At 43.2% G+C, this 288358-nt stretch overlaps 1 protein-coding gene and 1 non-coding gene across 5 annotated transcripts; both read left to right on the forward strand.

The window, feature by feature from the left end:
• The first annotated feature begins 79646 nt into the window (after positions 1–79646).
• ZEB1 (zinc finger E-box binding homeobox 1) lies at positions 79647–191880 on the forward strand. Of its 4 annotated transcripts, none has more exons than XM_053261916.1 (9): positions 79647–79776; positions 156187–156387; positions 164787–164849; positions 167476–167637; positions 173413–173615; positions 179229–179334; positions 181199–183006; positions 188019–188199; positions 189378–191880. In XM_053261916.1, exons 1-9 carry the CDS (start codon positions 79719–79721, stop codon positions 189917–189919), a joined length of 3324 nt encoding a protein of 1107 aa, XP_053117891.1. In that variant the 5' UTR covers positions 79647–79718; the 3' UTR covers positions 189920–191880. The 4 variants fall into 4 exon arrangements, with proteins under 4 accessions (XP_053117891.1, XP_053117892.1, XP_053117894.1 ...); XM_053261917.1 differs by lacking the exon at positions 79647–79776 and adding an exon at positions 80157–80414; XM_053261919.1 differs by lacking the exon at positions 79647–79776 and adding an exon at positions 81236–81256.
• Positions 191881–199773: 7893 nt separating this feature from the next.
• Positions 199774–199845, forward strand: TRNAA-AGC (transfer RNA alanine (anticodon AGC)). The gene has a single exon. It is a non-coding gene; the product is annotated as a tRNA-Ala (tRNA).
• Positions 199846–288358: the final 88513 nt, after the last annotated feature.

Consider the following 288358-nt stretch of genomic DNA (forward strand, 5'->3'; position numbering starts at 1 on the left):
GACCAGGAGAGAGATCTTGGGGTCATGGTGGACAGCTCATTGAAAGTGTTGTTTCAGTACACGGCAGCTGTGAAAAAGGCTAATTCTTAGGAATCATTAGGAAGGGGATTGGGGAAAAAATGCTGATATTATAATGCCCTTATAAAAATCTATGGTGCGGCCACATCTGGAGTACTGTGTACAGCTTTGGTCACCATATCTTAAGAAGGATATTGTAGAACTGGAAAGGGTGAAGAAATTGACAGCCAAAAAGATCAGGGGCCTGGAGCACCTTCCTTATGAGGCTAGGCTACAGCATCTGGGGCTCTTTACCTTTGAAAAGAGGAGACATGATCGAGGTGTATAAAATTATGCATGGAGTGGAGAGGGTGGGCAGAGAGAAATCTTTCTCCCTCTCTCACAACACTAGAATCAGGGGTCACCCCATGAAACTGAAGGTCGGGAAATTTAGGATCGACAAGAGGAAGTACTTTTTCCACACAGTGCATAATTAATCTATGGAATTCTTTGTCATGGGATGTGGTGATGGCCACCAGCTTGGATGGCTTTAAAAAGGGGCTTAGACAGATTCATGGTAGACAGGTCTATCAATGGCTACTAGTCTGGTGGTTGTGGGCCACCTCCTGCCTCAAAGGCGTGATGCCTCTCAATACCAGTTGTGGGGGAGCAACAGCAGGAGAGAGGACATGCACATACCTCTTGCCTGTGGGCTCCCCAGAGACATCTGGTTGGCCACTATGTGAAACAGGGTGCTGGACTAGATGGGCCTTGTGCCTGATCCAGCAGGGCTGTTCTTATGTTCTTATGTTATGTTCCAAATGAAATGAATGGGAGTTGTTAAAGGATTCTGATGAATTGTGCCCTGTATGACCAATGAGGATCCACAGCATTATGTTTAGCACATACTAGGCCTATTCATGTGACTATATGGGGGAAGGATTAGAGAGCTCCAGCCCTAGTCGTAACAGATGACCAGGACCTCTTTTTGGGTCAGAAAACCTGGGATCCACACAGTTATGCCAGGTGAGGCTTCCATTGCTGAAACCAGCATTTGGAAGCATAGAAGCCCCCCCGCCCCACCCCCGGCTTTGCAGGTCTTCCCAGTGTGTTTGGCACTGCCAGAATAAGGGGAAAGGCTCATAACATCAGTAGCTACCCTTTGGTTGGCCATGAACAGCAGGAGGTAGACCCAGCCCTGCTGAAGCTACTGCATAGACCGAATCATAGAGTGTGCTTTGCAGACTGGCATGTCCATGGTCAGTAGCCCCTGTAACCACAGCTCTCTATTGTTTCCAGGCCTTTTTCCCAAGTAGAAAAGGTGAGTGAGTTTGCATGACCAGAAGAGCAAGGTAGGAGGGCTTTCGTTTCGTTTCCTCCTACCTTGGTTAATAGTTGGGTAGAGAATGTGGGTTACACTGGTTTGAAAAAACTGGGCTGGAGAGGTTTTTGTGAGTACACACAAGCATTTTGAACTCACAAAATGTGGGTAGGCCAGCTTTTCCCCTGCTTTTGATGATTTTGTGAACCAGCCTACTAAGTAGCATAGCTACTGTGGATCTTCATCAATGCACCTACCTCTGCATAAATTGAGGCTGATAACATAGAAAAGGCCAGGAAACCTATTCTTAAAACTAGAGCAAGCTTATAATAATGCAGGCACATAAATGGTTGACTTATACATTAGAGGATAAATATTGTTCACACCAACCCTTGCATATCATATTTTTGGTATCATACATTAGAAAGATGATCTCTGTAAGAGTATGAATAAGAGGTGGATTGTTTCCTTTGTTCACTGAAAAGTGGCGAACAAATTTGCCACTTGTAAATTGCACCTCTCAGAGTGTGCATATATTTCACTTTTATTAACAAAGCTGCAGTACAATGTTGGGAAAACACTTCACCACCACTCACAGTGGGAGTAATGGCAAGATGGGATACTTTGTATAGGAGCTAGCTGGAAGTACAGTATAAAACATATATCTTGGTGATAAGGCACTGGCAGTCTTCAAAGAACCCAGGCCTATATTTTGTGTGTTTTAATTTCATATATTTACTGTTCATAACAAAATGCACTGCAGGAAAGTGGTAGCCATGGAATCACAGACTGTAATCTGACACAGAGTTAAGCCCATTGATTAAGGCCAACTCTTATAGCTTGATCCTATTTATGTTATATTGGAAGCAAATTCCAGTGAGTTCAGCAGAACTTACTTACTCCCAAGGAAAAATGCACAGGATTGCAGCTTTAGAGTCAGAAGCGATCCTTGAATATATGAAACTGTGTATATATTGAGTCAGCACATTGATCCATCTAAGTCTGCACTGGCCACAGCTCTCCAGAGTTTCAATCAGAGGTCTTTCTCAGCCCTACCTGGAGATAGGGGTGTGCACAGAACCGGCTGGCCTGGTTCAGTTCGAGTGTGAACTGCACTCAAACCTGACAGGACCAGTTCAGTCTGGCCCCACTGTGAACCACCTCCGGCCCGGGGAGGGGGGTCACGAATATTTATTTATTTATTTATTTAAAAAAATAATCTGTAACTCTAGCCCTTTGGGGGGGCTTCCTAAAGGCCACGGGGGGTGTCCACAAAGGTTCCCCCTCCCCCCTACCAGCCTCATTTCTCTCTGCTGCAGCCCAGTTCACCCCCTTTATCGGCCCATTTGGGCCTTGGTAAGCTGGCGCTGCGGCCATGTTGCCCGGTGCCACGCATGCACAAATGGCCTCTGTGAAGCACTGGGCCATGCCAGGCTTCACAGAGGCTATTTGTACATGCGCGACAGTGGGCAACATGGCCACCGCGCTAGCTTACCAAGGCCAGAATGGGCCGAAAAAAGGGGTAAACCAGGCCGTGGCGGTGATAAACGAGGCCAGAGGGGGAGGGGAAACCTTCACAGACACACCCACACCCACAGCCTAGAGGAAGCCCCCCCAAGGGGCTAGAAGTAAAAAATTTTTTAAAAAAAAAACAAATTCACAAACTGGTGGCGAAGGGTTTGGTCCCAGTCCGGACGGAACTGGGGGAGGGGGTTCCGTTCGACCCTGATCCATCAAACCCCTGAACCAAACCCCTAAACCCCCAAACTGGTTCACACATCCCTATCTGGAGATGCTAGGGATTGAACCTGGGACCTTCTGCATGCAAAACATATGCTCACCCACAGGGCAATGGCCCACCCTTGAAACCATGTAGGCCAGTCCTCCACCTGGAAGCTGGATAATCTGTGCTCAAAGCATCCTCAACAGGTGCCTTTCTAAAATGACCTGAAGCAGATTCCTGGTGTCAGAAGTTCAGGATCAGCGTGGTTCTCTTCAGAACTGCACCCAGGAAACAGGGAAAGTGCAAAGCAGAGAGCACAGAAGACCAAGAATAAGTCAGAGAGGGTACCCAGCAGATCAAATTGGTGGAGTCAAAAAGGTCTATCAAAGTGTTCTATACGTTTATTGGACTGGGTCGACGGGTCCTTTGGAGAATTCTGCAGAAGCTTATTATGCTTTTTCCTTCCAGACTTTGTTGCCTGGAGTAATAGCATGTTGACAGTGATCAGGAGGACCTAGAAAGAAAATAATTGCAGAACACATTGTCCTCACAATTATTCTCACAACTGTTTGGGCCTGACCGTATGAATATTTTATGGACCCTAAGCTATTGAAGAGTGTGAAGGAATGATCCCTTCCCACTTTGTTTTATGGGGTGCAGTTTATTTTCTACTTGCCTTGTACTTTGTCCACTCCAGGCTCTGCAAGGGTTAAATGTAACAACCTCGTACAGCCTTGCCTGAGGTAAAAATATTGTCAGCTGCAGTGTTTTGGAAGGAAAGGTATAAAGGTTTCTGTTGGTTGACTCCAGGCAGAGAAAGAAGGTTCTTCTGGCTGCCCGAGGGAAGAAACTCCCTGATCAGGACAATGTATTCCCTTGCAACTGAATATAAGGCAGAGTGTAAGCGCCGAGGAGGGAGTGTTTGGAGGGAGAAGAGACCCGTTAGTTAGTTTGCTGCTGAGTGTTGTTTGAGCCAGAAGGCTAGAACACTAGCAGTTTAAGATCGGGCTGAAACTGCTTGGGGAATTAGCAGTGAGGGAACTGGGCTTCCTGAAAGCCTGCTAGGCCTTAGCACAGAAGGCTAACAAGTTTGCTTGTTTGTGTATTGGATTCTTTGTGGCTAACCTAGTCTTTTATCGACTGTTCTTATACTGTTTTTGTATTTTTGAAAACTTCTAACTCAAATAAACCTGTTCTTATTTTTACTATATTTTATTGGTGTGTCTGCCAGTTATTTTAGTCCCACCTCATGCCTACTTGCCTTTAAAAAAATTTTTTTACCGCACTACTAATTTTTGGTCTTGCTTTTAAGTGACAGAGGGTTCAGTGACTGCAAGCCTTCACAATCACACAGGTTTAAAAGTCTTTTTGATGGCAGCCGATGGTTAGAGTGAGGGCCAGCTGCTGCCAAGCCCTCACAGAGTCCAGGGTGTTTTTGCAACCGGGTGTGTTACTTCTGTCAGACTGAAATCACACTTTTAAACATGTTAGAGAGAGGAAAACTTACAAATCCCAGATAACAGTATTCTGGAATTAATTCTAAAGGTCTGCTTCTCTTCACATACTGGCTTGGGTATCCATATGATGACTCAGTAAAGTTACTGCTGAGTCACTGTGAAGTGGGAGTGGGAGAATATCTGGGCTCAGAGTTTCCTACTGATACTAGTGCAGTTAAAAATGAGAGAATGTGTGTGCCAAGGAGGATCGCTGAGAGATCTGCAGTGCAAAACAAGGCTACTCTGGTAGGTAGCAGGTGGTATGTTAACACCCACCTCCTACCTTCCTTCCAAGGACAGCTTGTGTCAAGAAACCTAAGGTTGCCAATCTACTTCGCTAGACAAAACTACATTTTGTATTCAGTTACAGCAAACTTTTAAGAAGTGTGAAGACAGAGAAAAACTCAACAAAACAGTAATTGTAGACTTCAACAGACCACAGTTGACGTCTACACTTGATTTCAAGACTATTGATTGCCTTCTCTGGCACAGACCTGGCATTTGTTTTTATACCTTCCTATCTAGGAAAGACCTTCATCTCATGACATACACACATTTTGGGGTTTAGCAATGTGGTTCTTCCTTGGAAAATCCCATCATTGTCTTTTACCAAACCTATTTGTTCCAGCCTAACTTCTGCCATACCAAATACCAAGGCAAGGTGAGATTAAACAATTTCCAAGGGAGGTACTTATTTCAGCTAGCCACTAGCTAGTTGGACTGGATTCATGGGCAGGTATTGCTTTCAGCCAATATAGATATATATGGGTGCCAAAACTGGTTTTTTTTAATTATTTATTTATTTATTTATTTACTTATTTACTTATTTATTTATTTATTTATTTATTTATTTTTACATTTATATCCCACTCTTCCTCCAAGGAGCCCAGAGTGGTGATATGCATTATTAGATGCCATACTGGAATTACAGGAGGATATATGCATTAGATATACCTCTGAACAGCTTTTGCCATGAATCACTTTACTTTGCTTCACTGTAATCACTTGGCAAATACCTATTTAGTAATTTCCCCAAATGTATACTGTATTTGCACATCATAATTTCTGCACACAATCAAGCCTATCATGTAAGTTTATATCTGGGATCAACTCAATGATATTTCAAAACTACACTCAGCCATAGTTTATGTTCTGCCATACAGAGACAATTAACTAGTGGAAGCTAACCCTGACTTGATCTCATACAACCCTCTTTTTTGTCTGCATGTGTGGCAAAATAAGGATCAAGAATGCATGGGGAATGCTCAGTTCTGTCCTGCTACAGAATGCAGTGCCCTTTGTCATATTTTGACCAGGCTGCGCAGACATTTCTGATTACAATTTCTGATCTACAAAATGAGCCCATTGAGCTTGCAAATTAGCCTTCGAAAAGCAGCTTTGTGTGGCTTTCTTTCTTTCTTTTGTTTTGTTTTCATTCTTCAGAAATGTAATTTAGTGAACTGACTCAACACACTTAAAACTTTGTTCTCTGACTCAGGAGCAGCTGCTAAAGTTCTTCCATTTCCCACATCTAACCCATGCTGGCTTGCATTGGAAGGCAAATTCCTGGCACGTCCAGGAGCAGAGAGGAATCTACCAGAACAAGAAGTGCCTTACTGGTGCTCTCCAGTTACAAGGCAGGTGGAAGGTGGCAGAACTTTTAATAAAAACAGAACCCTGATCAATTTCCAGAGATCAGGGATGGCTCACATTTGTGCTTTTGCTCTAGGTTTCCCTGGAAAAGTAATTTTTATAACAGATGGAGAAAAATCTACAAGCCCTGCCAGTACCTTGTTACTCTTTCCTCTTCTGATTAAACCTTAACACACACAGTGTATTTTTTTGCTGTTCCTCCAAGCAGAATAAAGCTATGGTATATAAAAAGGCTCTGCCCTTGGACTGCTCGTCTACAAAGTAACTTGGAAAACAAACATCTCTGTTTCAAGAAACATTATGGAAACTGAACAACGCTGATTTGGTAGAGTGACGGGAGTGACAGGATTACATCTGGAAGGCTTTTGAAAGGTTGGGAGCAGATTTTTCCCCCATGGAAGAGTGTAGCAAGTATTAAAGGTCAATGAAGTAGAAAAGGGTTTCTCAAAAGATTGACCCGCTAGAGATGGAAGAGCTTTTGAAGTGACATAAATGAAATTGTTGATCATTAAATAATAAAAATATTGAGCAAGAATGAGGATGTCTTCTAGTCAAGGGTTCCCACTAAGGCAGGGTCATACTCACAATATTTACTTGGCCTGGCCAATCCAGAGGTGTTTTATTGCCCACCTCTCCCAGAGATTGATGTTGGACATTCTTGTTCCTTGTTTTTCCTGAAGAGGACTTGGAGAACTGAATATCCTTCTATCAACAGTTCTTAAACGGTAAATAGAGAATCCATCTCTGATTAATCATCAGAGGATTCATCCTTTGTAAAGGATAATGGGCAGGTTTCCATGCTGCCAGCAGTGGATGACTGGTATAGTCATTGTTATATAGCACATTGGGCTAAGGGAATTTGACTTCCAAGCCAATGGATGGTACTGAAAGGAGAATCCTGGTTAAACATAACAGTCCAGTGGTCCAATCCATGAATATAAAGACAGATAATCACCAGCTTACATGGTATAACATTAAGATATTATGTTAAAATTATGTGACAGCACTTCCACTGTTTCGTTGTTTGTTTGTTTATTGTGTGAAGTGCTGGGATTGGAACTGATCCTGACTCTGCCCTGCTGGGTAGCTCAAATATTTTAACAGGGCTATTACTGAGGTAGAAGCACATCCTTCTACCCCAGTATCCAGTTGTGTGTCTCCAGTTCAGGTCTCCATTTCAGGTCTGCCTGCAGCCTGAGCAGCCACAGAGCTGGGTGCCTAGAGTGCCCGGCTGCAGGAAAATCCTCCAATGCACCAAGCTCATTGTGCGCTTTCTGGAGGTCAGGCTGCATTTCCTCAGCCTCCAGATGGCCATGTGGCTCCTGGCAGTGTGGCTCATGTGGATGCACAAGCTGCGCAGCTACAGGAAAAACCAAGATTGTCTGGGGGTAAGGGAGGTGCCTCCCACTCCAAGCCCTCCCCACCCCGCTTACAGGGTCGCAAGAATGACCCTAATGTCTTCAAATGTAGTTTATCACATCAGTCTTTATGGACCATTTGACACCAAGAGATTTCAAAGAGCCTTAAACTAGCCACCTTTGGTTTTCTGGCATAGTGGAATTGTTGCTTCCTCCCATCCATGCTGTCAGTACTCAGGCAGGAAGGCCACATAAGGCACAAGACAGAGGTGTTGGACAGTGTCTGGGAAAATTGCTGAGGCTAGAGCAGAGAGGGGTGAGGCACTGGAGAATAGAACTGGTGATCTGAACTGGAGCAAAACTGGGGTCAGGCACCAGAGAGGAAGGCTGGAGCAGCAGACTGAAGGAGCAGGCTTCTAGGGAGTTTCTCAGGTTAACCTGTTGCACCAGCAAGGGTCTCAGTGGAAGTGACGAGTTGATATAGGGAAAGGGGCCTTCCAGCAAGGGTCTCCATGGAAGTGACATGTTGATATAGGAAAACTCTGCTTCCTGAGTTAGTTCCAACCTGATTCATGGTCTGCACTTACACTTGCTTCCTTCACCTCCTGAGCAGTTCCACTGGAAAGGAGGCCTTGGGCAGCCAGATGAGCACACTTCTGCCAATTCTGGATGTCGGTCCAGATCCAGTGCTGATGTTGCTCTTGAGGTTGTGGAGGTGATTGGGCAGGGCCTCAGTAGATCCACAGATGTGGAGGCATTGGTTCCCCCAAATTCTCGTGCTTCTCTTGCTGAGTCAGTTCTGGCTGCTCCTCAGGAACTGAAGTCACCCTAGGTCATTGTCAAGGGCTCCTGCAGTGATCAGCTCCTCTTCCTCCTCAGTGGATACTTTGTTGAGGATGGTCCAAGACTGGCTGGCATAGGAATCCCCCTCTGCATTACATACAGTTAGTGATGTAAGCCCTCAGGAAATGTAAAAAGTGTGAAAGGACAGTATCTAGGACACAGATGCTCAACTTTGGCCCTCCTGCAGATGTTGGCCTACAACTCCCATAATCCTTAACTATTGGCCACTGTGGTTGGGGATTATGGGAGTTGTAGTCCAAAAACAGCTGGAGGGCTGAAGCTGAGCAGCCCTGATCTAGAATATAAAATTGGGGGGGGGAGCCCAAAATAATGCTCTTCTAACAGTGTGACCCTAAGCTGCCCAATTACACATGACAGTAAACACATAATCAGTCCTACTAGGCTTGTTTTATCTGGTGTAAATAGCACATCGGAGCATGAGCTAGATAAGGGCCTTGGCAGGGTCTAGGGGGGCTCTTAAATATAGTGGCAAATATAACAGGGAGAGAACAGCTGACCCTATTCATTCCAACATAGCATCTCTCCAATGGCTTCGTTGATGTGTCCTTTGTGGGTTTTTATTTATTTATTTCCATTTGAGAGTCCTTTTGGAACAGAGAACCATATTCTGTACTCTTTTGCCAGATAAACCACTTTAAGAACATTTTGTTGAAAAGCCGCATACGCATATTTTTAATAATTATAATAATAATTGCAGTGTGTTGCAATGCCTGGTTTGTGCAAATGGAGTTATTATTATTATTATTATTTTATTTATAAAATTTGTACACCGCCCCAAACTTTTGTCTCTGGGCGGTTAACAATAGCATAAAACAAGTTAAAAACATATACAAACACTAAAAACAATTTAACAATTTAAAAATAAACCAGAAATTAAAACCTAAAAATTTAGGAACCTGAGAAAGCTTGGGTGAAAAGATGGGTTTTCAAGTGTTTTTTGAAAATTGCCAGAGATGGGGAGGATCGTATCTCAGCAGGGAGTGCATTCCACAATCTCGGGGCAGCAACCGAGAAGGCCCGTCTCTGTGTAGCCACCAAATAAGTTGGCGGTAACTGGAGTGAGACGGACCTCCTCAGATGACCTCAATGGGTGGTAGGGCTTGTAGTGAAGAAGACACTCTCTTAAATACCCAGAGCCTAAGCCGTTTAGGGCTTTATAAGTTATAACTAGCACTTTGTATTTCGTTCGGTAACCTATTGGCAGCCAGTGTAGTTCTATCAGTAAAGCAGTAATGTGGTCTCTCCAAGATGACCCAGAGACCAACCTGGCTGCCACATTCTGAACCAACTGAAGTTTCCGTACTACGTACAAAGGCAGCCCCATGTAGAGCGCATTACAGAAGTCAAGTCTGGAGGTTACCAACAGATGTACCACTGTTTTGAGGTCACTGATCTCAAGAAACGGGCACAGCTGGCGTATCAGCCGGAGGTGATAGAAAGCACCCTGTATGGCCACTAGAAATAACCATACCATTATAAAACTGTTTGTGCCATTTTTACGCTTGCAGAAAAGCTCTCTTGCACAACTGCAAAAACATTACATTGCAACACACACATAACCATGTGTGGTATATCAGCCAAGAATAATCACAAAAGTGACAAACCAGGGCTTGATGTCATGTCTGAACAAAGCCATGGTATAACTCCCCAGCCATCTGAAGCAATGGTGCTGTAGGCAGCTGAGACTGGACCAGTCTGGTGCTGGATGCTTGCAAGCTACTATGGTGGCACAGAAAGTATGGCTCCTGGACCCTACTGCCAGAGTCCTTGGCTCAAGTTCCCTGGCATTGTATACTTTGAGCATTAAGGCCCAAATTCGCAGCAGCAGAGCCAGCATGCAGCCCCCAGAGTCCCAGAAAGGCACTGTGCGAGTGCACAGCACCTTCCTGGGGTCTCCCCTCCCCTCCCCTCTCCCCCCACCCACCCACGGCAGCCGTGGCTGACACACGATCAAAATAACAAGGTGAACAGAGCACTCATTCTATTAACCTCATATAGAGGGAGGGGTATTTAGGTGGGCTAGCTGCTGTTGAACCACCGGGCAAGCCTGGTGGCTCTCATGATGGAGGGAAACCTGGCTAAGGGAGCCCAACCCGGTTTCCCTCCATCATGAGAATAGCCTCAATGGCTGCCCATCACCTGATTGTATTTGCACAGTTCTTTTGCAACTGCACACATGTTCTATTACAAGGCAGATGGAATGCTGCACAGTATGCCAGCTATTATCTGTACATCAACATCACTGAACAGAACTAGATTAAGTATTATTACATTCTCCTCCTCCTCCTCGAAAATATGTTTGACAAAAATATTTCAAATAAAAGAGTTATCAGAGCAATTTGCATAACAAAAAGTCTGAGAAAATGGCTTCCTGTCCCTAGAGGCCAGCTCCTCTGAAACCTTGCAATAAAAAAAAAAGAAAACCCCACTAAATGTTGACTGAATACGTACAACTCTCTAAATGTTTATCTTTTACAAACACCCAAACTCGGAGATAAGTCACAAACAAAAATCTGTCTTCAAATGTGTCTGGCATTTCAGTAACAATAATTTTATTTATTCACAATCCTAAAAAAATACACATTCAAATGAGCAAAATTGGAGAAATTAATGTAGGAAGCCATTATTTACTGAACACATGCATATTCTTTCTTGTCCCAGTTCAGATTTTAAGACTCTTATGCTGCCACTGGAAACCATTGCTTGAAAGCTCAGTGGCTGAGGTCATATCTTCTTGCACACCAAATGTATACAGAGCATATATGAGCAAGTGCAAATCTCAGAGTCTCATAAACGTCGTATTTCCACTGCAAGACTCTGAAAAAACAAAGAGGGCAGAGTCAGAAAGGCTTCTCTTGACAGACAAATTTTAAATGTGTGCGAAGGGTCTTGTAACACTAAGATAACAGCCACCCTGAGAACAACACGGACAAGGAGACTATAGGCAATATTTATATTATGGTTTTTTTAGCCTGATTTTTAAAGGTTTCCCAGCGAAAGGCTGCTTGGATTACAAGAATAAAATCTCTCGCTCTCCCAAAGCTTGTAGAGACAATGTTCTCAAAAGGAATAAAATGTTTTTACAGGCTCAGATTCCTCACAGAATCAAGAGTAACTTCTCACCGCAAAAGTATATTTATTTACTGCTGGAAGCTATTCACAGAGCAGCAGGAATTACTGTATTAGCTTTAAGACACAAGTTCTAAAATATAGGGAGGCAATTGCCCTTCCATGGGTCTTACCTATCTCACTGTCCCCAGCTGTTCCTGACAGTTGCACATTTTCAATAAAGCTGTGTTAGAAATTTGGAAGAACAACTGTCCCAGGAAGCCCGATCCAACTTAAATATGGAAATAGTGAAAAGCTTTATATATGTGCCAGTAGCAAATTTCTTAAATAAGTTCTTGATTTGCTTGGAGGAATTCACCCCAGCAGTGGTGCTCTTACGCCTGGACTTACCTGAAATCCAGGACCTCAACACCCCCTGCCCCCCCCAATTCTCTTTAATCTGTCCTGGGTGTGTGGTCACCACTGGCCCACACTGCGCCAGGCAGCTGAGTGTTGTTATGACCTTTGACAGGTGTTTTAGAGACAGAGAGGGGAGTGGGGAAAGAAATATGTGGGATGAGAATGGGGGATGGTGCCTAACTTGCTGCGGAGGGGGGGGGGGGCGGGCTCCAGCAAGGGGGGGCCTCTAAAGGCCTTTAGGTCCAGGCTCCAAAATTACCTAGTTGCACTTCTGCACTCAGTCCATTGTAGCGAATGTGGAGTTAGGCCTACCTGGGTAGAAACCAGACAAAGTGATAAACAGAGCAGTCCACTGGGGAACAAAAGGAATGAATCATGCCATTGTATGGGCCAGGATGTATGTCTCTGATGTTTCAGTATAGCTTGGCTCATCTGCTTTGGCGATCTGAAATCATGTGCTCTACATGCACTTTCTTTAAGTTGGTTGTGCCGTTGAGTCGGTGTCAACTCCTGGCAACCACAGAGCCATGTGATTTTCTTGGTAGAATACAGGAGTGGTTTACCATTGCCTTCTCTTGCGCGGTATGAGATGACGCCTTTCAGCACCTTCCTATATCGCTGCTGCCCAATATAAGAGTTTCCCATATTCTGGGAAACACACCAGCGGAGATTCGAACCAACAGCATCCTGCTCTCTCAGCAGGTTGCTTCCCCGCTGCGCCAATAGCACTTTCTTTACCTGCTTTCAATTTGCGGCATGCTCATGGTCAGAACTGTATGCCACTCCTCCGAAGCTGTTTCACCACACCCCTGACACATTCACAAGTATGTCCTGTTTATATCAGTAAAAACATGCGAGAGGGTATGAACCCAGCTGAAAAGCACTGGATTTTCCTCTCTTCATCAGCAGACCCACTGATGCGAGGAGCCTGTATCTGACTCTGGTTCTTCAAGCCCTGTAGTGCTATCAGTTAGGTATAATGGCCCACAGAGGGCTTCATGAACCTCCTGCTTTTGCTGCCTTCCTGAGATTGCAAAACCTGGATTGTGGGGGGTGGGGAGGAGGAGATGTTCACCTGGCAGGCCATGATCCTAGCTGGTGGCCTACTTTAGACTTTGTTGATCACAGTTTGCCTTGTACAGAAGTATAGGCTAATCTCTGGAAATGTACAGTCACAATCAAACACTCCAATCTACTGATCCATTCCAGACAAAGGGACTTTGATACATGAAAGAGCTCCCCTTCTTCTAATTGATTTGCATGCATTTCAGTGGAGGAAGCAAACCCAAGTGTATTTTTATGGCACAAATGGATCTGCTTTTCATCCGTTTAACGTAATGGCAGAGCCATTTCATTCAAAGGATCTGTGGTCCTAATGCATCATCCTTGGGGAGGGGGCACCAAGAGTGCTATTTGGGCTTATATGGAGAGGAACAGGAAGCATGGGATGCTTGTGCTTCCTTTTCCAACCCACATTCTTCAACAACTGAAGCCACTCAAAGACAGGACACCCTCACTATTGCTGTTCTGCCGGCAAATGAAAAACTACTCAAGTTCCAGGAACTTACAAGATATCATGAGCATCATATTTATTCAATAATGAATTTTACCAGGGAAAGAAATAGACAGCTCATCCAATTTTTTTTCTCCCCATGAAGTCAAATCATTTTCTTACTCCATGTATGTATTTAAAAGAAAGATTTCCAAGAATGCTTGTGAACATTCTTTGTGCACTTTGTCAACTGAGACTTATATTCTCATTCCTTGACTTCTGCCAGCTGTTTTAGAGATGTCTCTGTGGAAAAAAACATCTTGTCTCCATAACGGCAAACAAATAACTCCATAACAGAGCAGGCATCTATTCAGATATCAGGTTCAATCTGCAGTTTGTCCAAGGCAGCCCAAGTTTTTGAGTAATACATTCTCGGCTTTGCTGTTATTAAATACATTTTATTACTTGTATGATGTGGTGTGGAGCCTCTGACGGTGCTGCAATTTGATCAGTGCCTGACAGTTGGCACTGCTGTCATGGTTTCCCCCATTTCATACAGGAAATCGGTCAGCCACAGTACTAACTTCAGTAGGCTCTGCAAATAAGGTTTATTTCTCAAGTTACTTCTTAAAAGTGGACACTGGAATGTAGATTTCTACAAGGGCCATTGCAGAGTTGAGATCTCGTACATCTGTAAAATGCCCCGCACACTCAAACCCGCCAGCTTGAGAGAACCTCCCCACCTCTCCACCTGGGGAGAAGGCATTTGTTGTTGCTGTTCCTGTTGTCATGACATGTTATTTTAGAGCACCTGTAATAGGCGCTGCACATCAAAGTTTTAAAAAATCCAGCCAGGAACAGGTGCAGAAGGGGAGAGGCCATGGCTCAGTGACTGAGCTATGGACAGAGCCCGTTGCTTTGCATGCAGAAGGTCATAGGGACATAGGAAGCTGCCTTGTACAGTGTCAGACCATTGGTCCACCTAGTTCAATGTTGTCTACACTGACTGGCAATGACTCTCCAAGTCTTCAGGCAAGAGTCTTTCCCAGCCCTACCTGGAGATACCAGGGGTTGAAACTGGGACCTTCTGCATGTAAAGCAGCAGATCCACTACTACTGAGCTCCATCCCCCTGAGCTACAGGTGCCAGGTTCAATCCCCAGCATCTCCAGCTGAAAATAACAGGTAGCATGTAGTGAAAAGACTTCCACCTGGAGAGTCACTGAGGCTATTCCCACGATCAGCCAAAATCGGGCTAGGAGAGCCTAGCACGATTTTGGATGATTGTGGGAGCCACTGGGCCCCTGGCGGTTAACCCGCCTAAGTACCCGTCCCCTTAAACCGGGTTTGCCGGCTCCATCATGGAGCTGGCAATCGTGTGGGTGGCCGATCCGGTCGCCCAGGGCTCCCGCCCTGCTCGTGTGCGGGGAAAGCGGGCTTAGCCTGCTCTCCCCGCTTCGCTTCCCAAACTGGGTCTCACTGTTCATGAGACCCGGCTCACTGTCAATCAGAGCAGGCAATACTAAACCAATGGTCTGATTTGGTATAAGGCAGCTTAAATTGCATATCTAGCTAGTGCTGTTTGTTTGTAAGAGATGGATGGCTACTGCCTCCCTGATGAAGGAAGTAGTACCAAGAGTGCTACAAACACTGGTTGCTGGAAAAGTCCTTCCTTCCTTCTGTCCCGCACCCACCCCCCCAAAATACAGAATTATCAACCCATAGCAGTTCTTGGGCAAGTTAATCATTTGTGTAATGACATGCCTATTCCAGACATTTCTGGATGATGCTGTCTTCCCTAAGCTCACTTCAATCTCAGATGAGAACAAAAATTGCATTGTTGGTGGCTGCTGTTGATTATCTTTGCCTTAACATGCTAATGGGGGAAGTGACAATTTTGGTTCTTGAGTGTCATCCACTATCACTGACTATCATATTTTACTATGTTGCCTGAAATGCAGGAAGTGGCAATACAAAGGTACAGATTCTAAGCTGCACCAATAAAACCTTGTTCGGATTCTTGAGAAGAGAACTGCATACATTTACCCTCACCTCTTTGCCTGTAAACTTCCCAGAGAAAACTGGTGGGCCACTGTAGGATACAGGATGCTGGACTAGATAAGCCTTGGGCCTCATCCAGCAAGGCTGTTCTTATGTGCTTACCTTAAATGATCCAGAATACCTAAAGGACCACTTCCCTTTGTATGATCTAAGGTCACATGGGGAGGCTTTCCTCCTGTCCCACTATTATTTGAAAGACAGTTGCCAGGCATGCAAGAATCTTGTACCATCAGGAGATCTATCAACGACGAAACACCTCCTGAAAATAAATAAATTTGTTTAGGTTGGCTTTTGTTTTTGCCTGATTGGTTTGGTGGTTCTGTTTTGCCATCTCTGCTCTGTGATTTTTCTCAGTTTGGGTAATTCAGTCTATTATTTGATTGATTGATTGATTGATTGAGGCAGGGCGTCTGAGCTGCTGATTCCATGCATTATTTTGTTTGCTGTTTGCTGCTTTGGATGTTCATGGAAGAGCAGGATATACATTTTATATGAATAAGCAAATGAATACATTCTTGAAAACACTGTGTCAGCCCCAGCTTCTGTGCAGTCAAGAACAGGATCAGGATCAGTTTGCATGAAACAGGAGAAGAGAAGAGGAGGCTGCTGACATACTTACCTGCTCCCTGTCCCCTGCATCACTGTCAAAGCTTGTGAAAGGCAGCATTTGGTGCCTCGTCTCAAGTACCACAGCACCTTGGATCACCCCAGGTTCTTTTGGTCAGTCAGGTAGTAGTAGAACATGGACTGACATTTCTCAGGTCAACAAGGCTGGCTTTGGACCAGATTCCTGACACCAGAGAATGATGGAGCTTCTAAATTGTCAGCTCTTATGAGTTCTTCTATCAGTTTCTCCTTCCCTGGCCAACAGCCCCACATAATGAACTGGATGTAAGATTCCTTTTCACACATCCTACATTCATGATTAGCCATCCAGAACTGTGGTTTGCTCAACCACTTTGATCCAACTGATAATATCCTACATACGTTTTCATTTATTCCCTTGGTTTTCAGTGACTTATCCTCCAGGACTGTTTTTCCCCTCACTTAAACACGAATAGCTCATGTTTAAATATCTGGCCATTTTGAGCTTCAACGGACTAACACCTGGCAAGAAACTGTAAGCTTGGGTTGCAAGCTGTTTCAATAAAATGTCTCTTTTTATGAGCGAAACTATGATGAGCTTTTTTCCTCATAATCCCCATGCAGTCGCAGTTCCCATGAGAATCCTTATGGTGAAGGTGAATCGCCATGCAAGAAACACACTTGGGAGGCTGCCACTTCTGACAACAAACACTTCAAGTTAGTTCTAGAGCTAGAAATATGTAATTTGGATCTTGTTCAGATGTTTTAAATATCCAAGCTGTAGCCTTGACATAATTTATTAGGAAAACCTCTCCTCTCCTCTCTTTTGGCAAGATGTACTACTAAAGTATGTGACTACAGCACACAGCTACACCCTTGAATATCTTCTATTATAGACCTGATTTTAATTATCTGTATTTCCATCCATTTCAGGGGCTCCCAACCTTTGTTCCATAGATATCCTTGAAGGCCACTGTGGCTGGAGATGATCTGGAGATGATGGGAGTTGGTCCAGAAATATCTGGGGACCTAAGGATCTATCTATCTATCTATCTATCTATCTATCTATCTATCTATCTATCTATCTTCTCTTTCAGACAAGATTGGCTTCCAGAGAAGTTTACAAGTTAAATCCACACAGAAGATACATTCTATTGGGGAAGTGCGGAACTATGCAACGTCTTCTGCTCCCAGCCAGCTGATGTCATAGTCCATGTCCCAAGCTCTTCCTTCCAGAAGGATGGGACAGGAGCTGCAGATAATAATAATAATAATAATAATAATAATAATAATAATAATAATAATAATAATAATAAAATCAAAACCAGGCAACCTCCCCTTTGCCTTCACCTCAAAAACCCAAATGCCATTTAACAGAAAAGCAACAAGAACTAAAGCAAAAAATAACTGAGCACATGAACCAAACAACCACCAGGGTTCGACTTCCAGCTCTAAAAACAGTTGCCAAAAAACAACTTGCTCAGGCATTAAAAGATGTCAATGCTGCACTTGCAGAAATAACAACCAATAATTTACAAGAAACAAACCAACTAATGTACAGTGCAGCAACAATAACAACACAAGAGCTCGGATATAAGATCAGTGGACCTGTCAAAAAAGAAAGCAGTACATCACCTAAATGGAAGATTAGATTAGAAAATAAAATCTCCAGGCTTAGATCAGATGCTAGTAAATTGAAAGATATGAAAGACAAGAAGCTGAAGAATGAAAACACAAAACAGTATCTGATCCAAAAATACCACCTAGATTCAAGGAAAATTAGAGAAGTCCTGGAAATAATAAAGCAGCAAATAACAGCAGTGTCAAAGAAGATTAGCCGATATGAAGCCAGAATTACACAACACAGGCAGAATCTCCAATTCCAGTCGAATCAGAGACGTTTCTACCAAAGCAGAGAAGGAGAAACTGCAAGAAACCTAGAAACACCAAATAAAGAAGAAACAGTGCAATTCTGGCGGAAATTATGGGACAATCCAATAGATTATAATAAAAAAGCAGGCTGGCTGAAAGAGGTCGAAAAATGTAACCAACAAATGCAAGATCTAATAATAACACCAGAATTAATAAGTGAAAGAGCAAAGAAAATTAAAAATTGGACTGCGCCAGGCGACGATGAACTGCATGGCTTTTGGCTTAAACACCTAACAAGCCTTCATAAACAACTATCAAAACAGTTCAATCACATTATGAAAGGAGGTGATATTGAACAATGGCTAACAACTGGGAAAACTCATCTCATCATGAAAGACCCAGCAAAAGGTGCAGTTCCAAGTAATGATAGACTGATAACCTGCCTGCCAACCATGTTCAAATTATTAACTGGAATAACAGCAGATGAAGTGATGCAACACTTATTAACTAACAAACAGCTTCCAGTTTAACAGAAAAGAAATTGCCCAAACACCAGAGGCACAAAAAACCAGCTGCTGATTGACAAAATGATTTTAGAAAACTGCAAGAGTATAAAAACAAATCTAAGTGTTGCATGGATTGACTACAAGAAAGCCTTCGATTCATTGCCTCACACATGGATACTAAAATGTTTAGAAAAACTGGTGTCAGCAAAAACATTCAGATATTTATTAAAAAAGCAATGAGCATGTGGAGTACACAGTTAACAATCAATGGTGAGGCACTTGGACAGGTTAGCATTAGAAGAGGCATTTTCCAAGGGGACTCACTATCCCCTCTGTTGTTTGTAATCGCCATGACCCCACTTTGACAAATACTAAACAAAACAGGCCTCAGATACCAAACATCTAAAACATCCAGTAAAATCAACCATCTGCTGTACATGGATGATCTGAAGTTGTATGGAAAGTCCCAGTCAGAAATCGAATCACTGCTAAACACTGTCCGTATATTCAGTAGCGATATAGCAATGGAGTTTGGACTAGACAAGTGTGCTGCATTAATAATGAACAGAGGAAAAATAACAAAAACAGAAGGAATAGAACTGCCCAATGGAAGCAAGATCAAGAACCTGGAAGAGAAAGAACCTTAAAAATACTTGTGCATTCTCCAGGCTGATAACATTGCATACACTGAAGTTAAAAGAAAAATTGGAAGTGAATACATCAGGAGAGTTAGAAAAATCCTCAAGTCCAAACTCAATGGCGGGAACACCATACAAGCCATAAACACCTGGGCTATACCTGTTATCAGATACACTGCAGGAATAATAGACTGGACCCAGGCAGAGCTAGAGACGCTAGATCGTAAGACCAGGAAAATAATGACCATCAATCATGCTCTGCACCCCCGCAGTGATGTCGATAGGCTATACCTCCCTCGCAGCTCAGGTGGAAGAGGAATGCTGCAAGTCCATCAAACAGCAGAGGAGGAGAAAAGAGGCCTTGAAGAATATATCAAGGACAGTGAAGAAGATGCACTTAAAATGGTCAAGAATGAGAAAGTATTCAACACCAATGAAACAAAGCAGGCCTACAAGAAAGAACAAGTCAAGAACCGAGCAGAAAAATGGAAAAATAAGCCCCTGCATGGTCAATATTTGCACAATATAAGTGGAAAATCAGACATCACCAAGACCTGGCAATGGCTTAAGAATGTCAACTTGAAGAAAGAAACAGAGGGTTTAATACTGGCTGCACAAGAACAGGCACTAAGAACAAATGCAATAAGAGCAAAAGTCGAAAAATCCACAACAAACAGCAAGTGCCGCATTTGTAAAGAAGCAGATGAAACCGTGGACCACCTAATCAGCTGTTGTAAAAAGATTGCACAGACTGACTACAAACAAAGGCATGACAAAGTAGCAGGGATGATACACTGAAACATTTGCAAAAAATACAAGCTACCTGTAGCCAAACATTGGTGGGACCATAAAATTGAAAAAGTTGAAGAAAATGAAGATGTAAAAATATTATGGGACTTACGACTACAAACAGACAAACATCTGCCACACAATACACCAGATATAACTGTAGTCGAGAAGAAAGAAAAACAAGTCAAAATAATCGACATAGCAATACCAGGGGATAGCAGAATAGAAGAAAAAGAAATAGAAAAAAATCACCAAATACAAAGATCTACAAATTGAAATTGAAAGGCTGTGGCAGAAAAAGACCGAAATAATCCCAGTGGTAATTGGCGCCCTGGGTGCAGTTCCAAAAGACCTTGAAGAGCACCTCAACACCATAGGGGCCACAGAAATCACCATCAGCCAATTACAAAAAGCAGCTTTACTGGGAACAGCCTATATTCTGCGACGATATCTGTAACAACTGACAATAAAATTCTGGCATCCCAGGTCCTTGGGAAGGACTCGTTGTCTGAATAAAACAAACCAGTCAATAACATCTGTCTGACTGTGTAAACAAGAAATAATAATTCGATTTCTATACCGCCCTTCCAAAAATGGCTCAGGGCGGTTTACAAAGAGAAATAACAAATAAATAAGATGTATCCCTGTCCCCAAAGGGCTCACATTCTAAAAAGAAACATAAGACACACACCAGCAACAGTCACTGGAAGTACTGTGCTGGGGGTGGATAGGGCCGGTTACTCTCCCCCAGCTAAATAAAGAGAATCACCACGGTAAAAGGTGCCTCTTTGCCCAGTTAGCAGATGGTCTTTGGAGAATTAGGACCCAAGACTGGGAGCAAGATCAGAACCATAAGCAAGTAACTGTGGTGTTTGCAGGACTGAACTGGTACAGGATCAAGTTCAGGAGCAAGCTGACATGGGATCCAAACACATTTTAGAAGATTATGAGAAGAGGCACTCTCATAGTCTAAACTACTAAAGCCTATATGTATACTAAAGCCTATATGTATACTAAAACTATATGTATAGTGAGGCTGAAACTCCAGAAAACAAGATTGAGGCAATATAGTATGGTGAGAAAATATTTGAAAAGCATGGGTTGTGCCACTCATTCTACTGAGAAACAGAAGAAACAGCAACAACAGCCACTGGAAAGGTTGCTAGATGGTTGAATAAGGAAAGTTGCTTTCCATCTGCTAATTAGAGTGACCACTTTAAAAGGTATCTCTTTGTTCAGCAAAGATAACTCTTTGTTCAGCAATGAATACATTCTGCATGGACTTTTATTTCATCCAAACCTTCTTAGGCAGTAACCTGAACAACATGCATGACTCAGAATATTTTGTACTACACCATTTCTGATATGTTCTTGGAAGCACCTATCCCATAATCCATAGAAGGGAGTGGGGATTACTTTACATTTGTAATCCTGGCATAGGAGCAACATGTACATCCATCCTATTAATCACAGCCAATTGCATCTATTTGATTCTTTGAACCTCAGCATTGTGGCATGGTAACATAGTCCTAATGAGGAATCATTAGATCCTGGTTGTGGAGTTCATGGGATTGTTTTTTTATTTTTTACAGGTTGGTACAGACTACTCAGATAGCACTGAATGAGATGTGTGTAGGGGAAATGATGGCAGCATTTTGGAACAGGCATAATCCCCTACATGGAGAGATTAATTTCTAAAATTGTGGCAGACAGAGGACTTTGCTTGGCTCCCTTCCATCCTGATTGATAGCTAACATCCATTTAATCAGAGAAGTACTGCTCCATGCTACCAATAGGACCTCTGGTCAGGATTAAGTTTCCGTTCATCCTCATCCAAGCCAAAATTGCCTCCAGGCACCAGTTCAGAATTTCCATTGCTTCCTTCATATCAGCTGATGGGAATGAGAGGTAGAGCAGCGTGTCATCTGCATATTGGTTACACCATCTCTCAAACCTATGGATGGCCTAGCAGTTCCATTTAACTGTGGAATAACATGGGAGACAGGACAGAGCTTTGCAAAACCCCAAAGTCCATGGGGTAAATCAGTCATTCCCCAGGACTCAGTGGCTGATTTAAGGAGAGGCACAGTAGGCACTTGCCTATGGCGGCAAAATTTGAGAAGTGGCACATTTTGCCACTACTCAAATTTTGCCACGCCTCTCGGGGGGGGGGGGGCTGCGGCTGCAGCAAGTGTGGGGGGGGGGTGAAGGGAAAGCCTCCCTCCATTTGCCTTTAAAATTGTGTGGCACAGGCGGGATGGGCTGCAGTAGCTGCAGCAGGGAAGGTGGTGGTGGGGCGTGGGGAAGGTTCCCCTTCAGCAATACCCACTGTTGCAGAGAGGGATAGGGCAGCAAGGGCGGTGAGGAAGAGCTCCCTCCAGCTCCCCTCCTCCTTCCGAAATGACTGCATGCCCCGGCCGTAGTCCATTATGGGCCTTTCTCCTAATGGACTGCAGCCAGGGGGCGTGCAGTCCTTTCGGAGGGAGGAGGGGAGCTGGAAGGACCTCACCGCCCTCACCTCTCCACATAGCAGAGGACATTGCTAAAAGGGGGAACTTTCACCTTGCCCCCCCCCACTTTCCCCACTGCAGCCGCTGAGGCCCCATCCGGCTGGGGCTGCACAGCGGCATTTTAAAGGTAAATGGGGGGGACTTTCCCCTTGCCCTCCCACATTCGCTGCAGCTGCTGCAGCCACCACTGGCCGCACAGTGGTAGTTTTTAGAAAGAAAAAAGGGGGACTTTCCCCTTGCCCCCCACCCTCACTGTGAGCTGGCGGCTACCCAGAAAGGGGCGGCAAATCCTTGACCACCTACCGGCGGCAAAAAGCTTAATCTGCCCCTGCCAGTACTGCCTTCTGGGACCTGGCCTCCTGGAGTAATTCCTGTTACTTCCTGCCAGCATGCCAGGTACTTCCTCTTACTTCTGGTTGAAGAGGACACGGGCCAGCAGGGATGTACACTGTCGCCCCAGCGGACACTTTTTAAATGGAGCGCCAGCAGGGGAAACATGGTGGGAGGGGTAAGGGCACCCTCCCCCACACTTAAAAGTACGCCCACCCCCACCCCCGCCGGTTCCATGCACGTCCCTAGTCAGAATCCAGGACAGGAGGGATCAAGAAAATAAGTGAGCAATGTTGTTTGGTAACAAAGTAAATGAACTTCTTGGAAGAATCATGCAATGAAAGGATAGGGGCAAAACCCTATTGGGAGTGCAAGAACATCCGACTGGACACTTAGAATATCTTTAGTTTCAGCACTGGGCTGTGGGCAGCTAAGCATGTGGAAAATTGAGTTGTAGCAGATTAGAGACAAAAGCCAAGTAGTACCCTGAGACAGATCAATGGGAGGGTGAAGATGATGTCAAGAGGTTTCCACAAGCTAGGGTCTGAAACTAGCTAAATCAGTGCAAGTACTAAGGAGAATAGGAAGCAAAGGCAGTAAACAGCTGAGGTGCTTATAAATACTTTCAGGTTAGGCTTCAGTATTTGCCACCTATTAGGCAAATGCTGAAGCCTAACCTGGGAAGTGTTTATAACAACGCCAGATCAGAAATAATCAATGGGCTGCATGGAAGATGGAGCCATGCTGGGTTCAGGGCAGGGGCATAGCTAGGTAGAGCGGGGCCGTGTTCATCCCTCTCTCCAGCAGTCCCCTGGAGTCATTGGTGGACTAACGGAGAGGCAGAGTAGGCATTTGCCTATGGTGGCAAAATTTGAGGAGTGCCAACTTTTTCACTCCTCAAATTTTACCGCTCCCCTCTGGGGGCGGCAGCAGTGATGTTAAAAATGGTAAAAGGGGGAACTCTCACCTCCTTGTTCCCCACTCCCACTACCTGCAGCCACCGCCATGCCCCATCCTGCTTTTAGAGGGCAAAGGGGGGAACATTCCCCTCACCCCCCCTCCCTGCAGCAACTGTAACTGCCACCATGCCCCATCCTGCCAAGCAGCAGCGGTTTTTTAAGAAGGTGGAAGGGTAGCAAAAGCATTATTGCCTATGGGCAGCAAAAAGTTTAATCCACCCCTGCTTGGAGTGAGGGAGATAATGAAGAAAATAGGGAGGGGTGGAGCTGGGTGGCCCTCAGGAGCTGGGGGGCCTGGGTTTTTTGAACCCATCCGCTCAATTATAGCTACACACCTGGTCCTGGGAGAACATTTCCCTTCTAATCTATAGCCTACAGAGCAGGGCTGCACAACTCTGGCCCTCCAGCTATTGTTGAACTACAACTCCCATCATCCCCTGCCACACTGGCCAATAGCCAAGGATTAGGGGAATTGTAGTAGTCCACCATCTGCAGGAGGGCTGAAGTTGGGCAGCCCTGTTATACAAAATGGTCAAGAAGCCAAACACTATAGGGTAAATTGTGCAGAACATTTAAAATACAGTCTTCTCATGCACTGTTTTGGATTTCCCTGCAAATCTCCAAACGCCAAAGAACAAGTTTGGTTTTAATATGGATATTGCATTAAATTTTCCAGGACTTCTGCTACAAAAATATCATGTTTGTAAGTGTTAGCTGTGGCCATTAAGACATCATAAATGCTCCAGCTTTTGTAATCACAGCAAGGTCATTAAAGTACTAACTCTCCAGAAATGACCTGGGATTTGTTATCCATTCAGGCTAAACATGCTCTCAATCACAGAACTAAACTCTCATATATTATGTATATAAAACTACACCATACAGTACAGCTGAATTTGACTGAACACATAACAAAGCATACTATTTTTAGAATGTGCCGCTCTTATGTGGACATTTTAAAGAGAAACCTACAAAAGTTAGATGTACTTTCTGGTAGTAATTACCTCCCACAAATGTGACTCATTCCTGCAGTTTGAATATATATGTTTGATGGCCCCAAATCAGCAGTCTTATAAATAAATCTCTGAATCACAGACTGAAAGCCTAAAGTGTTCAAACATTTCTTGCTGCTCTGGAAAGCAGTTTTGAGTTTAAACTTTGACTTCATAACAAAATTCCAAAGTAACAATGTTGATATTTAAGGTTGGCAAATGGAGATAAAAGGCAGGCTGCATAGAGAGATGTGTATAAGCCTCGTGTAACTATTTGTTCTTTCCATTTTGTTGTGTGCATAGCTCTATAAACACCAGCCAGCCCTGCAAAGTTGGACGTTGATATCCTGAAGCTGGGACTATTGTATTGTTTCAGTGTGCTGCATTATTTATTTATTTATTTATTTTTTAAAGGGTTGGTTTGTAGACTTTCCTTACAGTATAAATGTCATTGGAGCTTGGTGGGTCAGTCCAAGATACATAAAGGGGTGGCAAACAACAGATAGAGCTAGATGCACCTATGTCATTTCAGGCAGCGGGTGTCTCCACATGTAGTGTTATCTTCAGCAAATTAGCTGTGACCTGGAGATGCAGGAACTGGGCAAAATGGGTGTCTGGAAAAAGCAGATAGCTTATTTTTAAATTTAAAAAAAATGTGTGAATGCCCATGTCTGGATGAGCAAGGGTTTTTGATCAGGGTGATAATGGGTGGATGTAGTCTACTGGTATTGACTATCCTTGAATAGCATCCAGTTCTTTGCAGATCAATGCTCTTGCCAGATCTTCTTTTGCCTTTTCAATATTGCTGACATTTGTCCTTTCTTTTCTGTTGCTTGTTTAAAGCGTTGGTTCATACTTCCATAATGTCTTATTTCCTTTCCCTTTTTCTCTCCTTAAACCTTCCCGTCTTTGTTTTTCTCACCTTAAACCTTGGGTCACAATCAAGAATTGTGATAACTACATTATTTACCTTTCTCACCATTATGTACATCATCATCATCATCATCATCATCATTATTATCTACATATGATTGCGGGGAGTTGGGGGAGGTATAACTAGTGAGGCAGCAATTTCTTGCTGAACTAGAATATATCAGCAAATTTGAACATAGGAAGCCTTCTACTAACCACTGGTCCATCTAGCTCAGTATTGTCTACACTGACTGGCAGTGGCTTTTCCAAGGTTTCAGGCAGGAGTCTCTCCCAGCCCCTGCCAGGAGATGCCAGGAACTGGATCTGCAACCTTCTGCATGCAAAGCAGATGCTCTACCACTGAGCTATAGCCGCATCCTCTAAAGGGAAGATTTTTCAGTACAAAGCACTCACCCATCCAAATGCAAACCAGGGGGGCCTTACTTAGCAAAGGAGACAATTCATGCTGTTCATTTCATACTTAATCAAGACTGTGGATACTTTCCCACTACAGAAAGTACCCTACGGAAAGCAATTGTCTTTGCTTGCTAACACCTCTTTGGTGTTAAATTACCAAAGCACAAAAGACTCAAATATCACCAGTGACTGCTGTGGTAGATGGGTCATTTTTATACATTGGGGCTTTGTAGTGAGTGTTACAATTTAGAGACACATCCTTATAGGGAAAATTGAGGATGGGAGTTTGCAAATGATCCCTGGAGTCTTGAATGAGTGGAGCTGAGCAACAGACTTCAGCAAAAGCTGAAAAACATTAGCTGGCATGTCCCTCAGTATAACATGGACAAATTGCCCACACAGCTGCAGGCGTCTAAATCATATCTATTTATTTATTTAACATATTTCGATACCGCCCAAACTCACGTCTCTGGGTGGTTTACAACAGAAAGGTTAAAACGTTAATTAAAACAAAATAAATGTTAACAGAAAAGATTGACACATTACAACAATTTCAAATTTAAAATATTTTAGAACAATGTTAAAACTAACTATTAGAACACTATTTAGTCTGGATGAACAGATGTGTCTTTAAAGACTTTTAAAAAGTTGTCAGAGTTGGGGAGGCTCTTATTTCAGCAGGGTGCGCATTCCAAAGCTTGGGGGCAGCAGAAGTGAAGGCCCATCCCTGAGTGGCCACCAGACGAGCTGGTGGCAACTGCAGATTGACCTCTCCTGATGATCTTAATGGGCGGTGGGGTTCATAACAAAGAAGACGTTCTTTTAAATATGCCCATGTTACTGCTCAACAGGGCTGTTCCTCTACCACTTACCACTGTGTGGTCACACATTGCAGTGCAACTTGCACTGGGAATATCGTGTGTTGCATCGCAACATGCAATCGCTCCCCATGGTAAGTAGTAGTGGGACAGCCCTCTTGCACAGCAATGTGGGCATATTTTATACTCCTGTAGCAGCGGGGGGTATAGAACCGCCCGTGTTACACGGTAGGACGTCAGCCATTATATTTACTTCCTGTAACCTTTATGTGAATAAACCCCTAACCTATTGCAGGCCCTGCACAGAAATATGACAGACTTACTGTTAGACCATGTATTTTGTGGCTTTTAGCCCCACTGTTCACAAACTTTTGTCTTTGCACATGTGTATGTCTGTGTCCAGCTGGGGATAAGACTTTATTCACAGCTGACAAAGTGAGGCCCAGTACTTCACAAAAGGTTATGCCACAATAAACCTGTTCTTAAGGTGCTGTGGAACTCTTACTTGTATTTGGCTGCAACAGAACTACTCCTCTGGAGTTCATTATGATCATGTTACTCTCTTCTTTTGACCTCTTAACTGGATCTCATTTTTTATTCTCATATTCTGTTTAAACATTTGGTTTTTGCTTTTGAGACTCTTAGCAATTTGGCTCCTCCATGTTGTTCTTCTTTGATTTCTTATTCTGCTCCACTCAGCGCTCTTCAGTCGTCTATCTTCATCTTCCACGGCTCAGTATTGTGCTATCAATTATCTCTTTTCCCCCTACTTCTGAAATGGTCTTCCTGAACAGATTTGTCACTCTCTTTGCACATTTTGAGAATCAGAAAAACTTGTTTTGTCTGCCTTTCCCTCCTAAATCTTTTATTTTTCTTCTTCAGATATTTCTTATATTTTAGAGTTAAGTGCAGTCACACATTTTGCAGCTTAAAATTGTGTTTATATATAACATTTAAAGTTCAAACATATAATTAGGAACATAGGAAGCTGCCACATACTGAGTCAAACCATTGGTCTATCTAGCTTAGTATTGTCTACACAGGCTGGCAGCGGCTTCTCCAAGGTTGCACAGGAGTCTCTCTCAGCCCTATCTTGGAGATGCTGCCAGGGAGGGAACTTGGAACCTTCTGCATGTAAGTGTATATATGCTCTTTCTAGAGTGGCCCCATTCCCTAAGGGGAATATCTTGCAGTGCTCACATATGTAGTCTCCCATTCAAATGCAAAGCAGGGTGGACCCTGCTTAGCAAAGGGGACAATTAATGCTTGCTACCACAAGACCTACTTACATGTGTACTCTTGTTCCCCATCCTTTCCCCTGTCCTTTAATTCCCTTTCCATCCTGTTTTTATTTTAGATTGTAAACTGCTGTGAGCAGGGAGGATGTGTTTATTATATAATTGGTACAAGCACCTAACATGCTTGTAGGTACTATGAAAATAATGAATAGTAAAAACTGTTGTGGAGAGTGTAGGCTGTACTCTCTAGAAGACACGGACCAACTAGACTCATAACCTCTAAACAGTAAAATAAATCCTTACGGGCAGGGCTGCACATCTTATAGGCAGGGCTGGTTTGAGTGATAATGCCACCTGAAACACCACATGCCAGGTCCCCTGACACTGATGTATCAGGATCAGGGGCGAGGCCTGCTGTGGCAAGGGAATTGCTTGCCGGCAGGGAGAGATGCCAACACCTGGTGGGTCCGTGCCCCAATGCCAGCTTGCAAACTGGGAGTAGCAGCAAGTAAGGCAAGGCAGGTGAAGGATCCCCACACTCCTCATCCCATTATGCAGTTGCCACCTGAGGTCGTGGCCTCACCTTGCCTCATTAACGAGCCACCCATGCTTATGGGGTTTTCAGACAACACTAGTGGTAGAAAGCCAAAATGTAACACTTCCTTCCCCCCCAAAAGTGTATGTTGAGATGCAAATAGTGTGTATTTTATTCATGTACTGTATTTTTACACTTATATCCCACTCTTCCTCCAAGAAGTCCAAAGTGGTCTACAGGGTTATGTTTATCCCCAGAACAACCCTGTGAGGTAAGTTAGACTGAGATCTGGCCCAGAATCACCCAGGGAGTGTCATGGCTGAGTGGGGGTTTGGACTTGGGTCCAACTGTCTAGCCACTACACCACACTGGCTCACAATATATATCATTTGGCCACTAATAGGCCTCGCTATAGCCATTGTTTGAAACTCAGATTTAGTCCCCAAGCACCTGAGATGTACCCCAATACTGCATTGAAGTCCTTCAGCTTGAGAGATACATTCATCACTAAACCAATTCTAATATTAACCTCCTTCCACAAGCCTTGTACTAACCATACGTACTAAAGCATATGCACTAAACCTGAGTAACATTTACGTCATTTCCAGCAGTCACTATTTGGAGTACATTTTAAATACTCAGGATGCAAGGGGGATCCAGTAAGTCCTGGAAATGATATTCTGTTGAATAATGATAATAATACCTTTGTTTGCCACCCCATTACATCCCATAAAACAATCTAATATCTAATGAATGCAATCTAATATTTAGTGAACTGTATTTTACAGTATATAAGATTTCACCCCATTGTGTTGGTGTTAATTTATGTGACAGTTCAACATTCTATTTATTCCTAGTTGTCCAGGCCTGAGTCCAGGGCTTCTCTCACAAACGACTATAGGTATTTATTTAACTTAGGGAGGGTGGACATTCTAACAGCCTGTTAGAATGTCTAACAGCATGTGCCAGAATGCCATGGGTGGCCTTTCCATGAGTAAGGCAGTCCCAGAGAGGCAGAAAGATTTCCTCTGCTTTCAAGAAGAAGAAGAAGAAGAAGAAGAAGGCTGAAGGAGAGTGCATAGAGAAGATGGTGGCATTTGGTGCCCAGCCTCAAGCACACAGAGATCTTGAGCCACCATTGATTACAGTATATGGATTCCACTTCTTTACCAGCTGTGTGTATGTCCAAATTTATATTTATTCAGAATCAGCCATAAAAACTCCACACCATCCTAAAGCTGTGCATCAATCGTATTTTCCTGACCAGTTCTAAAGGAGGAAAATAACTTTGAGCTTTATCTTTCAATGAAGCAATACATTCACAAAGAAAAAGAAGTCCTGATAAGCTCTTGCTCCATTCCTAATGCTTCTCCTTAAATCACTTTTCAGCCTATTTTGGATTTGCTGCCTGTTTTGCAGCTGTTCTCTGCTGCTGGATTTGCCTGCATGTCATCTGAAGAATCCAAGGAAACACATAAGCTCTTTTGCAGTTAAGGGAAGGAGCTAGTGCCAAAGAAGGGAAACTGCTGGTAGAGGTCACTGCCAGCTGCTAAATGCATCCTGCCAGAACTTCAACATTCTTAACTTACACCGAGGAATATTCCTTGTCCTGTGAGGTCACTCATTCTTTTCTGCATTGCAGGAAAAGTATCTTTATTCCAAAAGTGGTGTTAACAATCAAGCTTTTGCACAATGGCAAATGTGATACAATGTTAGCAAGTGTAAAGTTATGTATATTTTATTGGGCAAAAACCCCCAGCTTCACATATATGCTGATGGGGGTCTGAGCGGTCAATGACTGACCAGGAGAGGGATCTTGAGGTTGTGGTGGACAGTTCGTTGAAAGTGTCGACTCAATGTGTGGCAGCTGTGAAAAGGGCCAATTCTATACTTGGAATCATTAGGAAGGGGATGGAAAAATAAAACTGCTAACATTATAATGCCCTTATACAAAACTATGGTGCGGCCACATTTGGAGTACTGTGTACAGTTCTGCTGACTATACCTCAGAAAGGACTGTAGAACTGGAGAAGGTGCAGAAGAGGGCAACCAAGATGAGCAGGGGCCTAGAGCACCTTCCTTGTGAGTCATGGCTACAACACCTGGGGGTTTTTAGTTTAGAAAAAAGATGACTGAGGGGAGATATGATAGAGGTCTATAATGCATGGTGTGGAGAAAGTTAATAGAAACTTTTCTCCGTTTCTCATAACACTAGAACCAGGGGTCATCCAATGAAATTGATCACCAAGAAATTTAGGACCAACAAAAGAAAGTTCTTTTTCACACAACACATAATTAACCTATGGAATTCTCTGCCACAAGATGTGACAGCCAACAGCCTGGATGGCTTTAAGAAGGGTTAAGATAAATTCATGGAGGAGAGGTCTATCAATGGCTACGAGTCTGGTGGCTATAGGCCACCTCCAGCCTCAGAGGCAAGATGCCTCAAAACTAGTTGCGGGGGAGCAATAGCAAGCGAGAGGGCATACCCTCATCTCTTGACTGTGGGCTTTTCCGAGGCATCTGCTGAGCCACTGTGTGAAACAGGATGCTGGACTAGATAGGCCTGGGGCTGTTCTTATGTCCCACAGTGCCCCAATCCAGCAAATTGGATTTCCTGCTTCCACACTTATATTCCTACCTGGATGAGGAAGTGTGGACAGCAGGTGAAACTGCACATACATTACAGAGCTCCACCAGATAATCAGCAATACCATTAATCAGCTGGCTCAGGATTTAGTCTCATGCCCTACTTACACTTCCCCATGGACTGGCATGATTGCTGCTGATCTGACAGGGCTCTGCCCATGCAGCCTCGCCTATTACATGTAAACATAGTTGGACTGGGGCCCACCGGTACAATCAGGCTCTATTAAAATCAATTGGACTTTTGCCAGTGCCTTCAGTGGGAAGCAGCTTGCATCCTCAATCCTTATGTAAATACACACGACAGAGTCCTGATATTGGAGCAGAACTGTTTATTTTCTTCTGGTCTCGACCCAGGTTTGCTAAGATCAGCATTCCTTGCTCTCGGATGCCTTTCTGTCCATTTGTGTTGGAAATAAAAACTTCACTTGTTGAAAGGACATTGTAAAGTGAGATGGTTTCTGGTCTTTGTATTCACAAAGGTAAATGTTCCAAGACAACCTTCTGACTCCTTAGTTCGTTACTAAGAAGAGGGACTTGGCTTTGGGTGCTTATTAGGCTTCTCATCTGTTTCTGATCAATGTATTTAAGAAATGAAGTTCAGCACACCTTGTAGATACAAGCCAATACGGGCTCTTTCTGTGACTGGAATTTGTGGCCTGGTCTGCATATGCAGCAGAATGGCAGAATCTTAATTGACTTCAGTTTGCAGGCTGGGGATGCAGTTTCTTTTTTTATATTTCCCTCATGTATAAACTCACTGCCAGAAGAAAATATTTATTATTATTATTTACATTCTATATCCTGCTCTTCCTCCAAGGAGCCCAGAGCAGTGCACTACATACTCAAGTTTCTCCTCACAACAACCCTGTGAAGTAGGTTAGGCTGAGAGAGAAGTGACTGGCCCAGAGTCACCCAGCAAGTCTCATGGCTGAATAGGGATTTGAACTCGGGTCTCCCTGGTCCTAGTCTGGCACTCTAACCACTGTACCACACTGGAGTTCTAGCCCAGCCCTCTCTCTGTTGCACTAGTTTTCTACATGCAGAATTATTATTTTTTAACATAGGGCAACATTAAAAACATGTTAAGCCTCCTTCTAACTTCCTTTCCTCTGAAATGGTACAATTCATTTTACCACTTCAGGAGTTTGCCCACCCCCACCAGTGTTCCCTCTAACAGGGATTCCCAGATGTTGTTGACTACAACTCCCATAATCCCCAAGCAAAAGCCACTACAGCTGGGGATTCTGGGTGTTGTAGTCAACAACATCTGGGAATCCCTCTTAGAGGGAACACTGCCCCTCACCTCATTCCGCTGAATGTGTAGTCCAAGCCGTACTTCTGGCAGGTTGATAAAAACTTAAATGTTTCATTATTCTCTTTATTTATGACAGACAACGCTTCCCCAGTGCGCCTCTCATACACACACACACAGACACACAGTTTTTCCTTCGACTCTGTGACCAAATTTTGGTGTGTGTGTGGAGAGAGAAAGAGAGAGAGAGAGAGAGAGAGAGATTTCCTTTATTTTCTTTTGACACTGAAGGAACTACCAGCTGGCCACCAACTGTTCTGAAGTGAAAGAAAAATTGGTAGCCCTATAACTCTTACTTAAGCATATATGATAGAGATGGAACTGAAGCCTAAAGGTATCCCACAATCCTAGGCTTCAGTTCCATCTCTAACATATATGATTAAGTAAGAGTTACAGGGATACCAAATTTTTTCTCACTTCAGTACAGTTGGTGGCCAACTGGTAGTTCAGTCACAGTGTCAAAGGCACCTTTTCTCATAAGAAACACAAATAATATGGAGATACTGTTGTAACCGGTTTCTGTTCCCATTTTCAGCTCTATTGGGATGGTCATGAATTGTGTGGGATTATAGCAAGACTGAGAGAAGAAAAAAATCACTACATCACCCAGTGAGACATCTGTCTGGAAAAGAGTTACAGTTGCTTTCTTCAAAAAAGATATATTAATTTCTATTGTGGTTTCCTCAAGATCTCATGGTTTGGCCAGTGTCAAATTAATACTTTGCACTTCATAATATTTATAGTACAGTGTCCTTAGAACAAGCTCAGAAGAACATTAACACTGGGATCATGGTGAACTCCGTAAAATAAGCCAGGTCATCAATTGCTGATTATACAAAGTTTCCCATTTGATAAACTACAGAGAAATGTGGGGTATTTTTTCTTGAGTGGCCAGAAATATTCTTCTGCAATCTCTAAAACCATAATAAAGATAATAATTAGAGTTGCAACATTTTAATTAAACAATTGGTCAGATTAATCCACTTTTAAAATTGTTTTGACTAAAAAGGTGCCCTGTGGAACTGAGCAGCAAACACACACACACACACACACACACACACACACACACACACACACACACTTACTTTTAATACAAGTACTTATTTTTAAAATCTTCAGACCTCAAAGGTCCCAGGCATTCTCTTTTGTGTTAGGGGCTTTTTAAACAGCAACTACCCAATAGCTGTTTTCCAGCTTTTAGCAACAGCTAGAATTGCAACTGAATGAGGTCATTCACACAATCAAAAACCGATGGCATTCACACAGTCAAAACCTATATTCTACTCAGGTTTTGGAGCTGTGCATTTTCCAAATTTTTGGCTGTGTGGAAGTAAGGTAGGAGGAAAAGCTATTTCCTCCTATCTTGTTTCCACACAATCACGTTTACCCATTTCCCCTTCTACTTCGCTTCCACACAACCAAAAATTGGGAGCACACATAGCTACCAGAACTGGGTAGAACACAGTTTTTGATTTTGTGAATGACCTCAGCATCTACATGTATAGACAGAAGTATACAGAGGCACTCTTACCCCTGGACTTCGGAGCCAAAGTCCAGGCCTCCACACTCCCTGGGGGCCCCCAAACCCTCTTTAGTCTGTCCTGTGTGGTGTGGTTTGTTCTCTCAAGAACGTACATGTTAAAAAATGATGCTTAACTTGCAGCGGGGGGACCTCCAAAGGCCTTTAGGTCCAGGCTCCAAAATTACCTAGGTGCATCTCTGGATGTATACTCTGGCTGGGTTCAAACAATCACAAGGATCTTGGTTAAAAGGTTAAACCAGGACTAGTGAGCCCTGTGGAGCTGATTGTGAGAACCCCAAATTTCAGGGCAGTCCTGGTAAAAACACTCCAGTTAACCAGCATTTAACCAGGATAGTTAACATAGTTTTCTAGGGGAAGAATGGCAGTTCAGTCCCCAAGTAGAAAAGCAAAACCAGTTTGATGAGAAAGCAGCAAAGCAAGAGTTCTTGAGACAGTTCTTTAGTATTGAAGAACTACAAGAATTTATTTAAAGAGAAGGTTACAAACAAAGGTGAAAAAGCCTGCAGCTTAATTTCAGCTGTAGCTCATGGCTGAAGAGAGAGACCAAAACAAGCAGTCATCTCTGGGGAGACAAAATGGAGACTAACATTGGAAGAACAAAGAGGGGAGGAGTTCAGCACTTTTCTCCATGACCCTACCCACCCACCCCCAGTGGTCACTATGAGACATTGCAGCTGAGAGCTGATGCTGCCAGGGTCCTAGCTCCAACATGTTTCAATAGGGTTGTTCTCACAATGAAGAATAGGGTAGGAGACACATCCTACCCTAGTTTGGGAGTTGTGTACACCCGTGTTCCCGGCTCCAGTGTGAATTAAAAACACAGTCCGAGGCGCTGGCAGTAATCGTGTGCTAAGCAGCTGCTGGGTCAGAGCTCCCCCCCCCCCGCCCCGCCACTCAAAACCTGGGTACAGCTACTGGGTAGGACCCAGCTTCTGTGTAGTATATGATCACTGCCCATGCCGCCGATCTTGTTTTTAACTCACACACGAGCATGCACGTCTCCTACCCTACTTAGGATCATGTGAACCAGCCTAATGAATAGGGCTATAGATGTGCCCTCTCCAGTTCACACTTTATGTGGCAAGCATGTTTGCCATGTATATGCTGCTGGTGTTAGCAACTGTAAATATCAGCAAAAGGATAAAGGGGGGAAAGAGTTTTTGGAAACATATGGGGGCGTGAGGTGGATGAATACCAGAGCAGGAGCCCAACTGATGGTACATCCACAACATGTCTGTAAGCGCACATCTCTACTTCACACTTTACCGCATTTTCTGCTGCAAACTATAAACGTCCAATATGCTTGCCATAAGAAGAGTGAACTGGCTTGGAATTCCCAGCTGAAGACAGATGGAATCTAAATACTTTTATGTGAGAAGTGAGAAGAAATTGACAGATAATTTCCTGTATTATAACTTGTAGATTTAAAAAAGTAACACCGGACAGGTCAGATCATAGCATATCGAGCTCAGTGAAATTCTTCATCCTTAACTGGGGAAAAGAGGTATTCTACAGTGGGGAAAATATCCCCAAAGCCTTTGAATGAACATTTCGAGAGGCTAGATTTGCTGCTGGTTGGATGGATTTTATTTAATGGAGTTTTCAAGTACATATGGAGACATATTTTATAGAGGAGCATTTAAGCAAGAATTGCACCATGCCTAAAGGAATAAGCTTTTAAAAGCTATGAAGTCTTTGTATTCAAGTATAGTGCCATGGTACAGTGCTGTATATTTCCTGTGTGATTTATCATAATTTCTCAGGCTAGTGCTTGGTCAGAATATGCTGGAGAATTATTGTGCGTGCAAGCCAGCTGCTTGCTTGATTTTGGCTACAGTTTTAAGCTTGAGGCCCTGAATTATATAACTTTATTTTTTTATGCTTGCTTTTTTAGAATGAGTTCTATAACCAATTTCATATGACATTCGGTAAAATGCCTTTAAGTGACATTCTGGGATCTGGATATCAATACATATTTGAAGTGATTTTGACTTATTGTATAATTCTTCTCTACTGCTATTTATTATAATTTGCTGTGGATTTCTTAAGAGGGCTTCACATGTTACAGGAAGTGCTGAGAAGCAGATATGAGAGTAATTCTCGCACTTCCTGTCTTAGTACTTTTGGGGTGACAACTGAAGGGGAAACTCATGCATTTGCTCTGTGGTAATATGCATGCTCCGGATGCATATACAACTTGAGGGAGGGTCATTTAGGGAAGATGGGAATTATAGTGCCCATCCCCAGGTTCCTGTTAATTAGCTAATTAATAATTAATTAATTAATTAATTAATTAATTAATTTTTACATTTATATCCTATTCCTCCAAGGAGTTCAGAGTGGTGCACATGGTTTTGTTTATCCGCACAACAACCCTGTGAGGTAGGTTAGGCTGGGAGATAAGTGACTGGCCAAAGTCACCCAGTAAGTTTCATGGCTGAATGGGGATTTGAACTCAGGTCTCCCCAGTCCTAGCCCAACACTCTAATCATGATGCCATGCTGGCTCTCAATAATCCATGTGTGATTATTCTTTGAGCAGTTTGATTTCTGGTCGTCTCGCTGGCTCTACATATCCAGTGACTTACTAGAAATATTTAACTGGTACTAGTAGGTACCAAAATAATAATAGTGGCTGATATCCCATGCAGAGTAACACAGGTGGTTTTCAACCACCTGTGCTGCTGCGCAAGAGCCTTCTTGCACCAATACCTGAAATTGCGCAGTCACAAATGCATGCAGAAATAATGGATGTAGCACTGCACAGCTGTAAACCATACTGGGATTGCTGCACATGCATAAGGCAGTCCCAACACTATTGAGGGCAAGCATTTGCAACAGCAGCACTGCCGCAGTTACTTTCATTAGCCACAATGGGAGTAACTGTGGCAACACTGTTTGCACAAGCACTCATCCTCAACAGCACCGGGGCTATCTTACATTTCCGGGGCAGCCCCAAAGCAGTTCACAGCATCGATGAGGTGCTAAGTATCATTTCAGTCAGTATCCACTAATGTTCATATGCTTTCTTTTTTTGCAAAAAGATGATCCTGAGTACATCCTGTCTACAAAATGAATCCAGGCTGGGATGAACAGAGGATATGGCATTTCTATAAAAACCATACAAATAAGGAAGTTTTTCTCAGAGTTTTTCTCTTGAAACTCCCTTCAACTGAGGGGAGTTTGTGGCAGAAGCATATACTAGGAAGGATTGAGAACAGCAAGGCCAAAGCCTTCTTGGGAGTATGCGCTGTGGGAGCACAATTCTTTGGCCAACATCTGCAGGTACTCCTTTTCAAAAAATATGCTATGGGGAAAGAACACATGCGCAGCCAAGGCAACAGCTGGAGCAATGAGCTTAATTTTGAATTGTTTTAAATTGCTTTTATCCTTTAGATTTTCAAGTTTGTTGGCATTTCCTCAGATTGTTTACTTGACTTTTGGTTTTTAGATCTGCCTTCTCCTTCTATGACCTTCTAAAGGAGTGTGGTTTTTACTTCCATTCATGTTGCTGATTAGTGGAAGGTTCAGCATTTTTATTTATTTTATCTCTCTTGTTTACACAGTCAGACAGATGTTATTGACTGGTTTGTTTTATCCAGACATTGAGTCCTTCCCAAGGACCTGGGTGGCTGAATTTTATTATCAATATTGTTGCTGTTATTATAGATATCGTCGCAGAATATAGGCTGTTCCCAGTAAAGTTGCTTTTTGTAATTGGCTGATGGTGATTTCTGTGGCCCCTATGGTGTTGAGGTGCTCTTCAAGGTCTTTTGGAACTACACCTAGGGCACCAATTACTACTGAGATTATTTTGTTCTTCTTCTGCCACAGCCTTTCAATTTCAATTTGTAGATCTTTGTATTTTGTGATTTTTTCTATTTCTTTTTCTTCTATTCTGCTATCCCCTGGTATTGCTATGTCGATTATTTTGACTTGTTTTTCTTTCTTCTCGACTACAGTGATATCTGGTGTATTGTGTGGCAGATGTTTGTCTGTTTGTAGTCAGAAGTCCCATAATATGTTTGCATCTTCATTTTCTACAACTTTTTCAATTGTATGCTCCCACCTATGTTTGGCTATAGGTAGCTTACATTTTTTGCAGATGTTCCAGGGTATCATCCCTGCTACCTTGTCATGCCTTTGTTTGTAGTCAGTCTGTGCGATCTTTTTACAACAGCTGATTAGGTGGTCCACGGTTTCATCTGCTTCGTTACAAAGGTGGCACTTGCTGTTTGTTGTTGATTTTTCTACTTCTGCTCTTATTGCATTTGTTCTTAGTGCCTCTTCTTGTGCAGCCAATATTAAACCCTCTGTTTCTTTCTTCAAGTTGCCATTCTTAAGCCACTGCCAGGTTTTGGTGATATTTGGTTTTCCGGTTATATTGTGCAAACATTGACCATGCAGTGGCTTGTTTTTCCATTTTTCTGCTCGGTTCTTGACTTGTTCTTTCTTATAGGCCTGCTTTGTTTCATTGTGTTTGATAGTTTCATGTTATTGACCATTTGAAGTGCATCTTCTTCACTGTCCTTGATATATTCTTCAAGGCCTCTTTTCTCCTCCTCTGCTGTTTGATGGACTTACAGCATTCCTCTTCCACCTGAGCTGCAAGGGAGGTATAGCTTATCTACATCACTGTGGGGTTGCAGAGCATGATTGACGGTCATTATTTTCCTGGTCTTACGATCTAGCATCTCTAGCTCTGCCTGTGTCCAGTCTATTGTTCCTGCAGTGTATCTAATAATAGGCATCGCCCAGGTGTTTATGGCTTGTATGGTGTTCCCGTCATTGAGTCTGAATCATTCTAACTCTCCTAATATATTCACTTCCAATTCTTATTCTTATTCTCATTCCGTTTACACACAGTCTACCAGATGTTATTGACTGGATTTAGTACTTTAATTATCAGGCCCTTTCCAAGGGTCTAGGATAACTACAAAATTAAGAAAAATTAGGAAAAAAAGAAATAAAAATTAAAGATAGCATCGCAGTATTCATGCTGTCCCAAGTAGTTTGGCCTTCTGTAGTTGATGTGTTGTAATTTTATCGATGCCCAAGGTGTTGAGATGGTGTTCAAGTTCTTTTGGTACTGCACCAAGGGCACCAACAACTATTGGCACCACTATTGTTTTCTTTTTCCAGAGCCGCTCAATTTCAATCTGAAGGTCCTTGTATTTAGTTATGTTCTCCAATTATTTTTTGTCAACTTGTCTATCCCCTGGGATTGCAATATCAGTTATCAGAACCTGATTCTTCTCGATGACTGTCAGATCCAGCGTATTGTGCGCTAAATGGATCGCTCGGTGGCTTTCGATACTATCGACCATAGTATCCTTCTGGAACGTCTGAGGGTGTTGGGGGTGGGAGGCACTGCTTTGCAGTGGTTCCGCTCCTACCTTTCTGGCAGATTCCAGATGGTGTCACTTGGAGATTGCTGCTCTTCAAAATCTGAGCTTTTATATGGGGTCCCTCAGGGCTCCATACTGTCTCCAATGCTTTTTAATATCTACATGAAACCATTGGGAGAGATCATCCGGAGATTTGGTGCTGGGTGTTATCAGTATGCTGATGACACCCAAATCTATTTCTCCATCTCAACATCATCAGGAGAAGTCATATCCTCCCTGAATGCCTGCTTGGAAGCAGTAATGGGATGGATGAGGGATAACAAACTGAGATTGAATCCAGACAAGATGGAGGTACTCATTGTGCGCGGTTATCACTCGGGAAGCGATGCTGATCTACCTGTTCTAGATGGGGTCACACTTCTTCAGAAGGAACAAGTACGCAGTCTGGGAGTGCTTCTGTATCCACACCTCTCCCTGGTTTCCCAGGTTGAGGCAGTGGCCAGAAGCGCTTTCTATCAGCTTCGGTTGATACGCCAGCTGTGTCCGTTTCTTGAAGTTCATGATCTCAAAACAGTAGTACACTTGCTGGTAACCTCCAGACTTGATTACTGCAATGCGCTCTATGTGGTGCTGCCTTTGTACGTAGTCCGGAAACTACAATTAGTACAAAATGCGGCAGCCAGGTTGGTCTCCGGGTCATCTCGAAGAGACCATATTACTCCTCTATTACAGGAGTTGCACTAGCTGCTGATAGGTTTCCGGGCAAAATACAAAGTGCTGATTATAACCTATAAAGCCCTAAACAGCTTAGGCCCATGGTACTTAAGAGAGCGTCTTCTTCTGCATGATCCCCATTGTCCACTATGTTCATCAGGGGAGGCTCATCTGTGGCTACCTTCATGTCATTTGGTGGCCACCCAGGGACGGGCCTTCTCTGTTGTTGCCCCGAGACTTTGGAACGTACTTCCCATGGGAATAAGAGTCTCCCCATCTCTAGTGGCTTTTAAAAGGGGTCTAAAGACTTATCTTTTTACCCAAGCTTTTTAGCTTTTTAACTTTTAACTTTTTAGCGTTTTAACTTTTAATTTTTTAAACTTTTGATTGTTTATTATTTGTTTTAAATTGTTTTTAGTTTTCACAACAAACAGTGAACCACCCTGAGACCTTGGGTTAGGGTCGTATAAAAATGTGCTAAATAAATAAATAAATAAATAAATGCCTATCATTTTGTATTCAGAAATCCCAAAGGACTTTTGCCTCCTCATTTTCTGTGGCTTTCTCAATTGGATGATTCCACCAATTCTTGCTTGCTGGCAATTTGTAATTCTTGCCAAAGTTCCAGTGGATCATAGAAGCAACTTTATTGTGTCTTTCCTTATAATCAGTCTGTGCCATTTTCTTACAGCAGCATCAAGTTGCTCAACTGTCTCATCTGCTTCCTTGCATAATCGACATTTACTGTCTTTCTGGGTCTTATCAATGTTTGCTTTTCTTACATTTGTTCGTAGTGATTGTTCCTGGGCTGCAAAAATGAGACATTCTGTTTTTTCTTCAGTGTCCCCTTCTTTAACCACTGCCATGTTGTGCTATTGTTGACTTTCAATAGTATGTCATTAAAGAACTGACCATGCAATGGTTTATTGTGCCATTTTTCTCATTGATTCCTCATCTGCTGTTTTTTTGTATTCATCCATGGATTCCTTTATTTTCAACAGTCCTCTTACTTCCTGTAGTTTTTCTTCTTGGCTTTCATTGATTTATTCTGCCAACGCTTGTTTTTCTACTTCAACAGACTGTATGACTTGCAACATTCCATGTCCACCTTTATTTCTTGGCAGGTACAGCCTATCAACATCACTTCTTGGGTGCAGGGCATGATTGATGGTCATTATTTTCTTGGTTTTCCGGCCCAGCGCATCTAATTCTGCTTGTGTCCAATCAACAATACCTGCTGTATATCAGATTATAGGAACTGCCCATGTGTTGATATTATTATTATTTATTTATTTACACAGTCAGACAGGTGTTATTGACTGGTTTGTTTTATCCAGACATCGAGTCCTTCCCAAGGAACTGCAGTGGCTGAATTTTATTATCGATATTGTTGCTGTTATTATAGATATTGTCACAGAATATAGGCTGTTCCCAGTAAAGTTGCTTTTTGTAATTGGCTGATGGTGATTTCTGTGGCCCCTATGGTGTTGAGGTGCTATTATTATTATTATTATTATTATTATTATTATTAGGAACATAGGAAACTGCCATATACTGAGTCAGATCATTGGTCTATCTAGCTCAGTATCTTCTTCACAGACTGGCAGCAGCTTTTCCAAGGTTGCAAGCAGGAATCTCTCTCAGCCCTATCTTGGAGAAGCCAGGGAGGGAACTTGAAACCTTCTGCTCTTCCCAGAGCGGCTTCATCCCCTGAGGGGAATATCTTGCAGTACTCACACATCAAGTCTCCCATTCATATGCAACCAGGGCAGACCCTGCTTAGCTATGGGGACAAGTCATGCTTGCTACCACAAGATCAGCTCTCCTCTCCATCAGCTCTCCTCTCCTATTATTTTCTACATCCAAGAATGGGAAACAAGAAACGCCTGAGAAACAGCCCAGATAGTTTGCAGAAGGGAGCGAAAACATCTAAACAAGCTAAAACTGACAAATATTTGAATAACCAGGAATTAGTAAGTATTTTGGATTCCTTTGAAATCTGTAATATGTTTGCTCCTCTGGCAGACATTGCACCAGGGAGAACTGTTTCTGACTCTAACCCTGAATTAGACTCTGTCACTGAGAAAATTCAAGCACCAAATAACAATGCTGAGATTGCTAAGATTGGAATATCCTTGCCCACAGTGAATAATTCTTTGATTGCTACTCAAGCAAAAGTAGAAGGCTCTCTAGAGTCTTTGTTTAATAACGGATATTCATCATCCATCTTGAGGGACTCTCCAGATCCTTTTGAATTTGATACTGGAACAAATAAGGTTGATGACAAAGTTAAATCTGATTTTTCAGATTCAGCTGCCTCCTTCTGCCTTTTGACAGTTCAAACAATGATAATGATCAGTCAGAAGATAACACAGGTTTCTAATAAATTGGTTACAATTAAAAAGATGTTAGAGGATCAAGGGGGAAAAGCACCAAATGATTCTACTGATTTAATTTACAGACACAGTTGTTGCAAGGGGAAGATATCTCTCTCTCTCTTAAAACTGTCGGTGTCTAAAGAACAGCAGAGAAATGATAGAAACCATAGCTCAAAACAACATACCACCAAAGTTCTACATAATAGGCAAATTGCCCTTACAATTCTGGAAAAACCCTTAAACATAGGACATTGGAATAATAAGTGGATAATTGCACATTCTCTGGGTAAGTTATTACATTGGCACATTTGTGATGTTGATTTATCTTCATATGAAGTATTGCCCAGTGCAGAGGTTAGGAGGCTTCTATTAACTTTCCATCAGCCATTAATCCCCACGGTTTTAATATGGGAGGGAAAGGTATTTTGAATAGTTAAAGATCTTTGTAAGAGCTTTCGTGGATATAACTCCTGGGTCCTTGCTACCTTGAAATTGTTCCGTTCCATCAGCCTCCCTTGCTGCAGACAGTAAGAGAAGGGCAAACGAACTCAGCATCAATGAGTTAAATGAAAACTCATACAAAACTGTTAGATTGGAGCCAGGTACGCTGGAAAATGGCCAGATACGAATTGTGTTTGGTGGTGGAGACAAGAAGCACTTCAAGGAAAATAAGTCTGGGCATACAGCCAAGCCACTAGATAAGAACAACTCTGTTGTTAAATCGCAAGGCTGTCGGATGGAGGATCTTCTGATAAGCTTTGCTGAAGTTGAAAATACTGTTGCTTTTGTACAAGATGCAGTGTGTAATTTACACAAGCAAAATGAGGCAGTGAAAATTCAAGGAGGGTTATATCTTTGAACAGTGATGCTAAAAGAGGAATCAACACTATCAAGGATGCTCTGAAGCAAGACCCCAAATTAATTTCTCTGAATGGGTCTAAAATCTCATCAGACATAGGTGGACAGAATTTTCAAAACTGGGATAATCTGGATCCCATCCATGAGCATCACAAAGTGATCCTTGACTTGGAATTTATGAAACAGGCAACATTACTACTGCTTGAAAAGGATTTGGAGGCCCCTGATTTTAGGCTGATTGAAGGTGAAGAAGCTCTACAGAGTAATGAACACAAACAGACTATGTCCGTAGGCCACCCTGTGTTTGAAATTGGTGCCCAAAATCTGTGTCTTCCTAATTCATCTATGTTAATTGAACCCTTAATTTCAACACAATTTGAAAAATAGCCTTTGTGGTCTCAATCTTGGTTAGAGGCAATGGACGTGCCATAGAGTGATTCTGCTGGAATGAATGGACTACCTCCGTCAATCGCAAGTTCAAAAGAACCAGCATCAAATAGAGAAGAAACTGAAAATCATCATTTAGAAGTAAATAAGTGACATTAACATCCGTGAGGCCTTTATCTTTTATAACATGGAGAGGCTATTCCCACAATCGACAGAAAGAAGGCTAAGAGAGCTTAGCCCGTGGGCGAACCTGGCGCTCCCAAGGTGACTAGCCCACCTAAAATACCCTCCCCTTAGATGAGGTTAACAGAGCAAGCACTCCGTTAACCTCATTTCTTTGCTCGTGTGTTGCCACATCACATGGTTTGATGAAGAGCTTAGTTTAGATGGTTATATTTCTTTCTCCCTGAATGCAGTTCCAGGCTCGGGGAGAGGTAGATTATTTGGTGGGTTAAGTTTGTTGGTCTCCACTGCTCTACAAGCAACGTTACCTATGCTGCCACCCCTCGAGCATTTAGTGATGGCTGTTGCGATCAAATTTGACAGTGCCAGCATATTACTGATAAATGCTTATTTTCCACCAGGGAGGACCCACGCACAAATTGATGATATATGGGGAACATTTGAGGATTATTTGACTAAATTGTTAAATTCTCTTCCTCATGCCCATGTTATAGTGGTTGGGGATATTAATGTGCATATGGGTTTAAATGATATAGCACTTTTTCAAAGGTTCAAAGAAAGTCCACCTGATGCAGGTGATGCACTACCTCTTCTTGTTTCCCAACAATTCAAAGACCGGGTTGGAGCCAGTGTGGTGTAGTGGTTAGAGTGCTGGACTAGGACTGAGGAGACCTGAGTTCAAATCCCCATTCAGCCATGATACTAGCTGGGTGACTCCGGGCCCGTCACTTATCTCTCAGCCTAACCAATTTCACAGGGTTGTTGTGAGGAGAAGCTTAAGTATGTAGTACACTGCTCCGGGCTCCTTGGAGAAAGAGCAGGATATAAAATGGGGGGAACTATGCTGGTATATGCGGGAGTGCTAGTTTAGCTCCCAAGCAGAGGCCACTCAGCCCCTACGGGAACGAAACTAAGGCTGGTGCTGTGTTTGCAGCTCCAGCCAGGAGCGGCTCTTCCCTGCTAAGGAGGGAAGCCTCAAGGCTCCGTTCGGGAGCCAGACCCCGCCCCCTGTGCCTGACGTCAGACACAGGGGCGTGGCTAGCCACACATCTGACATCAGATGCAGGGGGCTGGGTCGGCAGGGCGACCGCCGTGGCTGCACACGGGCTGCTGGCAGTCCCGCTCCGCTGCTGATTAAATGGTGCCGTACAGGAGGATTGGCCAACGGAATACACTTTTTGGGCTGGAGCTAAAATGTCTGCTATCAATTGTGTTATGATTTTAAGTAATCTAAGTGATTATTTGAGGGAATTCAAGGTGGCTAACCGCCTGGACAGTGATCATCTTCCTCGTGTAACATATTAACTCCTTTTTGGGACAACCTTTTTGGGGACAACCTTTTTTTAAAAAAAGAGATGAAGATTATCTATCTATCTATCTATCTATCTATTACATTTATTACATTATTAGACCACCCCTCATCCAAAGGCTCTGGGTGGTGCACAACAAGTGTAAAAAGTCATAAAAACAAATACTGCCTAAAGCACACTGCTTAAAACAATATAAATACAATTATAAAACAATTCAAAACCATGTAAAATGAATTAAAATATTAAAAACAATTTAAAAACCTTGGAAGGTCAGGCCAAACAAGTAGGCTTTTAGGGCTCTCTTATAGGCCAACAGCGAGCCTAAACTGCAGATATCTGCCCGGAATGCATTCCATAGGCCAGGAGCAGCTACAGAAATGGCTTCGTTCCAAGTCACCACTAGATGTACCAATGGTAACTGGAGACAGACCTCTCCAGATGCCCTCAATGTGCGATGAGGATCATACAGAAGAAGGCATGCTCTAATGTAGCCTGGACTCAAGCCATTCAGGGCTTTAAAGATAATAACCAGCACTTTGTATTTTGTCTGGAAACATATCAGCAGCACATGCAACTGTTTTAAAACAGGCATAACATGGTCTCTCCATGTTACCCCAGAAACCAATCTGGCTACTGCATTTTGAATGGAAGTTTCCAAACTATGTACAAAGGCAGCCCCACACTAGTCCCCGCAATAGTCAAGCCTGGAGGTTACCAGCTGATGCACCAATGTTTTGAGATCGTTCTCTTCAAGGAATGGATGCAGCTGTCGAATCAGCCGAAGTTGATGGAAAGCACTCCTGGCCATAGCTTCCACTATGGTGAGATACCATGGTGAGGCCTGGATCCAAGAGCACTCCCAAGCTGCGTACCTGTTCTTTCTGGGGGAATGTAACCCTATCCAGCACAGGAAGATCTAACTCATCCCTCAAAATGAGGGAAGATCTAACTCATCCCTCAAATTCTGATCCTCCACAATGAGCACCTCCATCTAGCTTGGATTCAGCTTCAATGTATTATCCCTTATCCAGCCCATTACTGCCTGTAAGCAGGCATTTAGGGAGTGAATGCCATTTGATGATGATGATGATAAATAGATTTGGGATAACATAATAGATCATGTTGTTGTAGCTGAGATTCAGCCCCTATGAGTTAGGTGGTCTGATATTCATGATTACTTTTTGTTAACCTTCATAAAAGTATTTCCAGGTCATTCAGATCATTTTGATCTAAATTTGCTTTTAGCTGATACATCTGATGAAATTTCTTTAAATGTTGCCAAGTTTTGTTCAATAGCTGGAAAAGTTCATTGGAAGCTGGTAGCTTCTTCAGTTTAAATGTTTAGTTTGAGTTGTGGTGTTATTATTAGTTAAACCTCTAACTCTAACTGAATTATGGATTTAAAATGACCCCCCCCACCCTTATGTTTCTCTTATTGGGATTTTGTATAATTTTGTTTTATGTTTGACTTTCTGTTTTCTGACCCATGATAGAAATAAATCATTCATTCATTCATTCATTCATATGCTTTGCTTTTTTCAGACTGAAGCTGTCTCTGTAAAAAATCAATAATTTCAAATAGGTATCACATGTTTTCTCCTCCACCCCCCGAAAATCAGGCTATGTCTATAATTGTGGTAACAATTTTTTTGATCATGAATTAAGGTGACATTGGAATTTTTCTTCTTTTTTCTAGGACTGGCATACTAATTAAAAGGTACTTCTATTTAGAGGGTTTTATTTTAGCAGCTAACAATCACACACAAAGCATTCTTGGCATAAATAAAAATGAAAGTGATACATAAATGGCAAGCCTGAGGCACTGTGTAAAGACCCTCAGAAATGGGGGCAGGTGGAGAGGGGAACTTAACAAGGAAGTAAAAAGAAAGGAGGACAAGTGTTAAGCACTAACAATCTAAGTCAACATTAACAAGAAAAGACTCCCCGAAGGGAAAAGGTCCTTTTCTCATGACTTCACTGTTTATTGATTCAGATGAAAGAAGATAGATTCCACATTGAGCCTGTTTATTAATTAGAAAGGCGTTCAGAGATTTACCATTTAAGCATTTGCATGTTAAAAACCAGAAGAAGCAAACCTATTGTTTTGACTGCCTGTTGTTTAGTCTACCTTGAAAGCTTTAGAAGCTCACTATCAAAGCTTGGAGAGCAGCTGGAGAAATACAAAAGTACGGTCTGTCTCCCCGCACCCTGCTTTGTTAACTTACATGGTGATAATATAAAGTAGGCGCCTATCTTCTACCTAATGCTAAACAAGCAGGGATAAAAATATTTCACAGCATGCACCGGATGCCTATATATTTGGATGGATTGGGAGTCTCTTCTAGTTTTAGTAACTTCAAACCAACATAGAGAGGGAAAATAACTGAATTTCCAGAAATGTCATGTGTTCCTTTAAAATAAGTATATGTCACTCTTCTTCATGTATGAATTCATGGTGGCTTAAAACAATAACCACCTTAAGTGGCGTTGTGGGGAAATGCTTGACTAACAAGAAGAAAGTTGCTGGTTATTATTATTATTATTATTATTATTACATTGATATCCCGCTCTTCCTCCAAGGAGCCCAGAGCGGTGTACTACATACTTGAGTTTCTCTTTCACAACAACCCTATGAAGTAGGTTAGGCTGAGAGAGAAGTGACTGGCCGAGAGTCACCCAGCTAGTTTCATGGCTGAATGGGGATTTGAACTCGGGTCTGCCCGGTCCTAGTCCAGCACTCTAACCACTACACCACGCTGGTTCAAATCCCGGCTGGTATTCTATCGTGCAGCAGCGATATAGGAAGATGCTGAAAGGCATCATCTCATACTGCATGGGAGGAGGCAATGCTAAACCGCTCCTAACCAAAGAAAACTACAGGGCTCTGTGGGCACCAGGAGTTGAAATCGACTTGACGGCACGCTTTACTTTACAACAGTAAAACTCACATATAATTTCTAAGATCATAAAAGCACAAGGATAAAAGACTTCCATGCCCTTGTCACCTCATAATTAGACTACCGCTGTAACACTTACTATGTGGGGCTGCCCTTTAAGACGCCCTAGAATCTACAGCTGATGCAGAATGCAGCAGCCAAAGCTTCTGGCAGGGGCAAGAGACCTGGCACATGTTGCTCCACTGTTGTGCCAGCTACACTGATTGCCAGAGTTTTCCTGGGTGCACTTCAAGGTGCTGATTTTGGCCTTGAAAGCCCTTAACAACTTAGGGCCAAGCTACCTGAAGGACCATCTACTCCCATACACTTCTGCACGCACAGGACTGAGCAAAGGAGACTTTTGACATGTTTTTCCAAATTCAGCCCCCTCCTCCAACGCCACGTGGCAAAAGGAGGGCATTTTTCTTTAAAGCATATAATCTCTCACAGGAGGAGAGCTGGTTTTGTGAAAGTGAGCATGAATTGTCCCCATTACTAAGCAGGGTCTGCCCTGGTTTACATTTGGATGGTTGACTACATGTGAGCACTGTAAGATATTCCCTGCTAACTGAGCAAAGAGGCACCTTTTAAAAGTGGCAATTCTCTTTATTTAGCAGGGGGAGAGCAACTGGCCCTATCCATCCCCGGCACAGCATCCCTCCAGTGGCTGTTGCTGGTGTCTATTTTATGTTTCCCGCCCCCCACTCTTTTCTTTTCCGATTGTGAGTCCTTGGGGACAGGGAGCCATTTTATTTATTTATTTATATCTGTGTAAGCTGCTTTGGAAACTTTAGTTGAAAAGCAGAATATATATATTCATTGTGTTGTATTGTATTGTATATTTCCCTTGGGAAAAGGAACTGCAGCTCAGTGGAAGAACATCTGCTTACATGCAGAAGGTCCCAAAGTTCACGCCCCCTGGCATCTCCAGGTAGGGCTGGAAGAGACTTCTATCTGAAACCTTGGAGAGCCGCTGCCAGTCAGGGTAGACGATATTGAGCTAGATGGACCAATGATCTGACTTGGCATAAGGCAGCTTCCTGAGTTCCACAGAGAAGGGATAGGGTCAACTGTTTCCATACTGTCAGAAATTACATCAGAGACATGCAAGGCCTTGAGCCAACTTCAGCCAGCTGTTTTGGTCCTGGGCTCATTATGTTGGCACTCTAGAATTCCTGCAGAACATTTCATAGATCAGATTCCTTTCCCCCACTCTTTTCTTTTTCTTTTTTCCAGTGGAGTCTACAGGGAATGGTAAAGTTTTGCAAAATGCATATGTACTTACAGTTTGCAAGTGTCTGGAAAGGCATGACATTTGCATACATTGCTCCTTAATTCAATACAAAAATTTTATGCCGCTGGGAGTTTGCCTGTCCTGAACTGCTTCTGCATTTGACGATAGCAACACCACATACTCAATTGTCCTTTATGTACATTTATAAGGAAAGAGCAGATGTATTTGAGGCCCCAACTGTAGATCACAGAAACTAATGGGAATAATAATTGGTTTCAGTTGGCTTTAGATCAGACCCTTGGCTCTTCGGTCCAACATTGTGCTCTCTCATCTAAAAGTTACTTCCAAAAGAAACATATTTCAGTTTATAGATTAGCATTTTATTAAAGCAGACAGGTGGATGAGTAAGTACTGCCAACATTTTCCCCACAGAAAATAAAGTTTTAATGAATTGTTCTGTTGCAAGGCCTGGTGTACGAACAAATTGTTCCAAGACATGTTGGGGATCTAGAAGCGTAAGTCAAATGTAGGCACTAGAGATTAAAAATATGAAACCTAGGGAAGAATCCAAGTTAGTCACATCTAAATCCCACTTCTTTTGGTGGATTGCACCTATAGCCTGAAACCAATAAATAACCCATGACAGACTAATGCCATGGCTTATTCCTGAACATATAAGTGCTTTTAATTTCAACAGGATTTAGTGTTGCTTGTCCCATTACTCTGATAAAAGATTATGCATTACCTGAAGGCCCAACCATGTGACATCAGAACTATAATATTTGCACCTAAACCAAACCAAAGACATTCTTCTCTGGATTCTGGAGTTGTGTCCTACATCTTTCTCACAGAAGCTATTCCCACGATCAGTAGAAAGCAGGCTAAGGGAGCCTAGCCCGCTTTCTACTGATCGCAGGAACTACCGGGCTCGCAGGTGAGCCCGGTGGTTGCAAGGTGGCTAGCCTGCCTAATTCCCCCTCCCCTTAAATGAGGTTAACGGAGCAAGCACTCCGTTAACCTCATTGTATTGCTCATGTGCTGTGGCAACACACAAGTAGACCCCCGACTGGGAGGCTGCAGCCAGCCTCACGGCCTCGGGGGTATCTCCAGAATGCCCCCGGCGCTTGCACGGGGCATCCTGGAACTTCCGGGAGTCGCATGGCCCCGATCCCCACAACCCCCACCAGCTCTGTGACAGAGCCAGTAGTTGCGTGGGTGGCCAATTTGGCTTCCCAGGGCTGCAGGCAAGATTGTCTGCGGGAGGAGCAGGCTAAGCCCGCTCTCCCCGCAGACCCGCCAGAAGCTCTTCTCGCTGGTTGTGAGAAGAGCTTCACAGAGACAAAGGCATTACTATATCTTTCATGTAAGTTGAGGGTTGCACACAATTCCCAAGAGTGTATCTATGACTTTCAGAAACAATGTGAGAAGCAATGATTGCACACTCTTAACAGTAGAGTCCCTACCCTGTCCTGCAGCAAAATTTCCCTGTATTTCAGAAGTTTTGATGTTAAAATCTCTTGTGCTCTTTATGTAAATTTCTGTACAAACTGCCATTTTGTAACTGGCTCCACATTCCTAAGTCCCAAAGTTTTGACCAAAAAAAAAAAAAGAGGAGCTCCCAAAAGCCTGATATAGGAAGCTGCCTTTTACTGAGTCAGACCATTGGTCCATATGGCTCAATATTGTCTACACTGACTGCCAACAGCTTTCCGAGGTTTCAGGCAGAAATCTTCCCCAGCCCTACCTGAAGATGCTAGGGAGTGAACATAGCACCTTCTGCATGCAAGCAAATGCTCTACCACTGAACTATGGCCCCGTCCACAAAGGGAATATCTTGCAGCAGACAGTGCTCACATGTAGTCACCCGTCCAAATGCAAGCCAGGACAGACCCTGCTTAGCAAAGGAAACAATTCATGCTCGCTGTTGCAAGACCAGTTCTCTGCCCACCTCTATTCTGGAACTAGCTTTTGTCATTAGTATAATTTTCTATGTTCTTTACTATTCTAATAAATCAATTATTTAAATAATTGACTATTGTTCAACAATATTTGTACAGTATTTGACTGGTACGCTGAACAAGGGTATTTTGGGTTTGTTTGTTTTTGCCCGATCAAATGCCAATCCAACATTAAAGATTCTTTCTGTGTGCTTTCCTCTCAGCAGCTTCCAACTTCACAGCTGGAAATTCCTGTGAAAAAGGATTGTGTGGGCATTGTAAAGGCTGTTTCACGTACAACATAGCAGCAAACCTGTGTTTGCGCCTCAGTGTACATTGGCTGAGAACTATGGCTAAACCCAGCTCCTGATAAGTGTACCTCTATAGCCCTATTAAGACATTACGTTGTACAAGTGTACAGATGCCTTGACACTTCTCGATGTTTTTGTGTGAATGACAGTACCTGTGCTCATTTTAAAAGCGAACCCAGCTACAGGCCCCTCAAATTCATCGTACAGATAGGAAGTGTACTGTTGGACCTATGTTCAACGTAACGTGTGAATCACTGCATCTGTGTACAGATCTGTACCAGTGTACACTGTATACTTGTTGGACAACTGTTCAACACAATGTCTGAATAGGCCTTCTGACATAGAGGACAGGTCTCTCAATGGCTATCAGTGGTTCCTAGTCTGGATGGCTAAAGGCTACCTCCAGACTCAGAGGCAGGATGCCTCTGGATAATGCAGGGGAGCAACAGCAGGAGAGAGGGCATGTCTTCACCTCTTGCCTGTAGGCTTCTTGGAGACATCTGGTGTGCCATTGTGTGAAACAGGATGTTGGACTAGATTGGCCTTGGGTCTGATCCAGCAGGGCTGTTATTATGTTTGCAAATATGTGTTGGTCACAGTGACACTCTACGGGGCTATTCTCATGATCACCAAGAGTGGGTGGGTGGGAGAAGAAGGCTCCAAAGAGTTTACCTTCTCCGCAGACAATCCAAGGCTTGGTAGTGGGAGCGTACTCATGAGCATACCTGGCACGGAGCAGGGCGGAGGGATACGGGGCCAGAACATACCCATGAAATCACCACATGCACGTTACATTGGGAGAGTCCCCCATTAGAGTGGGCGCTCTGTGTATCTCCTCAGGCTGAACTCTGCCCAAGGAGACACACAATACATGGCAGCTGCATTAAGTGTGCATGTGCACCCTTAACTTTGGCTAACAGCTGGGTTGTTAAGGAGGGTTAGGCAGGTGGGAAGCGTTGGGAACTGCAGGGATCCTGCCGCTTCTCATGACCAGCCTAACCCAGGCTGGGTTAGGCAGGTCGTGAGAACAGCCTCTACATGTTTATACCTCTTACAGCCTGAACCTATGCATGTTTATTCATAAATCACACTGTGTCCAATGGCACATTCTCAGGTAAGGTCAATGGGATTGCAGTCTTTGGTATACAACTAATATACATAATATATGAAGCAGCCATGATTTTAGTAGTGGTTTGGTAGCACCAAATTTAAGGTGGCTGCAACCCATTGCATATGCTTTGTGTGCTTTTGAAAGCCATTCTGTTTGTCTTTATTATGGTTGTTGCTTTTTGGTGTTTTCTGGTTTTTACTATTTAACTGATTTTATGGTTATTAATGTGGTCTTTGGGGAGTTTTACTGTATTTTAACCTTTGCAAATTGCTTTGGGATGCCTTATGAAAGGAGATATAAAAGTAGAACAAACAATCAATCAAGTCAGATGGTGACTTTTAGTTGATTTGGAGCAGGGTTGCCCAACTTCGGCCTACCAGCCAGGGGCAGAGCCACCAATGGGCGAACAGATTCAAAGAACTCGGGCTGCCGCCAATCAGGGGCCATGAGTGCGGCCCCAGACACGCCCCCTGTGTCTGACGTCAGATGTGGGGTGCTGGTTTAGCTCCCAAGCGGGGCCGCGCAGCCCCATTCGGGAGTCAAATGGCACGCAGCGCCGGCCTGGCCCTAACTCCCAAATGAAGCCGCGCTGTTCCGTTCAGGAGCCAGACCACGCCCTCCGCGTCAGACGCAGGGGGCAGGGTGAGTGGGGCCGCCGCCGTGGCCGAACACGGGTTGCTGGCAAACTGGCTCCGCCACTGCTTCCAGCTGTTGTTGGACCACAACTTCCCTCGTCCCCAGCCACCATAGCAAATAGCCAGGTGTGATGTAGCTGAACATCTGCAGGAGGGCCGAAGCTGTGCAGCCCTGCACTAGAACAAAAACCACAAATGTGACAGGTTCTAGAACCTGTGCGGTCAAATTGCCTGTAAGCATATGCGGAACCACTTTCACTCATGGCCAGGGGCGTAGCAAGGCTGGAATGGGCACAGGGACAAAAACTGAAGATGAGTTCCTGCTCCCCTGCCAGGGGTCCCCTCCCTCAAGGTGCAAGGAGGAGAGTAAAGAGCAAGATGGCACCCTGCCAGTGGCCCCTTCCCTCAGTGGCCTAGGGACACACACCCCCCCTTTCGATTGTACTTATGCCCCTGCTCATCACTGAATGGATGGTGGGGTGGAGGGCCCTTTATGAACAATGAATTCACAAGGACAGGAGTAGCTATCTGGGCTTTCAACTAATAAATAATAAAAGCTGTGGAATTAAAAATGCATAGCTCCCTTTATGCTGATATGAGAGACAAGTTCTTTAAGAAGTCTCAAGGAAATAAGCTCTTGTACAAATAAAAGTAAACAAAAAAATTAATTTGTGCTTTAATGCATTCCTTAAGTTATTTCTCAGTTCAACAACGATTGGATATAGAGTCCATAGCGTGATGGATCTGCTCAGACGCTGGTTTTCAACTAGTGGGTTGGGACCCCAAAGTGGGTCATGGCATGTGTTAAGGCGAGTCACACCACTGCTTCTAGAACATTTCCTTTTTACAATAAGAGAGACAAGTAGAAAGATGAGAAAAAGAGAGAGAGGGCATAAGGAACAATATTATAATACCACTGTAGTCAACGATATAGGAAGATGCTGAAAGGCATCATCTCATACTGCGCAGGAGGAGGCAATGGCAAACCCCTCCTGTATTCAACCAAAGAAAAACACAGGGCTCTGTGGGCGCCAGGAGTCAAAATTGACTCGACGGCACACTTTACCTTTACCTTACAGTTAACTAATCTGAAACTAATGCTCTTCCACTATAAGACAGCGGCTATGCTCTGTAACACCAGCTACAGCCCTTCCACATCATTTATGCATTTAGGCCAGGGGGGTCTCAGATTTGAGTCCACAGTTATCCATCTCCCATCATCTCTTGCTACAGTGGCCTTTGGCCAATCATCCATAAGAACATAAGAAGAACCTTGCTGGATCAGGCCTATCTAGTCCTGTGGCCCACAGTGTGCCCACCAAATGCCTTTTGAAGCCACACACCCAGGAGCGGAAGGCATGCCCCAACTCTTGCTGCTGCTCCTGTGCACTCAGAGGCATCTTGCCTGTGAACATGCCCTAAAACCACCAGGACTAGTAGCCATTGATAGACTTGTCCTCCATGGATTTGTCTACGCCCTGCGTAAAGCCATCTAAGCTGGTGGTTATCATGGCAGAGAATTCCACATTAATTATTGCACTGTAAATTATGTACAAATTGTATAAATTACATTGTGCCATCGAGTCAGTGTTGACTCCTGGCGACCACAGAGCCATGTGGTTTTCTTGGTAGAATACAGGAAGGGTTTACCATTGTCTTCTCCCACACAGTATGAGATGATGCCTTTCAGCACCTTCCTATATTGCTGCTGCCCGAAATAGGAGGGGAGCCTATATTCTGGGAAACACACCAGAGGAGTTCCCCATATTCTGGGAAACACACCAGCGGGGATTTGAACCAACAGCCTCCTGCTCTCTAGGCAGATCGCTTCCCCGCTGCGCCATTAGGTGGCTTATACTGTGTGAAAAAGTACTTCCTTTTGTCAATCTTAAGGTTCCTGGCAATGTTTTATGGGCTGCCTCCCCAGTTTTAGTATTGTGAGTGAGGGATATCAATGACCATTGGATGATGGGAGTTCTAGCCCAACAACATCTGGGGGCCAAAGTTTAAGAGCCCATGTTCTAGGCCAGTGATTCTCAATGTTGGGTCCTCAGATGTTATTGGACTTCAGCTCCCATAATCCCCAGCCCCTGTGGCCTTTGGTTGGGGATTATGGGAGTTGAAGTCCAATAACATCTGGGGACCCAACATTGAGAATCCCTGTTCTAGGCAACAGAGATTTGTTTTAAAAATCCCTTCAGAGACCACCACTACCCCCGCCTCAAATAAATAGAAAGAATTGAGTTTTCGGCTATATTTGCTTTCACTATTTTGTGAAAAAAGGAACTGTCACTCTAGAACACTCTTTTTATGCTTGTTTTAATTTAATTTTTTTTAAAATCAGATTTGTTTTTATATTTTTTAGCTCAATATTTTAATGTGTCTTTTTTATAATCTTGTTTTTAAATTTTATTGTGAGCTACCTTGGGATTTTCTTAATGAAAGGCGGGGTGTAAATTTAACAATAAACAATGAACAAACAAACACAAAGGACTAGACTCTAAGTACCTAAGAGTATTCTATCTGTAAAAAAAACATATTTTCTTATTATTCAGTCATAAAATACCAACCATTTTATGCCAACAAGTTCATTATCCACCCACCTACTTCAGAAACTGTTTGGTTTTTTTAAGTCGGGGGTTTCCTGCCCGCCAGCTTTGGGTGTCCTGCTTCTCAAAAGTCATTGATTAGCACCACCTTCCTTATTTTGATTTCTTTCTTTGCTCAGGGTCTCCTTCCTTTATCTCTCTGTTGTGCTCAGCAAACAATTATGCTGGCAAAGTTGCAGAGTTTTTATGGAATAGCCATTCTGTCAATTATTAGGAAGAAATCCATTTCAGATCATTTTTTTCAGATTTTTCCAGTATTCCAACTGTAATGTTACATTAGGTTTTAATTTAATCAAACAGATTTTTTTTAACTGAAAAGCGTTTTGTTTTGTTTTGAGGTTCTCCTTTTGAGTAGAAATTTTTGAGGTTCCAAAAGGTTCTTCTTCTTTTGAGCCTTTTGAGGTTCTCCTTCTCTTGAGAGTCTTCTATAGAGAAGTTCTGCTTAGATATGGATACTCAGGTCATTCACATGACTGGGTGGGACGCGGGTGTGTGTGTGTGTGGGAGCTTATTATATTCACCTCCCCCCCTGCCGCCATCAACTGATTTCTTCTTTTGGAAACTTCCCTCCCAGACGAGCAGCTCTGTGTGTCCGTAGCATGCAGATCCAGAGGCAGGGATAACACATACCAGCCTCCGGTGATCCCACAATGCACCACACAACACATGTGACACATTGGGGGATTCCCCCAGGAGATGGACGCTCTAGGCACCCATCTTTGTGTGTGGCCGGGCTGAAAGCTTCCTGTGCTCGGGCTGAAAGCATCCTCTGCAACTCACACAAGCAGCAAGCCCAGGCTAGGGAAGCCCAATCCCAGTGGTTCTCATGCTGGGCATCCCTAGCCTGGGTTAGGCTGTGCATGGGAACAGCCTTACTGACTATAAGCTATGTTTTCTGATATGCTCTGTTTTTCAAATGTTGGCTACCGAATCCTAAATTAGCACAGAAATATAACTGCCTAAGTAACACCTGTGTGGCATTATGGTACCAGTGACTTCTATCTTACTACATCTAGCAAGGAATATTACTGGGAATTCCAGCACTACTGGTCTACAGCTAGAGGGGTGGGACTACCACATTGGACCTAAGGTGAGTCACGGTACTTCCGCCAGAACATTTGCTTCAAAAAGAGAGGGAGATAAGAAAGACAGGGAAAGGAAAGGAGAGAGTGGGATTATGTCTACCCTACAAATTTATTACTATAGTTTACTAAGTTTAACAGTCATGGCTTCCTTTGGAACTACAATTCCCAGGGTTCCCTAGGAGAATGAATGAGTCACCAGAAAGTCTGCAATGCAGGGCCGATATGCCCTGAGAAAGACAGAGGAGGAGAAAAATGAGAAATTAAGGAGAGAAGGTGAAAGAAGGGCATTTCAGTTAAACAATTAAGGCCTCATAAATATCAGAGGAGCTGCTCTTGTTGTACAAAGAATGATTTAGCTTAGCAACGTCAGAATAGGCTAGATGTGACACTGGCAGACCTGTATTTTCAAGCACTGCTTGTCCCCAAACAGATATAAAACAAGAATAAGAAGGCATTTGTGCAGAAAAGGGGTGGGCAGGCTCTGTAGGGAAGGGGTTTCCAGAGAGAAAGTATGGGCATGGGAAAGATTCAACACTAAACACAAAAAATGGACAGCTTCTAGGAGCGGTATTTCCAGCATGTTTTGATAAAAACCTTAATCAAGAAAATATTTAAATCCGTTATGAACCAGTTTAATAAACTGCATTGCCGTGACTTCTAACAAACTGAAGCTTCTTTGCTGCAAGTTTATGGCTGTCCTTGATTCTCTTCTTTGTTGTTGAAAGATTCAGCACCCCCATGAAATCGCCCCACTTTATACCCATTTGGCATGTCTTAGATCCTCACAAGTCCTACCTATCACATCTAATTAGATCCTAAACTTAGCCGTGAAAGGAATGGATGCAACCAATCTAAGAAAAACATTAAGTAATTGAAATATTCTTGGTCCTGCGGTGAAGTCAGTACTGGAGTTCCTAATTCATATCTCAAGTGAAGATTAAATATATTCTTGGACAATATGTCGGTGTTCATAGCTGTTGGTATTTTCAATATGTTGGTGTTTTCAAGCAGCAGGAATATACTTTGCTTTTTTACGCTGCACATCACTTCAGAGGGCATCAAATGACCGCTGTTCTTTCTTACATGCCTCAATGATAAGAAAAGTAGTGCTTCAGAGGAACAGAAGTTGTGTACTGCCCAACACACAGTAGAGAAGGCGAATTTTGGGGTTCCCACCTTCCCCTCAGATTGCCCTGTAACAGGTAAAAATATGTCCCTGAGGGTAATGCTGCCTTCAGGGACATATTTCTGTGTGTTCCAGAGTGAAGCAGAGATGAGGGGAGGGTCTAATTTCACCCAGCAATCTTTCCTCTGGAAGCACTCTGCAACATATAGAGATATGTCCATGAGGGCTATGCGACCCTCAGCAACATATTTCTGCCAATTACAAGTTGATCTGAGAGGAAGGTAGGTACATCGAAATTCACCCTCCCCACTGCACACTGGGCACAGCCTAAGGAGGGAAGGCTGTTGGAGAGGATGCACAGTTCTCTGTTCTGTCTTCTGTGCCCAATTTGGTAGTCCAGATGTGAGCCAGTGGCTGTCCCATAGTGTTACCTTTGAAAAGAAAAGCTGGAAGAACGTTTTCTACCTATATAACAGAAGTACTTACTTTATTCTGCACTGTCACTTTCAAAGACTTCAGGGGGGAAAAACATCCATAAACTCTTGTTAGATCTTTCAGTACCCAATTATTGCAGGCCAAGTGTGAACCCCACACCAAGAGCAAACAGACATCAGGTTTGCAGAGTCTATCCAGCAGAAGTTACAGAGGTAAACCTACTGACTGGAAACTGCTTTTAGTCCTATTCACACATTATGTCCAATACTCGTACAATGAGTGTACAGTGTACACAGTTATTCACACATTATGTTGAACATAGGTGCACTTCCTATTTGTACCATGCATTTGAGGGGCCTGTACCCGGTTTACTTTTAAAATGAATGCAGGTACAGTCATTCACACCAACTTATGTATGAGTAAAGATATCTATAAACACATACCTCATGTCTGAATAGGGCTATTGTTCGTTCATCCATCAGTTTTATTTTGTGTTGCTCATATCTATATGAAGTTACTGACCTGAAAAGATGAAATATATACATAAAAATAAGAAATATGCAGCTGATAAACACCTGGACTTTTCATTGGCCAAAGTTCATTGGCCAAAGTTTGCTGCCAGGCCATCTCTCCGTCTGCAACTTTCCCACTGCAGTTACTAATCCGCTGTGGCTTCAAAGGACCGAAGGGCTGGAAGAGAAGAAGAGACTTGTATTGTTTTTCCCATGGTTATTTTGGCTGGTTGAGGAGAACAGCTCCTTCTCCACTGTTCCTGATTGGAGCTGACTGAAAATTCTTCACAGAATGTTTTCATTTGAAAGTGGGAGCTCTGGGTGAGGGGGAAGGTTTTATGAAACCACCACTCCTCTCTCTCTCTCTCTCTCCCTTTCTTTCTTTCTTTCTTTCTTTCTTTCTTTCTTTCTTTCTTTCTTTCTTTCTTTCTTTCTTTTGCTGCCACTGCCATTTGCTTTTTGATGTGGGCAACAAGAAACAAGCTCCTGGTTGCTGGCAGGCTTCATTCTCCCCTTCACAACATTGCAGAGTGAGGGCAGAAAGTATTACTCTCATTCTGAGGTCCCGTCATCATATGGTGTTGTCATGATACAAACAAGAGAAAGAGCACTGCTTCCTGTATTCGTTCTGGAACCTCATGGAGTGGGGGGCACCTGCCGTAAGCAACTATGACTAGAATCACCCCACACTTTGCCCTAACCCTGTCTTCCAAATCACAGAAATGCCCCCCACCCTGATCCTACAAACAGAGTGGCAAAGTGTGTTTGTGTGTGTGTGCATGCAATTTCAGCTCAGTTTTATCACTGACTGGGGCTTGCACATTGGTTTGCAGACTAATTCTATACACGGTCAGGCTCATTTGCTTTAATTTTTATTAATCAGTTTTACTGTAACAAGATAAACATTATATCATAGAGACTATCAGTTTTAACCCCAAAGGCAAAAAATAAATCCCTCTGCAATGTAAACTACTGTATTTACCTGAATAGATGGCACTCTGAATTTAAGACGACCACCTTTAAAAAAACCAACACACACAGGTTAAGTACATGTTATACTGTAGTAGGAAGAGGACTCTGAATTTAAGACGACCCCCTGATTTCTAATATCAAAGAACTTGGGGGAAAACCTGGTCTTGTATTCAGGTGAATACAGTATCCTTTTGCATTGCAGTGTATAGCTGGATGTCTATTTGCATATGAGATTAGAGTGTACTATTGCTTAAATGAAACGAAGTTTCCCAAGAGACTTGTGCTGGTTTGTCCAGGAGACCTGCCTCCTCTGCATACCATTGCTCACTTGTAAGTATCACTGGATCCTTCCAGTGGTATGCCATTTCCGTGATTGCTGCCGCCAAGCTATGGGCCAAAAAGATCTATATAGTGAGTCCCTCCCTCATTGGGCTGTGTCCCCAGAAAGTCTAATTGGATATTGGGACTCCCAAGCAGCGAGAGCAACTAAAATTGTATTGCTGGTGGTTGTTTTATTGTTGATTTTAATTTCTGTAAGCTGCTCTAGGGCTTTTTGTGAAGGTGTGGGACAGAAATCTAAACAAATACATAAATACAACATCTGGGCATGGCAAGGACTGTCATGCCCCCCAGCCTTTATTATCAATTGGAGTTGCTGTGGCAAAGGAGAGATAGGAACATAGGAAGCTGCCATATACTGAGTCAGACCATTGGTCTATCTAGCTCAGTATTGTCTTCACAGACTGGCAGCAGCTTTTCCAAGGTTGCAGACAGGAGTCTCTCTCAGCCCTATCTTGGAGAAGCTGCCAGGGAGGGAACTTGGAACCTTCTGCTAGTCCCAGAGCGGCTCCATCCCCTGAGGGGAATATCTTTCAGTGCTCACACTTCTAGTCTCCCATTCATATGCAACCAGGGCAGACCCTGCTTAGCTAAGGGGACAAGTCATGCTTGCTTCCACAAGACCAGCTCTCGTCTCCAGGAGCCACCCTTTCAGCAGCAACCAATAGCAGAGAGGTCCTGCCCCCTGCAATGGCAAGCTGCTACCAGGCTCTTCTAGATTTCCTGGCAGCTATTTGCATCAGGCCTGCTGCCATGTTAAGAACCACCAGCCGTTGAAGCCAGAAACCTGTGTATTCTGGCTAACACCCCAATGTTGCACTTGCCCAATGAACGAAGTTGTGCAAGTGCAAGAAGATTGTGTAGATGCACGACATCATGAGAATTTCTGGATTTGCAGTTTTGCACAAAGGTTTCCTGCAAAACATATAAGGTGTGCAATCGGTTGTTGCACAAGGGAAGCTCCAGACTTAGAGCAGTATCATTGCACAAGTGCAGCATTCATCAGGGTTGTTATTATTATTGTATGTGAACTGCTTTGAGAAGCCTGGCCTGAAAAACAGTGGCTGACATGACGCACAGCCTCTGTCATGGCTCAGCCCTGTTGCCACCCCCTCTTCCAGCAGCAACTCCGAGTCAGATGCGGAGGGAGTGGAACTGGTGTTGGCCCCTCACCCTGCAGCCTATCAACATAGTGGAGCACAAAGAGGTGGAACTGGCCCTGGCCCCAGCCCCTGAACACACCACTGAACCAAATGCCGAGGGAGTCCTAGGATGCTATAGCTCCCCAAAGGAACCCCTTTGGGGTCAGGGGCCCCTGATGCAACACCCATGGGACCTGGAACTGCCACAGAGCCAGCCCCTCCTCCATCACCACAAACCCTAATATCAGATGTCAGCACCACCAGCACCCAAGGAAGAACAGCTTGAATGGAGAAGGAACACCAGACTCCGGCTGGTGGCCCCTTTAAGGATCAGACACTCTAGGTATGGAGGCGGAGCTCAGGAGGAGCAGTCTGAGGTCCAGAGGGCTCACTCTGCCTTCAGGCAGTGCTGAGTCAACATGTTCCCTGGGAGCTCTCCAGGATCCAGCAGCCCTGCCTCAGCTTTGCCTGGCCAAGCCTTAACCCAGCTGGACAGGACAGCCTCCGTGGGAACAGGAGGTGATTGCTGCACTGCTACTATGGAAGCAGTGGTGCCACTGGGGGTGGTAATGGTCGCACTACCAGTGTTACTGTAGTTTCTTCCATTCAACACAATTGGAGAAACTACAGTAATGCTGGTAGTGCAGTCACCATCCTCCCCAATGGTGCTGCTGCCTCCCTGTCCACAGCAGTGGTGCTGCAATACCCTCCTTTCTCTGTTGAGCCTGAGCATCATGTCAGTGAGTAAATAAATAAATAAATAAATAAATTGTAGTTTAGGTTGGTAGTTGGACAAGTTATATCCAAGTTATTGCAGATAGATCTGTAACAACTACCCTCCAGAATTTCTGATTTTGTTCACAAGGACATTGCGTAACTTAATTCAAGTATATGCTGATGGGATCCGAGCTGTCGGTGACTGACCAGGAGAGGGATCTTGGGGTCGTGGTGGACAGCTCGTTGAAAGTGTCGACTAAATGTGCGGCAGCTGTGAAAAAGGCAAATTCCATGCTCCGGATCATTAGAAAGGGGATTGAAAATAAAACGGCTAATATTATAATGCCCTTATATAAAACTATGGTGCGACCACACTTGGAGTACTGCGTACAACTTCTGGTCACCACATCTTAAAAAGGACATTGTTGAACTGGAAAAGGTGCAGAAGAGGGCAACCAAGATGATCAGGGGCCTAGAGCACCTTTCTTATGAGGCAAGACTACAACACCTGGGGCTGTTTAGTTTAGAGAAAAGACGACTGTGGGGAGACCTGATAGAGGTCTATAAAATCATGCATGGTTTGGAGAAATTGGAGAGAGAGAAATTATTTTCCCTCTCACACAACACTAGAACCAGGGGTCACTCCATGAAATTGATTGCCAGGAGGTCTAGGACCAACAAACGGAAGTACTTTTTCACACAACGTGTGATCCACTTGTAGAACTCTCTGCCACAGGACATGGTGACAGCCAACAACCTGGATGGCTTTAAGAGGGGTTTGGATAACTTCATGGAGGAGAGATCCATCAATGGCTACTAGTCGGAGGGCTGTGGGCCACCTCCAGTCTCAAAGGCAGGATGGCTCTGAGAACCAGTTGCAGGGAAGTAACAGCAGGAGAGAAGGCATGCCCTCAACTCCTGTCTGTGGCTTCCAGCAGCATCTGGTGGGCCACTGTGAGAAGCAGGATGCTGGACTAGATGGGGCTTGGGCCTGATCCAGCAGGGCTGTTCTTATGTTCTTATGACACTATATGTGAAATAAAGTCCCCAAATCACCACATTTCCACAGACGGGAGAGGAGGTGGCATAAATACTGCTTAGCCAAAAAGGTATCAAGTTCTACCAATGGGTAACTTTCTAAGAGGGTCACACTCATAGGCATTGATTGACTTTAATGTGGCTTGGGCATGCTTGACTCTGCAAAGGCCTGCAGCCTCAATCTGACACAAAGGATGCGCTTGTGTGAGATAAAATGTGGATTTATTTGATTGTGCACAAGAGAAAAAGAGAAAGTGTGTGCTCTGTGGCAGAAGGTGTGCCTAATCGTTCATAGGTTTTTCAGTGAAATCCCATTATCTAATCTAAAACTAGTATGGCCCTCAACACCAAAGCTTAGAACTAAGAAGCACTTCTTAAGTATAAATAATGCTTTCCAAATTTGGAGCATTTCACAACTTTTAAAAAGTGAAAACAATTGGTCAAAACAGATGAATATCTCCAATAATATGTGCTTTCAATAAAAGCATAAACATGAGAAAAACTATTTGCTGAAATAATTAAAGAAATCTTGTTAAGACTTAGACAGCTGAGTAAGCCAGCTGTATAGAGACTGTAACTAAGAGAATATCTCCAAATGAAAGTCAAAGGAGCAACAGCATAATATTTTGAGAAAGCAAACAGCAAGGATTGCTTCGTGCAAAAGCGCTAAGCCAGAAACAGCAAATACAGTGCAGAAGGCAACAAAAATACACCATATGGATTTTTTAAAAATTCATCCAAAAAACCCACCTCAATACATTAATGTTTAATAACAAGGTGATGGAAATAATAGTAAATAGAGAACAAATAAAATATCTGCTATTCTTCAGGCAACCTGTTTACTTGCAGCTAAATGTAAAATATGGCACTTCTGAAATAAAATAACATATTGAGGTCATTCACACAATCAAAAACTGTGTTCTACCCAGGTTTGGGAGCTGTGTGTGCTCCCAATTTTCGGTTGTGCAGAAGCAAGGTAAGAAGAAAACCTGGGTAGAAATGATTGTGTGGAATAGGGATGTGTGAACCAGCTCTAGGCTGAGCTGGTAACTGAACTGGCTCAGGGCTGCTTCGGGGGTTCTAAAGTTAAAAAATAAAATAAAAACTAAACACTCACCATGAAGTATGAAAATTGGATTCTGTAGCACTATGAAAAGGAAACCAAAGCACAATATAAAAAAGAAATAGGAGGTCATCATTATTTTGGTCCCATGGCCGAAAATAATTGAACTAATTTGATTGAGTGGGTGCGGGTTAAAGCACACTTTGGCCGGGCTTGCACATAACACAACAGCTCAGGTTCATGTGAGGCGCTGCAGCTCTGGGAGCATGCACCGCCCTACTTCTAGTGTAGCTTCCAATATGCCAAGATTGGTTGTGTTGTGTGAACCCACCAATCTTGGTATATCTTGCCCTCCGTGCTGCAGGGAACCCAACACGAGTAACCTAGATTTGAAGTAAGCTACAGAAGTTGGGTTCCCTGCAGCACTTAGGGCAGGAAATTCCAAGGCTGGTGGGATCACATGACATGACCAATCTCAGCATATCGGAACCTACACCAGCAGTAGGAGTGGTGCATGCGACTGGAGGTGCGGCACCTCACATGAACCTGAGTTGCCACGTTATGTGTGAACCCAACCTTAATGCGGTTCAAACCAATTCAGAACTTTTCTTGGGAATTATTTGTATTGGGATATTTGTAATAACTATTTCAAGACATGCCAACCCAGTTGTGCACATGGCACTTACTGTACACTGTTTAAAATTTAAAATTAATTATATGCTGTTATTATTATTATTTTTCTATGTAAACCACTTTGAGAATCTTTGTTGAAAAGCAGTATATAAATATGCATAGTAGTTAGATTACCTATAAATATATGCCATGAGTCAACAAAGCACCTCGGCATTCCAAAGTCTTGATAGAGAGGCTCTTGTCTGTCAGATTGAAATTGTAAGGACAATGGGTAGCATTCACCTTAGGAAACTGTTCTCATGCACAGCCTAACCTAAACATAAACCCTATGTTTTAGGGAAGCCCAGCCTGGGTTAGGCTACACATGGGAACAGCCAGGATTGGGCAGCACCACCTAGCCTCGCTTCTTAGCCTGGCTTTTAGCTGAGGTTAAGGGAGTGAGCACTCCCTTAACCACAGCTTCCTGTTCGTGTGAGACCTCAGGCTGCTTCTAGCCCAGCTGCACTCAGAGATGGGTGCTCTCCTGGGGGAATCCCCCAGTGCATCACACATGTTGCACGGGGCATTGTGGGATCATTGTGGGATCTCTGGAGGCCAGGACATGTCATCCCAACCTCTGGAGCTCCATGCTGTGCCCACAGCACAGATTGTCTGGGAGCATGGTCCGCGCTCTCAGCAAGGTCAAGTGCCCGTCTGCGGGGAAGGTGTTAAACAAGCCTTCCCTACCCCCGACCACTCGCCTGCCACCCCGCCCGGTTGTGTGAATGACCTCTAGGTCTTCATCTACTTATTTTCAAAAATGCTACAGTTGTTGTTCCCAGATCATGCATGACACCCCAACGGGCAGGGGCAAACTGTGAGTCCTGTTTATATGGCAAGTATGTGGCATAATAGTGTACAGCACTTAAAGGGTTAAAGGTTTAACGTGTTAAGAGGTGAGGTTAAATAAAGGAAGGACTCTGCCTTCCCTGGGAGGCTTCTTTTATTTAACTCCCCCTCTTAACATGTTAAACCTTTAACCCTTTAAGTGCTATACACTATTATGCCTCAAAGTAAGCTCCATGGCATGTCTTTTATTATGTATGACACTCTTTAAAGCATCACGTATTTTGATGGTGCCATATAAAATAATACAAATACAGTACAGATATACACTTTAGAAACCACCTTAAGTGATGCAGCGGGGAAATGCTTGAAAAACAAGCAGAAGGTTGCCAGTTCGAATCCCTGCAGATATGTTTCCCAGACTATGGGAAACACCTATATCGGGCAGCAGTGATATAGGAAGGTGCTGAAAGACGTCATTTCATACTGCGTGGGAGGAGGCAATGGTAAACTCCTCCTACCAAAGAAAACCACAGGGCTCTGTGGGCGCCAGGAGTCGAAATCGACTTGACAGCACACTTTACCTTTATACACTTGACAAGCTTTACCAGTCTTTTGGGACTTGCTTCCCTTAAACAACTACATATTAAAACAGAAATCAGTTAACTAAAAATACAAGCATACTGAGCCCAAAGGAATCCACATTATACTCATGCAAATACAATTCACATTTGATATTACAACTTTCTAAACAGAAAAGCTCTACTTTTCCTGAAGGATGTTCCATACAAGTGCATTTGCACTTGCGTCTGTTGCTATGACAAAGTGCTCTGAACAAATGGCTTTAATCGTGCAACAACCATCAGTGTGCAATATAAAGTAACAGAGGAATATTATCAGACTTGGATAGTTCCAAAGTCTTTTGTTGAATATGCCTTGCCTAGAACTGGATTGTCTCATTTTGAATATTTCCCCCTGGATTGTCTCATTTTGAATATTTCCCCCAGATAATGCTTATGGATTTCTCGTTACAGGACTCTTTTTGAGCATCAAATATCTATGCTACTTTCTCAGTTTTAAGAAATGTGCCATTGTTGAACATGAGCAGCTTATCTTTGTTCCCACATCATGCTGTTTTGAGTAGCAAATAGTCTTAATGGAAACAATTCCTTTCCAAAATATTTTGCTAATGCTGCATCTCAGATGGTATCACTTCCTGGTTTATATTATCTGTGCTTGCATTTGTCCTTTCAAGCACTTTCAGGCTCTGAGATGATATGGGGCCTTCTTATATCTCTTCATATGCCTAGGCAAGGTTAGCCAATCCTTTGCTTCAGTGGAACCAAAAGCAGATGCAGTATTAATCCGAAACTAGCTGTCCCGGCGCAGCGCATCTGCGCCTTCCCTGTCTCCCCCACTGATCCGGCTCCCTGCCCCGTCTTCATTTCATCTCCATCCCTTCAGTCAGTTTGTTCTCCCTGCACATCTCTTCAGTCAGTTAGTTCTCCCTACCCACCCACCCCTTCAGCCCTCCCCCTCTCCACATCCCTTTGGCCAATTCATTCTCTCACCCCCCACATGCCGCCACCTGTTCTGCTGTCTTCCTCAAGAGGAGGCGGGAGGTTGGAGCCAACATGCACTCTCCCGCCGGCTCGCAGTGGTGCCACCACGTCCTCTTCAACCTCCCTCCCTCCTCAGCAGGCTGGCTCAGAGAGAGGCTCCCCCTGCTGTGCTCTGCTCTGTTCTGCCCTGCCAGGAAATCTCGCGAGAGCTGCCACGCACGGGATTAGCCACGGGTATGCCTTAGAAGAGAACTAGATAGATAGATAGATAGATAGATAGATAGATAGATAGATAGATAGATAGATAGACAGATAGCCTGTTGCAAAAGCAGCAGATTGTTTTCAAACTCTTTGGATATTTGAAACTTGGCCTTTGTGTAGTTTATGCATGCAGAACTTCTGATGTGCTCCTCTCGTCTTCTGGTCCTTTGGGAGCATAAATGACCAACCTAGTGGACCATTTAGAACTGTCCATCAAATAAGAATCAAGATGGTAGTTTTTCTTAAGTTAAGCTTCCACATATGCTTAACTCCCAGGGTGGAACTAAAGCAATTTAAAATCATTAATTTAAATAAGAAAGGATTGATTTAAATAAAATGAATTTCCAGATACTCAAATAAAAGTTCATACTAATTGGCTGATTGATAGATATTTATTATAATAAATATTTAAAATTAGAATACTGACCCTGAGCCAATTGAGGAGATCAGGAAATAGGTATAAAACAGAGTAAAGTGTCACCCCAGTAGGTCACCTGGTAACTTCCTACTAGTAGATATTTTCCCTACAGTTCTTTATGAGGCGGGGGACAACTTTTCATAAGAAGGGCATAAATTCAGTTTTAGGTGTGTTGTATTCTAGCTAGTAATCTTTTATGTTCTGTTATTGAAAAGTTGGTCCCAGTGGGGATCCTGTAGAGAGTGTGGGGGATGGAGTCCAATCGGAAAAGTGGAGGATGGGGGTGGGAGAAAATGGAGTTGTTTCTGAATAAACCTTTAATTAAATTTACATATGATTTATTTGTCTTTGTGAGGGAAGCAGCTTTAAAACAAGGATATTATATGTTTGCATTTATGTTCCGATGCCATTTTAAACCAAATTATTTTAAAAAGAGAAAATTGTTAATTATTTTTAATAATAATAATAATAATAATAATAATTATTATTATTATTATTATTATTATTATTATTATTATTATTATGTTGCTTCTCAATTTAACTTTTCAAATCCCTCAAAGTGATTTATACAGAAAAAGGTTCCCTGAACTCCAAAGAGCTCATAATCTCAAAAGAAACACAAGCAACAGCCACGGAAAAAATGTTGTGCTGAAACTGAATAGACAGTTGTTCTCCCCATTAAATATAAGAAAGACAGAAGGTACCACTTTGTCCAGTAAGCAGGAGTTATAGCTGAAATGGCAGTAAATAAATAAATAAATCTGATTTACATTTCTTAACTAAAAGAAAAGAAATCACAATTTGTTATCCACATCATTAACTTCATACTCTAGTCTAGAGCCTTGCTGCTGGAATCAAACAATGGCCCACATGTTGTGAAGTGTTATGTGGGGCCCTACAGCTACAGGCTTCTAAGGAAGCACCAGTATTCTTGCACAAGTGTGCAAATATTTAAAGCAGCACACATACTTCAGGAGTGCGACTTATACTGGAAACAAGGTGAGTAGCTCTTCTGAAAGTTGGGCATGCTGCCTTAAGTATTTTGCACCTGCACTCTTGCAAAATCTTCCTTAGATGACTGCAGCAGTACGGGCTGATCAGAAATGTCTGCACAATGCTGGCTAAGATGTGAGCCAAGGAAAAAACATTATTAGTTTCAATAGGACCAGGCTCCATTTTGTACATTGCAGAATCTTGTGGGGGAGATGGTCCTGATGGCCCTTTGATCTCTCGCAAGCCAATCTCTCAGCAGGGATGAATGTCTACAGTGCCGTTTTCTGCCATGGGATATGGTGATGGCCACCAACTTGGATGGTGTTAAAAGGGGCTTAGACAAATCCATAGAGGACGTCTATCAATGGCTACTAGTCTTGATGGTTATAGGCTGCCTCCAGGCTCAGAGGCAGGATGCCTTTGAATACCAATTGCAGGGGAGCAAGAGCAGGAGAGAGGGCACACACATCTCTTGCCTGTGGGCAAGAGAGGCATCTGGTGGGCCACTGTGTGAAACAGGATGCTGGACTAGATGGGCCTTGGGCCTGATCCTGCAGGGCTGGACTTATTTTCATTGTCTAAAAAGTAATTCCTACAATGGATATGGACAGGTCTTTGTTATTTTAATCTGACCCTAATGCATTGCTCATGAGAGCACTTCTTAGCAGCAAGATTCCAATGTGTTTGATAATTTGAAGCCTCATTTTACTTAGATAAAATATCCCCTCTTTAGCTGTCACCCATCTGACTATCTCCCTGACTTCTCCCACCTATCCCTTCTAATGAGAAAGAAAAAAAGACAAATAAATGCTGACAAGTCCCTAATGTTGTTGATCAGGCATCCTCCTCCTCCTCGACTTTTTGAAATGTCCTGTAAGGTAATAATTAATGCTGGATTGGATATGCAAATCATCTTATGGCAACACCTAGACTTTTAAGTGCATGACAAGTAAATCCCTTTCACTAATCTATGGAGGGGGCGGAGGTAGCAATTCAACAAGCAGGTGAAGCTGCCTTATAGATCTGGAGGAGGAATGGCACTCTAACACACAGCTTCCTACGCAGCAGAACCCCCGTCATCATCCATCTGAGGAGCTGAGCTGAGCTTCACTGTCCTCGTAGTGTCTATTTAAGAACTGCCTTGCTGAATCAGACCCAGGGCCACCTCATCCAGCATTCTGTTTCCTGTCCCATAGCAGCCAGGCACAAAGGTAATAGCTACCCCCATCCGCTGGTTTAAGGGTGCTCTATCTCTGTACATGGAGGTTCCATGTAGCAGATTTCCTAAGATTAAAGTCATTCTCACGTTCATCTTGGGATTTTGGTGGTGTAGTGGTTAGAGTGCTGGATTAGGACCAGGGAGACCCGAGTTCAAATCCCCATTCAGCCATGAAACTAGCTGGGTGACTCTGAGCCAGTCACTTCTCTCTCAGCCTAACCTACTTCACAGGGTTGTTGTGAAAGAGAAACTCAAGTATGTAGTACACAGCTCTGGGCTCCTTGGAGGAAGAGCGCGATATAAATGTTAAAATAATAACAACAACAACAACAACAACAACAACTGGATATAACAGAAAGGCATTCCTTTGGGAGTTTCTGAACATTTCTAAAACTATCAATATACCAACAAAATGTTTATGCCTCCTCTGAGGGCTCTTGATATTCTCAAAGGGCAAGATCCTAATGTGCCTTATGTATTTCTATGGCCATTCAAGAGAACACATGGTGTTTTGTTTTGTTTAGATTCTTAGGCCATGCTGATGAATGTTTACCTGTTTTATCAGGGAGCAACAGTTCCCAGGCGCCAGCTCACCAGGGTACCTGCAAATGTAAGTGTGGCACCTGAGCCAGGCGATGGGAGGAGCAGGAGCAAGCAAGCAAGATGGGGGCAAGCAAGACAGAAAGTCCACGCCAGCCCCCTATGAAGCAAAGGGCAATCTGGCACCTAAATTTTGAGGCTGGCTCCCTGAGCAAAAGAAAAAAAATAAAAATCTCAAGGCCTGTTGCATTTATATATTTATTTGATTTGTTTTAATCCCACTTTTCAACCAGAATTCCCAAAGCAGGCTACAATATCAACAAGTTGTTCTAGTAAGAACTATTCTGCTCACTTTCCTTTCACTATCCTTACTAAATTTGGTCCAAATTGGTTAGGCAGTTCACAAGTTAGCCCAATTGTGCCTCAAAAATTCATCTGTCTGTCATCTTGAATTGGGGTAGATGACATCATCACAAAGCACACCATTGAGGTGTCCCTATGTGTCCCTACATTTATATCAAATTTGGTTCAAATCAGTTGGACAGTTCACAATTTAGTTCACTTGTGCTTCAAATGTTTACACATCCACCATCCTGAATGGGGGCAGATGACATCAACACAAACTACACCATTGAGGTGTCTGTGTGTCACTCACTACAACTACCAAATTTGGTTCAAATTGGTTGGACAGTCCACAATTTAGCCTACTTGCGCCTCAATCGTTCACTTATCCACCATCTTGAATCACAAAGGATGACATCATCACAAACTGTGCCATTGAGCTGTCCCTATGTGTCCCTACAGCTGTAGCAAATTTGGTTCAAATCGGTTAGAGAGTTCACTTGCACTTCAAACATTTATGCGTCCGCCATCTTGAACTGGGGTGGATAGCATCATCACAAACTATGCCGTTGAGGTGTCCCTATGTGTCCCTACAACTGTACCTGATTTAGTTCATATTGGTCCAGGCATTGCGAATTTGAATGCAGGGGGAACACACACACAGAATGCTGTGTGATCCCATAAGCCTACTGGAAAGTAGGCTAATACAAAAGCAATAATACATTAATACATTAAAACTTCCATCAACATTTCTGACAGAATGAGGGTGGCTGGCCGGCTACAGATGGATCCAGTTCTTGGAGGGGAGGAACCAGACGGCCTCAGATGCAGATGGAGAGAGCCTAGTTCTCTGACTGAGCCCTCTGCATAATCCCAAGGAATTCCTATTGCCTTTTGACAACGGGTTATTTCAATCCTGGGCTAAGGTAGAGTTACTTTTTGCAATTGGAGTGTTAAAATAGTCAGTCTTCCGGACATGTATTGGGGAGGGGCTATAGTTCAGGGGCCGAACAGATGTTTTGCATGCAAAAGGTCCCAGGTTCAATCCCAGGCATTCTCGGGTAGAGGTGGGAAAGAAAACCTCTGTCTGAAAACCTGGGTAGCTGCTGCCAGCCAGTGCAGGCAATTGTGACCTAGGTGGATGAATGACATGACTTGGTATAAGGCAGCTTCATATGTATGTGTTGGCCAAATACTTGAAACACTAAATCAATTTAATAAATAAATTTATCAAAAGCATTCTCAAAACTGTTTACATTGCAAAGCAGTTTATACAGCTGATTTCCTGTCCCAAAGGGGCTCCCAATCTAAAAAGGAACCCAAGGAACACACTGGTGGTGTCTCACTATAAGGGATGCTGTTCTGGGATTTTAAGGTTTTAATTCATGGTTTTTAAATTGTTAAATTGTTTTAAGTTTTTGTATATATTTTAACTTGTTTTATACTATTTTTAACCACGCAGAGATGAAAGTTTGGGGTGGTGTACAAATGTAATAAATAAATAAATAAATAAATAGGGGCAGTTGCTATCCTGCTAAACACAAGAGCCATAACTTCAAAATGTGCCTCTTAACAGGCATAAATACAGTACAGCCCAACCTCCCCAACTCCTTTAGTTTTATTATTATTAGATTTGTAACAGAATTAAAGCTATTTTAAAAGTAAAATGAAGAAATTATAATGAATTATTATTTATAAGTGTTCTGCAAATAAATGTAGAAAAGACTTTTCTGTGTTGCAGGCTATGGTCCCTGTAGCCCCATATGGCTTTAAACTGGGGCTGGGGTGGTTCTCTCCACAGAGGAATGGTCTGGGAGGAAAGCTGGTCTTGTGGTAGCAAGCATATATTGTTCCCTTTGCTAAGCAGGGCCCACCCTGGTTTGCATTTGAATGGATCTCTACATATGAGCAATGCAAGATATTCCGCTTAGGGGATGGGGACACTCTGGAAAGAGCATCTAGATCTTCCCTCCTTGTTCCCTCCCTGGCATCTCCAAGATAGGGGTGAGAGTTCTGCCTGTAACCTTGGAGAAGCTGCTGCCAGTCTGTAGGGGTGTACACCAAACCAGGTTGCCTGGTATGGTTTGAGTCCGGACCGGACTTGAACTGGACTGGGCATGTTCGATTTTGTGCACCTTGAACCACCGCCCCCTTCCCCCCGCCCCTGGTTCAGGTGGTTTGCGAGTTTTGTTTTTGTTTTTTTGTTTTTAAAATTTTTATTTTACTGAAATAGAACTTGCTGCCACCACCGCCACCACTCCAGGGACTTCTCCGAGGCCTCCATTATATTCCAAATTACCCGGTTTGGGCGGTCTTCAGCCCATTCCAGGCCTCACTCCCATGGGGGCAGACATTTTGGAGGCTGCTGCAGATGCCCAATGGGCCTCTGCATGGCCAGGTAAACTTCTGGAGACACCCCCCCCACACACACACACGGCCTTAGAGAAGCCCCCCAGAGCAGCAGCAGTGAGTTCTATTTCTTTTCTTTATTTTTAAATTTAAACTTAGAACCCCCTGAACAGGCGGTGGGGGCGTGTTCAGCTCAATATCGAACCAAACTTTCTGTGTGTATGTGTTGGTCTGATACCAAGCCATTGAACCGAACTGGTTCAATGTCAATCAGGTTCATTTCCGAACCTGTTTGCACATCCCTACCAGTCTGCAGACAATACGTAGCTAGATGGACCAATGGTCTGACTCAGTATATGGCAGCTTCCTATGTTCCTATGTAATGCAAGACAGAGAGTGCCTGGATCCTAAATGTAAGCAGGGGTGTAGCTATAATTGAGCAAAAGGGTTCAAAGAACACAGGCCCCCAGCTCCTGAGGGCCCTCCGGCTCCATCCCTCCCTATTTTCTCCATTGTCTCCCTCACTCTGGGGGGCTGCCAGAGAGAGGGATGAACACAGTCCCCCTCTCCCCTAGCTACGCCCCTGAATTTAAGTATGTTGTAGGGGAAGAGAGCAATACAAAGAGCCTTTGTTCTTTCCTTTACTATCAGATGATGCCACAGTGCAATAAAATAGCAGGTCAAAGGCATTTGGGCAACTTTTTCTTATACACATTTCCCCAGACATCCCAATGACTTCAATGGGACTTCTATTCAAGTAAGACTTGGAGTTTTACAGTGCTCCCTCAGGGCACACAGCAGACCTGGATGCCCTGAGGGGAAGGCAGAAGACAGTGGAGGGGAAGGTGGCCCAAGGCATCCCAGTGCTCGAGGTGAGGTGCAAAATGCTGCCTTGCTCCATGCCCTTAGAAGCGTTGAGAGTGCAGTGGGGGGTGGGGTGCAAGGAGGAGGGAAGGTTGCTAGCAGCCTCCTCTTGCCTTTTGCAAGGAGTTTGAGGAGAGACACACTTTGCAATGCTTGCAGGGGCTAGATCGGTCCCAACAAGCTGCACCAATGGCAACAGTGGGGGGCCTCCTGCCACCCTGCTGGCACCCCAATAATCTGCCACCTGAAGCAACTGCCTCACCTTGCCTTATGAAAGGGCTGCCCCTGGCAGAAGAAGCGTTTGGGCCAGAAAGCCCTTGTCATCAGCTGCTATAGAGATCACCCAGTGAGGATTCTTGGGGCAACCCACCCTCCCATCCTTACTTCCCTGGGGTACTGGGAGCAAGTGACCCTATTTAATGCCAGCACAGTGTCCCTCCAGTGGCTGTTAATGGCGTCTACACCGTATTTCTTTTGGGACTGTGAATGCGAATGCGAGAAATCTTGATATACCACTTTTCAACCAAAGTTCCCAAAGCGGTTTACATAGATATAAATAAATAAGTCTGAGCCCCTTTGGAACAGGGAATAATCATAATTATTATTCTTTTTCTATGTAAATTGCTTTTGAGATTTTGTAGTGCAAATGTGATGCAATCAATCAATCAATCAATCAACCATACTGAAAGACCTGTGTGCCCCGAGGGGAAGGCAGAAGAGGCACCAAGCCCAGAGAGCTCTTGCCATTGGCTCCTGCAGAGACCAGCGCTGGCCTGTGAGGACTTTGGGGGCAACCCCTCCCCCATTTTCCCAGGAGAACTGAAAGATCCATGTGTACCTTGACGGGAGGGCTAAGAAAGGAAGCACCCAGGACAAGGTGCTCTTTTTCTCATCTCCTGAAAAGGCCATCCGCAGTCTGAGACAACACTGCATTTTAAATATTCTGTAACATTCATTTTTAATACTGCAAACCACTTGGGTGTTTTGGTCAAGGCAGAAAGGCAGTATATACATGCAACAAATAATAAAATAATAATGTTTACTCAAAGGTAAGTCCCACTGTGTTTAATGGAGCTTATTCCTTATTAGCCTACTTTCCAGTAGGCTAGCTTATGAGATCACCCGGCATTCTGTGTGTGTGTCCATCCGTGTGTGTGTCCCCTATCAATTTCGCAATGCCTGGACCAATATGAATTAAATTGGGTACAGTTGTAGGGACACATAGGGACACATAGGGACACCTCAACAGCATAGTTTGTGATGATGTCATCCACACTAGTTCATGATGGCGGACACATAAACTTTGGAGGCGCAAGTGGGCTAACTTGTGAACTGCTTAACCGATTTGAACCAAATTTGCTACAGCTGTAGGGACACATAGTGAAGCCCAAATGGTGTGGTGTGTGATGATGTCATCGACTCCAATTCAAAATGGTGACAGCATGAAAATCTGAGGCACAAGCGGGCTAATTTGTGGACTGCCTAACCTATTTGAAACAAATTGTAGGGGTGTGCAATTCGGATTTTCGGTGTTTCGATTCGGATCCGAATCGAAACACCCCCGATCTGTTTTGGATCCGAATCTGGCCCAGCCGAATCACCCCCGATTTGATTCGGATTCGAATTAATCCGAATCGATTTGGATTAAAAAACGGGTCCTGGGGCCAAAAGAGTGGGGTGGGGTGGTAGTGCCTAATGGGTGGAAGCTACCACCCAAATTGCAGAGGGATTGGCCAAAGGGCTGATTTTTGGTGAATTTCTGAAGTTTTAGTGTCTTTGGGGCAGATTGGGGGCATAACGTGGGATCTGGGCCAAAAGAGTGGGGTGGGGTGGTAGTGCCCAATGGGTGGAGGCTACCACCCCAATTTCAGAGTGACTGGGCAGAGGTCTGATTTTTGGTCAATTTCTGAAGTTTACTTGATTTTAAGGTTTCCCCCCATTAGGTATAATGGAGGGTGTATCACTTCACATCGGGGGTGGGGGGGAAGGGGTGGCCTAGAGCGGTGTGGGGTTGGTGGTAGTGCAGGGTAGGGGCAAGGAAGCTACCTGAATTTTTTCAAAGGATTTGGGCAGAGGGCTGATTTTTGGTGATTTCATTTGTTGGAGTTTTGTTGCTTCTGAGGTGTTCTGAGTGTGGATTCTATGATAGCAAATGAGATTTTTAATGAGACACCATGAATCCACTCTCATTTGCTATCATAGAATCTACACTCAGAACATCTAAGAAACCCATGGGGGTGGTTGGCACCCTATGTGCACTACATCACCACTCTCTCTGGGCCACCCCAGCACCCCCCAAGCGCACTTATGGGGCTGCTGAAACCTCCATTATACCTTATGAGGAAAAACCTTAAAGACGCGTAAACTTCAACAATTCACCGAAAACCAGACCTCTGCCCAAATCCTTTGAAAAAAATCTGCTAGCTTCCTTGCACCTATCTTGCACTACCACCAACCCCACACAGCTCTGGGCCACCCCTCCCCCCCCCCCCCGACGTGAAGTGATACACCCTCCATTATACCTAATGGGGGAAAACCTTAAAGATGCGTAAACTTCAACAATTCACCAAAAATCAGCCCTTTGCCCAATCACTCTGCAATTGGGGTGGTAGCCTCCACCAATTAGGCACTACCACCCCACCCCACTCTTCTGCCCCAGATCCCACATTATGCCCCCAATCTTCCCCAAAGACACTAAAACTTCAGAAATTCACCAAAAATCAGCCCTTTGGCCAATCCCTCTGCAATCTGGGTGATAGCCTCCACCCATTAGGCACTACCACACCACCCCACTCTTTTGGCCCTGGGACCCGAAATTCGAGTAGACATCACATTAGACCTTTTTGCATTGAAGTCAATGGGAGGCAAAAAGGCGGGAAATTCAATTTGATGTCATTGCTCAAAATGGAGGGAGAAGAAGAAGGCATTTATCGGCCACAAAATGGAGGGCCGAAACAACAAATATTTTGGATCAGAAACAGGCGTGATTCGTTTCGTATCCGAATAATTTTGGGGGGCTTCGAGGGTGATTCGGTTCGGATCCGAATCACCCGAAATTGGCCGTTTCAGCTACAGATCATTCTGTACCCGAAACGTTTCGCACATCCCTACCAAACTGGGTACAGCTGCAGTGAGTGACACACAGGGACACTTCAACGGCATAGTTTGTGTTGATGTCATCCATACCAGTTCAAGATGGTGGACACATAAACTTTGGAGGCGCAAGTGGGCTAACTTGTGGACCGCTTAACTGATTTGAACCAAATTTGGTACAGCTGTAGGGACACATAGGGACACAACAATGGCGTAGATTGTGACGATGTCATCCAACCCAATTCAAGATGGCGGACACATAAACATTTGAGGCACAAGTGCACTAACTTGAGGACTGTCTAACCAATTTGAACCAAAATTTGTATTGTTGTAGTGAGTGACACACAGGGACACTTCAGTGGTTTAGTTTGTAACGATGTCATCCACCCTGATCCAAGATGGCAAACGCATGAACATTTGAGGTGCAAGAGATCTAACTTGTAGACCTCGATTTGAACCAAATTTAGTCCAGTTGTACAGACAGTGAAAGGAAAGTAGGCTGATTAGTTCTTACTAGAATTTGTTGTGTTTTATTAAATGCAGTCCTACTTTCACAAAATATTTGATCAGTCACATAAGAGACAGTCAATTGTCAGTACCTGACCAGTCAATTAACCAGTTTTCAAAGTAATTGTGTTAGACCTTTGCAGTAAAAACAGAGTCCTTTGGCACCCTAAATGTGCCTTATTTATTTTCTTTATTTTATGTACGTATTTATTTAGAATATTTTTACACCACTTCCTAAAAAAAGCAATTTACACAAGAATATTGGTTTATAACAATTAAAACACCAAAGAAATCCACATATGAAAGAGAAAAGTAAAGAAACAGAAACATGTGCAGCAGAATAAACCCAGAGTTAAAATTGGCTAAGATCTCAGCAGAGTCAGGGATTAAATCTAGATGGAATGAAGCGATCTTAAAGGCCCATTTTTTAAAAAGTCAGTGTGGAAGCTTGCCAGAATTCCACAGGTGCACACTACTGTTCGTAAAGTCCTGTCTCCAGTCATCACCAATCAGGTTTGAGTTAGCAGTGGACTAGTGCAAGGCTGGTGGTAAATTTATAGCATAAACCTTCATGGAATAGAGCCCACTTCACCAGATGCATGCAACCAATGTTGCAGTCCTAGATTACTAACAGTGCAATCCTATGCTTGTTTACTCAGAAAGAGTCTCAGTGTGTTTAGTGAAGGTTGGAAAGGCTGCCCAGAACCGCAACCTTAATGTACCACAGCAAGCACAAGATAGAGCCTTGTGACACCTTAAAGAGTGACTAACAAATTTAGTCTTTCATAGAGAGCTTTTTTTTTTGCAGGCTTTGGTCATCTGACAGAACCACCATTGCAACCCTCCGTGACAGAGTGCAATCCCTTGCAAGTTTATTCAGAAGCAAGTGTCCCTCTGCTGAATAGGGCTAACTCCCAGATAAGTGCACAGGATTGCAGCCTCAGAGTACAAAACCCATTGAGGCCGGCTGCTGTCACCCTCCGTCTCCTTCTCTGCATTGGGAGGGAATAACGGTAGCAGGTCCCGCTCCGTTCATTCCTATGGGCTATTCAGGAGCCTCGATGCGTTCCTGTGGCCGTTCAGTGTCTTCCTTTCCTATTTGCTCATTTCCTTCCCCTCAAACTGCTTTAGGTTTTGCTTTTGCTTCCTAACTTTTCTGAAGGGGTGAGAAGGCGGGCGAAGTCAGAATGCCCCCGCCCGCCTAACGGAAGCCCCGTCCAGCACCGAGAACATTAAAGCCAATTGCTGAGCGCTCGCCTATACTTTGGCCAGCGCCCGCGCGCTCACACACCGCTTCGCGCGCCTGAGGGGATTTCTCTTTCTCTCTCTGACTTTCCCTCTCTCTGCCCCTCCCCTTAGGTACCCCCGTAAAGGGGAAATCCCCCCTCCTCCCGCGAGCGCTCTCTATCTTCTCTCCCGCTCCACGCGCTAAGTACCTGCGGCCTCCAAGCAAGGGAGAGAGAAACTTTTCCCTCCTGCCGGTTCAAACGTGCTGCCGTAAAGCGGCCGTCTCCCCTGGCAACAAGGTTCCGGCGGCCGAGCACTAGGTGTAGGAAGGTGATGTAAAAAAAAAAAAAAAAACACCACCCAACCACCCAGTGTCGTAAACCAGGTCCGGGCGGGGGTTGGGGGGGAGAGCAGCGAGGGGGAGGGGGGGAGGAGGTGACTGGAGCATTTAGACACAAGCGAGAGGATCATGGCGGATGGCCCCAGGTGTAAGCGCAGGAAGCAGGCGAACCCGAGGCGCAATAACGGTCAGTCAGCTCCGCCGGGCAGCGGCCCGCGCTAGGCTGGGGCCGCCGAGGGGGCTGGACCGGGGGTCGGGCAGAGCGCTGGGAAGGGGGCAGAGAAGAGGCAAGGGGAGCGGGAGGAGGACAAGGCGGCGGCGGCGAGAAGTAGAAAGTAATTTCCCGGGCGCTGCTCGCGGGGAGCCCGGCTCCCTCTGCACCGTTAGACCCGCTACCTGGTGCCTGCCTGCCTCGCTCCCTCCCCGCCCGCTCTCCCTCCCCGCCTAGCTGCCTCCTCCTCCGCCTAGCGGTGCCTCCTCACTGCTGCTGCTCCTGCCGCTCGCTCTCGCCTGTCTGCCCGGGGACCGTTACACGCAGCAGCCCTCGCTGCGCTGCTCCTGCTCCTCCTGCCGCCGTCCCCGCGCGCCGCCCGCTCAGCCTGCGCTCCGCTCTGCCCCGCTGGCCGGCCGCGGCGGGTCTCTTGCGTGCGGCTGTCCCCCTGGCCGCCTCGTCCTCCTCGCGTCCCTCCCCGAGGGGGGATAAGCGAAAGGGGCGCCCGCCGTGTCCGGCTCTCTTCCCAGGCAGGAGGAGGACGGAGGCCGCTCCTTCGCCTCGCTGCGACCTCCGCACCCCCAACTTGGAAACTTATTACCTGGGCGGAGGAGGTGGGTCCCCGGCCTCTGAGGGGCGAGGCGCCCCGCTCCCCGAACTTTTTCGGGGTCCTATTGCTGGGGAGGGGAGAGAAAGCTGCTTGTCTCTCTTCTCTCCCTCCCCCCCCCATATCCCGGAAAGTGCGAGTGAATCGCAGCGCTTTTTTTGCTGGCTTCCCTAAATGCCCCCCCCACCCCTTCAGTAGTAGTAGTTGTTGATGTTGTTTTGGGTGCTCTGTGGGGAGGCGAGGTGGACTCGGGTTAGGGGGACTGCGGGCAGCGGCGGCTCCGCTACCTGGTTGCCAGACCCAGTAAGGAAACACCGAGGCAGCGGGACTGGAAGGGGGACCTCGCTCTCTGGACTAGCGTGGCGTGTTTTGGCCCCCACTGGGGAAGGAGGAAAAAGGGGGTGGAGGCGAGGGAAGCACTGTTGCTTGCTGCAGTGGGTATTGATTTTCTTTTCTTCTTTTTGGCAAGGGAGACGCACCACATGCGCACCCCTGAGATCACTTTGAAAGGGACCCCCCTCCTCCTCCTCCCCTCCCTCCTCTGCTTTTTCTTCTGTCTTCCTCCCCCCACCCCACCAACCACTCGCTACTTTCGCCTCCGCCTCTTTTAGTGCCTGCAGTGCATGTTGATTTATCTCCCTGGCCATTGAACATATTGTTTCTCCTCCCACACCCCCGGCCAACCTCCAGATCTTGGCAGAAGTGTTAGAAGTGGGTTTCTTTTCTCTCTCTCTCTCTCTCTCTCATTATCATCAACGCAATGTGGGGATCTTCTGTGTGGGTTGGGAGGGGACGGGCTTGCATCGGCCAAGTTTCTTTCTCTCTCTCGCCCTCTTCTTGGATTTCGAGGTACCTGTTTGTATAATCATTATAATAATGGGTGGTAACGGTTTGGCCGCTGCGCACCCCCGCCCCCCTTTCGCTGGCTCTGAACAACTGCTACAGCCTATATAAGGAATGACGCTTACTTTTCAGGTTTATGGATTGTCTCTTCCTCCACCCTCTTTTTTTTTTGGTACATATTATACTGAAAGCTGCGTCGAAAAGTGCGGGAATAAATACCAAAGAACTTCATTATTTGACTTATTTTATTTTTAAAAAAATAATAATTCTAGAAAATAACAGGGAAGCTCTTAGCCTCGCTGGTGACCTCATAGGATGTAAAACGGGAGGTTTTATAACCTTTCTTGGCAGTTTTTTTAGCTTTCGTGCGGCATTTCCTGTATACGGTTATGGATAGGAAGGGTTTTCGCGGCTGGTCCGAGATCATGACGTTTTGCACGGGTTTTTAATATCTCCGAGTAGGTATTATGGTTTCCCGGGCGGGGGTGGGGGGAGCCACGACCTCTGATACTGAACGTGTGAAATGAGCACATAAACATTGGCCTGCTAACAAGTTGATCTGATGGTTGTGAAGTAGTAGTTCTCTGCTCTGTTTGGGGTGGGTTTATTTATAGAAGGTATTGGGATATATACGGGATACATATTGCAGTGCTAATTTCCTGTTTTAGACAACATCTTTGTGTGTGTCTGTTTAATGCTGAGGCTTTATTAAAGGTAAGTTCGGAAAGTGCTCCTCTCGCCTTACCTTATTTAAAATGTTAATGATAGCGAAAGGGGGCTTTTCTTGTTGCTGACGACATGTGTGTGACATGTGAGTCTGAACCACCCAGTCTCTGGGCAGGAGCTGTATACATGTTTACCTGAACAGGGAAGAAAATGGATTTTCTCTTAAATGTACTCTTAATTGGAATATCATACTTGTAAAGCGTATCAACAGATGCTTAGAGAGAGTTCCCGAATATCTAGCTCTTGAAATCAACGGGGGAAAAGGGATTCTGACGGCTGCAGCAAATGGCAACTTGTGCAGGTAGAAAAAAAAATGGTGTGTGAGGTTTCTCTAGCATGCATGTCAGCCCTCTCCTGTCTGCTGCTTTCATTCTCAAGGGAGGGATTTATTTACCATGCTTGCTGTCAGTGCTTTTCCTTTGTGTTTAATATTAGAAAAACAGATTTGAGGCTATTTAGCACAAACCATTTTGTCTGCAGCATGCATGACTCGTAGAAAACAAAAGGTGTGTGGGATACAATGCTATCCCAGGTATCTCTTCGTTTTTCATGATATTTGATCCAAACCATCACACCTGTATTGGGTTTTGGAGGAAAGCCTGTTGTTGTGTGTTTCTGACTGGAATATAATGTTTTAACAAATGAAGAAGAACTTGAGCTGCTGTATGTTAACCACTGGGTAGGCTAGAATGATAATAGATGCTAGATAATAGAGATTTCTCAGCAGTAGGTTCCTGTTTGACTTGCAAATGTTTACTGATCAGAATTGCTAGGGAAAGTTAACCCTTAAGCCATTGCCACAGATGAGCCATTGAAATTATTTCTGTGCCAAATCTCTTTTATAAAGGTGCTATTGATTTCTTGCCATTCAAAGATAGGCACTGTCTGCTAACAATCCTATGCAATTTCTCTGTCTTCAGCATTGAGGACAGTTTATTATGATAGACTGACTTTCAGAAGTGTGGCTTTTATTTGGTTGTAACACCAAACTTAAGTAGTACTACTGACCTAATGGAGTACTGTATACACACCCTTAAACCCCCCCACAGAACTTGAAAAAGGACTCATTCAAATATTAAACACCTTTTTTTCTACTGGTAGCTTTGCCTCCTCTTCTTATTAAATTGTGAATTGCTACTACTGCCTTCTTTCTCTTCTCCCCCTGTATAGAGGTATATGCCTTAGTATTTTAGCATAATCTATGAGGTATGTACTCCCTTTAATAGCTAAAGGTAATTGCCTTACTATCCTCCCTTAACCTGGTTAGCACAGGGTGGTGATAAAAATGCTTTATATTGTCAGAGGTGGTTACAGTAGTATTTTGTAGTGTCTGCCTGTTAGATTCAGATTATTCTGTCATCTTGATAAATATATGGCTATACAAATTGTTTATTTAATCGATATTTACAAATTACTTGAACACAACTAAACGTGTGTTAAGTTTTATGCTTAATATAGCTGAGAGGAATTCTGCATAAATTCCATATCTGGTAAATCTAGCAATTTAAAGTGCAGATTTAAGACTACAAATTTCTTCAACCCCTTATTCAAGTACGGAAGTGTCCGTACTTGAATAGCTAGGATATTGCAACCATTAACATGTATCCAAAACCAAAGGCTTAAATATTATACAAATATTCTTCCACAGAACATGTGTAAGAATGAAGAAATATGGTAACTTTATAGATCAGAGAGTGGGAAGTCAACTACTATAATTTGATCTAATATCCATAACACACTACATATAATCACTTACTTTGAAACTGAAGTTAACATTTTAAAAAAGAGGCTGAACTTGAATCAAACATAATACTTGACATCTGAATTTTGAGTGGAAATTTCAGTACTTGAATTTTGATATGTAAATTTAAACATTAAAATTTGAATCATGCCAACTTAGGTTAGAATAAGCCTGCTCAGCCTGAATAACATTTTTTTCATAAATATCATGTCTAGTTAAGGCAAAAATCAAAACAGCATTGAAGCCAATATGCAGGGTTCTTGCTAACTTTGTATGAAAGCATCTGTTTGCAGCGGGGTGGGGTGGAAGTTCATAGCATTTGTGGCTGGGGTAGGCTTCTGTATTCCTGAAGTTTGTGAAGAGTAATATCTATTCAGTGAAAATGGCTATTGGCTACTGTACTTGTATTGAACAGCTTTAACTTTGACCATAGTAACAACTGTGTCTGAATATATGCCTGTTATCTTACTGGAAATGTGCCTAAATACTACTACCATAATGCCAAGTACCTGAATCCTAATACTACTATCTATCACTTATATAGTCCTTTTGGAGTATTCAAAGCACTTGACATATTCTTTCACTAATCTCTGCAACAGCTCTGTAAGATAAAGCAGTATTATCACCATATTGCAGATGTTTGAACTGAGAATGAGAGATAATAACTTTCCAAAGCTACCTAGTGAGTTCATGGCTGAGGTGAGATTTGAACCAGGACTTCTGGCTTGCACTCCTTGCCACTACACTATAACAGCCCTTGCAGTATTGCTGGTATTTTGTTCTACTACATTTGAAGAGTGCCACACTGCCAGCAGCCCCGCCCCCCCTTGCCCCCCCAGCATATTAGCTTTGTGCATTGTAGACTAGAGCCGAAATGATCATAAATCTAGCTTGGACAGAAGAAACAGCAGTGATGAAAGGACAAAGGTGTCATCGTACTTGAGTGAACTCTTCTGAGGCTTTAGGACACTGCATTGCTACTGTCCTTTCTCCCACTCCTCTGCATGGGAGAAACGGCTGTATGATGCTTCTCATTGCCTATGGAACAATGGCATGGTTTCTTAACCATTTTGACCCTGGAGGGAGTCTAGGAAGGGCAAACTTCCACTTTTCTTACTCTGTCATCTTCTTTGGGATAGAAGGCATCTTTATTTGTCAAATTCCTAAAGTGCTATTCTACGTTGTGCTGAAAGATTGTATGCCACACATTCACTGTTTGGTCCTAAGTCACTTTCACCGTCTCAATTTTCATTATAAATGAGAATATTATAGTAAATTAGTGAGGGCAAGTGTACTTTCTCCAATGTTTAGTATATTTCACACTGAGTGAATATTCATTAACATTTAATTATTTAAAAATGATTTATTAAATTTATTTAAAAAATAGTTGCCTGCCTTCCTGACCTAAAGGAATCCCCAAGGCAGTTAATAATGTAAATAAAATAGAAAAAGAATACATTAATAGTTACCTAGCCATAGAGCAGTAAAAATACATCAACAAAAGTATACGCCAGCAACAGATCAACTACAGCATTAGCAATGAAACCAAATTCAGAACCAAATTTTCAGGCACTCCTGATGAAACAGTGCCCTGACCGTATTGTCTCAAGACAGACAAGGGGCAGATCAAGTCCCAAGACAATAAATTCCAAAGCTGGTCACTATTTTTGAAAAGGCCCTTCTCCCCCTGCCTGCCCCCCACCCAAGAAACTAAGGCTTTCTATCTTCCTCTCCTCCTGTAAACTATAATATAATTGATTTCTAGGTTTTATAAGTAAAATCATATGTGTGAAGGTCACCCTTACTTAAGAGTAAGTCCTTTGAACACTGATCTACTTCTGGGGGGAAAGTGTCATGCTGTACATAATACGTAATACTTTAAGAACATGAAATGTTAGTTTATTAAAGTATTATATATTTAAATTTTCCCTAACTTTAGTTTCTTCCAAAAGTACTAATTTTTTTCCATATCTTCAAAACTGCTGGAAACTATAAATCTTGAATAAGCAATACTTGTTTAGGCATGGCTTATTTTGTTTACTGCTGGAGGGGATAGGACAAAGTTTTAATACCAGGAAATACTCTGTGATTGTTGCTCTTGGCTCTTGCCTTTGCCTTCCAACATTATCAGTTCATACCTTGCAAACATTGTTCCCCATAAGAGGGATTCCCAGATGTTGACTACAACTCCCAGCATTCCTAGCTGCTGTGGCCTTTGGCTGGCAATTATGGTAGTTGTAGTCAGCAACATCTGGGAATCCCAGTTGGAGGGAACATTGCTTGCAAATACCTTTCTCCCCCCGCCCTTCAGTTTCTCATCTGCCTGGTTGCCTAGAGGCACATTCTGGAACCTAAATACAATAGCAATAAACCTTATGAGTATAAAAGCTAGGGGCTGGATATCTTGTGTGTGCATATATAGGTGCTTGGCAGTGGCTCACTATCAATGGCTACTAGTCTGGTGACTATAGGCCATCTCCATCCAGCCTCAGAGGCAAGATGCCTCTCAATTCCAGTTGCAAGGAGGCAACAGCAAGAGAGGGGACATGACCCCCTCTTGCCTGTGAGCCTCTCAGGGGCATCTGGTGGGCCACTGTGAAACAGGATGCTGGACAAGGTACGCCTTGGGCCTGATCCAGCAGGGCTTTTCTTATGTTCTTAACAGCAGGTAGCAGTCTTGTAAGGAAAATGGAGCAGAGCTCTGGGTTCAATTGGAGCACATCCGGATCAATCTAGGGAGGGGTATGTGTGTGTTGTTTAAAGCTTAATATAGATAGATAGATAGATAGGGACCATGGTAGGGAGGGATTTTTAGTCCTGTCCTGCTGTGATGGTCCAATCTGTACTCTTTCTGCCTTCTGCCATGGCTGCTATTTGTGCTGGGGGCAGGGGGGAAACACCTGCCATTGGCACTAATGGCAGCTTTTTTCCTTTGCAAATGGCAGCCGCAGGGAGACCTGACTGGACTGGGAATATGGGGTTAGGTTAAAGCTCAGCTATCCCCTGCTGTTGTCAGTGTGCATGGGTGTGATCCTGCTGCCATTCAGGCTTTTAAAATAGCAAACATGTGCTTCCAAAGCACATGATTTAAATAACAAGTAGTTTGATCATCAGTTGCTCTGGATGGTGGTAGTTATAGCTATTCTTGGAACTTTGAATCACTGTCTTCTGGGATTTCATGTGTATTACCTGACGTGTCTCTTGGTATTGTGTGTAGTACTTTTAAAAGAAGTTCATATATTCTCTCTTTTAGAAAATGTGTTAAGAGTTAAGAGTTCACAACATCATGTTTACATTGATGACCATACTCTGGAGTAGTAATGGATAATTACTTTTTAGTGCTTACTAATAGTGTGTATTGCATACAATGAATTGTAGAGCAGGAGATGATTGCAGGATAGCAGCTTGGTATAAAACATTTTTTTCCCTTGTGCCTTTTTCCTATTAAGTATCATGCCTTTCACAATAACATCTTAAAATTCCAGACTTAAAAGTTCCAAACATAAGAGGTCATCAAGCTGGCCAATGGAAACCCTATCCTAACGTCTAGTTCATGATTGTGGAGGAACTTCTTAAAACTAAGGCTTCAGTTTTAGGCCTCCTGTATGTATGTGTCTGATGTAGTTATGTTGTTGAAGTTTGTGGGAGTCCACAGGGAACCCCATTTATGTCGCTCTAAAACTTCTTTGAGGCATACCGCAGGGAAAGTGGGATAGAAATAGGCCTGATGGTCTTGGGTTGCTCCATTAGTGCACATTCTTTCCCAGTAGCTTCAGTGATGTACTCTGAAGATGTAGGTTCTTGTCTTGAAATATCCATTCTAAATAGCAGGAAAATAGTGTTTATCTAAAGTCGTTCTGACAGCAGTCAAACAGTGCAAACAGGCACTGGATTTGTCATCCAAATTTGAAATACAGGATACCACCCTTCTTTGAAAGTAGTACAACCAGCAGGGGACAATGAGTCCAAGCAAGAAGAATGTTCAGATTCACCGCTGTGATTGTCATCTAGTTCTGCCCATAGTGTCATGTGATGCACTCATTTGATCAGTAGACTAGCAGTGTTCTGCTGTCATCCAGAGGCTTCAGCAGACAGTCTCTTCCATCACTTGATCAGACGGGAGAAGGTGCACCTGTCAACATTCTATTTGTGTAATCCTTTAAGGCACAGGAATGCCCCTTATGGCCACATGGATTGAAGGAGCCTAATAAGGAGAACCCAATTATGTTGTTAAGCTTGTTTATTTAGGCTGCAACTTTATGCAGATTTTTTGGCAAGTAAGCTTCATTGAACACAGTGGAGTTGCTTCCATGCATAGTAGTGCACTGTCAGACTATCAAGATGCTTCTCTCCACTGCCCCTCACAGCTCTAACCCAGTGCTATCATGAACCTTATCTAGGAAGTTGACTTATCATGTTAATGCACTTAAGAATCATTCTACTAGGATTGTCTTGGTATTTAGGAGCTATATTGTGAAGGTTTGGAAAATAATAGGATTTTTTCTGAAAAACCCTCAAGTGTGTTCATGCTTCAGAAATGGATGGAAAATGTGTATTAATGACAGGACATCTGAAATATATAGTGATGGAGATGGAGCCATAGCTGAGTGGTAGAGCATCTGCTTTACATGCAGAAGTTCCCCAGTTCAATCCCTAGCATCTCCAAGTAGTGCTGGGAGATACTCCTTTCTGAAACCTTGGGGAAGCCGCTGCCAGTCAGTGTAGAAAATACTGAGCTAGATTGACCAATAGCCCGACTTGGTATAAGGCAGCTTCCTATGGTACTCTAAATATGTACATGATTAGGTGAATTCAAATTGTATGTGTTGGAATATTTTTCAAGTACAGCAGCAGGGAAATGCTTGACTAACAAGCAGAAGGTTGCCAGTTCGAATCCCCGCTGGTACTATATTGGGCAGCAGCGATATAGGAAGATGCTGAAAGGCATCATCTCATACTTCACGGGAGGAGGCAATGGTAAACCCCTCCTGTATTCTACCAAAGACAACCACAGGGCTCTGTGGGCGCCAGGAGTTGAAATTGACTTGACAGCACACTTTACTTTACTTACAGTAATGCAGTCTTGCGTTTCTTTCAACAGGATTTTTGCATGGTTGATATTCTGTTGTCAGTATGCTGTAGTTCTAGCAAGCTCCGATAGAATTCTAATTGTACTAGTTACAATACCAATGAATATCTGGTATTTTGTCCTCCATTTATTCTCTTTTTTTAATTTCCATGCATTGTATTTGACACTGTTGAAATATGAAGCATGGTTTCCCCTATAGGGAGTGTCTGCTTCTAGAAATATTGATAGTGCCTAATCTCAAATACTTTCTTTCTTGGTAGCGTGGTGCTCTTGGACAATTGTGAATAGAGATTGTCTGCACTGGGGGATACAGAGGAGAGAACTGAGTGCATGGTGGTGAACAAGAAGTGGGAACTCTGCCTGCATCATGGTGACCACACCTGTAATGACTTGCTTGTATCATGAACACAACTTTTGCCAAAAACAGGTGGGGCTATCCAGTGAGACAATAGCCATCATAATTTAACTTACCCATGCCCTTTCAACAGCCCCCGCAGATGGCTTATGTATGTAAGAGACAGGGAGTCTGACCTAAAACCCCTTAATCTAATCTCTGCTTGCATCAACAAAGGTAAGTCAAACTGAATAGTCAATATTATGGAAAAGTGCACTGCTCAAGATGCATGGCCTATGCTGGAGCAGGAGAGATGAGGATGAAACCCCAGAACCTATATAGAAGGGAAGTAGATAAACAGAATGGTAAGATTTTCTGAGTAGATAGACGGGACTTCCCTTTTCTATTTCTACTCCTTCACTGCCCCTTCCCATCTCTGTTGAAAGGCTCCTACACAATTCTTTGGGAAAACTTTCTTCAAAGAAGTAAGATCTGCTTTGAAAGAAATGAATTATATTGACTTTTGGGAGAACACTGCCTAAATGCACCAACTATCAGTGAAGAATTGGGAATTTATTATAGTTTGTTTTATTGATATGTTTGATGTGTACCCTTTTGGAGCTATTTCCCCAAGACAGTTAGCATGCTTATATTATCAGAATATAAGCTGCTGATTGTTGGTTTCATGCTTAATGGAGGACGGTAACTAAGGGAGAGTTCAACTAGTTGCCTGGACTTAACTCTACACAAAGCAATCCATGATGTGGACTAAAGTTAGCATGCTTTTTTTAATTTTCTAATTTAGGGCTCTGCAATGAGAGAAATTGTTAGGCTATGCATTCTTACTCATGAGGAAGGAAGAGCCTTTTGTTGGAAGAGTTCAACTAGGCTAAATCTTATTTTGCTTTTTTGTTGTTGATACTAGCCTGTGGCATAGCCTTTAAGCTTACTTTTAATTTTTGCATCCTGCCTCTCATTTAAAACCAAAACCACACACACACAACCCAGGTGGCTAACACAAGCACTATAAAGTTCCATTAGTCTCAGCAAGCCAATAGTAAGGGCTTTGCAGTCTCTCTCCTTCTTCTCTGTTAGCTGCTGGGTGTCTGGCTGCTGATGGACTTGGAGGGTGTGAGTAGCAGTTGGTCCCAGCAGACCAATAGAAATATTGTACAATATGTGTTGCTATGGCTTTTTCGGGCTTAATGGGAGATCTTTTGAAGTAGGAATGGCCAAGCAGTGTTACCTGGACTCTTCTTCCATTAGAGGCGACTGCTTAAAACATAGGCCAGTGTTTTGGAATATGGCATAGTTGCTTTTGTACTATAAAACTCTTCACCTACCTATCTTTAATATGCTGAATGTAAATTTCTATGACCCCTTAGTGCAGGTAAAGAAACTTAAATATCTCTTGTAAATCTGTTGTGCAGAAGAGATGCAGTATTGTTGAACTGGCAGTCATATTCAGAACTGTAGCTCAAAAATATATTTATGCTAATTTGATTTTAAAATGTAGTGAGCCAAAACAGTGGGGGAGAGGGGGGGCATGTTTCACACACATTTTTGCCTTCTATGAAATGTGGTTTCTTACACCTCCTTCTGGCAAGTTGTAAAACTGTTTGCAAGGGGATGGTTGTTGGGGAAAAGAGGGAATACCTGTTGCCAGGTAACCAGGCTGAGATTTGGTTGCTAATGGCTGACTAGTTGGGGCAGGCTATAAATGGGGAAGCATATCTGTTGAAAGAGTTATCCATCACACTGTATTAGTTGCAGTAAGATGGGTCTTCAGATGCTCATCTGAATGTGCGTTCCCATCTTTCTTCTGTCCCACTATTTGTGTGTGTAAGAATATTTGACTGGAACTGATGCGAGTGGGGGGAAGTCTTGCTATGTGACTCTGACAGTCAGTGAAAGTGTCAAGAATAGGAAGTTCTGCCCTCTTGCCTGTACAATAGGGCACATTTTCTCTCCCCATAGCCAGACTGAAAGGCTTGGCTCTCCCTTGCTGATTTGACACATTACTAGATTTGACAGTGTGGTAGTATGTCATTGTCAAAAGCTGAGGGGGAATATGTGAACAGGTATAAAAGACAAGGTTAAACTATAAGCTGTCCTCCAGAGTAATGCTGTGTTGCCACTACAGGGGGAGGGGCAATTTTGGTCAATTTCCCCTTCCCTCTGATCCACAATGTACCTTCCAAAAATATGTCCCTGAGAAGTGCATAACTCTCAGGAATATATTTTTGGGATGTACAGTGTGCATCAGAGGAAAGGGGAGAATGACTGAAATTGCCCCTCACCTGTAACAGCAGTGCAGCATTACTCTGGATGGCAGCCTATATATTGTGTGTGTTTGAATAGCAACCTTGGATGTTTCAGAATTTGGGCGGAGGCATGTGGGGAAGAGGTATCTAGCCTTTTCTCCTTGTGCCACTGTTCCAGTCAAAATGCCCCTCCCCATGAAGCAATTGTTCAGCTCTACAAGGGAGGCTCCCATTTGTGCCTGATTCGGAGGACTGTTCACAATCTGTAAACTCATGTGCTCCCTCTTATGTGCACCTTCCCTCTGTTTCTTGGTTAGTGCTGGCTGTATCTATGTTATCCAAAGTGCCAGATGTAAATGCAAGCGCTAATTGTAAAACCAGAATCTGAAACCTTGACTTGGCGTACATTTCAGGACCTGGTTTGGAGGGCAAGTTCTTGCAATAGTTTGCCATTTCAGGTATCACAGCAATCTATGGCTAGCACTAAATAGGACATGGAAAGAAATGAGGCCTACGAGGGGATGGGACAGAGTGTGCAAGTCTTTTTAATGAGGTGCAGCCTTCCAAATCATTAGTTGGATGAACATCTGAATTGAGCCTCAATATCAAGAGTTGGGTCTTCTCGTTTGAAATGAAATGGCGTGGAGTACTTAACGTTTTGCAGAGAGATGTCAACATTCCAGTTTTTCAGCAGAGGAAGCGCTTCACTGAGATGTTCAGTCTCTGATCTTCTGATACTGACGTTTGAGAAGAGTTTGATGGGGTGCATGTATCTGTAGGTTAACTTTAGTCAGTTTATTCTCGAGTTCATGTTTGTGGTTACCTTGAAGTCCTAAATGTCTAATCAAAATGTTCTTCAAATATAGTTTGTTTACACAAACACAGTAAATGTTTAGCACTGTTCTTGGGTTAACTTACAAAATAAGAATTCTTCATAGTGTCTAAAACCTTCAGGCATTTTAAGATATTATATCTATATCCACTCACTCACTCTTGTAGCTTGCTTTCAATTTTTTTTTACTTACAGAAGTGCCTTGTATGTTTTAGTAATACTTCTTACTCTGCAGCAAGGGGAAACTAGTAATCTACTCGTGAACCTGTGGAAAGACACACATAATCCTAACCGCAGCCTAGGCTTTTAAAAAGTGACAGTGGAGTGAGTGTGTGTGTGTGTGTGTGTGAGAGAGAGGGGGGGGGAGAGAGATGAACTCGGGTTTTACCATTTTGACATGGCTCCTTATTTTCCATGTCTATGCTTTTTTTTTTTTTTGCTTTTTTTTTGACAATAGTCGACCTCTGAAGTAGTTACTTTGAACCAGTATAAATAGAGAAAGAAATATGGGAGAACATTCACTTTAATGTCTCATTTATACTGGTTGCAGAACACTCTGGGTCACTTGTTGCCGACTCAACATAGTTCTTGTTGAATGCCAGCAGAAGAATCTCAAGAGGTAAATGAGCACTTCTGGGAGATAGCTTAGCTGTTAATTACTAGTAAGCATGGTGTGAAAACAGACAACTTTCTCTAGCTGTTGTCTCTGACAGAGCACAGGTCACGGCTGGGTCTGCTTCTGTAGATCTTCTTCCTTCTCTTACTTCAGCTTGCCAAAGTAACAACTGCATTCTGCCAGATATGCAATAAGGAAGGCTTTGGTCATCCCCGCCCCCCACTTGAAGCTGGCTTTGGGGGTAGGAAAGCAGTCTTACCTGTATCTCCAGCCGGCTTCAGTTGTTAGTTAGGCAAGCATGGGGCCTGCAGAAGTAGGCTTGGTCCTGGCTCTTGTTCTGCCAGCAGCACAACTTCAGAGCAGGAAATTGCCACAACATAGGATGTGGACCAAGCCTTCTGTCCTACTTACATCAAGATGTAGAAACTGTTGATGTGTTGAGTACAAGTAGGATAGAGACAAGAGAAAGATAATGTAGTAGGGTTGGAGTCCTCTTCTTGCCCACTGCACCGCTACCAGTGACATTTTACCGACCTCTTCCACAAATTTGTATAAACAACCTCAAGGGTTTGATCACACTGAACTTCCAGTAGCATGCATTTTCCTGTTGTCATTCCCCTCCCACTATAATTTTACCACCCCCCACTTGTACAACTCTTTCCTGTTGCTTACTGGATGAAGTGCAGGAGTTAAGACACTGGTCCTTTGCCTCGTCATTGGACATCCTGACTTTTGCTGATAGGAAATCCTCAGAAGTGTACTAAATACAGATGTATCCACTGTGTTACCTCAATCGATAGGACCTCCTTCCTGTCATAACAGATGTTTTGGTAAAATATGACCTCTAAAGATATAGACAATTTTTTTTTTTTTACTGTGGGATCAGAATCTTGTGCCCAGATGTGCAGGTTTTGGGCAGTATCAAAATATGTTAATTAATGTTCAAAATCTTTCAGTATGATCGGGTTTTTTAAAGTTTGACTAGCCTCTTACTTTAGCTGTTATGTAACCCATGAGGTTTGACTCCTTGAGCTTCTTGTGTTCTTTGTTTTGAAACATGCTGAAGTTCATATGCTGGTTGTATCCATGCTTGACAGGTGTTACAGAAGTAGGCAACCAACAGATCAGGTGTAGTCACATAGGTATGATATAAAAATAATGTTTAGAATCTATCTGCTTCGTGCAGAATAACCAGAACACTTTTTGAATGGACCAGCATCAAGATTGGGACTGTATAGCCCTGCATTTCTCCACATGTACTGATTCAAGTTGGAGGCAGATGATTGGAAGCTGAGCAAAAACTAGAACTGGATTTGGGTGGTTCCAGGAATGCTTGTCCAATAAAATTAGTGTGCTTTTACCATAGTGAGTGAGGGTTCTGTCTTAGAACATCTAATGTGCTCATAGCTAAACTCTACACTGTACATGTCAAAACTACTTTATCAGAATAGGTGTGGGAGAGAATATCAAAAGTACCCTTTGAAGTACCATGTCCATCTTGGTAATGTCCACAACACTGTGTGTTGTTTTATTTTGTTTTGTTTTATATTGTTTTGTTTTATTCTATTGAAGTTTTGGCATTTTAGGTATAAGTAGGGTCTGTGACCAGAGCTTTAGATTAACTTGGTGATCAGTAGAAACTGCTTCCTTATTTGCCAGAATTATCACAGTAGCAAAAGGGAGAATATGTAAAAGAATTGCAAATGGGAGCCCCTGAAGACTCTTTAGATAAAGACTCATGAGTTCAATAGTTGATTTTAAACATGAGTGAGGCTATTCACATGTGCTTGCAAAACCAGGCTAAGGGAGCCCAGCCTGGTTTTGCACGTGCGTGTGAACTCTCTGGGATTGGGCCCGATCCTGGCAGCACACCTGCCCGTGAAACCTTCCTCTGAAATGGGGTTAGGAGAGCGAGCACTATCCTAACCCCATTTTTTTTAATCGTCTGGCAGCCATGGCTGCCAGACTGTGGGGAGCCTGGGGAGGGGAGGGGGATCCCCATGATGCACCACACATGGTGCATTATGGTATTTCCAGGAGGCGGGACAATATGTCCCAGCACTCCGACCTCTGGAGCCACTGGCAGCAGCCGGTGCTCATCTGAGCGGGTGATTAACTCGCCCAGGGAAGCCTGGAGGATCGTCTGCAGGAAGGTAAGCTCTTCTGGGCTTCCTACCTGTAGACATGGTAGCCCTTTCTCACTAGTCATGAGACAGGGCTCAATGTTAAACTCTATCTATGCCATAGGAGCACTTGAGGTCCGTACTGTAGTTCAAAGTAATAAATTCCCATGGTAAGACTTTTTCTGGCTGGGAAGAATCCCAGCCAGTTCGTCATTATTAAAATCAATGAGACAATTTAGTCATGACTAACTCTGTCCTGTTGAAACTAACGGGACTTAATGGGACTTCATGCATGACCATCTTAGTTCTAGATAATGGGTACCAATCCAGACTATCATTTGCAGGGTGTTTTGTGGAACAATTCCAGCTGAAATCAGTAGCCTAGAATACTGCAGACTTTATGCAACAATTCTTATAGCTACTAGTCCAAAAGTTCTGGCTAACCTGTGGAATTCCTGCAAGAGTGAATACTCTACTTCACTGTGTGTGCAGCCCAATGCACACATCAGCTGAAGTGAATATGGAAGTGCTTGCAGTGTTAAAGTTGTGCCAGGAGTACCCCATGGTGCTCTGGAGGATATTCTAGTGTGAACTGGACAGACCTATGTTTCCTTCCAATACTGGAATATTTTAAAACTTATATACACAGTGAAAATTTACCTGCAAGTTAATAGTTTAAAACATTTGAGTCAGAATAGTTAGGTATCTGTGCTAGTTTTAATTCTAGCATGATTTGCAAAGATTGTATCCACTTTCTAAAGCATTTAGTAATTATCTCTAGAATCATAAATCTTGGTGTTTTGGTAAACTTAAAATGGGAGAGCTGAGCTGAGAATTGTTTCTTGATAGGATCATAACTTTTATTTCCAAAGAAAAGCTACACTTAAATGCTTGAAGTTGATTGTAGAAGTAGCTCACTATTTGAAATAACAAACGTATCAACTTGGTCTCAGTACAATGGAGAATCCTTTTGCACACAGCCAATGCAGATTTTTGACTGACACTTTCTTGTCCCTAAAGTTCTTGGAGTAAGGACTTAAACACTGTGAAGCTGTCTTGCATAAGATTTCCTCCAATAAATCTGGTTTGGCAACTGGTGAAGTGGCTGAATCTTTGGTATCCCCAAAGCTGGTCATCCTAACAATAATGATAAATTGTCACTATGAAAGTTGTGCCAGGAGACAGAATAGTTTGAAATACTTCATTCTTGCTGTTTGTTAACGTGACAGCTAGACTATCCTCATAATGACAGCTGGGAGCCTGTGCTTCCCAATGGAAAAGAATGCACTTGTTTCTCTCAGCAGACATTTTTGCTACCTTCAGTGTTTGTCATTCCTGGAGCCAGCTGAGCTTATACTCCAGTATGTTCATGGGTAATCTGTTCCTAAGAAGCATTTTATGAAGAAAGAAAGAAAAAAGAGTATGTGTGGCTTGTTTATATATGTCTTGCTAAAGTATCTGGAAAACTGTCAATATATTTCATTATATGTATTTCGTTGTTATATTGAAGAAATGGCCTTTAATTTTTCTCTTGCTTTTTTGAAGCCTGGATTTGTTCAGTTCTGATTTATTTTAGCAATTTCTAAAATAGTTCTGTCGAATAACTGTTGTTCTTCTGATGAAGAGTTTTGATGATTCTTGGCTGTTAGACGTCACCAGCCTGTATGGAATGCTAAGTTTTTGACACGGAACATTCAGAAAATTCTCGTTGGCCAAATCAAGATTTTGTCAAAATACATAGTGTACAGAGGGTTGACAGTCCCGTATCAAATGTTAGTTGGCAGTTGAAAAACTAACAACCTTTGACACAGGAGCTAGCAAATGCCCAGAGTATGATTTCACTTTCACCACATTCTTTGTGAGCCTGAAAGCTTGTCAGATCAGATGTATGTTTAAATCTTTTCACTTTGTGTGCCTGGAATGGGAAGAACAAAGCATGGGGTCAACCTATAGTCATCCCACATTTATCTTACACTGTTGTGGGGGATGGGGTGCTGTTCTTTAACTGCTTGAAAATACAAGCCAAATGCAATTGACGACTGGTCTTCTGTTACACTTCTTAAAACTATATGGCACCCTGTGAATAACATTAGTTAGGTGCATGGTGGTTGGGGCAGGCTTCTAGTTTAGCTGCTTGATGGCTATTTGATCTGTGTGCTCATTGCATTACAGCAACATTTAATTGGTGAAAATGTCTGAAACCAATGGATGTGATGGTTCCCATGAGGAGTTGTTGTTGTTGTTGTTATTACATTTATATCCCGCTCTTCCTCCAAGGAGCCCAGAGCGGTGTACTACATACTTAAGTTTCTTTTTTACAACAACCCTGTGAAGTAGGTTAGGCTGAGAGAGAAGTGACTGGCCCAGAATCACCCAGCTAGTATCATGGCTGAATGGGGATTTGAACTCGGGTCTCCCCGGTCCTAGTCCAGCACTCTAACCACTACACCACACTGGCTATTGAGTTGATAGAAGTTGAGGAGAAGAGTTTACAATCTCCATGTGCTCACAACAAAAGCATGGGTAAAAGAAAGGTATAAAACTTAATTACCAGGTTCTAACAAGTTGATGCTGTGCAAAAGTGGCTGGTTAGTGTTGAACCTGAACAATCTGAAATCTCTAAAGAAAGTCCTCTGAAGAGAAAAGAGCAAGGGACTGGAGCAACAGACAGACAACTTATCACTATTTAAAAATACGTATATACCACTTTTCAACAACAAAAACCTAAAATTGTTTACATATAGCAAATGTTCCTAGTTCCAAAAGAAGTCGTCGCCATAGTAGTTAAAAAAGACAAAGTAACTGGAGAGATGCTGTGTTGGGCTGCATAAGGATAGATGCTCTTTTACAGTTTGAGGTGCAGCATTCTTTCTTCCAGGGGGGAAACACATGTTTCGGAGCTGCAAACAAAGGCACATGTGTTAAATGGAGAAGTACAATAGCTGTGGCATTGAGCAGTAGTCCCCTAGGACCACCTTCTGGAACCTGCCCAGCGAGTAGGATCAGAGCAGTGCCCTAATCCCATTTCTTCCAGGTGGTCCAGAAGATACCATGATTGTTGCTACCCAAAGCTGCATGTCTTGTCCTATGAAAGCTATTTGAAAAACAAAAATGCCATATTCTTTCTCCAATGAATGCTTTCAGAGTACTTTAAAAAAAAATAAATCTATAGCATATTCTCTACCTCAAAGTTTTTATGAGGTAGTACAGCTTGGGAGTATTGGCTAGCAACTTCCCCATGGGAGGAACATTGTTTATTGTCCCCAATATTGGACAGTCATTCTCTCTAGCACAACAGGATGCCCTTTAGTCCTCTAATGGCACTAGCCACAATTCAGCGTAATGTACAAATGTAAGGAGAGTGTGTATGTCTGGGGAGAGTGGGGCTCTGCTCCTTTTCTACTTCCCAGTTGGCTTCCCTAGTCTTGTGCTCAAAGAAGTGGTGACATTGACTAGACCTGACCAGAAGCACCTTCTAGTCTAATAAATTTCACAAGGATGGGTGCTAAGTTCAGAGAGTTCTGCATTGTTTTTTCTTAAAGGTCTAGTTGAATTCATATGTGAATACATGTATGGCCCTTAAAATATAGTAGAGAAACTTTAAAAATAACCCACTATTTCATACATTGATTTATATGCTGCAGATCACGAAGTTCAATAATCTATTCATTTTCTATTCTTGGCTATGGATGGTAGAATATTATTTGAAACTTGGACTCCAGACACAAGCATTTATCAGAGTACAGTACTGTATGAAAATAGTCTTAGAAAATTTTTACCTTCACAGATGGTGGTTTGTGCAGCTCAACATTCAGAGCCATACAACTGCGGTAGAATTTCTCCCCCCGCCCCCACTTCCTTACCTTAAGGAAAGAATTTTACTCCTTTAAAAATACACAAATATTTTGCTTGCCTTGTGAAACTGAAAACTTTCCTTTTATTTTTCTTGAAATTAACAATAAAAGAATCCTGCTGGATTGGTTCATGGGTCCATCTAGTTCAAAATCCTGGCCAGCCAGAAGCCTTTGGAAAGCTTGCAGCCAGGGCTTATATAGCTCCCTCAGGTGATTGCCTCCCACCAACTGGTATTTGGTGGCACATTGTCCCTGGAACTAGACACATCATGTGCCCATCATATGTAATAGCCATTGATAGCCCTAAATTTGGAGAATTGGTCTAAATCTTGTTTTAAAGTCATCTAAGCCTTTTGGCGCTGCTTACTATCTGCTTGAGCTTTCATCATCCTGGATAACTTGGTTCCTTTGTTAACTTGGGCATTTCACTAACCCCAAATTTGTGAACAAATCAAATGGCACTAGTTTATTACAGAATCCTAGGCAAATGAGAACTCCATATCTGTCTTCCCTTATGAGAATTATGTATTTACTCCGACATCCTGCTGCTTTTTCAGTCTGGATAAAATATACAGATAAGAGGCCTTGACATTGATTGTTCCTTGTCCTAGAATGTGGTATGGTCGATCAGCTGTTGGGGATTTCTGTGAGGAGAATTGGTTAATGCCATGTATGGAACCATTGGGGCATTCAGTAGATTGAGAGGGGATAAAGAATAGCTATTTAGACTTATAACCTATCCTAGCCCAAAGACTTGGAGTAAGTAATAACAGAACCTACTGCATTTCTTAGTAAAACAAAAACATTTGACTGAACTTTAGAATTTCCCTTCCTTTTCTTGACTTTACATTGAGTCTCAAAGGACAGTTCAGATAGTTAAATGGTTGGGTTAGTTTGTGCTTTCAGTATTTTCATGAATTAGAAATAGAAGTATGTGTTAAATCGGTTTCTGAATGTTTTGCTGTGTCTTAATTTCTACTGTGGTACTTCTGGACAGTAGCACTCTGATTACACCCATTGTTCACATTTTGCCATAGCTCTGAGAAGCCCCACACACCTTGCAGCCTGATCCTTTGCCTGTTTTCTCATTAGTAAATTAGAGAATTTGAAGGGGTTTTCTCCCAACTGTGAATTGGATTGCATCCTCCAACAGTTCTAGCTGTTGAGAGTTTTATGTGGACTCTGGGAAGCTTAGAAAAGTTCCTAAGCTGATAGGAGTACCTTTATTTAGTTTAGAGAGTAGCTGTAGAAAACTGGCCTATTGCTAAAAGCCCGTTGTTGCCTGACGCAGTTTTGGTGCTCAAACCTGCCCATGCTGACAGTTTGTGTACATGGTTCTAAATAAGGCTCATCTAGCCTTCTGAGAACTCTTCACAGGAAGTTTTGTAACTTACCTGAAAAGTGTAGTGTTAAATGTGTCAAACATCTTGCCTAAATCCATTTTTATGCAGCTGGTGATGTTTCCTTCCCTTTCTGGCCTTTCTGTTTATTAGAACCTTAGAAGATGATGCCATTGTACTCTCCCCATTTAGTTTTGAGCTGTGCATGCCTGGTTCCTTTAGCCATTCCTTTGTCATATATTCAGCCCCCTTCCTTTTGTCACTGCCCTCAGTCTTTTATCTTTTAAATATTTTTTTCTTGATTTGCGTATTTAAAAGGGAACAACCAAAGTTTTTAATATGATTTCCATTTTGAAGTTACAGAACAAGTGAGAGACCTTTCATATTCTCTTTGAGGACAAGCAAGCCATTTTGATTCCAAAACTGGGGCTGGAGGCTGCCATTCTCAAGATTGGTATTCCAGCAGAGGTGCTTATTGCCATGTGCCTTCCATCTGGCTTGACAAGGAATCTTTCTATGGCTTGTATTGAGTTTGTCCATGATGGGCACCTGTGCATCAAGTATCAATAGAGCACAGCTGACTACTTTCCACTCAGTTTGTTCTCAGAAGTTGTTGCTTTGTCATTCGCTCCCTTGAGAATGGTAGCTTGGATATTAAACAGCATTGTTTGGGGTTTTTACTTTAAAACAGCAGCTGTGTTTGGGCCCAGTCTGGATCAGGAAACTGGAGCACAGGCAAGAGGTGTTTAACCCTTTTATCCTGATGCTGTGCCCCCCTCCCGCCCAGCAATGGCACCCTTGCAGATCCATAGCTGCTTGGTGAGGAGGAGAAACAACGGAGGTGGTGGAAAGAAACAAGAATGGAGGTAAAGGGTTAAACACCTCCTAACTTTGCACTGGGTGCCTGCATATCCAGATCCAGACTAGGTGCCTTCACTTTGGCTATGTTAAAGAGAAGAAAATTCCAAGCTAGACAATGTGTTCAACATAATGTCTTACTTGGCTGTTGTCCGCAGTAGAGCGAAGGCTTTAAACTCATTTATTAATATGCTGCCTTTCCTTTTCCATTTTAAAGAATGTACAAAGTAGCTTACAATGTTTTTATTAAAGCAATAATACATTGATTGATAAATTGTTTAAAGCATTATAGTGATGACAAACCTAGTGGTTTGCTTACATCGTTTATGTCCAACACCTCCAGGGCAAGTACTGTCAGGGCATCAGTTAAAATTATTTAAAACAATAAAATAAAAGTATGATGGACTACCACTCCCTCACTTGCTATTTATTTCCAGTGCATAATATTTCAAAATATTGGGCAAATGTATTTACATGTGTTAAAGTCCAGTTTTCTATTAGAAGGGAGAAATGTTTGCAGTAATAGCTATTGAAATCTTACACCAGTTCTAGAAACTAACATGACGTATAGGAAGGATTTTTCTGGTGTTTTATTTTGCATTTACCCCTCAAACTTATGCCAGGTGGATTCATTTCATGTTTCTCTAGAACATTGCATTGCTATGACTTAAATAATCATACTTCTAGTATGAAAGTCAAGTATTTGTGTCCCCTGCAGATCTTGGTATTGATGATGATATAATCCAAGCTCATCATTCTCAAACACTGCTCTCACTGCAATCAGGGTGTGTCCCTATATAATCATATTTATCCTCTATTTCTTTAACTTTGCAAATGGGAACATATAGTGCCGTGTCTAAGGGTTGTGTTGGCACAGTCATGCCAATATATAAACCCTGAACGTTCTGTTGCCTATAAAGTCAAACATATTCACCCCATCCCTCTGAAATGGTGCACACATTAACTAGCAGGCAAAAGATACCACCCTTCCACATTTGGTGCAAATCCACTGCAAACTGGCTGAGATACAGCAGTTTTTAACTCCTAAAAAGAATCTTTCACCACAGATACGTATATTTCTTAATGTTTGATGTTCTTTTAGCATTCCCCCCAAATAGTGCCTTTTGTGGAAAACATCAATCTAGTGATTTTTAGAAATAGGGGGAAATAACTAAAAGTTAGCTAAGAGCATAACTGAGTCTGCCCATTGAGAATTTTGAAGCCAAAGTTGGGAGGGCAATTTCTAGCAAGTGACTTCCTGGTTCTGAACGTAAGTGTCTGATAAGAACAATGGATGAGCACTCTGGCACTTGTATAGTTAAACAACCATTCTTCTCCTTTCATGGCAGGCCTGCTCAGCTTTGGCCCTCCTGCAGATGTTGGCCTACAATTCCCATAATCCCTGGCTATTGGCTGCTGTGGCTGAGAATTATGGGAGTTGTAGTCCAAAAACAGCTGGGGGGCCTAAGTTGAGCAGGCCTGTTTCATGGGCTTTTGTTTTCTCCCTCTGTCCACTTTCTCTCACCCTCACCAAAGTGAGAAAACAGAGGCCCTCAGCAAAGCTTGTAATAAATTACTAGAAGGTTCATTGATTCCACTGGAGCTTACATCTGAGTACTGTAAACACATATAGCAAGATCCTAGGCATGTGGGTCCCCCCCCACTTCTTCCCAGCCCCTCAGCAAAGCATAGAAGTGGGAGAACTCCATTTATTTCTCTGGGGCTTACTTTTGAGTAAAAATGTATAGGATTGGGGCCAAGGGCCCCATGCCAGGAAGTTCTGAAGGTAGACCCTCAAGGAAATCCTAAAAACCATTCCCACCTAGCATCAAGAAACCACCATTCTGGTATAGACTGCTCTTGATAGTTTGTTGGCACTGGGTGGGAATAGTTTTTGGGATTTCCTTGCTGTACTTCTTTGGAGCTTTCTCGGTGCATTCTGCTGAGCACTATGAGAAAGAGTATGCTTGGCTGGAGTGCCTTTTCCAGCAGCATTTTGATAACGGAACCTGCACTTCTATGTGCACACCTAGAACGAATTAAACTCCATGAAAGTCAGTGGGACTTGCTTCTATATAATGATTAAGTGCTGTCAAGTTGGTGATGACTCTTGGTGACCACATAGATAGATTCTCTCCAGGGTGTCTATATAATGAAGGAACAGTTAAAAAATCCCTGAAAAATGGAGTCGGGGAGGGGAGAATAATGGAAAGGTCCTTCTTAAAAATGGGAGTGGAAAACAATGTAAAAATCCTGTGAGGTAAACCTACCAGCACCCCACCCAGCACTCAAATTGTTCACAAACAATCTGACATCAAGTCAAAGCATCCCATAGAGCATGTTTGTTTGTTTGTTTGTTTGTTCGATTTTTAGACCGCCCTTGCAAAATAGCTCAGGGAGGTTCACTACTTTTTAGAGAACACAGCAAGAAAGAGCGACTGACATGAGGAACATTACTCAGACTAATCCTACTGAAACTTAAAACCTGTTAAGGGATGCCTAATGACCTTTTAATTGCAATGAGACTACTTTAAGTAAGCCATTATCCTATGAGCTAATAACCATTATGTGGAGGCCTAAGGCTTAAAGGAAAAATCTTCTCCAGAGGCTACATCACTTGTGTACAACTTTTAAAATATACTACTTTTGCAGTGTGGAAATGCTTGACTAACAAGCAGAAGGTTCCAATCCCCACTGGTACTGTATTGGGCAGCAGCGATATAGGAAGATGCTGAAAGGCATCATCTCAGACTGCGCAGGAGGAGGCAATGGTAAATCCCTTCTGTATTCTACCACAGAAAACCTCAGGGCTCTGTGGGAACCAGGAGTCAAAATTGACTAGATGGCACACTTTACCTTCTAAAGAGAAGGAAAAGAGACAGACAGTAATTATCATTAAAACATGCCATAACTTTATTAAAAGAGGAAGAAGAGCCAAGGCCAGAAGAACTCCTATAGGCTCTTTGGAGCTCGACTGTGCCAGAGAACAGGTCCTGGGAAGGTGGGGGAAGGGCTGCTGCTCAAGGCCTGTATGTCCTGAGTTGAAGGAAGGAGAAAAAGTAGATCTAGGGGCTCATTAGTTTTCCATCCCTTAAAAGAGTTACGGTTTCAAGAATTGGGTGGCTCTTGTTCTTTAGGGGGTCATAAAGCAGAGTATGAGGCCCTTTACATGAGTAGTGTGAAGAGCCCACAGGGGGGTTGTGGGGAGAGCAGGCTTGACCCACCCTCCCTGCATACGATCCACTAGCCTGCCCTGGGCAGCTGGATTTGCCACCCAGACGATTACTGGCTCTGTCGCGGAGCCGGTTGGGGTGGTGGGGTTCAGGGGTCCTCTGGCCCCTGGAAGTCCCAGAATGAGCTGCACAAGTGTGCAGGGCATTCTGGGGTAGTGGTGTGCCCGAACCGGTCCGGCGGCCATTCCAAAGAATGGCCGAACTGCCGGACCGGTCCGGCCCTGCCTGGTTCGGGTCCGGGTTGGGGGTATGCCCTTAAGGGCGGGAGGGCTTGCTTAGTCCTCCCGCCTCCTTGCCCCCGCCAGCGCCCGTATTTCCTAGTATGGGGCGCTGGAAACCAGCCGCCCCCCGCCGCCGCCGCCGCGGCGAAAGAACTCCCCAAGCCAGCCCTCCCTCCCTCCCAGCTAGCTGGCCGCCCGCCCGCCCTCCCGCCGGCTCGTTCACCGTATAGAAAACGAGAGGAGCTCCGGCACAGAGCTCCTTTCGTTTAGAAGGCCTCCCGCAGAATGGTGTTTTGCGCGCGCATGCGCGCACCACAAAGCACGCCGTTCGCCGGAGGCCCGGTCTACCCGCCGGGAAAGGGCCAGGTAGACCGGGCCTCCGATCGCTGGGTAGACCGGGCCTCCGGCGATCGGAGGCCCGGTCTACCCAGCAATCGGAGGCCCGGTCTACCCGGCCCTTTCCCGGCGGGTAGCCGGGCCTCCGGCGAACGGCGTGCTTTGCGGCGCGCGCGTGCGCAAAACACCATTCTGCGGGAGGCCTTCTAAACGAGAGGAGCTCTGTGCCGGAGCTCCTCTCGTTTTCTATACGGTGAACGGTGAGCGAGCCGGCGGGAGGGCGGGCGGGCGGGCGGCCAGCCAGCTGGGAGGGAGGGAGGGCTGGCTTGGGGAGTTCTTTCGCCGCGGCGGGGGGGGGGGGGCGGCTGGTTTCCAGCGCCCCATACTAGGAAATACGGGCGCTGGCGGGGGCAAGGAGGCGGGAGGGCTAAGCAAGCCCTCCCCGCCCTAAAAACAAGGCCCCCCTTTGGTGCCTGTCCGGACTTCTCCGGACCGTGCACATCACTATTCTGGGGGCCTCCCGATGCTGGGAAGCTTGTGGTAGCCTCCTAGTTGGGAGGCTACTTGTGAGTCGCTGTGGTACGGAGCCGTGCCATGGCGACACACGATCTTTTAACCCAGTTTTCAGGCGCTCTCATGCACGAAACCCAGGTTAAGCGGTGGGCTCCGTAAGTGGGCTTGCCGCCAAGAGCCGCACAACTCCTGTTGCTCCCTTAGCCTGGTTCCTTCTGCTCGTGAGAATAGTCTATGAAGCACTATATATGGTAAAAAGGCACAATTCAAAGGGTTAAGGCCTACTGTTTCAGTCAGATTCGCTTAAGGCCTACCACTCTTTTGCTGATAACCATCCTGAAGCAAATTAAATCAAGCAGGAGAACTGTGAGGTTTATGGGAAATTTCTGGGAAGAGAATGTGTAATACTGGACATGGTTAAAGCATTTGTTTTATGTGCGTTTTAAGAAGAAAAAAGGAAATATTGATTTAAACTGAACACAAATTACCTGCTGCTTCTTGTGTCCTTATTTACTGCTGAATAATCATGAGGTGGGATCACACTGCCACTACTACTGAATCCACTAATTTAATTGTGTGTTTTTAGGGTGGGGGGTGGAGTGTGACTTTATCTTAGTTGAAGGTTCTACAAACTCTTTGGTGTTCAACATCAGAAAATTCTACCTTATGGTTTAGGTAAGCTCTTCCCCATAGTGTCTAATCAGATTTTTCCTTTTAAAAACACCTGGTAATTCAGTAATCCAAAGACCTTTGATTTGAGATGAGAATTAAGATGCTTTACATTTTCACTCGTGCTCCAAAAAGAATGGAAATTGCAAGTTAAGGTGCCCATCTTAACTTCCACACCATATAAGCTGTAAATACATTGTACAGTCTGATATATGATGATGGCTTTAAAAATGAGGCTTCATGCACCCATGCTTTGCCTTGGTCTTTCAGTTGGACATTGAGTTGTGGAGGGATACATCCAGGCAGGCATTTTGCAGGTGCAGCTTCCCTATCACTTCCTAGAGATGCCTGGAGCCTCATTTCTGAAGCCACCATCATATACCAGACTGTTCAAAGTTAAGGTGGGCAGAAGTTAAGAAGGGCACTTTAACTTGCAATTTCTGTTCTTTTTAGAGCACAAATGAAAATGTAAAGCATCTTAACTCTCATCTCAAATTGAAGGTTTTTGGATTACTGACTGTCTCTTTAAACAGAGACAGCTCTGCCTGAAATTGGTTCTGAAACCAATCCTTGTATATTCTGAAAGCAATGAAAACTTGTTTGGTTTCCTCTTTTACTGGACAGAAGGAGACCTAGACTTGATCACACACATTTTAAATTGTGTTGTGTAGCAAGGTTATGTTTTTTATTGTGATTTTGGGTTTTAATTTTTATATCTGCACTGAGTCACTAGATTGGCATAATTGAAAAGGAGATACAGTATTTGCATAGATACATAGGAAGTTGCCTTATGCAGAGTCAGATCATTGGTTCATCTCTCTCAGTATTATCTACTCTTACAGCTCCCCAAGTTTGATCAGGGGGAGGTCTTTTCCAGCCCTAAGACCTTTTGTGTGCAAAGCAAATGCTCTGCCACTGAACTATGGCACCGTCCCCAAATACTTCAAAATATTTCTAGACTTGCTATGTGCTGTTCACATACATGTATGAATGTGAATCCTTACTTAGTAGTTGAGATCAGATAGACAGCATTCCTCAGATTTGAACTCTGGAGGAACCAGTTCTTTCTGCTTTCCAGCAGAAGCTGACTGTGCAGAATGCTAATTGGCTTTACTGTTGTGTCAGTCAAAGGCAGAGTGGCTCTCTAAAGCACCAAATAAATGTGTCTTCCACTGCTGGTCTGGTTTGCTTTTTTTAAAGAGCAGAAAGCCTATCTGTCTCTGCACTGGATTCAGAGTCGGGGATGTGGGTAATTACAAGTGTGGTAAGAGGGGCAGAACTCTTATGTAGCAATTGCTACAGCAGCAGGGGAACAACAAAGCCCTCATGCTGGCTCCTGCATATGTTTGTACCCCCCCCCTTTTTTTTTACAAGAAATGCAGTATTATTATCAATTGTTTACACAGTCAGACAGGTGTTATTGACTGGTTTGTTTTATCCAGACATCGAGTCCTTCCCAAGGACCTGGGATGGTGAATTTTATTGTCAATGTTGTTGCTGCTGTTATAGATATCATCGCAGAATATAGGCTGTTCCCAGTAAAGCTGCTTTTTGTAATTGGCTGATGGTGATTTCTGTGGCCCCTTTGGTGTTGAGGTGCTCTTCAAGGTCTTTTGGAACTGCACACAGGGCGCCAATTACCACTGGGATTATTTCGGTCTTTTTCTGCCACAGCCTTTCAATTTCAATTTGTAGATCCTTGTATTTTGTGATTTTTTTTCTATTTCTTTTTCTTCTGTTCTGCTATCCCCTGGTATTGCTATGTCAATTATTTTGACTTGTTTTTCTTTCTTCTCGACTACAGTGATATCTGGTGTATTGTGTGGCAGATGTTTGTCTGTTTGTAGTCGTAAGTCCCATAATATTTTTACATCTTCATTTTCTTCAACTTTTTCAATTTTATGGTCCCACCAATGTTTGGCTACAGGTAGCTTGTATTTTTTGCAGATGTTCCAGTGTATCATCCCTGCTACTTTGTCATGCCTTTGTTTGTAGCCAGTCTGTGCGATCTTTTTACAACAGCTGATTAGGTGGTCCACTGTTTCATCTGCTTCTTTACAAAGGCGGCACTTGCTGTTTGTGGGGGATTTTTCGACTTTTGCTCTTATTGCATTTGTTCTTAGTGCCTGTTCTTGTGCAGCCAGTATTAAACCCTCAGTTTCTTTCTTCAAGTTGCCATTCTTAAGCCATTGCCAGGTCTTGGTGATGTCTGATTTTCCACTTATATTGTGCAAATATTGACCATGCAGGGGCTTATTTTTCTGCTCGGTTCTTGACTTGTTCTTTCTTGTAGGCCTGCTTTCTTTCATTGGTGTTGAATAGTTTCATGTTATTGACCATTTGAAGTGTATCTTCTTCACTGTCCTTGATATATTCTTCAAGGCCTCTTTTCTCCTCCTCTACTGTTTGATGGACTTGCAGCATTCCTCTTCCACCTGATCTGCGAGGGAGGTATAGCCTATCGACATCACTGTGGGGGTGCAGAGCATGATTGATGGTCATGATTTTCCTGGTCTTACGATCCAGCGTCTCTAGCTCTTCCTGGGCCCAGTCTATTATTCCTGCAGTGTATCTGATAACAGGTATAGCCCAGGTGTTTATGGCTTGTATGGTGTTCCCGCCATTGAGTTTGGATTTGAGGATTTTTCTAACTCTCCTGATGTATTCACTTCCAATTTTTCTTTTAACTTCAGTGTGTGCAATGTTATCAGCCTGGAGAATGCCCAAGTATTTGTAATGTTCTTTCTCTTCCAGGTTCTTGATGTTGCTTCCATTGGGCAGTTCTATTCCTTCTGTTTTTGTTATTCTCCCTCTGTTTATTATTAATGCAGCACACTTGTCTAGTCCAAACTCCATTGCTATATCACTACTGAATATACGGACAGTGTTTAGCAGTGATTTGATTTCTGACTGGGACTTTCCATACAACTTCAGATTGTCCATGTACAGCAGATGGTTGATTTTACTTGATGTTTTTTATTATTATTATTATTATTATTATTTTATTTTTTTAATTATTATTATTTTATTTTAAAAAAATATTTCTGTACTGCCCAAAACTTACGTCTCTGGGCGGTTTACAACAAAATAGGGTGGTTAACAACAAAATAATAATAATAAAGTAAACATGCATGTGTTTTATTTCAGCAACTGTCTCTTGAATGGGCACAGTGTGCTGGCTCTAGTATTGGGCATGAAAGGAAAACTTCTGAGACTTCTCTTGGTCCTTGAACAGAAAGAATTACATGGTACAGATGCATGTACAGTAGACTGCAAATAGTTTGAAATGGACCTTGATGCTGAACACAAGCAGGGTCTTGTTAGAGATTGGTAGATTGTGGGTCTATTTGTAGAGCTGAATTGTGAGATAACAGCAAACCTCCTGTAAAGTGAAACTTCTTATGGCATCTAGTTTTCAGGACACTGACTTTCCATTAAATTTTGTCTGATGCCTTTTCTCTAACAGAGGGCTCTTAAGTTGGCTCATGTAAGAAGTTTGAATCAGTAGGTACATTTGGCAGCAGGAAATAGCAGCTGACATCCTAACTAAGAGTGAGTGCTATGTGAGAAGTGCTGGTGCTGCTACTAAATTCCAGATTTACATAGCACTGGGATTTCTGTGGGCAGGGGGAGAGCAAATTACAACCACCTTCCCTTCTGAAGCACTCTATGACATCCAAAAACATGTCCCTGAAGGTCATGCAGTTCTCAGGGACTTATTTTCAGGTGGCATAGAGGACTTCAGGGGAAAGGGGAGTCCATCAAACTTTGCTCCCCTGTGAAAGGTGTTACCAGGAATGACTCCAAGGGCTAGAAGACACTCTCTCCAAAATATTCCCTGCTCCCCCATCTATCACACTGGAACTTCTCAGCAGAGTGCCTATCTCTCTATCCTACAGCTTTAATTATTTTAAAAGGCCTAAGTCTCGTTCACTCATTCCTCTACCCCAAAACAAGCAGTAGAAATCAGTAGAATCCAGGATCCAGACTAACTGCTTAGCTTCCTTCCTGGCCAAGAAATGGGCTGCGTGAGACCATGTATACAGGGGGTACAGAGTCCTCTCCCCTGCAGATTTAAGCTGGCCTGGTATTGGCTTCTCTCCCCACCCCAGTCTTCCTTCCATGTGGTCTTGGACAGGAAGGGGAAACTGGCCTGGAAAGCCGACTGGAGGATTGGCCCAATGCAAAAAGGCAGTATTCCTGAGGAATCCAGCCCATTTTTGAATAAGTTTGAAAATGTCAAGCTTCACTAGTAAGTTAATTAGACAGACATTAAATACTTACAGTGATTTGGCAAAATCTTCATTCCCCTAATAATGTTCTTTGCTGCCCTTTTGCTCCTACAGACTAATTGTTCTAGAGTTGTTGCTGTATGATATTTTGGAACTCAGTGGCAGCACTGGTACTTCTTGCCTATCCCCCACACTCAGCCAGGCTCTTTATAGGTTATGAGTAATAAAATGATGTAAGTGGGCCCTACTGAGTCCTAGAGGTACCTGCTGGATTTCTTCCCTTTTGTGTACTCACCCATGGTCTTTGATTTGGAGGAGGAGGAGTTGCTGTCACTAATTACTACTTTGGGCATCTCTGTGCCCAAACTTTGGGTATCATCCTTCGCTGCTGGCCTTAAAGACCAGTACAGCAAGAATCCTGCCCCATTGTATGATATCTGGGCCCAGGCCAATGGGGAGATGCACCTCTCTATTGTCTTGGCAACAATACCACACATTTCTCCCCTCTCGGCCTCCAGGCTGCAGAAACCAATCACATCAGCTTGCTCCTTCTTCACCATGGCTGCTGCTGGTGGGACAAAACATTTAGGGGTGTGACCCCACCATACCCTCAACCAGTCTCTGGAAGACCAAGAGGGAGCCCGTATGGCCACGTACTCTAGGCACAGCGTTCCTCCAAGGATGCCAGCATGGGGAAAAGCTCGGTACTTGTCAACATTTGCTTCATTTTTCTTACAAACAGTTGGAAACAACTGAGTTTGCAAAAGCGTTTTGTAAAAATAGTAAAACTAATGTTCACTGGATTAAAAGATGAATCTTCTTGGATTTAATTTTCACTCAATTTTGAATTCAAAATAAACTTCAGTAAGGACTACATTTTTTCTAGTTCTAACATGCATAAAGTGTTTGTGTGAGTGTTTATTTTTACCTATCAACATAGTCAAACTGAGTTCTGAAGTGCAAGTACCTATAACATGGCTACTTCAGTGTTGCTTCTTGCTAACAAATGTTCTACTTCTAAATCAGTCTCTTTCATTATGTCGTAGTGACTGACAGCAGCTAATTGCTTATTTTAACAAACTCACTTCAAATCCAGCATGCTAAACTGAGCAAAACCAAACATCTAAGCTTATTTGAATATAAATCTTGTATACCCTTGGGATATGTTATGAATCATAAGTCAGCAAGGGGGGTCAGCTGATCGTAAAGTCTGTCTCTTCTGTCCCCTGCAGATAATCCCCATTGTTTGGGCAGTTGCTGTGTAGTATGCTTCACTCCAGCAGTTCCTTACATTGATTGCTAGTGAAGGAGGTTGGTTGGAGCAGACCCTATCCTAGAAATGTTACCAGAGAATGTCTCACGGAGAAAAATGAGAGAAAACACTTAGCAGGTGACAATTCTTCAGACAGCACACTATGAATGATGTTTCATCATAATATATGATGAATATCTTAATTTCCAGGGCATTTGGTGGTGGGCAGGGATCATGGCGGGAGGTGACTGCTTAAAATCTGAAGCTCATTTGAAGGAGGAAAGACAGCTGCCCTCAACCAGCAGTAAGTTGCCTGCAAAACTTTAAAAGAACTTTTCAGAGATTGTCCCTGTCTCGCACACCCCTGAATTCTTCCTGCATTGTCTAATTTGAACCAAATATTCTTCAGTGAGAAATTTTCAACTCAGCCTTTGTATAGTCATTTGTGTCCCTACTTGCTAGATGTGTTATGCCTTCTAGCAGTGTTTTAGTCTCAAACATTTATTTTGTAAGGATTAAAAATAGGGGTGTGCAATTCGGTATTTTCGGTGTTTCGGTTTGGACCCGAACCGAAACACCCCTGTTCTGTTCTGTGCCCGAATTTTGCTCACCCGAATCACCCCCGATTCGGTTCGGATTCGGATTAAATCCGAATCCGAATCTGAATTGATTCGGGTAAGAAAAACGGGTCCTGGGGCCAAAAGAGTGGGGTGGGGTGGTAGTTCCCAAAGGGGGGAGGCTACCACCCAAATTTCAGGGGGATTGGGCAAAGGGATGATTTTTGGTGATTTTTTGAAGTTTTAGTGTCTTTGGGGCAGATAGGGGGCATAACGTGGGATCTGGGCCAAAATAGTGGGGTGGTGTGGTAGAGCCTAATGGGTGGAGGCTACCACCCCAATTGCAGAGTGATTGGGCAGAGGGCTGACTTTTGGTGAATTTCTGAAGTTATGCGTTTTTAAGGTTTTCCCCCATTAGGTAGAATGGGGGGGTGTATCGCTTCACGTCAGGGGGAAAAGGGTGGCCTAGAGCAGTGTGGAGTTGGTGGTAGGGTCGGGGCAAGGAAGTTTTCTGAATTTTTTCAAAGGATTTGGGCAGAGGGCTGATTTTTGGTTAATTGTTGAAGTTCATGTCTTTAAGGTTTAGATTCTGTGATAGCAAATTAGAGTGGATTCATGGTGTGTCATTGAAAATCTCATTTGCTGTCATAGAATCTAAACCTTAAAGACATGAACTTCAATTAACCAAAAATCAGCCCTCTGCCCAAATCCTTTGAAAAAATTCAGGTAGATTCCTTGCCCCAGCAGGTCAATTTGAGCTCAAACTTAAACCAAACCACCAGAATCAGTTTGTGCACACCCCTAATTGTTCAGACTGAACAATTTCAGTAACAGTGACCAAATTTTCAGAGGCTCACAGTGCACAGATCTACTAGCTACTAGTATGCATGTATTTTGATGCACTTTATTGAGAATGCCCAGAATATGGCAGCAAAACTGTTAATTTAATGTGTTGGTCATTACATTCCAATGTTTAAAATACGTGTGGCCCTCGTTATCCGTGGACTCCGTATCTGCGGTTTCGAGTATCCACAATTGGGTCTTACAGACCCAGTTTCATTATCTGTGGGTAGAAAAATAGGCACAATTTGCCTATCCGTGGTTTTAAGTGGCCAGAAATGACCTGGAAATGACTTCCAATGTCATTTCTGGCCACCATTTTCCAGCAGAGAGCCATTTTGTGGCTCTTTCTAGCCGCTTTGGGCGCTATAGCTGGAGACCTTTTATTTATCAAATGTAAATGTTAACCGGCCCAACTTCCGTCTCTGGGTGGTTAACAGTTAGATAAAACAATTAAAACACATATAAAAACTTAAAACAATTCAACAATTTAAAATCAACTGCAAAATTAAAGCAGTTTTTTAAAAGCTGAAAAAGCTTGGGTGAAAAGATGGGTTTTCAGATGTTTCTTAAAAATAGCCAGAGATGGGGAGGATTGTATCTTAGTAGGGAGCACGGCAGCAACCGAGAAGGCTAAACCTAATTCTGATTTTTATGCAGCATTTGTTGATTTTAATCAGCATTTGATCTGATCCCTAGAGGGAAACTTTGGCATAAGTTACTGACCAACTGTTGACTAGCGTTTATTACTTATGAAGATTCTTGTTTAAGGGTATGTTGTAGCGTGCAGGGACATCTACCTACAGAAATCTCAACATTTAGTGAAGTTAGGTAGGGCAGTATTTTGGCCCTGTTGCTGTTTAATTTTTATATTAATTCCATTGTTTCTTATTTAGATAATTTAGATCATTATTCACCAAAATTGGCAAATAAGCACCTTGCCACACTTCTCTGTGCAGATGATGCTGTTATCCTCTCTCAAACTGATAGGCTTAAGAAGAGCTCTGTGCTCTCTTGCTCATTACTGTGATGAGCAAGCTTTAGAAATAAATTATACCAAAACAAAGATAATGGTGTTTACAAAGAGATCAAAGATACAGAATTGAACATTAAATAGGCATAACTTAGAACAGGTTAAATGTTTTAAACATCTTGTGGTAATTTTTCAAGTTTCAGGCAGGAGGTGCACCCATAGAGTATATGTTTTGCAGAATGCACATAAGCCTGCACTAGTAATTTTCATTGTGAAGTTTTTATAGTTTTATATTGTTTTAAATGTCTTATAAACTGCCTTGAGATTATCTTAATGAAAGGTGGTAAGAAAATTTAATTAATAAATAAAATAACATAAATTCAATATTTTTATCAGTCCAGGGGCACTCATTTTGTCCCCACTGCAAAAAATGTTTTTCAGCCAAGGTTTGAGCTCAGCTCTTGTATGGAGCTCAACTTGGTGTATATTTTAATTTTTCAAGGGTGGAATCTATGCAGTCCAAGTTTCAGAGAAACATATTCCAAGTACCTCAGGGTGTGCCCAGTGCAGCTCTCTGTTTAGAAACAGGACTGTTTAAGGTGGAAGCCAGGGTATGGATTAATATTTTTGAATTTTGGTTAAAGCTGGTTTTCCTCACTGCAGATTTAGGTCTATCTGTGTTAACAGATATCTATTTTTCAAGATGGAAAAGAGAGCTAGAGGAGAGATTGCACTATTATGGTTTATTTTCCTCTGCATTGACCCTTCTGGGGTACGTAATGGCTAGGACAAATCTTAAGACAGTGAATATGTAACACGGAGCAACAAACTGAGAAGGGTTTTATCACTGCTGCCATTTTCCTGGGCAATCAAGTTTTTAGTCTTAACCCTGCCAGGTATCCTAACTTGATTACAGTACCAAAATATTGTAGAGCCCTGACACTGGTATGCTGTAATGCCCTACAAACTGCAGTTTTGGAAGGAAGATACCAAAGAATCCCTTATAATGAGTGCCTTTGTTATTGTAAATTGGGTGCTATTGAAACCGCATGTACTTCTTTATTGCCAATTTTACCATGACTTGCAATACAAATATATAATACCTTTTATGAGTTGCTATCAGAGACATACTGATTTCTTTTATCTTAGTTACCTTTTATGTGACCAGAATGATACAATACCTTATAATGTGGCTAAGTTCTGCTAGATAGCCAATAAAGTCCACCAGGAGCTCATTAGGAGTTTAATATAATTAGATTTCATCTGTTTTTCTGTTTGTGGTGTTAACCTCTGTTATTTTTTATCATTTTTGTTTATTTTGTGAGCTTCTGTTTGCATGCATTACTTTTGTCCTGGTCAGTGACTGTAATAAAGATATTGATTGGTCGTCTGTACCACTCAGGGAAATGAAGGCTCCTTTAGATTTCTGGCAAGACATGGGTCCCAAGAAATGAACAAATAGGTGATAGCCTTGCATCTCTCTGCTTTTTCAGAGTTATCACCACTTTTTAAACCATACCCCTGAATTTCCCCAGTCATGAGACTCTACAGTTGTGCCAGGGAATATACCAACCAATAAATTAAACCATCAGTCACTCACTCTGACGTCTTCAGTGACTATTTTGTGTACAAAATCTCTCGTATTCAGGCCAAATGGGATTCCACATTTACTACAGAGTCTATTGTGAAGGTGTCCAGGAACTCTTCTTTCAGGAGTAGATTGGATCACTTTCAGTTTGTGACTCCTGAGGATGTGGACAAACTGCTTCAGACTGTGCATCCTACAACCTGTTCCCTTGAACCTTGCCCAAATTGCCTTATCTCATCTGGCAGTCATATTATCAGAGAGGGCCTGGTAAATATTATAAATGCTTCTCTGAAGGAGGGCAGATTGCCTCCTCATCTTAAGGAGGTTATTATTAGAACTTATTCGAAGAAACCTGCGTTAGATCCCTTGGAGCTAGCTAATTACAGAAACATTTCTAATCTTCCATGGTTGGGCAAGGTGATTGAGTGGGTGGTGGCCTCTCAGCTCCAGGCAGCTTTGGATGATACAGATTATCTCGACCCATTCCAAACCAGCTTTTGAGTTTGGGACTGCCTAGGTCAGCCTGACAGATGATATCCAATTGGCTATCAACAGGAGGAGTGTGGCTCTGCTGATCCTTTTGGATCTCTCAGCAGCTTTCGATACCATCAACCATGGTATCCTTCTGGATCAGCTGAGGAGCGTGGGATTGGATGGCCTTGTTTTAGAGTGGTTCTGTTCCTACCTCTGATAGATTCCAGATTGTGTCACTTGGAGACTTCTGCTCTACAAAGTGAGAACTAAAATATTCCTGCTCTTCTTTTCAGTAGTGAAAGAGTATCATCCATATCATACTGGACTCAAGATAGTAAAAAAAATCAACCAAAACAAAAGCCCAATCTCATTGGAACCTGAGTTCAGATTCAGGAACCTATTGGCTGTATCTCTATAATACTATAACATTGTATAATTATATAACACTATAATTACCAAACATCACCACCACCTTTAATTAGGCATATTTCATACCATCTGCAATGCCTTTTCAGTTCTTGAACAATAATTTAAGGATGCTGGCTCCCATGACTTTTTTATTAAAAGATTCAAAACATACATTGTAGGCAGCTTAATATCTGGAATTATTGAAGGCAAGATGGGCAATCATGCAGTTAGAATGCACAAGCACATACGTGAAGCTCAGTAGTACACAAAGGTAAGCAGATAGTCGATTTTGGCAGTTATGTGATTATCAAGTGCTTGGCATTCTGGGTATGGATCAGGATTCCATTGTTCTAAAAATGTGGCACTAAAGCATACACAAGTATTCGTGGCACTGAAAAATAGTAGCTACTACTGGTTCAAGTGTTTGTGGGGCTCTCGTAAGCAAGCATACAGAAATTGGATGTGACATGATCAGTACATTTGCATCCTCAACATTCTGAATGCCAACAGAGAATGCACATGAAGGCTTCTTGGTTGGGAGAGGAGTAGAATCTGAGGAACTGTTGGGCAAACTGAAGATAGTAATATCTCTTGTCTATGCAGCCAACCTGTTAAAGATGGTAACAAATAGGATATCTACTGGATGCAAACAAAAGGTGAGACTGAAAGCTGCCAACTGCCCCCATGCAGACTGTTTAAATAACATGTCCAATGAGCCAGTTATTAGGCTGAGATAGGACAGAGGAAGCTGCCATATACTGAGTCGGACTATAGGTCCATCTAGCTCAGTATTGTCTACACAGACTGGCAGCAGCTTCTCCAAGGTTGCAGGCAGGAATCTCTCTCAGCCCTATCTTGGAGAAGCCAGGGAGGGAACTTGGAACCTAGATTCTCTTCCCAGAGCGGCTCCATCCCCTAAGGGGAATATCTTACAGTGCTCACACATCAGGTCTCCCATTCACATGCAAATGGGGCAGACCCTGCTTAGCTAAGGGGACAAGACATACTTGCTACCACAAGATCAGCTTTCCTCTCCCAGATCAGGAGATTGTACCTGGAAAACTGATCCATGGACCCACCAAGGAGAGGCTAGCAACAGACTATGTTGAATGATAGCCAGTATTTCAGGCTGTGCTGGATTTACTGGCTTGTGACTGTCCCATGAGCTGCAGACTGCCCAAATGTGGTCTTCTTGGTAAGGAATTTCAGGTGTACTGTGGATACTTTGACTGTGAAAATCAGTCAAAAGAATAGGAAAGAGTGACATTTCCTGTATAGAATATTCTGGTGACGGTTCCTAAGAAATGTTTAAATGCATTTTTCCTCCTGTATACAGTATTTTCAGAAACCATGTTTCTTCTACAAAGTTTATTCACTTCTTCTTTTAGTAAATACCTTTTTTTAGTGCTTAAGTGATTAAAATATCAAGGTGGATGAAAATACTTACAGTCACTTTGTACAGATTACACAGAAACACACTGCCCCTGGAAACAGATAGTTGGACCCATAGTACCTTCCTCTCATAGGTTACCTACTGTGAAACCCAAGCAACCATTTTTGCTAACCCCATTCCTTACACCAAAAAAGGACCAAAAAGAAGATGGTGGAAATGGAGCATCAAAACTTTCAATGAATGTTTCAGTTAACATTAACAGCTTGGATACAGGGTATTTAAGAGAGCGCCTTGTCACGAACCCTGTCGCCTACTAAGATAATCTGGGGTGGGGTGTCCAGATACAGTTGACGCCAGCTCTTTTGGTAGTAACTTGGGACTGGGCCTTCTCTGTGGCTGCCCCAGGGCTTTGGAATATGCTCCCTGTTGAAATAAAAGCATCCTCTTCTCTGTTTGTTTTCAGGAAGACCCACCTGTTTTGCCAGGCTTTTAACTGAAACATTTTAAATTTAATGTGTTTTTATTTGTGATTTCATTTTTATTAGTTTTATGAATTTTAACTGTTTTATACTGTTTTAATATTTGATATGTTTTAATTTTTACTCTGCCTAGAGATGTTTATATCAGGTGGTATAGAAATATGATCAATCAATAAATAAAACAATAAAAACAAATACTTGCAAATTGTGCATTAAAGCAGTTGCCAAACCCAAACCACTGGAGGTAACAGAATGTTATTTCTTTATAAAGTGCTTGCGGTTGTTGCTGTCTTAGTTCTTAATCTGAATCTGATTTTATAGGAAATTGAGGTTATTGCCTCAGCACAATTCTATCAGCACATATAATGGTAGGACTAAAAATGTGGCAATAGTCTTATTCTCAGCCTTCTCAAAGCTAACATCCAGTTTCCATCTACAGGATCCAGAACTTGTCATAAACTATAATGAGCCTTCACCCGACAACAAACTCCTCTATTGGACTAATCAGGTTCCTTCATTATCTCATCCTCCCTTGGCTTCTAGAAAATAATGAATAGACTTACCAAAAACTACTGGTCAACCTCAACCATTCAGTGTACCCATTGACCAGTGTTCCTTGACGTTTGTGGAGTCATGGAGTGGTACATTATTTGTGCGCAGTTGCCCGAACCAGCACTTAGCTCCCTTGCCCCCAACCCTACCCCCAAGCACACACACACACCCCAAATTTCAGGCTGGCAGGAGCCGCTGCCACTTGGAGCTCTCTGGTGCTCATTTCCAGGCAGCCCTCACTGCTGGATAATGTTCATTTCGAGGAAGTGAAATGAATGCTATTCAGCAGCAAAGGCTTTCTGGCAATGAGCTCTGCAAAGCTCTCAGCAGCCCCCGCCAGCCCAAAATGGTGGGGGGGGGCATGTGTGATTTTTATTAGTGATGCCTCACAGACCAGTACCCAACACCTTGCGGACCGGCAGTTGAGAAACACTGCCATAGACTAATCTATGAATACAGCTATTAAGAGAAGCCACCAGAACACCTATGAAGGGAGTATAGTTGGCCTTTGTTATTCACGGGTGATCCATTCTTGCCTATAGGCACAAATATGAAAACCGTGAATAACAAGAACCTTGAGTCAATGGGAATTGGGGAGATAGGTTCCTAACCCCCCACAAAAGGGCCCCAAAAGCAAGGGAGGCAGAAATAAGAGAAGAATTCTCTTGACTCCTGTGGACAAGCTGCTTGGAGCGGTGAGGCCTACCACTTCTTCTCTTGATCCTTGTTCAACATGGCTTGTTCTTTCTAGCAGGGAGGCTGTTGTAGGTGGCTTGGTGGAAATCATAAATGCTTCTCTGAGGGAGGGCAGGATGCCTCCTTGTCTTAAGGAGGCAATCATTAGACCTCTTTTAAAGAAACCTGCATTAGATCCCTCAGAGTTGAGCAACTAGAGGCCTGTTTCCAAACTCCCATGGCTGGGCAAGGTAATTGAGAGGGTGGTGGCTTCTCAGCTCCAGGCAGTCTTGGAGGAAACTGATTATCTAGACCCATTTCAGACTGGTTTTGGGGTGGGCTATGGAGTGGAGACTGCCTTGGTCAGCCTGATGAATGATCTCCAATTGGGAATTGACAGAGTCAGTGTGACTCTGTTGGTCCTTTTGGATCTCTCGGCAGCTTTCAATACTATCGACCATAGTATCCTTCTGGAACGTCTGAGGGTGTTGGGTGTAGGAGGCACTGTTTTACAGTGGTTCCGCTCCTACCTTTCGGACAGATTCCAGATTGTGTCGATTGGAGACTGTTGCTCTTCAAAATCTGAACTTAAGTATGTTGTCCCTCAAGGCTCCATACTTTCTCCAGTGCTTTTTAACATCTACATGAAACTGCTGGGAGAGATCATCAGGGGATTTGGAGCTGGGTGTTACCAGTATGCAGATGGTATCCAGATCTACTTCTCCATGTCAGCCTCTTCAGTAAGTGGCATATCTTCCCTAAATGCCTGCCTGGAAGGAGTAATGTAATCCAGATAAGACGGAGGTACTTATTGTGTTGTGTCAGAACTCTAGAGATTATTTTGACCTACCTGTTCTAGATGGGGGTCACACTCCCCCCTCCCCCCAAAAAAGATTCACAGTCTGGGAATACTTCTGGATCCACACCTCTCCCTGGTTTCTCAGGTTGAGGCGGTGGCCAGAGGTGCTTTCTATCCACTTTGGCTGATACACCAGCTGCACCCATTTCTCGAGATTAATGACCTCAAAACAGTGGTACATTGATAGTAACCTCAAGACTTGACTTTTGTAATGTGGGGCTGCCTTTGTACATAGTATGGAAACTTCAGTTGGTTCAGAATGCGGCAGCCAGGGTCTCTGGGTCATCTTGGAGAGACTCCCTTGCTGATGGAGTTACATTGGCTGCCAATAGATTTCCGGGCAGAATACAAAGTGCTAGTTATAACTTATAAAGCACTAAACAGCTTAGGCCCTGGGTATTTAAGAGAGCATCTTCATTACTATGAGCCCCACCGCCACTTGAGGAGGTCCGTCTCCAGTTACTGCCTTCTCGGTTGCTGCCACGCTCCCTACTAACCTGGCAAAGTTCTTCAGGAAGGGCATTCCAAAGCTGAGGGGCCACAACTGAAAAGGCCCTGTCTCTAGTCCCCGCCAATTGGCTCTTTGTTAGTGGCGGGGCCATAAGCAGGATCTGATATGACGAGTGGAGGGCCCTGGCAGGTTCATATGGGCGAATGCAGTCCAACAGCCATGTGGGGCTTTAAAGGTCAATACCAGCACCTTGAATCTAGCCCGGAAGTGCACTGGTAGCCAATGAAGCTGACGCAGGATTGGTGTAATATTCACGAAGCGTTTCACACTCATGAACATACTTGCGGCAGCATTCTGAACCAGCTGAAGCTTCCGAGCCGTCTTCAATGGCAGCCCCATGTAGAGTACATTGCAGTAGTCCAATCTGGATATTTCCCAAGCATGAGTGACTGAGGTCAGGTCCAACTAGTGTCTCCAAGTAGTGTCGCTGCTGGCTCACAAGCCGTAGCTGGTAAAAGGCACTTCTGCACACCGCTGCCACCTGTGCCTCCAAGGACAGCGTTGGGTCCAGAAGCACCCCTAAGCTGCGGACTTTGGAGTGTGTGGGGAGTGTGACCCCGCCCAAGACCAGATTTACCTCACTACTCAGATAATCAGTTAAGTTTCAGCTTCTTTGCCCCCATCTAGTCCAGAACAGCCTTCAAACCATGGTTCAGAGCATCCACTGCCTCCCTGGTATCTGTTGACTTAAAAGATAGGTAGAGCTGGGTGTCGTCAGCATACCGATGATATACTGATGGCACTACAGCCCACACCTACGGATGACCTCTTCCAGAGGTTTCATGTAGATGTTTAACAGCATGGGAGACACAATGGATCCCTGTGGCACCCCATTGGCCAAAAGCCAAGGGGTGGAATAAGCATCCCCCAGCATCACCTTCTGAGTATGACCCCCAAGGTAGGAGTGGAGCCACTGTATAACTGTGCCCCCAAGTCCCAACCCAAAAGGATACCATGGTCGATAGTACTGAAAGCAGTTGAGAGGTCCAGGAGAATCAACAGAGTCACACTCCCTCTGTCTATTTCCCGGCGTAGGTCAGCCACCAGGGCGACCAAGGAAGTTTCCGTCCCATATCCAGGTCACAAGCCAGACTGGAAAGGATATAAGTAATCAGATTCATCCTGGAGTTGAGATGCCACCACGCTCTCCAACACCTTGCCCAAGAAAAGGAAGTTAGAAACTGGTCTGAAGTTATTCAGATCATCTGGGTCCAATGGGGGCTTTTTTAGGAGGGGCCTGATGACTGCATCCTTCAGCTGAGGGGGCACCACCCTCTGCCTTATAGAGGATGCATTCAGCATTCCCACCACCACCACCCATGGACCCAGTCCCTTCCTAGAAGCCTTCACCAATCATGAAGGGCAAGGGTGGAGCACGCACGTGGTAGGCCTCAGCCTTCCAAGCAGCCTGTCCACTTCCTCGGGCAACACAGCCTGAAAACCATCTAAAGAACAGGACCAGATGGTGCATTGGCAACATCCAGTTCCGGAAACACATACATCTTGGCATCCAAGTCAGAACGGTGGTCATAACCTAGGAGGCCCCGAACCACTCAAAAAAGCTCCGCTGGACGACATTCAGCAGATTTGATGGTGGTAGAAAAGTAGGATTTCTTCTCCTCCATCATTGCCTCAGAGTAGGCCCTAATATGGGCTCTAGCCTGTGTTCGGTCACATTCATTCTGAATTGTCTGCCAACAACACTCAAGCCATCTACAAGCCTCCTTCATTGTCTGCAACTCACCTGTATACCAGGGAGTCGCTTGTGCTCAGCAGGTCGGAAGAGGACGTCTAGGCGCAACCGTGTCAATTGCCCGACCCAACTCTTCATACCAGAGGGAGACCAGGCCATCAACAGGATAGTCCACTCTCTCAGCAGGAAACTCCCTCAGAGCCATCAGGAATCCATTAGGATCCATAAGCTTCCAAGGGCGGATCATCTTAACTGGTCCCCCACCCCTGCAGAGGTGTTTTGGGTCCACGCTCAGTCCAATCTTGAACCGATAGTGATCTGACCATGATAATGGTATTGAAGCCTCCTGGAATATCCACAGAGCACCACTGGCCATCACTGACCCAAAGACTAAATCAAGTGTATGGCCTGCCACATGTGTAGGACCAGAAATTAGTTGAGACGGGCCCATAGTCATCATGAAGAACACGAAGTCCTGAGCTGCACCAGACAAGGCGGTCTCAGCATGGACGTTAAAGTCCCCCAGGACTAACAGCTGTGAGGCCCTCAATGCCACATCCGAGACCCCCTCAAGCAGCTCAGGCAGGGAGACTGTTGGACAGCGGGGTGGGCAATATACCAACAGAATCCCAACCTTGTCTTGTGATCCCATTAATGCATGCAGGCACTTGAACTGGTCAGACTGGCGGACGGTGATGGGGATGGTCTGATGAACCAGGGCAACCCCACCTCCCCGCCTACCCTGCCTTGGCTGATGCTGCACCCAGAAACCTGGTAGACACAGCTGGGAGAGATTTACATCTCCCCCCTCATCCGACCAGGTGTCTGTAATGCACGCCAGGTCCACATGCTCATCCAGAATTACCTCCTGGATAGCTGTGGTCTTTGTATTTATGGACCTGGCATTTAATAATACCAGCTTCATGCAAGATGGGCTGCTGTGAGAGTTACTGGGGTCTCTTTGGGTGGGAGGAGGACCGGAGGGCATGCTGACTTTAATACAGCCAACACTCCTTCCCCTCACCTGGCCTATCCTACCCCCACCACCATATCGCCCCCTGCCACGGACAACCTCAGTTGGAAGGGCCTCCTCCAAAATAGCATGCCCACCCCAGACATATTGAGAAGAGTAGCACCTTAACAAAAATAAGAACTCCTTTTAAAACTGAGGAAATACTCTAATCTGGCTAAGCTATCCTCTTCTATGCTCTTGTACTTGCATGAGAATTTCTTTTTTATAACATTTCAGTTTGAGCCTTCTGTCAGCACTGAGTTTAGAAGAAGACTTTCAGTTTTGTTCTCCAGCTACTGGCTGCAGAAGTTGTAATATCCTAGTAATACGTATGTAAATAGTGGTAATTTGTATTTAAAAGCAGGGTACAAATAGCTTAAGTAAGACTGTCCCTTACTTAACAGAAGTTAATATCACTTGTGCATCTCTCCTTAAATCTGCTTGAAGTGAACTGGGTATTTTTCAAGAGGATGCTATGTAGGATTTTGAGAATCTAGTTAAGTTCTAAGAAAAACCAAGATTATCATGGGGATCCCTTTATAAATGCTTCCCTGATATAGAGCTACTTTTTGACATAATCTACTGGGAGGCATTTTGGTACAATTCTATAGCAATGTTTGTGTCGGATGAAAACCTCTTCTGTTTTCAAGTACTGGTTCTGTATTGCACCAAAGCATCTAAAGTTCTGTATAATGCCTATAGTAAATACGAAGCAGGGCTTATAAGTACAAACAACTGAAGATGGGTTTAAAACTTTTAAAAAGATTTTGGAAGTGTTTCTGATGAAGGTTTCTTTATACCAAACTCTATCAAATACAGATCCTTGTTGTGATCTTCTCATGGGAATGCACCTGTGCAGTCAATCTGTTGGGAAACTTCCTAAGCTCCAAATCAAGAGATTGTGGCTCTTATGGAAATTCAAGCACAACTGTTGCAGAACTAGGGAAGATAAATCAAGTCTACATCTGTGTGGCCTAAAGGTTCTCAAAAAGCAATAGTTAGTGATCTGAAGTAAACTATAAACACTCTTGAAAGGAAAACACCTGTCTTGACTGATTAGATAGCTATTTGTGTATACTGTGAAGGGTATATTAAATTTGGGGTACTGTTAATATCTTTAAATATATACAAGTGGGTGAACACATGGATATTTCTAATCCAGGGTCAAGTTTGCAAATTATAGCTGAATGCTGATCTAGAGGACTAAATTGGTCCTGTATCTTTGTAACAAAGGTCAATGGATAACTTGAACACATGTTGAGAGTTTGTCATTTGTCTTTGCTAGATGTCTTGAAGACTTTCTGCTTCATTTCCTGTTGAATAGAGCTTGAGTGAGTGCTTTGATTGCTTTATGTGTGAACCATGACTTGTAAGGCCATTTTAAAAACTAATTAATCTGTTATGCTTTACTGGAGCCAACTTTTTTCTTTTTTAACTTCTTGGTGGTAACAATGCAATTGGAAAGAACATTGAACTTGGAAGTTTACTTTTAAAAATATGCATTTAATGGTCTTTCCGAATTGGTTTGCAAGACCCTTGCAGATCTACATCAATTATTAGCCTGTCTGCTCATGCTTACCTATGTTAGTTGTTTTGGCCTTAAGAAGTTATAGCTTGCTTACCTGCTTTTCCTGCCTGCCTGTTTGTCTAGAGGTGACTTTTGCTACTTAAAAAAAAATCAAATGTGGTGTGCTGTAGGTTGTGCAACTATTGTGCAAGCAAGCTTGCAGTAGCGCAACACTGTTTTGGAACACAAGATCCAGATTAACACAAGTAGCTAGTACAACTTCCTTCTGCAAGTGGGATGGCAGCCCATATGTTTGCATTTTCTAGGACTCTGTATAAAGTTGAAGGGGGTGTATAGAATTCACCCAGTTTCATGGGTGAATAGTAAGTTTTCATAGCAGAATAAATTTGATTCTCTTCCTTCATAGCAAAGATCCTAACTCTACAGTGTTGCATAAGCCTAAACAAAATCTTGGCAGTAAGGCATATAAGTCCTACAGTTCTAAAGGGATTGTTTTATATTTCCTGAGAGCTTATTTTAACTTGTGATTTCCAATCAATGCTTCCTAAACACATGTGCCTTTTTCTTTTATTAAAACTTGAGAGCAACTTTCAAAAAATTTGTGGGGGGGGGGAAGAAAGGAAAGCTAATCTGTATTTCATATACATTGTAGTTTCCAAAATATGCCTTTAGAGGGAATATGTCTGGAAATGCCTAAATTGTGTTAATAAGCCATGAACAAATGTACATGAGATTTTGACCACTGGAGGGCTCCCATAAATTTTTTTCTATTCCAGCAGTAATTCCAGGAGAATATATCATTGCAGTAACTTCAATTTATGAACAGATCTGCTTACTGAACTTCATTGGGATGAGGAGTTGTGCGCATGCAGATGCATGCACATAAATGTGTGCATAAACATTAGAAGTGCTATAATTGGAATTGTTTCAGGGCGGGGGGGATCAGGATTGTTTTCTCATGTAGTCTTCTCATTTACATAAAATTTGCATTACTTTTTTCTCAAAAAAAAATTTTCTATACGAATTATCCTGATGCTCTAAATAGATTGTCTGATTGGCATGTTGTTTCACTTATGAATATAGTTTAAAACACACATGTTAATTTCCCACACTGTAGCCAACTTGTTAAACTGCAATATTTGTTGCTGCAGGGCTGGCAGAGTGTGTGTGTGTGTGTGTGTGTGTGTGTGTGTGTGTGTGTCAATAAAAACATATAATGTGGTTTCAGTGTTATACTGAACCAAATTCTAGATTTGTGTGGAAAGAATGCCTCACCAGTTGTAGGGGAGCAACAGCAGTGCGACTGGTGTTCCGGCTTCCTGTGAAGGCTGAGCTCTTGCTTTGCCCTCATAATGCTGCAGAGAATGTGGACCAATGTTTTTCAGTTGATTATTCTGAGGAAGTGTCTGAAAAGGTACATATGTTTTATGGATCTGTTAATGCTGATTCTTTATTAAGACTGATTCTTTATTCAGATATTAGCAGAGTATTCTTTTTAATATGGTGACTATTCAGTTCTCATTAATTACAGCAATTGTAAGTTTAGTTCGTCTCAATAAAAAGAGCAAGCATTGGTATATAAGACTTCCCAAAGTGGGATGCTGCTACTCAGGCTATGAGAGAAGGTGGGAATGAGGCAAGTCAGTCAAAATGTGGTTTTTAATTGTGTTACTTTGGGGGCTGTTAGAATGATCAAGAAGCTTCCTTCCCTGTACCTGTAGGTTGATGGAGGGCCATATCTATTTCTGATGGCGTGGAAAGGGGTGTATGAATGTAATATGACTCTAAAGCCTTGCTGATGGGAATATAAAAATTTAGGACACTTCCCACAGTACTATAAATCTACATAAAAATGTTGCATCACAATATGCAAAGCTAAAGCAACTTACTTTTTCCTGACATAGGAAAATTCTTTTCTGCTAGAAAGCAAATCCCAGAGGGATAACTGTGTAAGTCTGTTGCAGCAGCAACAGTGGCATTTTCAAAAGGAACATATTTATTGTAGCATAAGCTTTCATGGATTGTTGCATCTGATTATGTTGGCTGTAGTCCACAAAAGGGTTGTGTTTTTTTAACCATTTTTTTTGTCTTGAGATGCCACACTATCTAGGTTTTGCTAGGAAGCAAGCAGTGATAATGTGGGCAGAATCTTGTACAAAATCATCCATTTTGTTAATAGTCTATACTGACTACCACATGGTAGGTTCATCCATCCCCAGCACAGCATCTTTCCAGGGGCTGTTGCTAGTGTCTGTCTTTTGTTTCTTTTTTCAGATTGTGAGCTCGTTGGGGACAGGGAGCCATTTTATTTATTTATTATTTATTTATTTCTATGTAAACCACTTTGGGGACTTTTGTTGAAAAGTGGTATATAAGTATTCATATTTGTGGGTAGTCTATACTGAAGCTGTACACCCAAGCAGCTCTACAAAGGCTTGGGCAGTCCTACTTGAGTAGGGCTGCTCATGTGAAGCACCGGGATCAGGGCCAATCCTGGTGCTGCCTCTCTAGATAGCCCAAGTTTTTTACTTGGACTTTTATCTGGGTACCTAGGTCTGGGGTCATGTGTGTACTCGGGCTGCATTAAGGGATATTTTGAGGGGTACACAGTGCATTAGGGAATATCTGTAGGCCGGGTTTCATTTTTCCGGCCTCCAGAAATCTGTGCAGCTCAGAATAGCATGGATCATGTGGGCACTCAGGCTGCACATCACACAGCGGATTGGTGATCATCTCGACTCTGCCGTCCCCCAACCTGACCTCCCCACCCCAGAAACAGTCGTGTGAACAACCTGACTACCAAAACAGCCCACATAATGGGAAGCATTGAACATTTGAGATAATTGGACGTCATATTCAAAGTGATGTTTGGTCATGTACTTGAGGTTTTTATTCATTGAATTGATAAAATGTAGCTCATGATGAAATACAGTCTATTTCCAAACCTATTATTGTCCAAATTCTCCTTGCACCATCTCTGAAGCATTTGAATGATCTACCTAGGAAAAAGAATGTTTTCCTAATTGGTCTTAAGGGACCAGTTGATTAAAATGTACAACTACTTTGTAGCCGAGCTATTTTTAGAACTTGGAAACCTTTATCTGATGTCCTTTTTGTAGACATGCCAACAGGTTAATTGTGAGCACTCTTGAAAGAGTTTAATGAAATTCAGGCTAAGCATGCTTGACTAGCAGAAAACTGTAGTTCTGTTTGGTTATCCAAGTAACCACATCGGACATAGCGCCGTTTTTCTGGAGGAACTACAGCTGGACTTAAAGCAGGTTCAAATATTGGATTCAGTGACTTACCAAAATATTTGTGCATGTGTGCAGTGTTCTATAGGATACCACAGTGAAGCTGCAGTAGCAATCTCTGCTTCCAGAGATTTTATCTAGACAAAATTCTTCATATATGATACTTTTACTGTACTGTTTTTATTGCAGTTTCTCTTGATGTTTCTGATGTGTCATGTACTGTTGTGTGTGTTATTTTGTTGTATTGAGTGGCCGTTGGCTGTAATAAAGTACTACTACTACTACTGCTTCCAGAAGTTGCCATTGCCATAATACTGATTGATTGGTTGATTGATTTGATTTAATAAATAATAGTTTATTGGATTTAATAAATAATTAACTTAATGATAGTAGTAGTAATCTGCAATAATATGGCTGAGATTCATGGTAACCGTGAGAATAATATCTGCACTGTCCATTTTGACAAGGGGGAAAGAACGTCTATAATCAAAGATGCAGACCCACCTGACCCTGTTCAGCGCACAGACAAAGTAAGATTGACTAGCCCAAGTTGCTCTTGTTTGGGATGAAAACTTATGCATTGAGCTCAATGTGGCTATTTGGACTGAGAATAAGCTTAATGTTTTTAAAATGAGACTTGAAGATTTTTATTATCTCCCCAATGTACTCTAACCACTGCATAATCTTGTTGGTAATGCAATAATTGCTTAGAATTGTAAAAATGTGATTCTAAAGCATCAAAATGTGCTTTAGAAATTATATTGGGGTAAGAATTATTTAGCACCCAGCTCTTGGTGGACTTGTTTTCCTCAGTATATTTCCCTTATTTTGTGATAAGGGGGGAAAAATGATTTCAGTGACTCAGGTCCTGCAGTATATTAGAACAGATAGCAACATCTCCCCACCCCGCAAACTATCTGGAGCTACTGTTCTAAAACTGGTTTGGCTGCCTGGTAGGTAAAACTTGGTCCTTTTATAACATATTGAACAGTCATTTCTCATATTTTTGAAAATGCATGCGCTCCAGAGGCTTGTGAGCATTTGTTTCAAGTAGCATCAGAAAGGGCACACATCTAGCTTGGAGAGAAAAAATGTATGTTTATCATATTTGTATACAACCTTATGTATCTCTAGGTGGTGTTCATAATCCAAGTTACAATATAAAAATACAATAAAACAGTTTCACAGAATAAAAACAATTCACAGATTAAAACAATTAAACAGTTTAAAATTAATTTTAATTTAAAAGCCTGAGAAAACAATGGTATCTTAAGGGGCTTTTTCAAAGCAATCAGAGATGAAGATGCTCTTATTTTGACAGGGAGTGCATTCCAAAGCCCTGGGGCAACCACAGAGGAGGCCTATCCCTGAGTTGTCACCAGATAAGCCGGCAGTAACCATAACCAGACCTCTCCAGATTATCTTTATAGGCAGAAGGGTTCATGACAAAGAAGGTGCTCTCTTAAGTACCCTGAACCTAAGCTGTTGAGGCCTTTATAGGTAATGACCAACACTTGTATTTAACTCAGAAACATAGCAGCAGCCAGTGCAGTTCTTTCAGAATCAGTGTTATATGGTCCCTTTGGGTTGTCCCAGAGATCAACCTGGCTGCCACATTCTGTACCAGTTGTAGTTTCTGGACTACCATGTAGTTTCTACAGACTACCATGTAGAGTGCATTACAGTAGTCAAGACTGGAGGTTACAAGCATATGTACTACAATTTTAAGGATTTTTATCTCCAGAAATGGGCATAGCCAACATATCAGCCGAATCTGATAAAAAGTACTTCTGGGCACTTTCCAGATTAGACCCTGCAACGGGGTCATGTCGTATCTCAGAGGTGTGCTTCCACACTTCCTGCGTTGTGACACCACAGTCCCTACACAGACAGCAGGGTGCCATCCACATTTCCAGTGACTTGTTTTGAATTTAATTGCTGCGATTTGGAGCTAGGACATCGTATATCCGACGTAAAAAAGTTGCTGGTTTTTTCGGGGTGTTAGTTTCTGCAAGAATACTCCCCCTGCTGCTTACGTTCCAAATGCAACTTGCCTGAACGGAGGCATTTTGCTGCTGTTGAGCAGCTGGAAAGTGCCCTGGCCACTGTCTCAACCTGAGAGACCAGAGAAAGTTTGGGTTCCAGAAGAACTCTCAAGCTACGTAGCTGCTCTTACAGGGGAAGTGTGTCCCCATCAAGACCAGGCAAATCTAATTATCTCTCAAGTTTTGACCCCCCACAATCTGTACTTCCATCTTATTTGGATTCAACTTCAATTTGTTATACCTCATCCTGCCCATAACTGCCTGAAGGCAGGCATTTAGGGAAGTTATGCTATTTCCTGATGCACTTGATAGAGAGAAATAGATTTGGGCCTCATCAACCTAATGACAACACCCAGGACCAAATCTCCTGATGATCTCTCCCAGCGGTTTCATGTAGATGTTAAAGAGCATTGCATACATTATGGAGCCCTGTGGAACTCCATACAGTAATCTTCGCTTTGCAGAGCAACAGTCTCCAAGTGACACCATCTGGAATCTACCAGAGAGGTAGGAACAGAACTACTGTAGAACAGTGCCACAGCTGATCCCAAAGGATACCATGGTCGATGGTATCAAAAGCCACCGAGAGATCCAAAAGGATCTGCAGAATCCCACTCCCTCTGTCAATACCTAATTGGAGATCATCCAGTTAGTTATGCTGAGCATGGGGATAGGCACTTCTAAACTTTAGGTGTACCTTTTTATTGCTTTAAGCAATGAAACTTGCAGAGGCATACCAAGGTTGGAGTGGGCCCAGAAACGAGATTTTAAAATGGGCCTTTCACTGCCTCTCCTTCTCCTGGCCTAAAGGCCTTTGGAGCCGCCCGGCCCCCCCGCACTCCGCAGACAAGTTAAGCATCCTCCCTCCCTCCCCCCCCTTCTCTCTGACACATACAGTATTTTTAACATTGGGTTCTTGAGGGCACAAACAGCAACTGAACTCACAAGAAAGTAAGAATATAAAAAACAAATATATTCATGCTAATATGCATTAGCAGAAACATTTCAAGACACAACTTAACATACTCCCATACCACATATTTCCTCCCTCCCTCCATCCTTTCTGGCTCTAAAGGATCCAATATTTAAGCAACTGAATTTGTAAAGATGTACAAGACTTTCTGTGCAGATATACGGTAGTAGAAACGTTCCAGGGGGTGGAGTAAGGCTTCACCTCCATTGGGCTACAGATCTAAAAGAGCCCCTGCCTTCTGCCCCTTCCTCTCCACCACATCTCCAACTGGCAGGAAGTGCCATGGGGACAAGAAGGCAGCAGCCCTAACATCAGCCTGGCTGTTCTTTATACAAATAATAAAGCAAAACTGGTCACCTCTTAAAATACTCTGGCCACATACAGTTACGGCCATGGTTTCCCCCACATCACTTTTGAAGTTCCAATGGAACTTATATTCTACTCCAACGTATTATTAGTAAGGAAAGGGTTAGTTTCTACTTCAGTATCCTAGGGACCGGGAGACAGGATTTCATTTTTCCAACCTTCTCCGTGCTCCTCTGACTGAATGATGGGAGGGACGAGGGAGACTGTGTGAAGCCTCAACCCAGATAGGTGGAATTAAGCTGCTGCTGCTGCACTTCAGACAAGAACACTCTCTCTGTCTCTTTGTCTCTCTCTCTCTCTCTCTCTCTGTCTCTCTCTCTGTCTCTGTCTCTCTCTCCCCCAGCCAGCACAGCAGTCGGAAGGGAGCCGAGGCAAGGCTGTTGCAACTCTCTACTGGAGCTATTTCTTCTCAGTCACAAAGACAAGGAAGCTCCAGTCCAGAGTGTGGGAATCCTACCACCACGCCTTCCTTGTCTCCTTCCTTAAGTTCTTTGCAGGAGCAAGCAACAATAGGAGGAGGGGAAGAGCGGCTGGCCTGCCCACAGTGAGCAGTGAGTCCCTACCCCAGTGGTTCTCGGGGAGCAGCCGAGGTGGCTGCTGTGGAGCTTCTTCTTTTCGTCTCCGATCTCCTCGTTCTTTTTAAAAATAAATTACAACAAGGCAGGCACCGACAACGTCGCTGCTGCCGCCTAGCTAAGCTTCCCTTCTCATTCCCGGCCATGCTTCAGCCTGCCTGCCTTCCTTCCTGCTACTCACAGCTGAGCAGACATGAGGCAAACAGGCGGCTTCTGACCACCCCGCCTGAGCCCAGACTGGAAGAGAGAGGGCAGGGCAGGCATGCGCAACTGGCCAGGACCGGTCTTGTTTCAAGGGAAAGCTCCCGCCCCCTCGCCACACCAAGGGCAGCGATGGCCAGCCATTGTGCGGCCTGGCCAGGCTGGCTGCAACTCGGGAAGGCATCAGCCATGGGGAGGTGTGCATTTCCTGCCGTGCTGCACCATGGGGGGAGACTGGCCTCTTGGGGGGGGGGCTTTGAGGCAACCGGGCCAGGAGACAGCTGTCTCCCCTTGCCTAATTTACCGTACACCCCTGGAAACTTGAGATCTTTGCTCTTCCACTAAAAATAAGAGTTACTATGATACTCTGAAATGTGCAGATTAGACTACATATGTAAATGTGCAAAACGTTCACTACATAGAATACTTGAGACAGTTTCCTTTTTCATTTCTTGCAGGTATGGTTCCTTTAAAAATGTCATATTAAAATCTGGTATTTAGAAAATACTTTTCTAAACTTTCTAATCTCATGGGTTCTTGCCAAAATCTCAAAAGATGCAATTGCACTCTGTCGGTATGACTTGTTTTCCATGGGGTTGATGATAGTGTAAAGAATTCTGAAACATTGACTCCCCTGTCCTATTAGCTATACCAAAGTCATAGGAACATAGGAAACTGCCTAATACTGAGTCAGACCATTGGTCCATCTAGCTCAGTATTGTCTACATAGACTGGCAGCGACTTCTCTAAGGTTGCAGGCGGGAGTCTCCTTCAGCCCTATCTTGGAGATGCCTGGAAGGGAACTTGGAATCTTCTGCATACAAATGTACAGATGTTCTTCCCAGAGCGGCCCCATCCCCTAAGGGGAATATTTTACAGTTCTCACATGTACTCTCCCATTGAAATGCAACCAGGATGGACCCTGATTATCAAAGGGGATAATGCATGCTTGCTATCACAAGACTAGTTCTCCTCCCATAGATCAGCTCTCTCCCATGTCTACTAGATAGAGCTACATATCTGGGGAAACTGGGAAATAGGGTCTGTCTAGTGTAGAAGTGCACAACTTTAGCCCTCCAGCTGTTGTTGACTACACTTATTGTTATCCCTAGCATCAGTGCCAGTAGCCATGGATGATGGGAGTTGTAGTCAAACAACAGCTGTAGGTAGGACTGAAGTTGTGCACCCCGATCTAATGTTTTTGTTTTTGTTTTTTAGTGCCAACTTCAGTAATCAATAAATTTTAAATTGTCTGTTCTCAGTGCTGTGGTCACATGATGCATCCAATTTGCTGAAGCTAAGCAGTCTAGTCTGATCAGTTGTCTGGGTGGTAACTCCATTTATGCTGCCTTAGGTTCTAAGATGAAAGAACGGTGGGATATAAAATAAAAATGGGTGATTTGTAAATAAATGTAGTTTATGTACTGATTGGGGAAACCAACCATAGACCAGACTCTGATTTGCTTTTGAAATACAAAAGTTCCCATGGAATTATAGCACTTCCCTGGGTCAAACTTGGCTAACTGAACATGCAGATAGTATTGCAGAATGGTCCTTCGCTTGCATTTCATAGGAATTTGTCAGTTCTCTATGGTCGTTCCCTGAGGCCCTTTTGCCCATCCCTTTGCCTTTTTGAGGTGCTCCTGGTTGTGGTGTAGGACAGGCTTTTGTATGGAATTCTTTGTTTCTAGAAGGTTCGTTTATCTCCCATTTTGGCTGTGTCCCTCCAGCACTGAGACTGATTTCATTCATTCATTCATTCAATTTCTATACTGCCCTTCCAAAAAATGGCTCAGGGTGGTTTACACAGAGAAATAACAAATAAATAAGATGTATCCCTGTCCCCAAAGGGCTGACAGTCTAAAAAGAAACATAAGATAAGCACCAGCAACAGTCATTGGAGGTACTGTGCTGGGGGTGGATAGGGCCAGTTACTCTCCCGCTGCTAAATAAAGAGAATCACCACATTGAAAGGTGCCTCTTTGCCAAGTTAGCAGGGGTGATTTGTTCTGGCAAGCTTCTAATTGGTCTACTGCATAAAATTGCTATACTTGATTCTTTCATTTTTTAAGTGGTAGTTTTTATTACTGCATGTTTGGTTTGTGGTATATTGAATTTCAGGTTTTTAAAATTATTTTTATGTAACTGCCTTGAGAACCTCAATTTTGAAAATGGAAAGGTGTGATAGAGGTTGCATGATAAAAGCAATAAACTTGGAGATATGTTAGAAATAAAGTTACCTGCCTGAGTAAGAAATAGGCAGAATGGTAGCAATGGGTCTCAGCAATAAGGACTATTTTAGTCTGGTAGAGCACACTAAGGCAGTTCACACGGACTCAATGGGTTAGGACAAGTGTCCTAGCCAGGTATGGGAGCTGTGCATGCTCCCAATTTTGGATTGTCTCTGAAGGAAAAGCAAGGTCCCCTCCTACCCAGTACACACGATCACTTCTTCCCCCCAGGGGCGTAACTACTATTAGGCAAGGGGAGAAAGCTGCCCTGGGCCCCCCACGCCTCGAGGGGCCCCCCAGAGGCAAGTCACATGTGAAGTGTGTGTATGTGTATCTGCGAGGGGCCCATTTTAAAATTTTGTCTCTGGGCCCACTCCAGCCTTGTTACGCCCCTGCTTCCCCCTCTTATCTTGCTTTTCCCTTGCAGATGGTCACAAATCAGGTGTGTGCACAGTTCCCAAATCTGGGTAAAACACTAGTCTTACCTTACGAGGATCATGTGAATTACTGTCTGACCTCAGGTGGTATATTCTGGATGCAGCTTACACAAGAGCTCGAATAGCCAGATGTTCTTCCCCCTAGGGTATTTTGGGATGGCCACCCCTAGATAATTTCAGTCACCTGTAGCTGTGACACCTAAATTAAAGTAGTCTTGAACCAATGCAATGATCCAGTGTGTGTATTGGCAATAGACCTCCTGTTCTGTTCTCTCTGAGAGCACCTGCAGCCCATCTGGCAAGGAGAAAGAAAATCACCCACAGTACTTAGTGCATTTGCTTTGCTATTCCAATATGTAGTTGCACTTCCTATGATATAAATCCTCTGGATCTGGTTTAGTGGAATGAGAATAGATTTTTCTCGACAGTGCCCTAAAAACAGTATGTTGCTTTTGCAAAAGGGCCCACATGAACAGAGTATGTGTAGCTGTGTGCATCTCAATTGTGCATCTGATATGTAACAGGCTTGCCATTGGCTCAGCTTCAGACAGTGAAGGACTTCTATTACTTGCGTGTGTATATTTTTATCTGTTAAACAGAAGGAACTTATGATGTATTCGCTAGAACATGGATCCCAACCAGTGGTATTCCAAATATTGCTGAACTACAAACTCCCATAATCCCTAGCCACAGTAAATTGTAGCTGGGGATAATGGGAGTTTTGTCTTTGTAATTTTGCTGAAATTATGAAGTGGGGTGTACTTTTATTTTTTAACGGATATAGTAAAATATTTGCTGACTTTTAAAAATGTAATATGGTTTATTTCAGGGGTTCCCAACGGGGGATACTTAGTCTTACAACAAGGGGTATGTGGAGTGCTCCTGCCTCCCCGTACTGCAGCTGTACTATCTGTTCCCCATCGGAGAGTTACCAGCTTGAAGCCTACATATCCTCAGTGATGGGTCTGCCACAAAAGTGGAGGGAGGAGGGTGAAGACCCTCCTTCTTTGCTCCTGATTGACTGGCTAAATGGTGAAGCTCAGTATACCCCTCCCTTCAGCCTGACTGACAAGCTCAGAAAATTAGCACTCAGTACTCCCTCTGAAATTAATAGGACAAAATAATTAATTTCAGCTGGAGTACTCATGAGTAACTTAGTCTGCATGTAAGCCAGTGACTGGAATAGCCTGTCTCATAACTGTAACATTAAAATTTGTGTGAGTACACACACACTCACTCTAAAATGGGGTGCCTGAGCTGAAGTTTGTGACAGAAAGAGTACTCTTGTTAAAAAAGAAAGGAAAAGGAAAAGGTCTGGGAACCCCTGGTTTACTTGATTAAAAAATTGAGTTTCCTTCAGAAATGTTTCCTAAATGATAGCAGGAGCCTAGACTGTCTTTCTAGTAGTTTTGTTGTTGCTTAAAACAAACTTTGTAATTTCTGACACCTCAAAAGCAAGGTTTTATGAGATACAACTGATTCGGGATCTCTTCTAAAATTCTTATTATGATGAAGGTGATTGTTTGAGCTCAAGAGACAGATTCCCCAATCAACGTGGCAAATGTGAAAGAGAGGGAACTCCTGAAAGCAATCTGCTTTTGTCGTCTAAAGATGCTGCTCCCCCTCTGCCAGTCTAAAGTGCCTTCCCCCTAGTGTCTGAGAGTGGCCAAAAATAATTGCTGTGGCGTGACTCGAAGTGCAACTGTAAATTCTGCCTTCTCAAATCCAGAACTCAAAGTAGCAGTTTTGTTTTTGTACAGAGATGAACCAAAGCTCATGTGGACACAATATGCTTATTGAAGCCAATGGCCAGGAGCTGCAATGCAGATATGGTCTACAACTGATCCAGCCAACACTGCTGACTTTCTTCACTATTATGCTCTTTTGTTTTTAATCTCTCCACATAAGTTTTAGCAGTTGTTAGAAAATTGCACACTGTTAAATCATCTTGTTTTTAATCTTCCATGAAATTGTTTCTGTTCTTGTGTTTGTACCTGCTGTGAAGAATGCTGTGCCTCATTTTCATTACATGTACCTATATTTTCATTATCTAGCTTGTCACAATAGTTGCATTCATTATATTTAACACCTCTCCAAAATACATGATAGCAGAATCACCTTCCCATTTGGCTTGAGCTTGCTCTACTCACTAATAAACAGAAAGTAGATAGTGTTCTATATTTGATCATCAGTCACAAGATCATAACCAGTATTCTACACTGAACTACAGTAGGCCCACTTATACGTATACTTTATAGCTATTTGTGTGGTATAATAGCTTGTGTTTCTAAACAGCAGGGCTATGTATTGCCAAAATGATTGGAATTGGAATGTTTCCAGTCCCTATCTAGTCCGAGTTAACTATTTATGCATATTAGCAACACTACAAAACGTTTCTGTTACTGCACACAATAATTCCATTACCATTGTGTGTGGTTTTCTTGTGCTTAAATCTAAATATGCAGAGAACAACTGTGTGCAAAACTTTGAACATGGATTGGAGTTTACAGGGGGAAATGTCATCTGTCCAGAATTGTGCGCTGGGCTTAATTCACATATAAATGCACTAAGAACAGAAAGCGTTGTCCAAAAATGATGATTCTGTTGCAGGTGCATTTTGTACATATCAAACACCATTTATAATAAAGGTTTTTTTGTTTTAGTTTTTAAATGGCCTTATCAGAGGTGGCTGTGGGTCACTCCAACCTCAGAGGCATGATGCCTCTCAGTACCAGTTGTAGGGGAGCAACAGCAAGAGAGGGGGCATGCCCTCACCTCTTGCCTGTGGGCTCCCCAGAGGCATCTGGTGGGCTACGATGTGAAACAGGATGCTAGACTAGATAGGCCTTGGACCTGATCCATCAGGGTTGTTCTAAATGTTTGCTAGACTATCTATTAAATATAATATCAACTTTAAAACTTGCTCACAATTAAACTATAGTAATTGAAAATGGAGTAAGATGGGTGATGTCTTTATCCTTGGAATTGTCTGTGAGACTTGTCTTTGTTGTTAAGCAAGTCCTGTTCAGCCTCAGTTTCTAGTCCATAATTTGTGCAGAACTAATAATGACTTCATTCTCAGCAGTATTTTGAGGTAAAACCTGAAAGATTGGAGAGAGCAGCATTGATTTCTGAACCTATGATAATCTTTCTATTTTGTGTGAGTGTGTGAGACTAGACATTGGAATATGAACAACACTTTTAAATGTGATCTCAGATATGCTGGGAAATTTGTGCAGTCTGGGCTGACTTGCTCTTTGAGCTCACAAAAACAAATTGCATTGTTTTCCGTACTCTGCTTGCAGAACCTGTTGTGTTTGTTAATAGGGATTTATTTATTTTTTATTTTATTTTTTTATTGTTAAATTTATATACTGCCTTCCCAAGGCGGTTTACAAAAGTTAAAAAACATATAATTAAAAAGACAGTTAAAAGTATTAAGCTAAAAATATGACAACAAATCTGATTTAAAATATATAAAATACAAACATAAAAACTGTACACAGATAAAAACACACAGAACCAGCAATAAAACAATCATGTAAAGGCCTGGATAAAAAGCCAAGATTTAACAAGCTTTCTAAAAACTGTGATGGAGTCCGAGGAGCGAATGCCCACTGGGAGAGCATTCCAAAGTCTGGGGGCAGCAACAAAGAAGGCCCTGTCCCACGTGTACGACAACCGAGCCTCCCTCATTGTCGGCACCCGGAGCAGAGCCCCCTCAGATGATCTCGTCAAGCGGGCAGCAACCCTTGGGAGCAGGCGGTCCCTCAAGTATCCTGGGCCCAAACCGTTAAGGGCTTTAAAGGTCAAAAACAGCACCTTGAATTGGGCCCAGAAGCACATTGGTAACCAATGCAACTCTTTCAAAATACGTATGATATGATCACACCAAACAGCTCCAGATAGAACCCCAGCTGCCGCATTTTGCACTAGCTGCAGTTTCTGGATATTCTTCAAGAGCAGCCCCACATAGAGCGCGTTCCAGTAATCAAGCCGTGAAGTGACTAAGGCATGGGTAACTGTGGCCAGATCTGCCTTCTCAAGAAAGGAACGCAGCTGGCACTCTAGCCAAAGCCATGCAAAGGGCCACCGCCTCGACCTGAGATTCCAAAAGCAGAGCAGGGTCCAGTAATACCCCCACGCTGCGTAGTTGCTCCTTCAAGGGGAGTGCAACCCTATCTAGAACAGGTAGAATCACCTCATCCCGATGGGCTCTCCTACTGACCAACATTACCTCAGTCTTGTCCGGATTCATTCTCAGTTTATTAGCCCACATCCAACCTATCACAGCCTCCAATCCCTGATTCAGGACATCCACCACCTCCCTAGGATCCACTGACAAGGTGAGATAGAGATGTGTGTCAACTGCATATTGCTGACAGCTCAGTCCAAGTCTCTGGATGACCTCTCCCAGCAGCTTCATGTAGATGTTAAACAGCATGGGGGACGCTTTGAAGAGGACTCTAATCTGCACAAATAATGATTGCAACCTGAAAGCAACAGCAATTTAGGGAGAGGAGAGGACTTGATGTTTGTTTAGGGCTGGCATGCACTCCAGGTGCCCCAGTGACTGAGCAGGGGCAGGACCTATTTTATGACCACTATCCTTAGTTAAAATTGTGGATCTCCTGATGAGGGGAAAAGATCCACAAATAACTGCTTTCATTAATATTGTTAATGATCTTTAATGTAATCACTGCAAATTGACCTTGGTCTCCCAAACACTAGGTTGTGGTTGGTTCCAGCCCACTGGGGCATTTGTGTTGTGCACCCCTGGTGTAGATTATTCCAGGGCCAAGCAAATGGATGCCTCTGAAGCTCCAATGGTGCATACAGTAAACTCCCAGAGTTTATTTTTAGAATTTCTCATCTGCAGACAGTCTCTGAATGAAGCTTTGCAAACAGTCCATGTACTGAGGTGACTAATCATCTCTGGATTTGCTTTTTGCTGACTTTTTATTTTATTTATTAAATTACATATATTACATTTACAATGTAAATAGTTCCAAAAACTTGAAGTCTTTAAAAAAAAGAACAACAACAACATTCATGGGCTGCTAAAGTAAGTAAATTTAAGATCCATTTTTCAATATCTGGAGAGTATTTACATATCCAATTTTGCAGAATAATGCATTTAGCCACCAGAAAGCCCTAGTAAGCAATTTCCATTGATTAATGGATATTCCTTCTACATCAGAAGGCAATCCCACAAAACTGAAATGGGATCTAGAGGATATTCCCTTGCTATGACTAAATTGACATAGTCACATATCTTTCTTCAGAATGGAAATATTGCCTTACAGTTAAGGAACAGATGTGAGAGTCCCACCTCTCCTTTCCACACATCTTCAACATTTGTCAGATTTGCTCAACCCACATTCACAGAGTCTAATCGGAGTCCAATAAGAAATATTTTTGGTTGGACTAACTTAAGCTTCAAATCATAAGATACTGTACTTCGGCAGTTTCAGCCAATATCACATCCCATTGATGTTGTGAGATCGAAACATTCAATTCCAAATCCATTTAATTCAGAATCAAGTGGAAGTGCTACATGGGCCTGGATAAAGTTGTAAAGCATATTATGAGCCTGATTGGATTCATCAATATGATGGTAAAATTTGATAATATCCAGAGCTTCCAAAGCACTAATAGCATCTGGATCAATCCTTTTGGATATACTGTGTTTTAGCTGAATATATTGCCAAGCAACATTTAGTTTTAGATCATATTCATGTTTTAAAAGATGAAAAGCTTTCATCTTTTCAGACCATGTGGGTTATTCTCAGGAGCACCTCTTTTTCTGACTAGTTTCCACACAGTGAATGGCTGATTACAGTTGCAACAATAATCAAATGATCCAGAGTACTAAGTATGCATACTAAGTACATATCGAGGCTATTCTCACAATAGGCTAAAATCGGGCTAGGGGAGCCTAGCCTGATTTTAGCAGAATGTGAGAACCACCTGGCTCGCAGGTGAGCCCGGTTGCCTCAAAGCGGGTAACCCACTTGCAAAGCCCTCCATTAGCCCAGGTTAGTGGAGCAAGCACTCTGCTAACCGGAGTTTCCAGATTGTGTGTTGCCACAGTGCGGCTCCACACCATGGCAACTCACAAGGAGACCTCCAACCGAGAGGCTAAAAAGCAGCCTCCCAGCTTGGGGGTCTCTCCAGCATGCTCTGTGCGCTTGCGCAGAGAGTGCTGGAACTTCCAGGGGCCGTGCGGCCCCCGAACTCCCAAGCTCCCTCCGGCTCGGTGATGGAGCCAGCAGTCGTGTGGGTGGCTGATTCAGAGCTAAGCCCGCTCTCCCCGCAAACCCGCTCTGGGCGAGTCTCACCACTCATGAGACTCGCCTCATCTTTGCTTTAAAAAAAAGTAGCTGTTCTCATCACACACTTCTTAACTTGTAATTTACTCTTGGATAATAGTACATAACAGTACTTGTTGAGGATCCACCACCCCCCTTTTCTTTGCCTGTGGCTCTCCTGCTTTTATCACTGTTTTACGACAGTGGAATGTTGTAGATTAGCCATAATAGATGTACAAAGTAAGTAGCTTCTTAGCTTAGCATAGGCAGTTTCTGCTTGTAGAAGTTAGGAATATAGGAAGCTGCCTTAGTGAGACCATTGGTACATCTAGCTCAGAATTGTCTACCTAGATTGGCAGCAGCTTCTCCAAGGTTGCAGGCAGGAGTCTCCCTCAGCCCTCCTTGCTAGTCTCACACAACAAGAAGTGGTTTTCTAAAAATATTAAGATTTTCATATGCTTTCAGAAATCAACATACAAATACCTATATTGTCCTCCACTGCTCTTTCAGCTTAATCTAACTGGGGTCATCCTTTGGAAAGAACACATGATTCAAATGGAATGCTTGCTCAGTTATCTTCCTGGTAAATGAATTTGATTTGTCAGGCACAACTTCTGAGTAGCATGTATTCAGGGGCATATCTAGGGTGGGGCAGGCAGGGCACGTGCCCCGGGCACCACTTGAAGGGGGGCGCCATTCTTAAAAATTAAAAAAATGGCTGCTGAAAACAAAATGGCCACCATGCATGCCCAAATGGGCTCTGTGAGGCCCTAGGCCATGCCAGGCCTTGCAGAGGCCATTTGAGCATGCACAGTGGCCATTTTGTTTTCAGTGGCCATTTTTTTAAAAAATTGAAAAACAGCCACCGCACATAATCAAATGGTCCCTGCGAGGCCCTAGAGGCCAGCAGGGGGAGGGAGGACCTTTGCAGACCCCCTACACATGGCCTTTAGGGAGACCCCCTGAAGGGGCTGCAGGTAATTTCTTTAAAATATATATAATATGTCACTGTACACTTATTTAGTTTGGCACTAAGTGCAGAGAATCAGGGCTTGTGAATACTGACCTGAAGCTTATGAGCTAGGATTGTATTCATTTGCTCTTACTTTGCTTCTTGTGATAAGTGAGTTAAATGTGATGTCTTAATAATATGGCTATTAATGGTGAGTTTGTCTTTGAATCAGTGTGAAATCCTTAGTATTAAGGCCCACTGGGAGTTTCTTGCTCTCTTTCTCTCATTTTAACTGTCTTTATCTTTAACTGTCTTTTCATTTTAGCTATATACTAGAATATATTCCAAGCAGTGACACAGTTTACTTTAATTATTTTCAGAGTATCTGGGAAAAGTCAAATTCTCCATTTATTTTTAAAACTTATATAATAGTGATGCTACAATGCACAGCAGAGAATTAGACAGGCACTTCTGTTTAGTTTTCCAAGTACACCTCCACAGAGTTTTGGGGTATTTCATGAGCCCCAGCATACTGAAATGTGTAGTTTCCCAGCATTTTTTGGTCTGGCTACGTCCACTGCTAAATAGTTTTTGAAATATTAAAAGATTAACAAGCTTGACTTGTATTTTTGAGCTGATATTATGGTAAAGTTATATGAAAGATGGGTGTCAGATGTTTGGACAGGGGGCGCAATTTCAGTGCTTGCCCTAGGCGCTGTTTCCCCTAGATATGCCTCTGCATGTATTTAAAAAGTGTTTCTGTTTTGTCAGCATTTGTCCAATGTATTTATTCCAGGGGCTTCTGTCTACAAAACAGGGGCTATCCATACTTGCTTGAGAAGTCCCACTGAATTTGGGGAGAGTTGTTTACAAGTAGCATGCTCAGAATTGGGCTATAGGTTGTACCTTTTCCAAGCTCTTGTTGCATTATGAAGCTGATCTTGGAAATAGCCTGCTTAAATTTTGAATTCCAAGTATGTATTTGGCTAAAGACATTCTTGTAAGAACCAGAAATGTTATGGTAGAGGTTTAAGGAAGGAAGAAAAGGGAATGTGAACATACTGGAATGTGTCAGAGGGGAGAAAAGTAGCTATTCTTCTCCTTTTCAGTTCCTCTTTCCCCCTGCCTCTTCAAGTTGTATTTTTCTTGCTTCCTACTGTCAGAATTGTCCAAGAGCTTGGAATTCAAGGGCCCGGCAAAGTGTCTCAAGGCCAAATTTACATGTTATCCGGAAGATCCATGACTGATCACCCAAAGTGTGTTTGGGGCTTAGAAACAGATTGGAGGAAAAGGATTAAGTCTCTCTCCTGCTGCTCCTCTAAACAAAGTTAGTGGCTACCCCAGAGCTGCATTCAGTAAAAGCTGGGTGATCGATTTATATGTCTTCCATAAAACATGTAGTTTGGCCTTCAGATTCTGCAAACTTAATGTTTGTTTTTGTTTAATTGAAGCATTTACAGCTCACTTTTCCATAGGAGACCCTCAAAGTGGCTTTCAGTACATTTAAAGATAATTTAAAAATATTAATATAAAAACAGATGAAAATCTTAGAATAGCTAAAATGAAACTTCAGGCACAGTGAATAAAGCTAATTCAAGCCAAGCACTAATTTTTTAGCTGCTTGCAGAAAGGTCAGCAGCAAGGTAGCCATTGTGGCCTCCCTGGGGAGAGCATTCAAAGTCTAGGTCCGTAGTCAGATCACAATCTTAAGTCCTGATTTCAAATTTTGGGTGGGTGGGTTGCAGAGACTACCAACAGACTAAATTTGTCAGGAAATCAAATTGCATCCAGATAATTGGTCCCTTATGCATCTAAAGCAGCACAGTTGCTTGTGCAAATACTCGCACATTCATGTACAGAGGACATAGGGACATAGGAAGCTGACATATACTGAGTCAGACCATTGGTCTATCTAGCTCAGTATTGTCTACACAGACTGGGAGCGGCTTCTCCAAGGTTTCAGGCAGGAATCTCTCTCAGCCTTATCTTGGAGATGCCAGGGAGGGAACTTGGAATCTAAGGGAGGGAACTTGGAATCACAGAACGGCTCCATCCCCTGAGGGGAATATCTTACAGTGCTCACACTTCTAGTCTCCCATTCATATGCAACCAGGGTGGACCCTGCTTAGCTAAGGGGACAAGTCATGCTTACTACCACAAGACCAGCTCTCCTCCTGAAAATGAGGACCCGCTTTCATGGTCTGTATTCATACTGAAAATCAAGATCAAGCGAGCTTTTGCCCTTCTGCTCCACGGGAGGTTTCTGTCCTCCCTTAGCTTGCCTTAGGACACCTGCATTACAGTTTGAAAGGTGAACCACCCCAGTCAAACTACCCACCTGACACTGTCCCCTGAGTGGGTCACGCCCGACCCATGCCAGGCACTTGGAGCCAGAAGCAAGAGCCCTTCGGGGCTCGCCCCCCCCCCACCTCACTAGGTAAGTGAAAAAACAGGAGCTTATCTGTCTCTCTCTTTGCAAATCTATGAACTAATAATTTTCCTGACTTATTCCCTCATTCAAGCAAATCTTCTGGTAGATAATATAGTTCTATGGATGTTTGAAAAATTCCTGGCAACAAAACAACTTGTTTTTCAAACTTTTGATGAAGTTTCTCTGAATTTCAGGTGCCATTTCACTTTTTTAAAAAAAATTACTGTGTCTAATATGCAGCTATGCTAATGCGCAAGCCACATGGATATTCTTTACTGACTTGCCAAATGGTGATCCTGGACCTGTTATGAATGATGTTGATCTCCAAAGCAGGACTGCATGTCTGTCAAATTTTTAAAATTTTAATTTTCTAACTGAAATATTTCTCAGAGCTATGCATAGATGCAGCAGATAACTGCAATTGTTTAAATAGTTATGGTGCATATAATGATACCTAATTCTAATCTGTTTTAAGATTAATATCTCTAGAGAAAACAAAATATCTCCTCCATCAAGCTACTGCATCTTCCAAATATCCTTTCACTTGAAATGTTTAATCTTTACTAACTAGTAGGTTTTAGAATTCCCAAACTTTCACCCCGATCTCTTAATGGAAATTTTTTAGGTTCATAGCTGGGCAGTCCGGGCGCCCAAATTAGTTGGTGCGCCCCTGGCTACAACACTTCAGGCTTTTGAGTTTAGAAAAAAGATGATTGAGGGGAGACATGATAGAGGTCTATAAAACCATGCATGGTATAGAGAATATTGATAGAGAGAATTCTGCCCCCTCCCCTCGCATCACACTAGAACCAGAGGTCATCCTATGAAACTGATTGCCAAGAAGTTTAGGACTGACAAAAGGCAGTATTTTTTCACACAATGCATAATTAACCTATGGAATTTTCTGCCACAAGATGTGACAGCCAGCAACCTGGGTGGCTTTAAGAGGGGTTTAGATAAATTCATGGAGGGCAGCTCTATCAGTGGCTACTAGCCTGAGGGCTATAGGCCACCTCCAGCTTAAGAGGCAAGATGCCTCTAAATACCAATTGCAGGGGAGTAACAGCAGGAGAGGGGGCATACTCTCAGCAGTTGCCTGTGGGCTTCCCAGCAGCATCTGATGGGCCACTGTGTGAAACAGGATGCTGGGCTAGATGGGCCTTTGACCTGATCCAGCAGGGCTGTTCTTATGTTCTTAAATCCCTGGAAAGAAGAAGAAGGCTGAAGAAGTTGCCAAAGGCCTGGGTGACTTCAGTGGATCCCAGAACTGAAGCAGGTGAGCACTGGCAGCAAAGCAGCCACATTATTGAGAGAAATCTCTGAGCCTTTGTCTTGGGCATTGTTGGGAAAGGCTGGGAACAGCAGGAGAACCTCACATGACTAGGTTTTGCAGTCCTGCCCAAACCACGCAACTTGGCAAAACAGATAACTAACTTTGGGGGAAGGAATGTGCAAAGATGCTCCTCACCCAGAGCCCTATTTATCTTGGGGCTGGCCATATTAATACCATGTACAATATCCCTGCACTTCTTGGTTTCAGTCAAGAATTTCATATTTCACAGCTTTTATTAGGTAACTAGCAATTTTCAGCCCATTAGAATAACGGGCGCTAGTAGACCGCCCCCGTCTCCCACGGGGCCGAGTGCGGCCGCCAGCGGGCCCAGTCCTTCCCAGTCTGCGGCGTCCGCCACCATCGGGGCCAGTCGCCCCGCCGCCTCGCCCACACTCTCGCTGCGGCCGCCATCGGGGCCAGTCGCCCCGCCGCCGCCTCGCCCGCACTCTCCTCCCGGCGTTGGCAGCGGCCGCTTCTCCTCGGCCCGCCGCTTCTCCTCCTCCCGGCCCCAACATGGCTGCCCATGTCTGGGCGGCCGTATCTTTCTCGGATGTTGGAACAGCCGGAGAAAGACACGGGCCGAAGAAAGACACGGGATCACGCACAAGCTTATTATTATAGAGGATAGGTGAGATCTGGTGAAGCTGAAGTTTTGTCATCAACTTTAATACTGGAGTTTTACTGCTCAGTTTCTTCTGAATGCATGTTTTCAAACACCACTTGAATATCTCGGATGTCTCGGAACAGCCGAATTTCTCGGATGTCTCGGAACAGCCGAGAAAGACACGGGCCGAAGAAAGACACGGGATCACGCACAAGCTTATTATTATAGAGGATAGGTGAGATCTGGTGAAGCTGAAGTTTTGTCATCAACTTTAATACTGGAGTTTTACTGCTCAGTTTCTTCTGAATGCATGTTTTCAAACACCACTTGAATATCTCTGCAAACCTTCCTTGCTATTTCTGAATTAAGTCTCTAGCATGAGTTTAACTACTACCCTAAGCCTAAGCCTTGCTAACTTGGCAAAGAGGCATCTTTTAACGTGGTTATTTTCTTTATTTAGTAGGGGGAGAGTAACTGGCCCTATCCACCCCCCACAGCACAGCATCCTTCCAGTGACTGTTGCTGGTGTCCATCTTAAGTTTCTTTTTAGATTGTGAGCCCTTTGGGGACAGGGATCCATCTTATTTATTTATTATTTTTCTGTGTAAACCGCCCTGAGCCATTTTTGGAAGGGCGGTATAGAAATCAAATGAATGAATAAATAAATATATTGATCACTCATCCAGGAATTCTGCTAAATATCTCCACCTTTTCTTTTAGACCTCTTATTTTAATTTTGAAATTTCTACTTTTAAATTGTTCTGTTCTGCACATCCTTAGCTTCAACCCTAGTGCAAAAAGACTTTTATACAGGTCAAAAGAGTTAAACCACTTTACATATCATATAGTTATTATTTAATCTACGTTTTTAAATTATATTAATTTATACTGTACTTTGGATACAATAGTTTAAAAAAAGCTGGTTTAGAAGTTAACAGATTTTTCAAGCTTTCATCTATCTTCTGGAAGTTCTGTTATATTGGAGATTTCACTTACATAGAGTTCACATCTACTTTGTGCCTTCCACATGTGGCTGCCTGTATCGTGGCCCTGGTTTGCATTCTGTTTCAGCAATGTTGCATCCAGTTCAATCTTTCCCACTCTTCATATTGTCTGGATTAATCTTTCATGATATGAAAGAACCATGCCTGTAAATATCCAAATAATTTCGCTGTTCTGTTGTAGTGTTGAATCCTTGAGATTATATCTGTTATTAATAAGCTCTTGTCCTCTCTCCTTTAAACTGAGCTCTTTTAAAATGTCCAGTTCCACTACATGTTAGAACCTGAATTGCTTATGTTCTAAATATTTACTCTTTGTTTCATTTCAGAATGACCTTATTTAAAAATGTATGAGGCCATTTATAATTGACTCCATGGCAGTGATAAAAGAGGTGTGAATAATAGGTTATTGGATGTTGACAGATCCTTATTTGCTAGACTGCTGCTAGAACATTTATGCTGCTCAGTTTTACTTAATTTATTTTAAGATGATACCTGCATTTTGACATGTGCATAGTGTGCTTTTGTATTATTGGGAGAGGAGTTGGAGTTAGTGAATTTCTAATATCTTTTACATGAACATGACAATGCCTGAATGCATTTATGTATTTGTGATACTGGCTGACCATATTCTACAGCATAATGCGGGCAGTTCTGAGTCACCTGTGCTGCTGTGGGAGCTTTGTGCAAGAGTTTTGTGCAAAACTGCAAATACCTGAGGTGGCACACCCACACTACAAGAGCACTACTTATGTTGTTTCCAAGTATGGGCGTGCAACTTTGCGTAGACACCAGCAGTTCCTTAGATGCCCACAACAATGTAGAGCCACCTGTGTTGCACTGAAGAACATGTGGACTGCTGTGTTGTACATACCTATTCTAGTTTTAGGTGAAGATGAAATTCAGATTTCATGTGAAATCTGTGGGTGCACGTCATAGAGGTTTCCAGATTTTGGAGCATTCCAGATTTTGGATGTCCGGATTAGGAATACTCAACCTGTACCTCCACGCTTCTGTTGATACCTCCAGGACATTCCAAACCTCACAGTTGTCATGGAGTGAAGATAATTTAGGCACACCTAAAGACCAGTACTGTATATACAATCAGCAGGATCCAAGTGGTAAAGACTTTCTTAGACAGTAGCACTTCATAGTGTAGCTGGAGGCTTGTGTGGCTGAATTATCCCACATGGGGTGGGATGGGGAAGCCTATACGTAGAAAAATAGATGGGTAGAACCATGGTTAGGTCCACCTTAAGTGGTGCAGCGGGGAAATGCTTGACTAACAAGCAGAAGGTTGCTGGTTCGAATCCCAGCTGGTACTGAAAGGCATCTCATACTGTGTGGGAGGAGGCAGTGGTAAACCCTCCTGTATTCTACCAAAGAAAACCACAGGGCTCTGTGAGCGCCAGGAGTCATGAAGAATAATGGCTCTGTGGGTGCCAGGAGTCGAAATTGACTTGACGGCACACTTTACCTTAGAACCGTTGTTAAATCTTGATTCCATATAATATCTTTGAGCCTGGGGCACATGCACTTGTCCCTTTTTCCTTATGCTTTGGAAGAATTCTACTTCTTATGGAGATAGAAAATAAACAGGGTAGGTGTTGATATCGGAACCAACCAATATTCTTGGTTTATTCTAACCAAATTGCTTACCAAGATTGAAACCCAAGGCTTGAGGTGCATTTCAGATCTCTTGTTTCAATCAATTTGAATAGAAAAAACTAACATCTGTTGACTTGCATTTCATGGCCAATTTTTTTTGTTTCTAACCACAGTCAGAAGTAGTAGAATGGTGATGTATCCTAAATATATATATTTCAGTTTTTCCTGGAAAGTGATTTCCTGGTATTCCTTGTTTGTTTTTTTGTTAAAGTCTGCTCAAATGCAGCTGAATCAAGGCTTGAAGTTCCTATTTGGCCATGCCCTGAAAGCAGGAAGCAGCCATGTTGGTTGTGGTGTGACATCACAACTGCATATCTTTCCTTGAGGCCTCCTAGTGAGCATGGAAAGTGAAATGGCCTGTAATAATCTGACCCAAAAAACCATGACTTTTGGGGAGGTGGAGAGATTTTTTTAGTTATAAAACCAGCTCTAATATCAGCATAGTAAAGGAGAGAACAGGAAGGGGCTTCAGGACTGGTGTCATAATCACCTCAACCAATGGGAGAGCATTCTTGTTTTGATCTCCCATGGGGAGAACAGAGGGGAGTGCGCCTATTCCTGACGTTTGGAGATGTCATGCAGCACAAAGATTTAACCATGGTTCCACATACTATCTGAAACATATGTTGGAGAGAGAGAAAACTTGGCTGAACCATTTTCTTATCGTGATGTTTTGAATGTGCCAAGACGTCTAGAAGGGGAAGAATACATTCAGATATGTGCTTCCCCTATACCTGAACCAGTGCAGTGCAGCTAAAGCTTTACCACAATACTCCTGAGCTATATAAATGAATTCTAAATATGGGAACAGGATGTGACTGACTTCTCTGTTCCTCTGCATACTCCTTGGCATAATTGGTGCTCTTCCCTCTTAACAAGTAAAATCCTTAATACTATCGCTAAAAGCTAACTTCTTACTCTTGCTGATAGCTGTGACTCTAGAGCCTCAGGACTGCAGGATGAAGAAGTGTGTGGTGTGGTGTTTTCAAGGTGATCTTCTGAATACTGAATTAAAATCTGCTATGTTTCAGTAATGCAGCATAACATAGCTACAAGAAAATGGCCACTTTAAGGCTGAAGACACATGTAATCTGAAAGCAGTATAATCCTAGCTTCTCTAGCTTCATAACTGGGGTGACAGAACTTGTATATTAATGCATCAAATGTTAGCTCTTCCAGCAATCTTGCCCTTTCCTAATGTTTCACGGCTGCTGCCAAGCTTTTATTATTATTGTAAGCACTGTATGAACACTTACATGTTTGTTCCCTTGTTGCCTGACTTAAAAAAAAAATCTGTTTAAAAGTTACAGAAATGTTCTGGGCTGTGGGGAGGTTTTTTTGTGCCATCAGGGAGCAAGCCATATAATATCATGCCCAGCCAGCTTCTTGTTGGGAAGTTCCAGGTTTTTCATTTTCTTTTCAGAGGTCGACCATGAAGAATAATGAGTACATTTAAACATAAGGGAGTCACTGGGGTGCTTTAAAACCGTTATGTGCCTCTTTGCCCTTTCCAAGCCTATACAATATCCACATGTCTGCCCAATTTCTGGAAGACTGAATGCTGAATCCCTTTGGTGCAAAGGTGGCATGAGAGGGTCAGAAGACCCATCACCCCACTACACACACTGCTGGATCCCTGCAGAAACTTGAGGGAGGTGTTTTTTTCTCATACACAGAGTGCTTTTCTAAATTATCCTCAGTCAGTATGCATTATCATATTTAAAAAGCAGTCCCCTGTGGGCTTGTTCCATGTATGTTCAGGATGAAAACATTAATTCGAAATGCAGCACACCACTTCTCTTTCAAAACTAACATGTTGGACAAAGCCCCTATCGCCATCCTCAAAATAACACTGCCCCGTCTGTACCTCACTATTGGCTCTCTTCCGGGTGCTGCCACTGCTTAGTGCTGATTGCTGCAGGCACATTCTCCTGCATGTGAGCTGCTCTGGGTCACCGTCATCCATGTATCTCTCATCCATTTGTCTCTCTGAGCATTCAGATGTTAAAATGATCCAGATAGTACTGAGATGCAGTCACAGCAGTTGCTGAAAGTTAAGAGAGTCTTGTTGTGTTCTGTTTGCAATTCTCTTGAGGCCCTCCCAGCTAGAAGGGAGCCCATGAGGGCAATTTTTTGCAGACCCCTTATACCTGGAGCTGGCTCTTTAATGTAGAATAATTCATCTATGCTCATGTGATAAAATATCTGTAGCATCTTGTTGTGACTAATGTTGTGGCATCTTGTTGTGACTAATGTAAGCAGATTATTTGTTTTGTTACTTTAAAAAAAAAATCTTATGCTTACTGTCAGGGACAAAATACTGGACTTTGATATGGTATGCTTATCCTAAGGGTACTCTTCAATCTTCCCTTTAAACCTTCTGCTGTGGGCAGCCATATTTTCTGTTACAAATGTAAAAAAGGATCCAGTAAAGGGAAAAACATATATTTACCTTAGAAATCAAACAATTATATTTATGTGTGGCTAATATTTTCTGAATTGTACACTAAACTGGTTGTGTACTTGCATGTATTAGCTTTCCTATAACACTGCTTCTAATGTGCAGTCTATTATTTCTTTATCCTGTAACTCTTTGGATTTCAGTATCAATCACCCACATCCGTCCAAGGCAATTTCCCCTGCTCAGTTTCTGTTATTGTATGTGATTACTGTGTTTGACATTAACAAGTGATAGGAGAATGAAGAAGTGCAGGAAGATGAGTTAGTTACTGCAAAGTTGTTTGTGCAGTCAATCCACATGGTCTATATATCCCCTAAATGTTGTGTTTCTGTTGTAGAGCTATCCTTTTTATTCCATCATTCAAAGCACAGTATTTTGTATGGGAGCGGGGGCAGGATCTCCTCCAAATAGTATGTTCTTGTCATTTCTGTAGTTCAACAGATTTGTGGGTCTTCCTGGAAGCCAATGGCTATTCTCCCAACTAGAAACCAAATGAAAAGTAGGATGGAATTATTCCCCTATCTTTTTTTCTCTTGGGAAAACTCTAGTGGGAATCGTGGCGGCCTGGTCCTTTCCAGTCATATTATTTTTTCTTCTGTTACTCTAATCTTCTCTTGGGAATAGATGGGATGGAAAATAGGGCAGTGGACTGACTTCTTAAAAAAGATTTGGGATAAAATTTGCATATAAGTAAAAATAATAATGCTATAGCAGAAAAACAATAACACATCTTTGTTTTTAGATTAAAACTGCAATCCTATGCACATTTATCTAGCAACAAGTCTCAATTAACTCAGTAGGACTTCCTTCTGAATTGAGATGCTTAGGATTGGGCTGTAAATCTGATTCATCACTTAAATGTTGCAGCAGAAGTGGAGAATAGATTGCCTGTACCAGACTCCATTCCTTTGATTTAAAAAAGACTATGCTGGTGATGCATATTACTGTATTTCTGTACTGGTCAAGGATTGTAATAAAGTATTCGTATTCAGTGCTGCATGTACCATTATGTTTCATCTGATGGTAGTGGACAGTTTTCAGTGAGAACTAAAAAGAGCCTTCTTGCATCTTTTCTGTAGCACACCATCAGCAGGTGAGAGTTGGGCTGCCTACCTTAAGAGTTATCCCTAGGCCAGACATCACGTTACACAGGAGGGCTGTGGTTGAAGTAAACACTTAAAGTAGCCGTGTTGCTCCAAATTTGCTTGGTGCAGCAGCACTGGGGAAGTATGTGTGTTAACCCTTCCCCCATGCCATTTTCCCAATGTAAATTGTTCCTATGGAGCCATAAGCAGAGATATAGTTAGGAAAAGCAGCATGCAGGGGAAGATTTAACCCCCTTCTCTATCTATGTTACTTTGATCAAATTCAGAGCCCCATACCCCCGTTACTGCCATAGCTACTCTAAAGTAAAAATAAAAACATTGGGAAGTTCAGTTATTGACTTCCCATATAAAATCCCATATACTGCCCAGAGCCTTTGGATGGGGCGGTATACAAATGTGATAAATAAATAAAGTTTGTGTTTATTGTTTGCATTTATCTCTGAGAAATAGGCAGTTGTCAAAGAAATTTTAGCAACAGTGACCTCATAGGCTTCCATGGTATCAAGTACTGTAGGAGGAACTGTTTCCTACTAATCAAAAGTGCTGAGAGAGAGAGAGAGAGAGAGAGAGAGAGAGAGAGAGCCTGTAATATGTTTAAGGGATAGCCTCCAGCTTTACATAGTACTATTGCATCTATCAATCCAAAAATAATGCCAAACCCCTAGAGTTTTGCTTCTGGTTGTTTCAACAGAGATGCTTGATAAATGTTCAAAAAGGTTAATGTGTGATAGAGCCTCAGCTATATTAGCGTAATGGATCATAACTGGCATTAGACCAGTTACACCATTATATTATAAACCTCTCTTTTTTGTCATAAATCAAATCACAATAATAGAGTTAACGCCAGTACTTATTACTTATGCCATATGTATACAGAAAGAAGACGCCAAAAGAAATTTGCCACAGATAATTTAAAATGTATTTTATTAAAATGTGATGGAGTAGCTTGGCTTTTTTAAAAAAACAGGGCTTTAGAAGAAGCTTGTGCTGCAATAGCTCAGCCGAGCCGCAGCCTATGTGATGTGAAGAGATACCTAGCTCCGCACCACTTGATTGCTAAAACTCCTTCACCCACTCTTAACACAGTCCTTTACCAGCGCAAATAGGCCACTGGCATACGGCAGGGGTGTGTGGTTCAGGGGTCTGAACTTATCCTGCTCTCTGCACTCCTCATGTTCCCTGTGGTGTTCCTGTGCCACACAGAGGCATTTCCCTGATGCCACTAATGGCTGTTTCTGTACTGACAGGCTGGCTTCCTGAACAATGAAAACTGGTCAGAGATGTGATTGACAGCAGAGCATACAGTCAGACTCTTAATACCATATACATTCACTCTAGGCATATATTAGAAAGCAAATATATACTGTAGGTTAGGATGGGCAGAAGATAGATTGTAGGGATGTGCATGGAACGAGATTTGCATTCCATTCTGACCTTGGAACTGTATGCAAAAGCTGGTTGAGCCGGTTATTTCGACAGAATGAGCTCAGAATGTTTTGAGTGTTCCGAGCACCGTTTTAGAGGCCTGTTTCCCCCTTGCTGATTGGTTTTCTGGTACTGGCTTCCAATTGGTTGCAATTTTCTGGTACTGGCTTCCAATTGGTTGCAATTCCAACTGGCTTCCAATTGGCTTCCAATTGGTTGCAATCTCTTTGCTTCTTGGTTGGCTTGTTATCATACAAATAAAGTTCTATTGATTTGGTGGTTTCCAATCAGAAGCCAGTGCCAAAACCAGTCAGCAAGGGGAAAACAGGCCTCCAAAATGGCACTTGGAACAATCAAAACATTCTATCTTGGAATGGGGTCGTTCCATTCCGAGTTCGAAACAGGCCATTTGAAGGCCGTTCTTTTTCAAGCTCGAAACACTCAAAACAGCCCATTTCGAGTCAGAACATCTTGAGCTTGGAACATTGCGCACATCCCTAGTAGATTGGAATCTGCTGTTATGCCTTTGGGTGATTTGCAGAGGAACTACAAGGGTTTCCAAGTCTCAATTACTTAATAGTGGCTGCAACAAAAAGGCTTCCCCTCTTTCCTTGAATTGGGCTGCTGAAAAGAAGAAAGTGTGGAGGGAAACCAGGAGAGGATTTTGGTGTGAAAGAATTGTGAGCTTCGTTCTGTTATTGAAAGCGAATGTATGAGCTGAGCATGTGCTCAGAGGTACCCTGGTTTCTTAATTTTATGTATATGTCTACCTACACCTCACTCACTATTTTGGACCAGGGCTCCAGTTAGTGGACCTCAGGGCTTCTCGTAAAAAAGTCAGTCCCACAAACGTGAAGCTATGGAACCTTCACTGGGGTATTGTTTTTGAGTAAGGAAATAAAACAGCAGAATAGTAGGCCTGGACTTGAGACCTTCTCAGGCTGTATTTGCACCACCAGCATGCCTTTTTTAAGTATTACTTGTAAGTAATTACAAGGTATTACTTGTAAGTAAGTGTCCAAGAAAGTTGAGGTGCTTACTCATGAGTAGACTTAATGGCTCAGGGGGCTCTTGGACCCATTCCGAGCACCACTTTGGAGGCCTGTTTTCCCCTCTGCTGCTTGATGTGGTGGACACAGAACTCCTTCCTAGCAAGCAGCTGGTCTAGTCAGTCCACAGGAGGATTGGGTGAAATTAACAAAGGCCGCAGCTCCTTGGCTGGCTGCGGCCTTTGTTAATTTCACTCAATCCCCCTGTCCTTGGCTGGCTGTTTGAATGGATAGGCTGTGCATGAAGTTAAAAAACAACACTCTAGCCTGAAATTATGCGTAGCAATCTTGCTTTGGCACTGTCTAGAACGTAGGAGGAACATTGTGGGGAAAGTGAATATCTCTTTGGTGAGGTACACTAGTCATTTTCCTGGAGGAAAAAAGTTGAGTCCTAATGAGAGATTCTCCCAGGATAAGGCTCAGATTTGACCGGCTGTTTCTAGGATATCTCCCAGAAATACAGCTGGTGTGGACACACCCCAGACATTGTTTCCAATGAAATGTCCTGGAATATATGAAGTAATAATAAAGGAGGGATGCCTCCTCAACATGGGCAGAGTGCCTTTCTTGCACCACAGATAACCATAGCATGCTGTTGCATTTCTAGAATTGAGGGTTGGATTTTGAAATCAGCAGACATAACTTCTCAGGCAGACTTAATTGCCAATATTCTTATTAGAAATTAAGTACTGCTGAACAGCATAGTTATGTGGATCTTTTCTTTTTGTTTCTCTGCAGTTACCAATTACAATAATGTTGTAGAAACAAATTCAGATTCAGATGACGAAGACAAATTGCACATTGTTGAAGAGGAAAGTATAACAGATGCAGGAGATTGTGATAATAGCGTGCCAGATGATGACTTGCCAAAAGACCATACAGTATTACCAGAAAGCAACGAAAGAGAAGGAAGTGCAAACAGTTGCTGGGAAGATGAAGGTATGTGTCATAATATGTGTCTAGAAGGATTTGCAAACACAAATCAATTATTAACTTCTTTTAGAATATTGTATTGCACTAAAATAACTCTTTTCGTTCTGCATTTAAAAGTCAAGGAATGGAAAGTGCTGCTGATAGGTGATAACCCAATGAATGAACCTACTTAAGATCCCTGTTCCCTCTAGGGTGCATGCACGCACCAACTTCCAGGGCCCCCGTGCAGCAGTTTCTGGTGGGCACACAATCTCTGCTGTGCCTGCCACTGCCGCCCAACTTCCCAGAACCCCGTTCTCTCCCTCCCTGGCCGGGTCGCCACCTCCTCCCCCCGCCAAGCTGGCCAGGCCTTCTCCTCCAGTTCCGTCTGCAGATCTCAGGAGATCTGCAGGCGGAGCAGCCAGAGGAGGACAGGAGACAGTGGCGTCTCCCCCCTGGCAGCACCTCCCCATCAGCCCAGAGAGAGACCAGAGCTGGGGGCAGGGGAGGAGGACAGGAGGCGGCGGTAATCCCCCCCCCCCGACAGCTGCAGCTAGGGGAGGATTGGAGGAGGAGGATGGGAGAGAGGAGGACAGGCAGTCTCTCCCCCCCTGTAGCCCAGACAGAGCCCAGAGAGACTGGAGCTGGCGGTGGGAGGAGGAGGATGGGAGGTGGTGGCAGCTCCCCCCGAGCGGGGGAGGAATGCTTAAATTGTTTTTCTCCAAAACTTACTGTCTCCAGAAGCTTCAGGGTGTGTGGTCATGGGAGCGCCCCTGAGGCCGCAGGAGGCAGTAAGCTTGGGGAGTGGGTTCATGTAGAATCCTGAACCGGCCGCGAGCCAGTCTGAGGGGTGGATCTGGCCAGCTCAGTGTCGAACCGGCTTGAGGTCGAGCTGGTTTGCACATCCCTACAATGGGAGTGAGTAGCTTTACATCATTTTTTAAAACTTTCATAAAATTATGGATTTAGTGTACAGGAGCAAACTCTAAGCAAGTGCATGATAAGCTCTGCTATTCCTCCACCATGCCTTGAACTCATCCGAATTACCCCATTGTGCTGGTGGTATCTTCCCAGTTGTGCTGGTAGTAACCCTGCTGCTAGCACAACAGCATTGTTTCACCAGAATAAATTCTCTGCAACATCATGTCACTTTGCTCCACTTGTACAGGGAGTTTTGTAGTGATTCTGTTGCTTTCTAGCAGATATGATGTTAAAAAATCTTAAAGTCTGTACAACAAAATAATTTGTATTTAGCTCAATCTTCATTATTTTCTGGAGGAAAAATTCAGTGTGTGGGAAGTCGAATTAATTCTCCAGGTCACTTTTGTTTGTGTAGCTCAGATCTTTACTGCTTAATTGTCAAGAGCTATTACATTTCAAGCATGATGTGATCTGTATTGGTACTGAAAATATAATTAAGACTAACTATGCTGAAACTTTCAAACTACCATTTATCAAAAAATTTAAGTGCAGTTAGCTCCCATGTAAAAATTCTTTAGCTCTATGTTATAGTGTCCCTGATGAGAAAGGTAGGCTGTTACTGGATGTTCAGTTTGTTTGCTTTAGCAATATTAAATCCTATTCTATTAAAATTGAATTCCATACATTCCTTAGAATATTCCTTAGGCTAAATTCCTCACATTAAGTATATAGTTTAGCCATCCATGTGTGTGCATTTTTTAAAATACAAGTGTGTTTGTTTGTTTGTTTGTTTGTTTGTTTGTTTGTTTGTTTTAAGTAGTTGTAGAAGGGAGGTTCATCAGGATCAGGACTGTGTGACTTACAGGGGGGTACTATTTAATTCTTTCACACCACCCAATTACCCCACCACTAATCACACCTCCCGCTATTACCCACCAGGAGTGGGAGGGAAACTTCAATGGAAGCTCTCCTTCTGGGACCAAATGCAATTTTAACAGTGCAATCCTCTGCATGTTTACTCAGAAACATGCATGAGTTCAGTGGGGTTTACTCCCAAAAAACTGTGTTTAGTAGTGCAGCCAAAATTACTTTGATGCTTTCATGATTCATGAAATTCGTGAAATAACAGGAGGAAGCTCATAACTCTTTATAAAGCAACATGTTTCTCATTATGATACTGAAAAAAGACAGCCAGGAAATATGTTATGAGTTTAAACTAGTCTGTCACTCGTACTGGTAAAACCTGAGAGATTTGCAGCATGATGCAGCAGCCAGTTACAACATTCAGGGGGGGAAATGATACCTTGTGAGGTACTGTCCATGTTTTCTTTGATTTTATCTATTTCTCACATCTTCTAATACAGCATAGTATGGGTTGTTTAAAAATATTTGCTGGTTACATATTTTTACACTGATTCTTAAGAGACTAAAAAAATTATTAGACTTTGGTGGCATAGGTCAAGGGTTTGAAGCGCCTTGCAGTCACACTTCCTGGGATTAGGTGAGACTAGGGGAAAAATCACAGGCATATAAGAATAGCCCTGCTGGATCAGGCCCAAGGCCTATCTAGTCCAGCATCCTGTTTCACACAGTGGCCCACCAGATGCCCCTGAGAAGCCCACAGGCAAGAGGTGGATGAGAGCATGCCCTCTCTCTTGCTGTTGCTCCACTGCAACTGGTATTTAGAGGCATCTGGCCTCTGAGGCTGAATGGAGGTGGCCTATAGCCACCAGACTAGTAGCCATTGATAGACCTGTCCTCTGAATTTGTCTAAGCCCCTTTTAAAAGCCATCCAAGCTAGTGGCCATCACCACATCCCGTGGCAGAGAATTCCATAGATTAATTATGCACTGTGTAAAAAAGTACTCCCTTTTGTCTCTCTGTTCACTTTCTCTACTCCATGCATAATTCGATACATCTCAATCATGCCCCCCGCCCTTAGTTGTCTCTTCTATAAAGTAAAGAGACCCAGATGCTGAAGCCTTGCCTCATAAGGAAGCTGTTCAGAGCCCCTGATCATCTTAGTTACACTCTTGTGCATTTTTCCCAGTTCTACAGTGCCCTTCTTAAGATACGGTGACCAGAACTGCATACAGTACTCCTAATGTGGCCACACCATAGATTTGTATAAGGGCGTTATAATAGTAACAGTTTTATTATCAACCCCCATTCTAATGACCCCTGCATGGAATTTGCCTTTTTCACAGCTGCCATGCACTGAGCCGACACTTTCAACGAGCTATCCACCATGGCCCCACAATCTCTCTCCTGGTCAGTCACTGACAGCTCAGTGTATATGTGAATTTGGGGGGCATTTTTGCCCCAGTATGCATCACTTTACACTTGCTAACACTGAACCACATTTACCATTTTGTTGCCCACTCACCCAGTTTGGAGAGATCCTTTTGGATCTCCTCACAATCTGTTTTGGATTTAACTACCCTAAATAATTTAGTGTCATCTGCAAATTTCACCACTTCTCTAGTTATCCCAACTTCTAGATCATTTATGAACAAGTTAAAGAGCACTGGTCCCAGTCCTTAGGGGACCCCACTTCTTACTTCCCTCCATTGTGAAAACTGTCAATTTATTCCTACCTGTTTCCTGTCTTCAACCAGTTACAAATTCACACATGAACCTGTCCCCATATTCCATGACTGCCAAGTTTACTCAAGAGCCTTTGGTGAGGAACTTTGTCAAAAGCTTTTTGGAAGTCCCAAGTATACTGTGTCCACTGGATCACCTTTATCCACATGCGTGTTGACACTCTCAGAGAACTTCAAAAGGTTCATGAGGCAAGACTTGCCCTTGCAGAATCTATGCTGGCTCTCCTTCAGCAAGGCCTGTTCTTCTATATGTTTAACTAGTGTGTCCTTAAGTGTGCTTTCCATCAATTTACCTGGCACAGAAGTTAAGCTAACTGGCCTGTAGTTTCCTGGATCCCCCCGGATCCCTTTTTGAAAATTGGAGTTACATTGGCTACTTTCCAGTCCTCTGGTACAGAGCCTTATATATTTACATATTTTTGCTAGGAGATCAGCAATTTTACATCTGAGTTCCTTCAGAACTCTTGGGTGGATGCCATCTGGCCTTTGCAATTTGTTAATTTTTAGTGTTTCAAGACAATTAGATCATCCTCTCTCATTACTTCAACCGGTCCAGTTCTTCAGCCTCTTCCACAAACTGATGTCCTGCTTCCCTCAGACCTTCGTTCTCCATGTCAGCAGAGGATATGTCAGCCTGGGCGTGGGATGCCTTTCTCACATCCCTGATGGTCTCATTTACACATCTCTCTGCCTCTGTGAGCTTCTCCAGGTCTCACAGAGAAGCTCTCAGGGAACACAAACTTGTTCCCTGGGAGCCGGGAGCTCTTTGCTCACACCCACGACTTCTGGCTCATACTCCTGATTCATACTCATGTATGAGTATGAGGCAGATGCTCATACATGCAATACTCCGTGCAATACACTGGGAAGCACCCCCTCCCCTGCTAGCATTCTACCTTCATAACTTATTTTATTCACACAGCCTGCTTAACAACTACTGTATGTGGTTTTTCTAAGCCTTATGAAAATACCAGCTAGATTAAAGGATTACATTTTCCTTCTGCTGCATATTTCTACTTTGAAATTTAAAATGTCTTTTTTTAAAAGTACCTGCAGGACAGCAAGATGAACAGTTGTAGTGTATATGAATGAGGTAAATACTGCTTTGTAAGTAATAAATTAACTTAAATCTCTTGCTGGGGAGCTGTCTTTATGTGGGCTTCTTTAGGTTTGATTTGTGTGAATTAAGCACTATTTAAATAATGGCTGCTTAATAAAAGTATACATATAGTGGTTAAGTCATCTTTTTAAAAAGAGAGTAGAACTTCTGAAATGAAGCAGGGGATGCCCAAGGATCATTTCACATACTTCAGTTTCATGTTCAGATCTGTACTTAAAGATAATTTAATTTCCAGTCATATTTTTAAAGTCAGGGCTATTTGCAGAGGCATGCTCTGAATTCTTTAGGTGGAATCTTCCAAATGCATTCCGAGCTGCAATTCCAAGGCTGTTTCCTTAGTCTTCCCTACAGATCCTAGTGTAGCTGTTTAGACTGGGTTGTCAGACAAATACTTTTTAAACACTACCAAAGACAACCACAGGGCTCTGTGGTTGCCAAGAGTTGACACTGACTCAACAGCACGCTTTACCTTTATAGATAGTGAGTTGTCAGCTCTTGTCAGCAAGCTGTCTTTGGAGATGCTGCTGGTCCCAAGACATGATATGAGGGCACATGATAAAGTCGCTTTGCTGAAGCAAATCAACTTTAGGTCTAGGTCTGGTCATTGCCTAGGTGGGAAACCACCTGTGAACCCCATGTCTATATTGAGTTCCATGATGGAATAAAAGTGTCTGTAATTAACAAATAGTCTCAAAATCACCATTGGTCTTTTGCATATGACGCCTCACAGTCACAGCTATCTTCCCTCGAATTCAGTATCAATTAGAGAGAGAGATCAGTGAGCTATGTGAACTGGATAATGATATCAAAATTTAGAAGAGTTTTGACCCTTGCTCATTTTAATGTCCTTCCTACAGCTGTATTAGAAGGAAAGTATAAGAAAATTCAGTCCATAGCTTGGCTATGCCATTGTAGTTCAGGTGCTATTGAATCAACAGCTCATGTCCTCCTATACTGCTTCTTTTGTAAGGATACTCATTTTGTAAGGAACTCGTTTTATCACCCCTTTATTTATTAAATTTTAATAATTATTTAAAAATTATTAAAGTATAGCTTGTAAATTTTCCAGGCTATACAGATCTATTTTATCTTCAATATTTCCTGCCTGCCTAGAATGATTTAATTTCTTTAAACGTTGCTTTTGTTTTATAGCTTGTATAATTCGTCAACACTTGGTTAATTTGCCTTAGTTATTGTTTCAGATTAATGGCTTGTAATCCAATCATTTTGTTTTGCTTAATGTTTGTTGAGATCGGCTGGTTGTTGACTGTTGAAAAAACTTCATTGGCTACAGTTTGCTTCTGGACACAATTTAAAGTGCTAGCTTTATAGAACAAAACTCTCAGCAACTTAGGACATTGGGTACCTGAAGGACTACCATCTCCCATGTGAATCTTAGGAGTTCCATTGCCTGGTTGCTAAGTTATTGGCAACAGGTTCTGCTTGGATTCCCCCTACCTTCTGAAGTGAATTGGGTGGCAAGGAGGAACAGGGCCTTTTCAGTTGCAAAATCTCATTTGTGGAATTTCCCTCCACATCCATTCACCTATCACCTTCTTTGCGGAAGATACCAGTTCAAGGCAACGCTGATTGCACAGGCTTTCAATAGTGATCAGAATTGACCAGATTCTTTGCTGTTCTTTCAAACTCTTGCCCAAATAAAAGTGTTTTTTAAAATTAATCTTGTGTGGGGGTTGAATGTACACCAAAGTAAATCATGCAAACAGGAATCTTGGCTGTTGCTTTAGCTCAGTACAAGCATCATTTCTGTAATTAAACCTTGCAGGGATTCTAATCAGAGTTACTAAATTGACTAATAAATTTGTGATTACATGTAATATTTTTTACCCTGTTGTACTATAATATTTTCCTTTAGGATTAGTTCCTTAATTTTAGGATTAGTAAAACCCCTGTGCTATTGTGGATCACTACAATGAATGAGATCAAATGCATTTTTCTTTGAATATGCCCATCTGAGATATATGTTATAACTAGCTGACCCCCACACAGAGCATCTGTGCGCTCTTTGGGATCGGCTACCTCTCGCCCCCCCCCCCACCTGCCCCGGTCTCCGGCCGGGCCCAGGCTGACAGGCCAAGTGCCGCTGTGGCAGCCGAGGTGCTGCTGCTGTGGCCAGGCCCGCCGCCACCTTGCCTCAGCAGCCGGGCCCGCCACCTTGCCTCACCTCCGTGGCCCGTGGCCTCCTCGCCTCTGCAGCCGAGCCCGCCGCAACCACCGCGGCTGGGCCCGCCGCCGCCCTGCCTCCACAGCTGCCCGGCCAGCCAATTCTCCTGGGTGCACCTCAGCCAATCAGGCACCTCCACCACCCAGCCAATCAGCTGGGTGCCAGGATGCACGTTCCAAGGCACACCCAGGAGAATTAATATAATAGATACCTACTTTTGTTCATAATACATAGAGCATAGCTGTGCAGCATACATATTGTTCATGCCAAAGAAATAAGAAGTGTAGTGATAACCGTAATTGAAAATACAGCAACGCTTCTACCCATCTTTCTCCCTTGTCTTCAAATCATGTAATAGGTAGGGGTGTGCAAGCCGGCTTGGAACTCTACTGGTAAAGGGGAATCCAGTGAGGATTCCGCTTTTCCAGTAAAGGGGGCTGTCCTAGGGCTAGAGGGGAAGGGAGGGATGTAAATAGGTACTTATAAGTGCTGCCGCCAGCTGGGGGGGGCTAGGTGGCGGCAGCAGTGTCTCCCCACCCTGGCCAGCCTACCCCAGAGTAGATATGTTCAGCAGTGGCCTGGTTTGGGCCTCTGCACATGCATGGAGGCCACTAAAATGGCCTCCACGCATGCGCAGAGGCTCAAACCAGGCCAATGAAGGCCCGAACCAGGCCACTGCTACCCTGCCTACTCCAGGGGAGGCTGGGGGGAGCTACCCCCCTCCCACAGCTGCTGGTGCCTCTTTCCCACTCCCTCTACACTTAGAGACAGCCCCTCTGCCCCTTTACTGATAAAGGGGAATCCTCATAGATTCTCCTTTACCAGTACAGCTTTGAGCCGGTTGACCACATCCAGTTTGACAGCGGGGGAAACCAGGCTGGGTCGGCTCAAATCTGGAGTGGATTCTAGCTGAACTGGTAAAACTGGCTTTCTGCACTCCCCTAGTAATAGGCAGGGTTCTATAAATGCTAGCAGAAAGTGCCCCTATCCCACATGCTCCTCTTAAAAGGTACCTTTTTCTTCCACTGAGCCGCTGCAGAAGGTTGAAAGAATGTCATGCTGCTGCTTCTTGCAATAACCCAGTGAGTGAGAGAAACCACTCCAACAAGTAGGATTTGTGGTGATCAGAAATTTGGGCTGGCTAGTAAGTAAAACCACCACTGTTGTGTAGAGTACTGATGTACTGCATTTTGGGTGGGTGGGGGGTTTCATAAAGCAGTATACATAGACAAAGGAATGCAAAGATGCTTCCCATTGCCCTGGGAGGAAAGTCCCCACTGGCGTCAAGGGAAGGTTTCCTCTTGGGGCAAACATACCCACACAGGAGATCCAGACTGAAACCAGAAGGAGGCCAAAGCCTCCCTCTGCACATACAACACTCCCAACTTGGCCCCCATAACTCCTATGCAGAGAAAAAAATTCCATTGTCACACTTAACATAATGTGTAATTTGACCCTGTATGATAATGAGCAATGTGTTAGTGTTACTTCTTATCCGAGGAAATATTTTCCTCAGAAGGCAAGAGACGAAAAATGTTGTTTCGAATAAATTATGTAAAGTGTTAATCTTCTCTTCTGTCATGTCACATTTTAGCTAGTAAAGAAGCAAAGGAAATCCTGGGGCCTGAAGCTCAAACAGATGAATCTGGATGTACAGGTATCTGTCACCAAATTCCTTGGTTGTTTTTGTGATAACTAGCATATCCTTGAGGTTTGCATAACTTTGTTTTCTTGAGAAAGGAAAGTACTTCCCCTCCACCCCCACTACCATCCTTCACCCTTTGATCTCCTTTGATATTTATGCATTCACACACACACACACCCCACTTGAGGCTTTAAGCCATAGAAATACTCCTGCTGAAGAGGACTAGCTTAGGCTCCCATTAGAGCAGTTTTGAGGTGTTGCTAATAAATTATGCAAAACAATCCTTTCCCCCTGACTACGGTGCCTCTGCAGCCTCTTAGCTGCTTTTTGGTTCAAGGAGCAAGAGCAGCGGATGAACAATTTATTTCTGGTCTGTTGCAAAATTACAACAGAGTATTATGATGGGACACAGCTGAGGTAATAATATTAACCAGAATACTTTAATATTGCATTTTATACTCAGCAATGGGTTGTAAAATGAGCTTTTATAATGAGCTTCAAAATACCAAGAATATGTTCACTCACTGAAGTAAACATTTGCTTGGAGTCATATGAAAAATAATGGTTCTTCCATTGCAACTGGCATGGGGTGAGCAACATACAGGTCTTCGGGAATTTCTGTGCATCCTGCAAAGTCTTGTTAGCATCTTAGGAATCTGAGGTTTCAGCCCTGGACAGAGATACGAGAACACAGTGGCCAAAATGTTAAAGGATTAAAAATAAGGAAGCAAGCAAAAAGCAACAGAAATTCTTTTAGTGCAATACAAACTCTTACACATGCTGTTCTTCCTGTATGTCATTGTGAGAAGGAAATACATACTGCATACATAAATATATATTTTGCACTGTGGTGCTATAGAGTACTTTTTCACAGAATCTGTGCATGCAATTGAAGAAGCTGCTAGTTTGTGACTGTTGTCTTTCAGTACTCTAAGCTAAAGAACTCCCTGTTCTGTTTCATCATCAGCATAATACAGCATAATATCTGATAGATACAGTTGGTGTACAGAGAAAAAACACTGGAGGATGCATATGGAATAAGGCCTTTCCAGATGATATAGAGGTGTAGAAACCTAAAGCAAATTGTTATACCAACTATAATATGAAGTTCAGCTGTGGATCTTTGGTTCATGATACATTGCTGATAGAGCTTCACTGCTAAGCCAGTTTCCAAAACTGAGATCTGAAGAAAGGATGAGTGAATGAGGCAGGGGTCTGAGTTCAACAGATGCAAATGAGGCAAGGAGCTGCAGAAATGAGAAACCAAGGAGGGTTAGTGAAAAGTCCCCACACTGGTTGAATCAGGCTGTGAATAAGTCTGTCAGATTCTTATGTATTCTTTATTGTAGCTCGGAAGCTTGTAATTCTGCAAGCCTTGGAAATGTAGGTCAAAAGGCTCAGCAAATTATTGATTTGATTCAAAATAAATTTCTTTGATCCATATACAGATTTTAAACATGGCAAAGTAAGGAAATGCAAGTGAAAATGAAAGTGGCATTTCAAAGTTGCTATAGTTGTTCCAGTAATCATATATCAACTTTAAAATGGAGATGGGGTCGTACCTCAGTGGTAGATCATCTGCTTTACATGCAAAAGGTCAATCCATGGCTTTTCCATTTAGGACAGGAAAAGGCTCCTGCCTGAAACCTCAGAGAGCCACTGCCAATCAGTGTAGACAATACTGAGCTCGATGGACCAATGGTCTGACTCAGTATAAGGCAGCTTTCTGGGTTCATATAAACTAGGCCTGGGATAAATGTTTGCCTGTGAATATTTTCAGGGTGAGAATAGTACTTTAAAAAGGCCTGAAATATACTCCTCAGATCTGCCCTTTTCACCTTATTCTTAGCTGGTACACTGATCAGCTGTACCCTGATAGACTGCTGCTTTGGCTCCTCCCGCCCCATGATTTTTTAAAAAAATTTTTTAATGTCACTAGATTGCCTTCCCGGAAACAGTGCTGTCATCACATGGTCAGTCTAAATCTGGCTACAGGATGACATTGCAATGGGCAAACAAAGTCAGTTTCCTCCCTATCACCTATCTTTTGGCATTGCTGTTCAATATGGTGATTCAAATGTGTTAGGTGATTCAATATGTTAACATTCAAACTACTAAAGTTCAGCTATAAAATGTTGGCAAATATTACATTTTCTGTGAAGGAAGTACAAATTCATTTTGGGGGAGAAATGCACTGTATGTATTTCACATGGCTTCAAAACTCAGGTTTTAAAGTATTTAAAGCAACGTACCTCACAGGGTTATTGTGGGGATAAGCATAATCATGTACACTACTCTGGGCTCCTTGGAGGAACAGCAAGATACAAATGTAAAAATAAAATGATTAAATTTGGGGTTCTATGGCAAGATTAAAACAGTGAAAGAAAGGAATAATGTGAAGATTAGATAGAGATTAGACAGAGTCCAGAAACAGTAGCCATGGAGGAATGACAAGGAACTGTGTAAAACACCCAAGCCCTGGCCACTGGAGTCTTCTTCTGGATCCTGGGTTTTTCTCTCCAGCTGTCCATGTGTTTTCATTCAAGCTTTTCTCTGCAGCCACAAAGGCTAGCCAAATTCCAATACTAGTTTTTTTTAAATCTGTTAACATACTACACATTGTCTTTTTCACTTCTAGTAAAAGAAGATGAATGTGATTCTGATGCAGAAAATGAACAAAATCATGACCCTAATGTTGAAGAATTTCTGCAACAAGAAGATACAGCAGTTATCTACCCAGAAGCACCTGAGGAGGACCAGAGACAGGGCACACCAGAGGCCAGTGGCCAGGATGAAAATGGTAAATGTTACTTAAGTTTTCTGTAGTCTGTAAAAAAAACTTTCAGTGAAAGTAGCTGCCACCTTCTGTTTTTAAATGATACAGTTTCAGCTGAAGAAATGCATAGACTTTCAAGCATAATAAAATATAAAAGATGTTATATTTATATTATATTTATATTATATTTTATATTTATATTATTTTATATTTTATATTTATATTATATTATATTATATTATATTATATTATATTATATTATATTTTTATATTATTATATAGCAAGCAGATGACTTCTGCTTGCTATAATTCAAGCATTTTTATTTAGGCCAATGTAGCAGTAATTACATTTAAAAATATATATTCTTCCTTCTTAAACAATTCTATCCACTAAGTGCAATTTGGAACCAGCTTAAAAGCTTCAGGGCTCCCTCCTGATCACATGCACGTAAGGTTGAGTCAACATGCAAAGCCAGGATTCAATTCTGGCTACACTTTATGTCTGAACTAAGTTATTATTTGTAGCTTGTTGGATGGATTTACAGTAAATAGCAAGGAATGGGATATAAATCCACAATGGTCCTTTTTTCAGGAGCAACAAGAAAAATTTAGGGGAAATGTTTAAATGAGCTGGCTGTACAGGTGATTCCTTGCTCTAATACATCATTGTGTATTTTATTAAATCATCTTTCCTGTCATTATTAGGCAGGGTCAGTATTTTGTAATGACCTGTGACTAAATACAGTAAAAGTGACTTAACTTGGTGTGATATCATTTGAGGCACTAAATTCCAAATTAAACAGAAGTGCTTTTTTATGGATCCGGTAATCAAATCTTAGTATTGGGTTGATAACCTATAAGAGGTTGTCAAAATGAAATTACTTTTGAAAGGACTGGCTAATTTTACTTGTATTAATAGTTAGCATTTTTAGTTATGAACATTTTAAAAAACTGATCCATGGGATTTACACTTTAAGTGATAATCCGTGGGGCTCAGAAGGAAATTCCACACTCGTATGTATGTACACCTCAGTAACACTGCACAGTTGGATAATTGTTTTAAAGAACAAATGGCCTGCCATTTCCCCATAAATGTGGTTGGAGCCACTGGGAGCAAAGTATTACACTTTGTAGATCAACCAGGGGCATAGCTATAATTGAGCGAAAGGGTTCAAAGAACACGGGCCGCCAGAGAGAGGGATGAACACGGGCCCCCACTCCCCTAGCTACGCCCCTGAGATCAACAACATAGTCCAACATGACAAATCTACTCTCCTAATAATCCAGTTGATATTATTTTAAAAAGAAATCTGAAGCTTCTAGGGTATTTTAAAAGTTGCACATAAAAGAGTAGTGCTGTCTAAAATATTAAAAATTATTGTAGATGAGCTATGGTAAATGGTGAAATTGCTATGTATTTTTCAAAGGCCTTCCTTGTGCCTAGGAGCTAATCTTCCTAGCTATGCACTTGATGGTTACAATTTGATTTAGAGGTCATTCACATGAGCAGCCCTTGTGTTCTGGGCTTGCACAACCCTACCTCACACCACGATCATATGAAGATCATATGAGCCTCTGTGAATTCTCTCATAGAGCCAGGTGTCTAGAGCACTCAGCAGCAGGGAAATCCCCCAATGTACTGTGCTCCTCACATGGTGCATTGTGGGATTTTCATTTCCCCAGCCTCCTGATGGCCATGCCTCTCACCGCAGCATGACTTGTGTGAGTGTGCTAGGAGAATGGCCGAAGAAACTGCACAACCATTTGGGGAGGAAGGTTGGTGTGATTTGGGTCGAATCGGGTAATTCTCCTCGACCCCAATTATGCCCTCAATTTGGAGGGCGATTTGATTCAGACTCTAATTTGCAAATCACCCCCAATTCAACCCAAATCTATTCAGGGCAAATCGAATTACAAACCCCTACTTTTAAGCTTTGTAAAAGTAACTCGCCTAGGGAGCAAGAGGTTTCTGGCTCAAATCCCCACTGGTATGTTTCCCAGACTATGGGTAATACCTATATCGGGCAACAGCGATATAGGAAGGTACTGAAAGATATCATCTCATACTGTGCATTAGTGGTAAACCCCTCCTGTATTCTACCAAAGAAAACCACATAGCCGTGTGGTTGTCAGGAGTCAACACCGACTTGATGGCACAACTTTACCTTTAAAAGGTGCTCAGAACTCTCCTGCTTCCCTGACTCACTGACTAGTGATTCCTAATGGAATCACTAGTCCATTGCCTTTTGATCAAAAGTCTCGGCTGTTACAATCACTGACTTGTATCCAGGCTAAGTTACTCGTGAACATTAATTTCAGTGGGAGTACTCATGAGTAATTTATTTATTTTATTTTATTTTTATCAAATTTGTACACTGCCCCAAGCTTCTGCCTCTGGGCGGTTAACAATAGCATAAAACAAGTTAAAAACATATACAAAAACTAAAAACAATTTAACTATTTAAAAATAAACCAGAAATTAAAACCGAAAAATTTAGGAACCTGAGAAAGCTTGGGTGAAAAGATGGGTCTTCAAGTGTTTTTTGAAAATTGCCAGAGATGGGGAGGATAGTATCTCAGCAGGGAGCGCATTCCACAATCCCGGGGCAGCAACCGAGAAGGCCCGTCTCTGTGTGGCCACCAAACAAGTTGGCAGTAACTGGAGATGGACCTCCTCAGATGAAATCAATGGGCAGTGGGGTCAGGGGCAGAGCCACCATTGAGCGAAAAGGTTCAAAGAACCAAGGCCGCCAAGAGCGCCCTGCTGCGTGGCTCGGGCTCCATAGAAGCCCAGAGCGAACTCCCCACTCCCATGTATGGGCTGCCAAGAGCCCGGGCAAACTCTTTGCCAATTATTTCAGGCAGCTCCGACTGTCCCATAGAAGTTTTTTCCTTCCTCTCCATCTCTGGAGGGAGAGAAAGAGGAAAACGTCCTATCAGACAGATGACACTGCCTGAAATGACAAGCTGAGAGCTTGTTCGGGCTCTCGGAAGTCCAGGCCACACCCCCTTGGTCACGTGACAAGGGAGCATGGCCTGGGCTGCCAAGAACCCAAACGAGCTTTCAGCATACTGGTAACAGTATACTGGTAACACCCAGCTCCAAATCCCCTGATGATCTCTCCCAGCGGTTTCATGTAGATGTTTAAAAGCACTGGAGAAAGTACGGAGCCTTGAGGGACACCATACGCTCAGAGTTTGAAAAGCAACCATCTCCAATCGACACCATCTGGAATCTATCCAAGAGGTAGGAGCAGAACCACTGTAAAACAGTGCCTCCCACCCCCAACACCCTCAGATGTTCCAGAAGGACACTATGGTCAATAGTACCAAAAGCCACTGAGAGATCTAAAAGGACCAACAGAGTCACACGTCCTCTGTCGATTCCCAATTCCATCAGGCTGACCAAGGCAGTCTCCATCCCATAGCCCGCCCGAAAATCAATGTTTGAAATGGATCTAGATAATCAGTTTCTTCCAAGACCGCCTGGAGCTGAGAGGCCACCACCCTCTCAATTACCTTGCCCAGCCATGGGAGGTTGGAAACAGGCCTATAATTGCTCAACTCTGAGGGATCTAATGCAGGCTTTTTTAGAAGAGGTCTAATGATTGCCTCCTTAAGACAAGGAGGCATCCTGCCCTCACTCAGAGAAGCATTTATGATTTCCACCAGGCCATCTACAACAGCCACCCTGCTAGATAGAACAAGCCATGTGGGACAAGGATCAAGAGAACAAGTGGTAGGCCTCACCTATCCAAGCAGCTTGTCCACATCCTCAGGAGTCATAAACTGAAACCGATCCAGTCGAATCACATAAGAGGAGTGGTTGGGCACTTCCAGTTCAGACATCAAATTAATTGTGGAGCCTCCATCTAGGTCGGCCCGAATCCAAGAGATTTTATCTGCGAAAAACTCTTTAAACACATCACAGCGGGTAACTGATGACTCCAAATTCTGGTTCAAGGGAAGGGAAGCAGATACTAGTCCCCTCACAACCCTGAACAACTCCACTGGACGTGAACTCGCAGAGGCAATACAGGCAGAAAAGAACCGCCTCTTTGCCGCATGTATTGCCTGAGCATAGATCTTTAGATGTGCTCTATATCGCCATCTGTCAGATTCGAGTCGAGTCTTTCTCCACTTGCACGCCAGTCTCCTACCTTGCTGCTTCAGCCCGCTTAGATCTTCCAAGGGGCCAATTTTGAAGCGGGTCGGAGGGGACGCTTGGGAGCAATTGTGTCTTCTGCCCTGGTGAGCCAGTTGTTCCAATTCTCAACCAGGGCATCAGCAGGATCACTGGCAAAGCCAACATTGAATCCCTCCAAGGCTTCTTGGAATCTTACTGGATCCAATAACCTCTTTGGGCGGACGATTCTAATAGGCCCCTCGCCCCTGCAGAGGTGGGCAGTCCAACCTTAACCAGATGGTGGTCTGTCTATGACAATGGGGAAATCACAGGAGTCCCCACCCACGGAACACCACCCTAATTTATTCTGGATATAAGTCAGTGACTGTAATAGCCTGTCTCATAACTGTAACATTTAAATCTTATGTTACACACACAAACACATGCACACAATCTCTATGGAGTACCTGAGCTGAAGGTTTCAAACTGAAGGGGTACACTTGTTATTAGAAAAGTTTGAAACCCCCTGAGCTGATCCATATAGTGATTGCCAGCGTGTTGTGGTTAGAGTGCTGGACTAGGACCGGGGAGACCCGAGACCAAATCCCCATTCAGCCATGAGACTTGCTGGGTGACTCTGGGCCAGTCACTTCTCTCTCAGCCTAACCTACTTCACAGGGTTGTTGTGAGAAGAAACTCAAGTATGTAGTACACCCCTCTGGGCTCCTTGGAGGAAGAGCAGGATATAAATGTAAAAATAAATAAATAAATAAATGTATACATGCAGACTTAAGCACATCTATTATTTGCTAATGAGATGCATGTTCAGCCTATTTAAATGTGCATCCCTATCCATGTTCTTGTGCAAGTAGTTGCTCACTAACAGCTTATTTATGTGTGATGAAAGATAGATTGGGCTATTGTCTTTTTTTGTCCCTGTCCCCACTGTCCCATTCCTTTTTCCTGCCTTCAGGTAGCTTCCGATATCACTCTGTTTCACTCTCTTCTGCCACCATTGTCTGTAAGCATAATGGAAATGATTTTCAAATTATTGGTCACTAGGCTTCCTTTTCATAGTTCTACTATTTTATCTGCAAAAGTAATGTTTGCCTTTTAAAACATAATTAAGCTCCCAAAGACTCCCATTTGGCTCTACCCAAGCTTTTGTTTTATAGACCGTGTCAGTACATTTGTCGCATGTATGCTGTATTGTTGTGACTTTCAGTTCCTTAAAATTGACTGAGGGTAAACTGATGAAAATTAAGAGCCACTTTTAAAAAGGAATTTAAGCCTTCAATTCCCTTCCAAAAATGTATCCTAAATCCTTTGTATATCCCTGCTCAAGCTTCAAAGATTGAACTGCAGAAATAATGTGCTGATTTAGCAGTCTGGCTAATCAGCTATGTTTTACTGTACCATAGTGGAAATTGTGACTGTTGTCTTCATTAATTCTCTCCAAATTATTCATAATTGTCTCAGTGCTTCCTTCCCTTGCCATTGGGTTATATCATCAAGCAACAAAGCCGAATTTAAAGAATTCTGAACTTTTTGACAGCTTGTACAAGTTCTGTGTACAGATGAGAGTCGAATTATAACCTTAATGTTCTGATACACTTGGTTAAACTCCGTTTTAATAATTAGCTAAAGAAAAATGTTTTCTCATCCTTATTCAGGAACGCCAGATGCATTTTCCCAGCTGCTTACATGCCCTTACTGTGATAGAGGGTACAAACGCTTTACCTCTCTGAAGGAACACATTAAATATCGCCATGAAAAAAATGAAGATAACTTTAGTTGCTCCCTATGCAGTTACACATTTGCATATAGAACACAACTTGAACGCCATATGACATCACATAAATCAGGAAGAGATCAAGTAAGTGATGAAGTTCTATTCTATACTTATGGTTTCCTTAAACATCTTTGGTTTTGCGTGCATTTTGAACATAATTTCATGTGCAAATGTCTTAAAAGTATGATTGCCTTAAAATATCATGGTCTAGATTATATGCTTGACTGGAATAGCATCTAGAATAATAGCTTTTCTTGATATGTTACACACTTTATACAAGGATATGTTCATTTTAATACTAACTTTCTGTTGATGCCAGACCTCACAGACCATAAACTAATGTCTAACAGTTATTAGGCAAGCTCACTATATTTTATGAAGACAGTTCTCAATATTTTCAGTTGAGTTTACGAAGACAGTTCTCATAATTTTAAATATAGTATTCAGCTGTGCATTTTCCTTAATATAGGGAAGATTTACTGGTCTAATTTTCCTGTTTGGAATGTACTACAACTGTACCAACTTTTGTTCAAATCGGTTAGGCAGTCCACAAATTAGCCCACATGTGCCTCAACCATTTACACACCCACCATCTTGAACCAGGGTGGATAACATCATTATAAACTACACGGTTGAGATGTCCGTATGTGTCATTCAGTACAACTGTACCAAATTTGGTTCAAATCGGTTAGGTGGTCCACAATTTAGCCCTCTTAGTAATAGCAATAGCAATAGCACTTACATTTATATACCGCTCTATAGCCGAAGCTCTCTAAGCGGTTTACAATGATTTAGCATATTGCCCCCAACATTCTGGGTACTCATTTTACCGACCTCGGAAGGATGGAAGGCTGAGTCAACCTTGAGCCCCTGGTCAGGATCGAACTTGTAACCTTCTGGTTACAGGGCGGCAGTTTTACCACTGCGCCACCAGGGGCTCTTGCACCTCAAACGTCTACTCTTCTGCCATATTGAATCGGAGTGGATGACATCATTACAAACTACACTGTTGAGGTGTACCTATGTGTCCCTAGAACTGTACACAATTTGTTTCATATTGGTCCAGGTATTGCAAAAGTTGATGGCGGGGGACGGACACACACAGATAATGCCGGGTGATCTCATAAGCTTAGGCTAAAAATAAGTTTTTTTAAAAAAAATATGCTTGTGCATTAAATGATTCAGTCCTCAACAAATCTATAATATAGTTCAGCACATCTCTAATACAGTTCAAAATTATTTTAAACATGGGTTTTTCTCTGAATTCACCTGTGTCAGAATAAGGCATTTGCATACTGTCCAATGCAGCATGTGTGATCAGTGTAAATAGCATTGATGGAGTTACACCCCAGGGCAGGTCTGTGCCAACATAACATTGTGCAAATGCAGAACATCAAGTATTTCCATTGGACATCCTGTTGTTAGACTGTGTTTGTGCAACATTACTCTAGAGCAGGGCTGCTCAGCTTAGGCCCTCTTGCAGATGTTGGCCTACATTTCCCATAATCCCTGGCTATTGCCCACTGTGGCTGGGGATTATGGGAGTTGTAGTCCAAAAACAGCTGGGGGGCCTAAGTTGAGCAGGCCTGCTCTAGAGCAAAGCTATCTTGAGGCACAGCTCTGTCAATGCTGTTTGCACTGATGCAGCACTGCAGACAATGCTCCTATGAGAGTGAGAGTGTTTAACTTTCCAACTAAGAATCAGACTCCTATAAAAATGGAAGCTAAAAAAATTTCACATGCTATAGCTTTCTGGTTTTGAAATAGTATGAGTTAATTTTACACTCAACTTCCCTGTCACAATCACATTTATTAACAATCTGTGGTTTCACTAAGGCATTTTGTCTTGGTTGCAATTCTGTGGTAAACTGGTTTGGCCATAATTCAGTGGTGAAAACAAAATCTGTGTCTTATGTTTATATTCCATTAGTAATTTTCAGGCTGTGTACTTCTCTCCGAACATCTGTTGGTTTTAGAGGTTGTGATTGTGACCTGTGAAAACATGTTGTTGCCATGGTGGTCCCAAAGAATGAGTATGAGGATGGGTTACACTGTAACTTTTGTTAGGCCAACTTTTATAAGAGAAAGTTGATGTTTGGTATCTGCAGAAGGGCATAGCATAGAGGTATGTCTTCTCTACTGCATCTATGAAATGTTATTAAATGTGAAGAAAGGTTCTGAAAAACATTTTACTGTTTAAGAATCATGAAAGTTGTAGTTCAGGGTAATGGTCACTGCAGCTTATTCACCATGAAGATGCTAGAACAGCATGAGTGAATACATGTTTTTTGTGCAGATATCACATGTCAGATATGTTCTTGCAGACAACCAACATACAAGGTATATACAGTGTTGTACTGATCATATGGCCTTCATAAAACTGTGCTGTACTGTATTTCAGCATTTCTGTTGGACAGTTTCATTCTAAGGGCTAATACTCTAGAGCAGAGATTCTCAAGGTTGGGTCCCCAGATGTTATTGGACTTCAACTCCCATAATCCCCAACCAAAGGCCACAGGGAAAGCTAAGATAAAATACAAAAACATTTTAAAACTTTCCCTCCCTCTCTCTTTCTTCTTCTTCTTAAACAGCCTGGGTGAACAGAAAAGTCTTCACCTGGCATCGAAAAGAACTAAGTGATGATGCCAGACAAGCATCACTGGGGAGGCTGTTCCATAAATGGGGTGCCACCCCAATTACATATGTCTTTATTTCAAGCTAGTTGCATAAGTAATCTTGCATTATTACCTCAACCTTCTGGCAATGTAATGTTCTCTGTAATGTTTTCATCATGGAAATCTGGTCACTCTAGCTTTTCATTTAATACAATATAGTTGGCCTATGTCTAAACAGAAAATTAATGTGTGTGTGCGTTACACAATAAACCACGTAAACCTTTTGGCAGTTTTCTGAAATGTCAGTTTAGGGCAGAACTTTGGGAAATACCCATTTACGTTTAAACATAGATGAGTATTTGCAAGGATATAGCCCAGCCATAGATAAGCACTTAAAAGTTGGATTAATTTTAGTGACAGAATTAAGCACCTACTTAAATCCATGTTACCAGACATGAGACTTGAGAATGCTTGACTTTGGATGGCCTATGCATTAAGTAAATTAATGCTTGATGATATACACTACTAAAATTAACATTAATTCTGCACTAGCATTCTTCCTGTTGCTGGTTCGAATCCCCGCTGGTATGTTTCCCAGACCTATATCAGGCAGCAGTGATACAGGAAGATTCTGAAAGGTGTCGTCTCATACTGCATGAGAGGAGGCAATGGTAAACCCCTCCTGTATTCTACCAAAGGAAAACCTTAGGGCTCTGTGATCGCCAGGAGTCAAAACCGACTCGGCAGCACACTTTACCTTGACCTTAGTGTTCTTCACAATACTGTTTTTTTCCTGATATATACTGTTATTTTTTGTACAGCAAATACAAATTAAGAAAGTGTCAAACTACTTGTCATCGACATCAGCTATCAGAATGATACTGTAGTTTGGGTGATTTTCTGTAAGTGCCAAATAGATTGGGCACTGTGTTATGTCTAGTTACGTGGATGAGTAGTGTCTAATTGCTGAAGTGGAACAGGTTCTTTGTGGACAATTTGGGCCCTCTGATTCACTGCAACGTCCGAGGTAGCTGTTTTCTTCATGCTGAAGCAAATGGGGCAGTTTGTATGGCACTCCATCACTTCCATCCATTTTTCATGAAAAGACTTCTGTAATCCCTTGTTTGCAGATGCACAGTAGGCAAAATTGCCTGCCCACTTTCATTTGTACCCCCATGTGGTAGCCTGTTCTGAGTGCCTATGAATGGAGCCGTGGACATGCAGCTTCCACTTGTGTGGATGGGAGCTGTGGGTTGCTTTGAATCAGGAAAAGAAAGTTCAGTGGTTGACACACTTACTAAAAAAGTGGGTGCATAAGCAGCAGCTATGGAGATGCAGCAGGACTGCCCCTGCCACTCGGCCATGTACGCATTGTTCTGCAGTAGATGGAGTCGGCACTTCTTCCGGAGCACTTTCCTGTGCTCCCAAAGCCCTCTGTCAGAGTGGAGACATGCCGCGTAACATGATCTTGCTGTGAGAGGAACTGTGGGAGCACTGGAGAGTGCTCCAGAAAAAGTGCTCACTCCGTTACGGAGCAACATGCATGTTACAGAGGCAGATAGAGCGGTATTCCCATTGCACCCCTGTAGCCACTGCCGATACACCCACTTCATTAACCAGGATTTCAGCCAGTGATTCAAATCAAAATAGTGCAGCAAGTGCTCAGTGGAAAGGCACTTGATACATTTTTTCTTTCAGAAAGTTCCTGAAGGTGAGAAAGATTTTTAGAAACAACATTTTTATTGAAACATACTGGCTGACATCCTGACTAATCAACAGAGGATACAGCGGGAGTTGCATCCCCCAAGTAGGAAGCTGCTCTTAATGCAGCTGGAGGCATCACCACTTCCTAAGTTCACATATGGAGAGGGAGTTTTGCTGACCTTCCCTGCCTCTAGAAGCTCTGTGCCTTCCAAAAATATGCCCCTGAGGGCTGCACAGTCATCAGGGGCATATGTTTGGAAGGCACAGAGCACTTCCAGAGGCAATAATTCTGATCCCCCACCGCATCCACACTGCAGGTGGCAAAGTCTCTGGCTGCAAGGATGCAGCTCCTGCTCTATCCTCGGTTGGTTAGTCAGGATGTCAGCCATTAGATTTCGCTAGGCTAAAGATTGTAACTGTGAACCTAGCTAAATCCAATTAGATATGTGTTCTAATAAAAATGTTTTAAAGTAGAACTAATTTTTTCATAGATGCTGAAAATATCACTTGTTACTGAAACATATAAATATTCTATTTTAAGATCACATTTCTTAGCTATAGCTACCTTTCAGATTCATGTATCTCTAGGACAGGGCTGTACAACTTCAGCCCTCCAGCTGTTTTTGAACTACAACTCCCATAATCCCCAGTGACAATGGCTAATAGGGATTATAGGAGTTGTAGTCCAACATGTGCAGGAGAGCCGAAGCTGTGCAGCCCTGCTCTAGGGCTATATCACATCGCAGATACTGCAAACTGCGATGACAACATTGTAATGAGACAGCTCCACAGTTGTAGAACAACTTATTAATGCTGATTATTAGTTCTTTGTGAGCTCTACTAACTTTTAAAAATATGATTTGTGTGCATTTATTTGGAGAATGATTTGTGACTGAGTACATTTGTAACTGGACCATCTTCTCTAGAGCAGTCCTGTGATGTCGTTACATAAAGGAATTCAAGGCCAACAGTAAGAGCTGGAAGCATGTAAATGGAAAAATCAAGTAAAATGATTAAAATTTAAATAGGCTTTAATGTTTCTTTGTCTCATAACCCAGATTCTTTGGATGTCTTTTGCAAACAGAATACAGGCATGCCTTGCTGAATTTCATAGGCATGTAAAATGGCAATACCACTCTACCTGAAATTTTGATAAGAGGGCAGAATGATTTTTGTGGCTTATTTTTCTAACTTGTTTACTCACCTGTTTCTTACTAGTTTGTTTTTCACAAGCAATATCTTCAATCATTTGATTATTTTTTTAACTCTATTAAATTTTTACTTCATCTGTTTATTTTGCAAATAAAAGATTCTTTATATGCTTGTGTTGCATTACACCTCTTTGTTTTCTGACTGATCTGTGCATTCTGTTTTACAGAGACATGTGACTCAATCTAGTGGTAACCGAAAATTCAAGTGCACTGAATGTGGAAAAGCTTTCAAATACAAACATCACTTAAAGGAACACCTACGAATCCATAGCGGTAAATATCCCTTACTTTGCCAGGGTAGAATGTCATTTTAATTTTTTATAACCCTTGTAGTTATAACACTATCACTACTTATCTCCTTTAGTATAAATTATGTCTTATTTAAGGTGCTATACATAATTTGTCGGAGATCAGATAAAACAAAACAAAAATGCATATTAAGCAGCTAAGGAGACTCTGCACAGGTAAATTTACCTTACAGTATCTGAGCAGTTCTTCAATTGCGTGGCCACCATGTTGGCTAAATTACAGGGATGGCAATATGTTGTTTCTGTCATTGGATGCCTAGTGTTGTTTCTGACAAGTGCTGCTTCTTGTAATTGCAATTTTTTGGTTGGTTCCAAAAGTGCCTTCCCGTATGCAGAATGTATCCTGGAAAGACTGTTTTACACCTTGCACTACTGTGTTGTGTGAGAAAAGTGAAACTGAATCCAAAGATGCTATTTCGCTTGCACAACAGTTTGTGGCGCCTCTTGCTCAGGCAGAAGCACAAGAGCTGCTATATATAGCACTGCATGAACTCTTGTGAAAGCATTTGTTGAGCAGTGCTGGTTACTATTTTATTTCCACTGACAATTCTTGGCCAGCCCAGAGTCTATTGTAATCTAGTCATTTATAGCTGTCATCGTGCTTCATTTGGCTTAGATTTTTCCATTATTTTTCCATTTTTTCCATTATTTTTTAAACTCTCCTCTCCCCCCACCCCCTGCCTTTCTAAGGAGGTACACACAAGACAATATTACTTGTTCAGCTTAACTAATGTTGCCAACATTTCCAGCATGTTATAAACAGATCCTTTGGACATTTACCCTTTATGATGTGCAGATTTTCAAAACACATGGAATCCCGATCTTGTAAAGAAAATTAGTCACAATGCAACAAGAGTTAATGGTGATTACATCCCAATTTATGGAAATAAAGCACACAGTTAAATAATTTAACAGTTAATTGATTTCAGTGAGATTTAATAGTAACTAGTTTCCACTGGATTGGGCCCATTGTAATGTGTTTTTATGAAAGTTTTAATGCAGATTACTTCTAATGGTATAATACTTATTGATTTTTATTTTATTTGATTTGATTAATATACCACCCTTCCAAAAATGACTCAGGGCGGTTTACATATGTGCATATGAAGCTTACCATTATTTTAACATCTGGGAACTTTTAGGAGAGCTGGTGGGTAGAGATGTGCCCAATCAGGCTCAGGCAGCCGCAGATAGGGCGGGGACAGTTCTCCGAAGAAGCAGGTAAATAGGTCCTTACCTATTCCGCTGCCGCCCTGCTGCTTTTGTGGGTGCGGCACTGTTCCCTACAGCTTGCTCACAGTGGCAGCACGCACTTGGCCCTGTGAGTGCCGATACCATATGCAAGTGGCAGGGAACAGGCCTTTGGTAGAGTGATTGCTGCACCCACGAAAGTAGCAGGGCAGCAGTGGAGCAGGTAAGGACCTGATTCCTAAGGGAACCACTTCCGCCCTGCTGAACTGGTTTGGCTGCGGGTGCCCAAGCCAGTTCGATGTTTTCCCAAGGAGGCGCTGAACTGGTTCATTCATGCACATCCCTAATGTTGGGTCAATATTGGATGGGATCCAAAGTTGTACTTTCACATGTGGGGAATATGAAGGGGCTTTTCACTCACAAAAAGGCTGCTTTATGCCTTGCACTAGAGTGAAATGTTTAAAAAGTGAAAGTAAATTCAAAGTTGTTATTCCGCTTGCACCCTTGCTCAGGTGATTGAGGAATAACACTAGCAGCTATCTTCTTTCAATCCATAATTTCTTAATTATATTTGCTACATTATAATTTTTTCCCCTCTCTCTCTCTTTTCCCCTCATCACCGCCATTGGTATATTTAGGAGAGAAGCCATATGAGTGCCCAAACTGCAAGAAACGTTTTTCCCATTCTGGATCCTACAGCTCCCACATAAGCAGTAAGAAATGTATTGGTCTGGTGCCTGTGAATGGCCGAGCAAGATCTGGGCTCAAGACCTCTCAGTGTTCTTCCCCTTCCCTTTCTGCATCACCGGGTAGCCCAGCAAGACCACAGATCCGGCAGAAAGTAGAAAACAAGCCCTTACAAGAACAACTCCCCATTAACCAAATTAAAACTGAACCTGTGGATTATGAATTCAAGCCCATAGTGGTTGCTTCAGGAATCAACTGTTCAGCCCCTTTGCAAAATGGGGTTTTTAGTGGTGGTAGCCCATTACAGGCAACCAGTTCTCCTCAGGGTGTGGTGCAAGCTGTTGTTTTGCCAACCGTTGGTCTGGTGTCTCCAATAAGCATCAACTTAAGTGACATTCAGAATGTGCTCAAAGTTGCTGTAGATGGCAATGTTATACGGCAAGTATTGGAGAATAGTCATACCAACCTTACATCCAAAGATCAGGAAACAATCAACACTGCATCCATACAACAAGCTGGACATTCCCTCATTTCAGCTATCAGTCTTCCTTTGGTTGATCAAGATGGGACAACCAAAATTATCATCAACTATAGTTTGGAGCAACCTAGTCAACTCCAGGTTGTGCCACAGAATCTGAAAAAAGAAACTCCTGCCCCAACAAACAGCTGCAAAATTGAAAAGTTACCAGAAGACCTTAGGGTGAAGTCTGAAAAAGAAAAAAGCTTTGAAGGAGAGACCAATGATAGCACTTGCCTTCTTTGTGATGACTGTCCAGGAGATCCTAATGCACTTCAAGAATCAAAGCACTATGATATGAAAAATCCTACTCAGCCACCTCAGCTTAGTGGCGTAGAAGCTGAGAAGTCAGAATCCTCTGTTTCATCAGAAGCAGGGGAGGCTAACCTAACTCCTGGTCAACCCCCTTTAAAGAATCTTCTATCCCTCCTAAAAGCCTATTATGCATTAAATGCACAACCAAGCTCAGAAGAACTCTCAAAAATTGCTGATTCAGTAAATTTACCACTGGAGGTAGTTAAAAAGTGGTTTGAAAAAATGCAAGCTGGTCAAATTTCTGTACCATCATCTGTGCCATCTTCCCCTGAGCCTGACAAATCAAAAGGTTCTGTTGATAATGATGACCACGCAGGATGTACACCTGTGAATGAACACCAGGACAGCATATCTAATTCTGAAAGTCCCCTCAAAGCTGATAAACCACAGACTGTTTCAACAGGATCAACTCAGAATGGTTCACGAAGTAACACACCATCCCCATCACCTCTTAACCTCTCCTCATCTAGAAATTCACAGGGTTATGTGTACCTTAATGAGGGTGCCCAGGAAGAGCCACAAATAGAACCTCTTGACCTTTCACTACCAAAGCAACATGGAGAATCTTTGGAACGATCTACTATAACTAGTGTTTACCAGAACAGTGTTTATTCTGTCCAGGAAGAACCTTTGAACTTGACTTGTGCAAAAAAAGAACCACAAAAGGACAACAGTATTACAGACTCTGAAACAGTTGTAAATGTAATCCCACCAAGTGCCAATCCCATTAATATTGCTATACCTACCGTCACTGCCCAATTACCTACAATTGTTGCCATTGCTGACCAGAACAGTGTTCCATGCTTAAGAGCACTTGCTGCCAATAAGCAAACCATTCTTATCCCACAGGTAGCTTATACTTATTCAACCACAGTTAATCCTACCATTCAAGAAACACCAAAACCGATGCAGGCCAATGGAAGTCAGGTACCTAAGCAGATTTATGTTTATATATCATTTAGCATATATTTGTTTATATGTAATGATGTTTACATATGATGAGGCAGATGTAAAACGTAAAAGATAGCAGACTATGGTTGGAAAAATAGTATTCATTTTATTAATATTAGATTAGCAGTACATGGCCAATAAAAGGTATTTAATTTACTGTATAAGCAAAGGTTAGACTTGTCTCTCCCATATGCTAGATGTCATTTAATTATAGCACATGGAGTAGACAGTCGAGCATCTGAGAGGGGGGTTCCAGTTTCTCCACTGCTTCCCTTGGAGATGCCCAAAGGTATGCTTGACAAGTCTTCAGGATTCTCCTACATTACACATGCACCATCCTACACTTCAGAGCTCCTGCAGTGATTATGTTGCACATATGCTTGATCTCTATGTGTGTTATATTCTGGAGCACTTGTAAAAGTACCTAAATGATGCACATAGCATGTGGGATATTTCTTTGTGGTGTCTCCACAGACCATCCCTCTGTTGTTCTGTAGATAATAGGCAGGATCCACACAAAGTTAGTCATGACTACGCACCATTGAAATAAATGAAGCAAGCTAGTCATGGCTAACTTAAATCCCATTAATTTTAGTGGGATTTAATTATGTCTGGTTTAGTCTGGATCCTGCCCTATTGTAATTAAGGATGTGGCAAATATTCTCTAGTTTTATGTATGTATGTATGTATGTATGTATGTATTTATTTATTTATTTATTTATTTATTTATTTATCAGTCATATTCGTATACTGCTTGATATGTAAATCTCTAGGCAGTGCACAGATCCCAACATTAAAATCACAGGTCAAAATACATAAAACATGATAAAAACAATATAAAACAAATTATTAAAATTATTAAAATTCTAACTAAAAGCTTGCAAGAACTGGAAAGTCTTGGGGGTCTTCCTGAAAACAAACAGAGAAGGAGATGCTCTTATTTTGACAGGGAGCATATTCCAAAGCCCTGGGGCAGCCACAGAGAAAGCTCAGTCCCGAGTCGTCACCAGACACGCTGGTGGCAACCATAACCGGACCTATTCAGAAGATCGTAAAAGTCGGGAGAATTCATGACAAAGGAGGCACTCTCTTAAATAACCTGGTCCCAAGCCGTTAAGGGCTTTATAGGTAATAACCAGCACTTTGTATTTCACTTGGAAACATATCGGCAGCCAGTGCAGTTCTTTCAAAATCGGTGTTATATGGTCCCTTCATGTTGTCCCAAAGACCAGTCTGGCTGCCGCATTCTGTACCAATCGTAGTTTCCGGACTACGTACAAAGGCAACCCCACGTCGAGTACATTACAGTAGTCAAGTCTGGAGGTTACCAGCATATGTACCACTGTTTTAAGGTCATTTACCTCTAGAAATGGCCGTAGCTGTCATATCAGCTGAAGCTGATAAAAAGAGCTCCTGGCCACTGCCTCAGCCTGAGAAACCAGGGAGAGCTTTGGGTCCAGGAGCACTCTCAAGCTACATACCTGATCTTTCAGGTAGAGTGTAATCCCATTCAGAACAGACAGATCTAGAACATCTCTTGGGTCCCAACCCCCCACAGCCAGTACTTCTGTCTTATTTGGATCCAACTTCTATTTGTTATCCCTCATCCAGCCCATTACTGCTTCCAAGCAGGCATTTAGGGAAGATATGCCATTTCCTGATGAGGTCAGGTTTTGATACTCATCTAAAAAATTTTATGTTGGAACATACCTGAGCAAATTATGGAAAAGGTACTGACTTTGCCAAATATTTGTGGCATGTTGAGGATGTTTGGTGCCCTCTCCCATTGCTACTTCATCTCAGCACAATTTTTATTCTCTTTCTTCGCCCTTACTAGCTAACATACTCACTAACAACGCAGATGCATGCCAGGAAGATGTGCCCACATTACAGAGAATATCCTAGCTGCACAGTGCAAAGGATGGGAGGCACAGTTTTATCTGGTTTCTGTTTCCCTCAGAAATGTCCTGCACCAGTATATCCCTGAGGGTCACACAGCCCTTGGGAATATATTTCCATGTAGCACGGGACACTTCTGGGAGAAGTAGAGATTGGAGAAAATCTCACACACACACACACACACACACACACACACACACACACCCCATGCTATACAAGCATATACTATGTGCTGCATGCTGCAATACTCTGGAAGCTCTCTGAAGCATGGGCAAATCTTCCTGGTGTACATTTGCTTTGTTAGTGAGGATGTCAGCCATGCTCTTTAGCCTCATTTGCCCACGGTCCCTATGTCAATGTGTGCCTGTGATTAGGGGTGTGCATTTTGGAATTTTCTCATTTCGATTTGTATCCAAATCGAAACACCCCTGTTTTGTTTTGTACCCAAATTTTCAGAATCCGAATCACCCCTGTTTTGTTTTGTAGCCAAATTTTCAGAATCCAAATCCGAATTAATTTGGATTCTTAAAAAGGGTCCCAGGGCAAAAAGAGTGGGTGGTGGTAGTGTCCAATGGGTGGAAGCTACCACCCAAATTTCAAAGGAATTGGGCAAAGGGCTGGGTTTTTTTGTGAATTTTTAAAGTTTACGCATCTTTAAGAATTTTCCCATAGGGAATAATGGGGAATCCAGCAAATGTATCGCTTCACATCGAGGGGAAAGGGGTGGCCCAGAGCGGAGTGTTGTGGATAGTATTGCCCAATGAGGGCAAGGAAACTACCAGAATTATTTCAAAGGAACTGGGCAAAAGGCTGATTTTTTTGTGTTGTTGACGTTTATGTGTTTTTAAGATTTCTCCCATGAGGAATAATGGAGTTTGGGGGGCACTGGGGTTGCCCAGAGCAAGGGGTTGTGTAGTGCACATAGGGTGCCAACCGCCCCCATACCCACAAGCCCGTGGGGTACTGGGTTTTATTGTTTCTGAGGTGTTCAGTGTAAATTCTCTGGTAGCATATGCGATTTTCAGTGAAAAACAAGAATCCACTCTCATATGCTACCAGAAAATCTACACTCAGAACACCACAGAAACTACAGAACCCAGCACCCCATGGGTTAGCAACCCTTCCCCTGGCCAATGTGGAGTCAGTAAAGAGTGGCAAGAAGCAAAAGAGCCAATGGGGAACAAGGAGGGAATAGTCAGCAGGTCAGCCCATGCTTCAGGCCTCCGATCGGAAGACTGGAAGGGCGGGAAATTCAAAGAGATGTCAAACACAAACTGGAGACTGACTCAGAGATCACCACAAAATGGAGGTCCAAAACAACAAAACGTTTTGTAGCCGAAACAGGGACGTTGTGTTTTGTATACAAAACTTTTGGCTCTGGGAAAAGGGTGTTTTGTTTTGCCTACAAAACATCCGAAATGGGCTCTTTTGGGTACAAAACATCTTGTATCCGAAACGTTTCGCACATCCCTACCTGTGATGTCATCTAGACATATCATCAGCATGATTTGGGTCATCACAGCTACTCAAATTAAAAAGTAGTGAGGGCAAAGAAGAATAGCTCTATTCAGAAATTATGTTGAACACTCATACAAGTGTACAGTATACCCAGGTACAGTATGTTGAACAGAGCTACAAGAATACACTTCAAATCTGTACCATGCATTTGAGTGAACTCAGGTTCACTTTTATGATGAATGCCGCTACAGTCATTCACACAAAAACATGTACATCTGTACACCTGTACAACATAATGTCTATGAATTGAATATGTTACCTAGGATGTACCCAACTGATTAGTAAGGTCTCTTACAGACATCACAGCAAGATCTCCACAGACACAGCTCCTAGCAAATTCTTCCCCTCCATGGCACAGCCTCCCAGCCACAGACTGGAGCTATAGGAGACTGCCAGACAGCTTGCAGGAGGGAGCCTCCGCACAGTCCAAGTAGAAATAACCCGAGTACGAGACTGACCCAGGCTGCTGTATGTCAAGTTAGGAGACATGGGGAGAAGGGCTTCCCTTCCCATGATCTGTGATACAGTAACACACCTGGCAACCTAGGGGCTGAGTGAGGATGCTGGCTGATCATGTCTCCAGTCCCAGGTCCCTCTTTGTATTGCTCTCTTGGCACTGGCTGGGGACAGAACTCTGACAATTGAATCTAATAAATGAAGACTTCGTAGTACTACATAAAGATTACTTTAGATTCCCCACCCACCATCACCACAATATAACTAATATTCTCCATGTCGCTTTCTTGTATCATTGATCCAAATCTAAATGTAATCTTAAATTATTAAGAAAAGAGAAATTTTGTACATAGCACAATGCAATGTAATGTAATGATTACATCATCATAAAATAGGTTGCCAGAATGTTTTTGAGGTGTCTTAGCTTGATATCATTAGAATATGCTTGTTTAGGCAATAATAAAAATGGGGTTTGCCTTAATGGTTGAAGATGAACTTTTAGCATGGATGTGTTAGAAATGCATACAGATTTTTGGAGAAGAAAATAATCAGTTTTTAAACACTAATATGTTTATAATGGGCAGGATCCAAACTTAAATTAGTAATGATTAGGCATCATTGAAATAAATGAAACAAGTTTAGTCATGCCTGAATCTGAATCCCACCTAGTGCTTACAGTGCCTTGGGAAGAGAGGGAGGTTTGTTCCTGATAAATTTCTGATAAAAATCTGATAAATCACAGATATTGTACGTCACCGTTAAAAACGTTTAAGAGATCATAATGAGCATACAGCCCAATTACCTTATTGCATTTTTTCAGTCTGTAATGATGTTCCTTATAAAAGCGCTCTCTCTCGCTCTCAAAAAAAAGCTTTTTTGGTGCTTGGAAACCTATTCTGCGGGCAAGTTTTTAACCTAAATATCTGCTGCTCTATGAGATGCAGATGCTCATGGCCTTCCAGTTATTAGCAAGTTGGAATGCTTGCTACATAAATGTTGAATGAAATGTTACCGAAGTGCAGTAACTGATAAGTGTTCAGTTGCTTTTTATTATACCACCTATTGCATGCGTTGCATTTTAATAGGTTTAAGAATGTTACTCCTTGATTTTTTAGGATGAAAGACAAGACACTAGCTCTGAAGGAGTTTCAAATGTGGAGGATCAGAATGATTCTGATTCCACACCACCGAAGAAGAAGATGAGAAAGACAGAAAATGGAATGTATGCTTGTGATTTGTGTGACAAAATATTCCAGAAGAGTAGCTCACTCTTGAGACATAAATATGAACACACAGGTATGTGAATAGGAACATAAATGACTGAAGATACTTTGGCCCCTCTCACAGTGTAGTCATAGTCAACTAATCACAGGTAATGGCTGATGGCTTCAGATGGAGATATGCATTGCCATTCCCATCAAGACACCTCTAGACACTCCAGTAGGTAAAGGTAAAGTGTACCGTCAAGGCGATGCCGACCCCTGGTGACCACAGAGCCCTGTGGTTGTCTTTGGTAGAATACAGGAAGAGTTTACCATTGCCTTCTCCCGCGCAGTATGAGATGATGCCTTTCAGCTTCTTCCGATATAGCCGCTGCCTGATATAGGTGTTTCCCATAGTCTGGGAAACATAGCAGCAGGGATTCAAACCGGCAACCTCTGGCTTAGTAGTCAAGCCATTTCCCCACTGCTTAGATAATCTATGCATATGGGGAGGCAAATCCAGATGTGGGTCCTGGCTACATGTAGAAGGCTGCTGACACAGATTTGGTTAACTGAATCAGGGTGCTTATCAAAAGTGTGACGTATCTAATTCATTAATTTTAATTATGAGGAATACTTAGGAAATAACAAGTAATTCTCTGTGCTTGGAGCTTAAAGGAGGAGAGACCATAATGACTGATTGAATTAGCTCTGGGCAGCAGCAGAGGGGCCTCTCAAAGAGTTACATAGGAAGCTGCCATATACTGAGTCAGACCATCAGTCCATCTAGCTCAGTATTGTTCTACACAGATTGGCAGCGGCTTCTCCAAGGTTGCATGCAGGTGAGTCTCTCAGCCCTATCTTGGAGATGTCAGGGAGGGAATTTGGAACCCTCTGCATTACTCATGCAGATGCTCTTCCCCGAGTGGCCCCATCCCCTAAGGGGAATATCTTACAGTGTTCACATGTAGTCTCCCATTCATATGCAAACCATAGCAGATCCTGCTTAGCAAAGAGAACAATTCATGCTTGCAGCCACAAGAGCCGCTCTCACAAGCAATTGTTGTAGTGTCAGCTAGTTAAAGTTACTTTTGTCTTATAGTGAAGCAGTTTGTGGTTCAAAAAAGCAGAGATGTGATTTAAGAAATATTCCTGCTGTGGGGACAAGGTCTCCTTCATGGACACCCAGGACCTCTGCATGTGAATGCAGTGCTCAGGTTCCAAGTCAGCTGCTACAAACACAGACATTCAGGTTACTGTTTTCTTTTTCAGGTAAAAGGCCTCATGAGTGTGGGATCTGCAAAAAGGCATTTAAACACAAACATCATTTGATTGAACACATGCGACTGCATTCTGGAGAAAAGCCCTATCAATGTGACAAATGTGGCAAGCGCTTTTCGCACTCGGGGTCTTACTCTCAGCACATGAATCACCGCTACTCCTACTGCAAAAGGGAAGCAGAAGAACGTGACAGCACTGAACAGGAAGAGACAGCACAGGAGCGCCTAAGTAATGAGCATGCAGGGGCTGGGGCTTCTCCTTCACAGCTCGACTCTGATGAGAGGGACAGCTTAACAAGGGAAGAGGAGGAAGACAGCGAAAAAGAAGAGGAGGAAGATGAAGACAAAGAGATGGATGAACCGCAAGAAGAAAAGGAGGGTGGTAAATTACAGGAGGAGGAGGAAGAAGAAGAAGTAGAAGAAGAAAAAACTGAAGGTAGCATGAAGGATGATGGAGCTGTAAATGAAGAAAGCAGTGAACAAGTTATACAGAAAGAGGAGCAAGTGTCAGAAGAAGAAACAAAGAAAGCTTAGCTGATAATGTGGTGTTGTACAACGAAAAGAAATCCAACTGGTTATGAAGGTTGTTCTATACTCTACATGCTTTTTATGGAAGCACAGTAGCCTGTGCACTGTGATTCCTGTTCACTACTGTGTAACAAAAATGAAAAAGAAAAAAAAAACCAGAAAATATAAATATATATATATATATATATCCAGGTGTGCCTGAACCTCAAACCTAGTAATTTTTCACAGTTTTCAAAGTTAGGAGCAAGTTTGTGAAATGAAACAGTTTAGATGAACATGGTGACTCTGGAAGCAAAGATTTAACATGTTGTAGGAAACATGTTTTATTTGATATGTGTTGGACATCAGTTTGTTTTTGTCAGTATTAATTTTTTCATTCTTTTTGTTGGTTTAATTTTTCAACTGTACAATTGGGAGAGATTTATGTTTTGTTTTGTTTTTAATTTTATCAGTGAAACAATTCTGCTAATTCCGCTTCAGTATTTTATTATATTTTTAAAATGTGAGAACTTCTGCACTACAGAATTCCCTTAAGCAGAAAGGTATGATGCAGTTCCAAACAGTGCTTGACTACCTTTGTAAATTCAGCTTAGAAGGTAGCAGTTTATAACATTTAGATGTTGTTAGTAGAACATGTTCTCATTTAAAGTGTATTGTTAGCCTTAAGGAAGCAGCTGATAGAAGAACTGAAGTTTCTTACTCATGTGGTTGAAAATGTAGTTTGAAAAGATTGTGGTGGAGTTCTGATTGCAGGGACTAACAGTGTTAATACTGGTGAGGACAGCCAAGTTGTCAAAATCAGTGTTTGTAATTGTGTCTGAAGTATGTAGTAAAAAGTATGAAGGATATGACATGAAGCTTTGTATCTCCTTTGGCCTTATGCAAGACCTTGTGTGCTGTAAGTGCCATTTCTCAGTATTTTAAAAGGCTTTGACCAGCCTTTCTCCAATGTGTGGCCTACAATAACTAGCATTTGTATTAAACTTCTGTAAACTAAATCATGGGGGGGGGGGACACTCAGCCATCAGATATGTAAAAGCACTGGTACATTTCATAATATAATTCTTCAGTATTATTGTGTTTTCTTTAATTACTTACTTGGAGAATTTCTCTATAGTAATTACGAAGGGAAATTTCTAATCTACTTTATTGGTTCTCCTAATTTCAGACACATACATGACATATTATTGGGCTCATAAATGTTTTCAAATGTTAGTTATTCTGGACCCCATTTATTGACAATGTTAGCTGATTTTAACCTATCAGTATTATTTTATTTCTTTTAGTTTATAGATCTGTGCAACATTTTGTACTGTATGTTTTCAAACCTGGCAGTATTAATACCCTTCTTACTGACATATGTACCTTTTTAGTTTTAGAAAACTTTTATATTTATGTGTCTTATTTTTATATTTCTTTATTTATTACACAGTGTAGTGTATAATACTGTAGTTTGTATTAATACAATAATATATTTTAGTATGAAAATTTGGAAAGTTGATAAGATTTAAAGTAGAAATGCAATTGGTTCTCTTGCATTGAGATTTGATTTAACAGTGTTATGTTAACATTTATACTTGCCTTGGACTGTAGAAGAGAAGAATTAAAATGGGAATGTATCAATTTTACAATTGCAATCAGTTCATTTTACCTTTTCCCAGTTTTTAATATAAAGCTCTTAAATTTTGAAATTCACTGTATGACTAATAGCATGATGCTCTGCAGTTTTATTAAGAGATTAGCCTAACCATAAAACACTCATTTCCTTAGGTAAGCCAAGCTAGAATAATCTTCTAAGTGTTGGGAACAATGTTTAACATTTCTGTGCCAATTTGTTCCTGTATTCATGTATGTGAGTTACAAATCTGAAACTTCTTTTTTTTTTTAAGTTCCTTGTTACATCATGGTCATTTTCTAGTTTTCTACCAGACTCCCCATCTCACAATAAAAAGCGTCAACAAGCCTGACTTACTGTCATTATTGTAGTGATAAATAATATAAGGAGATTATGTTTTGACATACTTCTGTGAAAAATCACTGAGGCTGTGTACAGATGATTATTGTTGTAGAGCTACAGGAGTGACTTTCCCCTTACTGCTACCAAGGCAAGGCACTAGCTCTGGCTCCAGTGCGGATAGCTTGTTACCTAGACAGGTATAATGGGGGGAGCAGAGGGAGATGGTCCTTTGGAGCTTTGCTCTCTTTTCCCAACTCTGATCGCTTCCTGTAGTCCCATAGGTGGTAAAATCAGCTGCATACTAACATGGCTTTCCCCCTCCAGTCATTTCCACTTTAAAGGAAAGGTTTGCCATTTTTCTTTAGAAGATCTAATGAGCTTTTTAATGTTCACACTGGGTCAGGTCACACAATACTTACCCCTCAGTCTGCCCCATCACATATCCTTCCATTCACCCAATGCATTGTCCCTGCACGTCCATGCAAGGCAGAACATGCAAAAGCTGCTTACTACTCAAAATCCAGTGCATGTAGTCTAAAAATGTGTGGGTTTCCAGATTCAGTGAAGGAAATCAACCAGGCAATTTTATCTTGTGTTGGATTTTTTCGTACATATTGGTATTTGCATACTCCATCACCACATGTAGGTGGCATCAGCATCCTGAGTGGATGAGGAAAGCAGGCATGCTTGCATTGTACCAAACTGGGAGGTAAGTATTGTCTGATCTGGATTATGCTGAAAACCTTTCAAACCAGTCTAATGCTCCAGACTTTGAGGAGGAAGGACAATTGCTTAACATGGGCATTACCCAATAGATGAGTTCAAAGGGCACACCAAAAATGTGCACTAATTTATTGCAGCAGTACTAGGCATGCTTCTGGCAGCTTACTCCAGTTTTTCCAGGGGACAACTCAGAAATATTATGAGACCCCACAAAACTTCACTTGACTGAGGACCATAGGAAGACATAAAAATGAACGTGTGTACCTGAAGCAATAATGAATCCAAGTTCTGAAAGGTATCACCCGTGCACTGCCTCAGACATCGCTTTGCTTGTGTGCAGATAATCAGTTTGAGCCTGCTGAGGAACAGATCTATACAACAAGCATATGTTGTACGTGGGCAACTGGATTACTTTAGTGGTTTAGTGGGTTTTATGAGGTCAGCAGCTAAAGTAGCAACCATGAATCTACTGCTCTTGGGATGTTTTTCTTGGATTTTAGATTTGTAAGAATTTCTAAGCAAAATCTTGCTGGATTACCATTTAAAGTGATTCTATGTCTTAGTTTTCTTGTTTGAACATATTACAGAACACTGCTGAGCTTTGGATAGGAAATGAAGCAATGTTCCTGCTGTACAAAAATGAAAGGAGTATAAATTTTCTAAAATTACAATATGCTTTTTAAATGTACAAATATTATAAAAAATACTGTAAATTAATTGTTCTTTTCTTATATCATTTACTGACCACCAAAATTGTTTTGATGAATTTACGTTGTGTCATTGTACATTGTGTCCTGCCCCATTTCATGCCATTTTACCAGTAACAAGCATCCATAGCATGCTGTTCTTGTATAGGAGAATTTATTTTGAAGATTATACAGTACACACGCACCCAACATAGTAGGTGTAAATGGCTGCTTAATATACTCACTGAGCTTTAAAAACAAAAACAAAAACCACCACCAGGCACTTTCCCTTACCGTAGATATAAACACAGAATTTGTATTTCAACAGCAATGGTAAATTGGCTTTGAATGTGTTTGTATCATAACACACGATGTTTAGAACTGATTCAAGAGGAAGGGCCGTAGCTCAGCAGCCAAGTACAAGCCTTGCAAACAGGTGGTCCCAGGTTTAGACCCTGGCATCTCCAGGTTGGGATGGAAAAGATCCCTGTCTGAAACCCTTAGACATTAATGAGCTAGATGGACCAATGACCCAACAGTATGAGGCAGCTTCATATTTTCTGTGAAGTAGGTAAGGCAAAGAGATGACTAAGCCAATAACAATATAGAGTACTTAAAGCCCAAGTTCACTAGTTTAATGGACAAGATAACAGACCTGCTGGATCAGGCCGAGATGTATCTAGTTCAACATCCTGTTTCTCACAATGGCCAACCAGATGTCTCTGGGAAGTCCGCCAACAGGCGATGGGTATAGCTCTCTGCCCCTGTTGCTCCCCTGAACTGGTATTCACAGGTATACTGTGCCTGAACCTGGATGTAGCATCATGACTAGTAACCACTGATCAGCTTGTTCTTCATGAAGTTGCCTGATCCTCATTTAAAGCCATTCAAACTAGTGGTTGTCACCACATCTTGTGGCAAAAAAATTCCATTGATTAATTATGCTCTGTGTGAAGAAGTACATCGTTTTGCCCTTACTAAATCTCCCATCAGTTTCATTGGATGACCTCTTAATTCTGTGTGCCGCAGCAGGGAGGCAACTTGCCTAGGGAGCAAGAGACTGTTAGTTCAAATCCCTGCCGGTATTTTCCCCAGATTATGGGAAACATCTATAATGGGCAACAGCGATATAGGAAGTTGCTGAAAGGCATCATCTCATACTGCATGGGAGGAAGCAATGGTAAACCCCTCCTGTATTCTACTAAGGAAACCACATGGCTCTGTGGTCACAGGAGTCGACACCGACTTATCAGCACAGTCTTTCCTTTCATTTTTGATCTACTTTGTCCACGGCATTCATAAGTTTATAAGCCTTAATTGTGACCCCACACACACACACACACACTTCACTGCTTATTTTTAAAATTAAAATGGCCCACATACTGTAGCCTTTCCTTGTAGAGAAGGTGTTTCAGCCCTCTGATTATATTTGATTGCCCTCTTCTGCACCTTTTCCCAGTTCCACAATATCCTTGGTGAAATGCAGCAGTTCCAATTCCACCGCTATCCAAAGACCCACAGCTCAAACCTCATCAATGTGTTTGAGGAGTTGGGAGTTCTTAATGAGCATCAATTTACACTTATTTGCAGTGAATCATTTGCTATTTTATTGTTCATTTAATCCAGTTTGGAGAGAGCCTTTTGGAGCTCTTTGCAATCCATTTTAATTTTCACCTCATTGAATAGTTTGGTAGCATCTGCAAACCTGGCCACCTCACCGCTTACTTCTAATTCCAGTTCACGTATTAACAAGTTAAACAGCACCTGTCCCAGTACAGATCCTTGGGAGCCCAGAACATGTTTCACTTTCAGTTTATTCCCACTCTCTGCTTCCTGTTCTTTAACTAGTTACCAATGCATAAAAGGACTTGCTCTCTTGTCCAGTGATTGCTAAGTTTATTCAGGAGCCATTGGTGAGAGATTTTGTCAAAATCTTTTTGGAAGTAGAAGTATACAATATCATCTCCATCCATATGCCCGTTGCCACTCTAGAAGAAAAGGATATACTTAATATGTAGTACACTGCCTAGCCTCCTTGGAGGGAGAGCGGGATATATGTAAAAATGTAATAAAAGCTTGGTAAGGTAGGACTTACCTTTCCAAAAGTCATGCTGATTCTCCTTCAACAAGGTTTGTTCTTCTATATGCATGATCATTAATTAAACTTTCCACAAATTTACCTGGGACATTAAACTAAACAGCCTGTAATTTCCTGGATCCATTTTTTAAAAAACAGTGTTACGACTATGGGTAACAACATGGGTAGGACAGCTTTTCCTCCTACCTTAGTCAAATGCTGTGTATGAAAACTGGGTAGGACCTTTCCTCTTATCTTCATTCCAAACAATCACTTCTCCTTCCTCCTACCTAGTTGTTTGCTCCCACAGAGCCAAAAATTGGGAGCATACACAGTTCCCAAACCTGGGTAGGACACTTGTCCTACCCAGTTTTTGATTGTATGTATAACCTCAATGTCTTCTGATAAATAATGATGAATAATGAACTCATTCAAAAGCATGATGAGAATTAAACCACTTTGATTCCCATTTACCAAATATGTTTTGTTCCTTGGTTCCAGGTTTGCAGCTGTATTTCTCAGTTTGTTTAATTACATTGAACATGCAGTACAGAGCGGTTTAAAAGACTAGACTGCCTTGATGGCACAGGAAATGAGCTACTACTACGGATGGGGAACAAACATTTAAGAACAGGGTTGGCATTTCACACAGTGGTTGGCCTGCTACTACACCCCATTGGAGTTGAGGAGTTTTATCTTCTGCTTAAGGCAATGAAACGCTCTAACCTGATAAACTCATAACAAGATTATCTTGCAATATAAGCTATTTACTAAGTCCCATTGAAATTAATTGGACTTAAGTTAGTATGACTAACTTGTTTTGTTAATTTCAATAGTGTGTAATCATGATTGACGTAGAGGCTGTTCTCATGCACAGCCTAACCCAGGCTAGGGAAGTCTATGTTAGGCTGAGTGGGAGAACCACTGGAATCAGGCCCGATTCCAGCAGGGCAGCAACACCTAGCCCAGATTTTTAGCCCAGCTGTTAGCCAAGGTTAAGGGAGTGAGGGAGCTGAGGATCAAACTGCACATGACTCTGAGCTACATATAGGTTTCTGGGGGGGGGGGTGATTTACCAAATGTAGCTGCAAAGGCTGAAGTTGAGGAGAAGACCCTGAACCTCCAGCATTGTTCTGCTAAGCATCTCCCAGGTGTACCCCCTCCCCATTATTGGTAAAAAGATACAATCAGCTGCAGTGGCATAGTGTGGAAGCAGCTTGCCTAGAGTGCAAGAGGCTGTTCAAATCCCCGCCGTCATGCTTCCCAGACTGTGCCTAGTAAACACATTTGTAGTCACCTATAATAGTCAGTAGCAATATAGGGAAGTGCTGAAAGGCATCATCTCACACTGTGCGAGAGGAGGCACTGGTAAACCACTCCTGTATTCTACCAAGAAAATCACATGGAATCAGGGGCGTAGCAAGGTTGGAGTGGGCCCAGAGACAAGATTTTAAAATGCTCCCCCTGCCCACTGAAGCTCAGCTCATGAAGTAAAGAAATCTTAAATGAGGCTGAATAGTGGTAACAAAAAGCATAGTAAAATTTATAGATAGATAGACAGACAGACAGACAGACAGCCTATGTGCCACAATAGAACATCATCCTAAATTATTTTTAAAAGGTTTTGTAAATTGTGGATAATGCAAGTCATTTAATGGTACTAGAGAAAGACATGCTGTTCTGGTAGCTCCAGGTCTTAACACTCACATCAGTTTCGGAGGATGAATACAACTGAAGGCGGGCGGGTGCGCGGCTGGAGGAGTCAGTCATGTGGCTTGCCTCTGGGGGGGGCCCCAAGGCAGTGGGCCCCCAGACAACTGTCTCCCCTTGCCCTATTATAGTTACGCCCCTGCATGGAATGTGATCGCTAGGAGTCAACACTGACTTGATGGCACAGTCTATCCATCTAAAAAGATACAGGGACTAGGCTGGAGGGGATAAGATGAAATGCCCTTCCCTGAGCTGGACTTTTGCTCCAGATTGGAGCCCAACAATAGTATGAAAGATCAACTGGCTACTTACAGTTTCCGGTTTTCGCTGTCAGGTCTGTGCTATGCCAGCTTTAAGGCCAATTGTGCTTCAATATGAAACTTAAAACAAAAGTGGGTTTAAAAAAAAAAACCTAGTTCAGTTACTTAAATCCCATTCTAAAACAATTATTTTAACTACAAATGTCAAAGCAATTTGGGGGGGGGGGCGGGGGATCAGACTGACAAATATTTATTTTATTTTATTTTATTTTATTTTATTTCTATACCTTCCTTCCAAAAATGGCTTAGGATGTGGAAGCAAAGTGGTAAAATCAGATTATCTGCTCTTTCCCTAAGCAGATGATAGTTGTTCATAAAAGGGAATTTAAAATGAAATGTTTAATAAAAGATTTTTGTGTCTTGCGTTTCGTCTTTTATTCTTAAATAGAAAAGTGAGCAAGCTCTATCTGGATATTTACTTTGGTTTCTTGACTCTAGACTAGTGACATTTCTCAGATTGCCCAATAATGCAAAGTAATATAACATTTGTATCCTTTCCTTTTTCCAACAAATTCAGGACGGCATCACTATAGACCAGGCCTTCGCTACTTAAGCCCTCCAGCTGTTTTTTAACTACAACTCCCATAATCCCCAACCACAGTGATCAATAGCCAGGGATTATGGAAGTTGTAGGCCAACATCTGCAGGGGGGTCGAAGTTGAGCAGCCCTGCTATAGACAGAGTTATCTCATTTTAATTTTGGATCACAGCAATCCCATGCGGTAAGTAAGACTGGGAGAGTGACTTGTCCATGGCTACATAGCTTCATTCCTAAGAGGTGAACTGAACCCAGATCTCCCTGATCCAAGTCCAGAGACTATCCATTGCCCCATATTAGCACCAAGACATAGAGTGGTCAGTCCATAGGCTGAATGCTGTTTCAGGGCTTTTCACAGATCTGCTGAAAGAACATCTGTTTCAGCAGAGATTCTCAAACTTGGGTCCTCAGATGTCTGACTGAAATTCCCATCATCCTCTACCACAAAGGAGGCCATTGTGGCCGGGGATGATGAAAATTGTAGTGTAACAACATCTGGGGAGATTTGAGAACAAATTTGAGAACCCCTGTATTACAGGTTAATGATGTTCAAGTAATTTATAGAGCCAAAGTTCTTTCAGAGACCAACTGCCCACCCACCCCACCCCCCCGGGTGACCCAAGGTGCTGTGCTGCCCTGCCCCATGCTCCCAGTGGAGACTGATCCCTTTCAAAAACAACCTTGGTGAGTTTTAAATTTGGCGCAGGGTGAGGGGCAGGGAGAAGATAAGGTTACAGCAGCCTCATGCTTCTTGCAAGTTTTGCAAGGCATGTGAGGAAAGGAGCTCCTTGCAAGGGCCAGATCAGCCCCAAAGTGCTGCTCTAATGGAGGTAAAGGTAAAGTGTGCCGTCAAGTCGATTTTGACTCCTGGCACCCACAGAGCCCTCTGGTTTTCTTTGATAGAATACAGGAGAGGTTTACCATTGCCTCCTCCTGCGCAGAATGAGAATACGCCTTTCAGCATCTTCCTATATTGCTGCTGCCCGATATAGTACCAGCGGGGATTCAGACCTCAACCTTCTGCTCATTAGTCAAGCATTTCCCCGCTGCGCCACTTGGCTGGCACTCCACTAATCTGCCACCTGAGGTAACCACCTCACATCTGAATGGGGCTATTAAGTCTGAATAGGACTACCAGTGGCTTTTGTTATCTATGGTTTTGGTAACTATGGCTTTGCATATCCACAGATTAGTCTTAGAGACCCAGTTTCATTATCTGCAGTATTAAAAATGGGCTATTTTCCCCTATCCATGGTTCATGGACCACCAGAAGTAATTTCTAGTGTTACTTCTCATGGTATTTGCAGTGGTTCCACTCCTACCTTTTGGACAGGTTCCATATGGTGTCCCTTGGAGACTGTTCTTCTTCAGAATCTGAATTTTTGTATGCTGTCCCTCAGGGCTCCATTGGAATCCATTGGAATTCCATTTTGGAATCCAAAATGGTACTTAGAATGGGTTGGAACGTTCCAACAGACCAAGCTCAGAACAAAACGCAAAATGCGTTTCATGCACATCCTTACTGTACAGTAATACTTTTATTTCTGCTTCCCTCCTGCATTTTTTTTGGTGATTTTGGCAAAATAATAATAATAATTGTGCAGGAATTTAACCCCTAGATTCCTATAGAGCTAAGGTTTCATTGTTAATGGGTTTTGTATTCACGGTTGTAGGCAAGAACGGAACCCCTGTGAACAGGTCTCCTGTATTCTCATTTGAATTTCACTTTGTAGAAATGTCAGTTGCAACTTGTGGTCATATGTGAAAACTAAGATGAAATGGCAAACAGGAATCTAATGCGTGAACATATATCCCAAAATGAGAAGGAAAACAGAGCATTGCCTGCAATGGGGCCGTAGCTCAGTGGCAGAGCATCTGCTTAGCATGCAGAAGGTCCCAGGTTCAATCCTTGGTGGCATCTCCAGATTGGAAAGACTCCTGCCTGAAGTCTTGGAGAGCTGCTACTAGTGAGAGCAGACAATACAGAGCTAGATGGACCGGTGATAGCTGCCTCTGTTCCTATCTGGTCCCACCCACACTGCACTCTGTGATATGATGCCCAGTTCCTATAGAGCAGCCTATATTGCCATCAGTTATTAGCGATGATAATGGGGAAGCTCCATCACCTGCCTATGTAACTCCCAAATAAAACAGACTCCACTTGTTTATTTGGGACTGAGTTCTGCTGCATGAAGTGCCTTCTTTAATTCCCTGCTCGTTCTCCCCTGCTGGGATTATTCATAGTCTGGCAGATCTGTGATTCTGGCATTAAAAGAATCTGTGTGGGTGGCTGAGCGGAGGCCAGCAGGAGCTCCACTGGTCAAAACGAGGGGCCTAACTCAGTCACTTGTTCTGAGCTGAACCCATTTGCTCCAATTGAAACCTTCAGTCCTCACATCACACCACAAACACATGCAACTCCATGCAAATTGGGCATTAGCTTCAGTTCCTTTTATCATTTTGGTGTGAAGATACAGAATGAACTCAGCGGTTCCACAGTTTCCTCGCCACCACATAAAACTGTGCAGAGGTGCTATTTTCCCATTCCAGGGACAAAAATAGAACACTCAGAGCCTGAAATTTGGCCTAAGGAATTAATTATTAATTTCCCCCTGTAAGTGTTGGTTCTGTTTTTCTTATATGCTATGGGGGTGGGTGGGTTTTAGTTAACACCCTTATGTGGCTTAATACTCTTAATTTTGTCTGTCACATTTATTATTACAATGTTCCCATCATTGCGTTTAATATCCAGAATCTCACTGCTGTGAACTTTTTCTTGTATGACTAATTCACAACTGCTAAACATGAGTGTTGAACTTCAGGGTTTCTCTGTTGTGATTACAGTACCATCAAAGTGTAAATCATACACACAGGACAGCTTTGCACACATCAAGCAAGCATGGGAGCAGAGCTGATCTTGTGGTAGCGAACATGAATTGTCCCCCTTGCTAAACAGGGTCCACTTTGGCTTGTATCTGGATGACCACATGAGTGCTGCAAAATGTTCCCCTTAGGGGGATAGGGCCACAGCTCAGTGGTAGAGCATCTGCTTCCAGGCAGAAGGTCCCAGGTTCACTCCCTGGCATCTCCTGGTAGGGCTGGGAGAGACTCCTGCCTGAAGCCTTGGAGAGCCACTGCCAGTCAGTGCAGACCAGGGATTCTCAACGTTGGGTCCCCAGATGTTATTGGACTTCAACTCCCATAATCCCCAACCAAAGGCCATGGGGCTGGGGATTATGGGAGTTGAAGTCCAATAACATCTGAGGACCCATCGCTGAAAATCCCTGGTGTAGACAATACGGAGCAAGAGGGACCAATGGTCTCGCTCAGTAGACAGCAGCTTCCTCTGGTCCTAAGTAGGAAGGAACCGCTGTTCCCTGGCAATCATATACTCCCAGTACTCCAGCCTCTTGTGTGTTGTTCAAACCTGCCAACATTAGGCTGACAATATTGGGTTCCCTCCACTGCCCACTATTCACCCTACATTTGTAACCCACTTTTGAAGTTGGGCAGAAAGGGTTGGGTGGTGGTGGAAGGGATGCAATAGGCAGCTTCCTGTGTTCCTGTGATATCATCAACCCAGCATTGGTGGGTTCAGACGACATGGAAGAAGCGGGAGTGCCAGGAGCCTGGGTTCGCTGGGAGCCAGCCCTTTTCTCCTATTTACTTGCCACTGCGATGTATGAAGCTGCCCTCAACACCTGTATCTCAGTGCGTATAAATGTCTTTGGTGTGTGGACCATCTCTTTGGAGAGATGCTGCCCAGCAATAGAAATACAAATGCAATATGGGCCACATTTGAAAAAGCTGGTTCCCTCTTTGTCAGGAAAATGATAATTTCCCCCCTACATCTGTATACCGCCCAAAATGCAAGTCTCTGCGCGGTTTACAACAAAACAATAACAACAACCATTTTTCAGTTAATGTTTCAAACTTCTTCTTTTTTAAAAACCCAACCTATATTGACCATGCTACTAGATCTCATGGAACTAGTTCATTCATTTGACAGTGTTACACAGTCAATATATAATAAAACAATAATAAAATCTATTTTCACCTGCCAAATTTAGGGTGGTATGATTTGGTGATTCCCAAGTCTTTTTTTAAAAAAAATATTTTAAAGAAAATCCTATCACGGGGAAAGGATATCTATCCAGCTTTCACAGGCTTTCTGGGACCATTTTATCAAAGTCATCATCCTGGCCCCATGTCTCTCTTCCTGCATCTCACTGACACATTAAATGCATTATTACTCATCTGTTCATAATGGAAACCTACACATCACGGTTATACTTGCATCCTCTAACGCACCATATAGAAAATTCATTTTAATTAACTGTAGAACCCCAAGCTGGGATATGCAGATATTTTCTGTGTAGAGAACCATTTGCCTGAAGACATTTTATACAGCATGACTTCAAAAATGTTGGGAAGCAAATGCTATAAGCTGTGTTCCTGTTATCACACTGGGTGAATATAGTTTCATAGCCTCTGTCCTCTCAGGGTTGTATATACAATTATAAAGAAGGCAATTTGCAATAACTGAGTAGGAGACAGTCTGGGTTAATTGGTACAGTGGAACCACATAATGCATTCAGACATAAATAATTGCTTCTAACTGCATTGTTATTTGTTTTGCTTTATTTATATAGTGCCCTCAAAATTCCTCTTCAGAACTTTCCTGTCATTTCCAATAAGCTCCTAAACAAGCGACCAGGGACAATCGGACTGTTTTACATGGCAATTTTCTAAATTAAAATTCTGAAGCCCTACCGAACTGGGCATCTGCTCTTCCTTCCTGACTATGTGTATAGGTAAAAGCAGAATATGTGGCATCTAAGAACAATTTTATGGCTGAGGGCTGTCAATTGATTTATGGAGTTTTGTTTCAGTTCAGCTGTCTTGCTTTTTAACTAATTGCTTAAACTGATTAAAAACCAGCACCACAACATCTTGCTACAAGGGGCGTGGTACCGGATGCTTAATTAAAGTAGAAGTTTCTCTGGACTACACCACACAGACAAAATTATATGAGATGCATTACCTGAATCAAGCTAGCTAGCTTGATTGCCTTGTCAGCCCTTTCTCCCTTTTTCAAAGGGGACAGCTTTGTTTAAAATCCCCCATTGAAATTGTAACTTGCATCTCACCATTGCAATGCTTGCCTACACCCAGAAGCAGCAGTGGAGTGGAGAGGGGACACACGGGGGTGGGGTGGAGGTGGGGAGCACAGGTACATCTCAGCTTCTCTGGTTCTTTGGTTGTTTCTTTAATGTATTTGTAAACCGCCCCAACCCAAGGCCTCAGGGCGGTTCACAACAAAACAAAAACAAAACATTCAAAAACAATTAAACCGCTAAAAACAGTTTTTAAAAATCAATAAACAATCTAAAAGTTAAAAAGCTAAAAAGCCTGGGGTAAAAAGATCTTGGGGTGGGCATGGCCATGGGGCTGTCATGGAGAGCGCCTTCATTTATTGTTTGTTTGTTTGTTTGTTTATTCAGTTTCTATGCCACCCTTCCAAAAATGGCTCAGGGCGGTTTACACAGAGAAATAATAAATAAATAAGATGGATCCCTGTCCCCAAAGGGCTCACAATCTAAAAAGAAACATAAGACAGACACCAGCAACAGTCTGTCTGAATTGCAACTTCTGAATTTGCAACTACATCACTGCTCAGAAGTAATGCTATTTCAGGGGTGTCCACAGGACTTTTTCCAGGAGGGGGCAAAGCCTGCAATCCTAGATCCATTTACGTGGGAGGACAGCCCATTGAATTCAATGGGACTGACTCAATCTGGGAGAGGCAAGTGCCCCCTCTTGTTCCCCCCTCTGAATACCCATTTATTGCATGCAGTGTGGCTTACTCCCAAGTAAGCATGTGTAGGATTACTGCCCTACAGCACAATGCTTTGTGTGTTTAGGCAGAAATCAGTCCCATTGTATGGTTTCCCCTCAGGCTGCAGTCCTAAACAAACACACTAGGAAGTAAGCCCCACTGAACACTGTAGGGCTTACTTCTGAGTAGCATTCCTAGGATTGCACTACATTTCTAACATTCCAGTCCCTGTATGAATCATTACTTAGGAAAAGTACCCCAGAAAGAGTCTTGCGGTGCCTTAATAGCAATAGCACTTACATTTATATACTGCTCTATAGCTGGAAGCTCTCTAAGCGGTTTACAATGATTTAGCATATTGCCCCCAACATTCTGGGTACTCATTTTACCGACCTCGGAAGGATGGAAGGCTGAGTCAACCTTGAGCCCTTGGTCAGGATCGAACTTGTAACCTTCTGGTTACAGGGCAGCAGTTTTACCACTGCGCCACCAGGGGCTTAAACCAGGGATTCCCAACCTTAGGTCCCAGATGTTGTTAGACTACTACCCCCATCAGCCCCAGGCACAACGTGATGCCCATCATTTCCAATGGGTGTTGTGTCATGCAACTGCGTTTGCACAACTTTAAGTTGGAGCGGAACAGCCCTGTTCTGCAACACCATCAGCAGTGTTTACACACATGCAGTGGTTCAGACGATGTTCCAAAGGTCCTCATTTCACTGTGCAGTATTTGAGCCACTGCCCTTATTTTGCCCCAGTGTTTGCATGTTGGGGAATGCCTTGTAAAAATGTATGAGTTACACATGGAAGTCAATGCATGAGCATGAACAATGCTTCGTGTGTTTAGGCAGAAATCAGTCAGAATCAGAATCAGTTTAGGCAGAAATCAGTCCCATTGTATGGTTTCCTCTCAGGCCTCAGGCTGCACCACACCATGTAAAGCCTGACATTGCATGAACTGCAGTCATTGTGTAGAATATACAGGTATTAGTGGCAGCTGGTACAGGCAGATTGGGGTGGTGGTAAACAAACCTTAGGCAAGAATTGTTCTCATTCCTCTCTCCTGGTCCTGACTACCTCACTGGCCATGACGTTAACCTCTTGTGCACAGACTAGTTGTTTGCCACTTTCCCAACCCAGAAACCAACCCTCCTTGAAAACTGAACCCCTGAAACAGGATCTTTCTCTGCCATACCTGGAGATGCCAGGAATTGAACCTGGATCCTTTTGCATGCAGAGCATACACTCTACAACAAGTTATGGCTCCTCTCTTGCAAGCAGACAGGTGCCATTCACTTGTTTGTTTACCACTCAGCTGATAGTACTTCAAAGCAATTTACAGAAACAACATTAAAACCAAAATATTGGGTACATAAAATGCAGAATTTGGCAACATCAATGCAATAAGGTCGAAACATTCCTCTACTACCGACAGGAGAGGAGAGCTGGTCTTGTGGTAGCAAGCATGACTTGTCCCCATGGCTAAGCAGGGTCTGCCCTGGTTGCATCTGAATCGGAGACTTGATGTGTGAGCACTGCAAGATATTCCCCTCAGGGGATGAAGCTGCTCTGGGAAGAGCAGAAGGTTTCAAGTTCCCTCCCTGACTTCTCCAAGATAGGGCTGAGAGAGATTCCTGCCTGCAGCCTTAGAGAAGCCACTGCCAGTCTGTGAAGACAATACTGAGCTAGATAGACCAATGGTCTGACTCAGTATATGGCAGTTTCCTATGTTCCTATGTTCCTATAACACTGGGTGGGCCTTTACTGACAAGGATTCTCTGTGCTTGTGTGGATGGGTGTGGGTGTATGTGAGCGTGAAATATGTATCTCTACCAGGCGCTTTTAGCGGGGTAAGGGGGCAATTGGCTCAGGCCCTACACATGGAGGACCACCCCCCAATGTATGGTTCAGTGATTGATATGATCTGATGGATCCTTTTCATTCAAGTCAGTAAAACTAATTAGTCATAATATAACCCCAGGTTCAAGAGTTATTTCAGTCTTTGGGGTTTACAGAATGCAGTGGCCGACATACTGTGCAATGATACACACACACTGGAATGTAATATTTGTGCAGTGGCTCAAGAATGCTATTGTGCAAGAGCAAAAAATGCACAAATGGAATTGTGCAACAATGCAGCCATCATATATAATGGCCACGCTGTCATGTAGTTCCACTTATACAATTTTTGCACTTGCACAACAGCATTTTTGGGCCACTGTGCAAACAATACATTCCACTGTGTGCATAATGCTGGGCAGTATGTCAGCCACAAAAAAGTGGGGCCCCCTCAGATGAACATTCTGCTCCCAGGCCTCTCAGAGACTTAAGAAGGCCTTGGTCTCCCCTATGGGAGCCTTGCAATACACAGCCCCTCTATCTGCACACACCCCACCCATCATATTAATGAGAATTTGGCTAGTCCTAATAATAAAGTCCAGTCGCACCATGAATGATGGACCAAACTTAACAGAGAGGGAATGAAAATCTTTTCTGTTCGCAGAACTCTGAGTCACCTTGGCATTAGGCTGCGAAATGAAATTAAGTATGTATAATTAGGAATGGCTAATGACTCAATCCAAGCATTCTGTCTCCTACTGTTTTCAGCTCTTTTGGAACACAACCTGAGCATGCTTCTTCATTTTCTGACTGTGCTTCAGTAAGAACTGGTCTGCTATTCTCTCACAGGATTGGTTAATAAACAAGGAGTCCCTGGATGTGACATTTTTTTGAGCTGTCCTTTCTGTTGTAGCCACAATGGATATAATGGACCGACTTGGAACGATTGCTACAAGCATTCTTTTGAAATGATGACTCAGGGAAAGGAGGTCCTCATACAACACAGCCTCCTCAACAATAATGGCAGTCTGTGTGCCATTTTCCCCATCTGTAAAGCAGAAAGTGTATGACTCCTGCCTGCCCCCAAGACTGCAGGGACTTGGGCAATAATCCTTGGTACAAGAATTGGCTGCTGTTACAAGTACATCTCTCTTCTCAGCTGCAAAATGTCGGAGGGTATGAGCATGTGCATCTATCCAGTTCTACAGTATAAATTCTTTTTTACCACATCCTATTCCCAAATTCTTTGTCATCCACTTTTATTATTGGGGGGGGGGGGCTAGAGTTGATGTAGCTTCAAAGACCTAAAAGTGATACAAATAGCACCAAGACACTAGGATTTAAAAAAAAAAAAACGTGGGGAGCAAACCTTTTCAGAAGGCACAGGATAATTTGGTGCAAAAATCCCAGGTTTTTGACCACCCACATGAACATAAGCAAATGGTGTGAGACACTTCTGCACAGATTATTTGGGGAAAGCACCTTACCTTCATGCTGCTCAAAGAGGATTGAAGGGAAGGGATAGATAACAAGATGTTTTCCCTTCAGCAAAGTCTTGCAGTAGTGATGTGCATGAAACAGATTTTGCGTTTGTTTCTAGCTTGAAACAAAATGCAGACAGCCAAAATGTTTCATTTAAACAGTAGTCAAAACAGCTGCTTTGACAAGACAAAACTTGAAACATTTTAAGTGTTTTGGCCATAGGGAACAATGGGGGAAATCAAAACACCCCCTTGTTCCCCATGCATAGCTCCTAGGGACACCAAATTGGGTTGGGTGTTAGGGCATGATGTGTGCTATCTACCACCTACCCACAAAAGAAATGTGAGAGTGGGTTGTTTTAAACAAATTTTTAAACTTTCCGCAAACCACCATAGGATCCTATTGGGGTTTGGGAAAAAGTTTAAAGATTTGTTAAAAATTGCCCACTTGTCTATTTCTTTTGTGGGTTGGAAGGTAGGTAGCATGCTCCATGCCCTGCCACAATACCCACTTTAGTGTCCCTAGGAGCCACCCATGGGGAACAATGGGGTTTTTCAAGTTTCCCCATTGTTCCCTATGGCTGAAACAAACTGCACACACACAAGTTTTGCATTGTAATTTGCAATGCATTTTGCCATTCTGCTTTGTAATACACTGCTGAAGCATACAGTAAAAGTGAATCTTCCCTCCCAACACAGAACACACATTTCAAACACAGTCCAAAAGTGGCCAAAAAAAAGAATCACTGTCCCAGAATCCACTGCCTGCCACAGTGCCTGCATTGCAATAACATCATTGGCACAAGTTGCTCTCTCACATGACTCCTTATTTCCTAGCATTGCAACAGTTGACACCACAGCAGCACCCTTAGCAGCAAGTAGAGCCATAAGCTCAACTAGAGCAGCTTCAGCCACATTTTGAGTGAAGACACCTTGTAATGCAGATTGCAGAGCAGACCAGAGCAGTGAGTGAAGCACAGGTTTGCCTCAACAGGGGTTCTGGTGCCCCCTTGAAACCTATAAATTGGCGGCCCCCTCTCTCATCCTCTCTCCCCGCCCCTTTCCCCAAACTCCTTTACGAACTCTCAGTTTGTTCACACGATGCTACTATTTTTCCTTCATATTGAATGCTGTAATAAGAAAATTGCAATGAAGAGGCTAATGCATAGTCAGAATAAAAACAAGTATTGAGCAGTGAAATGCTTAGCATGAAGAAGAGTCAGGATAGCCAAAAGAAAGCACATCGTCACACAATCTGTAATTAATTTGTGGAATTTGCTGCCATAGGATGTGGTGATGACCACTTGTTTAGATGGCTTTAAAGGAGGAGAGACAAATTCTCTGAGAAGTATCACTGGCTGTTAGTCATGATGGCTGTGTGGAACCTCCATGTTCAGAGGCAGTATACCTAAATGCCGTGTGTGTGTGTGTGTGTGTGTGTGTGTGTGTGTGTGTGTGTGTGTGTGTAGGGGGACAACAGTAGAGAAGGGCTATTGCCTCCATGCCCTGCTTGTGGGTGTTCCAGAGGCATCTGCTTGACTACTGTGCAAAACAAATTGCTGGACTTGGTGGATCTCTGGTCTGTTCCAGGAAGGCCCTTTTATGGTCTTATAATTTAAGGCTGAACTAAATTACATTTGTGATTTACATACATATACATGTGTGTGCATTAGCCTGATAAGCCACAGGGATGTACAGACAGGTTCAACGTCAAATGTGTTTGGGGTTGAACTGAATCACCCCCTGTTCAGTCTGAGCCCTGGACCAACCCCCCCACCCCCGCCTGGGGAGGTTATGAAATGATGATGATGATGTCATGCCAGGCCACTCAGAGGCCTATTGCGCAGATGTGGTGGCCTCCAAAATGGCCAGTGCACCGAGGGGAAAGGCTGAAGAGCAGCCGTAGAGCATGGCATAAGGGAGGCCGTAGTAGGAAGGGGAACCTCTGTGGAAACCCCCCCACTCACTCACCCACACACACACTGCCTCAGACAATAGCAATAGCAATAGCAATAGCAATAGCAATAGCACTTACATTTATATACCGCTCTATAGCCGAAGCTCTCTAAGCGGTTTACAATGATTTAGCATATTGCCCCCAACATTCTGGGTACTCATTTTACCGACCTCGGAAGGATGGAAGGCTGAGTCAACCTTGAGCCCCTGGTCAGGATCGAACTTGTAACCTTCTGGTTACAGGGCGGCAGTTTTACCACTGCGCCACCAGGGGCTCCTCCAACTCCCCAAAAGGGGTAAGTTAAAAAAAAATGAATTAAAAAAACAAAAAAACAACTTGGAAATTGGGTGGGGGGCGTTCAAGGGGGTGAAAATAAGAACATAAGAACAGCCCGGCTAGATCGGGCCCAAGGCCCATCTAGTCCAGCATCCTGTTTCACACAGTGGCCCACCAGATGCCGCTGGAAGCCTACAACAGGAGTTGAGGGCATGCCCTCTCTCCTGCTGTTACTCCCCCTGCAACTGGTACTCAGAGGCATCCTATCTTTGAAGCTGGAGGTAGCCCTCCGACTAGTAGCCATTGATAGACCTCTCCTCCATGAAGTTATCCAAACCCCACTTAAAGCCATCCATGTTGTTGGCTGTCACCACATCTTGTGGCAGAGAATTCCAAAAGTTGATTTTGCGTCGTGTGAAAAAATACTTTCGTTTGCTGGTCCTAAATTTTCCCACAATCAATTTAATGGGATGACCCCTGGTTCTAGTGTTATGGGAGAGGGAGAAGAATTTCTCTCTATCCACTTGCTCGACTCCAGGCATGATTTTATAGACCTCTGTCATGTCTCCCCCCCCCTCGCCTTTTTTCTAAACTAAATAGCCCCAGGTGTTGTAGCCTTGCCTCATAAGAAAGGTGCTCTAGGCCCTTGATCATCTTGGTTGCCTTCTTCTGTACCTTTTCTAGTTCTACAATGTCCTTTTTTAGATGTGGTGACCAGAATTGTACGTAGTACTCCAGGTGTGGCCGGACCATAGTTTTCTATAAGGGCATTATAATATTAGCTGTTTTATTTTCAATCCCCTTCCTAATGATCCCTAGCATGGAATTGGCCTTTTTCACAGCTGCCGCACATTGAGTCAACACTTTCAATGAGCTGTCCACCACAACCTCAAGATCCCTCTCTTGATCAGTCACCGACAGCTCAGATCCCATCAACATATACTTGAAGTTGGGGTTTTCCATCCCAATTTGCTACACCTGCCAATATTGAAGCGCATTTACCATTTTGTCGCCCACTTCCTCAATCTGGAGAGATCCTTTTGGAGCTCCTCACAATCTGATTTGGATTTCACTACCTGAAAGAGTTTGGTATCATCTGCAAATCTGGCCACCTCGCTGCTTACCCTTACTTCTAGATCATTTATGAATAAATTAAAAAGCACCAGTTCCAGTACAGATCCCTGGGGGACCCCACTTATTACTTCCATCCATTGTGAAAACTCTCAATTTATACCTACCCTCTATTTCCTGTCTTTCAACCAGTTAGCAATCCACATATGTATTTGTCCCCTTATCCCATAAGTGCTAAGTTTTCTCAGGAGTCTTTGATGAGGAACTTTGTCAAAAGCTTTTTGGAAGTCAACTGGATCACCCTTATCCACACACTTGTTGACACTCTCAAAGAACTCCAAAAGGTTTGTGAGGCAAGATTTACCTTTGCAAAAGCCATGCTGGTTCTCTCCCAGCAAGGCCTGTTGTTCTATGTGCTTTACAGTTTTATCCTTGAGGATGCTTTCCATCAGTTGCCGTCCAAACTGGCCTGGTATGGACCGGACCAGCCGGTCCTGTGCACACCCCTAATAAGCCACATTGCACATTTATAGATTCTGGCCAATGGAAGGCAACATTAAGCAGCCAGTTTGCAATGGTCATGACAGACATACCATGTTTGGACCTGCAGTGAGATGACTCTAGATCTACCCTGTTATTTTTCAGGGGATTCTCATGCTGTAACACTCAGTGGGAATGACAGAAATGGAGACTTGTTCTTTGTTTTTTATACCACAGTTACAAGAGCTAAAGACACAGACATGCCAGTCTGTGCAGACAATTCAATACCATGTAGACAATACTGAACTAGATAGACCAATGATCTGACTTGGTATAAGGCAGCCTCCTATGTTCCTACAGGTCATCCCATGAAACTGATTGCCAGGAAATTTAGAACCAACAAAAGGAAGCACGTTTTGACACAGCAAGCGCATAATGGATGTATGGAATTTTCTGTCACAGAATGTGGTGATGGCCACAAGCTTGGATGGCTTTAAAAAGGTTTTGGACAAATTCTTGGAGGACGGGCTCCCCTGGTATTGAAAGATGTGTTCCATTCTGATTGGTGTAAGTTCCTTCATGTTAAATTGGGCAGATATGGTCTCTCTCCACAATATCTACTTTTATTGGGATTTGACGCCGCCAAAGGAATGATTAAACAATGTATTGTGGATATGGAGAAGCAATCTGATTTAAGTCTTGTTAACCTTAGTAGCATTCCAGGTGGCTTCTCATACTACCCTCAGCCAGCATCATACCTTACAAATTTGACCACTCTAAATCAGAGGAGAACGTTCTTGCTGCTGTGATTTAATGCCCTGCTGTCTGCCATTTTGGATGGCAGATTTAAGAGAATACCTCTCAGGAACCAGCAATGTCCATGTGGTTTGGGCAATATCGAGTCCATCTCACATGTGCTTTTATACTGCTTATATTATAGGGACATTCACGTTGCCTGGACTGAACCACTTATAAAAAGCATGCCAGGTCGATCAGAAGAATATTACACTTCCTTCCTTCTGGCAGACCATTATACAACAGTTACAATAGGGGTAGCAACCATGCAAACCGAGATGGGAGCAGTTGATTAATTGTAACTGAGACCTCTGTATGTATTTGTTTTGATACTCTGTTACCCAGTCCTGTTTTTGATTTTGATTTTACTTTAATTTTATTTTACATTTTATTTTTTGATTGCTGGCCACTGACTGTAACAATAAATTCATTCAGATCCATGAAAGACAGTCTGTCAATGGCTACTAGTCCTGATGGCTATAGGCTTCCTCCAGGCTTAGCGGTTCCTGCCTCCAAATACAAGTTGCAGCAGAGCAAAAGCAGGAGAGAGCTCATACCCCACACATCTAGATTTCTTTCTCTCCCCATCCCCTGAAATAACTTTATCTTTCTGTCCATGAACTTACCTCCCTCCTGGCCCTGAAATTACTTTGAAGAACGTGTTTCTGCAAATCCTTCCCTTCCCCATTCCAGTCCTCCTGCTGCTCCTCCACTTTCACCAGCCCATGTTAAAACTGGATGTCTGGGGTTTCAGTCCCCATTTTGGAACAATACTCCCACGATCCCAAACCCAACCCTTGACACCCTCAGAGGCACAGCTCCCACCAGCCAGCCATGCTGCAGAAGAAGCACAAACAGAAAGGCAGGAGCAGGCTGAAGCAGGGCACCCTCCCATGTCATGAGAGACCCGCCCGATGGGGAAGGGTGGAACTAGGAACACATGCAAGAAACACAGAGCAGAAGACAACAGGAAGTGATTGGAACCACAGATGGGGGACTGGGGAGGGTTAAAGGGATTTAAACCAGACCTGGGAGGAGGGCGTCTGCTCAGAAGCTACTGGAGGGTGCCCAGTGATAGCCAGTGTTGCTCTGTACTATTTTAAACAAGATCGAAGGGGAAACCTTCCCCCACCAAACATCATTAGCTGCCACGCTCTGGAAGTCTTTAAGCTGCAACATCCTTGGATCTCACATCCAAGCAAAGAGCCATGGATCAGGGGCAGGGCAAGAGTGACGTGGAGTGATGGGGGGGGGAGGCGGTGCGGTGTAGGTGGGAGCAGCACACATCCTCCCCCAACATCAGTGCCCCCCTGCGATATGGTCCACACCTACTATGTTGCACCAGCCCTGTGTCTCAAGGCCAGACATAGAGCTCATAGCAATCACCAAGAAATATTACACAAACATATTCTGAGCTGCCACTGTACATTTATCTCCACAACACTATCTCCCAAACAAAACAAACCACAACTCAAGGAAGAAAGGCACCCAAGTTCTGTCTTTGTCAATCTGAGATCCAGCAAAATCAGATTGTTATAGCAGCAATAGCACAGCATAATATACTTGGAGCTGAGAAAACCACAAAATCAAACCTTCCTTGATTCCTTCCTTCTCTCCTCCTGATATTATCCTCTTCAAAAGAGGCATGCTATAAGGGCTCTCTCTACCTCCCAGTTCCTTTGAATACATTTTGAAACTCCCTCCTTTTGTGTTTTCCCCTCCCTCCTCCCAGCCAATGGAGGCATAATTGCCCATGACAACACTTGATTTGTATGATAACAAGCCAACCAAGAAGCAAGGAGATCTTATGCCAATTGCAAGCCAGTGCCAGAAAACCAATCAGCAAGGGGAAAAGAGGCCTCCCAAATGGTGCTCAAAACACTGAAACATTTCGATCAAAATGGAGTTGTTTTGTTCCGAGCTTGAAACAGGCACTTTATTTAAAGTGTGCTTTGTTCCAAGCTCAAACACTTAAAATGGCCTGTTTTGAGTTGAAACATTTTGGCGGCAAAATGTTTTGTACATCAGGGATATTTCTGAAATCTTCTTGCCTTTGCTTCTGTCATGATCCTGGATCTTTGGAGGTTTGGAAGGACCCCACCCCATAAGTCCTACAGCACTTTCTGAGAAGGCAAGAGGAGGCCTTTTGTGTTGACTGCCTTAGAGACTATTTTTAGAAGGCTGCGGGGGTGTGTGTAGAGGTTAAAATTGGGTGTATCCAGGGGCTGAGCTTGTGAATTTCATTATGTGCTCCTCTGCTTGCTTTTCGCCCTATAATTCATTCACTAAGGAAGAAGCCCCTGAAGCCCTCTCTGAGCAGGAGCACAAGAAAGAGCTGCTTCAGCCTAATTTCAGTCTCTTGGTAAGAGAGAGACAGAGTGGAAAAGAGGAGGAGGGAAAGTGCTGGAGGGAAGGAAGAAGACTGAAAAGGAAGCTTCAGAAGGACTGTGAGACTTAAGTGGGATCCCAGAATTGGAGCAGGGGAACATGGACAGCAAAGCAGTGAATGACTGGGAGGTGGCTCTCAGCCTTTTTAAATTGGCGTTGCTGGGAAAACTGGGGAGCAGAAAGGCCTGTTACACTGTTGGTAACACTTCCCACTCAAGCCACACACTGATAAACTAACCATGGGAAGGAGTGCTCAAGGCACTCCAATCAAGGAGTTCTTTATCCTGGTGCTGCTCCTGTCCCTATAGATGCTGACTGCCATGAGAATGGAGCCATAGCTCAGTGTGGCAGAGCTTCTGCCCTGCACGAAGAAGAAGGTTCCAGGTTCAATCCCTGGGACCTCCGGGTAGGGCTGGGAAAGATTGCCTGGAACCTTGGAAAAGCCACTGCCAGTCAGTGTAAACAGTACAGAGCTAGACCCATGGTCGGGCATGGTATAAGACAGTTTCCTATATTCTTGTGTAGGTTCTGCCCAGAGCGCTGTGCATCTAAGAGGGATGCAGGCGCATTGCTTCCACAGCACTTACCAGTGTGTTGGCACTCCTAGCAAAGGCAGGGGAGGCTCTGTGCAAACAACAGTGTGTGCCCTCACTGCTGCTGCACCCTATTCACATCATTCCCAATGGGAGGAGTGTGCAGCAGCCATAATGCACAGCGTCGTTTGCATGGAGCCTCTCCTGTCTTCACTAGGAGCACTGACAGACTGCTGAGCAGTGCACTCACAGGCCTCTGGGATGTGTGGCTTACTGCACAGTATGTCGGTTCTGTAAGCATGATGGCCAAACCTTCAGCAATGCCCACATTTAAAGGGGTTTTTTTCCCTTGCAGAAATGCTGTATAAAAACATCCACAGGCATGTTCTAGTTCACCGTTCCTTTCTCCAAATGACTACTCTTCAGTGTGGGCCTCTGTGACATGTGAACACATTTCCAGAGTAAGCCGTGCAGGTGTGAGTGTCCAGAACTTAAAGCATGACTCTTAACCTGAATTCTGTTTGTAGGAATATCGTTTCATGTTTCATCTAGAGAAATCATGCTTCTTTAAAGGTATGATGACAGTCAAAATTAAGGATGATTTCCCGCCGCGCCGCCCCCCACCCCCATTCCCTTATTTCAGAGGGAAGCTTATTTCACAATTGTTGGGAAACTGTTCTGAGAGATACCTACAGCCTGGCTGCGGGGAAAATAATTCCATTCATTTCTATGTTTCCATTTTCTTTCCCCCTATAAATTGTATTATGTTTTTTTCCCCAGTTGATTTTTAGTGGCATTAAATTAAACTTTATCTGTGACAACTGATATTTCTCATTCATACTGAAACAGTCTAGCATCTAATGTATTATAGAAGAAGATTTTCCCTTTATTTTCTTTCTTTCTATTGCTTTTCTTATGGTACTTTCAATCATCTCTTTTGCTGTTCACTCAGTTGTTGCAAGAATGTGTAACATTCGACACTTTGAAGCACAAGGTTATCTGCTGTCCTTGGATTATACAGTGTCATTCATCGGTAGCTGTTTTTGAGAATGTTTGCATATAAATATTTCCTTGTTTAAAATCAGTATTACCTATGCTCATCAGATTGCAATTCTTTCCCGGCTACCCCTCTTGTTTCTATTATTACTTGTCATAGCAGCACTGCATTTGGAGTGATAGCACAGAAGAGTCATGAACTGATCTTGAAAAATGAGCAAGGAAGAAAGAGATAAAATAATTGCATCTGAAGTAGCAGGTTCTCTCTAGATTGGTGCCAGAGAGAGATGCTATTGACATTCTTTAGCAGAATATCTGCAGCACAAATACTTGGAGACGAGACACAAAAAAGCATAAGACAATGCAAATCAGATGCATCTATGTCCCACTGAAATGTATCACAGAAGTACACAGTTAAACACTTAAGTGTCATTGAGCCGAATGAGTGTGCCTGTCTCTGGATTATGCCCAAAGGTCCTCTTGCTGCACAGACCTCCTTCATTTCAGTGGTGCTTATACAGGATCTGCATGGATCCCACTGAAACAAATGGAGATTGCAGAACAGCCATCTCCGGCAATTTTTAAAAAGCTCTTGAAAACCCACCTCTTCACCCAAGCTTTTTCAGCTTTTCAAATTTTTCAAATTTTAATCTGTTTTGATTTTTAGATTGTTTAGATTGTTTTAAGATTTTTGTGTATGTTTTAAATTTGTTTTATGTTATTGTTAACTGCCCAGAGACAAAAGTTTGGGGTGGTGTACAAATTTGACACATACATACGTACATACGTGATGGTTTGCACAGTAGCAAGCAAATGCCTGCTAATAACAATAGGCAGATGGCTATGATGAATATCCAGAGTATGTAACTTATATAAGTTGAGTTATTAAGTGTCATGGCTTTCATCACAATAAATCTCCCTGAGTTCAAAAGATAGCATTTCCCCTCTTTGCTTTTCACTCAAAAGACTCTGAATTTGAGATGACCCCCTGATTTCTAGCATCAAAGAACTTGGGGGGAAACTAGTCTTGGACCCAGGACCCAGGGATAAATACATCCAGGAGAGAAAAGGGCAGGGCAGGACAAGTAGTCTTGTGGTAGCAAGCATAAATTGTCCCCTTTGCTAAGCAGGGTCTGCCCTGGTTTGGATTTGAATGGGGAACTACATGTGAGATACTGTAAGATACTCCCCTTAGGGGGAAATTACCCCAAATTGCCTATTGGCTGGGAAGAGCATCTGCATGCTTGCACTCAGACAGTCTATAATCTTGGAGAAGCTGCTGCCAGTCTGTATAGACAATACTGAGCTAGATGGACCAATGACCGGACTCAGTAGGAAGCAGCTCCCTCTGTTCCTATGTACCCAAGCTGCACACTACATACTGGCATACTTCACTGGCCAAGTTGATATTCTCGGCACTATGATTTTCTATTTTGACACAATGAAGTTGAGCAACAAGAGAGTAACAGAAATGAAAAAGTAAATATTTCTAAGTAACATTCCCCCCCCCATGTGATTGTTGGGTGAGAGGGATCTTATGTTAGCAAATGTCAAGTGATACATATTGGGCAAAAAAGCCCAACTTCACATATATGATGAAGTGACTGTTGGTGAGTGACCAGGCGAGGGATCTTGGGGTCATGGTGGACTGCTCATTGAAAGTGTTGACACAATGTGCTGCAGCTGTGAAAAAGGCCAATTCCATTCTTGGAATCATTAGGAAGGGGGTTGACAATAAAACTTCTAATATAACAATGCCCTTATACAAATCTGTGGTGTGGCCACATTTGGCGTACAGTTCTGGTCACCACACCTTTAGAACTGGAGAAGGTTCTAACTTCGAACTGGAGATTATAGAATTGGAGAAGGTGCAGAAGAAGGCAACCAAGATGATCAGGGGCCTAGAACACCTTCCTTATGAGGTAAGGCTACAACACCTGGGGTTTTTTAGTTTAGAAAACAGACGACTGAGGGGAGACATGATAGAGGTCTATAAAATTATGCATGGTGTGGAGAGAGAATTTTCTCTCTCTCTCTCTCTCATAACACTAGACTCAGTCCCATGAAACTGATTTAAAATAAATTTAGGTGCAACAAAATGAAGTACTTTAACACATAATTAACCTATGAAATTCTTTGCCACAAGATGTGGTGAGAGCTAACAGCCTGGGTGGATTTAAGAAGGGCTTAGATAAATTCATGGAGGACAAGTCCAGACAGTGGCTACTAGTCTGAGGGCTATAGGTCACCTCTAGCCTAAGAGGCAAGTTGCCTCTAAATACCAGTTGCAGGGGAGCAACAGCAGGAGAGAGGGCACACTTCTTGCTTGGGGGCTTCCCAGAGGCATCTGGTGGGGCACTTTGTGAAAAAGGATGCTGGACTAGATAGGTCTTGGGCCTGATCCAGTGGGGCTGTTCTTATGTTCTTATGTTCCTTGCTGATCCAGAAAAAAATGAGGCATCTGAAGGAACTGGGCCTGAAAGTCACATTTATTATTCACAATACAAAGATAAAATGAACCCTGCAAAATGTTTTACTGCCAGGACACAGCAATCAAATTACTATTGGCTCTAAGTAGGCCTCCCACATGCTGCTAATTCATTACCTGCAGCTAAATTGCAATCAGAAAAATGCAAAGTTTTTTCTTGTCTTAGGAGGGAGGGGGGGAATCAAGCTATAAACATCTTTCCCCCCAGTACTAAGCCCTTGTGGATTACTTATAAGCAAAGGGTGAGTGCACCTGAACCCAGGGGAACCGGATTTCAGAAAACAAGACTTAATCCACGTAGTCGCTATCTCCACCAGCGAAAGCAGCGGAAATTGAGTTCCACTCTCTGGAAAATGGAAAGGAGTACTTATTCAGAGCCAGGAGGATTCACCGCCTGACACCTTTCCTGCAGGTAAATGTTGAGGCAACTCAAGGAGTAGAGAAATGTTCTTCTTCATCCTAAGTGGGGTGACAATGCTACAGAATGTAGTCCAGCCCTGAGTCCATTCTTTCCACATGGGCAGCTGCCTAGAGCATGCAAAGCTATTTTTGCTTTTCTTGACACACAAGAGACTCCACTGGGTAAAGATCTTGGGACTTCCAGATCTGTTCTTGTTAGCAAGAAACTGTTATCAGTGAGAGAGGCGAAGGAAAGTGGCTTCTTAAAAACAGTTACGGTTTACAGTTAACAACACAGTGGTGCATAGCACTGGGCTAATGAGGCTAATGAGGTTAACATATTGAGCATAGCTCACTAAGAGATACGCATCAATGCAGCTGGTGCCACATTTCCTCCTGCTGACCCTGCAAGGTAGATGACTAGTCTGAAGGCGCTTATGATTCATGAAGCATCTTGAAAGATGGGCGGAGCCAAAAGCTTGGTAGCCAATCACCAATACCTATGGTCCAGCTAGAACCAGTGTTCTTAACCTTTCTGTGCCTGCAGAGCCTCCCACATCCACTGGCTTCCTGCCCAGTACCATTGGTTCCTAGGCATGCTCTTGGGTACATATAGTATTCTGTTTTAATTGCTCTTTCTGTGGAAGTTCCCCCAAAAGGGCTGGGCTGTCCATAGAGACAAACTAGGTGGTCGCCTAGGGAGCCAAGCCTGAAGGGGCACCAAATTAGATGGAAGCAGGGGTGCTGAGAAAGTTGCTTGGTTGGCTCCGTTGTGTGGTGCATGCTTTCTTGGGTTCCACTGGCCACACCCCCTCCCAGAGTTCCGGTTGGAACGTGTCTAAGGTGAGAGAATGGAGCCGGTTGAGGAGGCAGAGGTGAGGTGATGCGCTGAGCTTGCTGAGGGGGGTGTTGCGGACATTGGAGGGGTGGGATGGCAGCCGTGTGGTGCTGTGGGAGGCCAGGCTGGCCAACAAGGCTTTCCAACAAGGCTGCAGATTCTATCGCTGTGCTCTTGTCCTGGTGGGGCTGACCCAATTTGGGCACCTCAGTTAAATTTAAAATTAAACTGGGAGGGGATAAGTGTAAGATCAAAGGGCAGGGAGTTCCAAAGAGCCTGGGCAATATGTATACATATACTACTGAAGGGGAATAACAAAAACTTCTTTAAGTACATCAGAAGCTGGAAACCTGCCAGGGAGGTGGTTGGGCCATTAGACAATGACGGAGTGAAAGGGATTATTAAGGAGGACATGGAGGTTGCAGGTCACTCCATGAAATTGATTGCCAGGAGGTCTAGGACCAACAAACGGAAGTACTTTTTCACACAACGCGTGATCCACTTGTGGAACTCTCTGCCACAGGACATAGTGACAGCCGCAGGCGCGTAACAATGATAGGGCAAGGGGAGACAGTTGTCTGGGGGCCCCACTGCCTGGAGGGGCACCCCAGAGGCACCTCACATGACTCCCCATTGCCCCCTGCCCAGCCCCAAGGCCCCTCAGCCACTTGCGCTGTTTGCCGTCTCTCCAGCTTGTTCTCCTGGCCGGCAATCCAGGCAGCAGACAAGCTGCAAAGAGCTCCTTTTCTCCCGCCTCTCAGCTGATCGGCGGGTGGGCGGGGCTTCCACGGAGGCCTCCGTGTAGGCCGCAGTGAAGCCTGAACTCGAGTAGGGCCCAAGCCAGCCAGGAAGGAGGAGGCAGCCATAGTGTTCTCTGCAGCAGAAGACCCCTTGCTGCCCTGCTCAACCCAGACCAGCATTTGCCAGGTAGAGTGTGAACTCCTTTTTGTGGTTACCTTTCCCGCCCCACCCCACCCCATATATAGGGATCTGCTTGCCATAGGGCTTGGATATGGGGGGGGAGGGACCGAGAAGTCTCTGAATATTTATTTTGAAACAGCTTGGAAAATTTGCTGACTTAAAAAAAACTATCTAAAAAGTCCTATAAGTGGCTTGTTTCATGGCAGAAAATTGCAAAAACTTCTGGAACAGTATTTTATTAATTTTATTTATTCATTCATTCATTTATAAATGCACTTATGTTCAAGTTGTTTTGCAACCCAGAAGGTCTGAGTGAGAACTGTGAAGCATGTGTGGTGCTTTTATTTTATTTTTCTTGTGTGTGAACTGCTCCCCAATAACTTGCAGGGACTTCAGGGTAAATCTGGCCAACATGTGAATGCAGCACCTCCATTCCAGAGGAGATGTGTCTTAAAGGGCTTTAAAAGCCTCCTGTGAAAAACCTCCTGCAATCAAACTTGACTGAATTTGTTCAGAATTCTGAGAAAACAAACATAGGCTCACCCTGCATGGTTGAAAGTCTCCTTTGCTAATCTGCAGCGAGGGGCCCATTTTAATAATTCATCTTTCTAGTGTGTTCTAGGCATTAAAAGTAATACAAATGTATAGTACTCAATGTATATCACTATATATTGTGACGTGTGTGTGTGTATTCAGTGAAATGTATTTGCAGGCAGCATACTTATTTTGGAATATCAGACTTAAATCCTTGGGGGCCTGGGGTGTGCGGAGGCCCTGGACTTTGGGCGGGGGGGGGGGCATTTTAAAATCTTGTCTCTGGGCCCACTCCAACCTTGCTACGCCCCTGGACAGCCGACAATCTGGATGGCTTTAAGAGGGGTTTGGATAACTTCATGGAGGAGCGGTCCATCAATGGCTACTAGTCGGAGGGCTGTGGGCCACCTCCAGTCTCAAAAGGCAGGATGGCTCTGAGAACCAGTTGCAGGGGAGTAATGGCAGGAGAGAGGGCACGCCCTCAACTCCTGCCTGTGGCTTCCAGCAGCATCTGGTGGGCCACTGTGAGAAACAGGATGCTGAACTAGATGGGCCTTGGGCCTCATCCAGCAGGGCTGTTCTTATGATCTTATGGTGGAGGCGCTCAGCCCCCAAAACAGCTATCTGGCTAGCCTCAAAGTAACTGCACAGACACGCTTCCATGTCCTAGTGGTTCTATAGTAATCTTGTTCTTTTAATAACTTGCCTCCTGGGAGTTATGACTGTTTTTCAATATTGAATTGGGGGGGGGGCACCAAAGTTATACTTTTCCGAGCACCAAAGACTTTTGGACTTGGCCTGAGTCCAACAGTATGGCCACTACACCACACTGGCTTTCCATCCTTATAGAACCTTATGGCCATGTGATGAGGATTAGAGTCTTGGTACCATGGCCCCATGTTATCATTTGGGGACCTGAATCTCTGTCCTGAATCTCTGTCTGGGCTGATCACACTGATATCAAACTTGAAGTAACTGCCTATATTAGTTTTTAAAATATATATTTAACCCAAGGTGGTGACTATCATTTCCTGTATTATAACAAAAGTAATATATTTTCAAGTGTCTGGGTTGCTGACATTTGAACACCCTGGCAGAAAACAAATAATTATTTGCTAGAGTTTTTAGTCATTAGTAGGGTTTGCTATACATACACAGAGAATAATAGCAAGAGAATATACACAGAGAATAATAGGAGTGTGGACCTGTATTTTCTGAAGGAGTAATTGTAGGATGTGGTATTTGTACACATATTGCCCTGGATCTTTGGAACTCACTGCCCCTTGATCTTACACTTGCTCCCTCCCTGGAAGTCCAGGAGTAAAAGCGCCTCTGCTCATTCTCATTTTAAAAATATATATCATTGTACCTGACAGCTGTTGGGAAGGACATGTGAGTAACCCAGAAGAGCCATTCAGTTAGTCTCTAAGCAGGTACAGGCATGCAGTTCTTCCAAGGCCATGCTTAATGCTCTCCACTAGATCATATTGGCACAGTATAGCTTAGGCTGGTTCAGGGAGGCAACAGGTCTTTGTTCCTTCCTGATCTGTTGGGTGAATGAAGACCAATTTATGCCAAAGGAGATAATGCTACCTCAGGAATTGTTGGCAGGCTGCTGAGTAAGCAATACTCTCTTTCAGAACTGGGACTGGTACCAAGGCATTCATTTAATTGACAGGGAAGTTAAGCACAGTGAAATAAGTAATACAGTACATGCAAAGGAATTAGTAGATCGCTTGAAGCTTGTTAACCTCTCCAGTCTACTCTCTGACACTGTCACAGGAAATGGAATACAATTCAAACATAGCCTCTGGTCTTTGAGTAGATCCGATGGCTTTTTTCAGTTGGACGCTAACCAGAGGAACAGACTGGGATTGTGCCTTGCGGACATATTGGCCACATTCACATATTGGTGAAACTGGAGGTTGATGAACCTGTGGTTAGTATTTGAAACCGTGGATCGCATTGCAGATGTTCCTCCAACCACAGTTGGGCAGATTCTGGTTTCAGGACCGGGTACCCCGCTTCCTCCTCCTCAGCTGCCAAAGCCGTATCCTAGGCACCCGGGTGCAGCTCACATCACCAGACTGAATGCAGGGCACCAGCACATCGTCCAGGCAGCCGCCATTGGCTGTGATCTCCAAGGGGGCGTGTCGATTGCCCAGCTGGCTTTGTCAGGCCAATGACAGTTTAACCCCTTCCTCATTGTGCTCCCAGCTATTTCCTTGCAATAAATATGAAGCGGAGCATAGAATTGCATATTAGTTCTTTAACAGGCAGGATTTCCCAGGGGCACATCCACATGTGGAGGGTTTAGGGAGGACCACTCACCAAGGTGGGGGCACTTTATTCTTTAAACCCTTAGGCTTTTGACTGGATGTGGGTGGAGTTGGGGGGGGGCCTGGGGAAGCCTGCGTGCCATTCCCCTCTCCATAGCTGCCAGATAACTAAGCCTTTCCTCCCTCCGCACCCTCTGCTCTCTGAACCAAAGGATCCATGAATTGAAGCACCTCCAGGTTAAATAAAAGCAAGCCCTCTGTGCGCCTTGTACCTCCAGCATTGTCCATTCTGTACACAGCAAGTGTTGGGGTGGCGTGGAGGATTCCATCTCCTCCCCTGCTCCATCCCTCCACCCAAACTGCACATCGCCCTCCCAGCCACTTGCCAGGTTTTAGCGGGGAACTTGCACTTGCATTTTGAAAGAAGCACACAGGTTCATTTAAGACTTATTTCACTTTATTAAAGAGCAATACAATACACTGTCAGTCTTTTCATTTGGAGCGGGGGGGGGCAGGTGTTTCCACTCTCTGATCCTGCTGATGCCACAGCTGCAGGAGATGTCCCCATGCTACCATCACTGGTTTTAAGGGCGCTGAGCCCTTCCAACACCACACACCTGCCCGCCTTGGTGGTGGGCCAGAGGGAGATGCTCCCAGGCATGTCTTGTGAAGCCTGCTCTTGCTACCAGCTCTTCCCTGCTGTTGCCAGCAATCCTCAGGAGTGGGGCTGGCCAGGGTCCACTGGCCCAGTATCCCTGTCTCCACCGGGCACCCTTCTGCCACCGCTCTTGCCCTCTGGATGTGCTGGCAGGACCACAGGTGCCTCCAGCAGGACATCTCCCCTGGACTTACATATGACAGGCACAAAAGGTGTGCACCCAAATCAGTTCCCATGGTTGGGACCCAAGAAAAATGGAAGGTGGTTCTGATTATATTGGCCCCAGCAGCTCTCAAAACATGTGAAGAGGGTGGGGACGCGGTGAGAGCACACATACCTGCTGTAATCGAAGCACCTTCTAATATGCAGTTCTTCAATCATGTGTGGGGGCGTTCATATGAATTGCCCCTATACACACGCCCCAAAACCTTGGTTCTTGGACAGCATGTCGGCACGTCCTTCAGTTATGTCAGGGCAGGTGCACTCTTGGCATGTCCCCACTCCTACAACTGCTTCTCTACCTCCAGACTCATTCCGGACTGACAGAAAAGGGTCACTGTGGGTGGCACAAAATGATAGCCCAAAATATATACATAACTTTATTTGTTTGTTTGTTTGTTTGTTTGTTTATTATTTGGCACATTTCCATACTGCCCCATATGTAAACCTCTGGGCAATATACAGCATATTGCTGGTCACACTCTTGATCTGGTCTTTCATTCTGAACAGGATGGTGTTCCGTGGGTGGGGACTCCCATGATTTCCCCATTGTCATGGACAGACCACCATCTGGTTAAGATTGGACTTATGACCACGTCCCACCTCTGCAGGGGCGGGGGGTCCATTAGGATGGTCTTCCCAAGAAGGTTAGTGGATCCAATAAAATTCTGAGAAGCCTTGGAAAGATTTACTGTTGGCTCTGCTGGTGACCCTGTCGACACTCTGGTGGAAAATTGGAATAATCAACTCACCAGGGCAGTGGACACGATCGCTCCTAAGCATCCTCTCTGACCTACTTCAAAACTGGCCCCTTGGTATACAGAAGAACTACAGGGGACTAAGCAGCGATGTAGACAACTGGAGCGCAAGTGGAGAAAGACTCAGTCAACTCAAATCTGACAGATTACTATATAGAGCGCATTTGAAGATCTATGTTCAGGTGATATGTGTGGCAAAGAAGTGATTATTTTCTGCCCATATAGCATCCGCAAGTTGTTCAGGGTTGTGAAGGGACTAATGTGCACCCCTTCCCCCTTGAATCAGTACTTGGAACCAACAATTACTCACTGTGGCAGTTTTAATGAGTTTTCTGTGGACAAAATATCTCATATTTGGGCCAATTTAGATTCAAACTCCACAATTGTTACAGAGTCTGATGCTGAGGTGTCCAGCAGCAACTCTTATGTGATTTCCCTGGATCAATTTCAATTTGTAACTCTGAGGATGTGGACAAATTGCTCGGAATGGTGCAGCCTACCACCTGCCCTCTTGATTCTTGCCTGACATGGCTTATACTATCTGGTAGGGAGGCTGTTATAGAAGGCCTGGTCATAAATGCTTCTCTGAGGGAGGGCAGGATGCCTCCTTGTCTTAAGGAGGCAATTATTAGACCAGTTCTGAGGAAGCCTGCCTTGGATCCCTCAGAGTTGTGTAACTATGGGCCTGTCTCCAACCGTCCATGGCTGGGCAAGGTGATTGAGAAGGTGGTGGCCTTCCAGCTCCAGGCGGTCTTGGAGGAAACTGATTATCTAGACCCATTTCAAACTGGCTTTCGGGCAGGCTATGGGGTGGAGACTGCCTTGGTCGGCCTGATGGATGATCTCCAATTGGGAATTGACAGAGGAAGTGTGACTCTGTTGGTCCTTTTGAATTTCTTGGCAGCCTTCGATATTATTGACCATAGTATCCTTCTGGAATGTCTGAGGGGATTGGGGGTGGGAGGCACTGCTTTGCAGTGGTTCTGCTCCTACCTCACAGGCAGATTCCAGATGGTGTCAATTAGAGACTGTTGTTCTTCAAAATCTGAACTTTTGTATGGTGTCCCTCAGAGCTCCATATTGTCTCTGATGTTGTTTAACATCTACATGAAATTGCTGGGAGAGATCATCAGGGGATTTGGTGCAGGGTGTTATCAGTATGCTGATGACACCCAAATCTATTTCTCCATGTCAGCATCATTGGGAGAAGGCATAACAACAACAACTTAGAGAGCGCCTTCTTCGGTATGATCCCAATAGCTCGTTGAGGTCATCTGGAGAGGTCCGTCTCCAGTTACCACCAGTACGTCAGTTACCACCAGTACGTCAGAACCATGCTGCTCCTGACCTATGGAATGCACTCCCGGCAGATATCTACAGTTCAGGCTCACTGTCGGCCTTTAAGAAATCCCTAAAAACTTATTTATTTGGCCTGGCCTTCCAAGGTTTGTAAAGTGTTTTTTAAAGTAGTTTAATTGGTTTTAAATGGTTTTGTTTTTGAATTGTTTTTATATTATTTTTAGCACTGTGTTTTGAATTGTGTGTATTTATGTCTTTTTAAAGTTGCTGTACACTGCCCAGAGCCTTTGAATGGGGTGGTTTATAAATGAAATAAATAAATAAATAAATAAATAAATAAATAAATAAATAATACTTATATACCACTTTTCAACAAAAGTTTCCAAAGCGGTTTACATAGAGAAATAATAAATAAGAAGGCTCCCTGTCCCCAAAAGGCTCACAAGCTAAAAAGAAACATTAGATAGACACCAGCAACAGTCACTGGAGGCAGATTAGCAGGACTGTGCTGGGGGTGGATAGGGCCAGTTACTCTCCCCTGCTAAACAAAGAGAATCACCACATTTAAAAGGTGCCTCTTTGCCCAGTTAGCAGGAGTTAGCCCAGGGGTTAACCTCCCTAAACGCCTGCCTGGAGGCAGTAATGGCCTGGATGAGAGATGACAACAAACTGAAGCTGAATCCAGATAAACTGGAGGTACTCATTGTGCAGGCTCAGAACTCATGAGATGATTTTGATCTGCCAGTTCTGGATGGGGTCACACTCCCCCAGAAGGAACCGGTACGCAGTTCCTGGATCCGAACCTCTCCCTGGTGTCCCAGTTTGAGGCAGTGGCCAGAGGTGCTTTTTATCGGCTTCAGCTGATATGCCAGCTGTGTCTCTTTCTTGAGATGAATGACTTCAAAATGGTGGTACATACGCTGATAGTGATAACCTCTAGGCTTGAGTACTGCAATGCGCTCTATGTGGGCCTCAGGTGCGGCTCGTGAACGCGCCTGCCGGGGGGCAGTGGGTGGCTTCTTTAAGGTAAATGGAGCCGGTGCTCCGTGCAGCCCAGCAGCCCCCACGGCGGAGAATCGCCTCTGCCACTCACCTGGCTCCCGCATAGGCAAGCCCCCGCCAGCGGCCAGGTGAGTGGCGGAGGCGATTCCCCACCGCGGGGGCTGCTGGGCGGCACAGAGCACCAGCTCCGTTTACTTTAAAGAAGCCGCCCCCCCCACACAGGTGCGTTCATGAGCCGTGCCTGGTGGGGCTGCCTTTGTATGTAGTCCAGAAACTGCAGCTGGTCCAGAATGCGGTAACCAGGTTGGTCTCTAGGTCATCTAGGAGAGACCATATTACTCCTGTGTTGAAAGATGTGTCTGCCAATACGTTTCCAGGCAAAATACAAAGTGCTGGTTATTGCCTATAAAGCCCTAAACAGCTTAGGCCCGGGGCATTTAAGAGAACGTCTTCTTCACCATGAGCCCCACTGCCTGTTAAGATCATCTGGAGAGGTTCGTCTGCGGTTGCCACCAACTTGTTTGGCAGCTACTCGGGAACGGGACATCTCTGTTGCTGCCCCTGGACTTTGGAATGCGCTCCCTGTTGAAATAAGAGCCTCCCCATCTCTGGCAACTTTTAAAAAGGCACTCAAGACACATTTATTCATGCAGGCTTTTAATCAGATTCATGGTTTTAATTTTTAATGTTTGTTTTAAATTATTTTAATGTTAATGATTTTAATGTTTAAATGATTTTAATTGTTTAATTGATTTGATGTTTTAAATTATTTTAATTGCTAACTGCCCAGAGACACAAGTTTTGGGTGGTATAAAAATATATTAAATGAAATAATGAAGAAATAATAATAATAATAATAATAATAATAATGGGTTTGACTTCCAGCTCTAAAAACAGTTGCCAAAAAACAACTTGCTCAGGCATTAAAAGATGTAAATGCTGCACTTTGTAAATGTAAAAGATGTAAATGCTGCACAGTGGACCTGTAAAAAAAGAAAGTAGTACATCACCTAAATGGGAGATTAGATTAGAAAATAAAATCGCCAGGCTTAGATCGGATGCTAGTAAATTGAAAGATATGAAAGACAAGAAGCTGAAGAATGAAAACACCAAACAGTATCTGATCCAAAAATATCATCTAGATTCAAGGAAAATTAGAGAAGTCCTGGAAATAATAAAGCAGCAAATAACAGCAGTGTCAAAGAAGATTAGCAGATACGAAGCCAGAATTACACAACACAGGCAGAATCTCCAATTCCAGTCGAATCAGAGACGTTTCTACCAAAGCAGAGAAGGAGAAACTGCAAGAAACATAGAAACACCAAATAAAGAAGAAACAGTGCAATTCTGGGGGAAACTATGGGACAATCCAATAGATTATAATAAAAAAGCAGGCTGGCTGAAAGAGGTCGAAAAATGTAACCAACAAATGCAAGATCTAATAATAACACCAGAATTAATAAGTGAAAGAGCAAAGAAAATTAAAAATTGGACAGCACCAGGCGACGATGAACTTCATGGCTTTTGGCTTAAACACCTAACAAGCCTTCATAAACAACTATCAAAACAGTTTAATCACATTTTGAAAGGAGGTGATATTGAACAATGGCTAACAACTGGGAAAACTCATCTCATCATGAAAGACCCAGCAAAAGGTGCAGTTCCAAGTAATTATAGACCAATAACCTGCCTGCCAACCACGTTCAAATTATTAACTGGAATAATAGCAGATTTAATTTAATTAATTTAATTTAATTTAATTTAATTTAATTTAATTTAATTTAATTTCTATACCGCCCTTCCAAAAATGGCTCAGGGCAGGTTACACAGAGAAACAATAAATAAATAATATGGATCCCTGTCCCCAAAGGGCTCACAATCTAAAAAGAAACATAAGATAGACACCAACAACAGTCACTGGAGGTAGTGTGCTGGAGGTGGAGTAATGCAACACTTATTAACTAATAAGCAGCTTCCAGCTGAACAGAAAGGAAATTGCCCGAACACCAGAGGCACAAAAGACCAGCTGCTGATTGACAAAATGATTTTAGAAAATTAAAAAAATCACAAAATGCAAAGACCTACAAATTGAAATTGAAAGGCTGTGGCAGAAAAAGACCAAAATAATCCCAGTGGTAATTGGCACCCTAGGTGCAATTCCAAAACACCTTGAAGAGCACCTCAACACCATAGGGGCCACAGAAATCACCATCAACCAATTACAAAAAGCAACTTTACTGGGAACAGCCTATATTGTGCGACGATATCTATAATAACATCAACAACATTGATAACAAAATTCAGCCATCCCAGATCCTTGGGAAGGATTCGTTGTCTGGATAACAAACCAGTCAATAACACCTATCTGACTGTGTAAATAAATAAATAAATAATAATAATATACATTTTGTTTTAAAACATTTCTATTGTGCTTGAACTCAGATTCAAAGCAGTTTTGAGTTCAGCGATGAAACCACTGAATATATTTCTGCTAAGACATGAAGAGTACTCTTGTATGATTTTCAACAATTACTTACTTGGAGGGCTCTATTTTAGATTTGTAGATCGAGGGCCTGATTCAGCCAACATCAAACATCTGTCAGCACCCAGCCATTTCAATGGCAAAGACTGAAGTACATGCTTAACTTTCCTATTGACATTGATGGGGCTTCAGATGCTATATTGCTGGTTGGATTGTGCCCTGTTGGCCCTGAAAACTGAGAGGCAAGAGGAACTAAAGCAATACATTTTATTGAGCCAACCCCTGCTGGCAAGAATAGGCAGGCTTTAGAACAGAAAACCCTGTGCTTAAGTTCTGAATGAGTGCAGAGTTGCATTTAGCTCTTTTGTTATGCCAGAGAAAAGATCTGGGGATTTCAAAAGCTTGTGAAAACAGGACACTCAAGGTGGCTCATAATCAACATAATGTAAACACAATGACAGCAAGATTTAAAAGCACCTAGAGGAAACAGCCAGAAACCATTTTTAAAAGGGCTCAGAAACCCTTGGCATGCCCCAAGCCTGCCAAAACAGAAAGGTCTTCACCTGGCCTCTGAGTGCCATCAGGGAGGGGGCTAACTGGGTCTCCTGGGAGTGAGGCGTTCTAGAGAGTGGCATCATTACACCCTTGGCTGCCTTATCCAAAGGGGCACAACCCACTGGTGAGGGTGTCCACCACAGTGGAAAAGAGAATGCTAGACTTTGGTGCATTATGCTGCTTGCTTTACTTTTTGAGATTTAAGGCTGATTAGGCTGGTGGCCGGTCAGGATTAGCAGGATTTTCTCTCTCTCTGCTGTTTGGTTCATTGTGAGTCCATGCATGTTGCTCTGAGAATGGATGTTTAACAGGCACTCCACTGGCATCCCCCATTCCTTTTTGACACCTCTATCTTCAGTGGGAAATTTCATATCAATAGGATCTTGAATCTGGATATGCTTGGCTCAAATAACATGATGGTCTGTTCTTTGCTCTTTCCAAAAGGATGGATTTTCTTTTCTTTTCTTTTCTTTTCTCCCTCCCTGTTTTCATTCTTTTGAAGTTCCAGCAACCAGGGATGCTTTGCTTAACCCCCATTGCCCTCTCTGCCTGAAAGCAAAAAAGGGAATTAAAAAATGTTAATGTTTTGAGTAAACAAACTAAACATTTCTTAGCCTCCCTGTGTGGAGCAGTGGCTCACAATTAATTATATTTCTCTACAAAGAAATGTGCAGGTTATAGGACACATTGAAGCCATATATCATGGGGAACTGACAGGAAAACCAGAAGGCTACACTTAAGTGACTGAATTTTTGCTTTGCTAGCTCTTGGTACCTAGCCAATAACAACAATGTAGGAGCTGGCTTGAAACGACCACCATCAGCAGCTGTGCTGCAGATATTGGACACAATTCACTGAACCTTGCTGTATAATCTCTATTCATGTCACTGAGGCTTGCACAGGAATCCACTCCAGGCTCTATTAGTATACTTAGGAGTTGCACAATAGCAGCGCTTCAGAGATAGCACCTACTTCTGGTTATACAAGAAGTGGCAATGCAAAGTTGTCAGTTGGTTGCAAGGAGGCCTTTGATTTAACTAGCCTGTTCAGCATTCTGTTGTTTTGTTATGAGATAACTAAGGATGTACAAATTGATTTGAATTTGAATTTATTCAGCTCGAATCTGGGTGATTTGAGTGATTCTAATCCAAATTGAATCAGCCTTTAAAGGGGCAATTAGATTTGAATTCTAATCGAATTTTCAAAATTTGATTTGAATTTGATTCAAAGGCCACTTGTTACCTTTTAAAAACACATTCAGGTGGCAAAACAGGTTCAAAATGATTCAAATTCTATTTGAATTCAAAATGAATTTTTGAATTCAATTTGAATTTGAAACAAATTTTCAAAATTTGATTCTAATTCAATTAGAATTTAAATAAAATAAATTTGATTTGTGCACATCCCTAATGATAATGCCATTATGTGATAAAGCCATTGAAGGTTGAGATATCAGAATGGAAATGATGCACATATTCAAGGCTCCATTCTGTGCTTCAAGTTCAGATACCAACTTGATCTGCTGTACCTGTTTTCCAAAGGAATTCCACCCAGTGGAACAATTCCCTTGAAAACTGAGATATCAGAAGGAAAGTTAAGCCCTATTAACATGATATGGTCAACACTCCCACAATCTATGTACAGTGTACACAAGCACAAATCTATACGCAGGTACAGTTATGTAGATGCTATGTTGAACACAGGTACAGCAGCACACTTACTTTCTGAACCATGTATTTGTAGTACTTGTAGCAATAGCAATAGCAATAGCACTTACATTTATATATCGCTCTATAGCTGGAAGCTCTCTAAGCGGTTTACAATGATTTAGCATATTGCCCCCAACATTCTGGGTACTCATTTTACCGACCTCGGAAGGATGGAAGCTGAGTCAACCTTGAGCCCCTGGTCAGGATTGAACTTGCAACCTTCTGGTTACAGGGCAGCAGTTTTACCACTGCGCCACCAGGGGCTCATAGGTTCACTTTTAAAATGAACACAGGTACAGTCATTGCCACAAAAACGTGTATGTGTGTGTGTGTGTGTGTGTGTGTGCGTGTGCGTGCACGCGCAGACATCTGAATGCAGGTACAACATAATGTCTGAATATTATGTGTATATATTCATCAGTGATTTTGGTGAGGGCAGTTTCAATGGAGTGCCAGGGGCAGAAGCCAGATCAAAGTAAGTAAGAACAGAGTTCAAGGAGAGATAATTGAAGCAGCAGGAATAAGCAGAATACTCCAGAAATTTAGAGGCAAATGGTAGAAGGGAAATTCACTAGAAGTTGGAGGAGGTCAAGGAATTTTTTTTAAAGAATGGGGGAAATAGAAACATGTCTGAATGCAATGGAAGAGGAGCTAGAGGAGAGAAAAAGAGGCTGGTAATATGCTAGCAAGAAGAGATTATAATGGGAGAGAAGGAAACCAGTAGATGGAAGGAAACAGGATCAAGAGGACACTTGGAAGGATTAGATCAGAGGGTTTCAGCCTGGGGCCCATGGGGTAGGTCCAGGTAGACCAAGTTTGCTGCACTGGATTTAAGTTGCTTCCTGGTGAGCCAGAATAAACTTCTCAAAAATAACTATCCAGAGCAGTGTGTTTCCTCTAAGGTATGCATGTGTGTGTGTGTGCGCGCGCGAGAGAGAGAGCATACACACTTTTTTTTGATGTCCACTCAGTTAATTTTAGATCCTGCTCAGGTTGAATTAGGAAGGCCCCACTCTGAATGCATGTGCGCATGCACTGCCTTGATATTGCTGCCCAGAACAAAACTCATTCTGCACCCAGATGAAAAAAATTAGAGGGAACATTGATGCTGGGTATTTATTTCTCTCTCTCTCTCATTTTTACTGGAGCCTTATGAAATGGGTTGCAGGATCTGTGGGTAAATACTTGAGGATCCAGGGAGTCCAAAAGTACTAAAAAGTTGAGAATTCCTGGGTTAGATGAAGTCAAGTGAGACAAGGGAAAAGAAGAAAGGGTTGAGGGAGGTGTCAAAAAAAGAAAAAGAGTGTGAGAGGAAGAGGAAGAGAGATCAGAGTGGAGGGTTTTAATTTTGACACAAAAAAGCAGGTGAAGTTGAGCAAAGAAGGAGGGATGGAGAGGCCATCCTTAACAAGCCACCAAAGGTATAAAAGAGGCACTGAGGATTCCTAGAGCTGGTGTGGGTCAGGGTTAGTGTAGTGGTAGTGTTGTTTGGCCAGGTGGATGGCAGATGAAGAGGAGGAGAGGATGAATTTATAACAGATGTAGTCAGACAAGTCTTTTGTTCTCCTCCCAAGGCATTCAACTGAATGAGAGAAGAGGAACTGAGGCAGCTACCATATACTAAGTCAGACCATTGGTCCATCTAGCTCAGTTTTGTCTACACAGACTGGCAGTGGCTTCTCCAAGGTTGCAGGCAGGAATCTCTCTCAGCCCTATCTTGGAGAAGCACGGGAGGGAACTTGAAACCCTCTGCTCTTCCCAGAGCAGCTCCATCCCCTAAGGGGACTATCTTACAGTGCTCACACATCAAGTCTCCCATTCACATGCAAACAGGGCAGACCCTGATGTCAGGGTCTAAGGCGACAATTAATGCTTGCTATCACAAGACCAGGGACACTGAATGGAGCCAGGAATGGGGGATGAGAGAGGCAAACCTTTCACTGGCACAACTGGGCAAGCATGTCAGAGCTAAAGACAGGGGTGAACCAATGGTGGTCACCGCAGAGGCTAAGGAGAGGCAATCATGGCCGAGAAAAGAGGGGACGACAACCCTTCAGACAAAGCCAGTAGATCTACAGATTTTTGGTCAGATCTATGGATTGCAGGAAATTCAATTAGGGACAGATATTAGCTCCAGATTAGGCCAATGGGGATGATACTTTCCAGACACACATAGTTAAAATGGGTACCTACTGAAAGCGCACCTATTGTGACGTCTTCTGAGGACATCCTGCTGCCTTCCTGGTGTGTCCCTATATCGAGTGTGAGGGGCTGTTCATCCAAATAGCCATTCACCATGCACTCCAAATACTAGTTTAAACTTATATCTATGGAAGATGTCACGATGGGCACACTCTCAGTACATCCCCTCTAATCACATGGTAGGGCACGTGTCATCCATACTGGCGTATTAAAGAAGCACTCAGTGAAGTAGTGTGGAGAGTGGATGACTTGTCCAATCAGAGAAATGGGTTGTCTGAGGGACTACCAGATAAAGAGCAATTAAAGCAGAATACAATATGTACCCAAGAGCATGACCCGTAACCAATGACACAGTGCAGAAAGCCAGTGGATTGCTTGAATTATTTTTACTCCATGGTGAATGAGAACTGTTGCAGCTCCTGCAAGATCCAGTGAATGGAAGCTGGCAGCAGATTAATCCATTATGACATCACAAAAAGTCTGGTAAGAGCTAATTATTATTGGAGGGCTGGGAAGGATGTAGACAACAATGCACACTCAAATAAAGGCTTGCCTGGTCTCTAGTCTGCCAGACTGACTATATCTGTGATGTTAACAGGAAGTCAAGAGGAAGGATAAAACAAACAAAGTGATTTGGTTCAGTTCCTTTTCAAGAATGAAGCTTGTAGAGATGGCAAAGACAAGAGCGCCTGTTAGTGAGCATTTTAAAAGGCTGCAAGGGATGGAGGGAAGAAACTCTGAGAAAACAGCACTCCCACAAGACAAAGATAATTTCATAGGCTGCTTTAAAAATCAACAGTGAGAAATAGACAATAATGCATTACAAATTCTTGAAAATGGAGTGAAAGGGGTGGTTCTTAAAATAAAGTGGACATGTATAATCTGGATGGTGTAAATTAATGGGGAGGTATTAGGCCAGTGTTTTTCAGGGGCCAGGGAATTCCTTGGCTTATTGGTGACTCCTCAGTGAGAAGATCATAAATGGTGGACCATCTTTCCTGAGCCATCACTAATGCTCATCATTGCTCGTCATCACTTATGATCTCCTCCAGTTTACACACAGCTACCTAGGAGAGTATACAATATATTCTAGGGTACACTTTCATTTCACCCAGGTGAGGTGAGTAAGTCCCAACTGGCCATCGTCCCATGCGAATTGAGTGTGCATCCCAGAAGACGCTGAGGAATTCTTTGCAACATCCTCCTTAAACAAGTCATTCAGGGCAAGAGTTTCCTGGAGGTATCTGGCCAATCCAGTTGAAACATAGCTCAGTAGCAGAGCACATGCTTCAGTCCCGGGCACCTCCAGTTTAAAGGAGCCAGCAGGTACTCTCACTCTGAGGAGCTGCTGCCAATCAGAGTAGACAGCAGCCTGCCAGATGGCCTGACTCAGTATGTTTGTACAAAGATAGTAAATTTAATAACCCCTGCTCTGGGCCCCTTCTGGCATTCTTGTTCTCACTGTGCCTGAAGCAATAGGCATGATGTCAAAACAGCTGGTTTTTGCTTAAACATTAAGCCAGTGAAGCTTTCCCACCCATTTATCTCCCCATCCTGGAAAAAGCTTCACCTTAATTTTCTGTGTATCATTTTTTTCCCCCAGCATGTGGAATTGCCACAGTAAATATAAGCCCCACCCGCTTTCTCCCTGGGTACTTTGTCCCGGTATACTCCCACTCTTATGCAGTGAACTGCCAAGTATTCTGTAATGGATAAGGAAACCTGTCTGTAGCAGAATTACTTCATGAATTAAAAGCCTCCAAATAATAAAGACCAGATGGAAAATGAAAGCTCTCAAATTTATGTAGCGATCTGTAGAACTATTCAGCCAAAGCTTACTAATAAGATAAAACATCTCCTTCCAGAGTAAGCTACTGCCAGGTAAACTATTCGGGGGGTTTTCTCCACTCATGTGTGCAAAAGGAAAAATCAGTAACCTATTGGGACTTCCGAAGCACTGCCTCCTGCCATGTATTGATCTGAAGGACCATCTTTGCCCATACAAGCTTCCCCATATGCTGTAACCATCATCAGAGAATACTACTCCATGTCTCCAAGATTCATAAGTGGGGGACAGAATGGTCTCTTTTCTCCTTCCAAAGACAAAGTTAAGATAATCTTATTTGACTAGGCTTCTGGAGGAGGAAAGGATAAGCATTTAAAGTATAGTCTGCTGCGAATTTTTTCAAATTCATCAATTTTTGATTAATTGAGTAATGATTTGTTGTGTTTGGATTTTGGAGTGTTTACAGTATGTGTGTGTATATATATATATATATATATATATATATATATATATATATATATATATATAAAAATAAATTTTTTTGAGGCTAGGGACGCCCAGCCTGGGTTAGGCTGCACATGAGAACCATTGGGATCGGACTTGATCCCGGCAGAGCAGGGCTGCCTAGCCCCTCTGCTTAGCCCAGCAGTTAGCCAAGGTTAATGGAATGCATGGTCCCTTAACCTAGGCTACGGGCTCGTGTACGAGTCGGGTTACTACTAGCCCAGCCACACACAGAGACGGGCACCTAGAGCGCCCGTCTCTTGAGGGAATCCCCCAATGCTTTGCACATGTTGCACAGTGCATTGTGAGATTCACAGAGGCCGGGGCAATGAGACCCACCCTGCCAGGAGCAGTGTGGAGATTCATTCACGCTGCTCTCGGCAGCGCTGCTTATGTGGGCACGCAGCTTGCCCAATGCCCAGGCTGTGAGCAGTTGTCTTGGGGAAGGTAGGTTGAACCCTGCCTTCCCACCTCCTGCCCGACCACACACATGCGGGTTTGTGGGAACAGTCACACAACCCCATAGTTTGAATGTCTTAATGTTTTGATCAGTTAGGTAGGTCGCTTGATGGAAAGGTAGGTCTGAAATAGATAAATATAATTGAATATACTAAGTTAGGCTCTCAGCTCAACTGAGAAAAACTGCAGGGTGGGGACCATAGCAGTGAAGATGAAAGGAATACAAATGTGGGAGGGGGGGCGGGTGGAGTTTGCTTGCACACATTTACCCACACATTTAACTGAAAACTGAGTGGTTGATAAAAACCAACTCAAGTTGAGACAATGACATCAGTTCTGAAAGATGCCAAACTACCAACATGAGGAACTTGCTCACACTTTCCGATGTAATCTTTAGCAGTGTAGAATCCAGAGGGAACGAGTTGTGGTATGCAAGGACAAAACAGTGGAGTTGAATCAGGAATATTAATCATTTAATGAGACAGATACAGAGAGGCAAGTGCAGTCTGCCTTCGGTGCTCTTACTGCTGGCTGTTTGTTAGCCCCACCCCTATTCCAGGACTGGAATAAAAGTAAGTAAAGCACCATTCAAAATCTGGTCTGGTTTACAGAACAGATTAACCCAAAACACCACAAGCAGCTTTGGAAATCTCTACAGCATAGCTTCTTCCTGCCACACTGAGCACCATAAGAAGGCCCAAGCAACATGGGAGAAGTTCGTATATAGCTTCTTTCCATACCAGTGCTGCTCCCGGAAGGAATAACAGTATCATGGGAAGGAGCCATACTGTGGACTCTTCCAATGTGACCATAGACTTACAACATTATTATAACTTGCTAAGCCATGTAAGGGGTCACGCTATAGCAACTTCCATGACACTAAAGGTAATCTAGAAATGACTCTCTTTAGGCACAGATTTCAGAATTTATTATTTATTTATTTATTACATTTATAAACCACCCCATCCAGAGGCTCTGGGCGGTGTACAACAACTTCCAAAAAGACATAAAACCCATACTTAAAACAATGCTAAAAACAATATAAAACAATTAAAAATGATTAAAACTATTTAAAACCAATTAAAACACATTTAAAAACAACAACACTTGTTTTAATGGAGGGTGCATTATTTTTGACTGTTTGCAGAATGTCCACACATCAAGTGGTAGTCAACAGCAAGCAGCTGTGGAATATTATGATTGGTATGTAGAAATAGAACACTCATACAACACTTGAAATATTCACAGTCCTACCATCACCAAGCAGGGACCCCTGAAAGTTTCACAGGTCTTGACAATCATTTTGATGGTGAAGGGAGCTGTAATCTAGTGGCTCCAGGGAACCAAAGGGTGAGAGGGCCCTGGGAGGCCACCGACCTGAACCTTCAGACATAGCGTGGCCTCCCCAGAGCCAGTCCACCTGGCAGTTCTGTGTGTTTGCTACATTTGCTTCCTTTTGGCCAATACAGTTACCTCTCCATTTTGTCCCACATACTCACTTATCTATTTGTGGTTTTAGAGCTAGTACAAGTGCACTCACTGCCCTCTGCTGCTAGGGATATCTCCAACACAACACATGCCCAGTCCTCATCATAGCTTTTCTGCAGGAGTAGGGAGGTCTCATCCTCACCAGTCCTACAAAATAACCCAGTTTTTGCACTCTCAGTGTTCACATGCAGACATCAAAGGTTCCTATTATATATGTGGTGATCTCATAATAGTTGCATGGAATATAGGAAACTGCCTCTTATCTATCTATCTATCTATCTATCTATCTATCTATCTATCTATCTATCTATCTATCTGTCTGTTTGCCTGCCCATCTATTTAAAATATTTGGATCCTGTCTCCCTGGTAGCAGTCTGCTTGGAGTGGTTCACAAACTTGTTCTTGCTTTTTCTATTCCAAGATAGACTGTAAGAATGATAGCTGCCTCAAAATAGAGGTTTGTTATGGACGTTGGATTCCCCATTAAGTTTAACGGAAGGTGTTAAATTGCTCCTGCATAGAATTAAAGGACACCCTCATGAATGTAAGATATGTGAATGCACCCAAATTGCTGGACTGAGGTAAATACCTTACATGTGAAAACACTTAATTAGCAGAATGTTATTAAAATTATGTCAGTAGCACATTTAATTTGATTTTTTGGGGCACATTTTAAACTGTATAAACCTCTATTAGCCACTGATTCAAGTATGTGCCTTCCTAGACATACTTGGGACATACCATTCACCTGCCTGGTTGTGGGCTGGGGTTTTTGATTAAGATCTCCTTACCAGGGCCGGACTGGGAGCACTGAGAGGGTGGTGAAATGTATGTGGGGAGGGCACCAGGTTTTGAGCGGAATTGAATCCAGTGTGACTCCTGCCACAAAGGAACTACAGAAGGTGGAATCAGATTCACAGTATTCTAATGCTATACAATGTTTAAAGCACTACAAACTGACGTGGGTTTTATTCTGGTGTGTTTTTCCTGGTTTTCTCCTGCCCCTGGAATCCTGGGCAGTAATTTGGCGCACTGGCTGAGAACCTGCTGATAGTTATCCCTAGGCCCCTCAAAATTACAGTTCTCAGGGTTTTCTGGCGGTAAGAGCAACTTTTAGATCATAGGAACATAGGAAGCTGCCATATACTGAGTCAGACCATTGGTCTATCTAGCTCAGTATTGTCTTCACAGACTGGCAGTGGCTTCTCCAAGGTTGCAGGCAGGAATCTCTCTCAGCCCTATCTTGGGAGAAGCCAGGGAGGGAACTTGGAACCTTCTGCTCTTCCCAGAGGGGCTCCATCCCCTAAGGGGAATATCTTACAGTGCTCACATTTCTAGTCTCCCTTTCATATGCAACCAGGGCAGACCCTGCTTAGCTAAAGAGACAAGCCATGCTTGCTACCACAAGACCAGCTCTCCTCTCCAGTTTATGATCACACAGCTCTGCTTGACGAACAGCCAGCCTGCAGGCAGCACAGCTCTCATTAACACTGGGTGGGAGAGAGAGAAGCAAATGGAGCTGCTTGAGCTACCAGGAAGGAGAGGCAGCTGTGTCTCCTTTGGCAGCCCCCACTCTCCTCCTGATGTATCCTCTTCAAGAGAGTCACACTATATGGGCTCTCTCTGCCTCCCAGTCCCTTTGAATACATTTTATATCCCTCCTTTTGCATTTCCCCCTCCCTTCTCCCTCCCCCCAGCGAATGGTGGCACAGCTGCCCATGAAAACACTTGATTTGCATGATAACAAGCCAACCAAGAAGCAAGGAGATTGCAAGATAATTGGAAGCCGGTGCCAGAAAAACAATCACCAACGGAAAAATAGGCCACCAAAACGGTGCTCGATAAAAATGTTTCAATCAAAATGGGTTTGTTTTGTTCCAAGCTCAAAACAGGCCCTCTATTTAGAGGAAATTTTGTTTCAAGCTTGAAACACTCAAAACAGCCTGTTACAAGTTGGAACGTTTTGATGTTGAGACTTTTTGCACATCTCTACTATGTAGCTCCTGGGAGCTCTAATCCAGACTGGAACCAAAGTACACGATGAGGAGGAGTTAATATTTTTCTTCATGCTGTTTTCCCAAAACAAATTCAGCTGCTATTTGTCCCATAGGGCAAAATATGCAAGTGCCACATGGGCAGATAACAGCTCTGAGAGGGCAATTAATTTGAGGAAATTGATGTAGGGGGAAGGATTAAACTCCCATTACCCAGCAAAATGGTCCTGATCCAAATGTGTGTGTGTGTGCGCGCGCGCGCGCACGCATGCGCGCGCATGCACACACGCACATGTGTTTGAGTGTGTTTATGCTAGGGATGTGTGAATTGATTTGGGTACAAAATGATTTGTACCCAAATCTAGCTGATTTGGGTGATTTGTAGACAGAACAGATTACCTCTGTTCTCAATTGCCCAGACTCAGGTACAAAACAAATCATCGAGATAAGAACCCAAAAGAATCTAGAGATTCAGACCACCATTTAATGGCCACAGTGAGTTGGGTGGTAGTGCCCAATGGGTGGAAGGAAGCTACCACCTACATTTCAGAGAAATTGGCCAAAGGGGTGATTTTTAACAAATTTCTGAGGTTTGCGCATCTTTAGGTTTTTCTCCGTAGGGAGTAATGGGGATTTCAGCAGCCCCATAACTCCAGGTAGGGGGCACCAGGGTGACACAGAGCAGGTTGTGGTGTAGTGCACATGGGGTGCCAACCATCCCCAAAACCACAAGCCTTTGGGTTACTGGGTTTTGTTGTTATTTTCAATTTTTGAGGTGTTTTGAGAGTGGATTCTTTGGTGCAAAATGATAGTGGATTCTCTGGTCATTCACCATTTTGCACCAAAGAGGATGAATGAACAAAGATGAACAAAGATGTTCAATCATCATCTTTGGTGCAAAATGATGAATGAACAAAGAATCAATTATCATTGTTCATGTTTGTTAATTCATCATCTTTGGTACAAAATGATGAATGACCAGAGAATCAAGGAAGAGGACTGGTCTTATGGTAGCAAGCATGGCTTGTCCCCTTAGCTAAGCAGGTTCTGCCCTGGTTGCATATGAAAGGGAGACTTGATGTGTGAGCAGCATAAGATATTCCCCTTAGGGGATGGAGCTGCTCTGGGAAGAGCATCTAGGTTCCAAGTTCCTTCCCTGGCATCTCCAAGGTAGGGCTGAGAAAGATTCCTGCCTGCAACATTGGAAAAGCCACTGCCAGTCTGTGTAAGACAATACTGAGCAAGATGGACCTATGGTCCAACTCAGTATATGGCAGCTTCCTATTTTCCTATGTTCCTAATCCACTATCATTTTGCACCAAAGAATCCACTCTCAGAAGTAACAACAAAACCCAGTACCCAATGGCTTGTGGTTTGCAGGATGGTTGGCACCCCATGTGCAGTACACCACAGCCTGCTCTGGTCCACCCTGGTGCCCCCCATGTGGAATTATGGGGCTGCTGAAATCCCCATCATTCCCTATAGGGAAAAGCTTAAAGATGCACAAACTTCAAAAAATTGTTAAAGATCATCCCTTTGGCCAATTTCTTTTGAATTTGGGTGGTAGCTTCCACCCATTGGGCACTACCACCCATCCCACTCATTTGCCCCCAGAACCCCTTTTTTTGCCCTGAATAGATTCAGATTCAGATTGATTTGGATCCAAATAGAATCTGGGGTGATTCGGGGGGGGGACAAATCAGGGGTGATTTGATTCAGGTACAAATTGAATTTTAAAAAATCTATTAGTGCACACCCCTAGTGTGTGCCTTGAAAAAACAAATAGGGAGATTTAATCAAAGATCTCCTGCTGTCTCATTTGGTTGCACCCCAAGAGCATCAGCTGTGTCTGAGCCCCTAATTCAGATCTCATCCCTGCCATGAACTCCCAAAGATGCCTTATGAGATTAAAGCAGTCTTGTGGCAACAATCATGAATTGTCCCTCTTGCTGAGCAGGATTCGCTTGGGTTTGCATGTGGATGGGTGACTACATGCAAGCACTGTTTGCTGTCAGATATTCCATTAGGGGATAGGGCTGTAGCTCAGTGGTAGAGCATCTACTTTGGATATATAAATTTCTAGGTTCAATCCCTGACAGCATCTCTGGGTAAAGCTGGGAGCGATTCCTGCCTGGAACTATGGAGAGCCACTGCCAGTGTAGACAATACTGATCTAGATGGACCAAGGGTCTGATTCGCTACAAAGCAGCTTACCATGTTCCTGATCCACTATCTTTCTTGGCTCTGTCTGTAATATGTTGATAATAATGGCCTGCCATACAGGGCTGTGGTAAAAATCACCACTAGTTTGGATGGCTTTAAAAGAGACGTAGACAAATTCACAGAAGACAGGTCTATCAATGACTACTACTCTGAGGGCTATAGGCCATCACCAGCCTCAGAGACAATATGCCTCTAAATACCAGTTGCAGGGGAGCAACAGCAAGAGAGAGGGCATGCCTTCACCTCTTGCCTGTGGGCTTCTCAGGGGCATCCAACAGGATGCTGGACTGGATGGGCCTTGGGCCTGATCCAGCAGGGCTGTTCTTATGAACACTCAAAAAGTCTCAGCCCTATATAAATTATAAGTATTTGTGCTGAAATGCTCAGAGACTATGTAAACTAGATTTTCTAATCTCAGATTTACTCTGAGCTAGTTTCTAAAATACGCGGTTTTTCAAAAACAAGAAGTTTGTCTGGCACCAAGTACACCATGCATCTCTTTTGTGGACTAGCTCTGTGCACTCAGCTGTCTCCTTTTTCCCCCTGGGGTGACAGAGGAAGAGTCAAGAGGACTGTCATATTTTATCGAGGAAGACTGATGTAGGAGAAAGCAATTGCTGTGCCTTCGTGCAGATATTTGCCACCTCCGCCTGTACGTTCCTGAAACTTGACACCTCCAGTAAATTTTTTGTTTTGTTTTGTACCAGAGTGCTCAGACTTCAGACGAAGGTGTCTTGACATCCACATTCATTATGTGAATGAACTGTGAAAATAGCTCCGCTCAACTCTCTTTCGCTCTCTTTGTGATATTAATCCACAGCTGCATTTTGGAAGAAAACTGCTGCTATTCTTTCCCTCTGATCAGTAGCCCACAGTTCATCCCACACAGCCTCAAAGGCTAGACCAGGAGGAAAATGAGGCATTAAAACAAAACAAAACATAGCCACTTCACTGAATTCCAACTCTCTAAACTTGCATTTCTCTGATAGACTACAAGTTCTCTGTGGGGAGGAAACGACTGGAGAGTTCCCACCATTTAGCCCAGTAGAATCAGATCATGGGAACCAGATTGGCTTCGTTTAGCACCGGCTGGAGAACGTCTGTAAATAAAAGCTCCAGTTTCCTTCATGTGGCAACGAAACATTCGCTTGGGGGCAGATGTGGCTGGGAACTTGTGTTATATCTTTCTGGCTTTTAGTGCCAGCATTTTTAATGCGCACACTGAAGGTTGTTTCAGACAGTGCAAGCTGTGGTAATTATTCCTTTTCTCAGTTTATCGCTCCTCATAGCAGATTGTCTCCAGGGGCTGAAACTGCGGAGGAAATACAGAGAAAGAAAATGAGGCAGGAGAGGAAAAATCAGGTAACTTTGCCTCTGTAGAGCAGGACATTCTGGGAACATCAGAACTGAAAGGGGCCCCTGGGAATCAAGCCTGAAGAGGTCTGGTTCAGAATATATATACTGGCTCTTAAAAGGTTAATGCTGGTATCACCCTCTTTCTAATTTAATTCTCCTTCCCAAACTAAATATGTGTAATGGCATTACCCCCACATTCGTTCTTTCCTACACTTATCTGTCCTTCCTTCATTTTAGATTGTAAGCTTCTTGGGAGCAAGGACCTGTCCATGTTGCCTGTGCAACTATGTGTGGTGCTATGTATCCTGATGACATGATATGTATATGTTGTGTGCTGGTTGTCATGCACATAAGACAGGGCCTTCTTGGCTTATTGCCGCCAAGTTTTGGAATGCTCTTTCCATGGATGTCCATTCCCTGCCTTCCCTTGCTGCCTTTAAGAAGCAAACAAAGACCTATCTATGTTCAGGGCTTTGACCCTTAGGGGGTGCTGGTTTTTATCTTCTCTTACTACTCTATGTATTTTATAGTTTATATTGCTGGCTGTTTTAATGTGACTTGATGGGATTTGCTGTTATTTTTCGATCTTGTAAATCATCTTAAGTAATTTTTTGAATTTATAGTACAGAAATATAACTATAAATAAATGAGAGTACTATTGATTTTTGTATTGTATTTTTACATTTATATCCTGCTCTTCCTTCAAGGAGCCCAGAGTGATGAACATAGTTATGTTTATCCTCACGGCAGGTTAGGCTGAGAGATACATGAAAGCCCAGAGTCATCCAATGAGCCTCATGGTTGAATGGGGATTTGAACTTGGATCTTCCTGGTTCTACTCCAACACTCTAACCACTACGCCATGCTGGTTCTCTTCTGAGAGCCATTCTGAGGCACTGGAAATATTTTTATAGCCCAGCTGTTCCACACATAAGCCCCCTCAGAAACCAGACCAGCGTGTGCCACAGACAGAAAGGAAGAGCAAGCAAAGTGCACTTTGCCATGTTGTTTGTGGGGCCAGTAGCTCCACAGCAAGCAAGCAAGCAAGCCAAGCCACACACTCTACTGTGGTAAGCACCACTGGAGGCTTACCAACATCACTGCTTTCTAGTAAGCTACAGCACTGGATGTGGAAAGCTGGTCTGGTTGTAGGGAGCATGAATTGTTCCCTCTGCTAAGCAGCATCTGCCCTCATTTTCATTTGGATGGGTGACTACTTGTGAACACTGTCTGCTGTCTGAAACCTCGGGGAGCTGCTGCCAGTCTGTGTAGACCATACTGAGCTAGATGGACCAATGGTCTGACTCGGTAGAAGGTAGCTTCTTCCTTTGTTCCTATATTGCACTGACCTAAAGAAAGTTGGTGATGCAATTCAGAAATAAAACTTACTTGATGTTTGTTTTGGGTCAAACTGGCCCACTCCAGAACCTGGATTGGATTGACTGCATTTACCAATTGCATTTTCTGCTTCCCAGAGGTTCGCTCTTTCTTCCTAAGTATATGCTTGGATTAACAAGCATAGGTTTATAGGTGGTGCATTCATTTGTGCTGAGCGTGTGCTATCAAAAGTGGGCATAACTATGATTTAAATAGGGGTGTGTGTGTGTTTGTGTGTGTGTTCATGTGTGTAAAACATCAAAGGTTGAAACACTTCCCAGCACAATAATTTCTGGACTTTAGACACACTTCTCTCATTACCTGTCCAATTCATATCACAAGAGAGGCACAGAGAAGTATAAAACCAGAGGAGGAGGAGGAGGAGAGGAGGAGGAGTGTGGGGACAAGGTGGGTGTAAGTTGAAAGCAATGGGGGGAAGGAAAGAAAGTGGGGAGGGGGAGAGAATGAGAGTGCAAGCCAAGAATGGAGAGCCGTGGGCTCTGCAAAGCATATGATGTATGTTTATTCTTACCACAAACCAGAAGTATGTTCCCGTTTGAAATGGTTGAATCCACAGCTGTTTTAAAATCCCTCGGTACTTCTGAGACAAATGATCCAAGTCAGACTGTGCTAACAGGGTCAGCTTTAGAGCCAAGAGAGAGCTGTGACTGATGCCGAATCGCGGCAGTTCCATCCCTTCTCGCATCAATCACTGCTCAGTGGAAGTCCTGGGGGACTGTCAGACTCTCTTACAATACTATTTACATTAGAAGATGATGTAAAGCTCCTGCTTAGATCCTCTACGGCTGCTGCTGGATTATAATCCGGGCTAACCGGACAGGCGTCGGCTATTACAACTGTAGGACATAGGGCTGGAAAACACTATGGAATACTTTCGATCTGCATTTGTAAAAGAATCACTGCCAGCATTCTAGAAGACAGGCTCCTGGTGTCATCTCAGCGGGGCAAATATTATCTCTTCATTCCAATTACTATAAAGCATTTTGGGATAAGTGTACGTCCAAACCATTCTCTATAGCAGCTGCTCCTGAGATTGCTATAACCGCTAAAAGGGATTGAGTGCATGTCTTCACAGTAGCTATTTAAATTCACTCCGAAAGGGTACACTGTCAGTAAAAATAATATTTTTTGTTCCCCAATTCATGCCCTAAGGTGATAAACTTGCCCTAAATGCCAACGCTAATCTATCACAGGGTGTTTGTTTTCTTTTTTCACTCCTTGCCTTTTTTCTTTCCTCTTTCAGTGGCAGCCTCCCCTCCATCAGAAAGACAAATAAGGATCTTCCAAGGGGGTGTGTTTATACATCAAATTAGGGAGTTTAGTGGAATACCAGTTGTTTAAAAAACAACAGGATATTGTAATCCCTTAGAGAGCAGATTCTCCACTACTATAAGCAATGTTCTAGCATGCAAATATCTTTGTAATACAATTATCTTGTCCTCCATGCAGGACTTTTAATGTGCCTGATAAACTCTCACTTCTTTTGCCATGAAACAGCTAGTCCACATCTTATCCTTTGTTGATTTCAAATGTAGAGTAATGCTCTTAACTTCTACCAAACTCTTTTATATTCTGCCCTCTCTTATCTTAGAACTCTCCAGGTTTCCTTCAAGTAGGCATGCTTCACATTTGCTCATGCTTATTTCAATAAACTGTTGCAAGAGATCTGGCAGCTCTGACCTCTTGACTTCTGTGATCATAGCAGTCTAGCCAATGGTTAGAAAAGGCTTGTAGACTGCAGGTAATAACTAGTCCAGGGCCCCACACTACACTTAACATAGTATTTTGTGATCCATCAATGCCCTCCACATGGTCAGGATCCTTCTCTGTCTATTATTCACAATAAAATTCAATTCAGCAAAGGTACTTTTTATGTTAATTGAGAGCTTCCTGTTTGCAGGTTCAGCCGGTTGTGTTGCTTCTCAATATTGTATTTTAGTGAGGATTAGTGCTGAATATTTATTTATAATATATTTCTTCATTAAAAGGAAAGACTACTTCTCCTTGCAGTGAGGCACACAAGATGACTAAAAGTCAATAAAACCATATACTAGGTTATATTTATTATATATTTTAAAATTGTTGTTTGTATGTTTGTGTGAAATAAAGTCATATTTCTAAATGACCTACAGATATCAAATTTTGCATAAATAATCCTGCCACTGAAATTAGCTGAATGCACTACTTGTTACTCCGGGATATGCTCAGTGAAAATCTGAATAAAATTTTGGTAGTTTTTTGAAGAAATTCTGGATATCATACTTCCCTATTACCCACAGATACCAAATTTTGAATGAACAATCCTGCCATGTAAATGAGCTGAATGCACTACCTTTTACACCAGAAAATGCTTAGGGACACATGCTATTTTTTTTTTAATTGTAACAGAAATTAAGAATTAATAATATTTTAGCTGTTATTGTTCTCAACAGATTTTCAACATTCAATAATCAGATCAATAATTCCAAAGTGTCATAATGCTACAGAAAAACAGAAGATTTCTCTCAGTTTCAAATTTACTATGATATGATTCACATTTACCATATATGGTCATTATTCAACAAAATGAATAATGTTCGAATTTGAAATCCTACAAATTCCAAATTGTTCTTTTATTTCCCTTTTGCAAGCATATTAATAAAAACAATTATATTCCATGCATACACCCAGCATTTGCAAGCTGCAATTCCTTGTCCTCCATTATCTCCAATATGTTAAATCTCTCCAAAGTCAGTTCTGAGCTCCCTGAGCTGCTAATAGCATCAACTGTGAGCAATGTATACTACATCTGTTCCCCACCCCCCGTGTGCCCTCCATTAAGTTGCATGTCTTCCAAACAGATTAATATTTTGTTGTGCAAAAGAAAATGGTGCCAATATATCTCCGCTTGCCATTTGCGGTTTCTCTGGATTAATTAATCTCTGCTGTTTCTTCAGACCTCCTTGTTTGATGGCACAATTTTCAGATTCAGGACATCACAACAGCAGTCAAAGCACATCTAGCCTCTACACCTATTTTTTTAGTCTTTTCACTTGTAAACATCCAGGAAAAACACTAAGATACTGAACTGCCTTAATTGCTCAGCAGTGGCAGAAGGTGAGTTGGCAGTGCTATCTCCAGCCCACACAGACTGATTCTTCACCTCACCATATGTCTACTCACATTTGCTTGTCACCTGAACAAACTGCATAGCAGCTTGGAAACTTCATACAAACAGCACACAGTTTGCCGAAGATGTAATTGAAATGCTTTTTCTTTCAGGCAGCTCTTGTTGAAGAACACAAGAAATTTTTGCAAGCGTAATGTTTCTCTTCCTGATCTTTATCTGTTAGGATAAACTTTTACAGACACTGAGAGTTGTCTACCAGAATCCTCTGGTAGAAACCCATTGCAAAAAAGCTGTAGGTATAGCTGCACTGTCATGGAAGAGTTCCTTTCATTTCAGTGCATCTTGTGCAGGAGAAGGTCTTAGTGAAGTGCGTATTTCCATTTGTATGAACAGAAGCAGCCTAAGGATCTTATGTTCAAGGGGAAGGGGAAGATCTAAAATCCCAGTGAGTTCATAGAACCCATGGGCTGACATGATGAGGAAAATTACTCAAAGTAGTTCCACTGACATTAAAAGGACGTTAGGCAATGCCTATATATATATTTAATTCCGATGGGACTATTTGAATAATTTTCCTCATCAAATCTACAAATATTTATATACCACTTTTAAATATAAGTTCTCAAGAAGATTTACATGGAAAAATAAATAGTAATACCCAACATGAAAAGACCAGAAAGGAACATAAACTCTGGCAAAATGAATGCAAGGAGATAATAAGGGATGCACAAAGCAAGCTTGAGAAGCATATACAGTAGATGATCTAGAATTTGGAGTAACCAATGAAGTGGCCAAATGTGCAGACAACACTGAACTATTTCACTATTTAGGGTAGTGAAATCCAAAACAAATTGTGAGGAGCTCCAAAAGGATCTCTCCAAACTGGGTGAGTGGGTGACAAAATGGCAAATGAGGTTCAATGTCAGCAAGTGTAAAATGGTGCATATTGGGGCAAAACAAGAAACCAAAAACCCCAATTTCACATATATACTGATGGCATCTGAGCTTTCAGTGACTGATCAGGAGAGCAATCTTGGGGGCTTGGTGGACAGCTCATTGAAAGTGTCGACTCAGTGAGCGGCAGCTGTGAAAAAGGCCAGTTTCATTCTAGGGATCATTAGGAAGGAGGTTGAAAATACAAATGCTAATATTATAACACCCTCATACAATTCTATGGTGTGGCCACATTTGGAGTACTGTGTGCAGTTCTAGTCACTGTATCTAAAGAAAGACATTATAGAATTGGAAAAGGTGCAGAAGAGGGATAGCAAGATGACCAGGGGCATGGAGAACCTTCCTTATGAGGCAAGGCTACAGCATCTGGAGCTTTTTAGTTTGGAAAAGTGGTGACTACAGGGAGACATGATAGAGGTGTATAAAATTATGCATGGAGTAGAGAGAGTGGACAGAGAGAAAAATTTCTCCACACACACCACTAGATCCAGGGGTCATCCCATGAAACTGAAGGCCAGGACGTTTAGGACTGACAAAAGGAAGTACTTTTTCACACAGTGCATAATTAAGCTATGGGATTCTCTGCCACAGGATTTGGTGATGGCCACTAGCTTGGATGGCTTTAAAAAGGGGGCTTAGACAAATTCATGGAGGATAGATCGATCAATGGCTACTAGTCTGATGACTATAGGCCACCTCCAGCCTCAGAGGCAAGACGCCGCTAAATACCAGTTGCAATGGAGCAACAGCAAGAGAGAGGGCATGCCTCACCTCTTGCCTATGGGCTTCTCAGAGGCATCTGGTGGGCCATTATGTGAAACAGGATGCTGGACTAGATAGGCCCTGATCCAGCAGGGCTGTTCCAGCAGGGCTGCTCCTATGTTCTTAGTTATAAAAGATGGTTGTCTGTCCATAAATGGTTCATAATCTAAAAAGAAACATAAGGTACAGTAGATACCAGCAACTGAAGGGATACTGTGCTGGGGTTGGATAGAGACAGTTACTCTTCCCCTATTAAATATAAGAGAATCACCATTTTGGAAGGTGCCTCTTTGCTCAGGTAGCAGGGATATCAGCCATGGTTCTCTGGATTCTAGCCTAAAGTTGCAGCTGATTATGACCTTCCAGCCCTGCCCATTACAATAGGGTGCACCAGTACTAGCATATATGGGTGGGGTAAAGACAGGTGCCATCTTAGCACCTGTTAATATTATCCTCTGAATCCAGGCATTCATGGTTTTTCAGTAGTCCAAAAAACCATGGAACTTTCTGATGCACTCACAGGTTGAACCATTCAGGTGATTACTGGCAGCCAAGGCTAAGCTCAGTAGTAAATGGCTTTTGGCATTTGTTCACAACCTCACCTTTTTGAAGGGCTCTGAATGTGATCAGCTGTTGACAATCATCCCATTTAAGTTCAGCAGCATATGCCAACTGCATTCACACAGCTGTCTCAGCTGGTGACAGAATAGCTGAAACTCAGTATGAGTGGTTGCAAAACTATGACTGTTGCAGACTCAGAGGGTTATATGAATGGATCCTTAGGGATGCTTCAAACATACGCTTTCTACAGGGAAGTACTTTTGTCTAGAAAAAGCACAAAGATCATGCACAGCTAATTCTGTGTGACAATTCTGTACACATCTATTGCACTGCATGCACATGGTGCAAGTATGCTGGGAAGTTACAGTCTGCTAGCTCACCAGCCAGCAACAGAAGAGTCACAGGGAACTTTCTCATTTCTCATTTAGTCAAACCTCCTCTCTCTTCTTTAGTCACCCAGCCTCTTCACCTTTGCTGTGGCAGATAGTTATGCAATCGCTATACATTCAAATTTCTTAGTTTTTATGGCATCTCCAACTGCATGTAAGTCTAATCTTAGACTGGAAAAAACAAAGTCTGAATAAATCACAAACATATGTGTTGATGCTGTTGTGAGGAGTAGAGCTCACACTACTGTCCTTATCCAGTATTCCAAGTGAGGTCTGAGCAATGCAGAACTATTGCATTTTATAATTTGGACACTATGCCTCTGTTGATGCAACTGGCGATTGCATTAAGATTTTTAGCCACTGCATGTCACTCAAGTGTGAAAGCAAACAGTTCACCACCTGCCTGCCCCAGATGTTGACCCAGACTGCTCTAAACTAGACCCTGGTGCAGTTCTGTCAGAACGTGATTGGTGACAGAGACTGACATACTCTGCACTGCTCCATCAGCCTTGTGACTCAGCGTTTGTGCAGTTGCACAATAGAGGACTATTAGAAATAGCATCTCCAGGTACTGCTGGGAGAGATTCCTGGCTGCCTGGAACCTTGGAGAGTTGCTGCCAGTCAGTGTAGACAATACTGAGTTAGATGGACCAAGGGCCTGACTCACTATAAAGCAGCTTACCATGTTCCTGATCCACTATCTCTCTTCGCTCCATCTGTAATATATTGATAATAATGGTCTGCCATACAGGGCTGTGGTAAAAATCACCACTAGCTTGGATGGCTTTAAGCAGGGTTTGGATAACTTCACAGAGGAGAGGTCTATCAATGGCTACTAGTCTGAGGGCTATAGGCCACCTCCAGCCTCAGAGACAAGATGCCTATAAATAACAGTTGCAGGGGAGCAACAGCAAGAGAGAGGGCATGCCTTCACCTCTTGCCTGTGGATTTCTCAGGGGCATCTAACAGGACTGGATGGGCCTTGGGCCTGATCCAGCAGGGCTGTTCTTATGAACACTCTCGTGTCCAGTCTTGTGCAAGGGTGCACTTGCACAACTGTGCAAACCCTCCGTTCCATGGCTGAGGCACCCAGACAAGGATATCAGACAATGACTAGAGATATGTTTAGTGTAATATGGATATACAATCTAGTGTAATATAGAACAATATCGGACCTCTGAAAAGTATACAGTGTACTGTGCTTGATTGGCCAGCAAACCCGCCTGACCTGACCCCATAGAGAATCTATGGGGCATTGCCAAGAGAAGGATGAGAGACATGAGACCAAACAATGCAGAATTGCTGAAGGCTGCTAATGAAGCATCCTGGTCTTCCATAATACCTCATCAGTGCCACAGGCTGATAGCATCCATGCCACGCCGCATTGAGGCAGTAATTGCTGCAAAAGGGGCCCAAACCAAGTACTGAATACATGTGCATGCTTATACTTTTCAGAGGTCCGATATTATTCTATTCTTCAATCCTTGTCTTCTTGGTTCCATGTAATATTCTAATTTTCTGGGATTGTGGATTTGGGGTTTTCATGAGCTGTACGCCATGATCATCACAATTATAACAAATTAAGGCTTGACTTATCTCGCTTTGCATGTAATGCGTCTGTCTCATATATCAGTTTCACCTTTTAATTTGCATTACTGAAATTAATGGACTTTTGCACGATATTCTAATTTTCCGAGTTTCACCTGTATAGTCATGTTTTAATGTAACCACTGGGAAAATTAGTGACTGAAAGTGATGGGAGAAAAGTAAGCACGCTGTAACCTATGACATCTCTAGCTGCGGGACAGTGTAGTGGATTCCGCACATAGAAACATAGGAAACTGCCTTATACTGCGTCAGACAATTGGTTCATCTAGCTCAGTATTATCTACACTGAATGGCACTGGCTTCTCCAAGGTTGCAGGCAGGAGCCTTTCCCAGGCCTCCCTGGAGATACTAGGGATTGAACCTAGGGCCTTCTGCATGCAAAGCAGATGCTCTACTATTGTGCTTTGTTAAGAGAACAGCCTGTTTGGGGGCTACCAGCAGCACCCCTACATGTGATTTGGAACTACAGGCTTGTCGTTTCCATTTTGACTAGCTGAATTTGTGAGTTCGTGGGCTCACCATTTGCCTACATGGGCTAACTTCCAAGAATAAGTCACATAGCAGCAGGTAGCATGGGAAGGTAACTCCAGGTCAAGCTTAACACGCAACTGAAAGGGGCAATTACTCCCTGTGCTCCCTCTCTGTTCATGCACAGAAGAGGTTGCAGAGTAGACCTGAGTTAAGGAGAAGTTATTTCTCTAAAAGAGTATCTGAAATTCTTCCCTACATTGGCCCAAAGGATTAGCCTTCTAAGCTAATCACTTTCACAGGGAAGAACAGATAAGATTGCAACAGGCTCATCCCTCTAACATAAGCGTTAATGGTTGGCATGAAGCACAGGGAAAGAGCTCATTTATTTATTTATTTTATTTTACATATTTGTATACCGCCCAAAACTTACATCTCTGGGCAGTTTACAACAGATAAAAACAACATTAAAACATTAGTTAAAAGCAAAACAAGAAATTTAAAACACAACAATTAATTTTTTTAAACAATGCTCTAAAACAAAATTAAAAAAACAATCAAAACAGTATCAATTAAAAGCCTGGGTGAACAGATGCATCTTTAAAGACTTTTTAAAAGCCGTCAGAGATGGGGAGGCTCTTATTTCACTAGGGAGCACATTCCAAAGCCTCGGAGCAGCAACAGAGAAGGCCCATCCCTGAATAGCCACCAGATGAGCCGGTGGCAAATGCAGACGGACCTCTCCTGATGATCTCAATGGCTCATAATGAAGAAGACATTCGATCTGACGTTCAGACGATCAGGCATGTTGTATGCTAAATGCCTATCAGTTTGTATTCAAAAATCCCAAAGGATTTTTACCTCTTCATTTTTTAAAAAAATAATAATTTATATCCCACTCTTCCTCCAAGGAGCCCAGAGCGGTGTACTACATACTTAAGTTTCTCCTCACAAGAACCCTGTGAAGTAGGTTAGCCTGAGAGAGAAGTGACTGGCGCAGAGTCACCCAGCAAGTATCATGGCTGAATGAGGATTTGAACTTGGGTCTCCCTGGTCCTAGTCCAGCACTCTAGCCACTACACAATGCTGGCTCGTGGTGTGACCTTCTCAATCAGATGATTTCACCAATTCCTGCTTGCTGGCAATTTGTAATAATAATAATAATCCCCACTGCCCAATCACCACGGTGCTTCTGCTTGCGAACTCTCACGAGAGCTGCCACACATGGGATTAGCTACAGGTACACCCTAGAGAATTATATATAGAAGTTGTCAGCTGCCTTGAGATATATTTTGATAAGGTGGGACGTGGATCCCTATTAAAACAAAATAGTTCACCACTGTCTTATAAAATCCTGGCTTAAAATTATATTAGTTCCAGAAACAAGGGGTGCTACCCTCTTCCAACTTTTGGTTATCCAAACAAATAGGAGTACCACAAAATTATTGCAGCTGTGATATGACTGCCAACTATGTACTCTATAATTCCATTTAGTGGAAATGTTATGGCACTGACCATAACAGATGGCCTGATTTGGGGTTGGTTCATGAAAATTGTCAGATTGGTTGTGTTAAATACAGGAAGGTAATCTCTACCAACTGGCAGCAGTTTCAGTCATGAATTGTATGTAATAATTTTTCCTCCTCATTACTCCTGATTAGAGGGGTCAGATAGGGATTAAGCCTGAACGCAGCCAGTTAGGTTGGACAGTGATACTGTTCGGCAACGTATTATCACTTGTTTCATCAATGTATATTATCAGGTAAATATTGAGTCCTGAGAGGCAGGTATTCAGGGACTGCCACCTTCTAAACACCTGAGTGGTTAGTTACTGATAATTAAATGTTGGCAGTTTGGGAGATGCATTTGTTTTTGTTTTTTACAAAAGTTATTTGTACAATCAGCAACTCTTGGTGGCGCAGTGGTAAAACTGCCACCCTGTAACCAGAAGGTTACAAGTTCGATCCTGACCAGGGGCTCAAGTTTGACTCAGCCTTCCATCCTTCCGAGGTCGGTAAAATGAGTACCCAGAATGTTGGGGGCAATATGCTAAATCATTGTAAACCGCTTAGAGAGCTCCGGCTATAGAGCGGTATATAAATGTAAGTGCTATTGCTATTGCTATAAGGAAAAACTGTCTTAAAATGGCAACCCAATGGCATTTGAGTCCTTGGAAAATCCATAAACTAACTGTAGGTTTTTTCATAATGACAATGGTGATTTTATCCGTTATGTGGAGGAAATGTCCATGAAAAACCACAAAAACAAAACAAAACAGGAAGCATCCACTAAAATGTCCACAAAAAGGAGATGATGCACATCTCAAGATACTATGAAATGTATAAGGTCCTTTTATTATTCATATATGTGTTTCAGCCACAAGGCTTTCTTCAAGGGCAGTTCTAAAATATACCAACATAAAACCATTTGGAGAAGGAGAAGGAGAAGGAGAAGAAGAAGAAGAAGAAGAAGAAGAAGAAGAAGAAGAAGAAGAAGAAGAAGAAGAAGAAGAAGAAGAAGAAGGGATGCTGTACCAATAGATGCTGTACCACTGAGCAAAGGCAGCTGAGAAAAACACCAACATTCTGACATCCAGACTAAATTACTCATAAGTAAAGATAAAGTGTGCCGTCAAGTTGATTTTGATTCCTGGCATCCACAGAGCCCTCTCGTTTTCTTTGGTAGAATACAGGAGGGGTTTACAATTGCTTCATCCCGTACAGCATGAGATGATGTCTTTCAGCATCTTCCTATATCGCTGCTGCCCAATATAGGTGTTTCCCATAGTCTGGAAAACATAACAGTGGGGATTCAAACCGGCAACCTTCTGCTTGTTCGTCTAGCATTTCCCTGCTGCGACACTTAAGGTGATAACTTATTTATTTACCTAACATTTATTTACCTAACCCTAACTTTATTCATTTTATTTATTTTACATATTTTTATACCGCCCAAAACATATGTCTCTGGGCAGTTTACAACAACTTGTCCCATTAATTTCAATGAAACTACTTGTGGATTAGTCTGGCTGTCAGTGTCAGCCTAAGACTACAATTACCATTAAACCCATTAATATATCTTCTGAATTACATGGAATCTCTGAAGAACAGTATGAGTTTATGCTAAATTTATAAATAGCTATTTATTTATAAATTTATGAATAGCTACTTATATACGGCAAACATTGGAATGTTCATACCAAACTTTCCAAAAGCAATGGTTATTGAAGATCTGGAATGGAATAAAATTCAGATTTTTCAGAATATCTGCTACTAGAATACAAACAATTAATGAAGATTGGAGTCCAACTCTGTGTTACATAATATTAAAATGTGGTCTATATTCAGTTTTTTGCTTGTTTGTTTACATAATGGATACATGTGGTATGTAATTGGTTAAATAATGGTTTCAGCAGAAATAAGTCTTTTTGTAAACATGACCGGAATCAGACCAGTTTTGTTTTCTGTAATTTTGTAATGTTGATTGTTCCTTTCTATTTTTGTTATAATAATAATGGTTTTTTAAAGCAAAAATGCACATGTTGCTGGGCCTGCCATGTGGCAATGTCTTAAGGGGAAGTCGGCCTGGTAGCTGTCATATAAAAATGTTTTCAGAACTGCCAGGTATGTGGTGAAGTTTAGGGTGATTTTTTTTTTTTTAAAGACAAAGGAAACATTTTCTTTTTGAATGTCAGCTCATCTCATCCTGGGGGACGCAGAGGCCTGCAAGGATGCTGGAGTGTTTAACTGGGCCCACCCTAAATTAGAACATCAAGACAAAAGCAGACATCTGAATAAGAGTCTTTTCAACACCTCCTCTCAGTAAACTGAATAGTAGATAAAAAGGGGGCCTGAGGAGAGTTTGAAGTCCATTATTTATCTATCCCCAGGGGCCCTTCCCCCATTCTGTGGTTCTATACACTGGGCCAGATTGGGCTTTTAAAGCTCAGACTGCAGGAGGGCAGAGCTGCACTGCCACAAGAGAAGCGCCAGGAGCAGTTGTGCTTCCAAAAGCATTTTATAGGCTGAGGCAGCTCTGCTCCCCTTCCTACGGCCCATTGTGAATGGGGCCCAGGCCATAAGGCTTCGGCACTGCTTCTTAACTCTCCCAGTCGCCTTGGCAACAGGGCTCCTGAGGAAGCCGTGAGGCTGCGTCAGATCTGTCTGCCACAGTGTATCTCCCTGTGCGGATGACTGTTAGGCTACGTTCAAGTGCCCCAGAGATCTGAGTCGAAAGATAAGACACATTCTGCTGGCTCCCGTAAAGACCTTCAGACGGTAAATGAGGCCTGCACCAGTTGTGACCCACCAAGAATTGCCCACCAGCCATGTGTTGTGGCCAGTCGGTTGCTTAGCGATCCCACTGTATTTGCAGTCCCAGGAAGGCAAGTTTTAAAGAAAAGGAGGACCTGACTCTGTCCACAGAGAACCATATTCAGTCAGGTGTGTGTGTGTGTTTGTTTAAAGATTGTGAACCCTTTGGGAACAGGCGACCATCTTATTCATGCACTTATTTTGCCATGTAAATGATGGCGGATTAACGTAGTAGCAAAATGTAGCATTTGCTACAGGCCCCACATTTTCGAGGGCCCCGCACGCCCGGCTTCCAACTGGGAATTAAAGTTAAAACTTTACCTGTTTTATATGGTCCATGTTAGATAAAATATCCCTTTTCTGCTAAATGTGCCTTTTGAGAGAAGGCCCAGCACAGCATTTGCCCAGTGGCTGTTGCTGGTGCCCACCACATTTTTCTTTTTAGAGTGTGAGCCCTTTGGAGACAGAGAATCATCTATCAACTCTTTATTTTTCTATGTAAACCACTTTCAGAATTTTGATTGAAAAACAGTATATAAATGTTCACTGTTGTTGTAGTAAGTGTGAGTTTGTGGCTTGGTCTCACATACTCCGAAATACAGCAAATGAAAAAATTGAACTACTTTACTATGCAAGTAAATAGTTTATGTTTTAATATTTATGTGCATTTTTAAAAATTTAGGGCCCCTTTATAACACATTCTACAGGCCCTGCACTAGCTTAATCCAGCCCTGCATGTAAACTGCTTTGAGAACTTTGGTTGAAGAGCGGTAAATAAATAGTCGCCGCTGGTATAGTAGTATGGGAATACAGATGTGGGCCAGGCGGGGGGGATTGGAACCCAAAAGAAACCAAACATAACAACAACAAACAAAACCAGGGTGTTTTTTTCCTTCTGGCAAAAAAAAAATTCCTCAGTTTTCTTCCAGGCCTTCACACTTCTATATGGGAATATGGTCACATCCACACTCCAAACTTGGTGTTATACTAGTTTAACTCTTATGGGTTTTGCCAATTTTTTTTTTTAAGGGCCAGTTTGGATGATCCATCAGACTGGCCCTGCCTACCATGCATGAGCACACACTTCCCATTTTCTCTTCTGGCATGGTATTCTACTTCACATAATTGTGGGGGGATAATGGTTCATCCAAACTGCCCCTCACAAGTGATTAAAATACCACCACTTCAGTGTGCAATATATAAATAATGTGTGAGATGTACTTCTAAATGCCCCCAAATGATTATGCAAAGAGGAATGGCACACTGAGAGGGGCAATGAGGCATGCGTACTCATGCCCATCATTGCATAGTGGGAAGAGATGGGCAGAAATATGGTCGGAACCAGCCCCATATTACCTTGGTGAGAGCAGGGGCGTAACTACCATTAGGCAAGGGGAGGCGGCTGCCTGGGGGCCCCACACCTTGAGGGGCCCCCCAGAGGCAAGTCACATTTGAAGTGAGTGTGTGTGTATCAGCGAGGGGCCCATTTTAAAATTTTGTCTCTGGGCCCACTCCAGCCTCGTTACGCCCCTGGGTGAGAGTGCTGAGATCTCCAGCCACTCCCCCAAACTACAGTTCCCAGGGTTCCCTGCAGTGAGGAAATGACTATTAAACCAATTTAGGTGTATGGTGTTGTAGAAATGTCCCTAGATTTCTTCTTGATTCTGTTTCCTAGAGTGAAAATAACCATACTCTATATGATGGACAACAGCATGCTGGGAAAGTGTAGAGCAAACACTAATCCTGTAATGTTCACATGAACTTAAAATTAAGTAGTAGTAAGAGTGTAAATTCCTGTTCTTAATAGTTTTAATTCCTATTATGAACTGGAATTTAACTTTTGGAATGTCGTCCATTTTAGGTGCATTTGTAGGAGTATTTTCCACCTTTTTTTCAACTTCATAGTAATTCAGTGGTGAGGCTAGTTAGGAATTCATGTTAACCTGGAGTGGCATCAGCTTTAGACCTGGGAATCTCCTCTTCTTCCTTTCTTTTGCCTTCATGCCCTACTCACAGTTTGAATTGGCTTGAGAAACTCTCGAAGGATATGGGATGAGAAATGAAGCTGCATAGTAGCATCATGGATATCTGAGGAAATAGAGACAATGCTTGGCCTCTATCTGGCCCTGGAAAAGTTTACTGGGAACACATCCAGCCCTTTCACACAATCATGCAAGGCATGGTAGGGAGCCGTGGCAAAAACACTTGAAAGCATGTAAATGTTGGCTCCCAACTCATGGTGAGCCACAGAAGTCTCAGATTATGGCACAATGGCACAAGTAGTTGAAAAGAGTTGTTACAATGGTGTGTCGAAAAGCAGAGCCTACACTTGGCATTGGATGCATACATGTCATTTCCAATGGCTACATACCTGGAAGGTCATGTGAATAAGCCCAAATTCAGGACTCAAGGGCAGTTTAATGCAGACCTTGCATATTTGCACAGACGGATCATCCCATGTCTGGGGGAAAAAGTGTGGGACAGACTTGGACATTAATCTTCAATTTTAAGCAATTCAACAAGAAGTTAAGGATTCTTCAGGTTCTCAGCTGACAACATTTTAATAGTTTTCTGTGCATTAAGTGGGCTTAGATTTAAGCCCCCTTGGCTTTTTTCTAATTAGTACTGACAGATGTACCCAAGGTGTTTCAGGAATGTATATTTATTCCTCGGGGAGTAGGTAATATAACAAATCCAGATTTTGGAGTGCTTACATTTTAGAGTGAGAAAAGCTTATCTCAAAAGCCCCAAATACCAGATATATTCTGTTAGTGTTAATTTTGTTTGGCATCTGCGTTGTTGCATGGAAGATCTGCTACCACAGAGATATTATTAATATGTAGTGATGTGTTTGTATGTGCTGTCAAAGTAAATACAGCAGTATAATAGAAAGCACATCAAGAGCAAGAGCAGTACAGTAATGACAGTCACTCTAAATATATCTTGTTTTTCCCACCACCTTAGCTTTCCAGCACTCCTTAGCTGCAAGCAGTGGTGCACCTAGGTAATTTTGGTGCCCAGACTGCCCCCACCATGAAGCTGCTCCGCCACAAGGGCCCCTGCATTTTTGGTGGGGCTCCTGCCACCACCCTGTGCTCACCCTGCTGCTGCCCCACCGCGCGGAACTGCCAATTTTTATCTTGATTTTACCTGCCAATGTGTGCGGCCGGGGGGTGGGAGGGTGAGCCGAGCAGGCCTCCCATGCCCCATGGGGTGGGAGGAGGCCTACTCAGCTCACCCGCACCCCAACCATGCGGATTGGTGGCTAAAATTAAGGTAAATTTTGGCAGTTTGGCATAGCAGGCCAGCGGCGAGACAGGCATGGGGTGGCAGCCTGAGGCCACCCTGGACCCTTAGAGGCCATGGACCGGGGCCCCAAGGTCCGAGGGTAAGAACACCTCTGGCTGCAAGCATCCACGAATGTGATCAGGAATTAGTCCCAGCTGGATATATGGAGGACTCCAACCCTTCTCTATTTAATTACTCTAGTTGGCACAACTCCAGTTGAATTCAAGGTACCCAAGATTTTTCTATTTCTGTATATTAAGTTCATCCTAATTTTTTATGCACAGTCACTGTTTATCTTTGCAAAATTGTATAGCACTGCATACAGTGTCAAAGTGCTAGCCTGTATATTCTTCATGTGAAATACTCTCTGTATTTTTTATTTATGTAGTGGTAAGCAAATTGTGGGGTAAATAACGGATCCCAGATTGTTTAGTTACATTGATAACCAAGTTTAACACAGACATTAATTTATTTGTGTACACATTTACACATATGTATTTACTTTCACATGCTCACAAACTCCTCAAAATATATAATAGAGATGTGGCAGGATGAATTGTCCATGGCTGTCTCATCTACATGTACAGAAACTTTATAACTTTTCAAGCATTGCACAAGAGTGATGAACTCCAACTATGCTAGTTTTTCCAGATTGCTAATCTTCAACTAGCCAGGGGTAAAAAGCAACTGATAAATAAAACCAATCAATACAATTTAAACAACTACAGTTCCTACAGTTTCATAAGAGACAACTACAAAAGTGGTCTTTCAGATTAGACTTTCAGATAAGGGGGTGGAGAAGATGGAAGGCAGTTTGCAGGTAGAGATCTGCTATTATCTCTTGAAAGAAAAAGAAAGCAGAAAACTGCCATATACTAACCCTATTCATATGTTATATGTCCCATCCAGTGCGTCACTCACTCACACACACACACCCCCTGGTGGGTCATTCATGGTTGCAGCACTGCACTTGTCTGAAGGTGTAAACACTTTAAGTGTAATAACGAGCACTTCCATGATTGGCAGGCTTGAGTGCCTGTCAATCATGAAAGCGTCCACCATCATACTTACAGCGTTTGCTTTTTCAGATGAACATATAACCAGGAGTGATCCACTGCTGAGGGAGTGAGTGATTTGCCAGACAGGACTTCCAGTGTGTTTCCAGAGGTGTGCAAGTACAGCCTCCTGTTTATAACATGTGAATAGGGCTACTGAGTCAAATCATTAGTTCATCTGGGTCAGTATGGTCATCACTGACTGGCAGCAGTTCTCCAGGGTTTCAGATAGGGATCTTTCTCTGTCCTACCTGGAGATGCTGAGAAGTGAACTTAAGACCTTCTGCTTGGAAAGCATGTGCATTACCGCTGTTATGGCCCACCCCCAGAGAATTTTCCTGCTCATAAGCTAACACCCATGGTATGCTCCTATTACTTCTGAAACAACTACAGTAAATGTTGAGTGTGAAGTAAATGAGTGTGAAGTAAATGAGTGTCAAGTGCCAGATTGGGTTTGTGCGGGGAGAACAGACTTAGCACACGAGCAGTCTCTTGTTGCTGGGCAGCCACATTGGCTGCCCAGACAACCAGCTGCTCCAGTTGGGTGCTCCTGCACCTGGCCGCGGCTCCGTTTGGAGCTCTAAGGGAAGAGGAAAGGGGACTGCCGCCACGCAGCGCCCCAGCCTCCCAAACCCCAGGCATAGTGTGAGTGCACGTTGCCTTCCTGGGGTCATAGGGACATAGGAAGCTGCCATATACTGAGTCCATCTAGCTCCATGCACCATTGGTCCATCTAGCTCAGTATTGTCTTCATAGACCGGCAGCGGCTTCTCTAAGGTTGCAGGCAGGAATCTCTCTCAGCCCTATCTTGGAGAAGCCAGGGAGGGAACTTGGAATGTTACCCATGCCTTAGTCATGTCGCGGCTGGATTACTGTAACGCGCTCTACGTGGGGCTGCCCTTGAAGAATATCCGGAAACTACAGCTAGTGCAAAACGCGGAAGCGAGGGTTTTATCCGGAGCTGCCCGTTGGGAGCACATCACCCCCATTTTGAAAGAGTTGCACTGGCTGCCGGTTTGTTTCCGAGTCCAATTCAAGGTGCTGGTTTTGACCTTTAAAGCCCTTAACGGTTTGGGCCCGGGGTATTTGAGGGACCGCCTGCTCCCCAAGGGTTGCTGCCCGCTTGACAAGGACATTTGAGGGGGCCCTGCTCCGGGTGCCGACAATGAGAGAGGCCCGGCTGTCGTGCACTCGGGACAGGGCATTCTTTGTTGCTGCTCCTAGACTCTGGAATGCTCTCTCAGTGGCCATTCGTTCCTCGGACTCCATCACGGCTTTTAGAAAGCTTGTAAAGACTTGGCTTTTTACCCAGGCTTTTACATAATCGTTTTTACTGCGGCTTCTGTGTGTTTTTACCTGTTGTATTGTTTTTATGCCTGTTTGTATATGTTTTTATATTTTTTTAGCTTGATTTTTTATTGCCTTTTTATTGTATGTTTTAACTTTTGTAAACCACCTTGGGGTTGTCTTTTAATGAAAGGCGGTATATAAATAAAATAAATAAAAAACCTTCTGCTCTTCCCAGAGCGGCCCCATCCCCTAAGGGGAATATCTTACAGTGCTCACACTTCTAGTCTCCCATTCATATGCAACCAGGGCAGACCTTGCTTAGCTAAGCAGACAAGTTGTTCTTGCTACCACAAGACCAGCTCTCCTCCCCTCTCCCCCTCACCCCAGGTGTGTCAGCCGTGGCTGCAGGCAGGCACGGCTGACACACGATTGAAAGAACGCTCACTCCATTAACCTCATTTAGGAGTAGGGTTTCTTAGGCAGGCTAACTGCCAGAGAACCACTGGGCTCGCCCACGGCCCAGTGGTTCTCACAATTGCTCAAAACTGGGCTGGGCTCCCATAGCCCAGTTTTGAGCAATCATGTGAATAGCTTCAATATGTTAAATTAAAAGGAAGGTAAGGGCTGAATAATTAAAATCAGCACTACTAGTTCCTTTTTAGGTTAAACAAATGTCAGATGTAAAGGAGGGCAGGAATGGCGGATGTTCTAAAACCTGCACACAGAACATCCTCATGGACAGCTGCATGGAAGAAGTTAAATCTGACCTGATATGACCGTGTTGACAGATAAACAAGGCTGCTTCATTCACATGAATCAGTATGGTTGAGGTGGGTTAGCCATTACTTCCTCTACATGTCTGTGCTGTGTCCATGGGGGCAGGTTTTAGAGTGTCTGATTTAGACTAGAAAGAGGTAGAGCAAGAGATTGACATTTGCTTGCCTGTTCTGGGAAGAAGCTTATTGGCACCATAAAAAAAAGCGGTCTTAAACATTAGATTCAGCACATACAAATAATCACCATGTCTGACAAGAGTGAGACAAACAGATGTGTGGGAGGAGGGGGGGAGAGCATTTACTCATGTTGTAACTGTTAGTTGCCATTAGCAGTTAACCAGGTGTAGGCTGCGCGAATATTTTAAGTCTAATTTAATTTAGCACTTGCATGAGGTGTATGCTATTTATAAGCAAGCACACCAAATGCTTCCCCTGGACTTGTAGCAGGTGGAAGCCAATTTAGCTCCGGGGCAGTGAACATGTGCATAATTCAGAGTTGTGTCTCTCTGCCTTGCAAGGCAAAGTGAGGAGACCTGTGCCTGCAACAGTTGGGCAGAGCCAGACAACTCAGAACATGTAAAGAAAAGATGAAATCTGCCTTACAGACCCCTGCTAACTTGGCAAAGAGGAACCTTTTACTGTGGTGATTCTCTTTATTGAGCAGGGGGAGAGTAACTGGCCCTATCCAGCCCCAGCACAGTACTTCCAGTGACTATTGCTGGTGTCTCTCTTGTGTGTGTTTTTTTAGATTGTGAGCCCTTTGGGGACAGGGTTCCATCTTATTTATTTATTTATTATTTCTCTGTGTAAACCGCCCTGAGCCATTTCTGGAAGGGCGGTATAGAAATCGAATGAATGAATGAATGGAAAGGGGGCAAGATTGGTCAGGGGAGCTGCATTTGGGGGTGAAGGTGCTTACGCCACAGGAAGGCACCGTGCATGGCTCCTTTGCTGGTCTTGTGGTAGCAAGCATGACTTGTCCCCATAGCTAAGCAGGGTCTGCCCTGGTTGCATATGAATGGGAGCTCTGTTCACTCTTGCTTGTTTATACAGACTCTGCAACTTCCTGTGGTGGCTAGGGATGTGTACAAACTGGTTCAGAGGCCCTTTTTGAGTCTCCGAACCAGTTAGAATGTCTGGCGGTTCAGCCGGTTGGGAGGTGGGAAGGATATCTTTACGGATCGGGGAGGGTTTTCCTACTCCTTCTGCAGCATTTTCCCTGCCAGCGCTGTCTTTTAAAATGGTCCAGTGGGGCTGCAGCATACCTCCTTGCCACCCCAGTGCCTCCTCGTACTGGAAGTGGCCAGAAGTGGCCAGTGCGCACGTGTCACATGGGTGCACAACGTGCGCATGCTCACTGGGCACTTCCAGCCATTTCCAGTCCAAGGAAGCACCATGGTTCGTTCCATCCAGGCTTTGGTATTCTGACCTTAGGGTGCATTGCCTCACATTTTGCTCATGCTGAGTGACAAGTTGTTGTTGTTATTATTATTATTTCTTGTTTACACAGTCAGACAGGTGTTATTGACTGGTTTGTTTTATCCAGACATCGAGTCCTTCCCAAGGACCAGGGATGGCTGAATTTTATTATCAATGTTGTTGCTGTTATTATAGATATCGTCACAGAATATAGGCTGTTCCCAGTAAAGCTGCTTTTTGTAATTGGCTGATGGTGATTTCTGTGGCCGCTATGGTGTTGAGGTGCTCTTCAAGTTGTTTTGGAATTGCACCTAAGGCACCAGTTAACACTGGGATTATTTTGTTCTTCTTCTGCCACAGCCTTTCAATTTCAATTTGTAGATCTTTGTATTTTGTTGTTTTTTCTATTTATTTTTCTTCTATTCTGCTATCCCCTGGTATTGCTATGTTGATTATTTTAACTTGTTTTTCTTTCTTCTCGACTACAGTGATATCTGGTGTATTGTGTGGCAGATATTTGTCTGTTTGTAGTCGGAAGTCCCATAATATTTTTGCATCTTCATTTTCTACCACTTTTTCAGTTTTATCGTCCCACCAATCTTTGGCTACAGGTAGCTTGTATTTTTTGCAGATGTCCCAGTGTATCATCCCTGCTACTTTGTCATGCCTTTGTTTGTAGTCAGTCTGAGTGATCTTTTTACAACAGCTGATTAGGTGGTCCATGGTTTCATCTGCTTCTTTACAAAGGTGGCACTTGCTGTTTGTTGTGGATTTTTCGACTTTTGCTCTTATTGCATTTGCTCTTAGTGTCTGTTCTTGTGCAGCCAGTATTAAACCCTCTGTTTCTCTCTTCAAGTTGCCATTCTTAAGACATTGCCAGGTCCTGGTGATGTCTGATTTTCCACTTATATTGTGCAAATATTGACCATGCAGGGGCTTATTTCTCCATTTTTCTGCTCGGTTCTTGACTTGTTCTTTCTTGTAGGCCTGCTTTGTTTCATTGGTGTTGAATAGTTTCGCATTATTGACCATTTCAAGTGCATCTTCTTCACTGTACTTGATATATTCTTCAAGGCCTCTTTTCTCCTCCTCTGTTTGATGGACTTGCAGCATTCCTCTTCCACCTGAGCTGCGAGGGAGGTAGAGCCTATCTACATCACTGCGGGGGTGCAGAGCATGATTGATGGTCATTATTTTCCTGGTCTTACGATCTAGCGTCTCTAGCTCTGCCTGGGTCCAGTCTATTATTCCTGCAGTGTATCTGATAACAGGTATAGCCCAGGTGTTTATGGCTTGTATGGTGTTCCCGCCATTGAGTTTGGACTTGAGGATTTTTCTAACTCTCCTGATGTATTCACTTCCCATTTTTCTTTTAACTTCAGTGCGTGCAATGTTATCAGCCTGGAGAATGCCCAAGTATTTGTAAGGTTCTTTCTCTTCCAGGTTCTTGATCTTGCTTCCATTGGGCAGTTCTATTCCTTCTGTTTTTGTTATTTTTCCTCTGTTCATTATTAATGCAGCACACTTGTCTAGTCCAAACTCCATTGCTATATCGCTGCTGAATATACGGACAGTGTTTAGCAGTGATTCACTTTCTGACTGGGACTTTCCATACAACTTCAGATCATCCATGTACAGCAGATGGTTTATTTTACTTGATGTTTTAGATGTTTGGTATCCGAGGCCTGTTTTGTTTAGTATTTGTGAAAGTGGGGTCATGGCGATTACAAACAACAGAGGGGATAGTGAGTTTTCCCTTGGAAAATATCTCTTCTAATGCTAACCTGTCCAAGTGTCTCGCCATTGATTGTTAACAGTGTACTCCACATGCTCATTGCTTTTTTAATAAATATGTGAAGGTTTTTGGTGACACAAGTTGTTTCTAAACATTTTAGTACCCGTGTGTGAGGCAATGAGTTGAAGGCTTTCTTGTAGTCATCCCATGCAACACTTAGATTTGTTTTTCTTCTCTTGCAATTTTCTAAAATCATTTTGTCAATCAGCAGCTGGTCTTTTGTGCCTCTGGTGTTTGGGCAATTTCCTTTCTGTTCAACTGGAAGCTGTTTGTTAGTTAATAAGTGTTGCATCACTTCATCCACTATTATTCCAGTTAATAATTTGAACATGGTTGGCAGGCAGGTTATCAGTCTATCATTACTTGGAACTGCACCTTTTGCTGGGTCTTCCATGATGAGATGAGTTTTCCCAGTTGTTAGCCATTGTTCAATATCACCTCCTTGCAAAATGTGATTGAACTGTTTAGATAGTTGTTTATGAAGGCTTGTTAGGTGTTTAAGCCAAAAGCCATGCAGTTCATCGTCGCCTGGCGCAGTCCAATTTTTAATTTTCTTTTCTCTTTCACTTATTAATTCTGGTGTTATTATTAGATCTTGCATTTGTTGGTTACATTTTTCGCCCTTTTTCATCCAGCCTGGTTTTTTAATATAATATATTGGATTGCCCCATAGTTTCCCCCAGAATTGCACTGTTTCTTCTTTATTTGGTGTTTCTGTGTTTCTTGCAGTTTCTCCTTCTCTGCTTTGGTAGAAACGTCTCTGATTCGACTGGAATTGGAGATTCTGCCTGTGTTGTGTAATTCTGGCTTCGTATCTGCTAATCTTCTTTGACACTGCTGTTATTTGCTGCTTTATTATTTCCAGGACTTCTCTAATTTTCCTTGAATCTAGGTGGTATTTTTGGATCAGATACTGTTTGGTGTTTTCATTCTTCAGCTTCTTGTCTTTCATATCTTTCAATTTACTAGCATCTGATCTGAGCCTGGAGATTTTATTTTCTAATCTAATCTTCCATTTGGGTGATGTACTACTTCCTTTTTTTACAGGACCACTGATCTTATATCCGAGCCCTTGTGTTGTTATTGTTGCTGCACTGTACATTAGTTGGTTTGTTTCTTGCAAATTATTGGTTGTTATATCTGCAAGTGCAGCATTTATATCTTTTTATGCCTGTGCAAGTTGTTTTTTGGCAACTGTTTTTAGAGCTGGAAGTTGAACCCTGGTGGTTGTTTGGTTCATGTGCTCAGTTATTTTTTGCTTTAGTTCTTGTTGCTTTTCTGCTAAATGGTATTTGGGTTTTTGAGGTGAAGGCAAAGTGGAGATTGCCTGGTTTTGATTTTGAAACAGTTCAGCAACAGTGGCATCCTCTATTTCCAACACCTCCTGCACCTGTGCCTGAGCAACTGCTTCAGTTGGTGGCAATTCTTCTCCCATATCTTGAGCCTGTGTTGCACTTTGCAGTTCTTCCAGCTCAACTTCTGTGAATACTTTATTTCTTATTATGAATCTTCTCTGGTCTGCTAGCCTTTGTTCTGTTATTTCTCTGTCTGGATGCTTCTCTTTCCAAATTTGGTACATTCTTTTTAAATAACCTCTTCTAGTTGGACTAGACTTGTAATAGCAGATCATTATTTCCTTGTTGGCATTTTTCATGTATTTTTTTCCAGTTAAGCAACGTTTCTTCCAGTAACCTTGCAGTCTCCAGCCCTGGTTGCTCAACTGAAGATCCTGAGTCCTGTAGCCCACTTGCCACCAGATGTCCAGGGACTCCAGCACCTGGCGTGCTCCTTGTTGACCCGGGCGACGACCGACCTGGTATAGATTTATTAAAGTTACGTCTCACCATATTGTTGATGGGAGAGGCACTCTTTGTCTGGCTCCTCTGGTGAGACCTGTCCAGTATGGTTGGACCTCTGGCATAGCTCTCACCTTCCTCAGAGCACACAAACCCCACAACCACGCCAAGGTAGTGCCTCACTGGGGGTTGTTATTGTTATTATTATTTAATTATTTTTCACATTTGTAGCCCACTCTTCCTCCAAGGAGCCCAGAGCAGGGTACACGGTCATGTTTGTCCTCTCAACAACCCTGTGAGGTAGGTTAGAGCATCCAAAATTGAGACTGTGATCCCACAGTCCCATGCACATGGGGATGCTTTTCTGTGCTACCCCAAAACACAGTTTGTCTGGTAATAAATCCTGCCATTGAGACATGTTTTGGGTCCCCAAAACATTGATTCACAAAAGGCTATAGGTTGTCTTGGAGAGGGGTGGCACTTTAAGTTACTGTTAGCTGACAGTATGAAGCCAATTGGCAACTGACCTAGGGATAGCAATCAAGCAACCAATTACTGTACATATATAAGGCCTCTGTATATACATGGCTTGTAGCTGTGTGAATGTGTGTACATGTGCATTCTGTGTGTGCTGGTGGTAGCAGTTGCACATGGGTGGTGCTGGGTTAGTCAGCCATCGGAGTTTAGTAGGGAATGGGGAATTAGTGAGGGAAGAACACTTTCTACTTTAGGCACAGTAGGTATATACATTTTACTAATAATATTAAAATTACTAACTTTTGGGCAGGAGTGCCACTTCGGCATAAATAGCTGCTGAAAGAAACATTTCCAAGGTTAAAGATAGCAGTGAGCTGAAAAACAACACACAGGGTTAAGAAGTGAAAACTGAGTTAGGGTTTGTCTGGGGGGACTGCATCTAGGCTTAGAGGTGGATCTCCCTTCCAGATCTTGAGCTGGGATGAGCTGGGACTATCTCCTTTCCTAGGAGGAAGTTCAATCTGATAAACACTTGGCCTGGCTCTGTTTACTTTGCAGGTGGGGCTATCCCAATGGTGGGCATGCAAATGCTGCTTAGCTGAGAATTTCCTATACATGACTGCTCAATATCCCACACTATTTGTCAGTGTCCTGCTGAATAATGCCCAGTTTTGGGACAACTTGCAGGTGCAAGTCTGAAACATGCTGAATTAAGTCCTGGATCCATTTTTCTGTCATTATTTTGAGCACCCATGAAGTGGGAAGCTCCATGACCAACCAACAGGACGGGGGCATATGCATAGCGCGACTGATTATGACTTTTTGGGGGGGTGTATGGCTGTGTGCCACTTTTGAGCCTCTCAGCGCCATGAGAATGGTGGGGAGGCACTCATCCCAGTTTTTGCCACTGGCAGAGACTATTTTGCAAAGGGCTTCCTTAATTGTGCGATTTGATCTCTCAATGAGGCTGGATGGTTGTGGATGCTGGATGATATGGAACCTCTGCTCAATGCCTAGGGCTGTGCAGAGCTCCCACAGCACCTGTCCTGTAAAGGAACTGCCTCTGTCTGAATTGAAGTATTTGGGTACCCCAAATCTGGTGCATACAACATTGAAAAACACCTTTGCTGTTACTGTTGCAGTGTCAGTTCTTGTTGGAACTGCTTCAATCCATTTTGAAAAATGATCCAAAATTATGAGGCAGAACCAATTGCCTCTGGATGAACATAGGAAGCTGCCTTATACTGAGTCAGACCACTGGTCCATCTAGGCAGTATATCTACATAGTATTGTCTGTGGTAGGAAGTGGGCCGATGTAGTCCATTTGGACATGGCTCATTACTGAATCCACACATTGGTGTCTAATAGGGGCTTTGATTGGTGGTCAGAATTTACATGTGCACTCAACAACCATTTTTCACAAAAGGTACCTATATCCCCATTCATTCCAGGCCACCAGCCAGTCTGCTGTACTCTTTCTAGGCTGTTTTTCTCTTTGTCCCATGTTATGCACGAACTGAATGAGTTCTTGTCTGACTTTGGCTGGCTCAATCCAGTGGCATTCTCCAGTGGATGCTACCACCCACCAGATCCCATCCACTTTTTCTATTTTGAATTTGCCTATGGAATCATGTTCCCATGAACTGAAGCATCCAAAATGGGGAGGAGAGCTGGTCTTGTGGTAGCGAGCATGACTAGTCTCCTTAGCTAAGCAGGGTCTGCCTTGGTTGCATATGAATGGGAGACTAGAAGTGTGAGCACTGTAAGATATTCCCCTCAGAGGAGGGAGCCACTTTGGGGAAAACAGAAGGTTTCAAGTTCCCTCCCTGGCATCCCTCCCAGATTCCTGCCTGCAACCTTGGAGAAGCTGCTGCCAGTCTGTGAAGAGAATACCGAGCTAGATAGACCAATGGTCTGACTCAGCATATTGCAGCTTCCTATGTTCCTGTGTTCCTATGAGACTGTGATTCCACAGTCCCAGACACATAGAGGGGTGTTTTATGTGCTACCTTGAAACAGAGCTTGTCTGGTAACAAATGATAGGCACTAGGGATGTTTTCTCCTTTTTTGAAATATTTTTCTTCAAAGTGCATGTCTGGCGTCTACTAATTCAATTTTTAAAATATCTTTGAAGATCTGTCCAATAGAACCAACCCCTCAAAATAGTGTCCATCTTTTCCACTCTCCAGTGCTCAGACTGATTGTGATAACATCCCAATAAAAGGGAAATGGCCTTTAATGGAACTTCTATCTGATATAACCTCACAGCAGTCTTCGAGTGGATAATTACATGAACTAATTACTAATTAATTATTTTCATCCATGTAATCTTTTCATCCTGATTCTGTAAGTCTGCCCACTCCTCTCCTTCATTCTCCAGGTATAGCACTTGAGGCATGGCCAAAACTTCTTCCCATTTATCTTTATTCCAACATGCCCTCACAGCTGTTGTGGACACATGCACCCAAGCGGGCATCTCCACATTCTCATCCACAACTCAAGTGGTCTCCATAACTGCGATAGGGCATCTGCATTTACGTTATGTTTTCCAGATTTAACCTTATACTGAAATGAAGGTTTGCCAAGTGAGACACCCACTGTTGCTCTAGTGCCCCCAATTTTGCTGATCCCAGGTAAGCAAGAGGATTATTATCAATAGTCATCTCAAAGGGCACTCCTGTCAAATAATTCCTGAATTTCTCAGTAACTGCCCATACCAGGCAGGGCCAGTAGCTTCAATTTAAAAGAACTATAATTCTCCAGATTTCTCTCAGTGAAGCTCTTCTCACAATCAGTGAGAAGGACTTTGGGGCTAACTGCAGGGAGAGTGGGCTGTCCACACAATTGGCTGCCCACACGACTGCCGGCTCCATCACAGAGCTGGCGGGGTGGTGGGGATCGGGGGCCGCGCAGCCCCTGGAAGTTCCAGGATGCCCTGCGCGAGCGCATGAGGCATTCTGGAGAGACCCTCGAACTTGGGAGGCTTCTTTCAGCCTCCCAGTTGGGGGTCTACTCATGTGTCGCTGCACACCGCGGCAATGTTCGCTCCATTAACCTCATCTTAGGGGAGGGGTGGTTAGGTGGGCTAGCCACCTTGGAAGCACTTGCCTGCGAGCCCGGTAGTTCCCACGATCCCTGGAAAGTGGGCTAAGCTCCCTTAGCTCTCTTTCCAGTGATCGTGAGAATAGCTTCAGTTTGTTTTAAGCTCCAGCTGGCATAAGCAATGATTTGCTCCCCATTCCTGTTCCCGCTGCCAACTCTTTAAACTTCTTTTTTATTAACTCCATCATATCTGAGATCCCCATTTCAGTCCTTTTTTCCTTTTCCTTGCTCTGCACTTGAGCACAAGCCTCAAGTGAAGCTTCCCACCTTGCCATACCAGGTTGAAATTCTTCCCACAGCCATAAAGCCGACTGCCTGAAATCCCAGAAACTTTCATCCTGGATGTTTGTTTCAAAGCAGCCACAGTTCTCTGCTGAGGGCTCTAACCTGTTTGTATGTTTTAAAAATATTTACATCCCACCCTTCCAATACACAGGGATTCTTACAACGTTAATAAAACAGATACAATGTAAAATAAGACTAATAAAGTTAAACAGTTAAATTAAAATACCAGGCTAAAACCGCATATAAAATTACATTTTAAAAAAGAAGTTTCAAATTAAGTTATTTATTTTAAAAGCTAAAAACTGAAAACTATAAAAACTAAAGAACCTACCAGATATAAGCAGCAGATAAAACATTTAAAAGCCTCTTTAATTTTTTTTTTTTTAACCCCACTGAGGGGGAGAGCATGGCAGAGTTCTTTGGGGAGGGTGTTCCAAAGCCGAGCGGCCACAACTGAAAAGGCCGTGCCTCTGGTCCCACCAACCAGATCTCTGTTAGTGGTGGGGCCATGAGATGACAAGTGGAGCCTGAGATGACAAGAGGAGTGCCCTGGCAGGCTCATAAGGGCAAATATGGACTGACAAGTACCCCGGCCTCAAGCCATGTAGAGCTTTAAAGTTCATGACCAGTACCTTGAATCTAGCCTGGAAGCAGACTGGTAACCAATGAAGCTGCCACAGGATGGGTGTGACACCCATGAAGCAACTTGCACCCATGAGCATCATTGCAGCAGAATTCTGGACCAGCTTTCATGTATATGTTAAACAGCATAAGGGACAGAATAGATCCCTGTGGCACCGCAAATGCCACAGGCCAAGGGGTGGAGCAGGCATCCTCCAGCACCACCTTCTGTATATAACCCTCCAGGTAGGAGCGAAGCCACAATATAACTGTGCCCCCAGGTCCCAATCCAGAGAGATGACCCAAAGGATCTAAGTAATCAGATTCATCCAGGGCTGCACATGGTAGGCCTCAACCTTCTCCCTGTTCACCTCCTCAGGCAACAGAGTCTGAAAACCTTCCAATATAATAAGACCAGACAGTGTATTGGCAACATCCAGTTCTGGTGCCACAAAAACCTTAGCATCCAAGTCAGAACGGATACAAGTGATATGTATGTAGTTATGTAGTTATGTATGTATTAATTCATTCATTCATTCAGTTTATATACTGCCCTTCCTAAACTGGCTCAGGGTGATTTATCTGCAAAATGTAACACAAATTGGTCACATCGGACTGTCGAGGGTTCTGTTTGATGGGTTTGGGGGCCCTCATATAGGAGGTCCCAAACCACTCAAAATAGCTCCACTGGGCGACATTGAGGAGACACAATGGTTGCAGAAAAGTAGGATTTCTTTGCTGCCATCACCACCATAGAATAGGCCCTAATATGGGCTCTAGCCTGTGTTTGGTCACATTCATTCTGAGTTTTCCACCAATGACTCTCAAGCTATCTACCAGCCTGCTTCATTATCTGCAACTCATCCATATAGCAGGGAGTCGCTTGGACTCGGTGGGTCAGGAGAGGACGCCTAGGTGCGACCATTTCAATTGCCTGACCCATCTCCTCATACCAGAGGGAGACCAAGGCATCAACAGGATCGTCCACTCTCTCAGCAGGAAAATCCTCAAGAGCCAAGAGGATCCATTAGGATTCATAAGCCTCCGAGAGCAGACCATCCTAACTGATCCCCCACCCCTGCAGAGGTATATTGGGTTCACCCTCAGTCCAATCTTCACCAGATAGTGATCCACCCATGACAACGGTATTGAGGCCTCCTGGACTATCCATGGAGCACCACTGTCCACCATTGACCCAAAGACCAAATCAAGCATATGGCCTGCCACATGTGTGGCACCAGAAATCAGTTGAGACAAGCCCAAGGTTATCATGGAGGACATGAAGTCCCAAGCTGCACCGGACAAGGTGGCCTCAGCATGGACATTAAAGTACCCCAAGACTAACAGCCTTGGAGTCCTCAATGCCACATCTGAGATCACCTCAGGCAGCTCAGGCAGGGAGACAGTTAGGCAGCAGAGTGGGTGATATATCAACAGAATCCCAACTTTGTCTCACCATCCCAGCACTGGATGGAGGCACTCAAACTGGTCAGAATGGTGGACAATGCATCTGGTGAGTGGGGTGGTCTCTCAATGAATCAGAACCTGCCCACCCACCCTGCCTTGGCAGATGCAGGACCTGGAAACCTGGTGGGCACAGCTGGGAGCGATTTACATCTCCCTCCTCATCCAACCAGGTATCCATAATTAATTAATTAATAATTCAATTTCTATACCACCCTTCCTAAAATGGCTCAGGGTGGTTTACACAGAGAAATAAATAAATAAGATGGCTCCCTGTCCCCAAAGGGCTCACATTCTAAAAAGAAACACAAGATAGATACCAGCAAGAGTCACTGGAGCTACTGTGCTGGGGGTGGATAGGGCCAGTTACTCTTCCCCTGCTAAATAAAGAGAATCACCACAGTAAAAGGTTCCTCTTTGCCCAGTTAGCAGGGGGCATGCCAGTTCAGCGTGCTCATCCAGGACAACCTCCTGGATGGCTGTGTTCTTTGCATTTATGAGCCTGGCATTTAATAGCACCAACTTCAGGCAAGGTTGGCTGCTAGAAGAATTACTGGGGTCTCCTTGGATGGGAGAAGGACCAGTGGGTGTGGTCATTCCCCCAATGACCATGTATTTTATTTTCTCTGCAACACTTCACAAACTTCCAGGCTCCAATTGTTCAATAGCTCGCACCTGTTCCTCCAGGCTAAGAATGATGTGATGTAGGGATCCATCCAACCCCTGCTAACAGGATAAAAACTGGCCTTATGGCTGAATTAGAGTGTTGTGGAAAAACACGGTGCTCAAGTTCTTAAAAATCAGCTCCACTTTTGCCTTCTATTATGGTGCCCAGACCCTTGCCTCTCTTGTGGCTCACCCCTCCAGCTCTCCTAGTACGATTTCCACTTTATGTGCTTCAGGGATCTGATACATTCCTAGCACTTTCCATTTTCTCTTGAAAATTTCTCTTGAAAATCAGAATAAGAGGGGAACCATGGAGGCATCAACTTAATCTGGTGGCATAGGGATGACGATGACAAATATTTATATACTGCTTTTCAACCAAAGCCCTCAAAGTGGTTTACATAGTAAAATAAATAATACATAAATAAGTTGGCGATAAATAATACATAGATAAGGAAGTGACATCTAATTCTTCCTGGAGGCGGTTCGGGCATCCCCTCCTGCCTCCATGTTTGCTGGACTTTCAACTGTCCTCTCTCAGATCCTGTTTCTGACACCAAATTAATGTGGCAGGTGAAAGCTATCTGAGAAGAGGAAGGATTATAGAGAAAGGGTTATCTGAGAAAGATGGTATCTGAGAAGGGGTTATAGAGAGCCCAGACAATGCTAAGATTGAACAAGTTTTCTTGATGTATGAAATGTAAATGTTGACAACAGTTGTCGCACCCTGGTCTACAGATGATTTCCCAACACAATGACTTTTATCCTTTCTGCTCTATCCCTTCTTCCTTCCTCCTCCTTCTCTCTCCTTCTCCAACCATCTTAACTGCCTCGTCCCATCATTCCACCCCCTTGACAACAATTGCCTAGCACCCGTTGTCTGAGCTCACCCTCTGACATTAGCCACACCCATCTTAGCAACTCTTTGTCTTCCTCAGGATTCTCATGAAAAAAAAAGTGGAACTGACTTCTATTCCTGCTGGAAATCTCTCCCTTGTTGAGAACTGATTTTGGTACATTCACCAGTACACAAAGTCCTAGTTTCCCATTGCCCATGGAGGAAATCTTGAAGAGCACTAACTGATGTTCTGTGCTCTGTGACTGATGGGGGCTGTGCCTGGGGATGGAGCTGTAGCTTCTGGCCTTAGTGCAGAGCAATGTCTAGACGCTGTGACTTTTATTAGCTCTAATTCAAGTTGGAGTCATTCATGGCTCCAGCCAAGTAACCAAAGTAACAAAATAGGAGAGGAGACAAGGACAGAAGGATGGCAGATTTAAATAGGAGGCTTCGTATCCACTGAATATGTTCTCAGTGGGAGACAGAGCCAGTACCACTGAGCAAGGGGTAATAATAATTAGACATTAACTGAACTAGAGAACAATCGGTATTTGAAAGAACAGTCAGCTCATTTTGAGGAGTCAAATTACTCCTGGTTGTAAGATCAGACACAGAAGGGATAGATCAAATGCAGATTTTAGCACTTTGTCTTCATATTATGTGGTCTGCAATACAGTATATTGAATCAAGTTATTCATATTTAAGTTCCACTGAAGTTATAACTTGAGACATGTGTCTGATGGCAAACTTGCTGAGGGGTGATAGTAGAGAATATGGATGGAGACTTACTTCTAAGCCTTTGGTTTGACCTTTGTGAACATCCATGTGGATGTTGCCTTTTTGCACAAAGGCCGGGTTCAGATGTAGTGGCTAACTGCAGTTAATCATGGCTGTGGTTTCAATTTGAAAGTCAAGATCGTGCCACAGATGGTCACCAAACCATGGCCAGTCAAACTGCAGTTGCAGGAGAGGGGATCCCCTTCCTGATGCTCGACCTCCAAGGCTGATACCAGCCAGCTCCATGGCCAGACTCTGGGCAAAGTGTTACTGCATCAGCGGGCTGGCCATGATTGGCCACAATGTTGAAGGGGCATAATCAAGCATTTTCAGAGAGGTCTGCCCATCCTCAACAGAAAAAGGGCATTGAAAGCCCTGTAAATACCCTGTGATGCCAGCGCTGCTTCTGCTAGCCATGGCACTGCCACCCCCCAAGTAGCCCCACACCCCCAAAGCACCACACAAACACACATTCTTGGGTGGTTTGGGGACTGGGGGGTGGAATTCTGCTTTCATTTGGGAGGGCAGGGGATAATCCACATTTGCTAAAATGGGATATGCAGATGGGGGAGGGCAAAGGATGCTAGGGGTTCTGTCCCACCATAACCTGGGAAGATGTTGAGAGGGGTGAGCCTGGCAAAGCAGTCCAGGCAGACCCAAGCGAACTCCTTCTGTCCCGCAGCTTGCTGCAGGGTGGGCTGGCAGTCTCATGAGAGGGCCAGTCTACTGGGGATGTAGATTGACTGTGCCCATCAAAGGATAAATCCCTACCTGTGGACTGCAAGCTCACAAGCTGAGCCAGCCAACTTAACCACCAGGGATCTCAAGGGGGCAACACTTTAGTGGGACTCCCAACTCTCTCTGTTAAAAAAAATAGAAATGATTTCCCACTATCTCCCTCTCTTCCAATGCCTCTGAAGACTTGCACATGCCTCAGAGGAGATCCTGACACCCCATGTGCCATAGCCTGGCCATGTGCAAGCCCTGTGTAGTTCTCCAAAGGGACCATGCATTTGCACAAATTTTAAAAACCCAGGTCTACTCAGTCTGTGTTCTGTATGCAGATCAGCAGGCACTTTCCTCTTCTCCCCCAGCCCCAGAACAGCGGAGGTGACTGCATGGGCCGCAGGCGAGGGTGCATCTGTGCACAGTTGTGGACAGCCAGGCAGGGGGACTTGTTTACAAGCACCTTGGCTGATGGCCCCAGAATCAGGAAAGCTGTCTCTAGGATACCCCTGCCCACTGATTCCAAACATACAGCAATACAGAACAGCTGTGTTTAGAGCACCCATGTCCTGACAATCTCATGAGCAGCCGTAGTTCACGTGGGCCTTGGTACTTGTCCTCATTGCAGAGGAAGAATCACTCCAAAAACTGGAATGATTCTGTTCCTGCTAGATCTGCTCATGAGTAAGCCTGGGTTGTAAACCTCCCCATCCCCAGGGAAGTGCCTGGGCCCCACTGCCCCACCCTTCCTTTGTAAAAAATAAATAAATAAGTAGAACAGATCCCCCTTAAACCTCTCCACCCTCTTCCCATGTGCAGACTTTCATGCATCAAAAGGCCATCTAGACACTTTTTCTGTCCTTGCCCGGGTGCATGTGTAGAGGGGAGGGAGCTGACTTTTAAACCCACTCAGGGACAGACTTTTAAAACCACTCAGAATTCCTGGGTCCTGGTCCATCGTTGCACCTTTTGCAGATATCCCAGCATAAGGATTCCTGGTAGAGGGGAGCCCCCATTCCCCGGCCACCCCGGGACAGTGGGGTGGCCATTCCAGGGTGCTAGCAGGGAATCACATGTACACATGGGCTGGCGGGCTGGCAGGGGGCATGGTTTTGCAGCAGCTTGCCCATGGTCCCCAAGACAAGGAAAGCATTCCCTGGGGTAGCCCTCCCTCGCCTGCACACAGCAACCTGGCTCTATAAAGAGCCCCCATGGCCTGACACTCTCATGAGGGAGGTGTTGGGAAAGAGGGATATATTGCTCTCTTGAATCAGTTATCACACACACACACTCACACAATAGTCCTTCTCATGAGTTATCTGGGGGTGTCTCCATGGCCTGGCACTCTCTTAAGCTGTGGTTTTTGCCGCAGGCTCTGATGGTGGAGCATTACCAATCCAGCCACCCATCATGAGAAAGCCTGGGGGGCACAGACCCCCTTAAAGTGGGGCTTGCCTGCTAAAGGCTCCCTGCAGGAGAGAGACGCTGCTACAGCATCCTTTCGCCTACCTGACTCTCAGCTGTTCAGTGGGTGGGCAGAGCTTCCAACACTCTAAAATGCCTGCACTATTCTGTCTCTCTAGTCTGCATGAAAAGGCTAGCACTGCTTGTTTTCCTTGTGGGCATCCATCTAAGGGTTAAGTAAAAGTGTAGTGGATTTACCAAGCCTTTGTCTCAGAGCAAGCCCAGGTGAGGGGAAGGAAAATGCTGAATCATCCCCTCCATGCTTTCAGAACAAAGGCTTCTCCCTTAACTTTCCTGGATTTCTAGTAGTTTATTTTGCTGACTCAACACTCAGATTATCAACAGAGTTTGACCCCCCCACTGGGCTTGGGTGGAATCCCAGGGCAACTCTCCTCTTACTATTGGAAAAGTACAAAACCCTTCCACGTGTAAGCTTACACATGGTGAGCAAACTGGTAGAATTGCTGAATGGAATGAGGCCTGTTGCACCTGGGAAAAACTCTTTCCAGCCCTGCTTTTCCTGAGTTAAAAATCCACTCAAAGAGGCTTGTTTAAAATTGTCAAGAACCAAAAAGAAAAATAAACTTTATTCAAAATACTACAGACAGCTTCTGTCTGAGGCTCTCAGATAAAAAGAAACACTCAGTAGTTGCAAGAATACTTAAAAAAGCACCCCAGATGATATTTGGGGTGGCACACTTTAAAAACCGTAGTTACCCAGTTGCAAAGAATTGGGATGTAGGAAAACACAAAAGTACCCTTAAAAGCTTATGCAGTCTTTTACAGTGCCCTAGCTGGATAAGCACAGGCTCGGCTTTTCTTAGTTTAGTTGTGTTACAGGAAAACAACAACAGAATAGGTTCAGGGATATGCAAGGCACACAAAAGAAATATAAGTTTTCTAATGCAAAATTGGACTAACAACGTCTGCAACATGCTTGAAAACTTGTAGACTCTTCCATATGCAATTAGAAGCATACCCTTTAAGTTTTATGGATGTGTTCTAGAACTCATGTACTATGGAGGGGCCACTACCACCGTGAACACCCACCTTATACACATTCAGCACCTGCCTTCCCGAATGTCTACAAGGGGCTCGTATTCTATGCCTCCAATCCATTGAGAAAGTTGCATCTCAAGGGATACAAAGTCACATTAACCAGTGATAAATGTATATGTTTTGTATCAGTAATTACAGCAGTACTTCTTTTCATTGCTATAAAAAGCATACACAGAGATTGTCCATTTAGAGAAATTATAACATAAAATACGTCTATGTGGCCTCATCCTGCCTTATGGAAGGGCCACCTCTGCTCTGGTATCTATGCTTCCCAGTCTACTTAGCAAAAGGCAGAAGAGGAAGTAGGAAATAGAAAGGGAAAGAAGAGGGGCTAGGAAGTGGACTTTTACAGGAGAAATGATAGATGCATGTGTGGGAAGCCAGGTCTGCTGTGTCATTTGGAGATCTAAACAAAACCATGGCATGTTCAAAGATTATCAATCGGATCCTTGAGTTTTATTTTAAACACATAAATTTAACTATAATAAACAGTTTGATTTGGTCCATTTTCCTTTAGCTTCTGAGCTTTTAAGACCAATGTAGTATCGTATAGTAGCAACTGTGTTGAACTTGGACCAGGGATACTACTGGGTTAATATTCCCACAGGTTAATATTCTCAGGTTAATATTCCCACTTATCAGTTAAGCTCATTAGGTAACTTTGAATCAATCATGGGCTGATATACAGAGGAAGGATGCACCAGTGCAGAGCAGCCTAACAGATTGTCCTAACTGCACCAGGGCAGTGGAGAAGTGGCAATTTTTGACAACTTCCCCTTCCTCAGGAAGCCTTCTGTGCCACCCAAAAATATGTTCCCAGGGGCTGCACAACCCTCAGGGACATATTTTTCAGGTGACACAAAGGGCTTTCTGAAAAGGGGGAGGGCGTCAAAAATTGCCATTTCCTTACTGTACCAATGCAATGTTGGGAAGTTCTGTTAGGCTGCTCTCTTGCTGCACGGGTGCATCTGTATGTCAGGTGTCTCTACTTTGTATGTCAACCAAGCTCTGTCAGCCTAGCCTACCTCACAGGTTTATTGTGAGCATGAAATAAGATGGACCCAAATATACACCCTAAGTTCCATGAAGGGAGGATTGTATAGGAATGTGACAGGCAGAGAGAGAAATAATTACAAGATAGTCAAATTTTCCATATTTCTTTCCTGAAGACCCAAAATATTGTTTTAAAAGAGTGAATGAGTGAAATGATAATTTCTGACGTATCCCTTGGTTAAGAAAAACATCTCTGCACAATGCATGCTGTAAAACAAGAAGAGGCGCTTGCCAAACCTTTAGTTGGCTCTCCTTTATGGAGATGCAGGCAAAACTCTGTTGCTCCATTGACACAGGCAAGGCTAAAGGTGTTAATTTGCCTCTGTCTGAAGCCCAGTCTGCATTCTGCCTGTAACTGCTTGGCCCTGTAAACGTGACTGTCACACTGCCTTGGTCTTTAAATATCTGAACTCAAAATAGATGCCTGTGCAACATGTTAGGCCTGGCCCCTTTGTTTTGTGAGACAGTGTTATTCATTTAGCTTTGGCCAGCTGCTCTCTATATTCAGCTTGGAGGAACAGACTGGAATTTATAACCAGACAGGCAGTCTCAGAGGTTACAGGCTATTCTCTAAACTGATCGGAATACAGCAGACAACCACTGGGAATGTGTGTGGCCGGGAGGGGGGGGCTTGCAAAGTGAGATGACACCCTCCCCCCCACCAAAAAAACCCATAGCAGATTAGAGGAAACATTATTTGCAACATTAAGAACCTTACTGCCTCCTGGATGTTGGATGAGGCATGTTCCAGCAGCATGTAGTGGTGTGAATTGCTATTTTTGACAGGGAATGGGATTGTGGTCTTGTGCTGAATGGGAAGTTTGACCCACTGAAGAGTGTTTGATCAGGTTTCCCTCTGGTGGTAGGCTCACAATGATGCTACAGTCCCACCACTACTAATCTTAATCTGACATGGTTACAATAGCCATGGCATGATATTAGATGGTGTGGGTGCCATGCAGAATTTGGATCCTCACATGGGTGTAACCACACAGGAGGATAAGGAGGATACATAGATTATTTATTGTCAGTCTTAGACATTTTCACACATCAAGGAATAAGTTTGGTTTTGAGATGGAGCTGCTTTGTTTAAAATTGCATAGAGGCTTGGAAAGAGGAGGCAGAAAAATGCTACCCCTTCTGGAATATGCTGCTTCAAGTGAATGCTTCATGTTTTATTGTGTTTTAATTGTTCTGATTTGTTTTCTGAACATTTTTGTACACTGTTCTGGGTACTTTTAGTAGAAAGGTTGTTAATACATTTAATACATTTTTTTCATAATGTAGACCCTGGCATTATACAGAAGAGGGATGTGATTAGTTCTTTTTGGTCACCTGACTCCTGGCTCATGAGGGTTCTGCCCAGAGACAGAGATTTCTGCTAAATGTCTTTCCTGCCAAATGCAGTTCCTTCTTCCATCTTACCAGAGCAAGGATAGTGTGAGTTATTGCAGGACATGAGGCAAGGTGCAAAATGCTTCCTTGACCCATTCCTCTGAGGCGGGGGAGGTTCCTTTCAAAACCAACCCTTGCCAGCTTTCAAGGCACATTGTGGGGGGCAGGGAGAAGGGGAGGTAGCTAGCACTCTCCTCTCCCTTTCTCATGCCTTTTGCAAGGAGTGTGAGGAAAGGTGCACCTTGCAAAGTTTGCAAATATCAGATGAGTCCCAAAGAGCTACTCCAATACTCCAATGGCAATAGCGGGGGGGGGGTGTATATTGCCAGCCTGATGGTGCCCCAATAATCTGCTGCTTGAAGCACAACTGTCTCACCTTGCCTCATGAAAGGGTTGCCCTTATACCAGAGGTAGGGCTTGAGCCTCAATATCTAAACTCTGTTATCTGTTTAGCAGATCACACTGACTTTCCATGGGGTTAGCATAAATGAGAGTGTGAGGGCTTAGCTGCAGCTGGCCCTCAGTCTAACCATCTGCTGCCACCAAAATAAGATATTTAGCTTTTGTGACTTATTCCACTCCCAGTCACTGAATCCTCTGTCTTTCAAAAATAATATCAAAACTCAGTAGTGTAGTAAATAAAAAAGGCAGGTAGGCTTGAGGTGGGACTAAAGTAACAAAGACACCAGTAAAATAGTATAAAAACTAGCTTAACCCACACAGAACATCTGCACATTAATACTTACTTGCTCCCCTCACCCACCATCACAGCCCCCTCATCCCAAGAGATCTCCCCACCTTCACCTGAGCCATGCTCCTGCTCCTCCTCCTCCATCCCATTGCTTCTATCTCCCTCGCCCCTCTTGGTTGTGGCTGCAGCGTTGCCAGTGCTGATTGGCCAAGCTGTAGCCCCCCAACCCCAGAGACCTCCCCACTCTTACCCGAGCTCTGCTCTTCCCTGCAGCAGCAGCAGCAGTTAACCAAGCCCTTCCTTGCTGCTGCCACCACCACCATGGCTGCTCATTCCCCTCAGGATACTGAGAGAATCAGGCCCATCCCTCACCTACATGCCTCCCACTGCCAATGGCCTTGGTAGCCCCAGGAAGCAGCGATGGTTGACCTTCCTTGCTGCCGCTGGCACCATAGCCGCTAATTATCCTCAGGCCACTGGCAGGCCTGGGCCTGTCCCTCACCCTTCCTTCTTTCTCTCTTCCCCACTTCTCTCCCTCCCTCTCTCCCTGAGTTAACAGATCTTGTTCATCTTGTTTCCTCATCTAATTCGCTCAGTGGCAGCCTCCTTCTCCTGAAGGGGCTCTTTCCTACCTCATGATCCCTCTCTTCAGAGACCCTTGCCCACTATCCTCTCTAATAAAAGCCTTGGTGTCCGTCCGTGGACGGACACCAAGGCGTGTGTTCGTGCCTCCCTGGGCTGTTCTGGGCATGCGCTTCGCGCATGCCCAGAACAGAGCAAGGGAGACACAACCGCCAACACCCAGTGGCCATCTTGGGCGGCCAGAAGTGGCCGTCCCAAAAAAGCCGGGTATGCGGCGGGGGAAACTGGCCGAGGTGCGGCCGAGGCCTGGCGGCGCCGCCGGAGCCGGGCAGGAGGGAGAATTTGGGGCCCTTGCCCGGCTGGGGAGACCGGCCGCGGCATGGAGGCGGTCGGCGGCGGCGACAGTTGGTGCTTGCGGGCTGGACACGGAGGCAAGTCGGGGGGGGGGGAAGGTGCTAGCGCCTGTTATTTCAACGGGCCTGAAAATACTAGTCCTCTTATATAGAGAGATTCTTCTCTCCTCTACAATCAAGCACATCTTCCGACCAGTAACAGTTGCATTCCAACTGACCTTAACCATCACAGGCTCCTCCTTCCTATCTGCACACAGAATCCCCACTGCCCAATCACCACAGTGCTTCTGCTCTCACAAGCTCCTCCTCCCTATCTGCATATGGAATCCCCACTGCCCAATCACTATGGTTCTTCTGCTTCTGGTAAAGCACTGTGTGAGCAGGGCTTGCCACATACATCAATAATAATAATAATAATTCGATTTCTATACCGCCCTTCCAAAAATGGTTCAGGGCGGTTTACAAAGAGAAATAACAAATAAGATGGCTCCCTGTGAGCCAGCGTGGTGTAGTGGCTAGAGTGCTGAACTAGGACCGGGGAGACCCGAGTTCAAATCCCCATTCAGCCATGAAACTAGCTGGGTGACTCTGGGCCAGTCACTTCTCTCTCAGCCTAACCTACTTCACAGCGTTGTTGTGAAAGAGAAACTCAAGTATGTAGTACACTGCTCTGGGCTCCTTGGAGGAAGAGCGGGATATAAATGTAATAATAATAATAATTCTAAAAAGAAACATAAGACACACACCAGCAACAGTCACTGGAAGTACTGTGCTGGGGGTGGATAGGGCCAGTTACTCTCCCCCTGCTAAATAAAGAGAATCACCACGGTAAAAGGTGCCTCTTTGCCCAGTTAGCAGGGGTATATCCTTAGCCTTTTATATATTTACTAGCCTACCCCGCACAAAGCATCTGTGCGCTCTTTGGGGCCAGCGGTTACCTCTTCCCCTCCACCTTCTGACCCAGTCTCCACTTCCAGGCCCAGCTGCCTCTCCTCCCCACCGCCACTTCTGCTGCCCCACACTTTCTCCCTCCCTCCGGGGCCTTGCCTCCGTTGCTGGGCTGGGCCCGCCGCTGCCTCTGGCCTCTGCGGCCATGCCTGCCGCTGCTGCGGAGACCAGTCCTCCTGAGTGTGCCTCAGCCAATCAGGCCCGTCCGCTGCCAAGCCAATCACCTGGGCACTGGGATGCACATTCCAAGACACACCCAGGAGAATTATATATATAGATACTAGCTGACCCCGCACAGAGGATCTGTGCGCTCTTTTGGGGCCGTCAGTTACCTCCCCCCCCCCCGCTTCCGGCTGCCTTCATGGCCGGGCCCGCCCCCGGGCTGAGCGCCGCCTCCGCAGCCAGGCCCACCGCCAGGCCGAGTGCCACCTCCATGATTTGCCGCTTGCCTCCATGGCCAGGTCGGGCCGCCGCCACTGCTTGCCTCCTGGGTGCGCCTCAGCCTATCAGGCGCCTCTGGCGCCCAGCCAATCAGCTGGGCACTGGGACGCACATTCCAAGGCGCACCCAGGAGAATTATATATATAGACTAGCTGGCCCAGGCGCAGAGCATCTGCGCCTCTAGTTCTCCTTTCCTCCCCCTCCGTTTCAGGGCTCAGCCAGTTCTCCTCTCATCCCTTCAGTCAGTTTCCTTCTCCTCAGGCAGCTCTCATCCTCTTCACGAGGAGCCTGGTGGCCTGCTTTTGTCAGCTGCTTGGCTGTTTGCAGTGGTGCCGCTGCCTTCTCCTCCACCTCCCCCTGCCAGCTCTCGTCCTCCTTGCGAGGAGGCCAGCAGCCCCATTTTCGCTGCCTGCTCAGCCATCCTCGGTGGCTCACAATGGCGTCTCCTCCTCCTTCTCCTCTGCAGTCTCCCTCTCTCCCTCCTCACCAGCTCTTGCAACTCCTGGCAGCTGCTCGCGAACTCTCACGAGAGCTGCCACACATAAGATTAGCCACAGATACAATTTATATATATAGATATAGACAAGAATAGGTTTACTATAATAAAAGGTTGTAAAAATGCAAAAAAAAAAAACCCCAACAACCCAAAAACCCAAAAACAGTACAGGAACAAATAATGAAAAGTTCAGTTGGCAAGAGTACAAAGAGTACAAAATACAAAACAAGCTTGCTAGCCATCTCTTTCAAGGCCTAGCAGGTTCTATTAGGAACAGCTCCCTCACTGCTACCTTCCCGAAAAGTTTCAGCCCAATCCAACCCTGCTGGTGTTCCAGCCTTCCAGCTCACACAACACTCAGCAGCACATGCTCACAGCCTTTTTCTCCCACAGCCCTTTTATCCCACAGGCCTCCTCCTCTTGGCTGCTCAACCCTCCCTTTTGTCCAGTTCCAAAGGGATACATTAACCAATCAGGGAGTTTCTTCCCTCAGGCAGCCAGAACCTTCTGCCTCTTCCTGGAGACAAACCAATCACAACACATTATAATTTTCCCTCCAAAACTCTGCAGCAGACTTTTACCTCAAACTTGGCTGTCAGAGGTTGCTATTCTTCAACACTTGAAGAACCAGGATGGGACTGGGAGATTAGTGATTAAAATATATAGATGTTGAAATAAGATATGAAGCTATTCTCACGGTCACTGGAAAGCGGGCTAAGGGAGCTTAGCCCACTTTCCAGGGATTGTGGGAACCACTGGGCTCGCAGGCAAGCTCCCAAGGCGGCTAGCCTGCCTAATTACTCCTCCCCTTAGACGAGGTTAATGGAACGAGTGCTCCATTAAGCTCATTTGTTTGTTTGTGTGTCGCTGTGGCGCACGGTGACACACGGGTAGACCCCTGACCGGGAGGCTGCAAACAGCCTCCTGGTTTCGGGGGTCTCTCCAGAATGCCCCATGCACTCACACGGGGCATCCTGGTACTTCTGGGGGCCACGCAACCCCCGATCCCTGCCGCCCCTGCCAGCTCCGTGACGATGCCGACAGTTGTGTGGGTGGCCAATCTGGCTGCCCAGCTACAAGTGGCTGCTCGTCTGCAGGGAGAACGGGCTAAGCCCGCTTTCCCTGCAGTTAGCCCCAAAGCTAACTGATCGTGAGAAGAGCTTCAATATGTTTGTGACCCTTTGATTTGTTTTAAAATCTTTTATTTATTTGCCACCCCCAAATTAAATTTCCAACACCAACTTTGGTATTGTGCCAGAGTGGTAATGTGACAATAAGTATTAGACACAGCTGAAATAGTTTTAAAGTTCCAAGTGAAAGCAAATAACTTTATTCTTGTACAATAGCTTCAGTAGTTTCTTATTGACTACAATGTAGGATCAACTGCATAATGGTTTCTGAGAAAAAGTTAACAACCTTAGAACTGGAATGGCTGTACACCAGTTCTTATATTTCAAACTTGTATTCAAACTCAAATACTTATATACGATTGTGTCAGTATATCAACAAAGACTTTACTTTTAAGTTACTGAGGTGACTGTTTAGAAATAACAAGCTTCTTTAGACTTTCAGCACATTTACTGGGGTACAACCTCCCTAGCTATATATCCTGTATAATCAACCGTACACTCCCAGCATTTGCATTTGATAGTCAAGCTTGCTCTACAGAAATTCTCTGTGGTGAGAGAATCCCTTTCTCATTATAGCAGAGTGCGCAGAGGCACAACACAGCGGATTTAGTTAGGCATGCGTGTATGCTGAAAGTAAAGTAACTCGGAGCCAATTTATAGTTTCAAATCAATATATAAGGCATTTATTAAGGAACTCCATTCTAGATAGGAAAGTGAGGAGTTAGGATCTCTAATCTATCTATCTAGCTGGATGCAGATGGATTCTGCATCTTGTCTGCACACATGGTGCAGGGAGAGAAGCTTGCCATGTTGCAAGGTAGAAGGGCAGGTAGGGAAGAGAGGAAAGGAAGGAAGTTAGTCCCTAAGAGTAGCAATCTACATTTCAAAGGGATAGTGTCCGAGCAGTGGAGAAGGGATGACCAATGTCTTGACCCTCTAGCCCTCTGACTTACTAGTCTGTCCTCCACTGTCTGAGACAAGAGACAGCGCAAAATCCTTTAACTTCCAACAATATATCCTGTATAATCAACCGTACACTCCCAGCATTTGCATTTGATAGTCAAGCTTGCTCTACAG

This window comes from Hemicordylus capensis, chromosome 6, assembly GCF_027244095.1.
Source record: "Hemicordylus capensis ecotype Gifberg chromosome 6, rHemCap1.1.pri, whole genome shotgun sequence".
Classification (NCBI taxonomy): domain Eukaryota; kingdom Metazoa; phylum Chordata; class Lepidosauria; order Squamata; family Cordylidae; genus Hemicordylus; species Hemicordylus capensis.

Coding starts and splice junctions, on each gene's coding strand:
- ZEB1 (XM_053261916.1), top strand. CDS start 79,719: ATGGCGGATGGCCCCAGGTGTAAGCGCAGGAAGCAGGCGAACCCGAGG. Junction 156,388..164,786: donor CAGTTGCTGGGAAGATGAAG/GTATGTGTCATA, acceptor GTCACATTTTAG/CTAGTAAAGAAGCAAAGGAA. Junction 179,335..181,198: donor ACACCTACGAATCCATAGCG/GTAAATATCCCT, acceptor TGGTATATTTAG/GAGAGAAGCCATATGAGTGC.